Source organism: Numida meleagris, chromosome 6 (assembly GCF_002078875.1).
Source record: "Numida meleagris isolate 19003 breed g44 Domestic line chromosome 6, NumMel1.0, whole genome shotgun sequence".
NCBI lineage: Eukaryota > Metazoa > Chordata > Aves > Galliformes > Numididae > Numida > Numida meleagris.
This window is the reverse complement of record NC_034414.1, coordinates 12,386,522-12,652,764: the sequence shown is the minus strand read 5'-3', so window position 1 is coordinate 12,652,764 and position 266,243 is coordinate 12,386,522. Positions and strand designations below refer to the sequence as shown.

The 266,243-nt window shown below is 41.2% G+C and overlaps 6 protein-coding genes and 2 long non-coding RNA genes across 18 annotated transcripts in view; 6 read left to right on the top strand and 2 right to left on the bottom strand.

Moving 5' to 3' along the window:
* HPS5 (HPS5, biogenesis of lysosomal organelles complex 2 subunit 2) lies at nucleotides 62–20,172 on the top strand. 2 transcript variants are annotated; one of them, XM_021402191.1, is made up of 23 exons: nucleotides 62–308; nucleotides 717–827; nucleotides 1,109–1,173; nucleotides 1,773–1,965; nucleotides 3,134–3,267; nucleotides 4,566–4,781; nucleotides 5,081–5,152; nucleotides 5,242–5,330; nucleotides 6,056–6,234; nucleotides 6,454–6,612; nucleotides 7,732–7,891; nucleotides 9,961–10,084; nucleotides 11,739–11,885; nucleotides 12,631–12,705; nucleotides 13,228–13,829; nucleotides 15,120–15,243; nucleotides 15,447–15,602; nucleotides 16,076–16,195; nucleotides 16,514–16,627; nucleotides 16,953–17,059; nucleotides 17,348–17,636; nucleotides 18,448–18,543; nucleotides 19,593–20,172. In XM_021402191.1, exons 1-22 carry the CDS (start codon nucleotides 177–179, stop codon nucleotides 18,506–18,508), a joined length of 3,429 nt encoding a protein of 1,142 aa, XP_021257866.1. In that variant the 5' UTR covers nucleotides 62–176; the 3' UTR covers nucleotides 18,509–18,543; nucleotides 19,593–20,172. The 2 variants fall into 2 exon arrangements, with proteins under 2 accessions (XP_021257866.1, XP_021257864.1); XM_021402189.1 differs by lacking the exon at nucleotides 19,593–20,172 and having other exon boundaries at nucleotides 18,448–19,195.
* On the top strand, nucleotides 23,236–25,144 carry LOC110401286 (serum amyloid A protein). Its single transcript, XM_021402210.1, has 4 exons — nucleotides 23,236–23,420; nucleotides 23,733–23,862; nucleotides 24,565–24,703; nucleotides 24,938–25,144. Exons 2-4 carry the CDS (start codon nucleotides 23,760–23,762, stop codon nucleotides 25,077–25,079), a joined length of 384 nt encoding a protein of 127 aa, XP_021257885.1. The 5' UTR covers nucleotides 23,236–23,420; nucleotides 23,733–23,759; the 3' UTR covers nucleotides 25,080–25,144.
* SAAL1 (serum amyloid A like 1) lies at nucleotides 25,346–36,995 on the top strand. 2 transcript variants are annotated; one of them, XM_021402204.1, is made up of 12 exons: nucleotides 25,346–25,526; nucleotides 25,740–25,853; nucleotides 27,129–27,212; nucleotides 28,366–28,445; nucleotides 28,838–28,897; nucleotides 29,163–29,278; nucleotides 29,990–30,173; nucleotides 30,287–30,369; nucleotides 30,506–30,694; nucleotides 31,731–31,927; nucleotides 32,442–32,534; nucleotides 33,097–34,746. In XM_021402204.1, exons 1-12 carry the CDS (start codon nucleotides 25,413–25,415, stop codon nucleotides 33,187–33,189), a joined length of 1,407 nt encoding a protein of 468 aa, XP_021257879.1. In that variant the 5' UTR covers nucleotides 25,346–25,412; the 3' UTR covers nucleotides 33,190–34,746. The 2 variants fall into 2 exon arrangements, with proteins under 2 accessions (XP_021257879.1, XP_021257878.1); XM_021402203.1 differs by lacking the exon at nucleotides 33,097–34,746 and adding an exon at nucleotides 36,859–36,995 and having other exon boundaries at nucleotides 25,347–25,526.
* On the top strand, nucleotides 36,963–58,450 carry TPH1 (tryptophan hydroxylase 1). Of its 3 annotated transcripts, none has more exons than XM_021402196.1 (11): nucleotides 36,963–37,101; nucleotides 47,801–47,938; nucleotides 48,873–49,056; nucleotides 50,135–50,235; nucleotides 50,915–50,982; nucleotides 52,335–52,531; nucleotides 53,037–53,172; nucleotides 53,651–53,777; nucleotides 54,840–54,935; nucleotides 55,482–55,615; nucleotides 55,919–58,450. In XM_021402196.1, exons 2-11 carry the CDS (start codon nucleotides 47,819–47,821, stop codon nucleotides 56,091–56,093), a joined length of 1,338 nt encoding a protein of 445 aa, XP_021257871.1. In that variant the 5' UTR covers nucleotides 36,963–37,101; nucleotides 47,801–47,818; the 3' UTR covers nucleotides 56,094–58,450. The 3 variants fall into 3 exon arrangements, with proteins under 3 accessions (XP_021257871.1, XP_021257870.1, XP_021257869.1); XM_021402195.1 differs by lacking the exon at nucleotides 36,963–37,101 and adding an exon at nucleotides 37,301–40,147; XM_021402194.1 differs by lacking the exon at nucleotides 36,963–37,101 and adding an exon at nucleotides 46,570–46,688.
* On the top strand, nucleotides 58,592–197,608 carry SERGEF (secretion regulating guanine nucleotide exchange factor). 6 transcript variants are annotated; one of them, XR_002440922.1, is made up of 12 exons: nucleotides 58,592–58,681; nucleotides 59,833–59,971; nucleotides 60,627–60,782; nucleotides 61,096–61,190; nucleotides 62,913–62,973; nucleotides 63,304–63,417; nucleotides 63,729–63,791; nucleotides 66,421–66,579; nucleotides 94,120–94,280; nucleotides 139,888–139,924; nucleotides 148,967–149,082; nucleotides 195,229–195,361. XR_002440922.1 is itself a non-coding variant. In XM_021403891.1 (11 exons), exons 1-11 carry the CDS (start codon nucleotides 58,658–58,660, stop codon nucleotides 195,393–195,395), a joined length of 1,176 nt encoding a protein of 391 aa, XP_021259566.1. In that variant the 5' UTR covers nucleotides 58,592–58,657; the 3' UTR covers nucleotides 195,396–197,608. The 6 variants fall into 6 exon arrangements, 5 of the variants coding, with proteins under 5 accessions (XP_021259566.1, XP_021259567.1, XP_021259569.1 ...); XM_021403891.1 differs by lacking the exon at nucleotides 148,967–149,082 and having other exon boundaries at nucleotides 195,229–197,608; XM_021403892.1 differs by lacking the exons at nucleotides 139,888–139,924; nucleotides 148,967–149,082 and having other exon boundaries at nucleotides 195,229–197,608.
* Nucleotides 90,136–112,649, bottom strand: LOC110402144. The gene is made up of 3 exons (XR_002440925.1): nucleotides 112,374–112,649; nucleotides 91,953–92,244; nucleotides 90,136–91,610 (listed from the first exon to the last, which is right to left on the bottom strand). It is a non-coding gene; the product is annotated as an uncharacterized LOC110402144 (long non-coding RNA).
* The window catches only part of KCNC1 (potassium voltage-gated channel subfamily C member 1), a 105,270-nt gene continuing 42,382 nt past the window's right edge, over nucleotides 203,356–266,243 (bottom strand). Inside the window, exons 2-4 of one of the 2 annotated variants that reach the window (XM_021403890.1) lie at nucleotides 222,572–223,505; nucleotides 208,147–208,335; nucleotides 203,356–206,141 (exon numbers count right to left, since the gene is read on the bottom strand). In XM_021403890.1, coding sequence (XP_021259565.1) covers nucleotides 206,005–206,141; nucleotides 208,147–208,335; nucleotides 222,572–223,505 — 1,260 coding nt within the window. In that variant the 3' untranslated portion in view covers nucleotides 203,356–206,004. The remainder of the gene's footprint in view (nucleotides 206,142–208,146; nucleotides 208,336–222,571; nucleotides 223,506–266,243) is intronic. The other variant, XM_021403889.1, reaches the window with a different exon arrangement.
* LOC110402142 overlaps nucleotides 236,458–266,243 on the top strand; it is a 91,243-nt gene continuing 61,457 nt past the window's right edge. The window contains exon 1 of the long non-coding RNA XR_002440923.1: nucleotides 236,458–236,862. This is a non-coding gene — a long non-coding RNA (uncharacterized LOC110402142). The remainder of the gene's footprint in view (nucleotides 236,863–266,243) is intronic.

Here is a 266,243-nt window from a genome sequence, read left to right as displayed (position 1 = left end):
AGGCGGGCGCGCGTGACGCAGCTTCCTGCCGCGCGCTCGGCGTGACGCAGCGGGCAGCGGCCCGGAGCCGCTCGCCCCGCCCCCTGTGCGGGTCACGTGCCGCGGGGCGGTGGCTGTCGGTGTGGGGTGCGGGTTGGGCGTGCCTTGCGCGGTGAGGGGCTGCGAGCCCGCGCGCTATGGCCTCGGTGCCGGCCGTACCTACGGCGCTGCCTGCAGCCGTGCCGGACTCGTATAGCCACGTGCTGGCGGAGCTGGAGTGCCTAGACCCGCTGCTGTCCGCGTTGCGGCTGGACTCCGCTCGGCTGAAGGTGTGTGATGGGCAGCTTGCTTTTAGCTCTAATTCGCATAGTTTCCTTACGTGGGTTGTTACTCTAGTTAAGCTCTAAGTGTTATCTTCTCCCTTTCGCTGTGTGCGTGTTGCTTGTATGGGATGCTACAGGATATGAGGAAGTGAAGGCAGAACCCTGCTCTGTGTGTGTTCTGTAATGTCGTTGTAGGGTGAAAAACACGACTTTAGCTTGTTTCTATGTTTTGCCGTTCGATTCAGTCTGTAAGAACACTATTTCCATTCTCTGTTGGCTGTGCTGTCAGCGTTTCATGAGCAGCACACAAAGTTGGCAAGCAGTGGACTTCTTAAAAATAGAGCTATAACACAAATAAAAGGTACTGCTTCTAGTGCTTGCCGAGGTTCTGCATTGTCGCCACTCCTCTTGCAGTGCACGTGCATCACCGTGTCAAGGAGGTGGCTGGCTCTTGGCACCTCAGGAGGAGGGCTGAACCTTATCCAGAAGGATGGCTGGAAGCAGAGGCTGTTCCTTACTCATAAGGTATGAAGAAAAACATCCTGCACAAAATCATCCTGGGGAAATAGGACTGGGGGAGGTGTGCTTTCAGGTTATTGAGTTGTCTAAACGAGGTGACGTTTCTGACTGCTGCATTGTAGAAGAGGCTGTGGTGCTGGGATATCCCCACAGCACGCAGTGTAACAGTTTGCACGGGGTTTGAAAGGGATGGTTTGAGAGGGACAGGCCAGATCTCTTTCCAGTTAACAGCATTCAGTAGTACAAGAACATCTCTTACTTGCACTTACTGCTGTATTTGCTTCCAGGAGGGTGCCATCTCCCGGGTTGCGTGCTGTTTACATGATGAAGACTATGTTGCTGTTGCCACCAGGTGAGCGATTTATGTACAAACCTGTATGCTGGCTCAATGTTTTGAAGTAACTTCTAAATTTCAGACTGATGTCTATTGAGAACCTGTTGGGAGAGAGGGGGCAAGGTGGGGAATTAACTGGTAGGTGCCTCAACAGAATAAATCTCTTTAACTTTTTTCTACAGTAATTATTCTAGGAAGAAGTTGTATTTCTGTAACAGAATACCTATTTGAGAGCTAATACATGTAAAGTTACAATGATAAACACTCTTCTGAGACCATTAAGCATCGAAAGAAAGATCTTCATTGACTTATCACACTGAAATTTGTAGCTGATACCACTTACATATTGTTTAAAATGTAAATGCACGTTTTTTCCTCAAGCTTAGCATCCTCGTTGGCAATATCAGTCAGTGTGAGAATAACCAACCAAAGCTGCTGCTGTGTAGTGCGAGGAAGGACACTTCACTTCTTGAGAGCGTGTAGCCTCTATTGTAGCCAGCTCTGAGGGGGACTTCTTACATAAGTTTTCCATTTATTTGGTAGAATGCATCTTTATCAAACGTGGAATGCCTCTATAAGACTTATTCTCAACTTGTATTTTCTTTTAAATTTTACAGCCAGGGTCTTGTGGTAGTGTGGGAACTGAATCAGGAACGTCGCGGGAAGCCAGAACGGATTTATGTTTCCTCTGAACATAAGGGCAGAAAAGTTACAGCTCTGTGCTGGGATACAGCCACCCTCCGTGTTTTCGTAGGAGATCATGTGGGGAAAGTATCAGCCATCAAAATTAACACATCCAAACAAGGGAAGGTAAAGTATCGCTTACTTTGTTTGAGATTAAGGGGTTTCTGGGGAGTTGGGTGAGATTTTCTGTTTAAGTGTTGTAGAACAGAGGAAAACTTGTAGTAGCTTTGACTGCTGGGATGGAAAACAGTCTCTTAAGGTAACAGTAGAAATGATGACTTGTAAATGCCCTACCCTCGCTTTAGCTAAGTTAGTAACTCAACAAAAAATGATTTGGAATCTAGAGCATTAAAAACTCTGTGTGATTTGGCAATACAAAGAGACAGTGTGTGCCAACAGACTTCGTGTGAAGAGGTTCTGACCTAAGTTTGTCCAGACTTCAGAGATTTGAGCAAATCCACAGCGTGTCTTAAATGCGTTTGCTGTGATCAAGGTAGAGCATGGTCTTGTAGAATTCCCTTCAGATAGGATAGAACAATATATGGTTGTGCCTGTTGAGACTGCTGAATCTCAAGTGTAATGCAGTTTGTTCAGAACAAGAAATAAACACATTCTGAACAAAGATGATAGTGTTAAGCTATCAGATGTAGTCCACTAGAAAATGGGAGAGCAGTTCCCATTAGTTTCTTATGAATGAGAAGTCTGTCTATGACTTTGTTCTGCCACCCATGCAAACTGAGAGACCTGAATAACATGGAGCATTTGGGTAGTTCAGGGTGGGGTAATTAAAAAAAAAAAAAGTGTATGTGTTGATATAAACTACCAAAATCTGATTGAAGTTCTTTTTTTTTTTTTTTTTGGTAGTCAATAATCTCTTAGATGTGTCTTTAAGACTGTTGGCTGAAAGTACCCATGGGCAGAATTGGGAGAATTGACAAGCACACAAAGCTTACAGAAGAATAAAGAACCCTCTTAATGTTACAAAGGCCACAGTCTTTTTATAAAGAAATATCAGGATGCTATAGGATAAGATGATCTTTTTATCTTAAGACTTTGGTAATGATCTTGGGAAGAAGATAATTTGAACTTTGATATCTCTGAGCAGTAGAACCTTGTTTTGAGAAGAGAGAGAAGAGAGGAACTGCATTGGCTCACTTTGTCTTGTGGTTTCTATTCATAGTGTACATGAGCCTTTTCTGAATTTTGCAATTTTATCTGAAAATAGTCTTTATACTAAACTGAGGCTCAATCTGTAGTTTCATATTCTTCTTTTTTTTTTTTTTTTTAATCATAGGCTGCTGCTGCTTTTGTGATGTTTCCTGTTCAGATTATAACCACCGTAGATTCTCGGGTTGTTCAGTTGGATTATTTGGATGGAAGACTGCTTATATCTTCACTTACACGCACTTATTTATGTGATACTGAGAGGCAAGTTATGTTTTCTTTGTAAAATACTGAAATTTCGAGAGTCATGCAGAATTGCTATGGTTGGGAGGAACTTCTGCGGATAGTTTACTCTCACTTCCCTGTTTAAAGCACGGTTTAGTAGAACAGATTGCACGAGACTGTGTCTCGTTAGGTTTTGAGCATCTTCAGGAGTGAAGGCTCCTCAAGTTTTCAGGGCAGCCTTTGCTCATGGTTCACTACTCTCACAACATCAGAGCTTTGTCTTATGTTGAAATGGCATTTTCTATATTTCAGTCTGTGCCTGTTTCCTCTTGTCCTCTTGTTGTGTGGTGTCTGGGCACCACTGAGAACAGCCTGGCTCTGCCTGCTGTCCCCCCCCGTCAGGTACTTACACACATGGGTAAGATCCAGTAAGATGTCAGTGCCTCCATCAGCTTTCTCTGTTCCAGGCTGAGCAGGCTCAGCTCTCAGCCTCTTCTCAGGTAATGGGTGCTGTAATCCCTTCATCATTTTTGCAGCCCTTTGTTGGACTTGCTCCAGTCTGTCTGTTGCTCTCCGTTCTGGGTAGCCCAGACCTGGCCCCAGCACCCCAGGTATGTGTGAGCAGTGCTGAGCACTGCTGGTTTGCACTCAGCTTGTCCACCGTGAGCACATATCCTTCCCTACAAAGCTGCTCTGCAGCCAGCTGGTGCTGTTTATCTAGCCCGTGCTTCCTTGGCTTGTCTGTGAAGATGTTGTGGGAAGCAGTGTCAGAAGCCTTGCTGAGCTCAAGATACACAACATCTACTCCTTTCCTCTAAAGTAACAAGGCAGTCATTCTTTTGCAAAAGGCTGTTAGCATGACTTCCCTTTCATAAGTCTGTGCTGACTATTTGTAATCTCCTTCTTATCTTTCCCATGCCTGGAAATGGTTTCTGGGATCATTTGTAACATTGCCTTCCCAGGGATTGAGCTGAGGTTGTCTGGCCGGTTCCACTGATCCTCCCTCTTGCCTTTCTCAGGGTCACATTTGCTTTCTGCCATTAACAGGAAGCTCCCCTGGTTGCTATGACTGAATTCAGTTGCATTGACTACAGAAGTCTTTTTCAGCATTTATGGAAGAAAAAGAGGTTCAGGATTTGAGCATTTATATAAATTAATAAGTATTTCTGCACTCGGTCTTTTATAAACTTCATGCAGACTTCAGAATATTTATCACAGAATTTTGAAAAAACAAAAGAACAGTTCAGCAATTAAGTTTTTGCTCTTTTATTATCCAAAAATAAGATTAATGAGAGCCTTTATTAATGCAGCCTTAACAAATGCATTTTCTTCAATAGAGAGAAGTTCTGGAAAATTGGTAACAAAGAGAGAGATGGAGAATTTGGAGCGTGTTTCTTCCCTGCTGGAAAAAACAGTGGGAATCAGCAGCCATTGATATACTGTGCCCGGCCTGGCTCGAGGATGTGGGAGGTGAACTTCGATGGGGAAGTGCAGAGCACGCATCAGTTCAAACAGCTGCTCTCATCTCCGCCTCTCCCTGTTGTTACTCTCAGGTAAGGTGTGTGTGTGTGGTCAGTGATAAACCAGCTCAGGGCTTCTAGGCTCACTGAGAACTCCTAGTGCATTACAGTGTTAATCCTAGCTGCCATATTACTATGTTCTCCTCTAATAATGGAAGTTGGTTGCTAAATTTAAAATGTCAAAGCCTTGGTTCTGCAGGTGCTTGTGTAACTAGAACAGCGAAGACTGTGCATTTAAGCCAGCTTTGTGTTTAAAGGGTTGAGGATGTTATATTAAGAATGTGATGCTGTTGTAGTTAGACCTCGTAACAGACAATAATTTTTCTTTACAGGACGGATCCTCATTATGCTAGCTCCATCTGCTCTGCACAATCTTTATCTTTTCCCAAGCTACTGTATTTGACGTGAGTACTTTTCAGCACAGTTTCCTGTTGATAAAGTAGATTACTACCCCAATTAACTTTTGCATGGGTAACATTTGCTTTACTTGCAGTGAGCACTATGTGTTGACCTGGACAGAAAAAGGGATTTATATCTTTATTCCCCAAAGTGTTCAAGTCTTACTCTGGAGTGAAGTAAAAGGTAAACTTTAAGAATCTTAGTTCTGTAATATTGTCTCTTAATGTTTATCACTTCTGAGGTCCTTGCCGAACACAGAGCCTTTTCAAGCTCCGTTTCTGCAGCTGGATTGCAGAATGTTTATTAGAGAATTTGTTTCCTTGTCATCTGTCAGATATATCCTTGAATAGTAACCTCCTCCCTACCCCTTCCAGCCAACTTGTCCCTCCATACTTAGGAGGACCAAAACCTGGTGTAAGCAAACCTTACAGTACAGTAATAAAACACTACAAGGTAATAGCCACATCTGCGGTACCTTTTCCTCATTTCTGTTTATTCTTAGACCTCCTTTGGAGGAGGATGATCTGCTGAAAGGTCAGAGTGTTCTTCCGCTAGCAAATGTTTGTTCTTTTATCAAAGCTAATTGTGGTCAATTTCTCTGGTGTTCATCAGTCTTGGTTTAGTATTTTATCCTTCTTCAAAGGAAAAGGAAACTAAGTAGCATCCAGCCTTTCTGGATCCTTTCTAGAAATGCAATTCTGGAAAGTTTTTGTATCTGTGCTTTATAGCTGTTAAATGCTAGTGTAGCACTCTTCAGTGTTAGTTCTTCATACCACTCCTGGTGCAGCGTATTAAACTGTTGCATGTGGTCAGGTGGGAAACAAGTTTTCAGCTTCCTTCTGGAGTAAAAAGGAATCCTGGCTAATGGTTTCAGACTCATAGACGCTTTTGTGGATCTGATTTTGCAGATATTCAGGACATAGCAGTTCACAAAAATGAGCTGTTTTGTCTGCATACAAATGGAAAAGTTGCACGCTTTTCCCTTCTGCTCGTGGACCGCTGCATAGAGCGCCTGATGAGAAGAGGGTTCTGGACTCTTGCTGCTAGGGTCTGTTGTCTCTTCCAAAATTCAGTTATTTCCTGCAGGGTGAGTAAATACCTCTTTCTAAATATGCAGTGTAACTTCACTCTGTTTCCTGCCCTTCTCTTCCATTAAGTTCTGAAGTTCGTATTTTTTGAGTTTTTAAAAAGTCTGCTGGACATTATACTTCTAGTATGAAAGGGAGCCTGTGTATATAGTGTCTTTTTGATTTTTTCACGCGGGCATTTGAAATAATAATGCTTCTACTTCACTGTGTATTTTTAGGCAAGAAAAAATTTGCCTCTAGAAAAGTTGGAGCACCTGAAGTCTCAGCTGGATGCCTCAGCCCAGCAGGATCTCATCTCACATCTGGAAGAACTCATCTTAAAGTTGGAACCTCTAGACTCTGCATGCAGCAGTAGGAGGAGCAGCATTTCATCTCATGTAAGTGCATTTTTAGCGCTAACAATGTTACCCAGAAGCTTTATCTTCATAGCTTGCAGCCATCTCAGTGCTCACTTCGAAGATGAGGCTTTCAATTTTACCCTGTCTACTGTACATGGTAATGCTACTTTCTAAACCTAATTGGAGTAGACCGGTGTGGAATACTACCTGCCTTCTTTAAGCTCTTGTATTCCTACCTTTTTTCCATCTTATTTTATGACTAGTGGCTGAGATGTGGACAAAGATAGGTACAAAGAAGGCTTTCTCCACAGCTGAATTTTGTATCTTACAGTGTTTCAGTGAAGGTCATCTCAATTGTAACTGTAGTCTCATCTGGTGAAAGCGGTAAATGTGAATACTGAGAACTATCCTAACTCTGTTTCAAAAAATTGTCTGACTCCATCAAGCTTAAGCAGAAATGTCTACAGAAAGAAATCAAGTATGTTTCTAACATTGTCTTATACGTTTAGCTGCTTGTAATTGACTTGGTTTCCTAGAAGCTTTTCAAGAAAGGGGAAATACTCCATAATTAATACAACATGAGTTGTTTTCACTGTAAGTATTTAAGAAGTGAAGCTTAAAAAACAGTATTGTAAAGGGTAAACAAGTTTTTGGTTTTTTTTTTTTTTGTTTCCATTAGCAAACGAAGTAAAATTACATTGACTGGACGTGAGCCAAAGGAGGTATGCGTGTCCTGGAAGCAGGCAGTTCTGGAGGCTCTGTAATTGTGCTATCTGGGCATGGTTAAATTGTAGAAAGAATATGGACTCTTGTGTACGTGAGGTGAAGTGAACTGGCTCAGATATGAGACTGAAGACAAGATGGTTTTGTCTCATGGTCTTGTACTAAATACACTAGTTGTTCTACAGCCTACTTTCTGAAAAGCAATTGCAACATGTACATCTCTATCAAGTCTCTAGATTTACACACTTAGCAGCATGTATTTACTTTTCCATTCTAGATATGTCAGAAATATGCCGTTGAATATGGCATTCCCAGTTAGTGAATTATGAAGTACTGTGAGGTTGTTTATTTAGGGATGATTTTTTCGATTTGTTTCAGGATGTTTAACAAGGAAGTACAACTCAAAAAATGTCCAATTCTTCTCTTGTCTGACAGGAAAGCTTCAGTGTCCTGGACTCCGGAATATATCGTGTTATTAGCCGAAGAGGCAGTCAGTCAGATGAAGATTCGTGTTCTCTCCACAGTCAAACGTTCTCAGAAGATGAGAGACTTAAAGAATTTCATGCACAGCAGGAAGATGAGCAGGTGGAACTTGGTAATGTTTCTTAATGAAAATATGTTCTTCAGATGCAGTACTTAACATATTCCTCAAGAATTTGATTGTTTTGCTCTGTGCTCTTATTTTCCACTATCATGTCATCCATTAATCTTCTGATTTGATCAATGGGAACAGTTATCCCTCCTTCCAGTCAAGCTCTTTCTTGAAACATTGGAGTGGAGTGCTGGCTCCACAGAATGGAAAACTTGGAAACAAACATGAGAGAAAGAAAACAAAAGGCACAGACAGCATTTCCCAGGCTAGCAGTTCAGACAATTTTTTTCCACCTCTGTATGCAATTCAACATAAGTGCTAAGATAATCATGGCTGACTATAACAGTGTTGACTGAGCTCTAGATGAGATTTGTTTGCTGTCCTTATCTTTCCAGTAATTTCAGATCCAGGAAATAATTTGTTAATCTTGTCTCTGGGTTTCTTTCTTCAGGGTTAGCTGTAGGCTTAGGAGAGGAATGTTCTTAGCTTTCTTGCAAGATTTCATTTGTAAAGAAGAGTCACCTGTTGCATATAATTGTATATATACATAATTGTATATATTACGTGTATATATGTGTATTGTATATACATATAATTGCGTATATTATACAATTGTTAATAACTAACATTTAGACTATTCAGGGAGCTTATTTTTATTTCTTACCAAATAGCTGTCACTGGTTGAAGGTTTGAGTGAGACAGTGTGTGTTCTTTTCTCTGGCTGGGATTGGGAGGGGATGAAGAAACCTGGAATGATGATCAGGGTAGGGCAGAGAGGCATTCCAGTAAAAAGGCTGCCCTTAGCTGTTACAGAGTTGTTGCTCAAGGAGGAGAACAGTTGGAGTGCTTTGCTGGGGGAGAAAACATAGTGGGGAGGGAGAGAATAGGGATTTTTGCATCTCTGTCAGTAATGTTGTCCTACTGACTAGATTATGTGATGTTTGTAGCCTTTAGGTTTACATTCACCTTCTTCCCTTCACCACCATGAAAATGAAAAGTGAGAAAATATGCAGGAAGCCTATCATTTCTAACATTAAAACTCTAAAATTAAGAGTTGTAGTTTTTGAACACTGGGAGTTAAATTTGTTCTGTCTGATCAACAAGTGATAGCAGACTTACTGATTATTTCAGGGTAGAAAGGTTCTGGATGCTTCTTGAAGTATGTGTACCTCATTTGGTATTTAAGAGAAGTGGACTTAATGAATAACTCCATTTTCTTGCTACACTGATGCTGATTTCCCTGATCACATTTACGTAAGATATCGTAAGCTTTTAGATTATTGCTTTGTGTGATGAACAAAGTGGCCTTTTAGGCACAATCAGTTATGACCTTCAGGCGCTGTCTAGAGAGATTGTGAGTTCTAGTGGAATTTCTGCAACAGTATAGCATCTTCTCAACAGTGCAGGTAGTTCTGACTGTTGCAAAAGTGTTCTTTTTTTCTTAATTTTAATCACTTAAATGTACAGCTTGTTTGTAACAGGAAATGACTAATCAAAACACTGTAGATACGAATAGGTCTATAAGAGTGAAGGGGAAATAGTGGTTCTGTATTTCTTCTGATTCTTATCAAAAGTCAGAGAGCTATGTCTTTAATTATGTTTTAAAATCCCTTCAAATAGAAGAGTGATTTATGACATAGCTGTTGTTCATGTGTTTGTTTATACATTATTGAGTTTTTAGGAAATAGGACAATGTGAATGGATACATATCACAATTTTCCTAACTGCTGAAATAACTATTGGTGCATTAAATCAAGTTTTTTGTCCTCTAAATGAGCTGTAAGTCTGTTTTTTGAAGATAGTTTTCAGGAAGTTGTGATCATCACTTGCCTTGTAGAGACAAAAGACCTTTAACAAAACAGATCTGCAAGGTTCAAAGTCAGTAATAGAACATTTGTTGAGACCATGTCGCATTATTGTCTCCTTGCAATCATCAAGGTGAAATACTAAAAAGTATGAAAGTATCTCACGTAGGTTATCTAGTAAGGAATTAGAGACTTGTGTTTGTTTCACTGTTTCATTTCTTGCCAGGTCACTGTTTCATGACTCTTTGTTTCAATTCCATTTGTTAGACAATGTGTCTCATGCATCTGTGACGATTGAGGCTGACCGGAGTGAGACATTCCTCCCATTCAGTATTCCTTTATCATTTCGTTCCCCATCTCCTCTCGTCTCTCTCCAAGCTGTCAAAGAAAGGTAAAACTTGCAGGACATTCATTCATCCATTACATCTTTCCCTTTTCTGTCCTCTGAATTTGTAACATTGTCTGGTATAGTTCATATTCTGTTCTGCAAAAATGTAGCATCTGTCATGAAAGGCTGAAGATGTAGTCCAGTTTGCTAAGCTACTTAATTGGTGTCAAGAGGAAAGCTTTAATTTGTGAAGAACTGCTGTAAGCTTCAGTGGAGCTATGATTTTCAGATTTCATGATTTTCGATTTTTAAATATCTAAGAATTTTTAACATTACCTTGTAAACTGTGGTTGTAGTTTGCACTTGAAACAAATTTAACTAAATTCTGTTTTGAAATTGAGTTTTTCTGCTACTTGGGTTTCTGAAGAATCCTAGAAGGCTTCCTCTGGGTCATTGTGGGCAGAAGTTAAAATATGTAATTGATGCTAGATACTATGAGAACACGCTTGCAAAGTGTACTGTGCAGTCTACCATCTTCTTCCTCTCACACAGACACCTTTTGGTAAATCTAGTTAATTTACCAAGTGTTCGTGTAATAACAGTAGCTTATACTGTGTCTGTTTTGTGTAGAAATCAAATTGGGTTTAAAACTCATTAGGAAATGGAAAGCAGATGGTGTTAAATATGTAATTTAAATAATTATTTTCAAATTTGTGTGTTTCTTACTCAAAATGTTTCTGGTCCGTAACGATGGGCTGAGAAATTGCATACCTCTCCCTTGATTACTACGTACGTGAATTGTATTCTGCAACAAAAGACCGTAGCTGGTATCAGTAGTGAGAAGATCTCAGAGTAACTTTCAGATGTACATGCACTGCTTTGAGTTCTTTCAAAAGCACGAGCAGTTTTTAAAGAGTTCAAGTACAAGCACTTAGTATTTAGATCTGGGTTTTCAAGTACCAGCTATATTCTATTCATGATTTAAGTGCTATCATATTTTACAGTTATTTAAAGTTCCCCTATAATTCTTCACGTACATTTAAAGTCCAGTTTTTTGTTTGAATCCTTTCTCTTCTGCAGAAACCTGTAACTTCTTCTATTCCCTGGTAGAATAAAAGATGCCACATTCTCTAGTGAGCGAGTAAAAGGGTTGGCTTGTTTTTTTTGTTTCTAATGTCCTCAGCTAGTCAGAAGGCAAAAGGCTGAGGTCTCTGTTCAGCTCTTGGTGACAAGGTTTTCTTTGTGGCAGTGGTAGAAATAATCGAGTTTCTGTGTTCTTGTTGAGATTTCTCTTGAAATATCTGAAGGGCTAGGAACTGATGGCGTGAAAAGGATGTTTTTAATGAGCTTTATAATTTGAAGAATTAACTTCGAGTACTGTAAAACCATTTCTCACCACCAGAGGGCCATAATTTCCTAATGATGACTTATCAGCCCTGCAATGAATTGTAGCCAATCTGTGTCTGTTGGTATACAAATATATGTGCTGAATGTTAGTATGTGACTGTTCTTCAGGCGGCAAAACCCCTCAAATCTTAAATATGGAATTACAAATGAAGTACGAATTCTGAGCAGTTTCTCGGTGATTTCTGATCCTTCTCTCAAGAGTTCTTCAGGCTATAAAGATTTCTGAAATTATGGTTTGACTAGAAATAAATTGTTTGATTCTTTCAGGTGTGAACTTTCAGTTTCAAATGTTTGAACTTCTGACTTCTAGTGTTTCCAGCTTTGTGCGCAAAACTACTGAAAAGATTGGCACGCTTCATGTGAGTCCTGATAGTAGAGGGAAACAACAAGCAAAGGATGATGAGCAGCAGCAGGAGGTATCTGTTAATCTGGTTGCATCTCCGCAGGAAGAGAGAGAGTAAGTGGAAAATCTCATTTTCTTAGCAATTATATTTGCCGGATGTTTGGAGGATAGCAAATCTAAAGAAAACCTACCTTTTGAGCAGAATGGGGAGCTCGCTGTGTTTCCAGCTGCTGTCATTGCTCTAGTGGGTTTCACTGGTTCTCCCTGACTCTCTACCTGAAAGCTGGTTCAGGCAATGAAGAAGTCTGGATGTTGGAGCTTGCAGTCTCCACAGAGCTGTGACTGCTGACGAGCAAGAATAAAGTGTATTCAGCAACTCTTAGGTAGTGGATCTGTGATGCCCGTCATAGGTATGGATATGAGTCCAGCAGTTTATATCCTCTCTTTCCTGAGTAGGGAGTAAGTGCTTTCTTCTCCCTCAAAACATTTTTTTTTAATTGTAGCTATAAAACGTCTAACTTATTTAATGTTTGTCCAATTAATACAGGGTTAAATTGTTTCATGTTCAAGTGATTTGCTAATTTATGCTAACTTTCATATGGTGACAAATTATGTTTTTATTTAGCATCATCAGAAATCAACTCTAGTTAGAGCACAAGTTATAATGAAAGCCACAGAAGTGTTCTTAGCGATTGCTCTTGATGTCCAATACGTCGATAATTCCTGTTGAGTTTCTTTAGAAATAAATGTTTTTTTTTTTTAATAATGGGATTAATGTCATCTCTAGACAAATCTGAGGAAAATCCTCACGTTAATTATATATACTTCATTTGAGATTTAAATTAATGGGTTTTTCTAGGTCAGAATTGCAGGACCACCAGCTTCCAGAGGAGGATCATCTAAGAGATCTTAAGGCTGCAACAGCAAAAGCTATGTAAGCTAAGAAAAATTTAACGTCTAGATACATTGGGTTTTAGTAGAAAAATGACTTTTTAGTTACGCATGAAAGAGTAATGTTGTAAATGCCTTTTAATGTTACCTATAAGGCTTTTTATTTTAGTTAATGATTTGTTTCCCCTATTTAAAACCAAGGAAAATGCTATGAGCTTGTTTAGGACAAAAGGATTACACTGAAGTAACTATGTCCTATCTACAAGCAAACATAAAATAAAAATGGAAAAAAGAATAGGGAAAAAATGAAAAAAGAGAACTAAAACCCACACCTAACAAACAGAAATCAATTCCAAAAGAAAGCTTGGGAAAGTAGTGATATACTAACATCAAATGTATGTGGTGTGATTAGCCTAAAGTACATCTCATGCAATTGGAACCACAAGAACAGCAGCTGGCTATAAGTCAAGTTTTGGAATATACTTAAGAGTTACACAACACACGTAATATTTCACTTGTGACCTCTTACAGCTGTCAAGCAACTTAGCATCTTTTTCTTCTTCAGAGCCAAACTCCAGGATCCCCTGGTTTTGTTAGAACCACAGTGTTTGAAAAAGGTTTTACAGGAGTGGCTTATCTTTCTGGAAGAAAAATTTGGCAGCAAAGAGCATTCTGCTTCCTCTGTTCAGAAGAGCAAGACTGTACGTGCTGAAGAACAGAGAGAAGTCCTGGAGGAAAACCCGCAAGGAGATCCAAATGGTGGAGACCTAGCAGGCAAAGAACCTAGTTGCATTGTGGAAAACTGCACTGAAAACAAAGATGAAACCTGTGAAAGCCAAACCATACATGAAAATAGTACTGATTTGAAGGGACTTTTGAATGGCTGCTTTCAAGTGTCTCCTCCATGTGACCTAGAACCAGGTGTTCAGAAAGATTTGGTTGAGTTGACAACGCTGTGTTTTGAACTGCGTGTATTTTCTTGTGGAAATGGTGATGCAGAGGAAAGCTCTGATCAAAGTCTGCCACCAGCAGCTTTGTGGACCTCTGCTTGTAGATTTATACAAAACTACTTCTTTCTTCTGGATTTAAAAAGACTAAAGCAGTGTATTATAACCATGTATACAAGCAGTCCTAACATATGGGAAACGTACATCACAGGATTGAAAGGTAACTAATGAAAATTTTATTACTAGTAACCTCTGAGCAAGATTTAGTTTGGGAGGAAAAAGGTTATTAAAAAAAAGCTCAAAGATACTCCCATTTGTATCTGCAAATTTTCCTTCTGTGGATATAGTGTGATACAGGGAGGGGAAGGTTGATTGGTGGATGGAAGTTTTGTTCTGTTTTGGGGTTGTTTGTGTATTTTTCCCTGTAAGCCTAAAAACTAAAGGCTCCTAGGAGAGACTGTTCCTGCCTTCTCTTTGCAATTCCACAGAGACTACTTTTGAATGTTTAATTTATATGGAGTTCGTTGGTTAAACATTGTTGTAATTTCAGAGCAGCTTTATTTAAAACCAAGTGTATGTTCTCCAGTGATCAGAAGAATGCAATTAGAATCAAATGTATATGATAATAAGCAAAAGGTAGGAGATGAGTCTTCAGTGCTTGCACTGGGAATTGAAGATTTGACTTGTAGAGTAATGTCATTAATGTGAAACAAAACTGAATGGTTCCATGCAAGTGAATGGCTTGTGATCACTTCAGATTTCTTCTTTTTCTGCAAAAATTCTTTAATCTCATTAAATTAACACTTCTTGATTATGTTGGAAAACAGAACTATGTCCTCTGTATTCATCTGCTTCTTGTATTTCCTTTTAAGAGTGAAGTAGTCTTAGCATTAATTTGGAACTAGCAGAGGTTAGTCAAAGAACAGAACCTTGCTTTGATGGTTAGTATCTGGTATTTGGGCTTTGGGGAATGAGTTCAATATTTGTATTTCTGTGAGAGCCTTAAAGATAAAAGTAATAGATACATTCCTAGTTTGTCCTCAGTAGAACTGTAGTTGTGTCTGTGGACTGATACCCACGTTTCATTGCAGTCAAGATTTGTGTTGAGCTCTCCTTTCTGTGACATCAGTGACCAAACTGAAGCTTTCATTTATTAATAGAAGCAAATTGTTCTATACTGAAGACTGCAGATCTACATTTTATTTGGCAATGTATATATGTCCCGCAGTGGGATTTTTTTTCAGAAGAAACAAACTACTTCCTCTGAAGTCTGAAGGTTTCAAGAAAATTATTCCATGCCTTAATTATATCATTTGTAATTGTAACACGTAAGCACTGCTTAGAGATGTTGACATCTGTGAAATGAACATGTGGGCTCAGTTGACTTATTACTACTGTTAGCTACTGTTCTGTGAAAGTGATGATAACTTTTGTCCCTACGCTTAACAATGGCCCCGTGTGTGTTAAGGCAAAAGACATTGCATGTAACACGTGCACTAATTTGTTTCAGAGCTAACACGTCATAGTCCAGTGACTTTGGCAATGGAAAATGAAGATATGTTGAAAATACTGAAACAGTTGCATGACTTGGGGCCTTGGGATGATAGCCCTCTGTTGCTGGTACATGCTCAAAGGTTTGTAGCTAAGTCTTCCTTTCCCTTGTCCTCCATGCTGCTAACTGAGAGCTTTTCACTTACCATTTTGTGAAGCATTCTTGGGAATCTTTTTAAAAAGATCACCTTTCACTGCTATCTTGAATTTGAAAGGTATTTTGCAAATTGATGATGTTGCTGTTTGGCACTGAAAATTGCTTTGTTTTTTTTCTCTCTCTCTGTAGACTTTATGAAAAATTTGGGGAGACAGCCCTTCGACCCTTGGTCAAGTTCTACCCTTCCATTGTGCCTTCTGATATCAAGCAGCTTTGTAGGAATCGTCCGGCTCACTTTTTAGCATATTTAGATAGCCTTTTGAAGTCAGTGCCGGAGGATACAAGGTAAAGGGAATACAGAATCTCTGTATCTGTTGTCATATAGCTGTGGGGTTTTTTGTTTGTTTGTTTTCAAATATTTCTGTATCTCTGTTCTCGAGCATTAGATGTCTATTCATTCTGCCAGTGTTAGTTGCTTTCTCAAATTGGGTTTTATTAGCTTAGCTGCTAGTTTTGACAGATTTTTTTATGAATAATGCTTTGAGTAAATGATTTTTTCCTGTGCCTGCAGTTCAGTTTACCAAGGCTAGACAGCATATAAAACCGGGGGGAGATAAAGTAGGGCGGGAGGTGGAATGCAACCCATCAACTTGTTTTCGTCTGGTTCCCCTCGGATCCTAGAAACAGAAAACATTCTAGATTTTTCCATAGTTAATTTTATATCATGGTGGGTTTTTTTGTCCATGTGCAATTTTTCATGTCTCCATATGGCCAGTATATTTTAAAACAATATTTTTCCCATATGGTTTGTTTTCTAGGTCATCTCTTCTTAGATCTCTTCTGCAGCCAGAATCAGTAAGACTGGATTGGTTGTGCTTGGCGGTTTCTCATGATGCACCACAAAGAGCAAACACTGTAGATGCAGAAGGAAATCCCAGGTAAATTAGGATTTGCCCAAGGTCCTGAGTGCAGTAGAAAGCTGGTCTCTGGGTTTTTGGCTTACGTTTTATATGACAGGATGTCAGTGAATCCTTGGAGCGTTTTCCGCATTGCAGAGTTCAGCGGAAGCAACCAAAGGATTAAATGACTTTGACCGTAATGCTTTACAGAATGACTGCTCTTACTGAAACACAATGTCTCATTCATTTCCCTTCTCTCATGTGATGTATCTCATTTTCTCATGGAGAAAACATAACTTTTTGAAGAAAACATTAATGCATATAAACAGATTTTTATTTTTTTTTTTTACCTTCTAGGCCACGGTCGCATTTGTTTACATGGGGATACAGCCAACTCATTCTGCTTTTGATTAAACTCCCAGCTGATTTTGTTACAAAAGAGAAGATGGCTGACATTTGTAAATCATATGGGTAAGATGAAAACTTCATGCTTATACTCCGACTCTGACGAGATACAAATGAAAGCCACCTGTCTCCTCCTTCTGCAAACATGTTTGATTGAAAAACATTTCCTCTTTTGAGGGTGAATTTTAAGAGTCCAATTTGATGCACCCAGTACCCACTTTGGATAGGTGGTATTGCCTGTGTGTACTGCAATGGGTAGTATCATTGCTGGTATTCAGGCAATTCAGTTGCTTCTATCTTGAATCTTGAATTTAAGTGAATGCTTTACTATTGTTGGCTTCAGTTTAAACTGAATATTTGATTCCTGGAAATCTTTACTCTCCTGTTTAAGGTTTTGGCATGGATATCTTTTTCTCTGCCTGGAGCTGGATAGAAGAATAGAAGCCTTTACTAATATTGCTCATTTGGATGATTTGAGCCTGTTGAATGAAGAAGATGGTTAGTGAATCTTAAGCTATGTGTACCTATTTCTGCAATATTGCAACTGCCCTTAGTCTTTACTGATTAAAATTGCCAAAAGTTGAGTTAAACTGTTTTTCTAATAAGTGTCAGTCAAGGCAATACCCTTCTGTACACAATTTCTTTACTGATAATGCTGGTTTTCTTACGTTTCCTAAGGAAAAACAGAATAGGTTGCATCCTTTAAAAGTACAGACATGTTTAAAACAGTAGGCTTATAACAAACCATGCTTTACAAGTAATGTAACTAACTCATTTTGCATCTAGGTTCAATTCCAGAGACCACAGAAGAATGGAAGTTTCTTCTGCATCTTGCACAAAATCATAGCAGTGCTGTCCACAACGATGGCCCTCAGAATGGGAATTCTGTCAGCAACAGTGGTAGCCCTAGCTGGCCAAATTGCATCACTGTGGAAAACGTAGCTCTTTTATTAGCAAAGGCCATTGGCCCAAATCGTGCCTTGCCTCTACTACAAGAGTGTGGCTTGATGCTAGAACTGTCTGAAAGATTTACTGGTGTCTGCGAGATACTGAAAATTGCTGAGAAAAGGCAAAGGTAAGATGATGCATCAGTGGAAGATCTGTGTATGCACACCTTTTATTTTAGATCTTCATGCATTAAACTTTGTAGTTAACAAAAAGATTTAAAAAATACTTCACTCTTGAATTGAATTCTTGAATTTTAAACTCAGCTGAAAGTTTTTCTCTTAAGAACTATGTGTTGTGCAATATAGAATCATAGAATTAAGTAGGTTGAAGAAGACCTACAAGATCATCCAGTCCAACCATCCACCTGCCACCAGTAACCCCACTAAACCATGGCTCTCAGCACGACATCTAAACGTTCCTTGAACACCTCCAGGGACGATGACTCTACCACCTCCCTGGGCAGCCCATTCCAGCGCCTGACCACTCTGTCAGAAAAGTAGTGTTTCCTAATGTCCAGCCTAAATCTCCTCTGGTGCAACTTGAGGCCATTCCCCCTCGTCCTGTCACTAGTTACAAGAGAGAAGAGGCCGACCCCCAGCTCACTACAACCTCCCTTCAGGTAGTTATAGAGAGCGATAAGGTCACCTCTGAGCCTCCTCTTCTCCAGACTGAACAATCCCAGCTAGGCACCTTAAAAGGGTGGAGGAAGAGGGAACTAGGAAATTATACCTTAGATTTATGTGAGGGAGATTCTTGAAGGAGATGTCTGTCTTGCTGAGCCCTTCTGCTTGCCTTCAGAGAAGGCGTGTGTGTTGCTATTGTGATATCACCTCTGAAATGTGTTATTTCTGATAACGCTTTTGCTTTTTAAACCAAAGTTTGTTCTTTCTGTTGTTAGTTTTTTATACTGTTTAACTTTTCCTTTGCCTTTATTGCAGAGCCCTGATTCAGACTATGTTGGACAAGTGTGACCGATTTTTGTGGTCTCAGCAAGCATAGAGACAGCTGGAAAAGCTTTGGGAACTGTAATGATTGTACGTTAAAGTGCCTCTGAAACTCCCAGGCTCTTAAATAAGTGAGCTTCTCTCAAAAGATTTGATTGTATTGAGCCATTGTCCGTCTGGCAGGTATCTGAGTGGGAGCCATTTACAGTTCTTCCTTATTCCTTTGGAGATGAATTTCGCACTCTAGAACTTAAAACAGTCCAGTGTTTATCTAAAAATTGAGCCGGCATGTTTCTGAGATGAAAATTCCTGAATGTATTTTTTGAGTCTGCACAACTTAAGTGTTAAGAATATGAATCCCCGGAGATCAAGTTCTGATATATAAAAGTATTTTTTGTTGTTTGTTTGCAAACATGGGAAGCCATTCCTGAGAAACATCTAAGCATGTAGTTTTCTGTTTTCCTGTAAATTGTGTTGATACTTTTTAGGAGTGGATTAGTGTATAATAATACCGATTAATAGCACTGACATTAATTCATTGTTAAACTGTAAGATATTTCTAAATTGCCCCAAACTGTTTGCAAAATATGACTGGAGGCTTCAGCTGTGCTATTTCAGTAAACCTCAGGACAACAGTATTTCCCAGTGCATTTTGAGCTTTAGAAAGCAAGACCACCCCACCTTATTTTAACTAATAAAAAAAAAAACCCACAAAACTGAACATTTAGAGTGCTGCTGAATTGATGCCGTCAAGCAGGAATTCTTTTTAAATATCAGCTAGAATATGAATACGAAGACTTAAAAAATCACTTGGGTTTAATTTCACATCTACGGAACTATGGTTTGTATGAACATGGTTCCGGAACTAAATACATGTTTCTCACTATCACGTTCGTGTAAACAAAAAAATTAATGTGTGCATTAGAACTAAGTTCCAATCCCTTCGGAATCCATAATGTCAATAAATGATTTCAAAATATTACTCTATGAAGATCTAGAAATAATCTTATGTATATTTGCAGCACTTACGCTGTTGGGAAATAGTGCTTTTATTTTCATCAAGATAGGACCGTAGTAATACAGAATACAGCTTTCAGACTTTTGATGGGTGCAGTCTGACTTTTTCATCTCAATTGCAGGAAAGACTATTGTGAGGAGTTCGTTATTTCACTAGAGGAAATGAAGCTACAGATAGAGAATTAGTAGCAGGCTTTCATCTCTTAATAGCGTTGCTTGTGGAAAAGCCAGTAAGTAAGTACTTCTAAAAAAGAAAACTTAAAAAATTTTCAGTTCTATGTTTTGACATAGGAAACAGCTCAAATTGTTCTATCAGGAACACCCCACACCCTTATGTTATGTTGTAGTAAGACTGCTGGAATAGAACCCAGGCACTTGCAGTGTGGGGAGGTTAAATAGATAATGTTCGTGCCTGTTCTCTTACCTGCCAAGTGAACGTGGTGCTACCTCAATGGCTTAACTGTTTCTTGCAGTACAGCATATTTTCAGCTGAGTGCTGCTGTTGCCCTTAATAGGGAAGTTTGCTGAATTCGTAAGAATGTAGCTGCCTTATTTCTGGACTTAACTGTTTTGCTTTATTTGTTCTGCATACATGGTATACATCACAATCTCTTCTTCACTTCTGGGAGGTTTTTGTACACTTGAGTAACCACTGGTGAGGGCTGGGGTGTAACCTTTTTTTTTTTTTTGACAATAAATCATAATTTTGAATGTAAAGTTTTTCTGGTTTTTTTCTTAAACTTTGTGTGGGAGTAGTCGTGCAGCTAACATAATGGGAAGCATTTGTTATAATCTGGTGCCTAAAGTGAGCTTGTGCTGATGACTTCAGTTAACTTGTCAATAAAGAGTAAGAGTTTATTCTTGAAGAAGAGTTAAACATGAGGGAAGTGTGACGTGAAATGGTTTCATGTTTAGAATTTAGTTGTACAGCACAATGCCATCATCAGAAATCTTCCTGAAGGATCCCATCTACCAACTCTCATCAGCCAGTCAAGCATACAGCACCCATGGTTTGAGCCTGCCTGCAGTGAAGCAGATGGGCTGTGGTTCCTCTCTTGTTTTGCTGACTGTTGGTAGCAAGGACCCTGAAGAAGGAAAAATGAATAAAGAGGGCTTTGTGTAGAGCAACTTTAAGTAGCTTTTTTTTTCCCCCCAAAAAATAAACCAGAAGTCCTTACCTGCCTCAGAACATGACTTCCCTGTTAAAATTCATTTACCAGCGGGTTTTTGATGGTTCTATTTAAGATAAGCCTTTATACATGCAATCTCTATCTTACAGAACTAGGAAGTTGGCAATCGTTCTACAAGTCTGACACCAATGCTAGCAAATATTGCACAGAGCAGCATTGCAAAAAAAGAGGGGGAAAAAAAGTGAATTTTTGTTTGGGTAAGCTCACACAAAGCTATCTTACTTCCCAGAATATAGAAAAACAGCATTTACTGCTGTGCCTGAGCTGGGAATTCACCTTCCATTTCTCAGTCAGAGGCTTATTGACTTGGATTGCAGAATACCTAGATTGCGAAATAACTGCATTTACAGATATTTAAAACTAAAGGCCAGTTTAAGGGGTAGAGCTTCCAAACTGTGCTTTTGCCTTAATTGTATCAGAACATACAAAGTCAGAAGACAGTCTTGGCAGGGCCCTTATGTAAGTTAGATGTACTGAGTATACAGACAGGAATATTCCACCCTTCTTCACTCAGTGGCAGCTCGCCCACGTCTTCGTGCAGAGGTAGTGGTTGTTGGCTGCAGCTTGCTTCTCTGGGCCAAGGGCTGTGACTGGGAAAGGAGGCCCAGAGGAGAGGGGAAAGCAGTGCTTTCTGGGCAGAGCCAAGGTTAAGCAATTCACCATCTAAAAATTCACGACACAGCCTATCTTGTTGCAGTTATCCTCATGTTTGTCCCATTTTCAGAAAATGATGGTTTGATGAGAATGTGAAATATCAGACCAGGTCTGAAAACCCAGAAATGCCTTCTCTGCTCCAGAAAGTTCCTTATGTCAGTTTTGTGGGCACCTTTCAGGTCCCTGAACGCAATGGCTTATGTTTTGGTGAGTTCTATCCAAGTTGAAAGGAATCATTTTCCAGATGTGACTTAACTGAAATTAAAACCGAAGAGCAGACAGATTGGGCTGTTTGCAGCCAGCAGAGAAGGAACTTGAGCTGATGGGCGCTGAAAGGGATTTAAGTCATTTGTAGGATGTAAACAGAATTGCAAGAGGAGTATATTGGGTACTCAGGCTGTGAACAACACCAGCAGGGCTTGATGGTTAATATGCTAATCTTAAAATTTAGCAGAGATTTGGCTATATGGATTCGAATTTCCACTTTGTTAAAACATTTGCTACCGCATCACTCTCCTTCCTTTAGCCTGCTCAGGTGCCAGTGAGCCATTGTGGAAGTAGGATGGCTTAATGCACCTTAAGAGGAGTCTCTGGGAGCAAGCAAAGGAAGAATGAACCATTTAGGCCTTCCCTGTGGCAGCATGAGCACGCACTATCTTAAAGTGTTGCCAGTAAGGATATAGGTGTATGCAGCAGAGTTAAGTTCTGTCATCTTTGGGATCTATCTTGTCACCCTAGCAGCTAGCAGCATTTCTGGTAATGCAGCTGACCATTCCCTGTTGTGGTTTCGCTGGCTAGCTAAGCTCCACCACGCTGCTCCCTTGCTCTACATCCTCAGAAAGGCGGAAGAAAATATGAAGAAAGCTCCTGGGTTGCGATAAGGACAGGGAGCTCACTCAGCAGTTACTGTCACAGGGAAACCAGACTCAGCATAAGGGAGACTAATGTAACTTATTGCCTATTGCTAGCAAACTAGAGGATTGAGAACTAAAAGCAAATGAAAATCACCTTCCCCCCACCCACCCTCCTCTACCTACTCCCTCTGAGCAGCACAGGGGAGCGGGGGCTGTGGACAATCCATAACACTTTGTCTCTGCTGCTCCTCCACGGTTGCTCTCTGTCCCTGCTCCAATGTGGGGTCTCTCCCACAGGATGCCATCCTTCCCGAACTGATTCTGCATGGGCTTTCCACAGGCTGCAGCTCTTCAAGCACTGCTCCAAAATGGCTCGGTGCCATGGGGCATGGGTCCCCTGAGGCAGCAGCTACCCCAGCCCTCTTGCCCCACTGTGGGCTCCTCTCCACGGGCTGCTGCTCCTGCAGGGGCTCTCCATGGGCTGCCGGAGGACAGCCTGCTCCACTGTGGGCCTCTCCTAGGCTGCAGGGAACTTTTTATCTGTGCCTGGAGCACCTTCTGCCCTCCTCCTGCCCTGACTTTAGTGTCTGCAGGGCTGCTTCTCTCACATTTCTCACTACTCTCTCCCAGCTGATGTTGTGCAGCTTTTTTTCCCTTCCTTCAGTCCCAGAAGCACACTCAGTGTCACTCACGGTTTAGTTTTGCGCAGCGGCAGGTTCCTTTTGGAGCAGCTGGAGCTAGCTCTGATCTGACATGGGGCAGCTGCTCATAGAAGCCATCCATGCAGCCCCCTACTACCAAAACCTGGCCATATAAACCCTTGTACACTTGTGCAAAGGCACAGACTTTGTACTTCAAGGTGAAGGCAGATGATCAGGCAGCTTCTCCTCTGAGCTCATTCTAGGACGAGAGCCAAAAAACTGAAGTCAGCCATAACACTTCAAACATTTCTGTCCTTGTGGAAGTTTCTCAATCTGCTTGCTATGAGGAGCAAATTTCCTGTGGGCAGCAAAGTACTGTATACTTTACAAAAAAATTGTGTAACAGGATGCAAGAACTTCCAGCCAGGACAGGGGCAGGCATATTATAATTATGTGTTGAAACTGGAGTGGTGCTGGGAAATTCCCAGCCCTGGGTATCCTTTCCAATTTCCTCTTTTTGGGGGTTTAAGTCGCTTATAAATACCCTCTCTGAAAGCACACAAGACAGGCTTCACTTTCACCTGGCGTCCTGGCTTTGCCTTTCTGCAGTGGTGAGTGATACTCTGAATTTATACGATGCATGCACTGTTTTTGGTATTTGGGAACAGGACCGATGTTTTAGCATATGGGAGGGGAGTTCTCTGTTCTCATGGAAGAAGCAGCAGAGAATGCTAAAATGCAAATTTCTCTGGTGTCGAGGAGTCCTGTGTTGAGCTCTTGGGCAGGCCATAAGCTCTGGGGTGGCTGCGTGGCTGCATGGCTGCTCCTGCAGCTGCCTGGGCACAGCTATGGGTGTGATGAACGCTATCAGATATCTCGAAGAGGTGCTCTAGAACTGCTAACCTCTCTTAATTTTCTTACAGCTCCGTGTCAGGCTCGGGCAGGGAACCATGAAGCTCTGTATCTGCTTCGTGTTGCTCTCCATTATTGTATGTGCAAGTGCTGACAACCCATTCTCCAGTGGTTTCAGGTTTATCAAGGATGCAGCTGGAGGTAAGTTGTTCCATCACCACCGGTCTTTCTCTTAGGACCCCATCCCTGAGCATAGGCTACGTGCAGTCCTCCAGTCAAGGAGGTCTGCAGCTCCACGTTAGGGACCCTCTTGGTCTCTGCTGCTGGGAGAGGGCTTTGATCAGCCCCCACAGGCCCTTTCAGCCCCCATTCAAAGGCCCATGTGGACAAGTGCCTCTGTGTTTCTTGAGTCTTTCCAAGCACAGCACAAAGAACATGACAGGCCTGGGCTCAAGCTTGGGGGCAGCCCTGCAGCCAAACAAGGCACAGGGATTGCAGGAATAGGCACGTGCTCATGGAGTGCTTTTTGTGGACAAACTGGGTGCTCAAACACTCTACTGCTAAAGACTCAAAATGAAGCTGGTACCTTCTCTAGTGCACACTATGGAACTAAAGCATCACTGCCAGCTTGCTTTGAGACAGAACTTCTCTTGCCGTTACCGCATCAGAGCCAAGCAAAGCCTCCATGGCTCCATGAAGTTCTCCTCAAGGAGCCCCTTTTCTTTTGCTTTGCTCTCCTTCCCTAGCTAGTAGAGGTTGATAAGAGAGGTTTCTCTAGGGAGCCCTGGGGACACATGGGGCTTTCTGTCCCAGCAGCAGCCATGGGCTTCTGGCTGAAATGGTGCTTGGCTGCTGCTGGAATGGGACGTTAAAGTTAACGTCACCTGTGTCTGCTCTCTTCAGGCGCACGGGATATGTGGAGAGCATACCGGGACATGCGTGAGGCAAACTACATTGGTGCTGACAAGTATTTCCATGCTCGTGGCAATTATGATGCTGCCCGAAGAGGACCTGGTGGTGCTTGGATAGCCAAAGTGATCAGGTAATGGCACGGTATCTGTCTTGTTAACAGGGAGTTACTAGGGGGCCAGGTGTTCTAGTGGGAGTGAAATCCTGTGTGACACGTATGAAGCTTTGGATCCAGACGGGGAATGGAGGGCAGGGGAAGGAGTCCCACAGAAGCGTGAGGAGAGGAAACGGGAGGGGGGGAACCGGCACAGAGCCGGAGTGCGGCTGGGAGCGGGGTGCCGGCGGTTCAGGCAGCCTCTCTTTGTAGCGATGCCCGGGAGAACTGGCAGAGCGGTGTGAGCGGCAGAGGCGCGGAGGACACCCGGCTTGACCAAGAGGCCAACGCGTGGGGCAGAAGCGGCGGCGATCCCAACCGCTACAGGCCCCAAGGCCTTCCCAGCAAATACTGAAGTTACTCCATTCCCGTTACCCCTCCCTTGTGCAGCCCAATAAAGAAACCGCTGCGTTTCCAGAACTCGCTGCCGTGTGCTCCATTTGCGTTCGAGTGCCTTCCGAGCGCCGCGGCAACGGCGCTGCCGAGGGGTGGGGGTCCCGCTGGGCGGCCGGGGGGGTGAGGCGAGGCCGCGGGGCGGTGCGACGGGGGCGCTGAGGGGCGGTGGCCGTCGTTCGGCGAAGCGGGCTCGGCGCCCCTGCCGCCAGGGGGCGCTGTGGGGCGCCACGCGCGCAGGCGCCGCTCTGTCCGCCGCCTTGTTGGTGCCGGTGAGGCGGCGGGGTCGGGCGCCATGGACCGCAACCCCTCGCCGCCCTCCAGCGAGGCGGAGGAGGAGGGCGATGCGGTGGGCAGCACGGTGTACAGCAAGCACTGGCTCTTCAGCATCCTTACCCGCCTCATCGAGGTGCGGCCTGGGGCGGGGCGGTGTGAGAGCTGAGGCCGGCGGGCCCGGAGCGGGCAGCGCTTGAGGGCCGTGACCGGGCCCCGGCTTAAGGCCGCTGCCCTGGCCGGGAGCCTTCTTCCCGCTGTGACTGCGAGATAGGTCGCTGTTAGGGCTTCCTGGCGGTTCTTCGTCGTAGCTCACTTTGTGTGCCTCCCCCTCGCCCCCCTCCCCCAGGTCATCAGCCCCGAGAAGTCCGAGCCCAGTGTGAACCCCGAGGAGATGCAGACGGAGCTGGATGAAGAGATGGAGAACGACATCTGCAAAGTGTGGGATATGTCCATGGATGAGGTAGGAGCCGGGCGCTGGGGTCGGACTTCTGCTGTGTTACCGCTGCCGAGTTTTATCAATCTAAAGTCTTGTGGGAAAGAGTTGAGGAGAGGCGTGGGCTGAAAGTGTTTCGGGTGGTACTGCCTCTCTGGTACGGTTGGCAGCGTCCTTGGAGTCTCTGAACAGAGCAGGTGCGGTGCTTGGCATCGAGGAGACGCATTGCTTTCTTCAGCTGGAGAAAGTGCTTTGTGTGCTTCTGAGCCCAGCACCAGTATGGAAAAGGCTTCTGTCAATCCCGGCTTCTGTCAATCCCGGCTTCTGGACTCTGTGTTGCTGTTTGAAGATATAAAGCAGAACTGTAGGGGGGTGTAAAAGAAACAACGTGATCTGCCCAAGCTGTCCTCCAGGTGTACCTCAGGTCGTGCACTGGATCAGCTGGATGGGCAGGGCTTATTCACACCTGCAGGTGTGGATCTGAAGCCTGGAGTAGATGGGCAATGGTAACATCTTTATCTGTAGCAGTTTGTTTATAGAGGTAATACTGATGCTGTCTCTAAAATGGCATGCTTTCAGCTAGCCGTGATAATGCATCTTGCTAGTAAGCATGTACATTTTGGATGGATAAACAGTCTTTTAAACTTTAGCTGAAGACTTACAGTAGCAATGTTACACAACTTTTTGGTGCTACTGTGGAGTTTTGGGAAGGCCCTGGAGATGTTCGGGAACTGTAGAGATGTGGTACTGAGGGACATGGGTAGTGGGCATGGTGGGGGGATGGGTTGGGGTTGGACTTAGTGATCGTAGTGTTCTTTTCCAACCTTAATGATTCTCTGAAATGAGATTTCCGCTTTTGTATTCTCTGTTCAGGTGCCAATGGTAATCCCATTCCTTTTATATATATTTATATAATATATATATATATATATTATATATATATATATAATATCACTTCCTGAAAACAGTATTTGTTGAATTCTGATTTAGCATGCCTGACCCTTCGTTGAGAACAAGAGAAACTACATGTGACTGCTTGGTTTGTTGTAGGGCGTATCACTGGCATCTTGAATCACCATGGAGGCTTGCTTATCTTCTCTCACTGAAAAGCAGGCATGGTGGTATAGCATGCTGTTGGTATTAATTGTTGGTAAATACCTCATCTCTTGTAGTGAGTCTTTGATTCAGTCCTTTATCTGTGAGAAAAGGTTTGATTTGTGTTCTGAAATTATGAAACTGGTAGGTTCATTTGCTCAATTGCAATGTCAATGTCAATTGCAATGTCATTCGTTTTCTCTGCAGGATGTTGCTTTGTTTCTTCAGGAGTTCAATGCCCCTGATATATTTATGGGAGTTTTTGCCAAATCCAAGTGTCCTCGTCTGACTGTAAGTATGGTCTGTTAAAAAACTGTATAGTGTTAATATTGACAGTAGATAGCTCTGTGCTGACATTCCTAAAAACCTCCTTCCTCCCACTGCATTTTTGAATGGAGCTTATGGAACAAGGAGAAAACACAAAATGTAATTTTAGAATGCTTTTTAGCACAGTGTTTTTAATGTGGTCCAATTAGCAACTATTTTGGTGATGATTAAGCTGATACATGTCATCACTGATGAAGGATTAATGGTATCAAACTTAGTTATATGCCTCATTTAAAAGAAGATCAGTAAGGACGGGCCTTTTTTTTCCTAATAACTTACTTTGTGATTACTGAACAGAAATGGTCAAGAATTTTGTTTTGTCAGACCTACAGAAGTAATATTAGTTGTTAAGAACTGTTAATCACCAGTACTTAATACATTTTTCTTCTTCCACCCGTGTTCTGATGTCATTGCCTTGCAGCTTGCGTTACATAGTGCCCTAGCATTTAGAAAGTCAAGGTAGCAGAGGTAGGAGAATGTTAATAAAGAAGGTAACTGAGTGGTCAGGGCTGATGTCCAAGTTGCTGAAGATGAGTGATTCTCAGGATGTTCTGTGTTAGTGCCAGGCACTCACAGGTGTTTCAGAGCTCTTGCAGTCCCCTCTATAGAAGTGTGCATTCTGCTAGTGAGCATCTACACTTGAATATGTGCTGCTTCTGGTTTTTTGAAGATCTTTGCAATCGGAAAATAGTCTTTGCTGGAAGCTTGTATTAAGACAACCCCCTCCGCCTTTTTTTAAAGGGGGACTTATCTGTAGAGGGGGAAATTATATTTTTGTCCCTAGGGCACTTTATTGTTTTAATAATAGCAATGCCAGACTAACTTCAAAGCAGTATATATGTACCATGTAAGTGAACTTTTATTTCAGGATATATTTGCTTTTATGAAGCGCCTGAACTACGCTAAATATCTGAACAGAACTTGTTGTATACTTCAGTCTAGTCTAACAACATCCCTTAGAAAATCTGTATCTAGTTAGACTTTGGTAAGTCCTAAGAATTTGGAAATCAAACTGGAAAGCAGCTTTGAACCTTTCTTGTGTTTGTATTAGTGCTGTGGAAATACACTTGTGACCTGTGTTGCAGATATTTCATAATACTGTGCATTGACTTTTCAGGAAATCTGTGTGGGGATACTGGGAAATATGGCCTGTTTCCAAGACATATGCATGTCCATTAGTAAAGATGAGAATCTCGGGTAGGTGTGTGCATACTTTACAGTTGCATAAGTACTGCTTTTATGGACTCTCACAATTACAAAATGTATATTGTAAAAGGAACTAAATTTCCTTGCACTGCCTTCGTTCACACGTTTTTGACAAACCCTAACTGGTTGGAAAGTGTTCAGTGAAGATAAAATAAATGCCCACCGCTCGCTGTTGTGTTTCACAGCCACTTGTCAAACTCTTGCATCTTCAGTCTCTAAGTGTGGCAATCTTGAAGCTCTGATGATGAATGTGCAGTCTGGAAGAGCTGCTTTTAATCATAGAACACTGCTGCAGCTATGAAATTAACTTTTGAATATATATATTTTAAAAGACATTAAAAGGTTTTTTCTTAACATTTTTATCTTGGATTTTCTACTTAAAGGCAAGTGTTACTGCAGCGTTTGTGTGATTCGGACTCTCCAACTCTCCTGGAAACAAGCAGGTAGGACATCTCAGAAATTAATGTATCATTAGTGTAATTCTACTCTGTTCTGAGGTCCGGGGGAAAAAAAAATTGGCAAGTGGGCTCATTATTTTAATGTCTTCCCATTCTATCATCCTGTCATTTCCACTTTATTCTGGAATTGATTTTCTGTGGGCTAGATTCCTGTCTTCTGCCACTTCTTTCTCATTATTTTGGATTTATCTTGTACAGCTAAGATCAATGAACTGTCTTCTGATCTGTTACACGGGCAATTTCTGTCTAGGTTGTTGTTGACTTGCCTCTCCCAACCTGAGGTGGCCAACATTTGGGTTGAGAGGATCCGAGACAGCCCGTCAGTCTATGACTGTGTTTGCTTTATCATGTCAAGCTCTACAAATGGTGAGTTGCCAAAGTGTGCTGGAAATTAGTGTTTTGCAGAAAAAATAAGAGATGCAGTATGTAATTTCAAAGACAAATATTTTCATTTGGGAGTATGGGATTTCTTTATTTGCAAGTAAGCCTCATGAATTCAAAAGACACCAAAATAACCTTGTCCCACCTTTGCAGGATTTATAAATATACACGTATAAACCCAATAAGAAAAGTGCATGTATAGGACTCCGGATAATTTAGCTTTTAGAATTAGAAAAGTGCCAACTTAATGTCGGGTTTTTTTTGTTTGTTTTTAATGACTCAGAAGTCATGCTCATTCCCACTGAAATCACAGATCTACCTGAGTGAAATGGAGGTTAGCATGTATAAGCTTAGCCAAAAAAATGCATGTCTGGAGACAAATCTTGTCATGTTTTATTTCAGAAGCAGAAGTTGTGACTTTTCAGGAACCTGAAGTCTTTGCTGAAGAAAGATCCCACTTGATCCCCCATGATAGGGTGTAATGTGTCAGTGGGCTTTCCAACAGTCCCTGTTTGTCCAGCTTTTCACCTCATTTATGCCACAAAAAGAGCGTGAGCATAGCAACCCTTAGGAGATAATGAGTGAAACTGATGTATTTCAGCTCTTAATTTATTCGGATACTTTTGTATGTCAGTGTTTTGTGAACTAATTTTTGCTCTTTATTTTCTTGACTATGGTTTCTTCTTTTTTGTGCAGTTGAATTGCTGGTGAAAGTGGGTGAAGTGGTGGACAAACTATTTGATCTAGATGAAGAGCTAATGTTAAACTGGATTAAAAGTGGCACTTGTCAATCTGTGGGACCGTCTACAGATGACTCCCCTGAAGAACTTCCAGATTTTAAAATTGTGCCTTGTATACTTGAAGCAGCCAAGCAAGTCCGGTATGTGAGATTTCTGTTTGGTTTTGTGGCCGGGGGGACTGCTTGTAACCCCGTGTGTTAACTTGGTAATCGTATCTTTAATTTGCTGTTGTTTCTTGTTTTGTTCTACGTAGCTCAGATAGTCCGGAAGGACTTGATGTTTATATGCATATCTTGCAGCTCCTAACTACGGTGGACGAGGGCATACAGGCTATTGGTAAGACACTTGAATTGCTACGTATGATGGGACTAAGAATGCAAGTGACTTCCAGTTCATCAGATGTTTAATGAGGAGAAAAATAATTTGTGCACTTAGATTAAATCTGATAGGTTCCCTTTGTTTCCTTTTCAAGTGCAGGCTCCTGATGGAGGAAAAGAGACCTGGACCTTACTTTATGACCTAATTTGCCATGAGCTCTGTCAGCCGGATGACCCACCAATCATTGTGCAGGAGCAGAAGACGGTATTGGCCTCTATTTTGTCCGTGCTGTCTGCCATATTTGCTTCACAGACAGAACAAGAATACATCAAGATGAGGAAAAGCAAGTCATGCTTTTTTTTTTTTTTTTGGTTCTTTTTACTGTTTTATACCGTTACAATTGACGCAATGGAGTGAAAGATGGTGAATTTATTACTGTTTAGTAGAGGTCAATTCAGAACACAGGATTCAGATGTATGTTTGAATACAGTACGGCTCCTTAGTGGCAAATCTGAAAATCACAGGTAGCTCAAAATTCAGGTGCTGGATACCTCTGAACAGCTGTGGTATGACAAGATTCTGTGGATTGTCTTCAGTTTTCTCCACTGGCCAAGTGCATGAAAATTGCAGAATTTGTCTTTGCTAAAATAAGAGATCTTGCTAGATGTTTTTCTCAAGAGGGGGAAATTCTGTACGTAAATCCATTTTATCACTCGTTACTTTTCAATCCATCGAGAAGTCTTTAGAATTAAAAGGCTTCCTTGGGAACGTGAGTCAGAATCATCTATAGCAGAAAGAGGTTTTGCCGGTCTTGTTTATCAGGATCTCAGGATGCAAATTTGATTTACAAGCTTCTTTTTTTCCCTCTTAAAGGTGCTAAGACTGACAGCCAGCGAGTTCTGGCTGCCCTTAGGTTAGCTTCTAGTTTTGTACAGCAGAGAGATAAAAGAGATGAGGGAATTGTTGCAGAGGGCTCTGATCCTCACCATCCCTGCCACTTCTGCAGGCAGGCCCACACAAAGAGTCTGTTCTCTTAGGAACTCAGAGGTGGGTTTGTTACATTATTGCTCACGGGGCTCTAGAAATAATTACTCTTGCTTTAGGTTACCACGGAGAGACACTTTGTTCTATTCCTTACCGCTACTGTAGAATTTTAATAGATGCAGGTTAGCTTGCAGTAAAGAATGATTTGGATTTTAAGTTGTTCCACTTTTTTTTTTTTAATCGATCTTTGATTAAAAACCATAACACTGTCAGAATATACATTCCTATAGCCTTTCTATAAAATCTTCTCATCTGCCTTAAAATTTTAATTCCTTGAAAGGATTAGGAAAAATATTCAGTCTTAGACTTTCCCTTTTTTGTTCCTTTCATATTAGATATGCCTCTGATTGGGAGCTTGATTCGTGTCTTACAATACATGGAGGGCTGTGGGAAGAGATCTGTTGATAACTCAAAGGAATCTGAACAAGAAGACAGTGGGAAGGCCGAACTAAAGGAGGAAGATTTTCATTTGAAAATTTTGAAGGATATTTGTTGTGAATTACTTTCCAATATGTTTCAAGAACTGACCAAGGTAAGAGTCAATGAACTTTTGCAGGATAGGTAAGAAGAAAAGGTGTTATTACTAATGGGACATTTTTCAGAGCAAGAAATGACATGCTGGAAGCTCATTAGAGAACTGATCAGAAAGTCTGTTGCAACGTGTGTCAGAAAGCAGGGACACGTGTTTTCTGAGGTGTGTGCCATGATTCTGTATATTAAGCTCTCCAGATACGTGTTGCCAATTTCTTTAGAAGAAGCTAGTTTATTTCAGAAAAGGCAAGAATAACAACCCTTATATAAATACGTCATCCCAGCGGGACTTGTTTATTATGGGAGCATTCAGAAGAAGAGACTTGTAAGGTGTGAATTTTCACACCTTATTGTATTAACGTTTGGTACTCCCTTGGAAGTTCTGCTTGCTTGTGGTTGTTTCACTTGTTTTGAGAATGAAGTACATCCTTTAGCCACTGTGCACACAACTGTGAGTTATTTCTTTGACAGCTGCTCACGACGTAACTAGTTACATTTCTCATTTAATTTTCTAGGAAAATACGTTAGAAGGACTAAACCAGGGACATTTAAACGAACAGACGTGTTCCTGTGCGTTCCAGAACCTCTTGCCCCTCTATTTCACATCAGTGAGTATGTGGCAAAGCGCATAAGATAGCTTAAAAAATGCTGCTGTTGTAAGGCCTTTCAGAATCAGGCGTGGAATAGAGGTAGGACAGAATTGCTCAGGCACAGGTAATGTACCACTTCAGGCAGCCTCACTCTCTCTCTTAGGGCTTACTTCAGCCAGAGCTTTACGTAGATCATCAGCTGATACAAGAGTCAAACTGTGCTGAAATGAAGGTCTGTCAGCTGGGAATTTGTCCTGTACGTTCTTACGGAGTAATTATAAGATTCTTTTCTTGTAGGAAACGTTTCTTTGGCTACTTTTAAGCAATAAAATAACAGCATGGGGAAGGCGGTAATGTTTCAAATCTTAGTCTAACTGAAGCTGTGGAGTTGAGGAGGGAAGGCATTTACTGCAGAACGTTTTTTTGTTATTCTTTATAGTAGCTCCTGCTGGCTGCTGTTGGTAGGAAGATACAGGAGTAGAAAGACTCTTAAACCTAACGTGAGAGTTGTAGTCCACGCAAGTGGGCTTTTTGTTTGTTGTTGTTCTGTGTGCATCTGTGCTTGCAATTGTATTTCCAGGTGGAGAGTTTCCTTGAAGTTCTGCGCGAAGCTGATCGAACGCTTGCTGAAAATCTAGAAAAACGTTTCCCAAGCCTGAAGGTCCCCACCTAAGAGTGTACATGAAATACTTTTCCTTCTTTGGAATGAAGATTTTTGACTGTGTGTTACAGTGTTTCAGGAATCAGTTTTTCAGTACCTGTGGAAGAATGGGGCAACTTCCTTGCCAACAGGTGGCTTTTAAGAAATGTAGCCCTGATGAAATTAGGTATTATCTGGTCTGCATGGTGAAGGAAATTATTTCAAGTTCGGTTCTGCATCTTCCATCCTGTTTGCTCTGGTGATGAAAGACTGTTCACTTCTTGTTGCTCCTGTGCAGAATAGTGTTGTGTAAATAACTCTTGATCCTGTGCTTTTCACCTTATATTGAAACAGCAAAATTAATTAAATGCACGGAGTTATTTCTAACGTGATGCTGGCATTTTCCAAGTTGCTGCTGGCAGCAGAAAAATGAATTAATGGGAAATCTCAGATGCCCTTTGGTCCTTTGGCTAAGCACCGTCATGCACCTGATGAAGACAGAGTTAAATTACACAGAGAAGAGTCTTTTTTTTTTCTTCTTCTTACAACAGTACCTTGTACAGGTATTGTAACAAATGTTTCATCCTGCACCTTCAGAATCTTTAGGTGTCTTATATTGAAGCTTCTTTTGTGCTGCAGCACTGCACGTGACATGCAGGCCCCATGCATTTCAAAGGATTGAGAATGTGGTTTCCAATGGTGTGTGCTGCAGCTTCCAGCCATGGCAGCCTGTTACCCAGAGTTAATGTTGTAGGACAGCTTTGGTTTAATCCTTGGCATACTTGCCAACTTTTTGCTTTTTTAAAGCGATCTGTACTTCATTTTAGGAAGACAACACCTATCACAGTTCTTTCCTTGTTCGTGTGTTTTATGAGTTCTCTGTGAAGGACATGAGAAATGCCTTGCGAGCCTGGCTTTTCCGAGGAATTAAGGTGTTAGATCACTTGCAGTCAGTGAATTCAGTGTACAGGGTCTTCTAAGAATCATGTTTTTAATTACTTTCTTTTTTAACTGCTTTACATTTTCACATTCCTGCATGCAGTGCAGCTGACATTCTTTTCTGTGTCTGTGTGAGCAGCGCATCAGCTTCGTGTGTTTCTGTAAACTGAAGAGGAAAACAATTGGTCTTCATCAGATTTGGGAGGTAAAGGAAAGTGGAAGCCAGAGCATAGAGAATAACTTAATACTGTTGTACACGCATTAGCCAACTGTCCAGGCTTTTATAGGCTTTGAAGTATTGTGCTGGGCCATGCTTTGTTTGCCCCACGTTACACGTACATGTGGCAAATACAGGATCTGTATATGTGTATAGCCTTTTCATCCAAACTTCAAGTTTTCAAAAAAAGTACATCTTAATCTTTTCCTTGGGCTGCCAGCGGCTTCTGAGTTGTGGGATTTGGAATTAAAAAGTCTGCTTTGTGTTCGCAAAAAGCATTGCAGTGGTTTCTATCAATTTTTGTATGCTGTGTTTATTGGAGAAAACTGGTAACTGTGAATAGGATGACAACATTTTTCATACTACTTTGACAGTTTTTGGATATTTTCTTAAACCTTCAAATTTGTAATAAAGTTTCTTTTTTAAAAAAGAAATCTGTATGCTCTTCTTCATTCCAGGTGTCGCTTGAATTCGTTTTCTGAGCCGCTAGAAATGTCCATTACTGTCTTGAACATGTCCTTTGTAAGGAGCAAAGCTGCACCTCTTCATACTGCCATTGTCCTGTAAAATATGTTGTTCTTTATTGGATGCTCACTTTAACCATTTCTTGCTGTCTTTGCTTGGCCGTTCTCATGGTCTGGAAGTAAATGCCCTCCTCACCCATTTGCTGGCTTTTCTGAATTAGTTCATCCCTAGATATATTGTACATATCTTCACAGTAGCCCACTGCAGTTGAGGGTTCTTTCTGGTTTGCATCTCCTGAAACTTGCTGGTTTCTGATTGACGTTTAATATACAAAAAAAACCCCGAGACATTATCTGTTGTTTTCTTTTTTCTTTTTCAAATCGTGTTTGGTTCCTTCTGACTCCAGATATACAGGTGTCCAGTATTGGTTGGCTGATGGTTAAATGTGGTCTCAGTAATTACAAGGAATGGGTGAGATGCAGTATTTCCCTGATTGCCTAAGTTGGATGTTACCTAATGCCTGTCTAGTAGAACAAATGGGTGGTTTCCACAAATGGCAAACCAGCTGGGTCCTGTCCTCTACTCTTACATGGTGGTAGGAACTGTAGAAGTTGGTTCATCAGCCTTGCTTCTGCGAAATACAAATTCAAGTACATTGGAATTTTTATCCTTTATAAACTTAGTGGAACAGAGCCTTGGGTCTTGCCCCACCAAACAGCTGTTCTCATGCAACCTGTGCCGTGTGGTTGAGGCAGAGCTGTCTGTAACAGAAAGAAGTTGATGCCGAATTGTATGTGAGGGAAATGTGCAATGTTTTTGGCATTCAGACAGATATGGAAGAAACTTTGTGGCATCAGGTCCTGATGCATCTGCAGCAGTGCCCATGTATTACACCATCTTGCCAGCAGGGATCTCCCTGCACTTGTGCTTCATGAACATAACATGCCTGTTCAAACTATAAAGGTGGTGGTTATTTTTGTTTGTTTGTTTTCTCCCCTCCCTTGACACACACTGTCAAGTCAGGACTTTCTGAGCTTGCTGCTTCAGGATGGCTTTATCTGTAAAATCGGGAGAGCTGCTTTCTTGCAATACGAAGACCTGATTCACCCTCAGTGCCTTCTGCAGAGCTCCAAACAGGAAGCAGGTATATGAAGCACTGAACTAAAGTAACATGAACGTGGTCCTGCTTAGGCTGAGCTGCACGTGAATTGTAGTATGAGAACTTCTAGAAAATTGAAGTAGAAATTGTACGGCAAGGGCTTAATTTAGATTAGGCTTTCAAGGTTGGCATAATAATTTCATTCCGAGATAGGAATATACCGTTATTTTTGACTCCTGTTTTGTGTCCATCTGGCATCTTTATCCCGCACAGCAGTTTGTTCCTGGTGGGGCAAAGCAACATAAATCCAAAGAAATCTGGTATGTGGGTAAGAAAACTGATGAGAGAATGCTTAATCTGCTCCCTTGATAGTGTGAGGAGATTGCTGCTGCTTGCTTTGCCCAATATTTTTGTCTCTGACCTTTCTTTTCTGTTAAATTAAACCATGAAATATAATATGCTGCAAAGTTCTCCATATCCGTGTCAGTCAGCTTTCTTAATTTTCTTTCATTACGTGTTTAGTTCATGTATTCTTATAACTGCTAGGGTAATTCCTTTTTCTCTGAGATTGTGTGTTGTTAGTATTGATCGGGTGTAACTACCTTTGGTTGTAATGGAGCCAAACACACAAAAAATATTTCAAATATTTGTAAGTCAACCATATTCAGTTTGATATTGACATGAAAAGGCATGCTACCTTGGCTGTGTTCTTATTTCTTTTTTTCTTTGTCTTGTTTTTTTGTCTACGTCTTGAAAATCCATGCTCTTTCCCACTAGTTCTTGATTATTTGTGCTCTATATGGAGGTAGAATTATGAAGGCAGCAGCATCTTCGTGATATTTTCGCTCTATTTATTTTTGTTTCCAGAGGAGAGTCTCTTAGTCATGGCAGTTCCGTAGCATATCCTTTGTTTCCCAAAGAAAACTAAATACAATCAATTTTTCCTTTTTAATGTCTGCTGTTTACTTATTTTTTGTTCTAGATGATGCTGAAATTCATGTGCTCAGCTAAACTCATGAAGGACAAACCTACTACACCTGGGGCGAAGACCAATCTGCTGTAATGTTATACAATTTCTCCAAAATCCTTCATGTGAAGGCAAAAAAAGGCATTGAGCAGCTGTGTATTCACTCCCCAGTCACGGCCCTGTGCATCAGCCATGCAGTTAGTGTGCCCATCACTTGGAGCTGACAAGGCGTGTACTAAGTGAACCTGACACTACAAGGTTGGTAAAATAAGCCAGGTTATTTCCAACAGCTATCAGTGAAGGTTTTGCAATGGGAAATACTGTTCCTATTCCTTCTTGCCTCCCCGGTTCAGTGACTCATCTCTATTTTTTTTTTAATTGTTTTTGTAATGCGGGGAGCTAACATCTGAGGTTGGTAAGAGAAAAGATGTGCTTCTGAATTCTTGTGAAGAAAATGAACAAATGCAGAAAAAAAACCTGCTGGGCTTCTTTCTGCTTTCCTTCTTTCTTTTTTCCAGTTCAGATCTGGGAAATTAGCTGCATGCCATAATTTTGGGCAGCAGCAAACTGTGAGAACTGAATTCTGTACGGACACCAATGCAAACAAGATTGCTTGAAAAAGTGGCTACGATTGGATGTGGTGAAGAGAAGTGAAGCAGTAACACTAGGAAAAGTGATGAAGAAGGGAGCAGGAAATAAAACAGGAAAGAAACCGGAAGAATTATGACAGAAGGGAGAAATACCAACTAATTGCAATGTTGGAGGAGAAAATTATTATCAGTGATATTGTTAGGATTCTAGATTTGTCCAGGTGGAATATCTAATGTGCGATCACCCATCAAAAAGCTGTCATGTTGATTATATATTTGAAGTTCAATCTCTTTTGAAGTTTTTCCTGCTTGTATGGCAGTGAGACAAGTTGAAGGTGGAGATCACACAGCAGATGGGCAAGCTAATGTTGCTTGGCTTCCCCCAGTTTTGCTGACTGGCTGTGGCACAGAGATGTAGAGCCCTCCATGAGGGAGGGGAGTCGGTTTCTGCTGTTGTTTGCCCCTGTGTAGCACTGGCCTTGCACCTGCCTAAGGTGAGTTCCTGAAGCAGAGGCCTGCAGGGATGGTGCTCTTGTTGCACTTTGCTCTGAGCAGGGCAGAAATGGGTCTGAATAACTAGCTGGGTATCAAGGAGTAGGGGCCTGTATTTAACTGAGGAGAACTAAAACCTGCTCAGCCTGTAACACCAGTCACTCCGAGTACAGAGCTACAATTTTGAATTTGACTTCAGCAATTTTATATGGCACAAATTAAAAAATTCTGTGTGACTGTTACATTCTATGGGGATTAAAATGCAAGTCTGATCTTACATCCATGATAGTTTCTTTGTGCATGTGGTGTAGGTGTGGTGAGGGACTGCAGGCTTGTGCCTGTCACAACTGATGTCCCATGTTGTTGTCACTCCCCCAGTTTCTGCTCCTTCATCCAATTTCCAAAGAAACCTTAGGAAAGCGAAGGCGCCTTGACCCTCTTCTGTGTTGCAGTGGTAGTCATTATTTATTCTGTGCTTCAGGTTAAGCAAACTCCATTTTAATTTTGCAGTGAGTTTATATCAACATCATTTATGTTGTCGTGCGCATTGTTCTTGGTGACAACCCTGTTTAGAGCAGCTGTAAGTTTAACGAGCTATCTGTTAACCTTTCATAGAAAGGAAGTGCTTCTGTCAGTTACTCTAATGAAATCATAAAAATCATTTCCTGTCTCCAGCTGTAGCCCAGTCCTCGTATCTTCTGTCAATAGGAGGATATTGAAACATACAGGAAAACACACACGCACGTTGATCCCACCTTACAGTATAGCCATAGTGTTGTATTTCAGTGCAGCAAATTGTAATTAGCCAGTGATGTCAAAGGCTTTTATTTTCCATTACAAATTCTCTGTATTGCGCAAACTCTTTTATTCAACATGAAAGAGTTTCCTCATCAATCAGTTGGGAAGGCTGCGTGCAAGAGCTGTGTTCTTCCTGACCTGATGTGTAAAGATCTTGGTTTCATGAGCTGAGAGAGTAGAAAGGAAGGAAAAAACACTTCATCTTAAGAGGGGAAAAAACCAAAACTGCAAAATATTCTCTATTTCATCATTTGGGATGAGGCCACTAGAATGACTGAATGGAAGGAGGTGAAATAGTGGATAGAAACATTGGGAGTAAAGAGAAAGAGAAAAAATGAATGGTGAAAACTTGGAAGAGCAAGAGAGGGTTTCTGCTTTGTGAGGTCTCTTGGTGGAGTACATAAGAAGGGCAAAAAGAAAAAGAAACATGGTATAATTGCCTGTGAGCTATAGAGTGGTGTAGGTTCAAGCAAGGTCTTCAAGGCCCCAAAATGTATTGGCTCTGAGCGATATGAGCTGTTCATGTGGGGAAAATCCCAAGCTCAAATGAAGGGAAGATTTCTCCTTTTGCTGGAGCTAAGTATACACCAGTTGCTCTCTTGTAGTTTCAAGAGAGTAGCAAAAAAGTGAACAACTGCATTTGGAAATAACCCCAGGGCTGCTCCAAAGCTGTCAGCTTCTGTGTTGGAAGAGCACTTAAGGCCGCATTACATTCGGTGTGGTGGACTTGGTGCGTTTTTGGTCCATGGTGTGAAGTTTGAGGGAGCGTTTTTGGAAGAACCTGCTGAGTGCAGCACGGTGTGAAGTGGTTGGTTGCCCTTACAGGGGAAGGCGCCGCGGTCTTGATTTCCAGCCGTTCTGCGGATCCCCACGTTTACTCAGACTTGAAAGAAGTAAACTTAATTACATTAAACAAAGCATTTGCCTTACAAACATGCTCTGGTCCCTTTTGCATCTACTGAGAGATAACAAGAAGCGTATGAATAACAGCTGCAGTCTTATTTTTTTTGACCTGTTGCAGAAGGAAGGTGCACAGGCGTAGTATGTCTGTGGGAGCAGAGGAAGAGCCCACAGGGGCATTTGAAATTGGATTTTTTGAATGTAAATCTCTACGGTAAGTTGGGAAAGGGATAAAGCCATCAAGGTTTCAGTGTTGCCTGTTGCAGGTCAAGATGATTTTGAATAACAGTAGTAATGTTGGAGCTGAAGCCTTATCCAAACAGACAAAAGCACTTCCGTCACCTGCTTGTCTTTTTCAGGCCAAATGATATGGCGTGTATCATTGCAGATGTTATTTATGCTGTTCTACGTCCAAGTTACCAGCAAATCTCTGATGACTGCCTTTATCGTGTGAGTTTTCAGGTGGATTTGCACCTGCCTATCAGGAAATTCATTTCTAGACTATACCTGTGTGTGTTAATAAGGTAAGAGGAAATGAGTGAGGTGAAAAAGCTTAATAAAGGCAAGAAATACTAAATCCGATGGCCTTTGTGCCACGCTTTGTCCACGGAACTTGCCAGATATTAAAAACTATTAATGAACTTTTTTCCCATCTTTTTCTTCTGAAAGTTAGTGCTCTCTCTTTCCCTCTCTAGCTCTCTTCCATTCAATTCCTAAAGGTCATGCAAATAGTCGAGAGGTTCAGTGTTGGTCAGCTCACTAAAGGTACTGCTGCAGACTGCACCAAGCCCTGCTTGCACAAATGCGTCTTTGTTAAATCTCCACCAACTTGTCCTGGTTTACACTGGCATCCTCTTGTCAGTGTTCACAGTTACGTGTCTGTTCACAATTTACCACCCTAATCTTTATCCATTATCCTGCTTACTCTTTAGCTAATGCTTTTAGCTTTGAATATTCTTTTAATGCCATTTTTCTCTGGAACAGAATTTTGCCCAAGTGTTACTCCAAGCGAAGCTTTCTAATCAGGCAGATGAAGCTCATTAGTGCTGTGTTTTCAAAAAAACCTTTCTTTGATGCAAACTAATTAATTTTTATCCACTGCAGAATTGTCTTAACTGTAATGGGAGCTAAAATCTAATAAGATAAAAGAAACTCAGATGGAAAAAACAGCTGTCATGAGAACATGGTGCGAACGAACAGCTTTTGCTAATCTTGGAAATGATGATCTGCCTTCCAGCTCCAGGGCTGAACATTCTGCAATTGCCAGTGTTTACAGTCCCTTCATTAAATTGATGATTTTACACTGCTTGCTGTTTTTCATCCTTACAGCAGAAGGTGACTATGAACGAATTTATTTTGTGCTGACCAGTGGTCATTGTCAGTGTTTAAACAAAACTGCACCTCCATCGTTTGTTCTGCTGTGGGAATACGAGCATTTCAGAGGGTGGGGAGGGAGCTGAAGTCTCCATGCTGAGAACAATCCCCCAAGCTCATTTCACCTCGAAACACGAATGGAGGACCGTGAAAAATTGGCTTGGAAATAAAAATCTGGACTCATCCTCAATTTCAGGTAGCCTGATCATTTTCAGCAGCGCAAAATTATTTCAGCAGTCAGAACCAACATCTTCTGTTTAGTTGGACCTTAGAATAGGTTCCTGGTTTTGCTTGGCCATGCTGTATATAAGACGTGTGAAATAGGTTCAGTGCATCTTTCTGCTGCGACAAATCTAGTGTCAGACAAACTTCCCAGATGAACATTAATACGGTAGAGGCTGAATGCTGGTGCATGCTCATGGTAAGCCTGTGTTGTCAGAAGTGCCTGAAGAGCTCCTTTTCTCTTTTCTGTGGGGATCAAAGCCTGCTGAATCTCTTTTTGAGCTGTGCTTACTCATATCATTAGCAAGTACAAAGCTTCCTCCTTTGTTAGCTTTTTCCACCTCTCTTTGAATGCAAGATATTCTGCTGTTATACTAATTAGGCCAACAGGCTGAGGTTAACAAACGCTCAGTTGCTTCTCTAATCATCAACCTTATTTATGCATTCGACTGTTTCACTTGGTGTTTGCCTGTGATGTGAAAGAATTGGATAATTCTGGAGGTCTTACAGGAGAAACGCTCAAGTAGCAGAGCCTGAGCCATGCGGCAGGCAAGCTGTGCTGGCCTCATCCCTCACTGGTCCAGCTCGGCCTCAGGCCTGCCCTGTCACCACCACGGGGCTCTCTGGAGATCTGTTGGTGGCACCCAGTTGCCGTGCCCTGAGCCTGCCCCGCTCCCCTCGCTCAGGTACAAGGCACTGCCCACCCAGCTGCTGTGAGCAGTCCTAAATGGTGCTGTAGGAGGGCTGTGAGCCTTACCATCCAGCTGGCCATTCACCACGTGCACCAGCAGGGCAGGGCTGGTGCTGCCCAAGCAGAATGGTATTTATAATGCTCGGGTCATGCTGCTGGAAATGCAGTATTTACTTGTCCTCTCTAAGCTACATGCAGAGTTGTGCCGTATTTCCAGGCAGTATGTAGGTCAATTTGCCAAGTTTCCTACTTGGCTTTCCCCAACCCCGGCTGATGGCTGTGGCTGGCCTAAAGCCATTTGCTGTAGTAAAAAGGGAATTTTTGCTGACTTGTCCGCACCCAGAGATCTGTCACTCCCTGCATGTTGAACTTTAAATTGCTTGGCCAACAATGAGCAGGTTTAAAAAAAAAACAAACAACAACACAATCAGCACAGAGAGCTCTTTGAGGATTTTGGTTCCCAATCAGGCAACAGTTTTGTTTGAAAAGTAGTTGATAGAAAATTAGTGATAACATTCACTGGTGAAAACGTGGCATAACATGATTTCTCCCTTGCCCCAAGAGCATCCTAACTAGCTGATGATATGACAGCTGGCTGCATTGCTCTGGGCAGTTAATTCACCTGACTGGCGCTTACACTCTTCATTGGAAAAGGGTGTTTTGTAAATGTTTGCAGTAATTGCGTACTTGAAATATATCTGGATATAATTTCTCTTTTTTTTTTTTTTTTAACAGCCTATGAATCAAATGTTTCATTATTCAACAAGGATTCAGTAAGGAGGAGGGTTAGCTGATGTCTCCAGGTGCTTCTTGGCAGCCGCTCTGAGTACAGCGCATGGTGCTGGCAAAAGGCTGGGTGAAATTGCCCTGGGGAGGGTTTGTTGGAGGAATGGCCTTTCACATAAGAGGGGGCAAATGGAAGAATTCCCCCGTTGAAAGCTGGAGCTTTTAGATTTGTACGTTTTCAGACGAAATTGAAAAGTTTTTGCATTTGGAGCTGTTTAACTCCTGGCAATGAAGTAAATGACCTGAAACGTAATGGCAAGTTACCTCTTTTAAGTCAAAGGTTGGGATAGTAAGGGTCAGATCATAAAGTGAATGGAAATGAGTGCTGCTGGCTAGGTGGTTATGGTCAATGCTTTGTAAAGATGAAAAACAAGTAGAAGAAAATGAGCCAGATTTTCAGACCAACAGTTTTCAGGCACCAGTACATGAGAACATCCATAAAATGCAAGCAGAATATGGAGATCTGTAAAACCTAAACTGACAAGAACGTGACTCCTTCCAGTACTTGAAGGGAGCTTATAAGAAGGAGGAGGGAGACCAACATTTTACATGGTCTGATAGTGATAGGACAAGAGGGAATGGCTTTAAACTAAGAGAGGGGGGATTTAGGTTAAATGTCAGGAGTAAATTCTTTACTGAGAGTGGTGAGGCACTGGCACAGGCTGCCCAGAGAAGCTGTGGATGCCCCATCCCTGGAGGCTGGATGCTCCTTCAAGGCCAGGTTGGATGGGGCCTTTGGCAGCCTGATCTGGTGGGGGCAACCCTGCACACGGCAAGGGGGTTGGAACTGGCTGGGCTTAAAGGTCCCTTCCAACCCAAGACACTCTGTCATTCTATGAGTGGTGGACATCTTCAGGATATGACTGAACTCCCTCTCTTCATTATTAGTTCTGGCAAATTTAGGACCTTTTAAGTAGTTTCAAAGGAACACATGATGTTCATCTTCACTCTTCTCTGTGACTTCCACAGTGCTCGCCTGAACGCTCTGTGATTCTTGGACATGACTTGTTAATTAACAGAAAGACAGAGGGTTGTGATTAGAATTTGCAGAAGTTTTTTTTTTTTTTTTTTTCCCTGGGGAAAGTAATTATGATAAGGGCAGACTTAGTATTAAATCGTATTAAACTTGTTTTGTTCAGGGATTTAAAACCTTGTACCTTTCTCAGAAAAAGGTATAAAGTGGCCACATTGCCTCAGGCAAATGCTTTGGTTCGGAAGGGAGATGGCTGGGCCAGTGAAGCCCAGAGGATGGCTGAAGTTGTTTCTATCCCAGCAGTGAAGCTGTGAAATTACCACGTTGGAGATTAGAGCACTTTCTCCTGCCAGGCAGGGAGAAGGGGTAATTCACACTGGTGACCTTGATGGGATTGAGAAGACTTTAGGGCTCACTGATTCTCCCCTTCGGTGCTGCAGCGTCCAGGCAGCTAATCTCATCTTTCAGCAGGAGATTAATATCTGCAACTCATGCCCCTCCTGCTTTTCCTTGGCTCTTGCCACATCAGTTACGACGAGTGGTTTTGCTGAACAAAATCACCCTCTCATTCTGTCTCGCTTCCACCTAGCACTGGAGCATTCAGGAACTCCTGCACTGCATTAGGGTTCTTGTTTTCACTTTCTTTGTTTGTTTTATACCCCACAGACCAGCTTTCTCCCAAGGCTGGTTGAATGGAAGGCTTGTGCTGTGTCTGGAAAGATGTAATGGCTTAGCTGAGTCTCTGCTGATTTTACCTATGCCCCATGGAGAACTCCTCTCTGCAGGAGGAAAGGAGATGTGGGGCTGAAGGTTTATGTTGGTCTGTTTTGCAGACAGCAAAAAAGAAAAGTCTCTTTACCATGTGGCCCTCTATCGAGGGGGAGGTTTGGAGGTGTGACAGCCTCTTTTAACTCTTGTCAGCCTAAACATTTCCAGTGCATTTATCTACAGCTGTGTTCCTGGAGCTACTCCTGTGAAGGGCCAAGAAAGCATGGGACTTCTCCCTCCGCCACCCCCTCTCACTTGGAGCCAGAGGCTGCTGAGGAAAGGAGGATTCATTTAACAGGAGGAATTACGAGGGGATAATGTAATTGAAAGCCAGCTCTTGGAGACTTCATGGTTGCTCAGTGCCAGTGTGACAGGTTTCACGGCAGCCCTGCTTGGCAAAACGTTGCCTTGCAAAATGATGATCAGCTTGACCCACTTCTGAGCAGGGTCAGACCTGCACTTGATCCTCAGGTGCTGATTATCTGTCTGGAGGGCTTTGTCTGTATGAGAGTCTATATGTGAGAGATGTCTGCTGGGCTTTAAAAAACAGAAATAAAAATCACAGTGCTGCCTTCTCCTGCAAGACGAGGAAAGGGCTGTTTCCCTGCAGCGCCTGTGCCCCAAGTTCTCTTTGTCCTCCCCAAATCCCTTCCTCCTGCAGGGTCCCTTGAGGCTTCTGACATCCTGCTGAGAGCCTCCGGCCTCTCTCTGTGTCAGTGCTCCTGCACAGCAGCTCTGTGCCAGCTCAGATGTTTTCTGTGTTGCTCTTTACCTCCTAGGTGAGAGGGGCAGCACCTGCAAACGTTGTAATCTTCTTTGCACTCTACGCTTACTCACTGGTGGCTTTGCTGGGCCACGTTGCTCTTCTCTGTCGTGAGGGCCAAAGCTACAGTTCTTACATGGTAGGTTATACTACGGGCTTCAGGGTGAAACTTACAGTCCTCCTCCCAAGCGATCTGTGCATTCTCAGGACCTGGAAGCCCCGCATGGAGAGCAGAGCAGGCTCCAGCGAGCACCTAACGAGGGCAGGCTGTAATCGAGTCAGTTCATGCTGCGTGCCACTGCCCTCTCAGACCGTAGGGCATCAGCTGTGCTCAGTGAGGGCTTCTTGCTCAACCAGTGAGCTGGGTTTAATCAGCTCCCTGAGATTCTGGGCACCCAGGTTATCTTTTTTATGTAATTAGCCATTTCCGTGTTAGGTTTAATTTCCTTGGCTGTTGCTGCCCTGCTTGCCTTGTGGCAGCTGTTGGAAAAAGATGCAGTTAAAGTGGTCTGAACTCAACTGTCTTCTGACAGTTCTGAGGAAATGAGAATTGTATTTTGTGTTTTCTTTAGAAATTTTATGAGGGATGAACTCAGCATTTTGATAGAAAAGAAAGCAGGGGAGATGGAGCTGGCTGCCGTCAGGGAGCACCGGAAACCCAGCCAATATAAGATGCTCACCTGCATCTGGAGCGCTCTCGGAGGCTACCCAGGATGTAATGCCAGAAAGTCATACGCAGAGTGACGCCGGTCATTGCTGCTGCATGTGATGGGCCAGGGAAAGCCAACGGAGCAGTCATCTATCACAAGCACCTTACTGTGCCTTGTTTACAGATTCACGATGAATATCAGGCTCTCGTATGTTTTAAGATTCTGTGTAAAGGTGATATGAATTGTTTGCTTTTTGAGTCAGCTTGTTTGATGGGGAGAGAGCAGCAAGCAGAAAGGGAAATGTCTGGTGTAGAGCTAAGACATACAGAGAGCAGTACTGCACTTGCTTTATGAAAGGGAAAAGCGAAGCACCTGGTCACAAAATGTATCCCATCCCCAGCTGGAACAGGTTGCCTTTTCCAGGTTCACTGCGACTTCGGGCTGTGCTCATTCAAACCCCACGCTGTGTCAGAGGGCCATACCCCTATAACCTCCGAGGGGTATCGCTCCTGGGGAGCGCTTTGCCTTCTGCTGCATAGTGCGCATCCCCTTATCTTCACGTCTGACCTGAGAGCAGACAGCGTGAACGGGTGCGATGAAGGAGTTAGAGAGGAAGGAGGGAAAAAACACGTCGGGCTCCCACAGCCCGCGCCGGGCGGCCCCTCCCGCCCCCGCCTCCTCCTCCGCCCCGCGCGGGGGGATTAGGGCCGGCTCTCCCCTCCATAAAGCGGCCTCCCGGCCGGCCCTGCCCATGCCGTCGCAGGGCGCCATGCAGGCCGTGCCCCGACGCGGTGGCTCGCTGGAGGGGACGCCGTGCCCGCGGGAGGCAGGCGGGCAGGTGAGCGGCGGGGGTCCGGGCGGGGCTGGGGTCGGCCCGTGCTTCTGGAGGGGGAATGGGGGAGAGGCAGACAGATCGGCACTGGTCAGTTTGTGTCTTTAATCAGAACAAAATTGCCGGGAAGACCTTCAGTGAGGCTGAAAAATGCACCTGTAAGGTGACATCGAGTTGCAACCACCTGTAGGGGCACGTCTTTGTCCTTCCCTGCTAGGGTGGGTGCGATGTGGGCAGTGAGAAAGCAGCCAGCTGTGTAAGGAGCACAGGTAACGGCGGTCTGTGTCAAATACCTGTTTAAAAGGCATTTTAGTCTTCAGCGTACAGCTCTGCAATGTACTTTCCTTTACAGAAATGTTTTTGGGTAATTTTTAATGTTGAATACCTACTGACATGAAGAATTGAGCCGCAGCCTGTAAACGCTACATATCCATCCTATGGAGAGTAATGTTTTCTTGGGGGAGAAAGGGAAGGGATTGCTATGGGCTTCATGAGGAGCAGGCACTTAATATCTTTCTGAACAAGGGCCTTGGAAAGCCCCTTTTGTTTGTGTGTTTTCATTAAGACAAGTCAGGTTGATGGCAGATCAATTAATACAGCACAATGTTGATTGCTCCCCACCATACCCTCTAAGAAGCCGGCGTGTGATAGCACACGAAGGAAGAGTGTCAGGCATGATTAGAGCTGAGTTACTGATAGGGAATGAGTTAGTTTAACTACTAAAATACAAAATATGCACACGAATCTTCAGTACGTGCGGTTTGTCCCAGCTGTGCACCTTATAATATTACCTGCAGCTGTACCAGATCTCATGAACTGACAGCAGTGATCCTGAGTGTGGAATCAAGCCACCCTGCTTTTTATAAATCATATCAAATGATCAACCCCATGGTTTATGCCTTCAAAGTCCACTGTGTATTTGTAATGGAGACTTCGTTGCTTCTACAGCAGCATCATCCAAGTGGGATTTGGTTTAAACAAAGAGCAATGGCTGCTCTTGGGAAAATAGCTGATAACGTGCATATGATGGTGGGGTTTTGTTTTGTTCTTTTCTCCTTGGAGTAGCCCTGCTCAGTGCCCATTGCCTGTGATTCAGATCCTTGTTTGTTTATGTTTAGCTAACTAAGTCCAACTACATGATGATTGAAGATAATAAAGAGAACAAAGACCATGCATCTGAAAGAGGAAGAACTGCCATCATTTTTTCCTTGAAGAATGAAGTCGGAGGACTTGTAAAAGCTCTAAAACTCTTTCAGGTATGTAATAATTGTATTTCTAGAGCACATCTATTCTTTTTTTTATTTTAAAGGTAGGTTTGGCACACACTGGAATTAATTACATCCATTTATTAAGGATGTGATTCCTAATGTGCCTCCCACTTTGCACCCCAAATTATCCACAAAGGTACGCTTACACTTCAGAAGTTGGATGGTGGCTTAAGGTCTTCAAAAACTCTTCTGCACTTACTAAAAATTGGGACAGATTCCTCTTGTTCCTTCATGAAAAAGAATTGGCACTCATTGTTTCTGCTACATATAAGAGATGGACCCAAAGCACTGCTGATGGTACACACTTGGGATGCTGATGTGCTGCCTGCAATGCTGCTGTCACTTTGCCTGGCTGGACTGAGGGTGACAGAGGTAGTGCAGCTGTACCACTGCACTCCTTTGAGTGCTGGGCAGGGAACGTGGCGGTGTCATTGCTGTCTGAGCCTGGGGGTTCCTGCATTATCCCGATGTAAGGCGTATGATTAAATAATTTTTCAAATAAAAGAAAAGTGAAGTTTATGTCTGGAAAATGACTGCTTTTGAATCCCTTGCTTGTGAGATAATTGCATGGCAACATGATTGGCATTGTTGTGAATTTCCCTAGACCTAGTCACTGATCGGCTTCCTATGGGAGGGATGAAAGAAAAAGGTCTGTGAAGTTAAACCTCCTTAGTGTGTTTCTCTGCCTCTTTGATGAAATGAAACCAAAAGAACTCAAATTCTTTCATTTTCTTTTGAACGGGGGGCTTTTTTAAAATCAATGTCACCACTACCAATAAGCAGGCTACCACCAGAAGAGCCAGCTAACTAAAATAACTTCACATAGATGGTGAATATGCTATGTCGGCAGAATATTTTTGTTTTTGAAGAAAGAAATTTAGACTTCAGTCTAAGTTTGAAAACGTTACCTCTTACAAAACAGGAGAAGCATGTGAATCTGGTGCACATTGAGTCACGGAAATCCAAGAGACGAAACTCGGAGTTTGAAATCTTCGTTGACTGTGACAGTAATGGGGAACAACTGAATGAGATCTTCCAGCTCCTCAAATCCCACGTCAGCATCGTCTCTATGAACCCGACAGAGCATTTCAATGAGCAGGAAGATGGTAAGTACAGAGGGCAGCGCTGGCAAAACTATGCCAAGAGAAGACATTATTGTACTTCTCAGTGTGTTAATTTGAAACCTTTTTACTTTGTCCATACGTGCATTTGTATAGTGTTTTCTAAGGGTAGCTGTCAAGTTTATATTTCTGTGCCATCACTGCGTGGTTTGGTAGATGCGAGCAGGGCTGTGTTGTCTGGTGTCTTCTTAGAAGAGCTGGCTGTTTGGCCATCTGTACTCCTGCCTCTTCTCAGCACAGCATAACTGCTGTAAGTGAGACTCCCTGCATCAGCATTCTTATTCTAGCTCCAGGTTAGGGGAATCTTAATCTGAACACTTTCCCCATCCTTATTAAGAAAACTTAGGAGCACCAGGAGAGAAAAAAAAATCTTTGGTTGTCACAGTGTATTAACAGCTCTGCCAGGAACTTGTTAAAACCTTCTTGGCTGAAAAGCAAAACAGCACCAAAAACCACCCCAAAAAAATCAACCCAAAAAAACCTCAGTAGTGAAATTAATTATGCTTCTCTCTGAGGCTGCAGGGCTAAAGTTGCCTCCTTTTTCTCTTCCCTCACAAACCCCTCTGCAAAGCCTGATGTTTCTGGAGCACATAAGCACAGAACACCATTTCTTACCCGGGATCAGTAAAGCAGGATGGGAGGACTCCATCCTGCTCCACTCTGCCCGGGGACCACATGAAAATCAGTTCTCTGCTCCTTTACATGCTTAGTGCCCTGGAAGACTGCACAAGGAGGCCTTTGCTCTATGGGACCCATTAGCTGCTGCTCTAACAGTAATACTAATAGCAGTCAGGGCCACTGAGAACTCATGTTAACTGTTTCCTCTCCAAATCTTCTGATTTGGAGTATGCTGTGCAGTCTGCGGGCAAACTGGCAGTGACAGAGGAGGAAGTGTGAACTGTAGGCTGGTGCCAGATAGGCAGCAGTCTCCCTTGTCCTGTTTGCAGCCCTTTTAATTTTTAGATTTTGCCTGTAACCGCCATAGCCATACTTGAAAGTAGTGTTTCCTCCCTTAGCACGCTCGGCATTATTAATAACTTTGTGGATTCCATGCGTTCCCTAGACATGGAGAATATTCCCTGGTATCCAAAGAAGATCTCAGATTTGGATAAGTGCGCAAACCGAGTGCTGATGTACGGGTCCGATTTGGATGCTGACCACCCAGTAAGTATCTTACCCCTTCTGTGCCCAGTCCTCAATGAAAAGTACATTGTGGAACTTGCTTTTAAAACATGCAATGTCTCCTCCTCCCTTTCATTCCCCTCCACAGTGCCTCTGGGGATCTAAGAACCTTCTGTTGGGGGTTTCATGTCTTTTCCTAGTTCAGGCAAGGCTGCTACTGAATGTGGATCCCGTGCCTTTCTGTGAGGCTTGCTCATGTAGAGGACTGGGGCTGGGCCCCGAGTGATCACATAAGTACAAAAACAAAATGCTGTTGTGAGACAGGCTTGGTTTTTCCTCTTTCTTTCTTCCTTACTACAAGTGGAGCAAAAAAAATCAGAACTTGCACAGTACAAAAGGACAACTTGTTTTGTAGTTTAAAATAAGCAATTGACCAAGTTTGCGAAAATACTGATGTGACTAAAAGGAGCTTTCGTCTTCTGAATATATACTGCAAGCATAAAACCTCTGATCTTTGCTTTGAATTGGCATGTTTGCTTATTTTGCAGTTAATAAACAGTTTGAACTACAGCTGTCAGGTTCCTCTCCTCTCCTTCTTACAAAGCATACTTTTATATTTATCATTGAAGAACTTTAAAGTATCTTGTTTTAAATTAATTTATTTACTACAGCTTGAAAACCCATTTAACTTTGCTTTTTCTTTCCTCCTCGCCCTCCCCAGGGTTTCAAAGACAACGTCTATCGTAAGAGGAGAAAGTATTTTGCAGACCTGGCTATGAACTACAAGCAGTAAGTTCAACTTCTTCCAGAAAAAGCTATCTGGGTATACATCTCACTGAGATATACTTGGCTCAGGAATCACAGCTAGAAGGATAAAGTGAAGGGAGATTTAATGCAAGATTTAAAGGTTGATCTAGGTAACGCAAGATTAAAAGGTAGATCTGGGCCACCTTACAGCTTCCTGGGTCTCTGGTCAGTCTGAGGATCAGCTCATGGCTGCACAGACGTGGTATCTGTGGCAGCACTGATCCCCCAGCGGGCAGCAATGTCAGCATGGGCTTCCTGCAGCAGGGTGCGTTCAGGCACTGGGTTCTCTCCCCCCTTCTCTGGAAGTGGGTGCAGCAAAGGAAGTGGGGTGGTGGCAGCACTTTCGCACAGCTGTCTGTCCAGGACATGCATACTCTGCCAGGGCAGATTGGTCTCCTTTGCAGAGACGAGGTGGGGGAGGAAAAGTCACTAGGCAGCCCATTGACCACTGAGTATAAACATTCTGGGCAAACTTTAATACTTGAGTTTTATTTCCTGGTTTAAAATAGAGCATGCGATGTGTAGATAGGGCTTCTGTGAAATGGAATTCAAAGAGCTTCTGTCTTTTAGAGATTCTGCTTGGGGGAGGGAGCTCTTAAAGCTGGAAGAGTTTCATAGCCCAATGCTGTAATTTTTTTTCTGAACACGATTTTTGCATTGCTGTTGCTTGCATGTATATTGACACCAAATTCCTCAACTGGGATCGACCTAGAAATGGCAGATATCTAGAGCTTCATGGCACTGTGTGTTCATGCAGCTGGCCACCATGGCATGCGGGCAGTTACTGCTGAAGTGCTGTTAACAGAGCTTTCCTTGGGAAGGCACCAGCCGTGCTGGTTACCTGGCTGACAGTGGAAGCAGTGCATGACACTCCAGTTGCTTTCAGCAGCCTTTAAAGCACAGCCTTACTCTAATCCACTTTAATCAAGATCCTAAGGGCTGATTAGGAGAGATGGACTACAGTTAATATGTTCAGACAGACACTTGTCTCCTCTGCATAGAAGCATGATTGCTCCCAGCTCCCAAAACAAAAAGTTTTGCAGTTACTGTTTAAACACCTAAGAAGCTGTTTACAGAATTGAAGCTTTCAGACCCCTGTGAGGTTGACGTAGAGATTGCTATCTGTTGATTAAGGTGGAAAAGTGAGCAAGCCCTTAGCCTGGAAGTTCTCTAGGGCATAGACCAGATCTCACCGTGTACATGACAGTGTAATGAAGTCTTAAGCTTGACCAGGTGTCCCAGCCATATGAATGCTAAACTATGACAGTAAGGAAATGAGTCATCCTTATAAGCCATTTACCAAGGAATGTCCCTTTGTCCCCATCTCCTTGTAGTGGTGACCCAATTCCCAAGATTGAATTCACAGAGGAGGAGATCAAGACTTGGGGGACTGTATACCGAGAGCTTAACAAGCTTTATCCAACTCATGCCTGCAGAGAGTACCTTAAAAACTTGCCCTTGCTCACCAAATACTGTGGGTACAGGGAAGACAATATCCCTCAGCTGGAAGATGTGTCTCGCTTCCTGAAAGGTGAGGTATTAGTTTTCTCTCACATGAAAAATAACTAAAGTCCATTGCAAATCACACTGTCACTATGTGGGCACAAGAAAATGATTCTTGGTTTTGGCTGGGAAGCCTAAAAGAAAAATGTTTGTTTGTATTAATTCTGGTCATTTAAGAGGCTTTTTGGCCATCTGGATTTTAATGTATTATATCCTGCATATATGCAAACAGTGATGGTCTGGGGGGGCCGTGCTAACTCTAAAGAGACTTAGGACTGGTTAAAGCGATGCCTAATTGTATTCTGTTGGTTGTAGGCATGAAATCTTAAGAAATCCACCTACACAGAGGTAGGGACGCTTCTACTGAATGTTGGCCGTTCTCCAGATTAGGCCTAAGTTTTCTAGTCATGCCTAATTTTTTCATGTGCTCTTAAGCCAAAGTAGTGATGTGGCACTTACCACATTTGTAGCAGAGATGGGAACATTAGGGACTTTACCTTAAACTAACGTATGAATTTTCAATTTCTTTTTAGAGCGCACAGGTTTCACCATTCGCCCTGTTGCTGGGTATCTGTCACCCAGAGACTTCTTGGCAGGATTAGCATTCAGAGTTTTTCACTGCACTCAGTATGTTAGACACAGCTCGGACCCTCTCTACACACCAGAGCCGTGAGTAGAATGAGACACGTGTTTCTGAATGTTACTGCCCAAAGCCAAGCTACTTAAAATCTCACGACCACCAGCAAGTAAACTTATTTTCAAAGGCGCTGAAGACTTGAGTCTTCACACTGAATGTAAAGATGTGTAAGCGTGCTCAAGTGCCACCTTTGTAAGCACAGGATTTTCTAAAGTACAGCACGTTATTGGAGGACTCTTACAGGTGTTATTGTGGGCAGACTTAGTTTAATGTTCAGTTGGCTAATAAATGTGGAGGTCGACTGATGCCTTCATTTGAAAACCTGAGCTTCTGTACTTTTGTAGAGATGGTATGATGTGCTTTCAGCTAAATGTGATTCGATACTTTTATGTATTTTGGATATTGTTTAGATAATGAAGTTTCACACAAGACGTATCTGTTTAGTGATGCTGCTTTTCACTCCATCACAAAGAAAGATGAGAGGGTTTTTTTTTTTTTCCTCTTTTCCAGTGATACCTGCCATGAGCTCCTAGGCCATGTCCCTCTTTTGGCTGAACCCAGTTTTGCTCAGTTCTCCCAGGAAATTGGACTTGCATCACTTGGGGCATCAGATGAGGCTGTCCAAAAACTGGCAACAGTGAGTGTTTCAGTGCCCAATGATCCCACGTAAAGCTTAGTGCTTCATTCAGCTGATCCCACTCTAATTAATTTGGAGATTAATTTCAACATTAGCTGCACCAGCTGCTAGACCTGTTTCACTGACCCTTAGCTTTAGAGCATATAACAAGTTGCCATGCAACTTACATTTTAAATACATTTTAAGGAAGTTATGACAGGTATTTTTTTTCTTCACTTAGCTCAAGTAAGGATGCAACTTCTAGGGGTAGATCACTTATTCCAGCTTGAAATTCTGTAGTCTGTTTCCTCCAAAAAAAATCTTTTTACTTCTGAGAACATAGATTACGTATAAAAACATTGAACTATTACTTTAATGTATCAAATGAATTGAAATGTTGTGTTTTCATGGAATGCGTTTAGCACTCGGTACATTTCAGCCAAGAAATTCAAGTAAATAATGCAAATTCATCTTACTTCTGAGATAACAGTTTCTTGATACTTTGAAAGAAACATTGAAAGATGAAAATTTTACATAAAAAATAATTGGGTGCCAGTTATGTAAGAACTGCCAGTCGTAGCTAGTGGTAAAACCTCTGCTACCTTTAGTGGGAGCAGAAGTTAAGCCATCTAAGAAAATACCGTTCCTTGTCACATACCTGCAGGAATCCTGATATCCAGGAAACTAAACATCTTTAATTTTTTAGACCACTAAGGAACAACCTATATTGAATTGATGTTTTCACTTGCTGAGGTCCTGTCTATCTGGTGTTTCTTCTAAGCTGAATCTCTCATGTCATGACAATGCTTCTCAAAACAGATTAAATTTCCACAATTCTTCTGAGATGAACAGCTTCTGTCGCAGCTGGGTGAGCTATATTATCAGACTTTCTTATTAGAAACACATATTCCTGTGGTTCTTCACCCTTCTATTTAGGTTCCCTTCTCTTTAGATATCTGAGAATGGTAACCAAGTAATGACTTGCAACTGTTTGATACTACCAGCAAGTAGAAGTGCCCCCATCTACTTCACCACAACACCTTTGCTGAAGGATGAATTATTTTACTCCCTTCTCTGTTTCAGTGCTACTTTTTCACCGTAGAGTTCGGCTTGTGCAAGCAAGAGGGGCAGCTAAGAGTTTATGGGGCTGGCTTGCTCTCTTCAATTAGTGAGCTCAAGGTAAGAATATCCACTGCTTATTTCCCTCTTTGCTTTGCTCATACCTGATTATTTTTGTCACTGCTCTGCCACATTTATTTATGAGGTATAATTTTAAAAATATTTATTCTGAAAATCCCTAGATATCTACTGTGGGAATGACTTTTAGATGAATTCACTAGGGTTAGTCACAGGGCAGTGTGCTTTTGGGTGTGTGCTGAGCAGCTCCTATGTCCTTCTCAGGAAGCATTTGATGACTGATGTATCTTAATGTTCAGTTTCAAGTAACCTATTCTCAGAAAAAGACTCTGCTGTTTTAGCCAGATTCTGAAAATGTTGCTCTTGTTTAAAAGCAGCTTTGACCCATATTGGCAGAACACAGTCCTTCAGAGATACTCTGTTAAGCTTAAACCGTTGTTCAGCTGCAGACAAGTTTTAAGAAGCAATACACTAAATATGGTCTCACCTCATCTTTTTTTTTTATTCACTGTTTAATCTGTGTCATCTTCCCCATGGATTCTTTTGGTGGTGATGTTCCTCTGGCACATAACGCATGATGTTACTCAGCACTCACTCTCTGGCAGTGCCAAAGTCAAGCCTTTTGATCCAAAGGTCACCTGCAAGCAAGAATGCCTCATTACAACATTCCAGGAGGTTTACTTTGTTTCTGAAAGTTTTGAAGAAGCAAAGGAAAAGATGAGGTACACTTTTTTTCTTCCCCGTTTTATAGATGCAGGCTTGACTTCCTGTGTTTCTCGGTGGCAGCACCAGATCCTTCCATTCTTATCACAGTCTTATAATGACCTTTCATGGGGCTGGAAAGCTGAGTTTAATATTTACTTGGCCTCCCATGTACTGGATGGGAGAGATGATGAACTTTGTGGTAATTATAATGATCATTAAGAAAGTGAGTAGTTTAGAAAAAATCATTATTGATACTGACTGCACACTGGGGATGCATTTGTCGTCTGCTTAAACTTCCTCTCTTTTTTTCACTTGAATAGAGAGTTTGCAAAAACCATCAAGCGTCCATTTGGCGTGAAGTACAATCCATATACTCAAAGTGTGCAGATCCTGAAAGACACCAAGAGCATTGCCAGTGTGGTGAACGAGCTACGCCACGAGCTGGACATTGTCAGTGATGCCCTCAGCAAGATGGGCAAGCAACTGGAAATCTAACATTCCCATCATCCGTGTGGTGCGCTCAGCAACTCTTTTCTCTTCCTCACTTGTCTCTTTCTAGGCGCATAACGTCTTGTATGCAGAACTTTCCTTTACTAATGGAAAAGTGAATAGCCCATAAGGATAATCACTTTAACTCACTTTAACTTATTTTTCTGTTTAAAGTCCCTTACAGAATGTATTTCCTTCACCTCCGTTCCCTGTGGATAAACAAGTCCTGGAGTTGCCTTGGAGAAGCTAGCAGAGGAATAGAGAAATAGCTAGGCTGGAGCAAAACTATGGTCTGTGGATCAGGGCTGGGATCAGATGCTTCAGAGAGCAGCTTATGAGGCAATTGTAGAGTAATTTGGCGCAGGGAAATGTCTTTCTGATGCTAGTAGTCTATGTGGCTAATTTTACGGTAGTGTAGACTTCATAACATAGAAGCTATAGTAATCAGTGCTTCTAAGTCTGTGCTATTAAGTTTAAATATCCAAGTTTAGAACTTGAATGAGTACAGCTCAGGTACCAGGACATAATTTATCTGGAAGTTCTTCGTGATAAAATGGAGGGATCATATCTCCCTTTCATAGGGATAATTCTTGCTCCCAAAGAACTGCAACTGTACTGACTGGCATGTTTCTAGTAAAAGGGTGGAGGTGAAAGCTTAACTGTTTATTTCAACAAATTTTCTGTCACCTCAAAGAGTCAGAATTTTTGTTGCTGTCCATGGTATTATACCTGAGGGAAGACACTAAGGAAATACCACTTGCCTTTTTCCTCACTGAATAAATTTAGCCAGGATTATAGCAAGCCATCAGGTACTGACTTAGCACAAAGCCTAAAACCATTTTGAAATTACAATCCTATATTCAAAGTAGTTTTGCAGGACTAAGAGAAGCCCAGTGCTAAAATAACACCAGAATTTAAAATAAGAGCCAAAGTTTGTACTCTCATAAACTTCCTATTGATTGCTCAGTCCTTTTATTGACCTTGCAAACTGCGTGAAGATAGATTTAGCTTCTTTCTTGCTAGGCCTGAATGCCTGTATTCCCAATCAAGCAAATAACTGAAAGATACAAACATTTGATAGAAATCTCCATCCCTGGAGGTATTCAAGGCCAGGCTGGATGGGGCCCTGGACAGTGTGATCGGGTGGGTGGTGACGCTGTGCTGTACGGAGCTGTGCTGTCTGCTGTTGCTGCCAACCCTGTCTATGAAATTAATTTATGTATGTACAGGGTCTAATACATTTGAATAGAAAATTTGTGAAGTGCAGGGTATATTTAATAGCATGCTAGACCCTGATTCTCCATATGTGGTTCTTACCAGAAAATCCAACTTGCAACTGTGGAGGCCACTGGAAAGATCAACTGAAATCTTAAATATACTGGTCCAAGTCCTCTGTGAGTTGGAAAGGACTTTCAAGAACCTCTGTGCTTGGCAATCCCTTTGTTGCATATGCCTTCCAGTAGGCTCCATCTGCTTTGTAAGCCATCACTTGCATCACTTACACTGGCCCCATCTTCCCAAATACATTCACTATTTAAAACCAGTCTAGATAATTTTCCTATGACTTTATTAATCCACCATTATTATTTTTTCTAAGAACATTTTGAACATATAAAAATGTGATCTACTGCTTACATTACACTTTTAAGTAGATATTCGGAGCTTTCTCTTTCTGAAGAAGAAACCTTCTGCTTGGAGTAGTAAGGGAGGATGTATTGCCTGTTTCTGTGCTAACGATTAACATTCAGCTGCATTTTAAAAATGATGGGATTGTTCTGGTGTTGAAATACGGGTTTGTGTTATGTGAAATCTTCATCTGAGCTACTTAGTCATTTTGACTGGGAGACCTTACGCCTGCTGCATTAGCACCAGGTACTTTTGGGAAAACAAACAAATAGAAATGGTGTCTTTATTTGCATCAGTGTAACAAAAAATGGAAGTAAACTGCTGATAGTAATGTAGGGAAGGTGCATTTTCACTGTATTAACAACACATACCTTCAGCTTCACCCATCCAACCCTTCCAACTAGGTAGAGCATTAATAATTTAAATGTTTTAAACTGTTGTGGAGGCTTTAAATGTCAATTAAGTAAACCTGTACCGTCCTGCTGGTAATTGGTAGAAGCAGGTAAACCTTTACTTCACCACTTGAGCAATAAACACAAACCACTCTGACTGACGTTGTGCGTTTTACACTGCGATGGGGGTTTTCTGCACCCTGGGCTTCATTCCCTTGCAAACTGTCCATGTTTCTGGGAGAAGCGATTCGTTTTCTCCCTTCTAAAGGTTTCGGCGTCCTTGCGCAGGAGCCAGTGCGTTACTCCAGCCGCGGTCCCCCAGCCGGGCTGTCTGGGCGCAGGCCGCCTTGGGCTGCCCCGCACCGCGCTCCTGCAGACGCAGCAGCCGTGCTGCTGGCCCTGCTGCCGGCACTGCCGCGCCGATCGCCTCCGGGCGGGCGCCGCCACGTGTCGGCTCGCGGTGCCCTCGCGGCGAGGCGTGGCCCCGCCTAAGCCCGCCCCGTCCCGCCTCTTCCTCCCCGGCCGTAGTGGGGCGGGAAGGGCGCGAGCCCCATGGAGCCGGTGCTCCGCGCGTGGGTAGGTGGGCGCGAGGGCTGCGCGGGGACACGGCCCGCCCTGCGGCCGCGAGATGGCGGCGGGAGGAGGGCGAGAGCGAGCTCGGCGCGGCTCCCGCGGCCGGGCCGCGTCCCGCGGGCCTGCCCGGCTCTCGGCCCCGCACGGGGTACGAGCCTTCCAGAGCTGCGGGGCGTGCGAGCAGACGGGCTCTGACGGCCGGTGCCGGCGTAGCTCGCCGCCCTCAGGTTTGCTGCTTCGGAGGGGGAGCGGAGCGGCGCCTGAGGAGAGCGGCGCGCGCTGGGTTCGGGGCAGCTGCTTGCCGTTCGGCGCCTCGTGCTGAGGGCGTGCGGAATCCGCACGTGGGGAACCTTCTGAGGAGAGTTCGGGGCCTGCCGTGTGCTGAGGCCGTCCGCCAGCAGCAGCCGGGGCTTGTGGCTGAGGTCGGAGCTGCTGAACGCGTCCTTTGAGGAGCTCGGGTGGGCTAGCTCCGCCTGGGGTCCTCCACCTGCGGCAGTGCAAGGGTGCTGCTCGGACTCTTGGTCTGCGGTCATCTCACAGACCGTAAAGTAGCTGAGAAGCTCCTGGCACGTTACTACCCTGGCTGCTTGGTGTGACTGGCCTAGCGGCTTCAGCGCCGTGTGTACAAACATACAGGTATGTTCTTGTTTTGCCTGCTGTAAGGTGAAAGAATGACTTAATGATGGACAAGTGCTTCTGCTTTGGGTTCCAGAACAACACAGCTTGTCATTCTCACCTTCTTTTGGTGTGTGCTCCTGGAAAGCATTGGCATGAATAACACCTTGGTGCTGAGTGGGAACCGTTAGCGTTAAACAGGTGGTCCTAATTATTGGTAGCGAGGCGTTCTGCCTTACTAGCAGTTAGCCTGCAGTTAGCCTTAGCAAACATATTCCTGTATAGAAGAACAGTGCTGGGATTGCAAGGGTGGCCTTAGTGGCAGCAGGTCTGGGACAGCCCGGGTCTGCAGTTCTGGGGGTCCTGTATGACAGCTGTCAGAGTGAAGGTTGCCCTCTGGGGGATTTTCAGGAGCAGATACCATCAGGTTAACCCACGCCACGTCCCTGATGAGCCTGCTGGCTTGTAGGAGGAGAGCCAAGTGCATCTTTTCTTGTTAACTTTTTTTTAACGTGTTATTTTTCTGTGTGCGTTTGAAGGGTGCAAACAGCTACGGACAGCTTGGCCTTGGTCATAAAGAGGATGTGCTGGTGCCTCAGTCACTGAAAGATGTTTCCTGCAAGCGTCGAGACATCAAGAACATCACTGGAGGAGGGGGACATTCTGCGGTTATCACTGGTAAAAACATTGCACTTCTGAGGAGTGTGCGACTTGAACAGCCAGGGGAAAAGTCTTTCCTTTCTGGTGCGGTGCTGCCACCTATCTGTGGCTTCTGGATCTGAGCGAATATCACTTAGTTGTAAAACAGGCTCCCCCTGTGCCTATTAACTTAATATTTTGGGGAAATTCCTTTGTTTGCTCATCTTCTGTGGCTGTTTAATGACTTGGTGAAGATAATTTCTGAATGCATTTGACATAATAGCTTTTCGAACAAAACCATTAGTTGTCCTCTATTGAGGATGAGCAGGGAAGGAGTCAAACAGAATGTTATTCAATCTGGAGAAGTTTTGAGGGGAGGAGCAGAAAATAACACCTGCTTCGAAAGGTTCTGCTACAGCTATAGCTAACGATGAGAATGAAGGGATACGGAGAGGTGTGAATGGTATGAAATACTTCTCAAAACAGGTTCTTGTTTTGCTATATGAGCTGTTTCCCTTGGCTCTTGATAGCTGTGCTTATTCAAAGATGTTTCTGGTGCATCAGAAATAGCTGTCTCTGTGCAGTTCAGTGTGTTAAATGACACACAATCACTGTCTTTGTTGCAGGATCTCATTGCATATGTGCTTCTTTGTGAATTGAGTGTGATTTTTTTTTTTTTTTTTAATTATTCCAGGAGCTGGAGAGCTCTTTGTGTGTGGCCATAACAAGGAGGGGCAGTTGGGATTGAATCACACAGAAGATGTGCTGCGTTTTACACTGTGCACTGCCCTGTCTGGCTTCTGTGTGCAGGAAGTGGCCTGTGGCTGGGATTTTACAATCATACTAGCAGGTAAGTTCCTCTTTGCAGGAGCTGGGGAAATATGGGCATGTAGAGAACACGCTGACAGTTCACATTGTTGCTGTTTGTGCAACATGTAGCACTCACAGGTTTTAAGCTACTTTAATCTATTGCCTGTGAGCTTCAGATCTTTACTGACCATTATGTATGAAACCAGAAGCCTGTGGCCTCAGGGACTTGAGAAGGGGAGATGTTAGGCCTTTTTTTTCCAGTTATTTCAGAGTGTTTTTGCCCGTTTGAATGTTACAATACTTTGCTTTTGGTCAAAGTTACGCCGATCACAGTCTAACCCTTTGTTTTGCAGGAGATGGCCTAGTTCTGTCCTGTGGGTCTAACGCTTTTGGACAGCTAGGAGTTCCTCAAATTTCAGGTCCGTGCTTGATTCCACAAAAGATTGAGGTAAAGATTTAAAAGGAACTGTTCTGTAGCTCTGTGCATTATGTTGCTTACAGCAATGACAAGGGCCTGGTGACCTCAGTGAGCTTTAAGCTTGGCTCTTCAACTGTTTGTAAAGGAGTCCATCTGATGAAGTAAATTTACAGAATAGACAGCCAGGGATGGTCCTTGACCCAGAAATGAGACGCTACAGTTGCTTTCTTTTGTTGTGTGAAGGAGTTGCCCACTTGCAACAGAAAGTTGTCTCTTTCCTTAGAGATTAGAATGTTTCATGTAACACCTCTTGATAGCATCCGTAGAATGAGTTTTCTCAGGTGATGTAAAGTGACTCTAAAGCTAGCGAAACCATGCAAGTGCACTTCAGCTGAAGCTTTACCTTGAGTCTGTAAGAGACCAGATAGGTTATGCACGTGCAGGCTGTTCCTGCATTTGCTGTACCTTGTTCAGGGTTTGTGGCTCACAGTTAGAAGGGTGCCACAGAGAGAAAAATAGGCCAGCAATAATCCCACCTTGGAAAAAAAGCTCTGTGATGAAGTTCAACTAAATTAGTTAGGCCGATTCTTTTGATGCATTGCTCCCGAGCAATGAGTACTGTAATATTATTTCCAGACCTAAAAAGCTTCAGATAAAACCAAGCTTGGTCATTCCCAAAATAATTGGAGTGTGGGAAAGTATGTAGCTGCAGGAAAATGAAAAGTGAGAGAAGACCTTTTAGTTTTACTGCTTTTGAGAAGAAGATTATTTTTACTTTTTGCACGTGAAGGTATAGAAAAGTACATGGACTCATTTCTTGTTTAACCACCAGTATTTAACAATCAATATCAGCTTCCAAGGAAATAGGACGGAGAGCTAGCTAACAATTTCTCTCTTGTCCACTACCTTCAACTGTCAGTGCTAAAGGCAGCACAGCTGGTGCTGCTCCTGTAAGTCGTGTGGAGGTCTGCGGTGATACCTGGAGGTGAGGCACCACTGTGGGTAGGGAGCTCCGAATGGAGCCTCCAACTATTTGCTTTAAAATGCTTTAAGTAGTAGGAACTGAGACGTCCGTATGGAAAAAAGCTTTTTTCGTGTTGGCTGTAAGCCTAACAGCGTAAATAAATTTCTCACAGGAATTCTAATTAATCCCTAATTTACACTGTAGCATCTTATTTGAAGAACGCTAATGAAATGCTTTTACATCCAGATAAACTCTCCTCTGTAGTGCAAGTGATAACTTCAGAGCAGAAAGGACTCTCATCAAGAAATGTAACCTGGTGGCACATGCCAGCCACCATTCTGTTGCATTTTTTGGGTTTTGCGGCGATCTGGTTAATGCAGGGGAGGAGGGGCAGCTAGTGGTCCCCTAGGGAATAGGGGTTACCTCCCCTGATGCTCCCAGGAAACATGAAGAGTCCAGAACATCATTCCTGCGTAGTGCCTTGAAAATGGTGGCAGTGACAGTGCTAACTTGAACCTGTCTCCTGTGTGACCGCGTGGACCGTCCATTCATCTGAAATATTTTCTCTTTTGCTTTGTGTCCTGTCAAATGCTTGGATGGAAGTGAAGTATAGATAACAAAAGTTGGTAGGAACATCTTCTAAAAATAAAAAATAATGTGTTGGTATGGATTGTGATGTGCGGGCTGGAATCGAGAGCTGTTTTCATAGTGTACCACAAATATGTTTAGCATGCTCTGCTTTCAGAGGCAAACATGTGAAAAACACTTTTTTTTTTTTTCTCGAGCAGTCCCTCAAAGAGAAAGCAGTGGGTATTGCTGCAGGACTGAGACATGCCCTTGCCGCTACAGGTAAATGTGTTATCTTTGTTTTCTCATTTCAGGAACAAATGAAGAGTACTTTTAATGTGTAGTGTTTTAATGGCTTAGTTAGAGGGCAATAAAAAAAGGGTGAAATTTATTTTAGCTTCTATTTTAACTTGTGCAATAAGACTGTAGTTGTTGCCTCATAGACATATGGGTAACCCTGGTAAAGTCTGGTTTTGGCACAAAGAGTATATAAAACATAATTCGAACCAGTGAAAATGAATGTGCCTTTGAAACTAATTAATTATTCACTGAAGTGATTTTATTGGTGGTTATTGTGTTTTAATGTCTTCTCTGTGTGTTCACTCTGGGAAGAGAGTGGTCTGGTGTTTCAGTGGGGCACTGGCATGGCGTCTCGGGCAAAGCGTGCACACCAAGGGAAAACCCTCCCTCTGTTCTTGACTGCAAAGGAACCCTGTGAAATAAAAGGTAATCCCAGAGTCTGACTTCTTTGTCAAGGTGATAAAGGTGAAATACATTTTGCAGTGATATGTAACGTTTCTTTTTATAAAGCTGCTTGGTATTATTAATATGAAGTATCTGAAACCGAGTGGGTGTACAAGTTCATAATCCATGGGGAAAAATGATACTGAGGTCTCGCAACATCTGTGGCCCAAAAGCAGAGGCTTTTGTTACAAAATTCATTATCATCATACAGTCATACATTGATGCATCTGTTTTATATCTGTGCACAAAATGATATCTTCTGTACAATTTTATGAGACGTATTTTTTCCCTAGGCTTGGAAGATGTAAAGGTGAAGAGAGTTGCTGCAGGCTCCTATCATTGCGTGTCTCTTACAGGTAGGCCTTAGGTGCAGGCATAAAAGTCCTGGTCTCAGCATATAAGGGGGTTCTGTGCTTTGGAAATATCTGTCAGTTTTGGCTTGACTGATGAATGTGTTGTGGCATAGTGCTGGTTAGCCATTCTGTAGTGGTTTTGGATTCTGGGAACTTCCCTCTTATTAAGACCTGGATTCACTTGCTAAATTCTCTGTGTATTTTATTCATGGGGTCAGATATGACACAGCCCTTATAAATAAGCAAGGGTCTGGGCTCTTAGTGGTTGGAAACTCCACGGGGATCTGTGAAAGCACTTGGTTGCACAGATCTCTGCAGCAGCGATGCTGCATCAGGTAACTGGATGGGTGAGCCCAGGCCCGAGTGCAACCTTTTGCCAGTGGGAAAGAGTATAAGGGGGCTGTGTTGTGAAAGGCTGCTGTGGCTGTCCTTCTGCAACCCAAAAGATTGGCTGTGCTGTGCAAGGGCACGATGTCTTTGGTGGCTCTGCAGTAACAGTGTGCATGTACATCTGTGTGAGGTGGTGTAAGAGCTCCAAGCATATTAAAAGCAGTGGGAAATTGCTTTATCACTTAGGCACTTGCCTAACTTTGGCCATTTGTTCTTTAGGCAGCGCTCCTGTGCTGGGTGTTAAATATCTGGTAGCACAAGTGTAATAAAGAAGTTGTTATTTTTTTTTTTATTTCTTGGCAGACCAAGAGATGGGGAAAAGGGAATAGCTTTTCTTCGGTAAACTTACGGTTCTGAAATGTGGGAATTATATTGAACCATATGAAAACAAATCTTTACTGAACTTCATAGGGAGTTCTTAGCAAATATGCAGCCATCTGGTACCTCTGCCATCATCAAGTGGAGCACTGCAGTGCTTGCTTATGCAGAGAGGTTGAGTTGTATGGGGAAACGTTAGATGTGAATTACACTGAGTTCTGAGATGCAAAGTCTGTATGTGATTAGTGAAGAGCTGTAAGGACAAATAGAATCTGCTTTAGCTAATTATCATCTTCTGTGTGTTTAGAGTGACCAAATAATTGCTTCATGCTTTTTCTTTTTCTTTTTTTTTTTTTTTTTGAGACCAGTCTATTTGGCAACAGGGCAACCTTATCTAATAAAGTAGGTGCCAAAGCTTTTAATAATGTGCTGGTATTGCTGCCCTTCCTCCTGCGTTAGCTTCTAAAGATGCTTATTTTTTTTTTAAGTTACTGTAGGGTGTAGTATTTAGTGTAGTATTTAGTAAGTGAGCATCACTCTAGGGATTTTTTTTCTAGGAATTTCCTGCTGAACGATGCAGTTTTCTTTGGCTCTGTCTCACGAGCCACCTGCTGGTAGGACACCAAACACCAGTCATCGGGAGGCTTTTGATACAGGGGTTGAAGTGTGTTGTTGCAAACATCATTTTTTCTTTTTAAAAATAAATAAATAAAGGGGGCAGGGGACCCGGAAGAATCTGAACAAAATGCCATGTTGCAGATTTCAATTTCCAGTCTTTCTGGGCCTGTGATCGTGTACTTTGTGTGTGTGACTTCCCTTGCTCGTGCAGAATGATGAAGAGCTAGCTTCAGGAGGCCTGACGCAGCTCATGTCCTGCATATTACGGGTTATGTTTCTTAACGTGGAGGTCTAGAACCTGAGCTGAATCATCTTGTGCTGAAAAGATTGGATTAATGATAAGTAGTATCTGCAGAAGGACTCATCTGAACCCTTACCTTGTTACTGTCAGTTGGTTGTTAGGCTGTGAGCAACTCTAGCTCGTACTGGGGAACCACATGAAGCAATATGCATGTTTCTGTAAATATAATTATCCCTGTGGGTGGAATCCTGGAGTGTGTACTTGCACAAATGCTTCTTCTGCAAAGGTAGTGGGGGAAGACAAGTAATTACTTAAAGAAGTCTCTCAGTGGTTGTGTAGTATTGCTTTGAGACATGGTAATATTTTGGTTTTGCTTTGTGATGGGTAGTACCTGCTTTACTTATGTGTTCTTAGCTGTGTCATATTCCTTTAGAAAGTGACTGAGCAAGGTGGTGTAGGGAACATTAGGCTGTCCCTGCTTTCGAGGACTGACTGGGTACACTCAAGCTGAATACAGCAGCAGAGTTACAAGTGGAGCTGGGAGCCTGTGGCTCCTGTAAAGAGACTGGGAGACTGTTCAAGCTTCCCAAGTACTTGAGGGGAGCTGCGTTATTTGCTGCACTTCAGAAGATTATTTACTGGGCTGAGCCCAAGCTTTGGGGTGTAGGTAAGAGCTGGCCTGCAAGGACAGAGTGCTCAGTGAATGAGCCCCAGATAATTTAAGCTTTTTCTCGAAGATGTTTACTACTGTACTTAGTTCTCTTATAAAAACTTTGCTTTTGCTGTAAAGATGTTTTGGTCATTTTTGAGAAACTCAGAGTAGAAATGAGGTCTGGGTGGTTTGACCCCAAAACTCCAGTCTCAAGAAGTCAGTGTAGCTCTCAGAAGACAGCTATTTTGTTGTTAAGGCCCTGGCAAATATTTCTCATATTCTGATTACAATGTGTATGCATGCAGTAAAGACACTGTCCTTTGCTCAAAATCACTGAATTAAGATGAATAATATACCTGGTGCTGTTTTATGTGTGTCACTTTCAGCTCATTTTACTTCTTTATCAATTGCAGATGAAGGACACCTCTATGTCTGGGGTAGCAACAAACACGGGCAGCTGGTGAGCGAAGAGGTATTTCTTGTTGAGCCCAAGAAGATAGACGCTCAGTTTTTCTCACATGAAAAGATTGGAGCGGTTTGGAGTGGTTGGACTCACTTGGTGGCACAGACAGGTAGGATGTGTAAAAAGCAGCTAGATGTGGCAGCAGATCTGTAAATAGTCTACACTGCTTGCAGACTGCAATCTTACTAATACTAACTGAACGCAGGAATTAGGGAGAGGGAGAAGATAATCCTGAGCAAGCGTCTGCCTGAAAGACGTGAAGAGGGTCATAGGTATGAACCATTCCCTGGTTACTTGATTCTTAGCTGAGGATCTGAAGATCCACCGGAGCCTTCCTTTGCACAGCTGTGCTAATTTTTTTGTTCTTCAAGACTGAACACAGCTTCCAGTACTGCTCTCTTGCTCTTCTTAAGAACAAATAAAATCGTGTGTTCAGAAGAGAAACAAACTAAGCTGGTTTAGAGTGCCTTGCTTCTATGGTCAAACTTGGAAAGTGTTTAGAAGATATAAGTAAGAAGAGACCTCATTAGTTTGAAGAGTATTATCATAAGGTAAAATGATTTTGTTGAACCTGTTCAACTGTACTTCCTGGGAAAGGAAGTGTGAAAGATTGCCACATGCAGAAGACTATAGGATCAGATTCTTTCCTAGGAATAGGTAAGGAAGGCTGTGCGCTAGTGACATCCTTGTGTAAAATGATGGTTGATCCAATGGAAGTCATTTAAATGCATTTGCATTGCTGCTCTGTTGTGAAATACAAAGGTAGAAGAGAAAGGTAAGGCATCTGAAAGTATTTTGCTGTTTCTGTATGTGAACAGTGTGTGCAATTTACTCTATGCTGAGGTATGACATGAGAGTTAAAATGATCAAGAGGATCAAATTATTTTATAAAACAAAAAGAACAGTCAGAGTTATATTTGCAGGGGTTACACGCATTTGTTTTAGCTTGCGCAGACTGCCAGGTAAGGAAATGAAGAGCAGAGAAAAACATTTTTCCTGGGGTCATATTGGAGATGGAAGAGTCTGTTGGTCTGTCAGCATACAACCTGTTCATTAAAAGTCTGCAGAGGGGCCACAGATCTGTTGTTATTACTGGATTCTGTAGTTATGGATACCGGTTCAAGGAGTGCTTAGCCCCCTTGGTCACTGAGTGCTCAAACGTCACTGTGTGCTGAAGTGTGCTATTAAATTGGCACTGTAAATAATGAAACGGTCACACAGTCATGTCCTTGCTCTGTGAGAGAAGTGCCTGTTTTAATTACAGTGTACTGTGAACTCTCGGTGGTAGGACTTGAAGAGATGCGATGCATGACTGGAAAAACAAATTGGTTAATCACTCTGTTTCATGGCGTTCATTGTTTGACATCAAAGTATGTGAGAGGAATGTCATGTTAAAACCTGCGTTACTCTGGCTGCCCTCTTAGCTATTTGAAAGCTCTGAACGCTGATTTTTTTTGAGGATGCTACACTGAAGATTTCAGAACTGGAGTCAGTGCAGTGTTCTGCTTGGAGATATTGCAGGTGGAGTAAAGGAATTTCTCTCAAAATGTACGATTCTTGATAAAAGTGCTTAGTGTAACTCGCACTGGAATAGAAATAGGGGAAGAAAAGACATTAGGACAGCCTATTTTTCAAACAGGAGGTCAATATTGTTTGCCTGGTTTCATTAATTCTTAATAATGTATATCCACTAAGTAAAACTTCCCAAGGTTTTAGAAACTTCAGTGTTTCACTTATTTATCAGTAGTCATTACATAAATGAATCGAATATTTTAGAGGGCAATTTTTAAGATGGGGCGGGTGGAATTATGCTGACTGACTAGCAGCAGTGCTTTTTATTTTGGTAGATGTTTGAAAGGAATTTAAATGGGCTGACTTGACATCTGCATCAGAACTGGCCGAGTGGTGTAGTGCCATAAGTTACTGCTGTATTTAGAATTTTAAATCTTTTTGGAAGTCAGTGGACCTGAATCTTAAATTATTTGGGATAAGATTTTGAATGGCCTTTGGCAGCGTCCAGATACAAATGAGAACCTTATGGGACTTCCAAAGGTTGCTCGACTGCCAGGCATAATGTGAGCTAAGCACTTAACTTGCTGAAAAATCACTAATTGCTTATAGATAAACTTGCAGTTCTCTAAGTAACTGAAAATGCAGCCCAATCAAATACTTCTCCCTGCGTGTAATTCTACCTCCATTGTTTTTACTGCATCCTAGCAAGAAAGGAAATGCTGCTCCAGTTTTCTGCTGCTGAAGTTGTGTAAACCAGTGATTTCCAAATGATTTTGATCACAAATCCCTATCAGTAAGAAAAAAAGCAACAAAACTTTCTGCTCATGCTCCCCCCCGTTGTAAGTGTACTTACTGTTTTAGAGTACATATTACTTTCACTACTGCAATGTATTATGCAAATTATGAAACATCACAGAAGTAGAAATTAAAGGTTGAAATAAAGATGAAATACCATTCAAAATACTTCTTAAAATATTGCTTTTAATATTTAAATGTTCTTCTGTAAATTCACAAATATTGCCATTTCAAAATGACACTTGGATCTTTATCTGCCAGATGAGCAGTGCTCACCTGCAGAACCATGGAACCCTGAAATAGTTCTGTGTTGATGGGAAAAGCAACCATCTGGAGGAACAGCGGGCATTGTAACGGGTGCTGTAGGTTAATACTTTTAAAGTGAGTCTAAGCAAGTTACCAGCTTTCCTATCAGACAAGAAGGAATGTTTCCTAAACGTTTTCTTCTTTAATATTAAGCTTTCCCTATTATGTAGACCATCCTGTTTTAAAAGACTTGCTTTGTTTTTCTTTCACGCTATTGCCAAATTTTTTCATTGTAACTTAGAACTCACAAAAAAGCTTTTTTTTTTTAAAAACTTTTTTTCCTATTTGTTCCCTGCTTTGTCCTTATAAATGATTTCAACTGCTCCTGAAATCACTTAAATGCCTGTATCTATTTTCATATGTTATATTCTATCTCATTCAGCAACTGTGTTGAATATCCTGTGTCCAGTCATTTCTCCTTAGAGTTGGGTTAACTCCCTCTTCTGTTATATCTCTCATAAAGTAGTTCAGTTTCAAGAAATTAATTCCTGAGATAGGAATTGCTTGACTCAGGAATTTAAGCAGCGTTTTCATAGTTGTTGTGTTGTTCATCATTGCCCTTAACTGATCCTATTTGGATCCAATTCTTTTTAATCATAAAGGTCTCTTTTGGGCTCTTTCTGTTGTACACGGTCTAACTTTAAAATAACTCAAAATCCTTCCAGGTTTCTCCTGCTTCTTACTGGTTCCCAAGGATGTATACAACCAGACCTATACAGAACCACCAGTACACCTTCAAAATAAGTTGCTATTGTACTGCTGTGTGTGATGCTCTTGGTCAGTGATGGTTGGTCCGAGAAGATTAAGAGACTCTGCTTGCTTTTTGGTGAGGTCTCTGATGATAAGACGTGAGCTTGCTTGTGTCTTTAGTTCATTCATTATATTTGCTGCTTGAAAGATTTTATCAAGTGATTTTCAAGGCGTGCATTTCCATTATGGCGGTAACTGTTACTGCTTCTTAGGTGAGGACAGACCAGATGCATTCTTCTGGCCTTGGACTCCAAGTGCAAGTATTTTTCTTTATGGGTGACTATTCTGTAAAATGGTTTGTTTCCTTTCCAATGCACTGCTTCATAGCGCAAGGAAAACCACTGCCATGTATTCGGTGCTGTTTTGAAGAATGATTGTCTCTTTGAATGTCTGCTTAGCAATGTCTGCTTTCATTTGTGGTCCTTCTCCACTTGACAGAAACTTTGAATGTCGCAGCTGAAAGAGAAGCTATCACGTAAGTTATTTAAAAGAGAGTTAATTTGTAGCCTGTAATGCTGAAGGTATAAATTAGGGAATTTGGAAAGACAGAGAACTGATCTGAGTTGGAGGCAAACCTAAATATAGCAAGAGAAGGCTTTTAAAGACTTAAAGGTGAATCATCAATTTGTTTCAAAACAAGTTATTTCCTTTTTCACTTTGAGACCTCATAAATAGGCCTTCTTAAGCTGCCCTCTTTTATTATCAAGTATTCTGAATACGTTCCCTAGGTTATTTTTCATGTGCCAGCACATGGAATGGTGGTCTACTGGAGCTCACATAAAGAATTCCCAACTCTTTCTCCCTGAAGGAGTTACCTTAAGAATGCAGTTAAAATGATCTACCTGCTTCCTGTCCAAAACTGCGTGAGTTTGTGCTCCTGCGGACCAACCTTGGCCTGGCATCCTTTAGTCCGCATAAAAGCACTGGCGTGGTCTGATGGGCTAGTGACCTGCGTGGTAAAACGAGCTCATCTTCCGTTTTTCTGAAGCAAATGGAGATGCATCCAAAGGCTGAGAACAGACCAACAGAGTATTTCTAATCAGGGGCTAGAAGTGAGGGCTTCCTGCTCTAATTGCACTTGCGCCTTCTTTTTCTCATGCCAGTCAGTAAGTGAAGCTCTCCAGCCTTTTGTAAGTGGTGCAGTGGATGCAGTGGAGCTGCAGCAAGGTGAGGTGTATGAACACTGCTCTCTGGTACCAAACTGTGTGGTGTCAGCCCACTAGAGGGCCTTTCCACATTTCTTTTTGAATCAAGGCTCTGCAGCCTTCCTGCTACTGGAAAGCATTCTTCTTAGCCTTGAAATTTTCAGCAGCTCCCTGAGTGCAAATCCTGATTTTTTTTTTTTTTTTTTTTTTTGCGCCTTATCTGCTATACCAATAAGGCATCTGTTTTATGAGGACTCTTTTGTCCTTTTAGCTGCTATAGAGTGTTCTGCCAAAAGGAACTGCAGTTGGGAAATGACATTTTGAACAGTGAATAGTTTAGAGATCTTGTTGCAGTCATCTGAGTTTATTGAGTTCTGGTGTTCTGGAGCCTGGGTTTGTTTAAAACTAAGTCAAAATGCCCGTATTGCTATTACCTCTATGAAAAACAACAACAAAAACCCACGCTTATTTTCCTTCTGCTTGTTAAGATCTTTTAGAAAGTGGCCTTACCTAAGGGGCGGTATTGGTCTTTGTCTTAGTGGTTAGTGATAATGCAGCAGTGCTGCTTCTAAGGGTCATCTTGTTCCTGGAGTGATTGCTTTTACCAATGCAGCACCACACACAGTAAGGTTAGGTATTTTCTTCCAGGACTGAAGAAATGGAATGCCAAAGTGTATACATTTGATGACCTGTGTGTAAATATGCTGAATTTGGCTTGCTTAGGTGGGAGAACAGAATTCGTGCTGTTTCCTGCTGTGTGAATTTGGTCCATAGGATGTCATGGGGCATAATCTGGTGGGGCAAGCTGTTGATTTTCTGAGCAATGTAAGAATGTTGTGTGTTAATTTTATGCACACGTGCACTTTCATATACTAATTTGCTTTTTGTATATATTCATGCATAAATGTTAGTTGAGGACTGCTTTACAAAGGTGAAAATTGGTGGATTTTCAGTTTTGAGAAGAAAAACATCTATCTGTTTGTGACTCAAAGAGGCCTTGAATGTTAATGTTAGCTATCTTTTTACCCCTGGAACAATCTGACAGGTTCCTTCCTTTTTGTAGGATAAGGCACACAGGGAAAGGAGAAAAGGCATAAGGAATGCTCTGCAATCTTTGGGTCTCCCTCTGATGCTTTGTTTAGGGACATGGTTAGTGGGCATGGTGGTGCTGGGATGACTGCTGGACTAGATGATCTTAGTAGTCTTTTCCAACCTTAATGATTCCACGGCTCTGATGCTGCAGTGGGATTTTTTTTCCATTTGCTTCAAATGGTAGGAGGGTTTGTGATTATGTGCTACCTGGGAGAAAGCAGAAAGGATTTTGTGTGCATCTTCAAGGTGACTTCCTTATGCATCAATCTCATGCTCTAACTGACAATGGAATTTCTGGTTACATTAAGTGTACAAAATGTATGTATCTTTGGGTGCATCTGTATTTGGCTGGCAAGTTTTCAAACTTGAGGGCATACCCTGAAAGTCCCATATTTGTTAACATAGGTTACAACATGAAGAGAGGAGTGAAAGAAACGCACCAGCTTGGGGACCAAAATTCAGAGATTAAAGCTTTGCAGAAAATTAATATGGGTTCTGTGGGTAACTTAGAGTGTGCAGTAACAAGATTAAAGGTTCAAAGTGCATATGGGAATTGCCTTATTTCCTGCGTTGTCTTCAAAGCTGTCGCCTTGCTCCATTGCAAATTTTTCACTGCTGTTTCAGCTTAGGTGATTATTGTTTTTAAGGCAAGTTTGTATAAGCTACTGAAGCAAAGGTTGATGGGAAGCACGTAGGCTGTAACTCAGGAAGTCTGTGCTGGACTGGCAGCCAGCTGAGAGCTAGAAAAGGTACCAGCTCTTGGGGGGCCTGGGGTCAGATTGGTGTTGGGGCTGCACCTTCTGGGTGCTCTGAAAACTGGAATGTCTGGGAATGCAAATACGTAAAAACAAACGTCTACTCAGCATTGTACAGACACGTAAGGTTTACATGCGTAAAGAGATGTACTGACAAACACTGATTCCACAAGATGTTTAATATACTTCAATTTTTTGTGTGCTGAATTCACCTTCTGAATTGGGTTCATTTTATCTTTTTCAGTAAACACATGTAACTAAACTCTGCAAAATGTGGGCATGAATTATAGTACTCTGAACACTTGTGGCAATTTACCATTTGTTTTCTGTGACCACACCAATAGAGGTTTGTTTTTTTTTTTTTAAAGTAATTTAAGTTTTAATGGATGGTTCCTTCCCAATCACAAATCATCCCGTTAATGCAAAAGCTTTGAGAAAGATGCAGTAAAGCTAATGAATTGACACAAACTTCTTTTATTTTCTCAAAGCTTTTTGGGCAGCCCTGTAGTACCTTTTCCATCATGTTTTAGGAGGGGTTATCCTCAGCAGAAAGAGCTCCTCTGTAGGGTTAATCCTGCCATTTTGAAAACTGTGGAGGCAAACGTCCAGATTTCCCAAGTGGTCTTCAGCCATCTCTTTTGGTAATCCTGAATTCTGCTGCCGAAAGATTGTTTTTTGTTGTTGCAATTTGATTATCTTTTGCCTTGCTTCCAGGAACAACTTGGTTTTCATGAGTAGAGGACAGTTATTGGCATCAATCTTCTAGAGGTGATTGGGAAAACTGAATGACATCAGAAAGCATCAATGATTTATGGGAAGTTCTGTTTTTCTGTTCCTGAAATCACTTTTCTTACTGCTTGTTCAGCCATGGGCCAGTCTGTATCTCTGCAGCCCCAATGCTGTGAATTTTGGGAGGCTTTTGAGTGTACAGGTTCAGCCAGTCCTTCCTGGGGAAGAAAAAGCAAACAAAAACCCCAGAAGACCTGACCCAGTGACCTGAAGAGCCACGTTCATCAGATACGTAAGGAGTTTATCACGCTGTTGTCTATTCCTGGGGTTTTGATGGGAATTCTTTCATCAAGCAGCGAGGAAATGAATTTTGTAGACTGTTTATATGCGGAAGGCTTCCGCATGTAAGACTTAAGCAGCCAAAAGTCTTTGTCTTTGGGGAGCGGGTAGCAGGGGGTTGCGTCTTGCTAGGGCCACTGTAGAAGGTTGTTCTTGTAACTGCCATTTTGCTGGTGAATCTTGGGGAAGCTCTGCTGGCAGCAAATAGATGACAATAAAACTTGGATCATCAGTGTTTGCACTCCCGAGGCACGGGAAATCTTGTTTCCAACAGCTTTGGCTCAGCAGCACAACAGGAGCCTTCTATTACATCCCACTCTGTGTCTGTCCCTCTTGTTTAGTTCTGTCTAACAACACAAACATGCATCTTGCATATATTTTTTCTGTTCTTTAACAAAAACTAAATAAACAGAACCTTTAGGTTGAGCCTGGCTTATACAGCCAATCATTTTTTCTTGCTTTGCAATATGAAGCTGTTGTTACCAAGTTAATGAATTTCTAGCACGCTGAACATTAAAGTATTCTGGATTTTATTTTCAAATTTGCATGGATTTGAATTCTAGATACCTGTAAATAGGTAGAAAGGATTGGCATTTTCTTTGACTCCATGGACTGCCATTGTTCCTTGGCTTTATTTTTAAACTTACAGCTAGAGCGAGTCTGTGTGTGTATTTGTGTATTACTACACCTATTTGTGCTACTTCCTGACTTCTACATGACTTTGGTAAAACATCTGAAGAAATTCTTTCTATGAATTAGATATCAAGGAGCAGACTTGGTTCAATGTGAATTGAAAGTAGTTAATGAAATCGTATACTATCAAGTGTTCGGTTTTTCATATATACTGTTTTCTTCATAGATACTTAACAATCTTTTGAGTAATTTGTAATATTTCTTTGGTAATTGTCCCTCTTCTGCTCCTCCTTGTTCTTAGTAATTTTCAGTTGGTGCATTAAGTAGTTATGCATGCCATAGAATCATAAACGGTCTTGGATTGTAAGGGACCTTAAAGATCAGTGTGTTCCAACCCCCGGGCATGGGGGTTGCTACTCACCAGCTCAGGCTGCCCAGGGCCCCATCCAACCTGGCCTTGAGCGCCTCTACTTATAGGGCATCCACACCTTCTCCAGGCAGCCTGTGCCAGTGCCTCACCGCCCTCTGAGTAAAAGAATTTTTTCCTAATAGCTAATCTAAATCTCCCATCTTTTAGTTTAAACACATTTTTCCTTGTTCTGTCATTATCAGACTGTGTAAAAAGTTGGTATCCCTCTTGTTTTTAAGTTCCTTTTAAGCAGTGGAAGGCAGAAGTGAGATCTCCCTAGATCCCCTTTTCTTCTCTAAGCTGAACAAGCCCAGCTCCCTCAGCTGAAGGAGAGGTGCTCCAACACTATAAGCATCTTTGTGGTGCTCCTCTGGACCCAACAGCTCCACATTTTTCTTGTGTGACCCAAGTACAACACCTTACACTTGGCCTTGTTGAACCCCATTAGGTTCCTGTGTGCCCAGTTCTCAAGCCTTCCTTCCAGTGTGTCAGCTGCACCACTCAGCTTGGTGTCATTAGCAAACTTGCTGAGGGTACGCTCAATCCCACTACGTCATTGATAAAGATGTGGAAGAGCACTGGTACCAAGAGAGACCCCTGGAGGACATGCCTCTCGTGACCGGCTTCTACCTGGACATAGAGCTGCTGACTGACAACCCTCTGGCTGTGACCGTTCAACCAATTCTTTATGCATTGAATCATCTGTTCTTCATATCCCTATCTCTGCAATTTAGAGAGAAGGATGTGGTGCAAGGCAATATCAAAGACCTTGAATAAGACCAGGTAGACAACGTCAGTTGCCCTTCCTTTGTGCACTGACTCCGTCGTAGGCCACTAGATTGGTTAGGCATAATCTGCCTGTGATATAGCTCTGCTGACTGTCTCAGATTATGTCAGAAACTAAACCTGTGATTATTTTGATTGAAATTATTCATTGTGAGATAGAAATATTAGTGATTGACACTAAGGGCAAGGAAACTTATCATAATACTCATTTGTGTTTTCCCTTATAAACTATCCTGTGAGTATATTGGCAAATGGAGATTTAGTTGGCTTATGGAGAGTAGGATTTAAATGGATTTTTGTTAAATTTACCTCATGATAAATGCCAAAGGGTGTTTACTTTTTTTTTTAAGCTAGAATTGTAAAACTGGAGGAAATAACTGATCTTTTTTGCTCATTTCTGTGTATGGCAACCTACAGAATTCCTTTCTCACACTTGAAAGGGAAGATGCAACAAGTGGAGATTTTCTAGTCAGGTTTTCTTGGCCATGACTTCCTCATGCTTGCTTACTCCTGTCCAGGTGCATTTTGTTAAAAGTTCTGTGACTGGATGAACTTAGAGAGTGACTCAGTCACTGTTCAGCAGAACACTTGAGGGCTTTTTTAACAGTGATTCTGTGTGGGAAGAAGGGCTCCGTTGTATTCAATTTTCCTCCTATTTTTTTTCCTCTCCTCTTTTTTGCTGTTGGAAATGGTGATTGTTGTGGACCTAGTAATGTGAATGTCTGCCCTAGCCTGGAGGAACTTTGATCTTAAAAAGCCTTCAGAAAAATGAACCTGTAAAATGTGGATGTGGTATAGATGTTGTTCAGCTCATTAGTGTGTGAGATAAGGTTTTTTCCCCTTTCTGTTTGTTTTCTTTGCTCTCTGTTGTTGGATTGCTGCAGTTTATGGCCAGCCATATATTTTGCAAACATAATAAACAAGGTCAGATACATTAGCAAGTGTGTGGAAGGTTATGAGGAAGAAGGTTCTAATGGGATCTTGCTGACAGCACAGACACTGTACGAAGCAGAGAACTGTAAATTAAGTCGAATTTATGAAATGTTGCAGAAGTGAAAAGGGAACCCCCTGGTCGCTCTTTGAAGACAGACTCAGCTGTTCACCCACAATGCCAATGATGTGTGCGATAGTGGCTTTGGATATCTGTATTCCCTACCATTTCAATTTGAAAACAAGACAAAATCTCTTCCTGGTTGTGATATCTGGGCCATATCTGGGCACCATGTCTGCTGAAAGATTTTACTTGGGTTCTCAGTAGCTGTGGCTTCCTTTTGTCTCAAGAAATAATACCTTAATGAGCCAAGTGTCTATAAGGAATGGTAAACATGGTGTTCCTTGTGTTTTCTATATCCTGAGTCAATGTCAAGAAGAGGTTGTAGGCTTTGGAGGGCCCAGAAGAGGAGCTTCTTGGTTCCAAGCAATTTCTTGGGTTTTCTACTTTATCTTATTCTTTTTCCCTTAATGCAAATTAAACTGTTGAAATTGCGATGATGATAATTGTCTTGGGAACACCTCCCATCTTACAGCTATTGTGTAATTAGGGTACAAAGATGATATTAAATTCCCCTTGGAAGAGAAAGAATTTGGCTGTAAATGTCCCTGTCTTTCTGGTTCTTCCATGTGTTTGTAGCTGAAGTTATTGCCACTGTCTGAGCCACTTGCTATTTTGCTAAACGATTCCTATTTTGTGTGTGTGTGTGTTAAACCACTTCTCATGTATCATAGAAATTGCTTCATTTACATTATACTAATGTCTGTCAGTTCACCTGTATGAAGCTGAAAAGAAGTAAAGGCAAGAGAAAATTCGCTGCTCTGTTGATTTCCATCAAGCTGCTCCCAAGTTCCTTATCTGCTATATTACAAGAGAAAGATCCTAATGTGGAGTAAGTAACACACAAGACCACTGTTCAGTTTTTCTGGCAGGTGGAACGAGAGACAGTAACAACCTGAGCCTCTACCTGCCAGCCTCCCAGCTTTTAATTCAGCTTCAAGACTTCATGTGTTGTGTCTCCCATAGTGACACTTCTGCATCAGGCTCTGTTACTCAGGACCGAGCACAGATAGGAAGACTGGTTTGGGGGATTCCTCCCTACATCCCTGTCATGGTTTTGTGATTTTCGGTTATTGGTATTCCACATCATAACATCATGTAGTGGACATACCTAGTTCTCAGAAGAGAAGGACTACTACAGTCCCCACGGTACTTTGCTCCTTTGTTACCATTTTCCAGCCGGAGGGAAAAGATAGAAGCTCGCAGTATAAAAACTTGCAGATCACGAGACCTCGTCCCTTTTTTCCGCCGTCTCTCATCTTGGCAACACCTCGCTCTCCAGCTGTCTTATCGTCGGTAGTAGAGTAAGGCCTACCTTGATTTCGGGACATTCTCTCTCTCTGTGTTGGATTTATCAGCTTAAATTGTAATTATATTGTATTATAGTGTGTTGTTTTGCATTCCGATATTTTATTTAGTAAATTAGTTTGTGGTGCGTTGGCCGGGAATCGAACCCGGGTCAACTTTGTTTCTCCTCAGATTGTTGCCGCTGTTCTTTGCTCTCAGGGCCATCTCCCTACTCTTTTCCCCTTTCCCCTTTTCCCGGGACGTGGGCCCTTGGGTCCCCCGTCCCCTTTGTCACGGAATCGGGCCTAACGCCCGTAAACCGTTGACAATCCCCTTTGAGCTGAGTGACTTAGGACACTCCTGTCGGACTGGTATTGTGGTCCATAGAATGGAGACTGTGTTGATTATCATTGGATTTTGAGTCTTGCTGCTTCTCATTGCTACTTAAGCCTGTTCCATAGTTGGGAAAATCTGGAATGGTATCAAAGCAGCCTTCATAGGGGTGTTTGTGACTACACTCCAAGGAAGCAAAATGGGGAATAAGCTGGGGCAGCTTAGTTTGGCAGGATTGTGTCTTGGTGTTAAGACCACTTAGGTGCAGACTTATTACTTTTATAGATGGTCTTGTTCTGGCTGTAACCTGACTGGTCTTGCTGTGCAAACTACTTCTGGAAATGTATGGGGGAGGAAGCTGTGCAGCTTCTAAAATCTGACTTTACCTTGGTGCGTATGTGTTTAGTTCAGCTTAAGCTCGACCGATGCTTTATTGCTTTTCTTTCATTTTAACTCATTCATACTTAAGTTGATACAAACTGGAGTTGAAGCTCTTCACAGAGGTGAAAAGGAAGTTTCATATGGTCATTTCACTTTTTAATATAAATAAATTAAAAAGCAGCTTCACTTCAGTGAACTACCTCAAGAGAAAGGGACCTGAGCATACCGGCACTCCCGGAATCTTAGTGGCATGTCATGTAGTGAAGTAAAGATTGTTGTTGCTGAAGGTTGTAATGCTTCAATTCAGTACAGGCTTTCAAGGAACTTTGTTTATACATTTGAAACTATACAACACATATACTCACACAGCAAAATGTTTTCTTCAGTTTCAGGTCACTGGTAAACATAGACCAGAGAAACCTCAATTATTGTATGGAAAAATTTGGTAGGTGAATTATGTAATGCAGACAAATGAATGTTGTCAGCCCTCATCACATTTAACTAGAAATACACTGTGCCTTATTTGTCTTGGCTGCTGATCTTTCTGGTCAAAAGAATGACAATTTTATTTTGAGCATTTAATGTTATCACATTGCATGACATAGTTGCGTGTAGCAGAGCAGTGACAGAATTGTCTAAAGTTTTGGCCTGTAGTAGAGTGAAGCGTTGATGTGAAGCAGACAAATGGTGAGAATTTGATCTTGAGAAATTTTGCATTCATGCAAAGGGCCTATAACATGATCTCAGTTCAAACAGTTTGAATACTTGAAGTAGAAGTGCTTTGCACCCGCTTTCCATAAAATAAAAATGTGAAAGCTGAAACCAGTCATTACATAATAGCTGAACTAATCTGCATGACATATGTTTGCCAGGCATAATGTATATTTATTCTGCCTTCTTTTTGTTTTGTTGGTCTCTGAGCCATGTGTGCAAGAAAGATGGCTGTTGTATTTTCAAGTAACTTCATTTAAAGCTGAGCATTCATAATGTTTTTGTTGGTAAGCTCAACTGTTGGAAGGAGCCACCTACGTGTACATAATCTGTACACACATGTGCATTGATCTAGAGATTTCATTTAACCTTAGAAGCATCTTAAGACTTACTAAATACTTGTTTTCCTAACCTTTTAAATGACATTTTCTGTATGTTGTAATTAATTATGCAGGGTTAATACTCACTAATGAATCTTATTATTTGAGCATAGATAATGTGCTTTTTAAAAGCTTAGTGAGAATTGAGTGTTCCTGAAAAGCAGTGTCTTCTGGGACTTTTTTTCCTAAGAAACAGAACAAAAACCAAGCAAGGATGAAAAAAAACAGAAACCCTAACCATCTGGCTTGTTCTTTTCATGATTACCTTTGCGTCCTTTTCAAATAATGGATTTGAGGTTAGATACAATAGAGTCCAGGAGATATATTAGCAGCTATGAATTTTGAGTACCGCACTTATGGTCGTGTAGGATGTTTTCTTTCCTCTTCTTTGCTGCTTAGCAGGTGCGGATCTGCTGTGCAGGTATAGCTGCTCGTTCCATTTGGTAGCTAGACTGGTGACTTCTCTTGTTTCAATTACACCAGCTGTGAGGAGCAGTGAAATAGTCTAACATAAGCCCAACGTGAAAAATTTGAGTCAGGCTTGTTGTATTACCCATGCTTGTATGAATGCTGGGAATGACTTTGTGCTGCTACAGCATGAAGTTGTACTGATGTAAGCATGAACAATTAGATGTTTTCCGGTACTTTGAGATATCATGATAGCCATGAACATTTCTTGTATTTCTTATGTTTCTTAAGCAAAGTCAGCTTTCTTTCTATTATTTTCTGTGCTGCTTTGTGCCTTATTTTCCCTAATAAAAGATTAATCAGTTTTTATGTTTTTTTTTTTTTTTAATACAACCCATGGAAAAATAAACATTGCTTTTCTTATACTGCTGAAATCCAACCCTTACAATTAACTCATGCTGTATAGTAGGGATGTATACTGGTTTTGCTTACTTTGAATTATGTTGGTCTCCAGATCAGTTTTCATTTGGCAGTATATTTTGGATACTTGTTTTCTATGATTATATGCACATAAGCACAAATAGGATACTGCAAGATTAATGTGCTACTCTGAGAAACTTGCAGCCAGAAGCTGAAGAGAGCCAAACCAACAACCTGAGGTCGTCCCTGGTTCAAGAACAGGCTGTCAGTGGGCATTCAAGGTGCCTGCTCAGAGGCTGGCCTCCAGCTGCCACACAGCAAGCTCTGGTTGGTGAGTGATGCTCAGTCTCAATGGCACTGAAGAATAAACAGATCGTTCCTACCCTAAGGAAAAATTTGAAGGGGACTTTGCAAAGTTTGTTGCATGCTTGTGTTTCTGAAGACTTTTGTATAAGAGGAAAAGGAGATGTTTCAGGTCCAGTTTGTGTCATGGCAGTTGAAACTCAGATGCAATTTCATCCATTTTTTGTGGTTCCTATTTGAACATCAGTGCAAAGACTAAGCGTGTATATTCTGCGTAGATCCCAAAGAGCTGAGATTGAGGATTTGGGGATGTTCTGATAAATTCAAGAGCCTGTTTGGGTCAAGTCTACGTTTTTTCCCTATTTCAAGCCCAGACTTCCAGTCTTTGGTGTGAGCTCTTCTTGTATGGAAATTTCCATGCGTGTTTTGTTCAGCACTTCTGCCACGAGTCATCTCTTCTTGCAGTAGCTAGGCAGAGACTTGAAATGCTGTAGGAAGTCGTTGTCACTCATGACCTTACTTGAATCTTTGCAGCTGAGAAGGTATTTGGAATTGAAGCTTGTTAAAATTGCGTGCCACAGACAACTCCATGGGGAAACAATTGCATCAGTACAGAACAGTGATACAGAAAATCCCCAAACAAAAATGCTTTCAAAAGAGAGGAGTAGGAAGTAGTACCAGCAACAGTATACTGATTTTCTGTAAGACAGTGGCTCATTTGAGCTGCTACGTGGGGAAAACATTTTCATTTCCTACACACAAAACTTTTATCATCATTGCTTTAATAAACCAGTATCACTCAGGCTTCAGTTTCTCCAAGTAGATTACTTCATTATTTCATGGCAGGCTTTTGAAACTTTCGTTCTATTTGGTTTTTCTATTGTAAGATAATTTTGATGTAACAACAACCTTGATCGTATCCCTGGTGACCATCTCTTGGTCATGACGACAAGCAGCCTTATGTAGGCTATGCTGTTGTGTAATAAATTTATTATTTTCATTTATTGATGAAAGGATGCTTTCTCATACAAGAAACTATACACTAATTAGTGATGCTCACAAAGAGGTGGAAGACTTTACTTCACAATGACTTGAAGTTTTTGTTCTCAAAATTGAGCACATAAATCTAAGTTCTGAAATTTAGGATTCACGTATATGATTTCAAATTTGCAGTCCAAGTGCCTTGTAAATCAGCTGTTAATTTCTCCATCTTCTGAGAGAATAAAGGCACTGTCTGGAGGAAGAAAAGAACATTTTATTGCCAGCTGCTTTATTTGGGACTTGCTTGTCTGTCCGACGCTATAGGGAACACAGTATGTACTGAGAATAAATGATAATAGTGAAAAGTTTCCTTTGTTCTGGGGGCTGGAGAAAGACCCGGATGATTCTATGAAGGTGCTAGCATCTGATTCATGCAGACTAGAAGCCATGGGAGGGGGATATTAGGTACGCAGTGTCACTTTATTATAAGAAAAATGGTACAAAACCTGCTAAAGACAGGTCTATTCAGGGTCAGTGCTTTTTATCAGCTTTGCCAAGATCTTTTTGCAATGAACATAGGAAACCTTATTTTTCTTTTTCTTTTTTCTTTTTTTTTTTTTTTTGGAAAAAAAAAATTACATTTACAAAGAGACAGAAAAAATATATACAGAAACACATGTAGGAATATGTTTTCTCACTTACTTCTTGCATCCCGAAATATTAAGCAAACTGAAAATCATTTTGTTTTCATCTTACGTTTCTGCCTTCATCATTTGACCTTTTTAACAGCTGTTGGTTGTTACGTAGGAATTTGCCTGTACACAAATGTTTTCTTTCAGGCTTGTGCCTGCTGGTGATGCGACTGATTGAAGCTGAAGCAGTTGGTTTGAAAGCAAATGGACAAAAAAGCTGCCAGAAGAGAAGGGCAAGCTTATGGGGAGGACATAAAGGTGGCAGTGTGGATTACCAGTTGTTCATCTGTTTTGAAGAATCGTCTTGACAAGTCACGCAGTACAAAGGAGGATGTAAAATCCTGTTGTGCTTGTCTCTTCTTGCTTGCTCACTTAGCTGAAGATTAAAAACTCAACCAAACGAGCCCAAACCACTGTGGGCATACACACAGGCAGAAACTGATAGTTGAATTCTGTAACAAACTGCTGATGTGTCCAACTTAAGAATCTAGGGTAGTTATTTAAAAACTTTCTAATCCACCAGAGCTGTGCTGGAGCGGTGTTCGTCCAAATCAGGTCACCCCATGCCCTTGGGATTCAAATCCCTGCAGTGAGCTAATCCTGTGTAGACACAAACTTGACATGTAAAATTGCTTTCTGAGTGTCTGATTTTTATTTACATTTTTATTTATTTATTTGAACGTTTCCCTTCAAAGCAAAGCAATGACTCTTCCCCACCTGGGCAGCTGCTTTAGGGCAGCAGAGAACTCGTGGTATCATTAAAAGCTGTCCAATCTCATTGCGTTCTGTGAAGCATGAATGTGATGGCACTGCTTCTTTCAATCAACATTCTTTTTAATGCCAGAGAAAAGAAGGCCACGAAGAGCCAAGAGCTTTTTGTTCTTTTCATTTTCATTGTTGTTCCTTTTGTGTTCCCAAGGAGACACATTATATTATTTCTCCCCTCTTGCTTTCAAACATACAGCTCTCTTATTAACAGACAGCAAAGCTTGTCAGTTCTTACATCTTTATGTACGTGGTAATCCTTAAACATAGATATGCTGGCACTGCAAACAATCACAGATTATGTAGCAATGCAGACGAGGTCATGGGTAGTTAGTGTTTAATGTGGTAGGCATCAAAATGAAACCTCACTAGTCTTATACTCCCTTTGCAGCGTGTGGCAGATTCCTCTATGAGGAGGGGCTTGCATTGCATTCATTGTATTTTTGGGTAGAAACATCCCTAATGCAAAACTTTTAAACTTCCAGATCTAAACTTCTTCCTCTTCTGTTCCATGTCCCGTGGCTCAGAGATGTTGGATAAATCTCCTGGACAGTCTCTTAATGTATGAATTGTATAGAGTTAGAGGTCTGAGCTGCAACAAGAATGTGTGAGTTAAAGGATATTGCTAGCTGGATAGCAAGTTCTGGTAGGTGATGGACATTTTTCGGGGCATAAATGGTATTTAAATACTTGCACCATTATGCAGCTGCTTGCAACTTTGCCCCCTCTCTCCTTGCAGTCTCCTTGATGTTAAGCATCTTGACCACACATAACTTAAGGTAGAACCTGTTTTTTTTTTTCCTATGCTCTGCAATTCTTTTTCTCTTGTGTGTGGGGAAAAATGGGGATAGTATTCTGGAAGGAATACATTGCCTTTTTGCTCATTGTTAGTCTCTTGATTTCAAAGGACACGAATTCTGCTTCCCATCCATTTTTAGACTGTTTTGTTCCTCCTGTCAGTGACAATGCTGCAGTTACAGCTGCTCACTATTTGAGGTGAGCAGCCCACTCTGTCTTAGTGGTTGCTGTTCTAATGGTTCTGACTCTGAATTAGCGGGGTGATCTCCTGGGAGACTGTGAAGGTGCTATTGTTGGCTTTGTGATACTGTTCTGTTTTTCTTTTTTTGTACTTAATTTCTTAAGAACAACACACAATTAAGGTTGAATTCCATTGCATATCAAACTCAGCTGCTTTGGGGAGCAGTTGAGAAGGTTAAAACCCCTTAGGAGGATGCAGGATTGGTCATTTAACACTGTTTTCATAATGCTACTTACTTCTTTGTAGATATTTTGACTTTTCTAACACTACAGAATCATGTGTGTCTGAGGGTTGTTATCTACTCAAATCTCTGTGCAAAATTTGTGAATATTTGTTCTTGGGACTGCATCTTGTAAGCAATGTGAAGAAAGCCTACTGTTTCTGCAGACTGCCATTCTGGGGTTTTTTGGTGATCTTTCTGTGTCTGTCTCTCCATAGCATGCCCTCGAGTTTTTTGACAAGGTAAATATTAGCACTTGGAACTTAATTGCCTTCACTTTGTTTATCTCTTTTAGACAGATGTCTGTTCTTTCTTAGATAGACTCAGAGGGCAATGGGATATTGAGAGGAATAGGACAATACAGGTTCTCCAAATTAGGCGGATTCATAACTGTTTGCAAGATTGGAGCTTTAGGTAATGCTTCTTATAAAATGATCTACAAAAGATGGCTATATTGCATTTTGTAATCTCTGAATAACATTTTCTGTAGCACAGTACCATGTTAAGTCTAGTGAAATAGGACGTGGCTCATACCTGTAAGGTGATAAATGTCTGAGCAGTCCACTTACAGAGAAAAAGCAGGAAACAAGACTCAAGCAAATCACTGTTATTGAATAAAAGCATATGCCTCATATTTTTCAAAGTGGTGTCCAGAAATAATTGAATGTCTTTAGAAAGATATACCTATTCAGTTTTCTGCGACACATTAGAGGAAGAGATGCCAGGCTGCAGCAGCTAGGAGATTCCAGTTTAGGGAGGCCTGTATGCAAGAAAGCGTGTAACAGTGCAGAAGTGCATGGAGATATAAATATAGAACGTCAGTAAAAGTGTATGACTCATACTGCTGTAGTAGCACAGTGCTGAATTTATTTGCAGAAGTACAGAACAAAAACCCTATGGTATACTATGATGCACTTGCAGATAGTTTTCCATAGCTGGTTAATGTTTTATGCATCCTGCTTTTTTAGAGGCATTGCTAAATCGTGCTTTGATTTTTTTTTTTCTTCTTTTTGTTTGGGCTTTGTGTTTAGATGAAGAGTTAAGTCCTTTATTGAACCTTGAATGCAGCAGATCTGTTTGCTGGGTAGAGATGAGTTAGATTTGTTTTTAATCATGTAACTAAATTTAGCCAGCAATCTGCATTTTAAGGCATTGCTATTAAAAGTCTAAAAGAGATATGCATCGTAGTTTGAATTTAAAATGAGCCAGAGGCACAGCTGGTGAGGCAGTCATGACTCTAATCATGAGTGGAGAGAAATGAGAAGGGAATTTTCTCATCTTGCAGATGCGTGCAAAGTGGGAAAGGTGCTCCAACACCTCCCCTGCCCCCCACCCTGCTTCCTTAGCTTTGGTTCATGATTGCAGGGACCTGGTGTGGTAATAGATGGCCTCCCCTTTTTCTTTTTTGAACCAGTATCGTATATCTGCTTAATATCAGCAGCATGTACTCAATTTTATGATCTACTAAATTACATGTTGTCATTTTTCTTCCAGTTTAGTCAGAGCTTCATGCAGTATTTCATGTTTCCAGTCTCTCTGAAAGCAAAATAGCCTTTATCCCACCTAATGCCCAAACCCAGAGGCAAGACTTTGAGTGTATCTGAAGCATCTTGGAATATTCCATACTTGAAAGATATTTTTTTCCAATTTTTCAAAGCAGTGAGGCATGCAATTAAGTATGTGAATAATCGCATTAACTAAACGTTGCCCATCTTGATACGTTACTTGGTGTAATTATGGAAGCTAAAAAGGGAAAGCTTCCCTGTCTTTTTAATGAATGAAAATCAAAGCAGTTTACATTTTTAATGGCGTTGATAGTCCTGCTAAAGGTAGATCTGTTGGTAAACTTAGTACGCCATGTGAAACTGTGAATTACCTCTAGCCTATCTATATAGAGTATCAAACTGACTTAGAAGGGCATTGCCTGTAGCACTACTTGCTGTTGCCAAGCTCCCATTTTTTAGGCTATTTTTCAGCTGGATCGATTCCTTGGCTTCGTTTGCCTTTTCCCTCAAGACTAGTTGTTCAAGCACAGTAAAGAGTGATGGTCTAGGCAGGAGAGCAACTAGTTGGGCCCAAAGTTTCTCATGCTATCTTGGTGTAAATGGTTTCTGAAGTTCTCAGTCTGTGCTTTAAACACAGACTTTCCATCTGGGCTAAAGCCTGCCACAATTCCACTGTCTTCTCTTAGAGAAAGTCATCCTAATGGCTTTGCCTGCCTGGCAGAGTGTTTGCCATTACAGTGTGTTATTAGGAGTCACTGCATGCTTAGTGTTTTGATATTTCCAGGAGGTTCTGAAAGCAATGGAATGATATTTTCTTATGCTGTTATCTGTTTAGATTTATGTTGTGTAACATAGTTCCTCCTGGCTGGGGGGATTTTCTTTCATGATGCATAATTGTCTTCTTGGCTGATTTTTTCTATTTCCTCTTAATTTTTGTTAGTATTTTGGCCCATGAGAAGCCATTTGTTTGGTGGATGAGTCACTGGTTCTAGTGGTGTGAAATCCATTAGGAGCCTTTTTGCTTTGTGTTGCTCTCACATGTGGTTCTGTTGGTCATCGGACTTGGGGATATCTGATATAGCTGAGAATGGCAGCAGTTTTTGGCCCATTTAAAGCACGTGAAAGTTGAACATATCCATAGCTGCTGCAGGAATGCTGGTGATACTTTTGTGGTTCTCTTTTTGTGGCATTTATGGTTTGCTGGCCTCTTGTTGCAGTTTTAATCCTATTTATACGTTGCTCGGAAGCCCTCGTGAGCTGCTGCATGTTGAGGACTGTGGACTCTTCTGAACTAGGTGCATATTGCAGCCTGTGACTGCAGAAGCCTGAAAATGGAGGACCTATCTGGAGGTTTCTATTGCTGACAGCTCCTGGAGTGTTTTTCCTATTCTGTTGGATTTTTCCTGAAGAGGCATGACCTCAGCATCACCTATAGATTTATGCTTTAGTGATATGTTTTTAATAGCTGTTATAAATGAAAATAGGAAACAAAAACACCAAAACGGGTCAGGAATATTCCTTATTACGTAAAGATGTAGAAGGCTCTATGGAGGTCATAGAAAGATGTGTTAAGGGGTGTGGGCAGCTTTGTTGCACTGGATTCCTGTGTAAGAGAATCAAAGGGCCACTGAAACTTTTGTCAGAGCAGCTAATCCTGCATTGTACCAGAACCCTGCACAGTACAGCATTGTAGGTGCAGTAGTGGTGCCAGGTTTCCAGCTGCTGAAACCAGAATGGTTGTCAGAATGGTTGGAGGACATGAATGATTGTCCTGAAGGACAGCAGAGGTGTGTAGCTGTGGGACAGGGGTTGACTTGCTCTCTGTGGGGCAGGGAGGAGTCAAAGGCAGCTTGTAAATACCAGTTTTGAATACATGCTGCTGTGAATTTTCACATGAAATCAGACATTGGGAATTTAATATAGAAGATCCTATTTCAGATCTGAATGAGATTAAGCATTCGGCATGGATATCCAGACTTCATTTGCAAAGTAATTGTTAGTGTAACCATGACTTAAGATAGCCTAGATGAACTCTTTTATCTTATATTTATGAAAGGATAGTTCAAACCTTGTCTGCATACTGAAGAGAAGCTTCAAGGAGATAATGCTAGTGCAATCATGGTATCATCTTAAAAGAGAAAAATTGATAGAAAGATTAATTTGAATCTGTGAAAAGAAGTAAATTTTAACGTGCCTGTCTGCCTGTTGTTTAACAGTGAAACCAAGCTGTTTTTAAAACCAAAAGGCTTTTTTCAAATAGTGTTTGTCTCCAAATATTTATGTGGCTGAGTAGATTGTCTAAGAAAGTGCTAAATAACACGTTCTGCAGCCTCAGCAGCACCACAGAGCACAGTAAGAGCCACAGTCTCAGGCAGGAAGCAACTAGAGGTGCTTTATGCAACGTTGCTGGATGTGCAAAATTCTGAGGATTGTAAACTTGTAATCTTTGGGCCATTATCAACTGCGTACGCTTTGCGGTAGCATAGGGATATAGAAGGCTGAATTGAGGAAAACATGGAGGAGCCTTTCTGATACTGCATTCATTTCTAATGAATACCATTGTACCTTCATCCATAATATGTGAGAGATGTGGGCATGTATTTTGGATGATTTGCTGCTGCGTGTGTATTGCTGCATACTGCTGTGTTTAAAGAGCAGGAGGAAACCACACATACATCTGTGTGACCATGTAGAATCTTGAATAATGTAGCGTAGTGTTGTATGTAGTATTTACTTACAGGGCTGTTAGGAAGATCTTCTTTTAAATCTTCTGACCTCTGTCCTTCTCTTCTAGCTCTCTGAATTCCGGTGCGGTACGTTTCATTTAAGTTGTACGTTAGAATGACACAATGCATGAATTGTATTACTCCTTAATCCCAAGTGGTATTGAACCTTCTGGCCCTCACCTAATGTACTCTGACACAGCTGTTAAGTGTTACTGGGGGAGGTGTATGGGAACTGCTGAGTCACGGCCTGAACCACTGATTGAGCACCTGGAGGAAAGACCCAGTCGGCCCTGGGAGCACAGGTGAAGGCAATTCACTGTGTGACCAGAAGCTCCACCCCTCTTAGGCCTCGTTTAAGGGCTGACTGCCACTGAGGAGGGATGTCTTTCTGGAGGTCCCTCCTTGGTGAAAGCTTTTCCCTGCAAATCCAGAGTGCTCTGATACAGGTGAGCGATCTACTTCCCTTCCTTTGTAAAACCTTTCTGTTGTGCTGGTCTTTCCAGTTCTTTTGTAACACCTTTTCCATCACGTTGATCTTTCGGATTGCTGCAGGAGGTGTCCCACTAGACCTGCTGTTCACGAACAGAGAAGGACTGGTGGAAGATGTGGTGCTCAGTTGCTGTCCTGGGCAGAGTGACCACGAAATGGTAGAGTTCTCCATCCTTGATGAAGTCAAGAACAGGGGTCAGCGAAATTCTTACCTTGGACTTCTGCAGGGCAGACTTTAAACTGTTCAGGACATTGGCTGGGAGAATCCCTTGAGAGTCAGTCTTGAATGGCAAAAGGGTCCAGGAAGGCTGGACACTCCTCAAGAAGGAAGTCTTAAAGGTGCAGGAACAGGCTATTCCCATATGCCATAAGATGAGCCAGCGAGAAAGAAGACCGGTGTGGCTGAACAGGGAGCTTTTGCTGAGACTCCGGGATGAAAAGGGAGTTTACCTCCTACGGAAGAAGGGGCAGGCAACTAGAGGAGAGTATGAGGAACTTGCTAGCGTATACAGGGAGAAAATCAGAAAGATTAGGAAGAATTTCTTCTCAAAAAGAGTAGTCAGGCTTTGGAACAGGCTGCCCAGGGAAGTGGTAGAGTCACCATCCCTGAAGGTGTTATATAGTAGGTTATAGAGACATGGTTTAGTGGGCAGTATTGATGGTAGGTGAACAGTTGGACTGGATGATCCTAGAGGTCATTTTCCAACCTTAATGATTCTATGATTTGCTTGTGAAAAAAGAAAGAGTTCTGATAATGTCTGCTGGGATAATGCTGATGTTCACTGTTGAGGATTTGAAGAGCCTTTTGGAATCAGGGCTCCTGTGCTCAGAACATGGCAAGATCAAGGTCTTAAGAAGCACATTAGTATCTTAAAAGAACTGCCAATGTAGTATGCATCTTTCTTTCACACAAGCTGTAGAAATACCTCCTGCCTTTTATGCTCTTTTACTGTATGGAGTCTGGTACAAAATACCTTTTTCTGATGCCTCAGCCACTTCCATGGTTGATGTACTCTGTCCAGTTGACTCATTGCTGTGTATGTTTTCTTGACTTCTAATTAAAATCTGTTCTATTCTAATATTAGACCAACATTCCTTGTTATATCACCCTTCATTCTTAAGTAATTCATCCTGCAGCCTCCTTACTCTGTATGACTAATGTCTTTCTCAAATATTCTTAGAACATTTTAAAATACCATCTATATTATAAGCAGCACAGTAGCAATACCTCTCATTAGAGTTGCTTAACACTTTCTGTCATAACTCAATGCTTTCTTTTGCTTAGGATTTTGAGAAGACTTTAACCTTCTTGGCTGGAATTTTCCATGCATTGGAAATGCATTGGAAATTTCAGCCTGAAATTTCCACTTCAGACTGAGATCTTCTTGTTGGTTTGTTTGCTAAAAACGTAATCAGAATTTCATAGAGGAGGCACTTCTAAATCAGCTTCTGCTAGGTTCTCTCACAGAAAAGATATTTAGGAGTTGATGAGACCTAAAGGAGGAGTTGGCTTTTTGAGCCAATTTTTAAGCTCTTCTTAAACAAAAAATGTTATCTGGTTTAAAATTTCAAGTTGATATTCTCTGTGTTTGCCTACCAATAGCCACCTGAAATTTGTTTCCCTTAGTTCCAAAACAGAAAACAGTGAAATTAGTTATTTCTGTGTGTGAACACTGAGAGTGGCTTATGCTCTCCTAGAGGCTTTTTCATGTTTAATGTGTAAGGATTTCTATGCTGCTTGTCCAGTTAAAGAAAACAGGCTCTGGGCGTTGGAGGTGTTTTGCTATTGCTAAGTCCTATTACTCTCTATTTTCAATCCTTCTGATATACTCATGTTCTTTATTTGCACCAAATTTGCTGGAATAATTTGCAGTAATAGAAATAAGCGCACTTCAAAGCCATTGTAAGGTTGTGAAGGAGTAAAACCATGAGGATCGTACTGTTTCCAGGCCTGTTATTTACATTTCAACTTGTTTGAAAGTTCAATGTAGTGCCTCAAAAATTGATTAAATAATGGAATTCCAGTAAACCTGAAGGGCACTAATGCATACGGTGTAGTGGAAGGAAAAAAAAAAGACCAAACTTACAGCATCTGGAGATGGTGAGTAAAGGAGCTTTTTCCAGTCATCGCTGCTGATAAAAAACACAATGAACAGCTGATAGCAGCTGTAGTTAGACAGATGGTATTGACTGGTCACCTGCAGGGCAGGAAGATAATTTTCTCAGTGAGTAACTGGTCAGATATAACTTGGAATTTTAGGTTACCTTCATCTGAATCTATAAACACCAGCAGCAGGCAAGAATTTGGACAAAGCAGAGCAGTGTTCTAATGTGAGGATGCACAGCATCTTTGCTGTTACCTGAGTGGCTGGGGCTCCTTTGTGTGACTGGGTCCAGAGAGAACACACAATTTGCATTTGGGGAAAAATACTTTTTTCCCAAAAGTCTGACTGAAGAGGACCCTCTGCTGCTCCTGTATTCAAGACAGTGCCACCATTGGCCTAGGAGGATCTGGATGTGTCATCACATACCCTGCTCACCTTTCTGGAGGCCTTGTGTGTTGCTGACGTCTATCTCTCTTCCACTTGACGTGTCTGGCTTCTGAGGGTTGAAACGCTTTAGTTGAATTACAGTCCTTGAGGTCAATGCAGCAGTGTCTGGGTAGGGCTTGAGAGCCTGTGGCATGTTAATGATCCAACTAGATGCTACAAGAATTCTTTCTGGCTTTATCCTCCATAAAATTCAGCTTCAGTTCCTGGAGTTGATACAAAGTAGAGCTGCCTGCTTGCACGTTTCTAGTCTGCTCACAGGCTTCTTCATAGGTCCAGTGATCTGGTGTGATGTAAAAGGCTGAGAGTCAGTCTACGTTTAGGTTTGCTGTAGAAATTATCGATACAGGAGCTTTCCTGCAACATTTTTGCAACTGCAGACATTTTTAGCAGTGATCCATACAAACACTAAAATAAATATAGTACCCACAAAATAAGCATACATTGTTTTTAAACTACAAACTATTTCCTCCAAGTTTTAAAGTATACTGGTATTCTATTAATGAAACTTCTTTTAGTGCTTTAACCTTACAAAACAAAGCCTGTGTATTAAAAAACCTCTCTTCAATTTAAAGGAGTGTGTGATTGGTTTCAGCTTCTCCCTAAGTGCTGGAGAGCTCCAAAGACAAAAAAAAAAATCTTTGTGCCCTTGAAAGGAAAGGACAACTAATTTTATCCCTTAATTATTTCAGGGAAAGTCTTATCAGTGAACTGAGAGAATGAATCTGAAAAAATGTTTCAAAAGATTTGAGTAAAAGATACCGTTACCAGCAGATTTCCAAGGAAGGTGGATATATTTCATGTACATTTCCACTACGTCAGAGATTTCCAGTTTGAAATGCATTACCGGCTTAAATCCCCCAAACCAGCATTGCCTAGCTCTGTCCCCTCTGAGACAGCATAACAGCACCCAAAGGAAAAGGGAGGTCTTTAGGTTTCCTGAGGTTTGCGTTATGGCATGTTAAGGAAACCCTCAGCTCTGTGGGATACGTCTTCGCTGAAAGACAAGAGTAGATGTGAATGTTAAAGCTGCTTTGCTTGACTTCTCTCAGATTTCACAGCAGGGGGGTTGGAACTAGATGATCTAGAAGGACCCTTCCAACCCAAGCCACTCTGTGATTCTATGACTTGAGGAAAGTTAAGATCATTCAGCTTGTGACTTGATGAATCCAGTTCTCAAGATAAGTTTGAGGCTTGACTAAAGTGCATGTGCAACTCAGGGTCGCTGCAGGATTCCTTCTGGGCTGAAATGGGATTGCTGCTTCTTGTGAAAACCCACTTGAGAAAATATTGTTTATGCTGTGTATATGTGACTTTTTAAACTGGAAGCCCAGAAGGGAGAGCTTTTCATGACTTCCTTGCAAACGTGCAGAAATGTAATTATGTTGTTAAGAAAATAAAGCTTGCACTTAGCATGTTCTTTCAAAATGGGAATGGAAGGTAAAAAGCTTTACTTTATGAATGTTATTCATACTGGAAGATGGACTTCTGGATGTCAGTCTTGCAACAGCGAACCCCTTATAATGTAGTGAGAAGGATGGTCCCAGTGCTGCTGATTTTATTGGAAACTGTCTTGGCAGAAGTTTGTTTCTGTGAGAACAAACTGTTGCATTTGTAATGCTTAATGATGGCTGTGGTGGTGTTCCTCACTAATCACTTGCTGCCCTGAGGCCTATAACTTTGCTAGCAGGAGTTGTGACAGAAGGTATCCCGACTTCTATCAGGAAAACAAACCATATGTTAAATACAGGACACGGGATGGATATCTCTACGGCATAGTATAGAAAAGAACCTTTTATGCTTCAGAAACAGCTGTTTTGTGTGTGCTTCTGTTAAGCTAGAAAACAACATCCTTTATATAAGCAAATTATGCGTACTGCATGCAGTATATAGGAGTTAGGTGGCTTTACTGAGATGGTTTCATTTACAGCCCAGGCCACCACACAGATGGCATTCTGCTGGAAAGTTAATGAAGTTGGAGAAACTGTATGGAAGTGCATCTCAATGCATTTAGTTTTAATATAATTTTTCTGTTTTCACTAGGTTTTTGAAGCTTTAGATAAAATGCATTAGAAAGTAGTATTCTAGTTTTGAATTGGTATCCAGATGTTTCAGGTACCTAGTGAATAAGTAATTTTGAAATGTGCTTTGTTTTTAGAAACTGGGAAGGTATTCACCTGGGGCAGAGCAGACTATGGACAGCTTGGAAGACATGCAGTGGTTCCTGATGGGCAGGAGACGTGCACAGCATCTGAACAATCCTTGAAGCTGTTTTGCAACATTCCTATTTCCTTGCCTTGCCTAAATGGAGCATCTCAGGTGATGAAGAAATTACCATTTTTCCAGGTTTTTCTTGGGTGCATTAAGATAATCAGAACAATTTCCTAATAGAAACCTTTCAAATGCTGCAGCACAAGCCCTTGTTGCTCTTCCTGTAAGCTCAGAAGTTAATGATTCAATTACTTCAAATTTCATAAAAGGCATTTACATTAAGAAGCTGATTTTCTCTTGGTCAAATCAGATGCCAAGTTCTCTCAGATATAAATGCCTACAGGAGGTAGTTGCAGCTTTGATAAAGTCTCACAGATGGGGTGGGACTCAAAGTTGTTTGCTGTAGTCTGCCAAAACATGCAACCTGTACTGCCTACAAACCACACTCTTGGCTTGTTAGTGTCTGAGAAGCAGCATGTGGCAACTGGCCTGCTGGGAGGCAATGTGCAGGTCCCTGTGGCAGTCAGAATGCAAGGAGCAAGTACAGGTCGAGGTCTTCAGCTGCAGTGCATGCACTGCAGTTCTGCCTGCAGCTTGTGTCTTGTAGCAGGACTTTGGCTAGCAGAGTCAGCCTCTGCCCTTTCCCATCATCGGTGTTCTGTGGATGTGTGCACTCAGATGAGAAGTGGAACCTTAGAGCACAGGATACTTCATTAACAAATAATTTATTTGGTCAGTGTTGACTCCAGTGAGTCTCAAACAGCAGTCTAACTCATTTTGAGATGGGCATCCTTGCTTTTGTTATTGGATATCTATAGAGAACACCATTGTTAAACCTATTTTGTGCTGTTTTTCATTTGTACTTTGGGCAGCGCCTGAAGTAGGTCTCTTGTACAATACAAAGCCATGGCAGCTGTAGTTTTTGCCAGGGGAACTTAAGCTTGGCAGGACGAGTGATCCATGAAGGTGAAGGAAGGAGATGCAATCAGAAACATTCTTTGAAAAGAAAGAGTAAAAACAACATCTCATCTTCATTCTGCTGCCCTCAGCGCTGTTTCTCCTTATAGACCTGTGAGAGACTTGATTTGAGTGATTAGCAATGGCAGTGTTCTGGAGCAGGCATCATTCTTTGCAGAGCTAACAGCATGAAGATGATTTAAGAAGAGTGTGATCAAGAGCTAGCATCATTTGTACGCTGAGAGAAGCTGCATTGATGAGAAAAGGAAAAAACAGATAAGAGCCTAAATTACTTCACTTCAAGGTTACAAAATAATGCCAGCGTTAGAATTTGTACTTAAAATTGTGTTAAGTTGCAGTATATATACTGTGTAGTGTGTGAGCTGGCATTGTTATTCCTTTTACACGCAAACTATCTTTTTTTCCATTTGTCATCATGTGGACATGAGGTTTAATTTGAGCTGAGTTAAAGTGAGTAGAGAGGATGAGTTTTTTTCCATGCTTACTGTGAATTATCAACTCCAACTTGCACTTCATTAAAGAGGGCCAATTTAATAGTTGAGGCTTACAACTAATGATTTTTCTCCACAGACAATTTTTATAAATCATTTTTAATGATTGAACCAAGTTTTGAACCAAGTTTTGGTCCACTGATTGCCTTTGAACTTGCATTAATACTGCTGAAGCCAAAATGGAGAAACTGATGTAGAAATTAGAGTATAAAAGGCATGCTAGTTTAAATGTACTGCGCTGTCCTTGAGGTAACCTCCTCTGCTATGGCTTGTCTTCATACCCATGGTTTTCTTCACCAAGGACTGGGGAGTCTTTCTTGTTTGTGCTGAAATGAGTATAATCTCTGTATCTGTCCTCTGTCAACCTTTCCAAAACTGAATTTTGAAGTGTTGTGAAAGGCCATTTTCACTGCGAGTTTGAGTTCATCTCACAAATTCATTTGCAAATATTGACCTTGAGGAATACCAGCGTGGATTTTGTTTGTTTGTTCATTTTTCTTTCATCTGAAACAATGGAAGAACAGAAGCTTGCACTTAAGATGATTATCTGCTAATCAGCTTTAAGTGTGCACGAACGTTAGGTTCCTACAGTCTCCTGTGCTTAAACTTTCTGAAATAAGAGACTGTGGGCCTATTTATTGTTTTTCTCTCAGTGCTTTAGTGCACAACCACCATGGAATAGGATGAGACACTGAAAAGAAACTTGGGGCTGCAGCAGAAGTCAGTTGTGTGAGACATTATGCATGCGGTGCTCTCATGTTGTGGGGCGTCCTTGATTGGACCTCTTCAGAACATCTGACTCATCTGCTGCCTGATGTGCATTCACAGCCACTGCTCTTCAGATGAAAGGACAATTAAATACAAATGGCCTGAAATATGATGAGCCTCTGCATTTAGCAAATGCTACAAAGACCTGGTTTAATATTTCCTCCTTGTCAAAATGCTTTTCCAGGCCAATTTGATATTTTTGGGTTTAATAGCTATCATTTTACTGTTTGGGGTCTGTTCAGCATGTCATTCACGTTGCAGCAAGCATTTGCTGCAGCAGTAAACAAATGAGAAGCAATCATTGTGCAGTGCTGAACATTTCTTGCTAAAGTGGATGGAAGGGAAGTCTGCCGTTATTTTGGTTATGTAGCACGGTTCATATGCAGCCGTGTTCTCACTATACCCTTTCTGTAATTAAAGAAAGCTGTGCTAGATTACAGCTGAGGACTGAGATCTCCAATTTCAGGAAACTACAAAAACTGGTATCATTGTCACTTTTGGGTACCGGAGTTCTTGGGCTTCATTCCCTCCTTGGTTTCACGGTCACCAAGCCCGACTCTTGGTAATGATGACTGTAGGGGGGCCAGTTGCGTCCGGGAACAAAAATAAGCAATTGTCTTGTGGCAGCCTGTACCTGCCTTGCTTCTGCTGATCCTGCCGTGGTTTTGTAGTGCAAAATTGCTTAAGAAAATCTAGTCAGTATTATGACAAAGCCTTTGTGAGCAACAGCCCTGGATGGGGGCTGTCCTAAACGCGGAAGTCGTCTTCTGCTACACTAGGGTTCTTTCAGTTGCTGCCTTGTCCATCCGTGAGAAGCCTAAGCAGAAAGGCTGCAGTGTAAAGAGTATCATGGTATGAGGTGAGTCAGGTCTGACCCAGGGTATGGATGATTTCCAAATACATGTGAAATTACGGTTTGAAGCAAGAGGTTGGTGGAAAAGGCCCTAAAGCATACAGTTTTTCATTCTCAATTTGTCATTAGAACTGTTACAGAGAAGGGATTAACAAATCAATGCAGGCTCAAACGAGAGAAAATCAATAAGAAACTGTGGTGAACTGGAACAAAGCTATCAATTTACAGCATTCTCTGCAAAGAAATCTCATCTGTATCTCCTTTTAAGGATGGAAAAATAATGTAAAAATGATTATGGGGGGTTAGATTAGTTCTGTTTTACCCGCCTGGCCCTAGAACTTCAGGTCAAGAACCTTCAGGGTATAAATACTAATATTTCTTTTTTCTGTTGCATTGGTGAATTGCTGGTAGGTTCTGTAACAGAGGAATCTTTTCATAAGAACAGCTGCAAAAACCAACCTACTCAAAGGGAAATGTATTACTCTTAGAATTTCGATGGAGTGCTCTCTTTGTTTACTCTTTCGAGTTAATAGAGGTCATTTTGCTAGTTCTTCTGTTCTGCCTTGTTTTCTTAAAAAAAAAAAAAAAAAAATCCCCCAAAATAAAAGCCAACAATAACAACAACAAAAAAAATCCCAGTGTTACTTCATAAAAGTTTCTCCTTAGTGGACTGTATGCATTACGTAGCTGGAAAGTGCACAGGGTAATGCTGGGCTTCTGGGTAGCGTGCAACAAATGGCTGAGGTGAGGTGGGTCCCGGTGGCTGTGACACTGCTTGTTCCTCGGCTTGTTCCTCAGGGCTTTGCCAAGTCACTTGTCACTGTGGGGCCGTAACCTCACTGAGGCAGTGCTGTTCTGGCCAGCCTGCAGGCTGTTTCTCCCTGCTTTTAATTTCAGGATTTGAGATTTGATTTGAACTTGGGTCATACTGGTGATGGCTTTGCTTTTCATTTGTCTGATGTTTGCAGCTTTTGCTTATCATTGCGGCATTGAAGCTGTGAGCCCTGCTGGTCTTGCTGGTCTTGCTGGCCTTTGTGCTTATGCTGTAAGCTGCTGTAATGCTATTGCTTAAAGGAGGGATCAGAAGAGGGAGAAGCTCATGTTTCTGCTGTAATGCTTACAGCTGTTGCTATGCCACGTCAGTACCTGGCACACAGTAGGTTTCAAAGACTGAGTTCACTTGGCAGCTTGCTAAATGGCAGCTTTCTGTCTGTCCTTTTACCTGGTGCTTCATCTCCTTTGCCTCACTTCTAACTGAAACTGAAGTCATCCAAGGCAGGAGCTACATTTGAACTCAGTGCTTGTTTTTAGACTTGTTTTAGGCTTGTTTTAGATTGCTCTTCCCCAGCAATCAACCAGTAGAGCTTGTTGGTGAGAGGAGGGAGAAGTGAAAGCAAAAATGATGCCTCTAATCTCGTGAGGACAGAAGTGGTAACGTGTCTCCTGCTTTAAAACCCGCTGAAGGGTTTGTTCTTGGTCTCCTGGCAGCTGATTGCAGAGGTCTCACTAAATTCAGTGGTTATGGCATGTAATCAGATAGCAGCAAAGATTGCTAAGACCTATGCTCCTGTTACTGATGCGTTGCAGGATAATCTATCACAGAAGAAGCAAATAAAAACTCTAAAGAGAAACTTTTATATTATTATCCGGGAGGAAAAAAAGTGGTGGTTCCTCAGCGGTATGTATCTGATAATGCCACCTCCTGTGTTTTACCACTTCAGCTCCAAATCCCATCTGTCCTTCTGTCTCCAGGTGTGTAGCTATTAGAAATGATCCATTCTTGACAACAACTGTTCTGGGAGCCTGTGTAGAGTTCTTACAATGTATTTGTTTACCAGAATATTTGCCATAATGTTTGTGTTCTTAAGTGTTGGATGAACAAGCGCTAACTAGCCAGTTTCTACTTATAGTTACTTCAGTGGAAATCCCTTTTCTCCATCCTATTTAAGCTGCCAAGGTTTACCTGCAGCTTCTGCTGTCAGTTCTTTTCACGCTTTGGAAGTGTGAAGTCACTCAAAGCCTTGAAAACCTGAAACCTTGGTTTATTTCTATAGGAAGAAGAAAGGGGAAAAAAAAGCTGGGCTCTGCTAGACCTTGCCAGAGATCGAGGGGGAAAGACTGAAAGCCATCTAACAAACTTTGTTAACAGATTTCGGCCACTTTAAGTCTGAACTGTTTGATGGAGTACTATGACAAGATGTGTTGCAAGTGAACGTAACAATGCAATTCCTTTATTGCTTTTGTGTATGCCAAGATGTGTGTTTGTAACTTCTTTGCTCTCATACAGGTGAAAGCGAAGGATATATGTTTAATTCTTGAGTCTCATGCCCTTCTTGTCTTTCCTGTTCACTCTCCTATTTTAATTTCTTATGGCACTTTTATTTTCTTCTGAGGTTGGAAGAAAACCCTTTTTCTTCAGTAGTTTCAGGAAAGGGCTTTCTGATTTGAATACACAAAAGTAAATTCCAGAAATAATAAATAGTGAATTGATCTTTTTTTTTCGCCTGCCTTTTTTCGTAGCTATTGCTCAATTTTTATGACTTAACCACTACAAAGAAAGGATGAAGGCTTCTTGGTTTTTGTAAAAATGCATTACTCACTGTGGTAATGGACTTGAAATGGAAAAATGGAGTACCCTTTCTTAGAGCAAATTTACGAAACTTAGATGATAATTGGGTTAGTGTTATTTAAAAAAAAAAACAAAAAAAAAACCCTGACCCAAATACACCCTTCGTGACTTCTGGGAACAGTAAAGAGAACTTTTCTTATTTGCTCTGAAAATTGTGAACAGGAAGTGTATAGAAAGCATTACAAGGCTTTTAATTGTCATGGATGTTTCAGTTCTTGGTGAAATATATTTCTTCCTTGACATGAAACTAGGTTGGTTGGTAGGTGGCTCTTCCTCTGGGGCGTGTCACTGCAGTGGCTTTCTGTTCTGCTCACTGGATTGGATTGCTGAGGCTGATGGCTGCTGCGGGAGCAGAAGTTCCTCACCTGGCTGCATGTGAATCTGCTGAGCTCTAGTAGTGTCTGTGGCTCTACATGAGCCTCTAGGCCCTGCTGTTATCCCTTCCCCGGGGGAAATAACAGTGTTGGTGTGGTAAGTTCAATTCAGATACTTGACCAATGTCTTCTCATAGCTTATAGAAAATTAATTGTGTGAATGTAAGTGAAATGAATGTGTTTTCTGGAGATGAGTACTATCTTCTCAATCTTCTCGATCTCCTCATCTTCAACTGTTGTCAAATATGTAAAAGCTCTGAAAAATCCACTTAAAAATCTGGTCCGATTTGCAGTTTAATGTACATCCATACCTGGTGAAGATGTTCTGGGTCCTGATCTAGTCAGTGTTAGACTTTTGGACCTTTAGTTTTGCAGTAAAAGTGTTTCTGAACTTGTCTGGAAGGCAGTATGGTAACTTCCCACACTGACTGCTGGGTTTCTTGCACTATAGCATTGGTTTCTGGTGACTAAAAGTTGATCAGAAACAGCCTGCCTTAGTACAAGATTTCATATGTGAGGGATTCTGCTGTGGATTTATGAGGCAAACCTGTTTCTCAAATCTTGTATTTAAAGAAATTGGCAAAAGGCAATCTTTTAACCTGGAGAGGTCTACATTGATTGATATGAAGAACTGGTTCTTGATGTCTTAAGAACTCTTAAGAACTCTTTTGATCCTACCCTTTGTTTGATGTTCCTGAGTGGGTTGTTGGACTAAGAGAACGTTTATTAAAATAATTGTTATTTCCAGCAGTGATATGGGGATGTAGGAGCGTAAGTCTTAGCTATGATCTGATTTTGAGCTAGTAGTTGTCAACTTGTCTTTGGAAAATTCAAACTTTGTCATATTTGAAAAGATTATTTTGAAACTGCATGCCAGTTTCTTCAGAGCATGAAGATTGATTTCTGCTTCTAAGTGAATCTGATGTTTTCATTGGGAATGCAAATCATGTGGGTTGTGGTGGGAGGGGACGTTCTTAGTCTTCATAAAACAAAAATTCACAATCTCCTTTTTTTGCAGTTTCATGACATCTGTTCTGTGTTTTATTCTTAATTCTGTTTGGAAAGGACACAAAATCTTATGCTTACTGTATCTTGTAGAAATAGAAGTAACCTTAAACAGGAAAATGGAGATCTGTGATGACCGTCACTTTATAAGTTTTACTGTGCATCTCTAAGAGTTTTTCTGATTTTGCACTGCTTGTTCTACGTAGTATTTGTTTCTGGGGTCTCCACTACGCAGAACTGGTGTTAATAAAAATGTAGGGACTTGTAGAATTGTATTTACATGATTAGGTGTAAAACTTCCCATGCTATTTAGAAATATGAAATGGGATGTGGTGTGAGTTCCATGTCTTTCAATCTTTAAGAGAGTGAGAGTGCATCAGCTTTCTCTTTGAGTCCTCTGACTGTGAGAGGAACAGTTTGCTTTCTCTTCTTTTGTAATTTCTGGACTGAGTGCTCAGCTTTGATAGTTTGAGAAATCAGGATCAAATTTTGAAAACCTTTTATTCATATTACACAGATGTGATTCATTGTAATGCACTTATATGTTTACATACTCAGAGAAATGTACAATAAACCAAACAACTCAGGCTTGGATACATCTGTCTTTCTTGCTTATTTTCTTCTGTATTCGGTGCTGTACATTGGCTGATGTTCAGGGAGAAAATGATTCAGGAACATTAAAACAATTGGAGTGGTGTTGTTAACTTCATATTACGTTTGAGCTAGAAAATGAATCTGTGAATTCCAGATTGGATCTTCAATTAGACTATTTTAATGCTGTTCAGTTATTTTTAATTAAATTCTTAGGAAGACAGATGTCAGAAGTAGTAAAAAGACAAGTTTTGTTCTTGTGTTGTTAAATGCAATTTAGCTGAAGTATAGGAGAAGAGGAGTACTTTGATTTTAGAGAAGCAGTGTAAGAAAACCCATGGTTGTGTTCCATTTATCTGAGTCGCTCCTCCCAACAATTCAGGTAATTTGCGTTTGCTCGTAATTGATGCAGCAAAGATCTTTGGTGCAGGACCGCAGTCATTACATGGGCCTTAACTGTTGCTTCCTGTGAGATATTTTGTTTCTGAGTGCTTTCTCCTGTGCCTTTCTCTTGCTCTCTTGCCCAGGAGAGTTGTTGTTCCTGTTCAGACCTACTGAGAGCCATCTGGTGCGGCACCTGAACAAGCCTGGCACACGGCTCCCATTTGTCATAGTGCTGGGCCCAGCACCTGGGAGAGATGGGCTGCAGACACAGCTGTTTTACCTTTGTAAAAATGTTTGGTCATAGACTTCTTGATATTTCAGTGCATTATTTTGGAAAAATTTTAGGGAAAAGGAGAGCTAAAACTGCAGATAAACAGGGATGCTTGGCGCTTGAAATTTCTCAGGGCCACGTTTTCCATACTCTGTGCATCCTGCTTTTGCGCTGTTTTTGAGAAGGAGAGAAGAAATTCTCATTCTGCAGAAACCCAGAGGTGTGCTTTTTCACTTTTCCTCACTCATCCATTTTTTCAGCCAAGGGCAATATCTCAAGGTGAGCTGCAGTGGGGCTTTGTTTGCCCTGGATCAGTGTCAGACTTTTCAGCTGAGTTTCAGAGCAGACCTGCCTGATCTTTAAATAATCTTTTCCTTCCTCTGGCAATGTAGCAGCACATTTTCCCTGCTCCCCACAGGCAGATCACTGAAATGAATAGAAGGCTTAAGGTGGTCAATAATTGCATTCTACTCCTCTTACTCATAGCATAAGCTCTGCTATGTGTAGAAAAATCCCTGAATGCATCTCTCTTGTCTTTGTAAGTCACTTCAAGCTTGGAATTGCTGGATGTAGATAAGCAAAGATTTGAAGACCAGTACCCTGAGCCCATAGCCAGTGGTAGCAGGGCAAACTGCCTGAGCCTGGGAGAGCAGGAGGAATGCACCAGTGGTTTTAGGTGACTAAGCAAAACTTTTTATTAGCCAGGTCTGCAGTAAACCCAACTGCATTTAGAAGCTGTGAAGAACCTGTACTTCTCTTGTTTTCTTGCCACGCTAAAATCTGAAAGCATTTTGCACCTGCCTTCTGCCCTGAGTCACATCCCTGTAAGTAGGGAGCACAGAATACCTGTGCGGGTGAGCTGTCTTTGAACAGCAGCCTAGTTCAAAGTGTGCCTTAAGGAAACAGCCAACAAAAGCAAGAGAGCAAAACACAGATGGTTAGATAAGAGCAGGCAGCAATGCTTGGGTCTCTGATGGCCAGAGTAGAATAAAGGAGAAAAGGAAAAAAAACACGGCAGGCATTTCAGTGTGTAGTTAATCTTCTGTGTAGAATCCTTTGGTATTTATTTGCAGACAACACAGCTCTGTTGTGATCTTGACTTGGAGACCTGAAATGCTGCAGGAGTTTCTGGATGAAGTTCAGTGTTGCTGGAGGAGCACGCTTGGGTCAGTGGAGAGCTCTGCAGTGTCCGGTGGAGCTGTCAGCCCCATTGTAAAGCCATACAATCGCACTCAGTGTCTGGTGGCTGTCACATTTTAATATGTGAGATGCATTTAGACAGTGAAGATAGTGATTATCTATGAGAGGCTGGATACATACGTTAAGGCAAGCTGCTCTTGAAGGAATTGTGGAAATTTAAAAAATCACTCTTTGTTTTTTTAATCTTGAAAACCTGAAACTTCATGTTTTAATACCAAAATCAAATAGCAAGACTGCGGACCCATTTTAGAAAACCCTTTGCTTTTAAGCCAGCTTCGCAACTGTGTTGTAGCTTCAACTGTTCAGAAGTATTCTGTAAATGCTTTTGGATAGCAACATTTTAGTTGTCATTTGATAAACATCCGGTTTTACATTCAGCTATGCGGAGTGTGCTTGATTAGACCAATTGATTTCAGAAGGGAAAACTGAAGGTGATTAAGTATAACAGACTTTGGCACAATGCAAGTATTTTAAAAAGATTAAATGCGTACGCAGGAGTAAGTACATTGTTTTGGTCTTTTAGGTACGAGTGAGTGAATTGTCTAAACTTGTTTGATGAAATAGTTGGTGAGAGAAGTGAAAGTTTGTTGCCAAGTCCTTTCTGATTTTTTAATGCAACTGAAGAGCACAAGAATGAAGTCAGCTTAAAATGTGCTGCCATATCACTGTGTCTGTCTTGTTGCAGCTTACAGTTCATGAAGTATAGTGTAGATTATTAGTTGCTGTTCAGGCAGACATGAAATTTTCTGTATTGGATATGAAAAATTTTCTGGAATTGGTCCAGTGAGTTATGCATTCCAGTTAATGATTAGAAATGAAATTATGTTTAAATGACTTTCTGTGATATCTAAGTCACTGGAATGTATGTTATCATAGTGACTGAAAAATTACTTAATCATTTCAGAGAGCTTTATTTTAGTTAATGTAGCCCTCTTTTTCATTCTAATACTGATTTGGTCTCTGATCTATTGGATTCAGCAAGTATTTGAAGTTTGGATTTTCCGTGACCTATGTCACGTTAATGTGTCCTTAACACTTGGAAAGTGTGATTTATTCTTGTGAAGATTTGTGGGGTAATAGCACATAGCTCCTTAGAGAAAAGCAAATTTTAGCAGCAATATTTTGAACCTAAACCAGTATATTTTAATGTTTCTGTAGCTGCTCTGTTTTCTGCTTTAGCTTGTTTGCTGACATTTACTGAAGTAGTTTGCCATTCAGTTGGGAAACTTCCATGCCTGCCCTGTATTTTGAATTGACTTTTCTTGAAAGAGTAACCAAAACCAACCCACTCATCCTTAAATTGTAGGAAGCTTTGTCTGCTGTTGGACAGCACTGGTGATCTTGGAAACACGAGTTGTTCTGGATAAATAATTAGACTATTTTTTGACATTTTCTTTAACTGAGAACCAATTAATGAGAATCTCACAAGTAAGATCTCACTGGGCTTATTCAGCGAGAAGAGAGGATTCCAGGGGCATGCAGTAGTTGCCTGCCAGTGCCTATGAGGATGTTCTTCTAGAAGTGAGGTCAGACAAGAGGCAGAGAAACAGAGGGTTCAGTCTGAAACAAAAGTTCATCCTTGGTGCAAGGAGAACGTTTTCACCACAAGGACGATCGTGCAGTGATGCCCAGGGAGGCTGTGCTGTTTCCATTCTTAGAGATTTTCAAGACCAACCTGGACCAAGCCCAGGCAGTGTGGTCAAACCTAATAGCTGACTTACCTGTGAGCAAATTGGATTAGAAACCTCCTGAGGTCCCATCAAACCTGAATTATCCTGTTATCTGTCCTCAAAAGTTGTTCCTACACATGCTCAAAATTCAGAAATATGAAGCTTCTGTCCCATGCTGTAAGGTAGCAAACTGTCAGAGCAATGTTTTTTATATTATCTATTTAAATGTACAGGGCAATGCTCAGATGAAGTTCAGGTTGCAGAAGCGATGGTTCTTACTGGGAAGTCAACCAATGAGAGAAAGGGAAGTTAAAGAATTTAGGCTGTTTTTTTTCCCTGTCAGCCATAATACACATCTTGGGTGCAGCAAAATGCATAGAAAAATTATGTAAGCAGTTCAGAGCTCTCAATGTGCCCCTTTGGATAAAATAAAGTATTCATATTACTCAGTGATAGGGTAGAGGCTGGCATTTGTTATACTGGCTCGTGGAGAGGGAGGCTGTAACTGAAATAGCAGCTTGGAAAAAAAATGCTTCATGGTTCAGTGGGTCTTCGTTGTTATTTTGTTTTAACCCAGCAGCACTAACATTAGCTGTCCTCTTTGTTCTTAGTCTTTTTGTTCTCCAAAGTCTGCAAAGCAGAAAATGTGTCGGAACTCTGTTAAACTATCCGTACGTGCACTGAACGTCAGAGCCCTCGATTGGGATGCTTCAAATGACCATTTGCTTTTCAGAGTTTGTTCTGCGGTTTCTCTAGTTGCATGCTCTTCTTTAGCATAAATTGCTCTTTGGTTGTGTCAAATTAAGCGCTGCTAGTTTGCGTTGACAGATTTGATCTCATTTTGTAAGATTTTTTTTGTCTATGCCCTTCTCGTAGTCCCTCTGTTTTGAGTATTAATGGGTTCCCAGTCTGTGTGACAGATTCACTATTGAAATTAGTTGACTAAAAGCACAGCCTCTGCTCTTCAGAAAATTAAAAAGCCTGATGTCTGCAAGGTTGTGTTCTTCTGCAAGGGTAAACAGGAAGCTGAAAGGAGACCACGTTCTTTAGAGGTGACACCAAAGTGACTGTCGTCATTAAAATGTTCCTTGGAAAAGACTGCCCAGATGCATGAGAATCAATTTTGAATGTTTCTTCTCAGTTACAGTATTACTCATCTGGAATCATGCGTGCCGTCTGCAGTTCTTTTTAAGGATCCTCGCTTGTCTGAAGAAGTTTCTTTAATTTTTATTCTTAGCCTGGTGTATACAAACCTTTAAGCACAACGCTAGTTTTTTCATCTCAGTTAACACTTGACATGTTGAGTCGGCTTAATAGCCACAAATAGCTCTGCTGTATGGATTTTGCTTTTCCTTTTTTTTTTTTGTTATGCCTGGACTTTCTTCTTCGGTTTGAATTGAATGCTTCATAGTGAATTCTGTGGGAAAGCAGTACATAGCCCATGATTCTGACTTTCCTTTGCAATATGCAAGACAGCTACAAGGATCCTTTCCTGTTCTGTGTAAGAACAGCATCACTGCCATGATGCTTGGGGCTCTGGTTTTGGCATGATACCACTAGTATTTGAAGAGCCACATATTCACAAATCACTCAAAGCACCAGTCTCCTGCTAAAAGCTGCCTCAGCTTTCCAAGGCTGATTGTGTAGTGTATAGTTGATATTTCTTTCCCTGTAATTTCCACCTAGAGAAGACGATAAGGAATGGAATTGCACTTGACAATTTTTCATGGCAGGTAAAGCATTTTCGTTAAGGGCTTAGGTACCTACTGCAAATGGAGGTGATAAAGTCTGACTACAATAGAACTCATGCTGTGGAAGGCTACAAAATAAAGCCCAAGGAGCCCAGGTCTGATAATTGACACAGATCATTGGTGTTGGACAGTAGAATTTAATTTTCTTGGAGTTCTCGGTAATAACTGGAAGTAAGTTGTCTTTTATTTGTATTCCCACAGTGACTTGGAGTATCTATGTAGAATCTTGGGCTAGCTGGTACACGGGTGCAATAAAAAAAAACAAGAACTGTTTCTCAAGGTCTTTATGGCCTACATATAATACGAGAGGTACTTGCATGCAGGACACAGAAAGTAAACAATTGCAGTGCAATTTAGCATTGTTTGCAGTGGACCCCCTTTTCTAGGTATCCTAACAGTGGCAAAAATTCAGGAGGAGAGACTTGATACTTTTAGTGCATATGGAAGGCTTTTTCAAAAAATAAAATAGTAATAATGAGAGAGTCCACAATTGCCGTCTTTTTATAGTCTAGTGCTATGCAGAATGGATGTCTCTTGCAGGTTTGCAAGCTTCCCAAAGTTGTGCAGCCTGCAGAGCTCCAGAGGGCTAATACACTTACTAACATAATTGAAAAGGTTCCATACCAAATTCAAGTGTGTTTAGGAACTGTGCGGTGGGCAAAGGAGAAACAAGACTATGTTAGCAATCACACTATTGATATGAAAGCTGTGAAACACAAATTATTCTTATAGAAAGGGGAGGTTTTGGTGGCTAACATCACAACCTGATTTCACATTATTTGAAGCAGGCACAACTCTTGAAATGCTGAGTGAACTTTGCAGAGAGTTGTGGATATCTCTGCAACGTATGTATGGTGCCTTTGATGAAATGCATAATGTTGATATGTCTGGCAGAATTCATACGCTTTTCTGGTGCTGACAGAACAGTGATTCTTTCCTGCTCCAAGGTGAAACCCAAAAATAAGTACCTCAGTTTATGATGAGCAGCCTGTGTATTAGATGTTGTCAAGGGCTCTTGAGTTATACATGCTTGAAATTTCTATGCCAGACTGCTTTTGAGATATGATGTGCCAAAATAGAGTTGGAATATTTAGTAAATAGTATTGCATTTTTCATTTTTTCCATGACAGTACTGATCAGACCTGTCTCCTGTTATCCCCCCAGACCTCTTTGAATCTAGTGCCTAATAAGCGTGGATACAGAAGAAAGAAATAATTGGAAGAACTGTTTGTTTCCTGTCCCCTAAATGCCTGCATGTCTGAGTTAATTTTCCTCACTGCAGCAGTAGCACTTTGCAGCTCTGCAGAAGCACGCTGTGGCAGTGAGTTTGCCTAGCAGCCTGCTTTCAAGCCTGCAGCTTGACTTGTTTAATAGCATTTAATAGCAAAATTCTGCTAAAAATGATCGGGACGCAAGGACATGGGCATTTTTGATGCTGCTGTTCCAGAAAAGAACCGTGAGTTAGGAAAAGGGCAGCTTTTCCAGTGACAGCTTTACTAGAAGCTATGACTATTTTAAAAAAAAAACAAACAAACTTCTCCAGAGGGGACTTCTTTAGAAACCCACATAACTTTTCTGCTGAATTGCATGCTAAGAGTCTGTTTCCATCAGGGAATACTAGATGGCAAATTTTTGCTCTCCTGGTTTCATTGTCAGTGAGTCCTGCTCAGCTATGTACGTGGCTGACAGGGTAATAAAATTAGACAGCTTTTTACCATGCTGTCCTCAGCCAGAAGCTGAGAAATGAAACAGAAATCATATTGTAAGAATAAGCACTTTGACTTCTTGGGAAGTGATTTTCACTCCAAAATTTGATGCACCTGGTGGGTAGCCCAGGTGTGTTGCACAAATACACCATGAGTCCATTTCTGGAGGGCAGCACATTGCTTCTCAAATGGGAAGGCTGATTTGCAGCACTGCAGATTTAAGTTGTGGGGCCATCTTAGAGGAAGAATATTGGCCTTCCTGAGAAGTTATCAACTCATCTGCTGAGTGAACTACAGACCGAATGAACTAAATAGACCTTCTTGAAGAGGTAGCTTTTAGTTTTGACAACTAGTGTAGGTATCAAGCAACTTCTGTTGTATTGTGTCATTGGTCAAATGGTATTTGTTCTACAAGTAGCATCCTAATGCTTGGCTGTTCCTAGGAGAAAGAAAACTGGAAAGTGAGGGGTATTGTGTGTGTCTGTCCTTGCCTCACCACCGGCTCTCCTCGCTTCCTAAAAAAAAGGATATGACTCAGCAAGCTACAAAAGCTCTTCTAAGAGATGTGGGGTTTTTGTGCTGCGTTCTTCTAAAGATGCCATCACCTGCCCTTGGAAGTTTGCAAATAGTGCATGCATAGCACTCAGCTTTCTGGGTGATGTCTTCCCCATGGCTGCCACTGACACCCCAAGCAGGCGATCTGGCACCAGCCCGGGTGCTGCAGCCACCCCTGTGACTGCACTGCAGATATTTGCAGGGCTTTGCTGGAGGTGCTGGCCTCTGCAGCCCAGGAGCTGGAGGGTGCACGAGTTGAATAAAGTTGTGCTTGGGCTGCAGTTTTTGCTCTGCACCTCCGAGAGCACCAAAATTAAATCTCTTACCTCAAAAAGCCATGGAGAACCAAAATTGGATGAGAAAGCGAACAACCTAATATAATCTGAGAGCACAGATATTAAGAGAACTGTTAGAAATAGCGTTTTATGTCTCTAAACTATTTTTAGTGTAGTCATGATGTCTCCAAAGAGAGCAATGCTATATCACCAACATTTGATAGCGGTGCTCTGAACACAGAGCAGAATGCAAGACAGTACAGATGGCTGACAGACTGCAGCAAATTCCAGCTAATGAAGAAATGCAGTATGTTTGTTTACATGCAAGTTGAACCAGTTGGCTGTTAAAATAGGCTTTGAATCCAGTTTTGAGCTGTGTGAGCATGGATCACCCTTACGTAACTAATAATATTAAAATACGTTTTTGCATTTTAGAAGTGCTTCCCCTTCAACTGTATTGCTGCAGTTTGATAACTTGGCTGCTCTGTATTCAATGAACTTCAGCCCATGTGCAAATTAATGCCGTGAGAAACAAAAGCAGTTTACTGCGTGAATTTATGTGTGGCCTCAAATCGTGAATCTATATCCACGAGGTGCAGGTTTTATGATTGCTCTCTGGGAAAGAAATACAGTTTTGATAAATTTTGCAGTGCCCTGGACGTATAATTCAAACAAAGGAAACAGTGAGGAGCCAGGCATTCTGCTCAACTACTTCAGCCCATTGATTAGGCTGTAATTTTGCTAACAGTTCAAGTTGTGAATCATTCCTGAATTTGAACGCTGGGTTTCAGATCACAGTAGCTGTCCCTCAGCCTCCTTCAAAGAGTGGCGTTTCTGAGCAAGCAAAACTGCTGTTATTTAATATCAGTGCAGTGGTGCCGTACAGTAAGAATACTGCAATCTCTTGTGTATCAGGGAGAGACAGACACGGAAGGAATAAAATGAGGAATTATTGGTACACGCTTTTCTGTAATGCATTTCCAAAGTGCCTGATTTGCTTGTCAGCGTATTTCTGAGAATAAGTTCATTTTACTAGGGCAGCGTTCACCTCATTTGCTGTCGTGTTTAGAAGTATTTACCTTATAGTTTTGAGAGCTGTTAAAATTCTGGAGCGTGTTTCACGAAGATGTTTCAAATGTAACTTATTTGCTGCTTGTTTTCCTTGCTGATGGGTGTTTAGAAAGCATTCACTGGTAAGCATCATCGCTAAATGCAAATATAGCTTGCTCTTTGCAGCAGGCAAGCCATCAGCTGTGCTCCAGTTGGCCACAGTGAGAGTGGTACCTAGAGCTGTCTGCTGGGGGGAGAGCTGTAAATAAGATGGGTTGATGTTTTTGTTTACCATAACATTCAAAATCTTACAGTGCAAATAATGTGCTGCATTATCAAAGTATTGTATGGCTGTGGAAAGTAGGAGAAATCACTTTGTTGTTCGCTTTAAGGAGCATAGATGTGGCTGTTTATGCAAATGGTAATCCTTGCATGTGAACTGTATATATATAGACCAAAACGTCCTCTCTGGGATATATTTACACGTACGTGCACATAGTTTATGCTGATGAGGTGGGCTTTTCCTCTTCGCAGATTGTAGTTTGATGGACAGTTGCTGATTCATGGAGGAAAACAGCCCTCCTGCCAAGAACTGGAAATCTGCCATGATGATGAATGATCTGAGATCCCACTCCCATGGGCATGTGCCGATTTGCAAATGAACCAAGAGTCAGCGTACTAAACACAGTAATACTGAAAGTAACCATTGAAACCAATCCTTCTTTCTGTGGTTTTTCTTCTTACTCTGACTCCATACTGCAGCACTAAGAGGGAATTTAATGATTACTTCTCAGGTTACATCCTTTGAAGTACTTTCTTGATTTGCCAGGTATCTATTAGTTACGTAGTTTTCTTGTGAACCAGAATCCATTCTATTTTTACGGTCAAAATTGTTTAACAGATGTTCAGGCAGGAACAATTCAGCTTGCATTCTTGGATTCCTAGAGAGTTGTTTAAAAAAACAACAACAAAAAAGACCCAACAATAACAAAAGCTTTAGGAAGGAAATACAGTGTAGCAGGGGTTAATGAATGTTTGGATGCTCATGTTGAGGATATCCAAATTCACAGGGAAAAAGGAAACAAACTTCTGTATTGTCTCTTGAGAAGATGTAAACTTTTATGCTCAAAGGTATAAGGTTATGGACCCTAAAAATAGACTTTGTAAGTTTATTCTGTGACTGTCTGCTGAGGGTTTCTGCCGTGTACAGGTGAAACACCTGTCAATGAAGTGGACTGATCCAATATAGCAATTCCTTTGCTCTTCCTGTCCTCCTGGGCTTCACCATATATTCTCTGTATTCTCTACAGGAATTGAGTAGGCATGAGGTTAGAGAAGTGGCTTGCTGAGGTCTAGGTTTGGTTTTGTGGCCTGTGGCTCAGCAAAAGCTAATTGAATGAAGCATAAAACCTTGCCTGGTAAAAATTGTTTAGAAGATTTTGCCCGAATTTTTGCCCTGGGACTCCCTCAAGCATGATACTATTATCTATTAAGTAACAAGGCATCAAAATAATCTCTTCATTTTGCTGTTGGGACTTGTGCATAAGTAGCGGCAAAGAGACTGCGTACTCCCAGATAACTGTTGTTTGCAGGTGTCTGTGAGCTGGGGTAGACCTACCACTACCTTGTTATGTCCTGCATTATTCCTACCTGCCTGTGCAGCGCTCCAGGGGAGGGTGTGTGCCATCTGTTCCGAAGCTGAGCATTCCAGTGGAAGATGTGGTCTGTTTGTTGCTGGTGATGTCATAAGCCACGGGCAGGTAAAAGGTAAAACCTGCAGTAGATTGACAGCGTTGAGTTTCTTCTGTGCCTGCTCTACTAAGGATGCTGCTTTACGTAAGCTATGCTCCTTGCGGAGTTCCTAGTCATAAAAATGCAAGTCTGGATTCTGTCTTCCATCTGAAGATGAGAGGTCGTCCATGGGTCAAGGTAATGAGTGATGAAATATAATTACCTTGTACATTATTATAATGACTCATATATTTATAGGTGCCTGTGGTATGAAATTTGGACGAATTGCACATTCTGATAGATGTTTAATTTTGTTTTCTCCTGCTGTTGGCTGGCATCACCCCACTTAATGGATAATCAGACTAGTTGCTGCAGAGATCTTTACATAAGCACTTTGGGGTCCGTTTTTGGGAATCTGTAGTTGATTCAGTAAATTAGTGTGATTACGATAGTGCAAATGAAAAACACTCCGGTTTGTGTGGCATGTGCCAAGATACAAGAGTTTTTTAGCAATATTTCTTATTCCTCTGCAAGACTGGCTGTATCGTATATGAATAAACTCCAGCAAAAGGTTGAATTTTTGGTTGTCCCTGGTGTGCCCTGGGACTGCTTTGTCAATGCTTGTTCCCCAAGCTCTCTCCCTTGCATAATACTCTTGATAAATCCACACCTGTAATCCATTCATTGCTCCAAAATGTCTGCCTCGGATGATCCGTTTGGTGTTGCCATACTTAATTTCAGCTGCTGCTTTTCTTTAACTTACTGTCAAAGCTAATTCTAAGTTTGTGTTCTTCTTAAAACTTTTTGAATTTAGTGTTTCTAATCGTAAGATCACGAACTCAAAATCCTTTGGTATAACTGTTTTGAGTAATTCTCAGTGCATTTTCTGATGAGGAGGGGAGTTTTGTAAGTACAAAAATATTGCACTCACTAAAACCAGTGTTTTGTCAAAGAGAAAGTTGGTAAGACCCTTACACATCTCATATTTCAGTACCTTTAACATGAAAAATGCTAGCAACACATGTGTATGGCCTACTTGCATTGGCTCCATTCGCTACAGGAATCTGCTGCTGACTCAGGTGCACAAGAAGGAAGCATAGACATGTATTATTGTAATGAACTGCCACAAAATGTATGGGCTGGGAAAATGAATTTTTTTAGCTGAGGTCTGGGTTGTGGCCATTGGTTAGATTATTTCCCTGTGAAGGGAGGGAGATTACTGTTTCTTTTCTACATGTAAGTGGAATGTGGTCAGCCTTCAGTTACTTGGTCTCAGTGATACAAAAAATCAGATCTTCTGAATCAGAACTGTCCTCCTTGATCTAATGGTGGATGTCCTGAAACAAATTTTACCACGATCCATGAATGTTCAAGTAAAATCTGAAGTTAATTGCAGGTGATTGTATCTGAGGGAGGAATTTTGTTCTAGCGTATGTAAGAAGATAACCGTAATAGCTGTGCTGAGGTTTAATTTACAGGTCAACTGGACTTTGAGGTGTGGAGCCCTTCTCTGGAGAAATAAATGACTGTGGGAGGAATTGTGGCAGGTGTTAAGTGGCACAAGTTACAAGATCAATGAGGTAACCCAGAGCAAAGGTACTAGCTCTAATAGCATTCTCCCTTCACAGACCCTGGGGAGAAAAGATCTTTTGCATTTTCTTTATGCCTAGCAGATTTAAAAGAAAAAGGCACCTTTTAAATCTCATGGGAGCACTTTGTTGTTGTTGTTGCATTTGACATAAGTTTATGAAAATGCCTTCAGTTTAATTAGGCTTTATTGATACAGTACTTTTCCACTGACTTTACTAGGCGCTTGTGAATGTGTTGTAACGAACTGCACTGCAGGCTGCAGTATCTGATTGTCATGCCAGGAGCATCACTAGCGTAGAGCTAAATAGAGATTGGTGAGGAAAGTGGGTCAGGAAGCAGGCCTACTGTACCTGCAGGGACTGCAGAGCACAGCAGCAGCGGAGCCGAGCGGCCACAGCATGGCACTGTCCTACAGAGCATCGGAGCTGGGGCAGGAGAGCGGGCATAGTTGGGAGCCTTTCTTCCTCTCCTCTCCCTGTGAGCCCTGCTCCCATTGCACTTACTTGTTTTGCAGGGTGGTTTCGTAGTGTCCGTTTTACTCTTTCATTCCATGCACAAAAATGTCCACAAGCAAATTCTCTTTTACCTTTGGAGGTCAAAGCCATCCTGTCCTGTAAGTCAGGATGCTTGCTGTTTTGTGTGAGACAGTTACATGGTGTTGAGGATTCTGAGGCTCTTTCATACAGTGTTCAGATGCAGGGGAGAAAACAACATGTAGTATGCTGCTCTGTAGACCTTGGTTTGGATGTTTAAATGGGCTTTTCTGAGCATGTTTTGCTTCACTTGCAATTCTCATCTTGCTGGAGATGACACTCAGAATAAAATTATAGTACACACAAAAATGAAGCATCTCTTAAGTGACCAGTGGGACCTGCCAAAGTTACCTGAGGAATGGAAACTACATAGATTGAATGATAAACACTGAAGAAAAATGGTGACCCCCCCCTCCCTAAAAGAGTGGCTGTAAGGATTTTGCTGGAGTGTAAGAGGAAATGGTGAAATGAACCTTAAAAGTTCATTTCAAAGTTCTGTTTCTTCTGATGCCTGTCTTTCTCCATGGAGCTTAAATATCGTGGCTCAAAACAGTCCCTTTGGGAAGAATTCTGGTATATGATGTTTTCCTTTGTGTCCTGACCGTAAGAAAGATCTAATGCAGAGAACATCAAAATACACTTTTTTCAATTCCATTTTTCTTAGCTATAGTTATTTTAACTGTAATTGGCCTATGTCAAAAGAAATATCTTTCATTTTGTTTTCTCCTTTAGTTTTGCTTGAGATGTTAGACTGAAGAGCTGGAAGAAAAGCCAGAAAAGTAGTTGTCTGTTTTTCAGCTGGGAAAGGAGCATACAAAAAGAGAATGTCTTTAGGAATGTTTTGAAGTATGGATCCATTTCTTAATACAGAAGAAGGAAGAGGATTCACTTCAGAGGCTTTCAGACTTAGGTGCCAAATCCCACAAGGTTCTTATGTCCTCAGCTTCCATTGAAGTGAGGCTCCACTGGTGGAGGGTGGAAGTCCAGACACTTGTTAAGTGAAAGGATTGCTGCCAATTAGGTTAAAAAAGAACAAAACAACAAAAGGGGGGTTGGGAGGAAGAAGGTAGTTGAACTGCTGCCCTCCCTTAAGCTTTGGATCTCACACAGGTGATGAAAGAAGGAGATGGGATGTCCACAGCAATTCTGAGTTTAGAATCACAGAGCGGTGTTAAAAGTCCTAGATGCCAGCATACTGAGGAAAGGTTGCACCACCCATCAAACAGGCCTCCTGGTATACCGGGGGCAGTGCTGGGTCTATGAATTGCCTTAGTGAAATCAATATGGCATGAGAATCCTGTTGGTTCATTGCCTAGACCCATTCCTTACTGTGTGGTGTCTAAAGCAAAATGTCCTAAAAAGGACAGGATCCCATTGCTAGCTTGGGCTGGATCACGTATATGGCAACTGACAGTCACTTAGCAAGGCAGGAAATGTGGTCTTGAATCTACTGGGGTTAATTTTTGCTTGAATTGTTACGTAGAAAAGTAATACATTGACTTCTGTACAGCATGAAGAAAGGGCAAGTGATTATGGTACTGTGAAATGTCTAGAACTTGTTTGCCTTTTTCTGCCAGCAACTCTTTCTCATTGTGCATAGACAGTTTAGAGAACTGAATATATCAGAAGTCATGGACTCTAGCAGTGTTAGTTTTATGTTTAAACCTGAGAGTAGTTTTGCTGTAATCTGCTTGGCTGGAGGTTTTTAAGGGACATGTGAATGTGATACTAAGGGAAAAGGTATAGTGATGGGATGTGGTGGATTAGGTTGATTTGATGATCTTGATGGTCTTTTCCAACCTAAATGATTCTATGACTGTGATTCTATGGGCTCAGCAGAGTAATCAGAACACGTGAGCTCCCTTCTCAGCTCTGGTCACAGCAGATAAATCCTGTGAACTCCTCAGTGGAAATGACTGAAATTGGCAGCAGCACCATATAGTACTGTTGCTGTTCAAACTCAGCTGCTCAGGGAATTGAAATGTTCTTGTGGTGAACGTTCTGCCCTGTTCTCACAAACTGCATTAAACAGCTTTTTCTAATCTGTCCAGTTCTGCATTTGTACAGTGCTGTAAGCTATTCCAGCTCGCAGACCTTGAAAAAGCAAACATAAACACAGAGGTAAGCAAGCACATGCTGATGGTAGCAATGACAGCATTCCCTGGCTTCCACAGTGAAATGACTTCACCTCAAGAAGGTGGAACTTGCAGCATCCACCATAGGCTGTGTACAGAATTGCTTAGTACTTTACATGCTATTTGTGCTTAAGTACAATAAAAGTTGTTGCTAAGCACTTAAGACTTTCTCTTAGTCCCTGTTTTGCCTTTAATCACAAATATAGAGCTCAGTGTGGTGACCGAGGAAGGAGTGACCACATGTGGTTCACTTCTTGAACTTTGGCTGCTTGTTCTATCTTGAACCTTGGTCAAACGCTTTCAGACAACTTTTGAGTTCAGAATAGCAGTGTTGCAATGAAAGGCTCCCGGACACTGTCACATTTGTGCGGTGTGTTGTGACAGTCGAGATGGGAATGAGCAGGTAGTGGCCCAAATTTTCTAAAACTATGGCATAGATCATATTCCTTTGCGCTGCTTTAGACTCCTAAAAAAGCAATCTTTAAAGATGCTGCTTGTCTTGCAGTTTCCACTTAACATCATTTATAAAAGTAGGCTACTTGAGCTCCTAGATATGTTATTTAACAGTGTTAAATTTTAATCAGACCTCATTTAAAAAAAAAAGTCTTTGGCTGCTTGTCTGGAAAGAATAGATCCCTTGGCAATACTGCAGGCAGACCTGTAGATGGATTTTTGTAAGCCTGCTTTGAGGTCTCTTGAGGACAGGTATGATTTCATTTTTTTTCCCCTCTTTTCTTCATTTTAAGCTCTTCAGGCTTTCCATGGAGTTGAACTCACCTGTTCAGTCCTGACAGCTGGTGAGCATCACCTGTAAGGACAGATACTGTCGTACTCTCTGACTTCACTTTTGGCAGCCCAAAAGAATTGTACTTGCTGAGCTGAAGCTTGAAACTGTATTGCAGCCGTCAGTAACTGTATTTGGGGTTTCTAAATCCCGGCTGATAGCTCTTATGGACAGCCTTATTTCTACGAAATGTGCACCATGGCACTGAGATGATATGGATAGCAAATTATATGAAGAAATGTAAGAATGAATGTGTGGATAGGCCCTTCTGCTTGCTAAGAGAAATGCTCTCAATAGTCTTCTATAGATGAGTGTGTCACGAGCGGTTCTTCAGGAAGTTGATTCTGGAAATAAACTTTCAGATTTAATGAGTTTAAGTTTAATTAGATTCTGCAAATCCCTTCCTTGTTTTTGGTATTTTGTTTTAAAAAAAAAATCAGTGTGTTTCAAAAAGTGTATCTTATTTTTAATCTCTTTAAAAAAAAAAACAGCACACATTAAGCTTTATAACTCTGTCTTTCAAATTAAAAATATAGTATTAGTGTCTTAAAACCCACCAATCACAGACTTGAAAAATCTGTATTAAAAACAAGAATGGCTTCAGGAGATTTTGCATCAGTAAGAATTCAGAGATATAAACCTTTGTTCTCTGCAAAAGCTTGTCATAAGAACACTCACCATAACACTGCATTGGCCAAGAATATCCTAAGTGAGCCTTAGCTACTAATGAAGATGCTAATGTTGCCAGTGCTTCAGATGGCTTTCACAGGTAGTGAGATATTTGCATTGTGATTTTCTCTGCATTGTTAGAGTACATTTTTTTCTTTGTGCCTATTACGCTGTCAATTCTGATTACTTGACTTCAGAGTCCTTAATATCCTTGATGTTATTTTAAATTCTACTACCCTTGTGCTCAACCCTGGTGCTATAAATATATGAGTAGGAGTGGCAGACTTCTGCTATAAACGAAAATTTTCCTCCTTGTAGTTTGCTTTTAGAATGCAAGTTTCAGAGTTGAGAGAACACTTGTATTTAGGCTAGATGTAAAACTTCCAGTCTTAAATCTTAGTCAGAAATTAAGTGAGGAGAAAGGGAATCTAGCTACTTGTTTTCTTCTCATGGAAGAAGTGAATTGCTAATATACTCAGATTTAAATGCAGTAGATAACTTAATATGCAAATCCCTTGTTTTGTGATTTTGCGTTTATTTTTAATAGTCTGCAGTATTTGAAAGAGGGTAATGCTTTTTGTGTGCTTCTTGCTGGAGATCACAACAGTCCTTTCAGACTGAGTTTCTTCTGCAGAGGTACTGATAAAGTGAGATCTTTTTTTCTCCTTCACAAATTTCATTTAGAATTCTCAAACTTGCAGTAGAGAGACCACAGTAAATGTATGTAACAAAAGGCTATTTTCCTTCCTTTCTTGCAACCCTGTCAAGAGTTAGTTTCTCCCTATATATATTTTTTTGCTTTGCCTCTGTAGAGTTTTATTTATTAAAGATGTCTTCCATTGTAAGAGATAGCTTATCTCCGTAATAAGCCTAAATTTGAAGACTCAATGCCTGCAATTTTAAAAGTGGAAGCAACAAACCAAGGATAGTACATAGTTGTCTTTTACTTCTGTAAGATCAGTTTCCTCTGGGACCTTTTGCTGTCTTGAAGGTTTGTATTTGATTTCATTCTCAGCTCATTTTTGAGCACGTACAGTTGAACTGGGAAGTGAAAACATAAAAAGAATCTGTGAATTAAGGGTTGTTAATAACCACATTTTGATCTTTGATGTTGCAAGTAGTTCATTTCAAATTCATCAACAGCTTATGTTTTTTTTTTTCTGGGTGAAACATCTCCCGTTGGGAATAGCTTGGGTTATGGGTGAGCATGGCGGAAAGAGAGACCCGGAGGTTGCTGCCCATGACGTAGACTGGAATAGCAAGGGAAGGCCAGGCCTTGCTGAAAACAGTTGGTATTGTGTTAGCCTAATTCTCTTAACTAGGAATAAAAGATCCTTAAACATGCTCCTGACCTATATAGGTTCTCCTTCAGTGATCGCTGTGACGCTGCCCAAATGTCAAATGACTAAAAGCAGTACTATGGACATTCTGTAGGTATGCAGTTGAGGCACAAGTTCTGCTGGTTAGCCTGAGCCAGCACTGGGCTCTCATTCATCTGGGACTAGAACTAGAACTTTTCCTGAGTTGTGGTCCCAGCCATTTTCTGTTGGATCATTGTTCTCTTCTGTACTAAGATCAGATCCTTTGATTTGAATTTATCCAGACAGAGCATCCCAAGGAAGCTGTTTTGAAATGAGGAATTATCTTTATGGGATGTGGACACCTGTGTGGTTTTGTTCAGAAGAATCTTGAATAGCTTGTCTTGTTATGGAGCTCTGAGGGTTGGAAATCTGTTTCAGAACCCTCTTTGAAGGACAGCAGAAAGAGCACAAATACATCTGTTAGAAGAAACTAGTGATTCTTTTCATGAATTCCTTAGAAAGCCCCCTCCGAGTAGGCAAAGAGCAGTGGCTCAACGTAGCTGATATTCTTTGTGAACTTTCCTAGTACTGCTTCTGAGATTTACTTCCTTACTCTTGTGCTGATGTATATGTAAGGTTTCTGTGAGCACAGGGACAAGTTTGGGAATGGTTATATTTTCTAAATTCAGTCTGGAGATCTTGACTCAAATTATTCTGCAAAAGAAACAGATAAGTGAGTGATATTATTTCCCTTGGGAAGTTGTCCAGTTGTGACTGTGTATGATGGCAGATTCAGGTTGGTTCTGTTTGAATAGTTACAGTTGCTCCTTTTGTCTTGTGCTTGTTCTTCCAGAGGTAAAATGAACATGTTTTGCATGACCATGAAGTCTTAAGATTTTCTACAGCTCATCAGAATTAATGATTTTTTTCTTCCCCCAAACAGTCAAGAATTAGATTTATAATTGGGTCTCTGCAAACCTGAGTAGCAGACAATTTCTGGCATGCCTATCTTCTAGTGAAGCCTGTAATGTTCTTTTCTAATGAAGCTATCTGGTATGGTGTGACAACCATTTGGTTGAAGCTATATATATTCAACTGATGCTGAAATTATCTATTGTTTGTCATAACAGTATGTTCTTGAAAAACATTTTGTCTTTATATATGGGAAGACACAAATTTAGAAACAGCCCTTTTGGTTAGTTGTGATTCTTGGCCGAATTTCTTTATTCTGTTAGCAACTGTTCAACGGTTCTGGCTTGGCGCTTGCTTGGGCAGGAGATGACTTTTGAAAAACCTGGGAACTCCAGTTTAAAACTCGTTCCTCAGTGAAGCAGAGATGGTGAAGCATCTTATGGGTGGTCACTCATATTTTGTAGAAGTCTTTATTTTGAATTTTTATTCTTTTAGGGAGCGGCAATCGATCACAACTTGTTTGTGTAACAAAATTTTTCTTGTATCTCAAGTAAACAGTGCGTGTTTCTTTATCTGAAAAAACTGGGGAGACCAAAGGAAGCAAAGTGAACACTGGTGAAGGTTAAGCTTGCCAGTTCTTCAAGTGATCTTCTTATGACCAAAATTTTTGAAGACACATGCTGCACCATGCATTTTCATTGCCTTTTTTGTGTGTTCGTCAACTAGCAAGTGTGTGTGAAAATAAGCAGCTTAGATATTTTCTGCTTTTATTTTTGATTTTTCATTTGTGATAGTTTTTTTTGAGGTGATAATGCATATTGGAAACTTAAGTCCCTTATTGCAGGGAAAGGATGAGAGGTAATGGCCTCAAGCTGTGCCAGGGGTGGTTCAGGATGGGTATAAGGGAGAATTTCTTCTTAGAAACAGTGGCAAGGCCCTGGAACAGGCTGCCTAGGGAACTGGTGTAGTCACTGTCCCTGGGTGTTCAAGAACCATGGAGATGTGGCTCAGTGGGCATGGTAGGGATGGGCTGGAGGTTGGACTTGGTGATCTTAGTGACCTTTTCCAACCTTAATGATTCTGTGATAAAACTTGGCATAAATGTACTGCAGGTGTTTATTTAAAGCTAGCATTTGTGAAGAAGACAAACCCATCACTTGGTGAGAAGCGATGGCAGCGCAGCTGGCTGGGGTGCCAGCAGGCTGCTGCTGCCAGGTGATGCACTGGGGGTTTGGAGTGCCTGTTGCTCTGGCAGACTTCTACAGTGCTTTTCTTATTCCCTTGCTGTGGCCACACCTTGCTTCTTGCAGGCATGTCCGACGCAGATGCAATATGCTGTCTGACCAACACTGCTCACTGTGCATAGTGGCAATCCTTGGTAGGAAGCAATGTTGTTGCCAGGGAAACCGTGCCTGGCTGCACTGTGCCCAGCGGCCTGGTTGTGCTGCAGTGAGGGGAAGGATTGCCCACCAGTTCCCATCCCCCTTTTGGTGGCTTTGAGGGCAACTGAGGCTTACAAGGCCTCCCCTAGCAAACCACTCCGCAGCGTGTTTTTTAGTCTACTCCTAGCATGTATGTGTTGTTCAAGCCATGCTGAGAAGGGCAGTGAAGTGGCTGTGTGGCCACCTGCTCTATGGTGACTTGATAGGGTACTGGGGTTTTTCATCAAGCGGAATCCCTGTCTGCAGGTTTACCTGGATTTTTCCCCGCTTCTTCTTTCCTCACCTACAACGTGTGAAATGTGTGCCAGTGTTCTGTGCTGGCCGTGTGTTAGTGGCAGATGGCTGAGGGGGACCAGTGCCGTGCATTTTAAAGAGTCCTGAGCAGCAGCAAAACAATTTATTGATGTGAAAGTGAAGTGTAAAATAATTTTCTGCAATTTATGTAAAAAGTATTGGGCTGCTGAAATGAGTGTCAGAACGAGCATTCCCTGTCCCCCTTAGCAGCCTCTTTCTGTGGGAATGCACAAGGTCAGCAAGCCCTCTCACCACAGCTCACCGTATGTCTTCCTTGTGAGTGAACCTCCAAGAGCTAGCTGTCTTCGTCTGATGGGAGTTTTTGCCTTCCCCTGGTTGACGGGGACTACACAAGTTCTTTATGAATCAGGAAAGCCCCAGTTTTGCTTCTGGCTACTGGGTTAATATTGCTGAATGCTAGAATAAGGCTCTGTATTTTTATCTGTGGGTTATCTGAGTGAGAGAATGAAGGTGAAGTGAGGGGATGCAAGCGACATGCCAAACAATGAACTGTGCTTGGACAGCATCTGAATAGAAGCCAGAGAAGTAATTTTAATACATTGCCTAGCTACTCATTTTTTCCCCTCCAAAAAACTCTTTTGTTATCCAAGTATATTTTCAGTTTTTTTTTAATCTGGTCAACATTTCATTCATGCTTGTGTTGAATACATTGTTCCTTTGGTTTTCCAGAGACTGATGCCTGTAGAGAGGGAAACCATTTCCTTAATTGCTGAGGCTGAGGTGAATGTTATTACCCTTCGTGCTGACCTGAAAGAACCTTTTCCTTCAGGCAGTCTCATGAACAATTTAGCCTTTGATGTTTCTTAGCTCCCATTGAGTCAAAGAGGAGCCTGTGTAGAAAAGCATGTAAAAAATTGTTCCTTTAAAAATGATTTTAAGTATAATTTGTGCACTCGTTAAATCAGTCGTAGACTGAATTTATTCTTTTTAAAGGTACAGTGTAGTTCTGTGCTTTATCTTATTTGTGTTTGTGTTAAAATTAGCAGTGTTTTCTGTATTCAGGAACCTCCAGAATAGAAACTTAGCTTCTAAATATGGGCTTCTGTATATTCCTAATAATGGTAAACTTAAGGATACGCTAAATATTTTCTTCTGTATGGGTAAATTAGCAGTTGTAGTCTGGTTTCTTCTGCATAAAAGGTTTGTTCGTCTTTAATGAAGAATTGAAAAAGAACATAGAAACAATATATATGGAGCTTTAAAAAACCTGATGATTTTTCCAAGGTAGGAACAGAAAAGAAACGCATTGCATGAACGTCCCTTTCAGCTTTAGGAGATCTCCTCATTGCAGACTACAGAGTAATATCAAGCAGGAAAACATCCAGAATATTTTACAGCCTTAGTTTCACTTAAGGCGATCTCCAACACACACAGTATGTTTTTATTTGGTCTTTTTGCACCAGTAGCTTAGCTTAGTGGTTTTCCTTGTGGGCTGCAGAACCTAACAAGGAATGGAAGATGTCCTCTTTGCAAAGAATCCTTATATGTGCACATAGGAAAACAAAATATGAGATGGCAGAGTTGAAAGGAGAAAATGAATGGAAAAATTAAAAGTAGTCTAGAAAAAAAAGTGTGTGAAAGATTTTTTTGTCTGTATGACATTCGCAGATGCTTTGCTTCGCATTACACAAATTGTATGAAGCATTCAGCAAGGAATGAATGGCGAGAGCTTTCCTGCACCTATGTTGAGTGATGCTCAGCAGCTGAGTTAGAAAGTTTCGAACCTCTGATCTAGAGAGTGAGTTATTTCTCTCATGCAGTAGTCCTATGAGATATTCTTTTCAGAAACTCGAATGAGATGCAAGCTCTTTTGAGGAGATGGGAGGTGGGGTGGGGAAAGCTTTGCAATCACAAAAATAGGTGCATGCTTCATGCAAAGTTGATAAGTGTGATGTTAGAACTCTCTGGTTTGAAAAGGAACGAGTGTGTTAAAATCTGACAGGAATTTACTCACGGTTAAAAATTCTGCTTATGAATACATTCAGAGTAAGATTACCGATTTCATCTGAATATTTCTCAGGTTGTGTAGCTCTAAACATACCATAACTAACCAAGCTCCTCCTTATCCAGTCAGTACTATAAGATTTCAGTGCTGTGTTGGAAAAGCAAGTTGCTTACAACTATCTTTTAGTCATTTTTGGCCAGATAGTAAAGTGATTCAGTGTACTTTAAAACACTTCAGCTATTTTTGTGGTGAATTCTGCTACAGAAGACATTAATCCATTATATTGAAACAGCTTAAAAATCATTTTAAAATGATTTAATGATAAGATATTTTTAATGATTTTAAAATGATTTTTTATCATTTTTTAAAAATAAAAAAAAATCAAATTCCTTTTTTCTACTGTGATTGAGTGTGTTTGGAGTAACTGGAAGCAACACACTTCAAATCCCATAGCTGCCTGAAATTGTAGTAGCAGGGCAGCCGTGCCATGCGTGTGCCACCACTGTTATGGGGAAGTAGCATGTATTGGAGAGGCTGGGCAAAGGAGTAAATGTTAAAGCCTCGGAGGATCAGTAGAGGTTGAAGAGAAGTCACCTTCACCCTAATGCTCTGTGTCCAAAGGTATATTGGCCAGAGAGCTCTAAAGTCAAAACAGCAACAGCTTTGTCAGTTGGCAATCTGACACTCATTATGTTTGAAAATGTAAGCAATGTGCCTAGGCACGAGTACATGTGCTTCACCTCATTCTCAGGAATAGTTCTTAATCTTTCCTATGCTGTGACCTTCATTGTGAGAGTAAAGCATTCTTGTAGTGATGGCCTGAGAACTCAGGACAGACGAGGTAGAATTTAGCTGTCATACAGTTACATTTCAGTTTTATCAGGTCTCAGAATGTCCACAAAAAGGTTTTGTTATTGATATTCCTGTTAGCTGTGTCACATACATTGCTTCAGGTTGAATGAATTCACTAGGTTTCTGCAAGAGTTTGATACAGGGAGAAGTGCTGCCTCTTGATTTCCGTCTGAAGCGGGATGCCGTTTTAAATTACAAATGCATGATAAGTGGGTGTGTTTTGTAATTAGTTGTGAAATCTGGTGGGCTGCTGACTGGAATATATCCTGTAGTACTTCTCATCTGTTGCAAAAATGCTGCTGCTTGAATAAAATGTGAAACTCCATTCTTCAGTTATTGTAATTTTGTATGCTAGTGGCATGGGCTGTGGGATCAGATGAAGCTGAAATTTAAAAAACACATTATTTAAGCGACGTTTTATAAATTGAAAAGGAAAATAGGTCTTGTAAAGGCAGTTCTGATCACATTTCCCAGTAGCTTTCTGGATATATTACAGAAAGCGTTTTTGTCTTCAACAGTTAAAGTATTTTTTTGTTTGAGTACATACTACTAGTCATAAAACATAATGTGCAAAGTTGTTTTTTCTCTCTGATTCCTGCATACTGTTGCAGAGCAATCCTGTGAGAACTAAAGACAAGACATGATTGAACACGGGAGCCTGGCCGGATGCGTGTGTGGGAGCGTGGTGATTGTATGCCTGAGCTGAGCAGTGGGAAGATAGATGAGCTAATGCAGGAAGTCACTGATAGCATCTCTGCCCTCCCTACCTTGCTCATGTTAGCCCTCTCGCTTGTAGTCTGAAGCATACATCAGGGAATAAAGTGCCATCCTTTAGGCCATAGTACAACAGAATATTTCAGTACAAAAACTTATGGAAAAAGTTGCATGCTTGGAGTGTTGATGTGGTTACTGTTTATTTAGGAAGAATTGAGTAGGCTTGTAGGAGCAGTAGGGCCATATCTATCAAAAACTGCATTACCTGTTCCTCAGTCATTTAAAAAGGTAAAAATAAAAGGTCTTGTATCCTCATGGGGAGGAAGGCCTCTCTGCTCCTTGGAAGAATACATAATGTGAGGCACTGGCGGTAGCCTGTTGTGAGCCACACCACCACAGGATGACCAGCCCCATCTAACAGAGACAAGAGAAGAGCTGTTGTATTCTGGATAAGGTTGCTCTCAGAGACAGCTACAGAAGACTGAACACTGTTATCTTTGTTTCAGCTGGGATGGAATTGTCTTCTTCACAGTGTCTGGTAAAATGCTATATTTTGGTTCTAGGAGAAAAACAACGTTGATAACACACTGATGTTTTTAGTTGCTGCTAAGCAATGATGTACAGAGCCAAGGCTGTTCTTGGCAGAGGATACAAGGAGCTGAGAGGGAACAGAATCAGGACAGCTGACTTAAACTGTCTGAAGAGATGTTCCATACCATCCAACATCAAGCGGAAGGAATCTTGAAGGGAGTGGGAGTTTATCTCACCCTCTTGTACTGCTCAAGGGGCTAGGTGGGCATCGGCTGGGGGGTAGTGAGCAATTGCTTGTGCATCACTTGTTATATACATTTATTTATATATATATATATATTTATATGTAGTCATAACTGTTGTCCTTTTCCTTTTCTCTATCTTAGTAAATAGTTTTATCTCAACCCACAAGATCTACCTTTTTTTCCCCGATTCTCTCTCCCATCCCACTGGGGAGAAAGGGAGTGAGTGAATGACTGTGTGGTGCTCAGCCACCTGCTGGGATTAAATCACAACAACTGTCAATAACAAGACATCTTAAATATGTCCATTGGCAAAACATCAAACTCTGGTGAGGCAAGTTTTACATTACAGGTAATTTGTATTTTGCATTTGGGGGAACGGGCAGACATACAATATTGTGATGAGATGCCCTTCCTCTTACCAGCATTTCCTGAGCCTCTAGAGGTGGAATTTTAAAATTATCAATAATAAATCATTTCCATCTCAGAATTTTTTAGGAGTTGGTCCAAGTGCTCTCTGAGTTGTTGATGGTAATTTTTATTTTTCTAGAACATCAGGGAAGTTTCAGAAGACTAAAAGACAGTGCCTTGCTAATATTTGAAAAGGTTGAACAACATGATTCAAACAACTATAGGACTGTCAGCCTGATACTTTCCTTGGCTAAAACAATGGCATGGCTGACATCAGTAAGGGTTTAAAGGATGATAATATAGTTGCCTGCAGCAAGTATGCGGTGATGGAAAATAAATTTTTTTAAAACTAATGTAATACATAGTTTTCTGTCAATTTATCATTTATCAAACTTTCCATGAGATGGAAGTTTGATAAATGTATCAATGTCAAATATGGATGTAACACTTAGATTTCTGTCCAGTGTTTGGCTAAACATTCTGATAGCGTGAAATTTTGATCATAGAGATACAAAATAATAACAACATTGAAAAATGAGAAAGTTGTGGCAAAATGGCTGTGAGAGATCCCAGAAATATCACTGTAAATTGAACTCCTATACAAATGCGTGTGTTTCTAGTGGAGTCACTAGTATAAAAAGAAAAATCTGGACTTTTTGTCTACTTCAGGAGGGCAGACACTAGCAAGGCCAGCTTTGCAGCGTGTAAGGCCCTACATTTGTGAGCAAGAATGTAGGCCGTAGTAATAGGAGGAAGGAATTTCCGCTTGCTGGGCAGGAGTTGCTTTGAGAAATGTGGTAGTTTGGATGGATATCAACTGAGTTCAAGCTCATGGCATTATGCTGTAGCCCAAAAGAGTTAATTCTGTTCTTGATAGTCTGAACACAAAAGCGAATTCTTGTACTGGGTATTAGCCTTTGCTGTTGTTATGTGCTGTATGGGATGGATTTGTGCAATTCAAGAACAGCATGAAAAAAATAGCTTGTAACCTGTAGAAGAAAGCAGTTGAAAAGCTGGAAAAAGTCTTGGGCTGAATATGAAAAGAATATCACCTAGCCTCAGGAAGATGAGGATTATCTTGATTTCAATTGACAAATAATTAAAGGAGGAATAGGTACAATGGACTATTCTTTTAAGGTGAACGTGAGTGAGGGATAAGATGAAGATGGAGAAAGGAGGGTTGGTATGTACAGTGAGCACTCAAACTCATGGGAAGTTGTTCTAGGGGTGCTTATAAGTTTATTTCTATTTATTTATTAAATGGCAGGAAATATCTAAAGCAAAATATCCAGTATAAAAAAAACTTGCCTCTTGTAGATGAACCAGGTAATCTCTTGACATTAGAAAACCGACTGTCTTTCCTTTATTTGTTGTCTTCATGACTGTATTTCTAGTTAGTGATCATTTCAATAAGACCTTTAATGACTTGTGGGAGAAGCAGATCAGCTGTTGTCTTTACTTATTACGAAAATGTTGATTTGCTTTTTTTTAAAAAAAAAAAAAAGTAAAATAGCTGTGGATATCATCTGCAGTAATAACGCATTCATTTCCTTGTTTCTTCCATTCCAAAATCTTCTTGTCTTAGTGTATGGAAACTGTTAGATCACAGCCTCAACCAGTGATTGAGCACCTAGTAAAGGGGCATAGCCAGCCTTGGGAGAACAGGTGGAAGCAAATCACCTGTGTGACCAGAAGGGACCGGCCCTGGGTCCATGCCTCCCTAACCTCATTTAAGGGCTGGCAACCGAAGGGGAAGCATCTCTACTTGGAGATCACCTCCTTTGGAGTGTCTAATGAGCTCTGATCCTCACAAAGGGGGTAAGCAATTCCTTCTTTATTTCTAAATTGGCGACCACTACTTTTCTTGGGTGATCCAAAACTGGTTAAAAGCGACTATATCTACTGTTGCCTATGTGTACACTTGGGAATAGCGCTGATTCAGTCTGTTATGGTTCTGTGGAGCCTTCTTAGCAGAATCTCTTCAGTCTTGATAGTATGAAAACAGAATGAGCATGTCACAATTAGAGTACTAGATACAATTGTAGTGCAATGAAATTAGGTCTGAAATTAAGAATAATCTTTTTGGTACTATTTCAGCTAGTCATCTGTGCTACTCCTAAGTAGGATTTTGTTGAAGGCATGATTTTAAAATATTAGTTTCCTCTGTCTCAGGGATTAAATAACTTGATTCTAAGGAACATTGTGGATCTTTGTTACATATTTCAATTGCTTTTGTTAGACCAAGACATTTGGTTTTTCTTTTTGAGAGTACTCATCCTTTTTTACTGACAGTATCTAAATGAAACCATAAAATGTAGTTAGTCTATGTGGAAAGACAGCCCCACCATCTTCCTCTCTAAATGAATTTAATTTGTTGCTTTTTGCGTTGCTGTCATATGTCGAGCCCCTTTCTGGTGAGAGGTCCACAGTGATACTAGATAATTCCCTTGAGAGTTTCCAACTGAATAAGAATCTACCTGTGCATATGAACAGTTTACACGATTTTTTTTGGTACCCAGAAGAAATGCATTATGTGTTAGCTGTTCACAGTAAATTTTATCTGTCTCAGTTTTGCCCATTGGTTGAAATTCATCAGCCATTCTGGAGTCTTGATTCACTCACAGCCCTCCTTAATTTCAAGATCTCTAAACGAATTCAGATTGCAGAACTTCGCTGTCCATCCTCTTTCCTTTGTAGGCTGTTTTCAGCAATGTGTATGATGTCCTTAATGCAGACAGTGCAGGGGACTCTGCTAGATTGAAAGTAGGATCCCTTCTCAAAAAAAAAAACAACAAACAAGCATTACCATTTTGTAAATTACAGGTATTCATTTGCACATTATCTGCAAATGTGAGCAATGAGAGCTTTCTAAAATCTGTTGTATTGAAGCTATTTTTTTTATTCCAGAAGGTGTAGCTTATGCAATCTTTGTCAAAATTTGGAAATAAGAGAGAAGTAATTATTGACCCTAATTATCTTTGCAGTCAAATGCAATCCATCTGTAATGATAATTTGTCTATAAGTGAGGCCAGAATAAGGTTGTGGTGAGCTTTAGTTCACAAGTGAAAATATATATTTACTATGTTTCACAGCACTGTTGTGTAATCATGTTATAGTAGGATTGACCGCATAGCTCAAATAAAATATAAACATGGATGTTCTGCAGTCTTCAGCTGTGCTTACGTTTCTAAGTTCTTGTTGCCTTGTGAGTTTCGTTAACATCCCATAAAGAGGAAAAATATTTACCGATTGTCTTTGCCAAAATTCCATTTTTGAAATTCAACTTGGTTGTCATTACCACAGTTCTTCAGTAGATGGGGGTTCATGTTTCTCACAGTGCTCTTTGTGGGATTTTATCCCTGGTAGTGCCCTAAGTTGTGGTGGAAGTCCCCTGACTCTGGGGAGTGAGCTCACCAGAGAAGTGTGTTCTCAGTTCCTTATTTTTCCGCAGCTAGATTGCTTATTCTGGAACTGGTTAAAACCTTCATACTTTCAGCTCTACAGTTGCATTTTCATCAGGTGGCTTCTTAATCAAGAAAACATTTACTTCTGAGAGATGAAGACCTTATTTCATTCTATGGAGGCATCAAAAGACTGACTGTGGTGCTGCAGTTGAAACCAAAGAAACACTAAGATGATTGCTATTGGATGATATCCATTCTCAGCAATGAATTATTAAGCAGAGTGTGTTATCACATGAGGTTTTGGGGAGGAAATTTTTGTTCTTTTTTTGTAGGCACAGATCACCGTGTGTATCAGCAAATTCTGTGGATAAATTAGTATGCATTTGGTTGCTCTTGTGAAACTGCTCCTTCTGCAATCAGCCTTGAATGGTATTGGAGTGGTTTTATTGTCTGCTCCATTTTTTTCAAACTGCAAAATGCTGTTATGTTTAGAAACAGGTCATAACATTTGTTTTGTGATATGAATTGAATGACCAGCAAGTGCTTCCTTCGGCTTGTGAGATGAGAGACTTTCCAAGAATATGGTGCTCCTGGACTGCTTGGATCATCTAGCAAGCTATTGAAGCTGAGCAGGCTGCTACTTTCACTCTCTTAGTACAGCAAGAGAAGTAAAGGTTATTTGAAACTGAAGCACTAGTACCCGAGTGAAAGGATTGTGCATCAAAGGTAGAGGAGAATGAAAGAGGGGAAAAAGCAGTGAATAACATGTGGGAGAGAGACAGCGTAAATAGAAATGTATTACAATTTGGCAGCTGCTAGGTCAAAATAAACTGTGGAGGGAGTGTGTGGTCTTAGAGACCTACCTGGCTGAGGCAAATGAGTAGCTCTCCTGAATGTGAATAACAGGGAGTTTTGTTGGTGGGCTCCCCAGCCTGACTGGTGCTGGCCAGCTGCAGTGTGCTTTCCAGCCCAGAATGCGTTCTGACCTTACTCTAGTGGAGCAGCAGCAAGGGGCTGTGAGTTGTGTTTTTTCTTTTTCTATTTACTTTAGTACGCCTATTTTTCTCATGCTGACATAAGACTTTCTGGCAGCATGCTCTGGCTGTAGTCTTAGCAAAAATGTTCAAGCTGAAACTTTGAAGGTTTAATGATAATTCAACTTCTTAATAAATATGCCTTTTTATCAGCTCTGTAGGATCACTTCAGACATGTTTTTTTGTCGTCCCCCCCCATTTTCTCTCTAGTCTCTTTGAGTCTTTCTAAACAGTATACTTATTTATGAGAGGTTTTCTATTCATCTTTGAATTGCAGTCTTAGCAAGTTTATATTTATTTCCAGTAAATTTGCTTCAGGGAGCTGTACAGTTACTAAGAGCTGCAGGAACATAGAATCAATAGTCAGGAGTAGACAGAGTTACATGACATCCTGAAGGCATCAGCACCATTTGTGTGGAGAGGTAAAGGAGCGGACAGTCAGCAAAATTCATGGCTTGATGTGTTTGTACAAAGTAAAGCCTTGTGGAAGCCGCATGCCTGTAGCTCTGCTGGAAAATAAATGAACCAAGAAAATTCTCTCCATGTTGGGTTAGTTGGTATATGAAAACTTTTTCCCTTTGTTTTCTTATATTTTAAGAGGAGATCATATTGTGATGGTCTTTTTTTCTTTTTTATTACAAAGTTGATGATTTCATTTGCAATTGTGTGTGTGAGAGAGAGAGCGGGGTAGACAGTGAGGATTGTGCTGGAAGTGAGGCAGTTTTACTTTCCTGAACAGCTGATGGTTATCTTGGATAACGTATTTCCCAAAAGCACTGACTCCAATGATGCAGACTTCAAATGGTGTTACACAGTGGTGGTTCTGTACTTCCAGTAACCTGCTCACTTCTTTCCAAGAATATTGGATGCTTTGGAGATTAAATAGTTTTTTAATCTCCTTGATGAGAGTATGGTTGTGCACAGGCAGTTTGTGCAAGCAGCAGTGCTCGCTGAGGTCAGTGGAGCCTGGCAGAAAGATGAGAGGACAGTCTGGTTCTGCCTGAGAGCTTCCTCAATCGTTTAACAATTTCTCTGAAAATTAGGCCTCCCACATCCTAATGTTGTGTGGTGAAGAACCAAGATGTTGACAATACCATAATAAATTTGGATTTATTGCTGGAAGAAGCAAAAAAGCCTCCTCTGTGCTTTGAAATGAGAGCAGTGTTCCTTCTTGTTGGTAATATTCTCTTGTTAATACTTTAATGCTGCCTGGTGTTTAGGATGCAGTATTTCGGGAAGAATATCGTAGGTGGAAATAATATAAAAGAAGCAAATACTGTAAGGAGGGTTGAGGAAAAACACACACTAAAAAAAAAAAAGGTGACAGAGCCACACAGCCTCACCTCATATTGGTGGGGCCACTTCTTTCCAGGCTGTGTGGCTGGGCAGGGCTGGCCACGGGACAGCTGCTGGCTTAGGATGTGTGGCCCCAGCCATAGCAATACCGGTCTCCTGTAAGGAGCTCTCTTAGAGACAGTGTCTGCCTGTTCTGAACACCCAAATAAAATATTCAAAGTGAATTGTTTGAGGGTATGAACTTCAGGAAAAGTGCTGTTTTGCCTTTTAGTTCTACAAAAAATGCAGGACTTCTTGCTGTTTTCAGGCTTTGTGTGCCAAAGTCTCTGCATTTTTTTTTTTTAATGTAGAAAAATGGTAGTGAGTATCGCTATGGTTAGGGAAGAGCGGAGTTCCCACAATACATGCATTTGATTTCTTGGTGATTCTCAGCAGCTTCACTGACGTATTCCAGAAAATACTCCAAATGGATTAAAAAGGGTGGACTGTAAAATGTGGAGCCATGGTTGTTTCCAAAAGCTTCCAACTGCAAATATGCATCCACAAAAGCACCTTAGAAGTAGTTAAGTAAAATTTGATGTTTTGTTACCAAATAGTCACTGTGCCTTGTATTCTAAGCGCATAAAAAGTTGTTTAATGATATGGATTTGGATAGTGTTTGCCTGCAGTCGTTGTTCAGTAGAACCATTCATATCAGTAAGTTTACACTACTAGAAATGCACACATTCAAATAGATAATGATGATATTTACATGCTATAATGAAATATTTTTTGCTGCTTGCAAGTAATAGCATATGAGGAAAAGACAGACACCGAGTTGGTTTTTGGTATATGCTGCACACTGTGATTCTTGACCTGAAAACATCAGGTGGTCAGTTAAAAGTGGTTTTGAAACTACTTGTTCTCCATTCTTGGCTTCTTTTGTTTCTTCTGTGAGATGGTGTTTGTGAACTCAATAAAAGAGTAAACTAGTGGTCTCCAAAGCAAGCATCAAAATCGAAATGTAAGGAACTGTGTTTTGGGCTTCTTTATGTGAGAGAGGGACACTGAGAATGTAAGGAGCTAGGAAGCAGTTGTGTGAATGAAACAATCAAAAAATAATTCTGAGAAAAATGGCAGAGAAGTTCCCTTGGGTAAAAACGTGCATCTGCTGAAGACCCTGTTCCACTAGCTCGTATTTGGATGTGCATGGGGACATCTGTATTACTGAAATTTTTTGGCCTCGTGGGGTTTTGCGCTGCACGGAGGTGTGGGAAAATATGTACACAGTAACAGTCAGGGCTGACTGGCAATTTCTTTATCAATCTGAAGTGATATTTTTAATTTTCATAAAATAATGAAGACTGAATGGGGTTGTTACAGGAAACAAAGAGGGATTTACTGGTCATGACTTGATTCCTTTGAAAAGCGTTGGAAGAGTAAGCAAAAATTCACTTGTGGCTCAGGTCTTGATTGCTAAAAAGGGAAAATTTTGATGGACTTAAGGAAGCTTAGGGGGGCTGAGAGGTCTAGAGGTGATGCAGCTTGGTTTTCCTGGGATGAAAGGTGCTAATGTTTTCTGAGCCCTAGCCATAGAATGGGTTAGGCTGGAAGGGACTTTAAAGATCATCTAGTTCCAACTCCCTGGCATGGGGGTTGCCAGCCACCAGCTCAGGCTGCCCAGGGCCCCATCCAACCTGGCCCTGAATGCCTCTACGTATAGGGCATCCACACCTTCTCCAGGCAGCCTGTGCCAGTGCCTCACCAATTCCTGAGTAAAGCCCCAAGGATGGAAGGGAAGTGCCAGAAGAAAGATATAAGAGCTAATTAGAAAATCTTCAGACACTGGAGAAGAGCCAGCTGACCTTACTGACTTGTAAAGATTTTTATCACACTTTTCTTGGCTACATTTTTGCCATTGTGCTCAAATCTAATCCCACCGGGCATTCCTACTGGGATCTCAGCAGCTTTTTTATTATCCTGCTGTCATCTGATGATGAGTTTTTTTGGTGGTGGACATGGATTTTGCTTTGCCTTGACATCTCAATCCTTCCTCAATTTAAATAAGCAGTATATAATTCATTTTCTCAGTATGAGCATTCTTGCCTCCCAGTAGACCCTCTAGGTACACATGAGAGATGGTGTGATGTGAAGATTCAGTGGAAATGTTTTAACAACTGAAGTTTTTCTTCCTTTCTTTTAATTTCATCCCCTTTACTTGATCTCTGTAATGATAGCTTTATGTAGGACTTCTACCTAAGAAACTTTTTTTTCTTTTACTTTGAAATTGTAACTATTTCTATCTCCTACCTGAGAACCTGAGATTCAAGCTGCATCAATTGAATCAGAGAAGTGCAATTGGGCCCTGTTACCCCCAAGAACCTGCTCCTGGATGTACAGTGCTTAGTGAGTGGGTGCATAGCGTAGCAGTTTGACATGTCTGGTTCATGCCAGAGAGAGGGTGTGTGTGCAGGGACTTAAATATGTGTGATTTAAGGCACGGAGGATGTAAATGCAAGATCTTGGGGTTGGTCAGCTGGCTTTTTGGAGGCTGTGAGATGTTTGGCAGGGCAGATTATTGACCAATTTGAGGTGAGACTCTGAAACAGTGGGTGGAGAAGCAGTGGAAATGCTGCACTTTTCATTTTGTGTCTTAAGCACAAGTGAAGGCAGGTTTGGGATTAGTTTCAGCCAGGGAAAACACAGACCATAGATCTAGCAGCTGTAAAGAGCTTTACATCTTTATTTTGAAAACTTACTGCATCCTGCTAAAGTCTTGATGCTCCTGTGGCAGAAGAGCTGTAGGTCAGATTTGTCTAGGAGAAGGATGATTTCTTTTGGGCCTCTGTGCACGGTATGAATTGCGGATTTTCTTGTTGTTACAGGATTTTATAATATTTTTTATATATAAAATATGTTTTGGTGTAATTGTAACCAAACAACAACAACAAAAAATTCACCCTAAATAGATGGTTAGAGGGATGGAAAATGTTGAGTGAGTTGTAAGACATTGAGCTGTAGGACATTTTCAACTGATACAGCCAACAGCAAGTTTGGTGTGCTGTTGTAGGTGAGGTCATACTGGTTTGCTGCTAATGTGCTGTGTTATACTGCACTTAGTCTTGTGCTCGCCAAGGAATGTGAAGAGGGTAGTGAGCTGCTCTTATCAATCAGGAGTCAAATGATCCAGAAGAGGAACACACAGTTCCTAGTGAAGGATCATTGCGAGCAGGACGGTTTTGCTAATAAGCTTTCTTTTCTTTTTTTTTTTTTTCACATCAATAGAATTCTGCATACCAATGTAACTAGGCAGTGTACAAATCATTGTTACAATCCATTAATCAAGGGCATGGAAGAACAGTGCTGAGGGAAGGATCCCTCTGTTTACGTAACTGTTGGGCTGCAGGCTCTCAGTCACCTCGTCTCCTTCCCTTAGGACTTCTCATCCCAAGGGGAATAAAATTAACCACCTTCTGGACCTGACAATTTCCTTGCAGTGAAATTTATCACAAGGTCTGGGATGCCATGCTGAAGGCCTATACAGAACTCCCGGGTAAAAGTACTTAAATGCACACCCTCCTAATGGCTTCCTTCTCCTGTTCCCTTCTCTCCCTCGAGTTTTGTGCAGTTACAAGTTAGAAATGATAGTGGCTAAAGTCTGAATGCAGCTTCTTAAACATCGTATCTTCATTCTGCCCTAGAAACTGGTTTCATATGTCTTACTCTTCTCTTGGAGAAGTGATGGAGGCCTCTGTATCTTTGAATATTCTGGTAAATAATTACCCTGTAGGTAATTAACCTGTACTCTTAGGGCACTGAACCAAAAGTAGTGTTGAGATGCTTTTGTTGTTTGAGGTAAGTACCCTGATGTTAAGACGCTTGTGGATTTTTCACTCTTCAGTCCCGTGTGGGAGCTCAGCCACTGTCCTGCTCCCTTCTCTTGGCTGCAGCATGAGGCAGCTTTGCCTGCACTTCTGGCTTGATCCTTTCCTGATGGGTGGCACAGCGGATCCTCAGTCTGAGCTCTGGGAGTACAGACAGAAGAACACAGTAGCCTTGTGGTCAAAGTGCCAGTCTGAACCTTGACTGTAATACTCTTTGTTTTGTTTTGCTGTAGTAGTTAGAAAAGGCAATAGAAAGATGCTGGTGTTTTGCTCAGGGTTAGAGGTCACTGTTACAAGATCTCTGCTCACTGCTCAGGCTGCTTGAGGTCTGACTTCTTAAGACAGTAAAGCGCTGGGCCCTTGGTTGCTTCTCACGATGTTTGTTAATCTGGATGGATGGGTGCACCTCAACTGCAACCATTACTGGGTAGAAAATAGCTTGCTAACATTCAACTTAGGGGAGGAAACACACAATGTATTGAAGGGACATAGATTGTGAGGTAGGGTTCTGGGTGAAATGGTTCTGAAGCATTCTTTGCTTCCCTCAAGGCATTTGTGAGTTGCTTTGAGATTGTTTATACAGAGATCACAATATTCTCATACAATTTTCTCAAATTTTTCTCTCCCTGGAGGAGAAATCTTAATATGGGTTGTTGTTGGGGCTGAGGGGTTGTCCACGTTCCTTAGGCTCCTGGAATGCCTTACTCACAGCAGTCTCTCTGATTTGGCTGTAAGATGAGTGGTTTTTCTCAATTAAAACTGAATGTAAAAGTATTGCCCAATTAGAAAGCAATGGTGTGTTTGTAAGTATCCTTGAACGTATTTATCTGTCCGCTGGGAGCATGCAGATGTCTGCTGGAATTTAATTTCTCTGCAGTGCACTGGGGGTGGGGCCAGAAAAGAAGTAGCGAGAAAATCATGGTTGCTGCAATAAATTCCAGGCTTCTCCTAGTGACCTGTGCTGACTGCAGAGCTTATTACATCTGATACAAGCATAAAACATCAACTCGGCAGTGCTGTTCTATGGCTGCTCCGCATCTGCACCAGCAGACTGTTCTTGGCTGATTGTTGTGGGTGGTCGTGAAGAAAAGGTGTCACATTTCAAGGCCTATTATTATTATTAAAAAAAAAAAATCTGCAGGGCAGCACAGCTCAGTAAGCAGCAGCAGCCTTCGTTCAACTCTGTGGAATGGTCTCTGGGGCTGGAGCCAGAGGCACACCGGCTGTAGCGAGCAGCATGGCTGCTGGTGAGGGTGCTGCTTCCCAGAGCTGCCTGCAGTGTGCTTTGGCTGTGTGGTCTGTCTGGGGTTCCTGTGGCACTGGTCTGCGTTGCCTGGTGGTGACACTGCCACGAAGTGGAGGTGCTCAGTGTGGATCACAGTGAGCTCCGTTCTGGGACACGGTGCTGCTGTCCCATGGTGCCCAAAGCCCTGGCTCTGGGCCCAAAGGTGAAGCAGGGTGCTGCCTTCAGCAGCTTGCAGTTCTGCCTGGTTCCGGGCTGAAACGCAGTGTTTCTGAAGGGGACCTTGGCAGAAAGCTGGAGCCAGCCTGAGCACTTCTTTTGTCCCAGAGTTTTGTGAATTGGTGCCTGCGTTCAGTTTATTTCCTAAGGAGTTTAGCCGAGATAGGATTATTCCCAACTCAGTGGGAATTGGTGGTTTACTTAACTGGCAGCAGCTTCAGAATCCTCACATTTCAGCTCTGGGTGAAGGCACGGGATTTGCTCTTTGCTGGGAAGCCTTCATCTGTGTTTCCATGGCATCAGCCCGGAGTGGAGAGCAGCAGGGAGGGCAGCGCTGCGGATCATGGCAGGAGCAGTGCACTTTCCAGCCAGGGCTTAGGGCTCTGTCTGCTTCAGTACTGCGAGGTGGACAGCTTTATGCTGCCTTGCTAGAGCTCTTGCAAAGGCATTGCTTTTTCTTCTGCCTTTTCTTGATTTTTTTCCAAAGATGGGGCAATTGCAGACCTGCCTTACGCTTACAGCTCCATCTTCCCAAGTGATTTGATTTCTTGGCTCAGCACCTCCAGCCTTAATGAAACCAGTTTACCTTCCTTGTATGCTGGATGAAGCTGGCACTGACCAGATGTTCCCATGTCACAGCTGTGCTGCAGGTGCATAGTAGCGGCTGCAGCATTCATTTGTTGCGTGATCACCTGAGCCAGTCTGTGTGCCAGCTTTGACTCTTCTCCAGCTGACACTCAAGCACAAGGAGCCAAGTACAAGTTTGCTGAATTTCTATGGGTACTTGTATGGGTTTATGTTATTCAGACAGTAAGGTGATCACCATATTTTACTGGTAGTACAAGCTATAAAGTTATGCATGTGTAAAACAATGTGTAATTTAGATGACAAGTACTCTATTACTTTATATATAGTACTATTTTGTATTTTATCATTGCAAATCTGCTTTCAAGAAATAGAATTTACTTTTTTCTCCAGCTCAGTAATGTGTGATTGACAGCTAGATGCAAGTCAATGAACTGGATACAGATTAAATAAAAAGAAGCTTGAGGGTGCTCTGCAGAGTAACCTTGTGTAAGGTGATGTCAGTGTTATGTCAGACATCTGTGTCTGCAGTGGCACTGAAAAAGAACTCGATGGTAGAGACAACCCCTGCAGAAGGGCAGTGGCTGCCCTAGGTGCTTGTGTTACCGTCATTTGTGATGAATGTGAGAGAAAGCTCAGCAAGCAATACTGCGGGATGTGTGCTAAAGCAGCTTAAACAGCTGACGTCTTCATGGCAGCTGCAAAGAAAAAAAAAATGCATTGAACTCTGAATTTTATTTGAGAAGAAACTAATAACTGATTTCCACCACTAATTAGATTGGAATAAAATGTTCGCGTTGGTCTAATTTTCTCTGCAGCTTTTACCAAGTAAGACAACCCAGTGCTAATGGAAGAGTTCAGTTCTGTGGTACTTTTCTCTCCATTCTCAATAGATGGCTGTAGGGATAGTATCACTTCATGTTTACCACGGTGAACCTATGTGCTCTGTGCAGTTGTATAGGAACCATCTGAAAAAACAGTGTAGGTGACAGCAATGGAGCTTTTCATCGCCCATTTGATTCCCAGCTGCTTCTGTACTCTTCTCATCTTGCTAAGGCTCAATCTGTGTTCCTGCCATCCCTCCAATAGTCTTGTTGATTCCAATGGATGTTGTCAAGGATGAGATATTTTTGCAGGATTGTGTCCACCTTTGCTCTCAAGGATTGAAATGTGACTAGGTCTTGAAAATGGAGTCCTTGTACTAACAAAACAAACATGCTATCCTGTCCCTGAGCCCCCAAGCAGGACTTGAAATGAGATTTCCTTTAAAATTGAGAGCACTTCAACCTTGATTTTACATCCTACAAACTGTAGTTGTTTGTTTCAGGTTAATTTTTAATTTCCTGTCATAATTGTGATTGTCTTCGTGCTGGTAAGCAGAACCTCTTTTATTCATTCATACTTCTTTTTCAGATTGCATGTGGCTCAGAGCATAATCTGGCAGTAGTTGGTAAGTAGCTTAATTCTGTATCAGTTCTGTCAGTTTTTTTCATTTATAAGTGGCACAAGATGAAAGAAGAATGTGCACATCAAACATATCGAGTGAGTAAGGGCATTGTGCAGAGCAGCTGAGAGAAGGAAAGCAGTGTATAGGTGTGGAGAAAAGAGGAGGAGAAATGTGTAGCCTGACTGGTGTTGAAAATAATGCCCTTGTTGACTAGACGCTGTAACCAGGGAGAGAGGAGAGTTGGTGGATGTAACAGCAAAACACGTTCTCAGTTTGTTTTTAGAATGCAACAATTCAAACTCCAGATTTGGGGTAACAGCTGAGCTTGAAGCTGGTCAAAAGTATCTTTGTTGATCAGGGAAATTTTCAATGAAAAAAATCCCGAGTCTTATGTTCTTTTAAGTTTGGAAAATCTTCAATATTTTCGTGAAAGCTGGGTAGGTTCTTTAGTACACCGTAGTATAATGCTGCTGTTGTAACCATGATAAAAGTATTAGGAAGCTAATGTTACTGGAAGAACTGAATTTTGTATACTAATTCCAGTAAGTCAGATTCTTGCTTTCATGTGATGAGCTGGTCACTGAAGCTTGGTACATGATTGCTATTGTTTATATTTACATGTAAGAAAGAAAAATTTTAACTGTGGGTTTTCAGATATTTAATAAAAGGTCAGCATAACTATCCTGGTTAACACAGTGAGAGAGTCAAAGGAATGCTGTGCTAATTAGAGCTGAAAATGAAATTGAGAAGATGCTGGTTTCAATCAGCGTCCATCTAGACATTGCTGATTGCCATGGCTGATGTATTAAGGTGTTAAATAAAGAATATCCTTGATTTTCTTGAGTGCAATATGACAGATCTACAGAAACCAACTATTTGGTAGGAGACCTGCATTTCATATCCTGATTTTAAGGTACTTTTTTTGGCTTGGTTATTATCAACTTCATTAAGTGGACACTGAAGGGTTTTTCTGTATACATAATATATAGTTTTCTAATCATGTCTCTAAAATTAAACCTCGTATCAAACTTCCTAAAGTTCTACTTAATTTATATGACTGGCTTAAAGGAAAGATTTTTCCTTTTTCTCCCTACTTGTTCAGTGTCACTTGCATCTGTTAATTGTCAGACTGGTGCTTCTGAATGTCAAATGAAGAGCAATCTGAAGAATCACATTGTGTTTCTTGCTGAACTGATGAAGTAAAGTGTACTGCTAGCAGATTCCTCCAGTGTGCGCGAAAGCCAAGCGCTCAGTTTGAACATCCTTCTCTCTCCTTATGTCCTTTTAAGCTTCCTACCTTTTAGATGGAAATCTCTGAAAAAAAATGGATAGAGGAGAGAATTTGTAGAAGTAAAGTATGTTAAAGTAGGATCTCGTAACATGTAATCGTATCGTATGCCTGTTAAAGATTTGCACTACTTCCACTGAATTCAGTGGGGAAATTATCAGTCCTAGAAGCTAGTCATTTTTAATTTAGGTATAACAGAAATATATTACTTTTTTTGAACTAAAGTACCGTTATATATTTTATTTCTGGATTGGACTTTTGTATGCGCTTTTAAAAGGTTGACTTTTTAGAACATTCCATGGTAGGATTTCTCCATTGCATGTCACTCTTTGTTCAAAGCAATTAGCTGTTTTACTCCTTACACACAGCTTTCATTAAGTACTTCTGTTTGGTTGTACTGTTTTATAGTAACTTATCATTCAAGCAGCATTTATTTACGACAACTATATAATAAGTTTCTTTCTTAATTGGTAATGCTCGAGTGATTGACTTTTAGACTGAAATAACTCTCAGACTCAATGTGAAAGGTAAACCAAAATGCATGCCTTCAACATTAGAATACTAAAGCTGAGATTTCTGGTTGCTTTTACAAATGTTTGTGTGTACTTTGTTGCCTCATCTTTTAAACAGAAGCATTTTTAAGAGAGAGCAGCTAGATTTGTAATTTGTTTCACAGATGCTGAAGCTGTGCTCCAGTTGTCTTGCTGGAGACATGAACTGATTTGTAGGGCTTAGCTAGTAGGTGATTTTTTTTCTCATATTATTTCTCATATTTATGTAGTTTGCATCCACTTGGTTCAGTTATTTGATTTTCTTTTCTTGCTTCCTCTTACTGAAAGAGTAAAATTTGCCTGTTGTCTTCATTGTAATGGCACTAACTCCTTTTTCATGGGTAAACTGAAAGAATCTTGGTTTTCACTTGATCACAAGGTTAATGTTGTAGAAAGAAATTAGACGCGTATCTCATCCTCTAAATGTAGTGAATTATAAGTAGTACTTAGAACTGAAGAGATTTATACTTTTTCATGTACTAACTTTCAATGAGAACGTTTGTTTGGAGTTTTCTTGGGATACTGATTCGAATATCTGAAAGTATTGTGATCTTTTACGTGAAAGGGAAAATCCCTACTTGATGTGACAGAATCTTGTACTTCTCACTTCAGTCAAGGATTAATCATCATGGGATCCAGCCTATTTTTGGTAGGAAAAAAAATATATATTTATTAAATATTGGGTAACATCTCACATATGCAAAAGCATCTGATGCTGGGAACTGTACGTGTACTCAGGACAAGAAAAGCTGGCTTTTCAGCCTGAGTTTTATAGCTGCACTCTGCAGCACTGAATGTCATGATATTAAGACGGCGATTGAAACATGGACTGAGACCAAATCACAGTGACAAAGCTGAGTGTTTTCAGGTTTGAGTGCTTTCAAGAATGAAAAAGTAAAAGAAGGCTTGATTCTTGTCCTTAAAAGCGTGTGGTTAAAAGTTCTATTTATGGGGAAGACTCTTACCAGGCTCCTCCTACCTGCCCCCACTATGAATAGATCCTCCTATTTAAAAAAAAAAAAAAAAAATTAATTGAAGAGAGAAAAATATTCTTTGAGAGCATTTAATGTGCCACGTGACGCTCATATAGTGCTACAACTTTAAATAATCAAGCGCTAGTAACTATACAAATGTATGGTTGCTATAAAACGGGCATGTATTGTCTATAACCACAGGGCACAGGACAGGATTCCTCTAAGAGCCCCCCGGATGCAGATGTCCTATTTTGATAAGAATTAAACCCATAAATTTTCTTCAGTCTTCCTTGAAGTATAGTAAAAAATGGAGTAATTACAAGAATGATGCTTCTATAGTCTGGCTTCCAAAAATCTGGTGAAATGCAATATACTCCTTTTTGGTTGTCTTTTCAATCATTTTCTCACCTGTATAACACATTAAGAGTCTTTTAAAAGAAAGCTGCTGGAGGATGTGTAGGGAGAAGTGCTTGTTTTAAAAACGCAGAAGATGATTTTAAAAGCTTACTAACTGGTTTTGTGCATGCTTTCAGTAGCACGATGCCTGGTACCATGACTTATTGGTGATTTTTCTGCTAACGTATTGGGTAACTTGGGCATTTTAAGTGTTTTTGTGTATTTGTAAGAAATTGACATGGATTCTTCAAGTGAGTTTTTTATAGTGGGGCATCTGGAAAAGGAAAAGCATTGGGAAACATAACAGCCTGAAATGGCGAGAGTGGCTTTTACTGGCACTTTCATGCTCAGCGTGGTGAACTCTGTTTTTTGCTCAGGGTTATGTTGTTTTGTTGCTTGGAGAATTCAAAACATTTTTAAAACTGCTTGTCAACTTTCTGGTAAATAACAGCCCCCTTCAGAGAAGGTTCAGATTTGTCTCCTGTAGCTGTGGTTGCTGTACTTCAGAGCATGTGTTCTATTTCAAGATTCTGTCTCATCTGTGACTCACGTGCAAATACTGCTGTAAATACTCTGACACGGGCATTCACATTCCTCTGAAGCTGCGAGTCATCCCCTTGTGGAGTGTACAGTAATACTAAGTTTAATAGAATAACATTGTTTGTCAGGGAAATTCAGGAGGAAAAATACACTTCCACTCAAATGGCAGGTAGTGCTTCAAATCCCCTGGAGTAAACTGTGGAATATCTTTAGAGAGACAGTACTAAAGCAGTTACTGCATCATCTGTTAATGTTTGTTTCTGATGCTGTTATGCTGGATGAGCGTAACAGTTATGGACTGGAAAACAGATGTGAGCAAAATGACAAACTCAAATGTGGGGAACTGGCGATAAGCATCCTGAAGTGGTTACTGTGGTGGTGGCATCCTACGTGCTTTGCTTCCACGCTTTGGAATAAGGAAGCTGAAGGCTTCTTCTGCTGGAGCCCCTGCCTCGTTATTAACAAGGTCATGTTCTTTAGTGAAGTTCTATGAGTCCAGGTAAATTATTGTAAAGAGCATCAGTGGAGGAAGCACTGTAACATACTGTGAAAGGCGTGTTTCTATGACAGAGTGAGAACCTATTGGGAGAGGCTGATGGGCAGATCTTTGCTGTGGTGGCAGTGTTATTTAGATGTTCACAGCAGCCCTCTGAAGCAGCAGATGTAGTCATTTGGTCCCAGGGGTGCTCAGCAGGCTGTCATAAAGAGAAAATCATACATTCTCCCTTTTCATATTGGCATAGTGTGCAGAGGAATCTCCAGCACACGCAGCGGAGGGCACTGGTGTTCAGCAAGGAGCCTCAGTCTGATCCTCTATTGCTTTATTTATTATGCATGAAAAATCCCAGTGCAGCCAGGATCTCTATTGTAAGGATTCCTGGCAGAGCAGCATGGAGTCATGTTGCAGCACGCTGTCTCTTTGCACTGCTGCACTAATCACATTCTCTGCTTATTAAAGGGCACCTGGCAGGATTTTGAGTAACCATTGCTGTTGTCGTTTTTGTGGGGGTTATTTGTCAGCTTTCTAAATTTGTTCCTTGGCAGGGAGAATGAATTTTGCATGTCATTTGGCTGTTAATGTGACTTTGACTGTTAAAATAGCTCATTGAGATATAGACTGCCTTGGTACCATTCGTTGTCAAAAGCTGCCTTGCTTCTGTAATTACCTGAGTACCTGCCTATGTGCGGTTGCTTTCTGCCTACCTAAGCATAGATCTGACACCACAGTTGTGCTGTTGCATTTAGATTAAATGGGCCCAAAGAGAGCTGTTCAAATATCTTTCACTTGGTGATACTTTTTCATAGCATATTTCTTAGTCCAGGTAAATGAATTGTTTTCTGGTAGGAAATAAACTGAGAAGGAATTGTTTGATTTCTTGTTTCTTTTAGCAAGTTACACTCATGAGTCTGATTCCCTAATCTCCTTGAGCTTGTTTTCCAAGGTTAATGGTAAACCAAGCTGTCAGCTATTTTATAAATTTGTGGGCATAGGTGATGAGGAGAAAAATGTGGAGATACTGACTTCAGTGTCTGGAAAAACACTTTGAGACTAAAAATTTTTCTATCGACTAAATTGTCTGAAGTCAGTGGACGCAGAAGATGATCTGCCTGTGCTGCATCTTCCATTGTCTGAATTAAAGCCTAGGTTTGAGAGCTGTCATCTGCTCCAGGCTTTGTCATTCCATTGCTGCACGATTTGGGAGAATTTGACTCAGCAGAAAGCTTTTCTCTTTTCTCTGTGTGGCTTGTCAATTTCAATTGTGAAATCTTTGGAAGAAAAGCTGCCTCTTAGTGTATTTCAGCATCACCTACCATAATAGGACCTAATTTTTTTTTTCTTTTTTTAATTCTGCAGTATAACTAATAATGCTTGGAATCGCATTCCCTCAGAGAGACAGTTTTAAAATACGATTAATCTTCATTTGTATGTCTCTATCTTAATTTATATCATTTAGCACATAAACAGGTAATAATGCAAGGCTTGTCATATTGCTTACAGAATGATTTCCTGTAGTTACCAGGTACAGGTTCAGAAAAGAAAATGCAGTATATTTTTGTGTTTTTTAAAAAAAAAAAAGCTCCCAGTTGTAAAAGCCTTCCTTGAACCTCACTATCACCCTGGTGCTAGCTCAAAGTTTGTACAGAGTTAAGCTCTTGGGCAGTGGCTGTCATTATGCTTGCAAGATGCCATTGCCACATCCATGGGGATAATTCTTCTGCATTGAGAACCCCATAAGAGGTAAGCATGCAATGTTAACCTCTGATGACAGCTAAAACCGGCAAACTGGAATTATGAGTAGCAGTTAGACGAGATAATTACCATGAGAAGCTTGGAAACAACCAGGCAAGAATTTCATTGAAGCAGGATGAGGGAAGCCCTTTCTTCCAGGTATTGCTGAACAGGAAAGGTTGTTCCTCCTGATTTTTGAAGGTGATGGAGGATCAGAAGGCTCTGAATAATAGGAGCTACAGTACAGATGCATGCAATCCTTCCTCAGTCAGAGGGTTCAGTGGATTGATCTAAGTATTTAGAAAGCAAATTAGATTTCATTATATTTGTTCACTCAGAGGCTTTAAAGTGGAGCAATTACTTTAAAATAGAATAAAAATATATTCAGTATATGCAAGGCATATTTATCTTAATTTTCATGGAAGCAAATGGGAGTAACAAAAAGTCACCCTTCTCACCGAAGAAAGCTTTAAGAGTTTGTTATTTATAAAATTAAATAAGAGGAAGGACTAATGTCTAGCTTCAGGGAGTTATCTAGAGCATGCAGGAGGGATGCTCACTGAAGTAAAAGCACAAGGCCAGTAGAGCAGTTGAAGGCTCTGGGATGTGCCACGTGCAAAGGCTTCAGTACACACACAAGTGAGCTGTACTGATAATTCTTGGGTCTGTGTGTGCAATGACCTTAATGCTTAGGCTGCTGCCTGCATGTTTGCATGTACTCACTAGCCAGATCCTGTGTGGAGCACTAAGAATACTTTGTCAGTGCACCCACAAATACACGTGACTGAGGTCTGAGATGCTACTGCTGTGAGAATACAGAGGAGACATGGCAAGGCTGGTGATGGAACAGAGCTGCTCCTGGGACAAGACACGTATCCCCGATACGGCTTACAAAGCTGGCTGTAATTGCACAGGATTAAATGCATGTCTCAAAGCATGCTGTTGTAAAACAAGGTGGATGGGGAATTGTTTCTCCAGCTTTCCACAACAAGGGTTGATTCTTTCTCTTTTCCTGCTTTGGGAGTTAGGACTTTGAACTTGAAAGTACTGGAAATTGTAGCAGAGAAAATCCAGAAGTATTAGCTGGCAAGCGTGATTGTTCTACTAATAATGCAGTTCGTCTACCACCATTCAAGCTTGCAAGCCTGGAGCAAACTTTCAGGGTAAAAATAAAGCATTTTTATTAAATCTGATTGGCTCTAGAGAGGTATCTCAAAAATGATTAGGACAGAAAAGTCAAACTAGAGCTGAAAAGTTGGCCTGATTGTAAAAATTACCCTTTACTTGACTTTTCTTTTTGAACTTGTTTCACTCAAATGCTTCTTTATGGAAGGGAGGTAACAAAGCAATTAAAATTCAAAGTGCTTTTGCTACTTTTTTCTCTGTGCTTTTTCCTTTATTTTTTGCAGTCTCTCAGGAGCAACCAAGAGAAACCATGATTTCTTATATCTTCTTATTTTTTGGTTGTTGTGTTTATTTGAACGGTGCGAAGGTGAGGACGGAAAGCTACACTTAATGGGACCTTAAGAGACATTTAGCACGACACGTGTTACATTTCTTGTAGAATCACGAGAAGGATTGATATATTTATGTTAATCAAGTAAATTAAAAGGGAGTCAGGTCAAGGGTGCTATTTGTTTATGGCACAGCTTCAAACATAACTGTAGCAAGCAAGAAGCTGGATGAAGTGAGAGACTGCTGCTACTTTGGAAGTTCTTGGTGCCTATCAATCTTCAAGGAGCGAACTGCCTGTATTGTATATAACATTTATGTAATAGATCTAAACTTGCTAAAGATGGTAGTAGTCAGTGTTCTTAAAAAAAAAAACAAATACAGCAAAAAACAACCTCAAACCCTAATGATTTTAAAAGTAGTATGCCAAGTCCTTTTTGTTAGATTTCCAGTACAGATAGTGACATTTTACATAGCGTGATAAGTGTTCTGGCCTAAATACTCCTCTCCTCTACAAATCTAATAGATTAATTACCTTGAAAAGATGTTACATGATATATTGATTTTTGGCTTGAACATTGCTTACATATATTACAGCACTTATCTGCTAAATGGAATGTTTTCTAGTAAGGCATTTGCAAGATGCCAAGAATTCATGTTTCTGCTTTGCTTGCTTGTCTTTCCTCTTAGTGCAGATTTAGCATCTTACTATATCCCTACTGTGTAGCCTTGTGTTGGAATAAATTCCTAGATTGCTATAAAATTATGATGGGAAACACTAGCCTAAGGCAATAGGTGGAAGAGATGAAACTCCCACATCAATTGGTAAAAATACGCAAAACTGCATGTACAGCTCTGCTGTTACAGATGGGTAATACTCACTTGCTCTGTGTGAGGGAGCCTAGCAGGTATATTTGCTATTTCTAAACCTTTTTTTTTTCTGAAATATCTTCAGCTGGCTCACATGATGATCTACCATGGTGAAATTTCTAATCCTTCTACCAGCCACAAGAGTGACATCTGATGTTCTTTATCACTTTTCCTTTGGGCTTTTCAGACCTAAGCTCTGCTGGGGAACTTTGCAAAATATAGCAGATTCTCAGTTTTGGCATTATGTGACCTGCAGTACTAGCGACTTAAAAATCCATAAGCTATTCTCAAATCTCCTCTTCCTTGCCTTGTAAAAGTGAATTAGGCTGTTCTCTATTCCCCAGTGTACTGCTGCCAATGAGACTTTCTGTAATGCAAGGCAATGGCAATCTTTTTCTGATGAGTGAAGGACATGCATGGCTAGAAGATTTCAGTTTCTATTTTTCTAAGTGAGAAAGAACTTCTGTCACTCAATTTTGAACCTGATGAGCTTGTTCTTTTTACCTTGTGAATGATATTCTGAACACCAACTGAATAAAACTTGACAGTTTTTTTTTCCTGTTAAGGTACATCGTTAATCACCTCTTTCTCCTTCAGGCATTTTGCTAATAATGTTCAAAATGTTTAGACTGTCATGATCTTGGTGGCAAATCTGAGTTGCCAACAGATAGAATGAGGAAGCCGATGCTTTACTATAGAAGATATTCATTTAGAGGTCGTCTTCTGTATGCTTTTGATTTTCAGTGACACCAGCTGCTATCTTGCTGAGTTGAGACGTGTCAGAAAATGGGCAGGATGACAAGCAACACAAATCCATATAATATTTCAGTTCTGAGTAAGGAGCTCACTTGCCTTGAAAGGTACATTTGCTTTGGCTTAAACTTCCTTTTATGTTTTTTTCCTTAAGCTGTTTCTCTTGTACTGTTTTTTCAGTTCTGAACATTTCAAGGTTGTCTTCTTAAACTGAATGAGATGAAAGGTGCATCTCTTAAAACCTTCCAACCCACTGTAGTTTTAAATGAACACATGGGAAAATCACTGTGAGATGCACTGATGGTAAAAGACATATGTATGCACAAGGGGCAAGGACAGTTTTGTAATGTAGCCTGCTGAATTTGGTTGTATTAACAGAAAGTCGGTAGCTGTTGCTTTTGCCAACATGTGTATTTTTGGTGATAATGATTTCATAGGTGGCTACTTGCACCTTTGAAATGGTTCCCCTAGTTTTGAAAAGAGTAATTCATAAATTTGTTCCTATTCCCTGCTGACAAAATACAGTAGATCAAATCTGTGACCTTTAATTCAAGGAGAGTTCTGTTACTGAGCCCCCCAGATGGGATTATTTTAGAAATCGGTTGCATATGAATTCACGTATTTATGCTTTATGTTGAACAGGTATAACAAATTTAGAGCACTGAGTGGTTCTCTGTGATGCAGACTCACTGCATGGATAATTCTGGCCTTTTCCTAGAAATAGGAATTGGTATTTGGGCAAGAAAACTAGCAATTTTATTCCTCTCTTTTGTAGAGAGGAGGAGAAAAGTCTCACTAGTTACTGTGTCCTTCCATGAGTTGTTGGACAGCTTTGTCATGGTCTTATTTGTGGTCACTGAATATGACTTCAGTCTCCTCTGTTGCACGATTTTTTGGTGGTAATGAAAGGATTTGTGCTGGAGGAAGCCTTTAGACATGCCCATTTAACCCGGAGCCTTCCTTTAGTCCCAGCAGTACAGTTCTACTGAAAAGCAGCAGGCAGGAAGAGGATAGTTGCAAGTCTCCCTAGAGATAAAAACATAGTTCTCAGTTTACACTATTTTTTTTTGGGGGGGGGGGGGGTTTCATCTTGCCAGTTGTAATCTTGAAGTTCACATGAACCTTTTCTATTGGCCTGGAAGTGGAAAAAAATTTAAAGAAATCAGCATTTGATGCCCTTTCTGTTCTACCACTCACCTTATTTTTAAGCTTTTTTGGCCCAGATACTCATTTCACCACTTACTGATAAAAGGAGGCACGAACCCAAATTCATTCTGCTTATATCCAAGTCTCATGGCACCTGCCATTTGTAAGAGGAGTGGTATGATGGTTTGCTGTCTCTGATGCTCAGGTTCCCTCAGTTTCCACAGGACGCTGTTGGTCAAACTGATTGCAAAGCAAGATTCTTCATAGCTAAATTTTGGATAGCCTAAAATAAAGCTGAAATGCTACCATATATCCCTTGTAGATTTGTTGAGTAAAGAAGCAGCCACTTTTTTTTTTTTTAAAGCACTGTAGTAAAGTAACCTTGTTCTGTTGACAAGTTCAGCATGAGTCTTGTGTAATATTTCTCTGTCTGCTTTGGGTCCTCCTCCTTCTCCCATCTGCCACCTTCTCACTCTAAGGAAAGGAAACTCCGTTCTGTCAAAGCAAAGTGCCAATGAAAAATGAGAAAAGGCTTTTAAGAGCAGGGTTTGGATGAGGCTGTTCACTGAAATCAAAACAAATTTGTGTAATCACAGCTCAGTATGGCTGTGCTCTGAATACCTAGCAAAAGGTTAAGGCTAACATGTAGTAAGGTGCAGTCTCTCCAGTGAGGGATGTTGAATTGAAAAAGGCAGAAGAAAAAGGGAAGCAGGCAGGCAGAATTGTTCACTGAGGCCACAGTAGCCTTTGGTTCCCTTGGCTGGTGCTCGATGATAACATGTTCCTTGCAAGGAAAACAGCATACATGCCAGAAATGCAAAGGGATTCCCCAGCAAGCAAATTAAAGGACAAAACAAATGAGCTCTTTTTTCTCAGACTAACAAGGGTATCTAGCTGAAGTATCATAATTGAAATGGATGCTCCATTTTGGAGTAGATGATGTACCTCACGTTGAAGTAATTTGCTCAGAGGCTGCCTATTTCCATACATTGTGAACTTGCGCTTTGTGAAGCTGTCACTTTCTAACTTGTAGAATTGTTTCCCTTTGCAAGGTATCTTCAGCTTCTGCCTGATGCTGGCTTGCAAATTCAGTGTGAGCAATTAAAGCCTAAGAACAGTGAAGCTGTAATCGTTACAGAGACTCTGTGCATTCATTTAAGTCACCAGGACTGGAGCTCAAACCTGACAATTGTGTTGAGTGGCAGTGAATATGCTGAGTTTCATCCTAATCCCTTGGAAACATATGTTCATAACTGACAATCTCTTCTTATAACAGTGGAGAATTTTAGGACTGTTTCTAGATCTGTAGCTAAATAAAAGGCTTTCATCTCTGGTATGTGCACATTCTCCATCCTCATCAGTGGGTTACTTCAGAACAGCTGCACCAAAGGAGAACTTTTCCTAATAAACTAGCAAGCCAGTTTTTTTTCTGAGAATCATTCTACCAAATTTGCGGTACCTTCTGTCTTAATTGCTTGAGATTGTAATGGCTCTTGGTCATCACAAAGGTGACCAAGAAGAGGGAGATACACCTGCACTGTGCCTGAAACGCTTAAAAGCTTTGTGTGAATGTGGTAGCTGAAAATGTGGAACTTCCTTCTGGGTTGAGGTGGAACATTAAATTCCCAAGAAGCAAATGTTTTGTGAATCTTTGGCAGATTCAAGGCAAACAACTCAAGTGACATGCTGAGCTTTCCAGCATGCATTTTATAAACCAGAGACTGAGGAATACTTTCATTAGGACTTCAACAGTGTGTGTGTCATAGTTTTTCTCCATAAAGCTCCTAAAAATCATTACTGTATAGCTTCTTGGTTCTGTGGCAGTCATACCCATGTGTGGCTGAGATACAAGTGACACAAACTAGATCACAATGCTTATACCGTAAGGGACCTTTCATCTTAAATCAAAATTCTCCTTCTACTCTGAATACATAGCAAGTAGATCTCAGTGACTGATCCTGCTTATTTCTGCTCTGTTTTAGACATGCTTCTGCTATTCAAGATACAATATTTAAATTTGTAGTGAGGAAACTGAAAAGATGAAATGTATTGTATTGGTCAGGATGGCCTCTCAGAAGTGAGAAACAGCTTCAGTGGCAAGTTTTCAGTTGTCTGTGTTATGCTGTGGTCCAAATGCCAAAGAGCGTGCAGGTCCATGTAATCCCAGCTATGAGCTGTGTTTATGTTAACATTATTTCATACTTATGGTTTATATTCATGGTTTCGGTTTGGACTGAGCAGCCCTTGTGTCGGGTTGGCTCAGCACAGCCCCGGGGCTGTCACTGCAGGCTGCAGAGCAGTGGGGAGCTTCCCCTCCACTGTACTGGCAGCCCTGGCTGGGATCCAGTGTTGACTGGGGCACGTTGTCAGTGGCCACTCCTCAGCCATGGAAGAACAACTGTTCCAGCCTTTTGCTCAAATGTAGTGATACATAAGGACAGTTAAGTATACCTGTGAGCATGTATGTGTACTTTAACTGTCTGATGCTTTTCTGCTGGTTTAGTAACATTTAATTCTGTGTATCTTAGGAGCATGTTCATGGCATCCAAATGGATGGCATCCATTTGGATGGAGGCATCCAAAGTTACCTTTCATAATTGGATGTGGAAGGTTGGCTGTTTTCCTGTCTCTGGATGTTAGGTTGCCTTTCAGTGAACCTGACTCTTCCAGAGGTATCTCTGTTCCCTTTGGTACCATTATGGGAAGCAGTAGTAGCTCAGAAATGATTTGGTAATTCCAGTCTTTCTACTGTCCCAAGGATTTAAGAGACCTGGCTTTCCCCAAGAGGCAGATGCGACCTTGGGTTAACCAAGGTTTGGCTACATGGCTAATTAGTAATAGAGAAAATCTGACATACGTGACTAACGCACCTAATCGGTGTTTCTCCTTGGGAAATAGTTCCCTTAGAACATGTAGCTACACAGCAGCTACTACAGTTTTTTGAATGAAGCAAGTGGATTCCAGAGCTGTCTTCATACACACCTTCTATGTCTGATTCACAAAATAAGAGTGATATTTTGGTAGTGTTATAACAGAAGAAACGTATATGAAATATAGATAATTCAGCTGCTAGACTAGATAAAACAATTTATCATTCTTGTACAAGGCTCCTTTTCTCTGAACTGAAAATATCTTGTGTAAACATTGGGTTTGCCAGGCATTTAGCAAAAGCAGAATAGAAAACTCTGCAATAATACTATTTCATTTCATGTTAACTGTGTCTTTCTGAAGTCACAAGGAAGCAAGGATGACATATAATTTTGATACCTGATAAAATAGTAACATTTTGTTAGGTTGAGAAGCAGTGTTGAAGAGCCGACAATGCTACTTTAAATGATGGCTCTGCTGGTAGTTAACAAGGAATTCATCCCATAGAGCCAAATAAGCATATTTTGTCATGACTAGTCAGATTTTCCATGTAAAATTAAAAGGAGGGTAATTTTCATGTTCCTATTTTAGAATGTTCCTTATTCTGCCTTTATAATTTTGTCCATTTCCTCATTAGTGTTCCTTTCAGAGCCCAAACATGTCAACAGTGACACCATTATCTGCCCCGAATAAGTGAACCAATATTCTCATTTTCAGTGGTGTTTTGCCTATGACAGCTATTTTTAATTTTGCAGCTGCTGAAGACTACGGAAATATGTACAGGCTGATGAGATGGTTTTGCAACTGATGATTTAGCATCTCTATCACACAGCTTCTTTGCAAGTATTTTTATAGGTGTTAAGAAATGCGGGGGTTTCCAAAGGGTCTCTTCACTGCAGTGATGCTTCCTGGGGAGAGAGTGAGCAAGTATTGGATGGACATATCCAACTGGTTTAGTGCATGCAGGTGTTCAGAATGGAGTATGAGGTGGCAGCTAACTACTTTTTCACCAAGTGTGGTTATGAGCTGACTGCCTCCTGCGCTTTTTGTGTATTCTGAGCAGTGCTAGTTCCACGGAGTCATCTAGCTGGAGGCTATGTCTTTCCTTGAACAGGTAGCATGACTTTTTGGCCACAGGGAGCAACTCTATGTTCAGCTCAACTCTTTTTTTAGAACTGGCTTCCCAGCTCAAAATTGAAGATCAAATTGCAGAACACTCCAGTGCTGCAGTGACCCGTGCTTGGTTTTACGTGGGCATTGGAGCTGGCGAGCTCAGGAGTCCACCACTTGCAAAAATGACCAAGGATGGAAGGCACAGTGAGATGTGGGTGTTAAAATGTCTTACTGAGTTAAGCACCCAGATGCTGCTTCACCTACCTTGAGTGCTTGTTCAAGTCTTAAGTTTTTCTTTTGTCTTTGCACCAATATTTCTCTATTTTATAATTCACTGTGATAGAAGTTAAGATATGGCCGTTAATTTAATTAGTACCTCTGAGTGGTGTGGGCTTAACAGATGGTTGGTAGCAGTCCTACATTTTCTTGGATGCTGAAACACAAAAGACTTCATTTTGGAACTCCCCACAGTCAGAAGAGAGTGACATGCAGAACCCAGCCTGAATGATGAGCTGGTTGAAGTTTTTAATATTAAACTGCAGAGTTTTGGACTGAATTATATTTTGAACAGTCTTTGTTTCATGTTGGTTTTTAACCTTTAGCACAAGATAGATTACGTGTTTCCTACTCTCTCCCCCACAAAATTCTGTAAAATTGATGATATGTGCTTCTGTAGTACTTTTAAATACGTTTTACTGTATCCAGGTACTTGGAAAGCTGCACAGACTTTATCTTAATAATCCAAGCACAGGTAGGTCTTGGAAGACCTTAGAGCTTCATTAGCCATCTTTTTTTTGTAAGTAATGGGTTTGCTAATTTAATATGAATTTTGACTTGTGGATTATATTAACCGTGGTCAAGAAGGCTTGGATATTTCCAAGCTGCTGATCGTACAGTTAATTTGGGAGTTAAATACTTAAGTAGTCTGTTGGCTTTGTGCTGCAGTTGTGGAAAAACCGTGCAAATAGTTAGTTTTCATCTGCATTGAGCATAGTTGCTCAAGTATGATTGTTAATTGTCGTACTGATACTAATTTATCTGATGATCATGCTAGTTATCTGGCCTGTTGCATAATCTCATATGACCTCGGAGTATTTTGGTACTATCTCTGAGAATATCTTGTTTCTATAAATGGAATTTCTAGTAGAGGAAGTTGCTATACAACAGAGGAATTACTGGGAGAATTCAAAAAGAGGATGAAGTAATGTATCTTTCAAGTGGATTGACTGCATTAAAAGTGCTCCTACTTAACTCTTTTTTGATCTCATAAGAAATACAACGGCAACTAATGCTGTGGCATCTCAGAGGAACTAAAGGTCTGATAGAACTTCCTGTTGAGAGGAGTCATTATTTCTGCAGGCTAAAGCTGTGAAACATGCTTATTCTCATTAAAAGTAATGAGGACTCCCTGTCTTGATTCTGTAAGTAACTTAATACCCTTCTCTTGCATTCTGAAGACAGGAAGAAAAAAGTTCTGTTCTCATATGCAAGACAGGCCTGTGCCTTGACTTGATGCTGCTGAAGTGAGTAATGCATTTTGGACAACTATATATCAACAGACCAACTGCATTTAAACCTAGTAGCCAGAAATTAATATAATATTTATCTCTACTCAAGCCATTGCATGATAGAAAATCTGGAGTGTGCGGTTATTAGAGATGCGCGCACAGGTGGCGTTGCAGTGAGTATTCTGTGAATCTTCAGTGAGTGGGAAGTTGTACCTTGGCTGACAGGGCTGGTACCTTCTTGCATCTATGAGCAGAATTCATGTATCTTTGATAAGAGGCTGTGTACTTCTCCTTGTAACAACGCACTTATGTGTATTTCAGTTCACCGTTATCAGTGGAGAGGATATGAGTTTCAAGCACAAGTTGTGACCCACAGTGCCTCTGGCATCTCTGTAAATGATACCAGCAGAACCAAGACTTTTGTCTCCTGAAGACATGGGAATTTCTCTCTGTCCTAAAAGCACAGATTTGACAGATGTTAGCATTAGTAGAGCAGGAAGTGAGAAACTTGGTTTGGTAACCACATAACATTTAATGAGGCCACACGTCATTTCAGTGGTTCTGCTCTGTGTGCATCTGCAATTCCCACCAGAGTTTGCTGTGGTTTATGCAGAAAACTGACATGAAGTGAGTCTTGTCTTTGATCTTTTGTGGATTTTTTTGGGCGGTGGGGAGGCTGTGTTTGTTTAAAATTGGGAAGTTATTGGAGTAATGAAGATGTGATAATAGCCCAGGGAATGTTAGTCATATTCTGTCTAGCTCAAATAAGAAATATTCTATATATTTATTTAGTGTTATGCATAAAGTGGTCAGTAATACCTATTTCAGTCTTCTGCTTCAGGAACCTGTAATAAGTTCTTCTTTTGTTAAATTCATGCTTTCTTCCATCACCCTCTTTTAAACAGTGTTGTGTTTGTTGGGTCAGAATTTTCCAGCTTTCTTTGTGTTGTGATAATCATTAGGTACTTTGGATTGACAATTACAAATGCAGTGTCTTGGTCTTTTGAAAGAAGATGTGTTCATCCTGGAACATTCTGACTTACTGCCTCTTGTCTCATGCTTTCCTAGACTTGTCATAATGAAAGGTCTTAATGAGAGAGATATGGCTGTTGTTCCTGCTATGTTTTTCTATGGGTTTTTTTTTGGTCAATATATATAATTAGGGCTGCTATTCCATCACTGATAAAAAATGAATCCCTTTGAAAACATATTTTGCAAAAAGGCTGCTGAATAACATATTGTAAATGTGAACAAATGGGAAGCCACACCAAGCATTTATGTTTGTATTTGAATCGCAGTATAAATAATTGGATTTGGGCTTAAACTGTATTGCAGAGCACATACTTCACTTAACATGGAAAATGATTTGTTTCTTTCTGTCAATATGAGAAGACAGGCTGCATCTTTGGTAGTGAATAAGTCAACCTACTTAGTGTTTTGTGTGTAGGCAGCATGTGGTTCCATGAGATTGCAGTGGGCAATGAAGCAGCAGAATTCAATTTGCAGCAGTGACCTAAGAGGAACTATTTTTAGTAATAAAATAGGTCAGGGGATGTGGTAGTGCAGACTGATAAATGAACAGTTTTCCCCTTCACTTTTGGGGCTTGCTTTTGTGCTCCAGTGTAGCAGCTCTGTGATGAGGGAAAACGAGATTTGATGCTGTCACATGGTCAGTGTTAGAATTCTTCTGTTGTGAAGCAATCTCAGGAAAAGCTCCTCATTTTATTTTAGTGGTAGAATATTAGAACTACTTTGCTTAGGGATTCATGGAATGCAAAGCTGTCTAAAGAGCTGGGTGTTCTGAACCCCTTGCTGAGAACTGGTTTTAGTATTGTTGGAAACATTGTGTTGTGGTGTTGGCCGTGGGACAAGCAGTTTTTGCTCTTCTCTATTAGCTGTTCTTACGTGTTCTTTTAATTTGTTTCTCCTAGCACTTTGCATGAGTTCTAGAGTCCTCCTGCACAGTGCCAGAGATGAGGGACTGCTTTATTCTGTTCCTTTCAGTCTATGGGTAATTTGAAGGAAGCACGCAAAGGATCTGGTTGGCCAATAGTTCTTGTGTAACAGAGCAATCTGAGTCTATAGTGTAATGTTGTATTGGATTTCCGTACTTGTTTTCTCTGAAATTGCATCTCAGTGCAAATGAAAGCACTTCTGGGTAGTTTATATGCACTGATATAAACTATTCCATTAGCAATTAGCAGTGTGGAAGAGTCCCTGGATGCTCTAGCCATGGAGCAGAGCATGTTGATCCCATATAAACAGCAGAAATACCAGAGTTAGGTTTGATCCTAAAGATTTATTTTCTCTTGGGGAAAAAAAGAGATCTCCAATGCTTCCTGAAGCTCAGTCAGTATCAGTGTGTCACATCACGTAACAAAGTACAGTTGCAGCTTGCTCTGGCTGTTGCTTAAGCTGTCTCCAGGAGTCAATGAGCCCTGATGAGGTGTGCTGGGCTGCCCAACTATCCTGCTACAGAAATGAGCAGATACCTGTCCAGGGGCTGCTTAATGCTGTGTGAATGTACAGGCCTACGCTGGTGCCCATTTATCTATTCCTGCCTTAGACTGTGTCCTAAAGCACAGGTGTGGCTGTGTGACTTGAGGAGGGATACTCTTAAAATTTCCCTTACCTTCATCTCCCATCCTTGCAAAATATGTTTAATATTCAGATCTGTCTGGTGAGGGCTGTGATGAAGTACTGTCTAGCAGTGTTCTGATTCTGCTTGAAATTCCATGGATAATATCACCTTGATAGCGTATTTGTAAGGAAACTGTATTAGATGTTGATCACTGGCATAAAAATTGTAAGCCCAGTCTGACCTTGGTGTCTTTTTTTTTTAAGATTGCAAGTTCTGTATTATCTTCTAGTATAAAAAAAGTGATTAAACGTCTTAATAATATGTGTATCTACTTGCTGTATTTTCCTACAGTCAAGATCTGTTTTTGTATTGCAAATAAGCACTGCATACCTCAGCTATCAAGTGACATGGCTTTTCAATGGTTATTTGAAATTCATTTAAAAAGCACAAATTCCAGTGGGATCAAAACAGCGCAGATACTCTCAGCAACACTGAAAATTCTGAGGAGGCTTTTGGTCACATTCCATAATTGGTTTAATGTAATATGCTTCTGAGGGAGATCTTTTGCTGTCCTGCATCTTCCTTTGAACTGAAAGGGATGGTAATTCTTTTTTTTTTTTTCTTGTTAACCTTGTTTTGCAAAAGAAAACTCAACAATAACATTGAATATTAACTTAGTTCTTTTGTCTTTCTGCCTTCCCAACTTGTTATGGGTTTGTGGCACCTCACTGTCTGTGTATTTGGGGGATATGGAGTCTGAGGAGCACTGTCTGACAATACAGTAGTGGGAGATCTGGTGAGGAAGTCAGCCCTTCTGTGATGGCTCCCAGTGTATCTTCAGATTGAGCCTAATTCCAGTTTCTCTCTTTCCAGGTAAGCGTAAGTAGAGTTTAAACTTTCGATCATCTGGCCACAGCATGGGCTTTCTGTGCCCTGTGTCAAGTGCGCAGCCTTTGAGCGTGGGTGAGCTGGCCAACCACTCCTTAGCAGCGCAGGGGAGAAAATAAGTTGGCAAAGCTCATGGGCTGAGGTAAAGACAGAGAGACTGCTTACCAGGGGACTGGTAAGACTTGGTGTATGCCCCACAAGGGTGCTGGAACCGGCTGGGGCAGCCTCTCTGCTGGGCTGGGACACATGGCAAAAAAAGTACCAGAGGTGGTGTCTGAAGCAGCTGTGCAGCTATGTGGATTGCTATTATCGTAGTTGCAAAGAAAGGAGTCAGTTGGATAAACACTGGGCTGAGGTATGTGAGAAGCAGATCTCGTTTCTGGTGCTGCCGCTGGTGTTTAGGAGGCGTGAGGTGTGTGGCTTCCATCATGGCTCCTCCCTTTTCATCTGTGGTACGTGATCTCCTCTGGGGGGTTAAGGGAAGTAATTTGCTACTTTTCATCAGTATTATCCTATGTACATCAACTATTTACATCAGTAGTAAAATTGTAGTCTGACCTTTCCAAGCTAAAGTTTCTGCTGGAAGTCAGAGGCCAGGCCTCAGCCTGGGTGTGTATGAAGGAGCCATCTGTTCTGGTTGTGTGCTGTTCAAAAGGAGAGTCCTGGTGCTCTTTGTGTTCTAGGTGTCTGTCCAGCCAAAAAAACTAAGAGTGGAAGTAAATAAGGCTCTTGTTATTGCCCTGAGACTCCCAGGCCCCTGTCACCTCAAAGGGTTCCCAGAACAGGTAGCTCTGCTGTTTATTCAAACAACGTTAGTTTAATTTGGAAATGAAAGGAGTAGGGATTTCAGAGCATCTGTGTTTGAAGTGGTATACCCTTCAGCAACACTCTTTTCCCTTATTTTATATCTGTGCACACATTTGAGTGGTGGGTAAACTGAGCCACACAAGGAAGACAAGATCTGCCTGTGTTACATGTTAGCAGTTCAGCAAGAATGCCTAGAACAGAAACCATATATCTGGGTCTCAAGTTGTCCGGTCACAAGTAAAAACATGTTCTTATAACTTCCCCTCATCTGCTGCTTTTTTGGCTCTTTTGTGTGTTCATGGAGGTGCCTGTGTCCCACCCCTCCAGTGAAATGCAGTCCAGGCAATGGCTTGTTGGGAGAGGGTGGCTGTGTGGCCCACGGTGTGGGATAGACGATGGCTTCTGCACGTTGCTGGGAGTGTGAGAGGACCTGCAAAATTAATATGCTAGCAGGAAAATACAAAATGTATCCCTGTTGTTCCTTCAGGCTCGGATGCTTCTCAGGGTGTTTCTGTTGTTGCCTGTCACTCTGAGGTGTATTGCCTAAAGGAGGCAACTTGTCTGAGAAGGCAGACAAGCAGCAATGTGTGGCTGCAAGAGTAGCCGACTGTGTCTTCCATACCAAGCCACAGTGTCCTCAGGCGATCCTTGTAACTGATGCTTTTTGCTGCGCCTAAGCTGGGAAATTCTGTGGTGAACTCCGAGGCAAGTGTAGGTGGATTTGTTGATAGTGAAGTTATTCAGAAAACAGTCGCATATTGCCTAACTTAGTGCCTGCAGAGCAGGCTGGTTGCAGTGGGGTGACCACTGCTAGGGTCAAAAAACATACAGGGCAAACCCTACTGCAGCAGCAAGTGCATCAGCTTGCTCAACACAAGTAGTCGTTATTCAGGGATCTGTCCTGTGCTTTATCTCAGTTAATGAGTTTTCAGGGCTTTGTCCAGTGTATGAGAAGCTGCCTTGTTGCTATTTGATGTGTATACATAACTTTTGGTTTTCTTTGCTGGTTCTGTTGATTCACGCTCTATTTTAAGATACCCAAAAAAAGTTATTTCAAACCTTGTATGTATATCTTCAGTACAAGATCCATGTCAGTAATACCACAGGCAAGATTTTTAAAGAAGCACTAAGGTGCCGTGTTTGCATTTAGGCCTGGTTTTGCTCCCTTGATTCTTGGATTTGCATACCCGAGAGTGTACCTGCTCCACATGATTTTAAGCTCAGGTACAGATGTATTCTCTTTCTAGATGTAGTTCACGGGCTTCTTGAGGCAGACTACACGCCTTTTATTTTCCCCTGTATTTCTGCAGGGTTGTATGTGGCAAGATCCTGGTTCATGTTTGAATTTGTAGATGCTGACATGACAGTGATAAATGTGGTAAGTGTGGACTTGCAACTTGATCGCAGCAGTGTCAGCACAGGTGGAAGCTACGTTTTTGCAAGTTTAGCCCAGAAATGGTATATCAATTATGAATGAGAGCACACATGTTTTTTTGCAGGCAGGGAGGGTTTTGGCTATTGTTGAAATTATTTGGGAGGAAGAAAATTGGTTTTATTCCCAGGTTTGGAGGTGACTTGAAAGGATTTATGTCAGATTAAAGATCTTGCTGTGCAGAGACTTTGATTAATAGGTTCACTCAGGAATCGTAACTGCAATAATTGTAATTGGAGGCAGGTTCTTGATTAAGAGTCACCTTGTAGGGTCTCTCTTGACTGCTGTCCTTGAGAAAGTGGGAATCTGGGAGAGAAATTTGTGACTTTCCATTACCAAGCTGGCACTAGAAATTGGCAGTAGCTAGACCCTGCTGTTAGAAAAGGCCTGGAGAATCAGCACAGCACTTTGTGCTCAGTTGGTGCTGGTTTAAGTCACAGGTGCATAGAAGTTGCATCCAAAGGGAAAAAAAGCTTAAAGAAACAAACAAAAAAAAAAACCCAAGATTTCAGCATGAAGAAGTGTGGTGGCAATGAGGTGGTCAGGGAATGTTGGACAGCTTTATCCTTCAGTGACACTTCTGAAGTTTTATGTCCTGGACTTTGCCTTTAGTGTTGGAAATTGATATTGTGTTTCGTGAAGAGTGCACAGAGCTCCTCTGCAAAGTTTGACAGAGAGAGTGTTGGGATGTTCTTTTTTGTGTGTTTTTGTGTGTGAAAACTAGATGAGGAAGCTACTGGAATACAGAAGAGATGAGGTATGGGGCATTTACAGCAGAAAGGAAAAAGACATCTGACTGTTCTTTGGCCTTCAGTCAAACAGCTGTTTCTTAATATTCTCTTGCTCTGAGCTTTTTCAGAGTTACTGTTCCTTTTAATGTCCGTTGTTGAGTGTAATATTGAATAACAAGTGAAAACTTTCAAAATGTCTTTGACAGATTTTGAAGACGAGATCTATAACGCAAGGGTCCCACCTGTCCCAGGTGGGAGGGGAACATGTGAGCTTCAGGCAGTGATGGCTTTCTGAATGCCTGGTATGTTTTATACCAAGTTTCTCCCCTCAAAGGGAAGAGTTGAGATCCTTTCTGGAGATCTGAAGTTAACAGTAATAACTTGCTGACTTTACTGAATATTCACAGTCTTTTTTTGACCCAGAAAATAAATCCGATATTAATTTCCTTCAGAATTAGAAACCTGGAAAGAACAATATGTTCTTAAGCGGTATCACTGAATGACATTTAAATTTTAAATAACTTTATACTGCAAGTGGTTAAGAATCGCAGAAATAACCAATTGGTAATACAGGCCTTGAGCAAAGTACAATATAAGAATCACTGAAAACTGTTTCTCTGCATGATTAAGAGAGTCTGGTTTGCTGTTTTGATTTAGTGACTGGCTGAATGAATTCATTAATTGTGTATAACTGCTTTTACTTCTGGGTGGTCATTTTTTATTACAAATTTCATTACTGGATGAGCTTTTCCTAGAGATGTTCTTATCATCCAAAATTAAACGCATGAAAACGTTAGGGAGGCTCAGCACTCCCTTTTTACATCGCTATTTTTCATAGTATGGTTTTCACAAACTGCAGAAAAATTCACTTACATTGCAAAAACGTAAGTTTTATCTGCTTGTGGTCATTACTTGGACAAAAAAAAAAATTGAAGTATCTGCCATGTTCCTTATTAGATTTTTTTTTTTCCAAAATATTGGTGTGGAACTAGAAGACTTTTTTTACCTGGATGGTGAAGAATGAGGCAGAGACGTGTTTCTGAAACACTTTGGAAATATATATAACACTTGACATTCAGATGCTCTTGTATGCATTTGTAGAATGAGAGGTCAAGGTATCCAGATCAGTGTGAGTAAGAATATATAGAGAGCATTTGCAAGAAATCAAACAGCGTAGGAGAGATCCTGAACGTCTTGGCTTGTGGTTGGAACACTGTTTTTTATAGGAAAGACTCATTTCCTGGACAGCTTGCAAACAGTATGGTCTGCAAATGCCTCTCTTCAAGAATCTCTATCAGAGCTGCATGGAGTAGAAGCACTTATTAAAGGTGCTGTTGTGTGGATGTGGTCGTCCCCTGGAGGCTGCAGGGCAGAAGCACTGTGGACTGGCTGATCCTTCTGGACACAGGGCAGCAGTCCCTTCAAGGACAGTGTGACTGTGAGAGCACCAGTGTGGAGACTGGTGTTAGGAATTTAGTGCTTTCTGAGGGATGTTCCTGAAAGTGAGAAGAAGAGAGAGTGCTGAGAAATTCTCATGTTTCCTTTTTTTTCTTTTTTTCTTAGCCCACGTCTTCAGGTCATGTGTCTGCAAGCAGAACAAGGAGCTGTTAAAGACTGCAGGGTGAGGAGGATGTCATCCCCTCACTCCCCCTCAGTTTTGGCTTACGCTGACCCCTGTTCCTGCACTTGTATAGCAGACAGGGTGGGTGAATCCCCGAGTCAGCTTTGTGGCAGTGGAGGCTACTGTGATGTTTTGATAAATCTGTTCTTGCCTATGGGCTCTGACACTTCTAATATTACTTTGTTTTCTGCGAGAACAAGCTTTGCCTATGTGATAGCAAAAAAAAAGGAGTTTTCTGAGGGGGAAAAAAAACCACGTGGACGTGATGGGCAGGGGCCTGGGTAGGAAGCATTGGTCCTGCTTGCAGCAGTGAGAGGCAGGGCCTGCTTCCATTTCATGTCAGCCAGTGGTAGCTTCTAATCCCTTGTGCATGATCTGCTTTTTCTCTGCTTTCACCCCGCAGATACATATCTGCAACGTCAAACTCTCATACATCTACTGTCCAAAACATTCTCATTTGCATTCTGTATCCACAGAGCAATGGACAAAGAGAGCTGTCTGGTGAAATATGATTATACCATGTACATGTGGGTCTGTGGATAGTTTATTAAGCAGATGGAATAAACCACATAGCAGAAAATTTAAGATTTGTATATTGCTTTGTTTTGAAAGTCTTCATTTTGATCATTTGTCTTATTTATAAACTGGATTTCAGAATGATTAAATAAGCTTTATCTTGGTAATCGTATACTTTGAGAGTGAAATGTAGCAAAGACATAAAGGATGAAACTGATCTGAATCTAGCTGATAAATAAAGGGCCAGTGCCATCCTATTTTTATCCAGAGTTTAATCCCACTCTGGAGTTAGGTAAGTGACCTTCACTCCATAATTTAAGAGGCAAACTAATTTTGACAGAGGTGGGAATGAATCTCTCTGGTGTAGGACTCATCAGAGTGAGTCTGAGTCAAAAGCAGTGTTGTCCTCTCAGCAAATAGGCTTAACAAGAAGACCTAGCTGATTGGATGAGCCTTGCAGTTGGCCTTGACAATCAAGGAATTTGGTCTGTTCTGGGTCATGAAGGCTGAGAATGGAAAGCTGCTTCTGGGGGACATATTTAACATGCATGGCAGAGTGTGTGTGTATACATGTAATTTAGATCAGATGTATGTGTGCACAGCCTTTAAAGGGGGCTCAGGTGTTGGGTTTTTTTCCCTGATATTCCTGTGGCTGTGGTTTCATTTTAGCTAAAGGCTCTTTAGTTCCTGCAGAATGCTCCTGCAGTTCTCTGTCTAGCCTAAGATGAGATTTTTTCCTTGCAGTGCATGAGGTCCCTGTTGCCTCCTGATGCCTCTGGCCTGGGGTAGTGCTGCAGTGCTGCACTAAGGGGCACATGTCCTTGCTGCGCTCCAGCTGCTTCTTCCTTTACCCATGCTTCTGGCTGCTCATTTGCTGATAAATGCTTTGATGGCTGGTTTGGGATAGTAAGAGAAAATGGCTTTCAGTCCGGGGAAGACAGCACATGAGAAAGTTAGACAAATTCTTCATTTTCTGCAGCTCTGACTTGATATGACCTCATTTGCCCTCAGCAAGGAAAAGCGCCGTTTCGTGCCTGTTATTTCCCACTCTTACCCTAATAACTGTAACTGTCTCCACTCCCTGCAGGATATCAGCCACCTTCTTCAGAACTCAAGAACGCAGATTTTTATCTCAGTTCTAGGCAATGCATTTGCGCGGTGAGGCATGTGTATTCATTAGGGACAGCTCCAAAGCCCAAACATCCTTAGGGATATCAGATCCTGCAGCCAGAATCTGGTGACCTGGTGAGTCAGCACTTAAAGATAGCAGATACTTTGTTATTTTCTTTTCTACGCTGAAACTGAAGTGTGTCACAACATACATTTCTCCCCTGTTGGGTAGGTTTTGATGTCATTTGCTTTTTTTTTTTCCTTCTAATATTTATTCAGTTTGGAGCTATGTCATGGTTTCTGTAATTTTAGACTGCTTCTGAGGGTTTTCTCTTTAAATCGTCATAGTAGGGGAACTGCAGAAATGCTAGAGATTTAGGCCTTGGTATAACATCTTGCTTCCAGGGTGTATGATGATGTCAGGAGAGCTGCACCCCCTCAAAGTCAGTGTACTGTGAGGAAAGATGTTACGGAAAAATGGGACAGATTCTCTTCACAACTGCCAAAATCAGTGGCAGAACAGAACTTCCAAAAGTATCTGCCATATAAGGAATAGTTTTGGAGCTCTTTTGGATTGTTTCTGGCTAACTTATCACCTAATCCTGTGTGAGAAAAGGAGAGAGACTGGGCTCAACTTCAATTCCTGTGCAGAGAGGGGTAAATTAATGACAGTTTGCTTTGTGTCTGTGGGAGGTAAGCCAGATTTATCATGTTACTTTTTTTTTTAAATTGAGGTTTCTACTGTGTTTGTCTCTTCTTACACTCCAGTAAAAGCACTCGTTATGTAAAACAAACAAATAAAAAAGCAACCTTCCCTCCATATTGCAAATGAGACATTTAAAAAAGGAGAACTGGTACTTCCATTCTTTCTGTTCCTTTGTTGCAACATTGCATTTTTCCACGTAGGAAGGATGGGCAGGTCACCCCTTGTGTGGTCATGCAGGCTTTGTGGTTTACTGGATTTCTCTCTGGGAAAACTGCTGATGCTAGGGTCTGTCCCAACTACAGGCAGGTAGGAACACACAGCCCACAAGCTGACTGCTCTAGGAGGGCTGGGTTACAGCCAGGGGTGCTCCGTGGTATGGCCAGGATGGTGACAGCCTGCAAGACGAGATCAGAATAAGCACTTACATTGTGTTCCCTAAGCTCAAGGCAGAGCTTGCTTCATCTCAGCAGCTTATGCACAGGGACAGGAAGATCAAAGAGAGGAGGAAAAGAGAGAAGTTGAAACCATTGCCTAAAACTACCTTAGATTTTTAAATGTTGAAAGGGTCCAGTGGTGAGAACAAAAATATACCATGAAAAATGAGACTATATTTTTAAATTGTTTCTGCAGTGACCAGAGTCTCTGCATTTGTACAGACAGGTCTGAGACCTGTATGAAATTTGCCTACAAATGTTGAGTGAGGCCAAACGATGGTATGTTCCCAGGCTAAGCCCACTTTTTCTACACTCGTATTTCAAATGCTCATTATTGTCTTGCATCTCCAGTGTGTAACAATTGAAACTTCGTCTTCCCACATACTTTGGATTTTTTTTTTTGGTTGGAATTGGAACATCCTTTCAAATGCCTTGGTTATAGATTTCCATGCAGTTTTCTTGAAGACTTCAATACTCAAAAGCCTGTTCAGGCCTCTGTGGTTAAGTTAGCAGCAACCAGTCAGTACAAAGGCTTGCTCAGGAGCAAAGCACTCCAACATCTGCAGGTGACGGCAGCAATTCATATCACTCGAGGCAGAGCAGTCAGACTTGAGAATAGAAGCCTATCCCTCAACTAATGCACTCAGCTGGATCAAATGGGATAGTTACTGCCAACAACATTTAAAAATGGATGATGAAGGTTTAATGTGGTTTGGTCTTCCACTCTGTCCTGCAAATGTTTTGAGGGTAAAGGAGAGGAAGATTAGAATTGTTTTCAAGTCAGCTGAAATAAGCAACAGTTCCTCGAACTGGCAAAAGCTCAGCATCTGAGATATGGCACAGGACAGTAATAATGCAATATCCCAAGTTAATATTTGCAGGACATTAACAGTGAGCGTCTGCTCAGTAATTGTGCTCAGTCTTACAATCGATTTTCTTTATGTGAATGTAAATATTTTAGCTGTCACTTAATTTTCCTACCAGTCTTGAATCTAAAGCTGAGCTGCATTTCCTACTCTTAACTTGTGGCCTCTTGGGATCTCAGCCACAGCACATTAATCATCACCGTTGGGTTGGGACTCTCCTCTTCTCTCTTGTGCTGCTCCTTCTCAGGCAGCACATTTTTTGAGATTTTTTTTGTCCAAAAAGTTGGTGGTTCAGGAACTCAGTGCAAGCTCCTAGAGAAATATCTTAGCTTTTTACAGACCTCAAGTTACCTAATATGACTGAATGTTGCTGTACATCCAGGAAAAAAGATGCCTCCTTAATTGAAGATAATGACTTTAACTGGATGGGAATAACAAGAAAACAATAATAATGACTCATGCTGACATTATGAGGAGCTCCCTGTTTACAAGCTTCATTTGGCTCACTTTATTCTTTCATCGGGTCAGCATTCCTGGCAGTGTCTACTAGTGGCTTTTGGAAGGCCTTAGTTCTTCGTTACCTGAGGTAGTAATAATGGGCAGTGAAGGTGCCTGATTCCAGAGGGCAGGAAGGGCCTGTCCTGAAGCTGCAGTCTCGTAACTGAGCACCAAACTGAGCATCAAGAGTAGCTAGGTAACTTTGAAAATACTCACTTGACCTTAGCTCTATGTTCTGAACTCGCTTCAGGCATCTAAGTGTGCACGTGTGGATCAGTGCAAGTCATACCTGTGCCTGCATGTACACCACTGAAACCATCGTTCTTCCTCATGGAGATGAACCTGTTTGTTTCCTAGCACGACTGTATTCTAGTCTGCTTTCCTGTGTTACTTACTGTATTTCTGTTTTCAAAGAAGGAGGAAGGCAGGAACATGATTGTTTTTGTTGAGTCTTTTTTTTAAGAGATTTCTTTTTTATTAACTGTTTCTGTCAGAGGTTGTGTCAACGATTTACGGGTGTTAGGCCCGATTTCTGTGACAAAGGGGACGGGGGACCCAAGGGCCCACGTCCCGGGAAAAGGGGAAAGGGGAAAAGAGTAGGGAGATGGCCCTGAGAGCAAAGAACAGTGGCAACAATCTGAGGAGAAACAAACTAATTTACTAAATACGATATCGGAATGCAAAACAACACACTATAATACAATATAATTACAATTTAAGCTGATAAATCCAATACAGAGAGAGAGAATGTCCCAAAATCAAGGTAGGCCTTACTCTACTACCGGCGATAAGACGGCTGGAGAGCGAGGTGCTGCCAAGACGAGAGACAGCGGAAAAAGGGACGAGGTCTCGTGATCTGCAAGTTTTTATACTGCGAGCTTCTATCTTTTCCCTCCGGCTGGAAAATGGTAACAAAGGAGCAAAGTACCGTGGGGACTGTAGTAGTCCTTCTCTTCTGAGAACTAGGTATGTCCACTACATGATGTTATGATGTGGAATACCAATAACCGAAAATCACAAAACCATGACAGGTTGGAAATAAAACTTGCTATCTCAAGCTTATCAGAGAACCAAGACCAACAGAAGTAATTATTAAATTCTTGAGATTGAACTTTTAGAGAAATTGCCAAAGTTAGCAAGGACAGTGAATTTAATTGCTTGCAAAGATTTCAAGTGCATCTGTTTCTCTGATGGGAAGGCTGCAGTTCAATTTGCAGTGATGCAGGATGCTTTTTTTGATGCTCCCAATGTGTATTACTGACAGGCAGCTGAGAGCATGGGGGTCTTCCTAGCTGTGCTCAGGAGAAGCACTGTGCAGCAAGGTGAGCAGGAGGGCACAGGGCACAGCCCTACTCCTGGTGCTTCCCATCAGTGCACGGGGGGGAAAGATGTCCTGGTGTCACTAGGGCTGGCAAGGCTTTGTCAGAATGAAGGATGGAATAAGAAAGGAATGAGGCTTAGTACCACCAGATACTGTCAGTTCTTCCTGCCATTTATTCTGTGGTTTTTTTTTTAATATTCTTTACCAGATGTTGCCAGAGTTCTGGCTTGCAATCCAGAATCCTGGAGGATCCCAGCAGTTGTTTGGATTGGGCCAGGTGAAGGACCAGGGTGCCAGGTGTCTGTCACTGCTCAGGTGCTGAGGTGATGTCTCCATTTAGCAGTCATCTTTATTCAGTTATGGCTGGAGCTGAAATTCTTGGCTTCAGCATGGACAGCACAGAGATAAACTGAAATTTCCCTTGCTCTTGAGTAAATAAGAAAGAATTTCTTAAATGCTGAGCCATTTTTTTTCCTCCCTTGGGAATTTCACCGTTTCCTATTTACTCTCTCAAACTGGCTTCTGGCCTGCACGTGTGGCACCTTGCTAGGCTGCAGTTCGTTTTTACAAGACCAGCAGTGTTTCTTGTGAGCCAGAAAAGTGTAAATCATTATGTGCACAGCAGGACTCTTCAAACATTATCTGCTAACCTCTGACTTGACAGGTTTTTTTCCTCTCACTGTCAGTTTTACCTTTTATGTTTTGCTTATCTGCTCTTAAGCGAAGAAGTGTTGTTTTAGACCCTCCCATTTCCCCTTTAGAAATCTGATTGACCTAGAGGGCCCTGAACAGAGAACCACCTGGGCTGTAATTGCCTGCATTCAAAAATACAGTTGCATTTATCATATTCAGCCAGCCCTACTTTCTCTGGTAGTTTTCCTTTCCTTCCAGTGTCTCTTCAGATTTGCTATCATCAAGAGTTTTGAAAATATATTCATATTTCAGACTTAAATATAAACTCAATTTAATTAAGATAACATCATCAGGCTAATTAAACTTCCTAAGATGGAACAACCAAGCCCTTGTGATTCACAGGCTGCTGTGCCTTGTGACTTTGTGCTGCGCTGGATACCTGCATACACATGCCACCAGTGTGGAGAGGCTCTCTGATGTGTGCTGGCTGAGGCTGCAACCTCACAAGGCAGGGGCAAACAAACTGAGAGTCCTACAGACTCCTTTTTATTAAAAGCATGCGCCAGGATCTGACCAGAACTTTGGTGGATAAGGAAGTGTGGTTTTGGCTTGTTTGTGGATGCAGCGTTTTTGCCTAGGAGCTCCTGGAGACAGTGTCCTCTCACCACGCTGCTGATGTCTTTGTTACTGGCTGTGCCGCGAGTGGTGGGACATAGCAGGGCGTGGGTTTGGCTGTGTGCAAGAGCTACCTGCCACTGACAGCATAATGCAGCACTTAGGGCGGCCCTCTGCTCTGCATTGCAGTCCCACAGAACTTGGAAGCAGATTTGAGGGGGTTACATTGGGTATTCAGGCCTTATGGTGTCTAAAAGAGGGTTTTAAAACATAGGAATGGAGGTTGGGATGACATTTGTTTCTCTGACTGAAGAGATATTTCCATAGGGTAAAACTTGACTGGATGGGACATGGCTTTCCTGGGGCTGCCATCAGCTCTGAGCTGAAGATTCAAATGCCATTATTTTCCATGCTGATTGCCAGAAAAGTGACACCTGTGTGAGCTGTGTGGCTTCCTCACCCCTTAGTAAACTCTTAGGATACCTCAAGTTTGAGGTCAGTAAGATAACCTATGGAAATGGAGCAACTTTGTATGCCTTCCACGAAGAGGTTTGCTCCTGACAACCTTTGAGCCAATGTAGTGAAATAAATATTTCCTCCTTTGTAACTAATCATATAGGAAAGAGAGTTTGACCAGCAAATGTGTTTTTATGAGGATACTTTTCCATCTGCCTCATAACCTATGCAGACGAAAATTATTCTTTCCATAAAGTACTTCTAGAAATCATTTTCTTCAGAAATAAGGGTAGATTTGGTCGGTGGCTTAAAAATTAATATTTTATACTTGAATAAATGATTGCATAAGGAAATGAAAAGCCAAGATTGACAACATCTTTTTTTCTGCTAATGAATACTGTGGCTAAGGATTGTCTGATTAAAAATTTCTGTCATTTAAGTCCAAAGTCTCGTTCACATATGTTGGCCACAGAAGAAATGGACAGACAGATGGATGTTTTGTGTATGTAGATCAAATGTTTCTGAAATTCTTAATTTAGCAGACATAGATAAAGTCTGTAAGACAGTGGTACTGAGCCAAGGCAAAATTGCTGAGTACAGTACTTTTTTTTTTTTTTTTAAACTTAGGACTTATTAAGTTGAAGATGAGTCTAAGCTATAGCCATCTTTAATGTGAATGCTTCAAAAGATGACTTCCATGGCAGGCACTGTAAATACATCTCTAGCTAATCCTAAGGCATGTTCTTCTTTCTTCCTTATAGCTCTGTTACTGTTAAAAAAACAATAATAATAATAATAAAATCAATGGCAGAGAAGCCATAAACCAAACAGAACTAGCACAGCATGCCTTGTTTTTGACATGTTTGCATGTAATCAAGTACTGTCTGCTTCTATTCTATGTGCCTCACTGTACCCAGTTCCCACCAGTTCTTTAGTGCCCGGTGCCAGTTAGGAGGTTCAGCTTTGGGCTTCCGAGTCCTCGGCACATTCTGTTCATTTTCCCCTGGACAGAAGCCTCCCTGCTTGGGTGCTGTGTGAGCCTGCTCCTCCTGCATGGCTCTGTTGTGCCCTGGGAGACGCTGAGTGCATGAGAGCAGCCTTGCTTGCAGCAGCCCTGTTGTGTCTCTTGTTTGTCCAGCTGGGGACAGAAGGTGCTGTGCAGCGTTGTGTTCAGCTGCGTTTGTTCTAAATGACTCCAGCACTGCTGTGTGCTTGTTCCTTGCAGGAGAAGAGTAGAACATCTTCCAGATAGCTGAGGGGTACCCAAACTGGGCAGTAACCACTCTGAGTAAACTTTCCTGCTCCAGCTTTTTTCTTTACTGTGTGATTTAAATAGAGGAGGTTGCAAAGGAAGTTTTGTTGCTGTATTAGGATTTTGTTTGGAGCTGGCGTGCAAAGATGCAGAGTTTTAGTTGATTAGAGCGATTAACTTGCAAAATGTAGCTGGGATATTTGTGCTTAAGGAGCTGTGATTTGCTAGCGTTCTTTTTTGCCCCTTTCCATGGGGAAGCCGGTCTCAGCAGCAGAGCTGAACCGGGGCCAGGACTGAAACCCTCACTGTGCTGCAGCTTTTTCAGTGTGATCCATTCACTTCCACTTGATGAGCTTCTGAGTAATCCTGGTATACTCTGGAATGTGCTGTGCAGGCTCCATCAGTGCCTTCGAGGAGGAGACAAGCTCTGTAGTACTTCCAAAGCTCTGCTGATGAAGTCAGCGTAACGGCTTTATTGGAGTCATTCAGGTACCTGAACAGAGATGTTTCCAAGCAGGTATAAGTAGACATCAAGATCAGGATATGAGCACGTCCGGAGCTCTTGTAAGCAGAGAATTGAGCTGGTAGCTACTGAACAGAAAGACAATATTTTATTTTTTGCAACAAAAGGCAGTGACTTGCACCCTCCTGAACCCTTTGGAAAGGGCTGGGAGGTGTCAGCACCTTCCTGCAGCAGCTGGTCAGCTCCAGCTGTGTGCACTGGGCCTGTGCCTGGGGCATTGGTTTTATGTGAGGGCAGGGAATGCGCATGTGTGTGCAGTGCTTCACACCGGGGGTCAGTTCTGGGATGGGTGTGATGGGAGAGGAGAGCTTTCCCTGAAGATGCTCCCTCAAGCCGAGCGAATGCTATTCTGTGTACTTCACACACAGCTGAGGCTTAAAATAGAGAGAATAAATCGATCCGTGTTGTGTTTTGTTTTTAAGCTGGTTTTCAGTTTCCAGATTGGCTTTTAAGTATCTTGTTGCTATGGAGAATGAGCGACTCTCTGCTATGCAGTGGGTGCAGAGAGCAGCACTCCTCACAGCTTGGAGCTGCACCGCCTCTCCGTCCTGCAGCTTTTTTTCCCCAAGAAAATACGGCTGTGACTGGTGTGCTGCTATTTGATCTTGTCTGCATTTGTGATTGATTTCTTCCTCCCGTGCCCTTTATGGATGTCTTTTCACCATCTCTGATCTTACTTTATCTCCCCTGCCTTTTTTCTCAGTGAGCACTCCCTTCACTTCCAAATGGAAATGAGACTTAGCAAAGCCTTATCTGCTCTCTCCCAGATATTTTTTTTGCAATATTTGTGGCCACTGAGAGATGCCAGATTCGCAGTAGGCACAGGAAAATATTTTGTGACCGATGCATCATCTCTCTATTCATAATTTTTTGAAGTGCAAGAGTCCAGGGCTCTGATGCTGTGTGTACAGCAGAGACAAAGGGTATTTCTTTGCAGTGACAGAAAGCATCTGCTGGTGAGATCCCACTGCAGTGCAGCAGGCACAGCGACAGATATGTCAAGAGCTGTGTGTGTCATGTCAGACGTGGCTCTGTCCCATGTCACCTGTCTGGCTTGGTCTCGTCCCTGCCAGGCAGTGGCAATGTGGTTGCTCACATGCCCTCCCCAGTGAGGAGGGGTGTCTGGGGGCAGCGAGGAGAAGGGGCAGAGCAGTGGCAGGCAACGTACACACTGACATACCATTGGATGTCAAGGGGAGTAGCACGCTTTTTCAGCGCTGTTGTCAGAGCCTTGGAGCCAGAGCTTCAGATGCGTTTCTGGGGCTGAATTACCGAGTGCTTTTGTTTGTACTCCCTGCTTCCCCTGCTGCCAGTAACTGCAAAACCGGTTAGGGGAGAAAAAAATGGTATTTGCATTGAAGATGCAGAAATGAGCAGAGAAAACTTGGAACAAACCAGAGGAAATGCTGTGAAAGCAAATTCGCTTATTTTGCTGGTGGTTGCTTGCTAGCTAGAGACTGTTCCCATGATTGTGAAAGGGTTCAGCTCCCACTGGGGCTCTGAAGAGAACAGGCCATTTTTTCAAGGCCATCTGCTGAGTTTCTGGGTGCTGCTCATTTCTGGAGACCTCTGAAATGTAAAAACTTTGTCGTCTGCTTGTTCATCAATGAGAATGCCATGTGCATGCTGGATTGACCCCAATTTTTCTCTTGGTTTCTTGTTAATTTACTGTATTAAATTGAATTTGTCTCTGTTTTCTGAATTATCTCTGATCCCCTGCAGTGCACAGAAAGCCTGCTCATCTCCCGCTGCTGCTCTCAGCTGATACTGCGTTGTTCAACTTCTCTTTGCTCGTTGTGTGTGCCTGTCTCCAGCCAGGGAAATCTTAACTGTGAGGCTGCTCTGGCTGCCTCTCATCCTTCAGAGCCTGTATTTGCTTGCACACCCTCTGCATAGCCACAAAAGAAGTCCCAAAATGAAGGCTCAGATTTGCCTTAGAAAGGGAAGTTGGGAGAGTGGCAGTAGTGCCTGTGGTGTGGGTAGTGTCTGTGGTGTGGCCTGTGGTGTGGCCCTGGGACCTGATGGATCCCAAGGTGCTCAGCGACCCTGCAGGGACTCTGCTTCATGAGAGAAATAATTAGTGATGTTCTAATAGTCTCTAGGTTAATAGAGGGAACCTCTAGGTCATAGGAAAGCTCTGTTGTCAGGAGGAGCTGAGAGAGCTGGGGCTGTTCTGCATGGAGAAGAGGAGGCTCACAGGGATCTCATCCTGTGGATACCTGCAGGAAAGAAGCTAAGAGGATGGAGCCAGGCTCTGCTCAGTGGTGCCTGCTGCCAGGACACGAGGCAGTGGGCACAAACTGGAGCATAGGAGGTTCTCTCTGAACAGCAAGCAGCATTGCTGTGCTGTGCAGATGCCAGAGCACTGGTACAGGCTGCCCAGAGGCTGTGGGATCTCCTCCTTAGAGATCTCCAGAAGCTGCATGGACATGGGCTTGGGCACCCTGCTCTGGGTGTCCCTGCTGGAGCAGAAGCTGGGCCAGAGGAACCCAGAGGGCCCTGCCCACTTCAGCCCCTCTGTGGTTCTCTAAGATCAGACTGTATGAGCTGTCTGCTAGCATGGTCTGCTTAGGAACTGAGAGTTCAGCGATCAGAATGTAAAACTTGGCAGAACAGTTTGGAGGCTTTTCCGGGATTATCTGCTTATGTCTCCATGCCGACACTTCTGCAAATTGCTGAGTTACTTATTTTGGGGGGGAAAACAAGGTTCTCATTACTGAAGCAGTTATGTTTGGTGATCCCTCTGAGGAGCAGAGTCAGCTGCTCCAGTCTTTTTGCATGGCTGGAAAGGGAGGAGGAGGAGGAGGCTGCTCAGTTCAGCTGGCAAATAGTAGTTGCGAGAAAAGGAATTGCATGCCTAAGAAAATTTTCATTCTAAATTTATGTGCAGGTGCTCTGGAACTGACATTAGGGAAATAGGTGTGTATATACTTAGCATAAATACAATTGTTGTATTTCTACAAAAACAGAAACGTACTTATCTGCTGAGGGAAGTGATGAAATGCAAATGCTCATCATCATCTCTGCTGACAAGATGAGCGAAAGTGTGAGTCTGAAAGTTGTCAGGCCCTCTTGTTCCTGGGAAACCAAGTGACATAAGATTTCCAGGTAGAAGCCTAAAATGTCAGAAATATGCAGATGTGGAGAATTTCTAACATCCTGTAAGGTAAATAGGGTACTGTACTGAGCAATAACTATTTGATAAATCCATGCTTTCATTTAAAGCTGTATATACTAAATATATATCTGTATTTATGAAAGAGTAGGTTATCCCTGTTGAGTTTGTTCCTTTTCCCATTTAAAATGAGAAACGTTTGTTACTGTGTTTAGCAAGTATCACTTCCCAGTCCTTCACTATGACTACATAGTGATCATATGCTGGTACAACGATCATTAGAGAAGTTTTTCTCTCAGGATCCAGACTTGAGCAGCGTGGTCATGAAGGGTGCACTGTGTTGTTTAAAACCTTGGGAGCTGGCAGGGTGCCAAGATTAGAGCTATTCCACCCACTTTTAAGTATCATAGAATGGCTTCTGTTGGAAGGGACCTTAAAGATCATCTAGTTTCAGTCTCCTGCCATGAGCAGGGATGCCACCTAGTAGATCAGGCAGCCCAGGGCCCCATCTAACCTGGCCTTGAGCGCCTCTAGGGATGGGGCATCCACAGCTTCTCTGGGCAGCCTGTGCCAGTGCCAAGTAGGCCAAGTAAGCTGGAGAAAGCAAACTATGTTCTACCACACAACAAAGCTCTGGATCGTCTCTCCCTGGGAGCCCTGGAGGTGACCCATCCAGCATTTACAACGGTTTCAGATCCTGGTCAGCTCAGGCAACACTTAGTCACTGTCCTGAACAAAGGACAGATGAATTATTTTAACAAGGAGTGTTATTTCTCCATTTTTCTTATCTTTCTCTCCACATAAACTCATTCTTGCAAACACATGCAATAGGAGACATTTGTGGACTTGCAGGTTTGTAAAATTGTATACATTGCTAAACAATTGCAGCATGAGCAGCAGCAGTCCCATCATGAGCGGGAAGCCCACAGCTGGGGAGAAGGGAAGGAAAAGCCCTTAAAGGATGATCTTTTCGTGGTTCTTTGCTTATACGTTGTGAGGCCGTAACCTGATGGCTCAGCAGCTTGTGGGCTGGTTCCTCACTCCGTAGTCTGTGTCAGCAGGGTGTTTAATATGACAGTGCTTTTTGTGATCTGAGCTGCTGACTTCTGGGAGTACCAAGCAGATGGTGACTATGTGAGAACACATGTAAGTGGCTGACACTGTAGATCTTGTTTTCCCTTGTTGTCGCACTGTTCGAGATGCAGTATTTAAGATCAGGGTCAGCATAAGGACTTCTTTCCTTAGGAAAAAGAAAAATAGGGGAGGGGAAAAAAACACCTCCAAACCAAACCTGATCATCTTGAGACCTCCCAGTTCTAACACCCTGGGCTATAGGAGTCTTCCCAAATCTCCCAGAGTTCAACAGCTCTGCCAAATTTTAGAGAAGGCAAAAATAACGCTAAAGAATAAGTTCCCTGCATAGAGTGTTATGTGTTGTGTTATGGCACTATTGCGAAATTGAAGCATTTAAGTAAGTGTGAATGTGTATAAAAATGATACTTTGAAAAAAAATGAGGACAAAGTTTCCAGAATATCCCGTAAATAAAGGAATTTGCTATTTCTTATGACTTTCACCAAGGACAGAGAAAAATGATGGTATAGTGTCTCGTCATGATCACTTGAAAGCTGCAGTGTAGTGTTGGATTCCTCTCTGGCAATCTTGTCGTACTCAAGTGACTGAAACATGTCAAATTTTAATAGACAGAAACAGAACCTGAATTCAGAGCGTGCTGTCTGCCTTCTTGTGAGATGGATCTCAGAATAGATCAACCTTCTGACGTTTGTTCTTATGTCAGCACCTCTCTAGCTTGTGGAAATTGAAATATTAAGCGTAGTGTCTGAATCATAGCAACCCTTCAGTGTCCAGTGAGAAAACCAATCTGCCTTGTTCACGCAGTACGCTTTTTACTCCATCTGCAGAAATTAGCTTCGTATGTGCTCTCAAAAAAAAAAATAAAATTCTGAAAACTCAACCCTCTTTGGAAAGAATACAACTTGGGAACTGGCTAGTGCACAGCATTTTGTTTTTGCAGAGTCACATTGGGTTTCTCAGTAAAGAAGAAGGATTGGTAGCTACAGGGAAGTGCTTAGAGGAGGAAAAGCAAGGTCCTACAGATTTGGAATCATGGGAAACTTGGTTAAGACCAGCAAACATTGAACTGTGTGCATGTGAAAGAGCTGAAGTATCATGGCTGGAAGGAAATCTTACTGAGGAAGTGAGGCTGGGGCACTGCGCTCCAAATGTCGCAGTGTCATTCTCTACTTTCTATAAGCTGTTAGTCTCCAAAATTTTCTGTTGGAAGCCAGAGCTAGCACTGTTGCATCTGAAGTGTTTATTCTGTGATTCGTAACTGTGACTGCTCAGGAGAGAGCTGCTGCCTGGATGGAAGGACATAGGAAACCATTTCGTTAGCCGGTGCAGATGCCCAGGGAGCAGCCAACCCCTCAAGAACCATAAGGAGTGAAACACTGTCCTATTAACCCTCTGAGCCAAGGGGAACTGTATATCTGCTTTTTATTGTAAAAGGGCTAAATTAGTACACTCAGCAAAATGCACAGAGAGTTGGTTGCATTTTGCCCTGCTGATATAAGTGAACAATTGAATAAAGACATTTCAGACTTTTTTCATAGTTGGAGAAGGAGCAATACCCATGTGCTGTGTGTGGTGAGCCTGTCCAGACAGCTCGCGACAGTCCCAGCTGCCGTCCCAAGTACGAGAGGCCTCCTACCAGGAGGTGGTTAAACAATGCCGGTGTTGTATGACAGGAGTTTTGTAATGTGAGTAAATATCATCTGTTTAGCTGTGAGCAAATAAATCCTTTTAAATATCACAATGGTAGATACCTTGGGGAAGAAACAAATGCATTGGAAATGAAAGCAGCTGGAAAACATTGTAGCCTTTAAACAGAAATCCACATTTTATCTTTTTTTTTGTCATTTTTGTCTTCCCTTGAAAAATGTAGACTTCTTAAGCGACGTATCAGATTTATTTAAATACAAAAATAGAGCTATGTAGGATGAAAAATGAAAAGAACTTCAGTTCAAGTAAGTTTATAGATAAATATGTTCTATCAAGACCTGAGTGTTTATTCTGAAGAGCTTTGATGGAATATGTTCTTTAAGCCCCAGTTAAAGAAGATTTCTAAAGGTAAATTGTCCTAAATTGGCATTCATCTGATATTATATGTTCTAAAACAAAATAGTATTGGAGAGCAGGCTTCTGAATGTGCTGAACGTTCCCAAGGTGAGCAAAGTACAATTGCTTAATTCCTTGGAAATGCTGGCCTGGAAGGTTCAGGATTTTTCAAATATGTTAATACTCCCTGGCCATCTTGGTGCTCAGCTGCAAGCTTCTGACACTACTTGCTGCTGTGTGGTGCCTACACAGTGGGATCCTGGTTTTCAGGAGGGCTGGGCTTGCAATTATTAAGTCTTGATATTAATTACAAAGCCAGGAAAAGGAAATGGCAACGTTGTTCCTCTTCTCAGAGGAAATCAGTGTATCTGATATTTAATTTAAAAATAACAAGCACCTTAAACATCTTGTGCAGCTGAACAGAAGGTTCAAGTCGAGGTTTTTCTAGAAAACTTGAAGGCCAAACATGCCAGCAGCTAGGGGGATAGCCATGTTCCTGCAAGCACTGGCATTTTCTGGGACAAGTGTGGGAAATCATCCTTATTCTAAGTCTCTGAAGCTGAAAGCAGTGGTTTGTATCCTCTTGTAAGGGATATGTTGTTCCTCTTGTCACTCATATCACCTGTGACATCGGCCTTTATTGTATTCTGCTGCAGTTGCTTGGTATTGGGGCTGCTTTTCTTTGTGCCAGAATGGACCACTAAAGTCCTTCTACCAGCAGTATGGGAGCTGAGAGAAATACAATATGCGTTAGTGGAAATAAATTGAAAAATTTAAGAGTCATTTATGGTGTCTGACTGCATTAAAAAATATATGTATATCTTTTGTTTTCGGTATGGATTCTTCATTTTCTCTGCTTTACCTTACCATTCTGTGATTGAGAATGCAAATCATAACTGTTTGTTAGTGTGCTCTGATGTTCTTAACATTGCGCTTAATTATAAGGAATGAGCTAATAGACTAGTACAGAGGGTTAACCAAGTTTTGCTTATCATTTTCCCGGTGTAGTAACAAATAGGTTTACTGACATAGTTAGCTGTACAGTTAATTGATGGCTGCATGTTTGGAGCCAAATTCTCTGCTATTATAATGGTGAAACGAGTGGAATTTTGCCAGCAAGCAGCTTGGCCTGTTTTCTCTTTGGTTGCCTGGAAATGCGTTTTTACTTCCTAAGCCGCAGTGTCTTGAAATATCTGTCTGCAGGTAAATCAGGTTAAGATGGAAACTGTCATTTCTAAGAAACAGCGGATGTTTAGGGGAGCTGGTGAGGGATCACTCCAGTGCTGGGCTGATTGTCTCATTGCCCATGGGCATGTTCCTGGTCAGTGGCCTTCAGTTGCTAGTGATGGATTTGCTTGATTTGACTGCTTGTTTTGTATTTTTGTTTTGCTTTAAGTGGAGGTACGGTGCATCAATTAATAAATCAAAAAGCATTCCTACATGCACAAAACTTTAATTCAGGAAGTCGATGTCTGTTGCTGGGTGGAACAATTGTTTCCCGTAGCTGACTAGATGAGCCCATGTTGACATTTCTGTTTGTGCATAAATTCATTCTTAATGTTACATGGCATAGCTGGATACAGGGAACATTAAAAGAGCTTGACACTGGCTGAACTGAGATTATGGTGTCAAGCAGGATGTGAAATTCGCTTTATTCTACTCATTGATTAAAATTTTATTAGCAGGCTTTAAAGACGGTGGTGGGGCAGCTCTTCAGGGATGAGCAACCTAAACATTTGCCTTCCTGTTTCCATGGCAGCACATCATTTTCATCCTTTCAAGGCAGCAGAGATTGATTGCATTGTGTACTGCAGGGGTATTACATTCAGAAGAGCTGCGTTAACGGTGTGGCTGCTTTCCCTAAATCTTGCTATTAAATATAGTTATTTTAGATGATTGTTAGAATAAAAAAGTGGTTGGGATGATTGTGTTTTTTTCAGGAAAGAAATTGTGGCAGCAGAGTTGAAAATGGGGAAACAACCAGCATTGGGGGGAAATAACGGGTGTGACTGTGTTAATGCACCTCATCAATAAGGCGAGATTCTAGCAGCAGTAGTTCTTAGGCTGGTGGTTATTGCTGAAATCTGTGGAAGTGTTTTTGATTTGTATTGTGTGGGCTTATGGGGACTGGAGTAAAGCTGAAGCCTACGAACAGTGACCATCAGCAAGAACCAGTTTTCCAGCACAGGAGATCTTGGCCTTGGAAGCACACTTGGAGGTGAGATTTTCCAGCTCAACATCGGCCATTTGGTAGCTTTCCAGGATACTTGAAGCCACCTCAAACTGCGGCACATTCATATTTTGCTGTGAGCTCAGCTCTGTTTTGTTGGTTTGGGGATGCTGAACTTGTCCATCAAGTCTTAGATTTCTAAGACTCGGGCAGAGCATCCCGGTGCTGCGTTCGCACAGGTCTCAGCTCCTAGGAGTGCAGAAGACTCCTTGTAAAAGTGAATCATTTGGGTAAGGAGAAATCTTTCTTAGAAGGGTGCTTCTTTTGTCTTGTCTGGGAGACATGAATAATTCAGTGCGTCCATATGCAAATGAGTATTACTCCATAAAAAAATATGCATGCACCTGATTTCACTCTCTCCGTTTGTGTAGTGTCAGTTTCCCAGTGCTGCAGCTTTGTCAAATGCAGCAATGTGCTAAAGTGTCTCCAGAGCCAATCACAGCCATGTCTTCTCTTTTGGTGTTGTGGAGGCTTCAATTACTGTTTAAACTGTGAGTTTTAAAATGCTATTTTAACATTACCGCTATACAGGAAAAGAAGCAAATTGCCGTGGGGGAAGTAGTTAAGCAATGCACGAAGATGTAGATCTCCACAATATTTTCCTTTGGCCTTCAGGATGTTTCATTTTGTGTTTCTCCATTTGTATAAATTTTTCCGTGAGGCTCCGTGAGACATGTCGAGGTCTGCCAATAAAAATGGAGAGTGTTCACAGCAGCTGTTGCTATAGTGACGTGGTGCAGCTCTTCGCCTCCTGCTCAGAAAGCAAAACCACCTGCAATTCCTTAAATCCTTTATCGATAGAGAGAAATTGAAAGAGACTGTGCTGGTGTGCAGGTACCGCATGGATTCTGGGTTGCTCTGACATCCTTGCAGCTAATGCTGTCTTTGTACAGAGACCTGCAGAAATGCTTTGTGGATGGGAAGAGTACAGAGAGGGAACTGGACATCGCGGGGGGAAATTAGGCTGCTCACAGAACGTAGAAGACAAGGAATAAGTACCAAACCGAACTAAAAGCAGAAGAGGAACTAAGTGCTTTTTAAATCCTGCTAAGTTTTAACCCTCCATACAGATAAAAATGTCACGCTCACAAAGTGCTGCTGCTAGCCTGATGCTGGAATTCAGTGCTTAACTTAATCCTCGGGGTCTGACCAGTGCTGGTGTGGAAATGAATATTGACTCTTAGGAGCAGATTTTTGTCTCAGCAGGTCTCATGCATTCAGGGAGCCTAAAATGTCCTTTAACGTGGCCTGTCTGTACTGAACTTCGTTAACTCAATTCTGCTTTTCTTGAGTCTTATTTTCTTTTTTCTTTCCTATAAGGCCATTAAATGTAGGGTTTGATATGAGCTAATTCTATAAACCATTGGCTTATTTGTCTGTCCCAGGGTACATTATGTCCCTGGTCTGTAGATGAGGAAACAAAAGCACTAAGGAGCGTTTTCCTACAGAATCGCTCCATAAAGCAGGCCTATAAAAAGGCGTCTTTACCTTCATGATTCCCTTCGAGTTCTTTTTATGACTGAATAAAGTAGGACGGGTTTATTTCATATCAGTCACCATGTGAGAAAGGACAGTTAAGTAAGTGCATGATGTCTCATCTTATGTTAAATTTGAAAGTTCATTTTTTCAAGTATGTTCTAAATATACAGATGAGCCAAGATTCCAGGACCCAATAACACCTTCTCTGCAGGGCTTTTATTCACTTCTTTCTTAGGTTCCAGACTTGAAGAACAATGTGTATCTAATATATTCATATGGATGAATAAATAAAACAGAATTCTTTTAGAATTGCTTCATTATTATTTTCATTACTAACATCCATGGGCTCAAAGCGAGATCACACCATGTTGTAGAGGAGGTGGTGAAAGATGCTCCCTGGCCTAAAGAGGCAGCAATACAAGTAGCTAAAATAGTCCAGACCAGGTGGGAAAATGTAGAAGCAGCAGTCAGTGAATTGCCCGGAATCCAAGCAGTTTTGCTATGCTCAGCTGCTTAGTCCCCTGGTATCTGCTTCCTCTTGTGATGGTTTCTGCCGTTTGCTGGGAAAATCTGACTGATCCCTTCAGAGCTCATGGGAGGATTATGTTTTGGCTTTCTGAGGCAGAATTCTCCATATATTATGAGAAGGTTTAGAGTCATGGGTCTAAGAGGTGCAGAGCTTTAGAGACAGAAACTGATAGCTGAAAATGTAGGAATTAGTCATGAATCAGGTTTTTGCTCTCAGCTGCAGGCAGCCCTTTTTCTCATGGCTTCTTTTCTCATTTCAAGGGGAAGCAATTGGTCCCCTTTGCCGTTTCATAAAGGCTTGCCTTTGCTGCTGAAATCCTGCTTAGAACTTTGCATTTCACAAACTGCAGAAGCAGGGTTGAACCTAGAGTGCAGCAGAGCTGGGTGCCCAGTTGCATTGCCAGAGAAGTCAGTCCCACACGTCTGGGACCTGGGTCTGGCCACTGCGGGCTGACATGTGGAAGGACTGGGCTTGCCTGTGACTGAAGGGTTGAGGTCAGTATCAGTTAATCACATGAAATCCTCAAAAGTTGAATTATGCGTGCAAAGTCATCATCTTTTAGTTGCTCTCTGGAGAGCCGAAAAGATTCATGGTAGCAAAATTGTCTGAAAAGCATCTCTTGCAGACAGCAAGAAAGATTTTTGCCTGTGGATGCACCAGCAGCTTTCTAAAAGAAACACAGACCCTGCTCCCCACAACCCTCAGCTCTGGGGGAAAAAAAAATGTGTTGTGGGAACTAATTAATTAGAAGGATCTCCTTACAAAATTTGTGAAAAGCTCTGCCTTTCATGTTGAAAAGTAAACATTTAGCTCAATCAGCAGCCTTTCAGCAGGACACGTTGCCTCACAGAGAAGGTGTTGAAAATCAGAGCTGCTGAAATTAATGGAACCGTATTTCAGCACAAGGATGTAAAGACAGTCCTAAACAATAAAGTGCTACAACTTAAAGTCAGTCCTGTTCCCTAAGCAGTTACTGAAATGTAATGCCTTGCCTCCATGTTTATTCTGCTTATGCAGATACCAGGAACAAACCTGATCTAGATACATGTATCTTCTATTTGCATATGCAAAGTCTGTATTTCAGTGTAGGCATTCTGTAGGACCTGCCAGTTGTAATTCCTTTGGCAGAGTTAAAATGCTCACACAAAAAAAGGGGGAGGCTCTCATATGGGGTAAGATAGCATATTTAAGTGTTTAAATGGTTTGGGAATGAGTCACTTCTGTTAAAGATTTTTGCAAAGTTGATTTGACACTTGAAAATCTTATACTCAGGCACAGGAGACACATTTACAAAACCTGCAGAGTCAAGAGAAGTGGCATCTTGGTTTACTCATGAATGGACAGGTCTGTTAATAAGTGGTCTTGTAGAATAAAGATATCTCGGTATGGTAAACGTTTCCTTTACTGCATTTCAGCAGATCATAAGTTATCACAAGAGTTTTGAAGCAAAGAGTAATAAAACAAGCTTCTCACATAGTCACATGGCAGGTTAGTGACAACTGCTTTGTATAGTGTTCATTTATTTTTATATTTTTTGTGAAGTGCATGCGTATCATGTCTGGCCTTCTTTGCTGCCACCTGAAGCTTGCTGTTTCACCAAGAGTTGGGATTGCTCTGTGGTTTTAGTGTTCTACGCTATTTTTGCAATAATATTAACCATAGTTTAAAAAGTCTTTTACGCTATTACTTTGAGTGCAATGATGATTATTTGTCATGGTGCTAAATGTGGCCTTAAATTTTAACTATTTTTTTTCTATGTGGTTTCCAGTTCAGCTTATTGTCTATATAGCTGGTTCCACGCTGTGATAAGCCTAGTGCAGCTATAGTGGGAGAGGGAAGAAGTTGGCTTTCTTTGTGGATACAAGAAAGAACAGTGAGGCCAATTATGGAGATACTGTATTTCCAGTGTTTTGATTTGCTCCCAAGACAGGAGAACAAAGCTTTGAATTGTTTATTTGGTCAAATATTCTTTTCATAGTTTTTTTGTTGTTGTTGTTCTGAAGAATACTTTGTTATCCCAGATTTCTGGCAGAGAAAGTCCTTCCAAATGGTGCCAGATATTCCTGTCTTGATTCCAGCTAGTTTCCTCTTCACCCCGAGGTTATGCAGTGGATTGGATGGGATAGTGCCAGAGAGTGTCTTAGGGGCTCAGCTTGCATTCTCTGTTCTGGTCCTCTGACCTTCTGGAGCTGGCATGGAGCCTGTGGATCCTTCTGCCCATCAGCTGTCTTTCCTGTCACTGTGCCAACGGCATTTTATTTTCCAGCCTCAGATCCCTGCACCTGATGCATAAATGCCATTTTCCATGTGACTCTTCTGCCAGGGCCCAGAAAATGGTGCTCTGCAGAACTTTCAGAAAACATCTCTGCAGCATAATGGGCCGGAGATGTTCATCTCAGGACACTTTTTAGCACTTGCCTTCTTCCAAAGACCAACTGAATACGTTCCCTCTACTCAAGTAGCAGTTCCCAGTTCAGAATCCAGGTGTCTCTTACAGTTGTGGAGGCAAAGCAATGAGGTGTCCCCAGAATGCACCTTGAGCCTTCTGCAACAGAGATGTTGTTTGTCTTTCCTAACCACAGCAACTCAAATGGTGCTACTTGCATCTGGCATCCCAAATTCTGCTGACATTACTTTACCAGTGTTGCTTACCTTCAAAAGAAGACTGGGGAGAAGTGGTGTGAAGTATATGTATATGTGGACTCGGGATTTCCAGATGAGGCTGAAGGGAGCACCGCAAGGAGAAATATGGAGAAGCTGCTCTGCAGCAGTGTTGCTCCCCAGCTAAGTGGCCAGGGTTTAGTCCTGTGTTTTTGTAAGACTCTTTTTTTTTTTGTCAACTCAGTATTGAAGCTCAATTTTTTTTTAAATAAGAATAATGTGTTTGAAATTAAAATTATTAAATTTATTAATTATTAAATTAAATTAAAAATTATTAATTATTAAATTAAAACAGAATATAATCCATAAAGATGATCAAAAGGTGAAAGTTGGTAAGCTGTGCTTTACATCTTGCCCAGAATTTCTGTTCACCAGAAAAACAAGTACGTCAAAATTAGTGTTTATGTAACTGGACTAGGCTTTGCTTTTAATGGATATTGATGGCAGAATATTTCTTTCGCTTAATATCAGCAAGCAATTCCCCTGGACTTCACTCAGCAGTCATACGTGGTTTAGAAGTTATGTTTGGAGAAACAGATCCAATCCTGCCTTCTGGGCACTTTTTTTTTTTTAAAGCTGTCTGCCTTGATTCTCTTGCTGAGCATTTTTAATTCTTATGGTATGGTGCTTTTTCCCCACCATACCTGAGATAGCCTATTTTCCCAGTACTTTTACATTTTACATTTACATTTACTTTTACATTTGCTATTGGTCATTTGCTTAGTTTTTCCAGAACGCTTACTGGAATATCAAATACTGCTTTAAAGGTACAACAAAAAAAAATAAAGGTTATACTCTTACTGGTCTTCAGAGCTATTGGATACCTGGGAAACAAGAGAAAATTTGCGTGTCTTCTCGGATAAGCATTATCAGGCATAATTCACTTGCCTGAATGATATGACTGAAGTTTCCAAACATTTGTTACGTTTTAAGGAATTGAAAGAGTAGAACACTTGGATTCTGCTTTAGAGTAGAGCCTGAAAACTCTCTGATTTCAGGGGAGCCTCTGAAATCAGAGAAATGGCCAAACTGTGTAGATAGGATTGAGGGTGCAGTTTGTAGTGGGATTACTTTGCAGGATTTTATTATTGGCTTCTTTTTTTTTTTTTTAGGTATTTTTCTTCATTATTCAACTTCTGTTTTACCTGCAATTGAAAGTTAACCTAAGCACAGCCTGGCAGAGCCAATCTAGGGTGAAAAACATTGTGCTTTATCTGTGACTGAACAAATGCGGCTTATTTTTGGTGCATGCTCTTGAAGTAAACCACTTTAAGGTCTGTGAAGTCTGAATCATGGGATTTTTTTTTTTTGCGTGCTTGCTTTCATCTTTTTCTGTAGCTCTGTCAAAGCCACTCTCTGTTGCCTTCTTTGAAAGGGATGTGATTAGTTTGCAGGACTCTGTCATGTGTGGGAAATGATGGTTTTAAGTGGTAACAGTGTGAACATCCCCATGTTAATACTGTCATAGGTCGTTTGCTCTTTATTAGGTGCTTAAATGACCCAGCTGTTGTTTGGCTTCTGAAGAGATCTTGAGTTAACCCCTCTAGACCCCCCAACGCGATATCTAGTTTAAGAATCCCTATGACAGTAGACGCAAAAATGGAGACAGGCAAGGCACATGGTTTGTGTAGGAGTTTTATTAGATGTGCACTTGCACTACAGTACAGTGTGGTATAGGCACGTCTGAACCAGATACGAGTAGGCTAAATCAAGAACAACAGTTGCAGCACAGAAATGTAATCAGAGGGTAAATCAGCTCGTCCCGAATTTCTTTTTCTCCAGCTATGCTATAGCTCGCACCAAGCTAGGTATTTTAAAGCTCTCACATGTACACATGCGCTGCAGTGCTATCGCTGTTAAAACTGCACTGCTGCTCTTACAGGGAACTATTATCTGAGCCATTGTGCTACACTAACATTGCAGCTTGAAACTCTGTCAAAGTAAGGCATCCTAATAATTTAACTGCTGGGTTTTAACTGCTTTTATACGGAGATTAGGTTTACGTAGCTGTGAGGAAATCTGCCAGCTCAATCACTGTGGAGGGAACTGAGAAACTCAATGCCCGCTTCTTTCCTCAACTTTTATCTTGTATTTCTAACACTTTTGCTCATGACTTCTGGACTTCACCTCAGACTACTTGTTAAGCATGGGAAAAAAAAAAAATAAAGACCTCACTTGTTTGATATCAACAAGCAGGTTTTTTTTAGTCTTCACTCAACAGTAACATACATTCATATCATGTGTCTTGAAACTTGACCAAAATGCGGCCTTGCAGTTGATAAAGGAAAATGAAAGGGGAAACATCCAAACTAAAGCCCATTTAAGCACAAAAAGCTATTTTACAGAAGATGTCCAGAAGGTTTATGTGTGTCACCTCTTGGTTTTGAGTTACACAGAATTACATTCTCCAGAAAAGGGTATGTTCAGAAACAAATCCCAGAGCAAAACACTTTTATTGGTGCAAACAGCCCTTCAGGGTAAGAGAATAGCAGTCAGACAAGAAGAAATCGGAGATAAATGTGACCACATCAAATGTCTTTTTACCTTCGGTTTTATCATTCTTATTTTTTATAAGTTGCCAAGGGCTGACAGCCTGATATGCATGGTCTCCTTAAAATGACAGACTTGTAACTAGAGTGGTGTGTGGTACAAAGAGCTGCTTTATAAAAACCACGAAGTGCTAAAGCATTTCCAAAATGCACTTCTCCTACCTAGCTCTTCTTGCTTGAGGAGAGGATTCCTAAGAGACCCCAACGTGATCTCTTGCTTCTGATTTCAACCAACGAAAAAGGAAGCACCATTTCACTAGCAGGCCACTGCTCATCTTGCTGTCTGTAACTTCTGCCTCTCTGGTTTGTGTTGTGTACACGGTAAGTTGCACATAGCTGTAACGCAGGTTGAAGGGCTTGTCAGAGTCTTGCGTATGTGTTCATCTCTGTACTTCTCATTATCTGTTACTTTTCCTAGGCTGTGCTGAAGACTGCCTTCAGTTCTAGGTCTTGGCTGTAGTGTTTTAGGTCAGAACAAGTTGCAACTGTCCCCACCTTTTCTTTGTAAAATCATTTATTTCTGTTTAAAGCATATTGAAGTTTGACACAGGGATGCTTTATGCCCATGTTGCACAAATGGCTGTGGCACCGTGTGGTCTGGGGCACTTAAATGACTCTCATCACTTCTTGGTGTGTTTTGGCATATTGCTTTGGCCATTTTACTTTCCGTGGACATCCTCTTACTAAGCACTTAGTAACAGGCATTTTCCATTTGTTTTTCTTGACATCACACAGAAATAGTCGTGGGACTGCAGCCCCTGTCTCAGTGCTGAGGCCATGATTGCCTAGTGCTGGCCATACAGAGTTAGAGCACTGACACACGTTGTGCCTGTCAGTCTTAGAGGCAGGAGATAGAAGCTGCAGGTAGGAATGCCACTCTGCCATGCCTGATGTTCTGATGGAGCAGACAGTAGTGCTGCATTCAGAGCCTTAGGACCAATCTCCCCACTGACTACTTTGTGAGGTGTTTTTGTCCTGTGCTATGGGACCAAAATGTAAAGATTTGTCTTCTACAGGTGTAAAAAGCAAGCATCTTTAATGCTTATTCCTCTCTGCACTGCAGCGGTTTCATGTATGCTATAATCCTCATGTATTGTCAGTGGACCAGATACGTTCAGCCTTGCATAAAGTCGTGAGCCCATGTTTTGTTCGGTGTTGAGGTGGAGATGCTTTCCTGCTGGAAGGAATTGAAATGTTTGAGTAATACCAAAAGGAAAACCCTGTGCAGCACCCGTGAGCCTTAGTCATAAGAAGTACCACTGGCGTTTGCCTGTGAAAACAGAAATGTGAACAATTAATGCTCGCAATAGATTCACCTTCCTGCTACCTACGCACAACAAAGCGAACACCTCCCTCTTAGAGAACTTCAGTTCTTCCACAGAAACTGAGAATGTGGCAACCCAAGGAATCTACAGTTACAAGTACATTGTTTTTAAATCCTAGAATATAATTTTGTGCATTTCTTCAGGTTTTTGTCTTCAAAATGGCAATGCATAACTGAGAAGGAAAAGTTAAAATCCCTTGTGAGCTAGCACTGAGAGGAAAGTAAGCCAGGGCTTGTCTGGTGTAATGTGGAAGGATTCTGTTAAATAGATGCATATTAATTTGTGCAGTGAGCCATTGAGCTACTGCTTTCACTTGCTCTGTAAAAACAGAACAAAATCTCCATTCTTGTTGTATGTTTGCAAAATGGCTCTACCTCTAGTGAATGGGCCTGGTTATTTGTCTGATGCCTAAAACAGTGTATAGGCAAATGCATCACATTTGTATGAGAATACAATATGTTTTTTTACAAGGCTTATTTTTACTGTGTCGTCTTCTATTTCTCTCCAGAGGCTAGTTTCTTTCTCTCTTCCGACATTTCTGCATGCTGTGATCCCTCCCCACATAACAGTCCTCAGGCTGCATAAGATGTGTTACACTGCCTTTTGTTGTGTGCTCAGAAATTGGTATCACAAACAGTATTCTTCTTCTCCCTTCCCATTTAGTAACTCTCAGCTAATTCTTCCCTATGGAAATGAGGATGGAAAGGATAAGTTATGCTCTATACTGCTCTTAACTTCTGTTTGCCATTCAATGGATGGATGGGTACTGGTACTGAAGGAGAAACTATAAACTGGGCTTTACCAAGTGAAATTAATTTCCATTACATGTGTATCCTTATATCCATGTGGTGCTCGCTTCAGGAGCACGCTGCGAGCCCCTGTTGGATGGCCATGGGAAGCTGTCCTTCTCAGGTGCCAGACTCAGCCCCAGGTGCATGACCTGAAGGCAGACAAGTTGTCACTTGGGTAAGGGAATGAGTGGTCTTGGTATGGTATCTGGGGAAGATACTAGGCATATAAACTGTCTATCTGGAGGCCAGTGTGGAATCCAGCATGTCTGCAGCAACTTGAATTTGTGCTCGATATCAAGACATATTGCTCCTTATCTGTGCTTTGAGTGAGCACTGCAGTGCCTGTGGGTTTGCTCTAACTTTCAGTGAAGTCAGGTGTGCATTTCTGAGCATCGTGGTCCTGAGAAACTTCAGCAGCAGTTGGGGCTGCCTGGAGGCCGTGCCAACTCACTTCTTGAGAGGTGGGTGTGAGTGCAGCTCCGCAAGGAAGCGGGTACTGCGTAGCACTGGGCTGCTTCCTACTTTGGGAGGTGACATAAAATGCCCTGGAGTCATGTTGTCTTATATTCCACTTACTAAACTTAGCCTGTAACGAGACTTTGCAGAGTGTTGAGACCGTTCTTGTAGTTACTTGTATGTTTCCATGCCTTTCTGTGGAAAAGAGTTGATATTAACTCTGCTTCTTATGTTTTAAAATTGCAAATCTTTTCTTCTAATGACAAAATAACTTTTGCTATAACAAAAATGCAAAAGTGGTAGAGAGGTATTTCTATACTTTTATTTTGCATGACAATCCTGGTACTAGGTATCATGAAAACATAGGAAGACTTTTGATTTCTTTGTATTTTACCGCTTCTTAGGGGGAGATACAGCCTAAATCCTTTGTATATGACATTGTACCTTATGAGGTTTTAAGTGGTTTCCGATAGTCAAAAGGAGGTGGCTGAGACATTGCATTTTGTTCTTGGTTCTGCCCTGGTTCTGTTTGAAGTTCTATGACTTGCTCAGAGCAAACTGCCAATCTCTTGCTGACTGTAATTTTATCTATAACCATCTGTAGAGTAGCATTAATTTACGGTTAAGAGAATATTTTTTGAGATATTGGAGTACTGCTAACAGCACAGAGCTTATACAATAGAGAGACGCTAAAATACTTTGATGTATCCTTAATATGCAAAGTTGTCTGCTGAATATCTTCGCTTCAAGATACTCGAGTTGTCTTTAAAGCCAGCTTCCTTCTGTGTATGTGTGGCTGGAAGAGTAGGAGTAGGGGCACAGAGAAAGAAAAGAGAAAGGCTTTTGAAGATATCAGCAATTAGTCTCTAGGCCGCAATGTGTTAGAAGCAGACACGTCGCAAACTGAAACTAGGCAGCAGCAGTGTTTGTAGATTCCTTGTTTCCAAGAGATTTTACTTTACTTTCAGACTCATTGCAAGATGTGATTTGTCATAACCTATCTTCAGCTGTTTAAAAATGATCTGCCTAGGCTAAGACAATTGGTTGGTCTCCTTGTATAGTCACAAGAGTGAGATAAATTTGCTTTTGACAGCAGTGTTTAGGTAAGATGAATTGCCTCCATCAACTGAGGAAGAAGTCTAGAGGGTTCCTATAGCTAAATCACTTGTCTTGTAGGTGGTTGAAGTGCAGTGAATCTCATCCAAAGCAGCTTATTTGCTAACATTCATTTTTCTCATTTGAAGAACAGAGTATTCAGTGATAAGGAGCGAATTAAACCTCCACTGCCCCCAGAATCCCATCCTCTGTCCAAGATACCGCAGCTTGCTTTTAACTAAGAGTACATTCCTCCAGCTGAAGCAAGCTGTGGATTGCAGCTGTCACTGAAGTTATGCTGAGAAAAGCCTGGTAGTCATTGTGAGCAGAGGGAAGGCTGCAACCCCTTCTTGATTTCATGACCTAAGCCGACAAACTTGTAGGTTTTTATCAGTAATAAACTGAATAGAAAGAATCGAAAATGCTTGAACCCTTGGTTAGCCCTGGGGCTGGTCAGACAGTTGGACTCGGTCAAAGTAGGTCTCTTCCAAATGAATTCTTCTATTCTAAACAGAAAACATCTGCCATCCCCAGCCCCCCTCATAATCCCCACCCCATAAAAAAAAAAAAAAGCGCGTGTATGAGAAGAAAAAGCCAGTTTCATTTCAATTCCTTCCTTTGGCCAGAGGATAACCGTTAGTTCCCCTTAATGAAGGCATTTAGCTCTGCATCTATTCCTTCCATGTAGTTTTTTTAATAGGAGCTTCATTATCTTTGGTCTTCACTAGATTCAACTTCTGTGCCAGTGAATCCCAAATCTGCGCATTCCCTCCCAGCCATTGCCCCGCAGCCACATTACTGGCTTTCCTGCTTGTTTCGTTAATGAGTAGGCAAAAAATGGCCTTGGTGTGTTCTCTGCACATTCTCTGACAGAAATCTAGCAGCTGGCCTCGTTGTGCCCAAACCTTTCAGAACATTTTCCACAGGCAGATGTGGTGTCGCACACCTTATATTTTTACCACAATGACTCTCTGCCTTTTAGCTTTTCAAGACATGTGACTCAATGTTGATGAAAGCCATTTTTGTGACTTGTCATCCTGTATCTGTCAGCTGCCCCTTCAGCCCTTCAAGTTCCTGCCAGGCTCCCCATATACATGCGTGTGGCGTTTTGCATTGTGCTGTTCATAAATCCTAGGTACTCTGCATGTATGTTCTTTTGCCAACTTTCCCTCTCAGCCCATCTCAGTTAAAATGAAGCTTGCTGGAGCCATATGCAGAGATCCATTTGTTGGCCTTTTTGCATGCTGGGAGAATGCTTGGAGGGTACCGTAAAAGATTCAGTGTTTCTGAATCTGGTAGATGTTCTTGGTGGTGGTTTTCCTGGCTTGTAAATTTCTTCTTTTAAAAGATGTTTAGGTCTGTTTATCAATTTGAGACGTTAGTATCTGTTTCTTTAAATATCTATTATGCCATTAATACCTCATTGAGCAGTTTGCAATTGAAGGTGAACAAAATCGTTGATTTCCTTTCTTTTGTCCTGATGGAATAGGATGAAAAAAAACAGCAATCCTTCACATATAGCAAGTCCCCATACCAACAAATCAGCACATTGCATTTAGTCATTGTACTAATTGCTAATGGCCTAGTCACAAAAGGCTTACTATAGTCATCTTCTTAATGTAAGAGCATGTTACATTCCCTTTTCATTAAATTTGGAAGTTTTCCCACTCTTAGTAGGCTTATTCTGCAGGATCCATGTTTTTGCAGCCGAGCAAAAGAATGCCTTTCCTTACATGCACATGGTTTTGTTCTTGACAATTTCCCTAAATAATTTTTGTGATGAGTTTTAGTCTCTTTGTTAGTGATGTCTTTTTGGTGCTTGTTAATATTTACATAAATGTTCTTACTTGGATCCTTAATTAAAAACAAAATTGTTAACATCTTAGATGTTCTACTCAGTGGTCTTTAAATGTGATCTGTTGCATGGTTCTTAGTACATTTCTACAGCATGTGCATTTGTGATATATGTTTGGCTGTTGGTATCGCACATGCATACTATTGAGAAAATCTGAAGCCTTCTAGGATGAGAATCACCACTGCTGGATGAGGTGAGCTATATCTAGCTTACTGTGGCATTCTAGCAGTGTTTTGCAGTAGTCCATTTCCTTAAAGAGCCTTGAGAAAATTAAAGCTTTTCAACTCCATCTGATTTTAGTAACATTTACAGTGAGTTACAGAAGATAACTTTTGATAGAATAATATGTAGAGACATAGGATGAGAATGGAGTTTAGAGCCAAGTTTGGAGGAAAGAATACCTTCGGAACAACTGGTTTGTGGATTTTGAGAAGTAAAATGATTTCAGAATTATGACCGAGATTGAATTTTGTGAATTTTGGCTTTTTTTAATCATCTGTACTCTAGAGTGGTGCTTCATGCTGTTACTACCTGCTGCATTTCAGAAATAACAGCGACGTCAGAAACATCACTCTCTTACAGGATGGATTCCTTTTTCTTTACAGAAATTCACAGACAATTCTGTGATGGCCAAATAAAGGAAAGGAAATTGGGAAGAAATATCCCTTGTTGAGAATAAGAGGGGGTTTTGTGTGTTTTGCCTGAAGCTAGCCATTTGTGGGACAAAATCTACATGTTGTGCTCTAAGAAAGAGTACTACAGGATAACATTAATACATGGATCATGATTTGGGATATAAAAGAGGAGATTAAAAAAAATAATGAAGGAAAATATGGATAATAACAGCAGTGTAATAATATCAAAGCAGACAGAAGAGGTATGCTGCTCGAGAGTAAGACATGTTGCCTTATTTAAAGGAAAAAGGTGAGATTTCATTCCTAATTACTTGAAAGCAGCAGTGAACTATTCTTTTGCTGCTTTGTAGCTCTGTATGTCCCTCAATCCTACAGACCTAGCTGTGTGAATTAAAGTCACTAAGCTCAGTTTGTGCTACCAAATCTTGCTTACAAAAGTGAACTTGAAAGATAGGGATCCCATTTTGGGAAGGGTCATTAAAATGTTGAGTGATTCCTGTGGGCTCTGGGTAAATACTGAACAATGTATTTACTAAGTGATTTTCAAATGTCTTTATTATTTTAATCTCTTACGTTATTAACAATATGAAATTGATAAAGAATAACTCATTGTTTTATTGAAGTTTTCAGGAGAACCAGAACATTCTTTCTCACCTTAGCAGAATTTATTAGAATCTAGTTAGAAGACAACATGGCTAATCTTTCTCCTCAAATTAATAAAAAACTGTTGTGGTTTTTGTCTTTATTCAGTGTTTTGTATCCTCTCTTGTAGGTGGCTGTTGCTTCTCTTGGGGATGGAACGAACATGGGATGTGTGGTGATGGCACAGAAGCAAACGTTCGTGTACCAAAGCCAGTGAAAGCTCTTGGTTATGCAAAACAGATCTTAATTGGATGTGGGGCAGGACACTCCTTGGCTCTTTGTCAAACTTCACGTTAGACTCAGAACACCAGAAACCATAGCAACGTGGATATGGATGGACATCATTGGATTGTGTATCTCAGAAGTTTTGCAAGAAGATTGCCTATGATTAACACAGCGGCTGGAAAGTGCAGAAGTTTGTTCCCAAACTCAAAGGAATGAGTGTGCTTAGAAAAGTACTGAAAAAATAAAAATTGAACAGTTATTTAAAAAAATTATATCCTGGGTTCTTTACACAGGAATTGACTTTCTTATCTGCAGGTAGAATGACATTTTGCCTTGACGCAATATCACTGAAGAAAAAATGACTTGTTCTTGTCTTTTTAAGAAGTCTTTGAGGAGAAAACTGCCTGTTTAATCATTTATCATTAGTGTAAAAATTCAGTATGAGGAAACAATGTGATAAGGTGGAAACATGGGACCAGCTCTGGTCTTTTATTATTGTATCTACATGTCACGATGAGCATGTGATGCACCTGCCAGCTTTTATTGAAGTTGTGAGCTCCCAGCATCTTGAAAAGTCCAGTTGAAAAGAGAAATGCCAGTGAACATAAATAGAGACATACACACATTTTAAACAGAAGATTAGAATAAAAAAAAAATGTAGGTATAATTTAGAAGACTGACAAAAGGAGAAAACGAGGCCCTTCTGAAATAAGCTACATGTTGATTAAACTGAGAGGAGCAGCGTTTCTGAGGAATTATCTTCTGTGCCAGACATCCGTTCAGTATATATTCACAGGGCTGCAGATCCACATGAATTATTATTAACTTGAAAACCAAACCTAAAGTTTCTGAAGCTACTGATAGGAAAGAAAATCTTCTAAGAGCCCTTGGAAACAACAGAAGAGGTCTTGTCAAGGGGCGTAAGTCAGTTGTAGCTGTTGAGGACAGTTTGATCCAACGTAGCTTGTGTATTTGTAGCTGCAGTTGAATAGGAAGACTTGAAAACTAAACAGAAACTTTTTACAAGTTCTCTAGTTTAAAAGGCAGACCAGAATGCTCCTGGTAGTGTCAGCTCTCACATCAGCTTGGTAGCCCAACTGAGGTACTGATCAGAGCATGCCCACAGGACTAGCCCCAGGTGAGTGCTTGGTAGAGAAACATAGGCCTAACACTGGTTTTGGCGGGAAAAAAGTGTAAGTTGTTTTCGGATACTATTAACTTCCTATGGTGAGTGGAATTTTGGAAGCTATTTATAAAACTCTTTCACACAAATACAGTGGATACCATTAAACTAGATGTTTACCACCCACGATAGTTAAATTTGCTGTGGTATTTGATGTATTTCGAACTCTAAATATAGGGAATACTACTGTGTGGTAAACACACCTTTTAATGAGAACTACTGTTACTAAACAGTGGTTTAATTTTTAAATGAGGGCTTTCCAGGGAAGAAGCTTTACAGAATTGCAAAATACTAAGAGAAGGGCTGTTAGAAAATAGGAAGGCAAAACTCTAATGACCTGTCAGCTAACTCACGAGGGGAAGGGAGATAAGGTGGTAGTATACAGGCTATGAGGTTTCTTCTCCTTGCTTTTACAGCGGTCACAGTTCATGGTCTAATTTTCAGATGTGTTTTCTCTTTCTGTTCAATGGAGCAGAAATTCATAGTATGAAGCTGATTATAACTGCATTACAGATACTGAAAGAAACTGTTAAAATAATAGAATGGGACCAACTGCAAAAAGTGCAAAATTGAATCTTCCACTGTCTGCAAAATTGAATCTTCCATCATTTGCTGATCTCTGTTGGTTGTGGTTCCTCATGGTAATACCCTGTTCTTGACTGCTACTTCTGACACTTGTTACTTATCTGACCAGGCTGCTATTTATTGACTCCTCAGTACTATTTTCTGCCTAGAACAGCCTCTCTCATGCATGCACTGAACAGTTGGTCGTGCTTTTTGGGCAGTTTTATCTGAGGTTCCTTCTTTTGTTTTCCTCAGATCTGTGTACTGAATAAACACTATCTTGTTTCAGTGGGAAGTACGCTCAGAATAATTTTGTTCATTGGTTAATGACAGCTAGTATGTGACCCACAGGCCCTAGGTTTTGCTGCATTCGGCACGTTTTGGTTGAGTATGCCGTTAGTGCAGTCCCTTTCAGAGGAAATCTGACAAATGATGTAACAAATAAATGTAACTTGGTTATTTGAATTGTTGGTCATTCTTTCATGTCTGCTTCACAAGCTTGCCTTTGGAAATGCAAAGAATGTTTTGATATTTTAAAGAGGAAAGTGTCCTTTGGTTTGTTCCCGGTCCTGTTCTTGAATTTCATGTTGCCTGTGTTCTTAGTCTTTTCAAAGGAGGGGAACTGCATTTTCTCTCATTCTTTGTCTTGCCTATAGATATTGAAGACATTGGGAAGTATTATCTTGTCTTGAGAATGTGATGTACTACACCCTTTGCAGTTGGTCAGGATCTCTAGATGCTGCTGTAGTATGAACAATGAATGACAGTTCATTGCAGAGAGTATGTGGTTGAATGTGGAAAGAGAAGTTATTATTCAGAAATGAATGCTGTGTTTTGTATGTCGTCATGCTTTGTTTGCAGAATAAAACATTGTACAGTATCAGCTAAGTCTTTCTGCCCTCAGGAAGGGAGCACACAGTGGAAGGCTCTCACTCGAGTGAAGAAATGCTCTTCATTGCTGGTGCTCAGTGAATATTGCCAGTTGGTGTCCCAGAGAAGGTCAGTCTTTGCAAAAGAAAATGCAGAGCCAGCATGCTACCCTAATGTTTCTGCAGTGCAAAGAGGACGTGTTTATGCAGGTCTTTGGTGCTAAACAAAGAAAACCTTTCACTTAAGCAAGATGCATTCAGATGCAAATAAACTAATAAGGTTTGTAATATTTGTGTGACACTGGAAGAAAGTAAGGAAGTGTCTGTTTAGCCATTCCCTTCCCATCTTCTGAAAATAAGCAAACCTGCCAATGAGCAGTATGTGTGAAGAGATGGGGAAAGTGAACTTACTCTCCAGCAAAGCTACTGGATTAAGTTCTGAACTGTGAGCCCTCAGACCAGAGAGCTTTTAGGCTCTTTGGCAGAAGAGGAGAAGGAAGCTGCTGCACATACTTCTCTTGTTTGAAGCCAGTTGCTACTCAACCAATCTCCATGTGAATCTGTGCAAGACATTGATTTGCCATTTTAAAGAATACTGCAATTAGGAAGATGCTCAGAAGTTTCTCTTACTTGGATGATTTGTTTAGGCCACTCAGCAGTCACTGGTGTTATTTGACTTTGTGTAGTTCCCTGACTGAGTTTATGCTTTTCTGCTTGGAATGTGCTTTAGTTTTATGTGACATTGTAGAGACATAAGACTTAAAGTTGGGAATGGAAAACGGACAAAGGAGGTAAGTTTTGGAGTACAGGAGAAAGGAGACTGGACAAACATTTAAATGAGTGGTGGTAGAAAAAGCCTAGCGTAGTCAGGTGAAGGGAGGGCAGACATTCAAAATGCAGGCCCTGTACAGCATTTCAGTCTACTGGTATGATGTGAGTGGGCTGAGGGACAAGCGCAGGCTATACTGCTTCCTGGATGTTATAGCTCTCCCTCTCTCATTGTTTGTTAAGAACATGAATTATATAATTCCAGTGAGTTTTCTTTCTCATGCATAGGGCATCTTGATATTTCCAGTTCTCTTCAGTTGGAACAGCATCATATGTTCTCACCTTCCAGTCTTGGAAATCTTTAATTCAGGCCTGTGACCTGTCTAGCATGTAATCTAATCCTTTCTACTTTTCCATTAAATCCCACTAATTCTGGGTCAGACTTTTACCTGACTTTTGCAAGACTTAAGTCAATTTCATCATCAAGGTGGTGGCAGATCTTTCTCACTAAAACTGTGGTTATGATTTCACTAAAAAGCCCTCTGTTCACATAGCAATTTTGTTTTTTTTTTCTTGTGGCATATGGCAAACCTTATGCATTTTCTCTTAGCTAGGCCCTTTCTTTAAAAAGGCTGTAAATTTTTTAACCAGTTTTTAGTTATGCTTGTGTTATTTACTATCAGCTTATAGTACAGAGCAGCTGAAAAGGGAAGAAAAATACTTGAGAAGAAAATGTACGACTTGCTTTCCAAAGGCTAAAAATGGTAGATAATCATCCTGTGTGGTTTTTATTGCACTTAAAAAATATGTACAGTAGAAAATGGCCTTATGCCAAACTGATAGAAGACTACAGCTGATTCAGAAAATAACTGGAGATTGGAACTTTGGACGTATCAAACTCTTATTTTATTTGCAAAAAAAAACCATGGAAGTACGTGCTTTGTTCTTTTTCTAATAGCTTTTGTGTTTTTCTTAATTCCTGATAAATGCTGACATCTCGCTGGATGCTAGAAAGAGTGATTTAAAAGTCTTAAATTAAAATGGCTGGTTAGTATGGAAGTGGCCCAAAAATATTACAGTAAAGGGAGGTGTTTTCTATTTGCACCTTTGACATTGATCGAAAAACTGAGTATGTAAAGCTGCTGCTGTTATTTTGTAACCCCGTTAGTCAGCTGTTGAATGAACCAAAGGACATTTTTAGCTGTTCGTTAATTTTGTTCACAGATTCATCTTTCAGTTAGCTCTGCATTCGCCCATTTTTAATGCAGAGGCAGTTTTCGCTCATTTCTGCCTCTGTGGAACATTGAAAGAAAATACGTGACTGAAAGTATTCAACAGTGAAGATGGTCTCTGAGTATTGGAATCGTGACCTGGATGAACCTTGTGCTGTGTTGTAGGAGAGAAAGGGGGGGAAGCAAACATTTGCAGAGTTATGGGGAAGACATTTTTCAGCTTGATTAATATCAAGAGCAACAAAGTTATTCCTGAATAAAAGCTGTCCATGGAGATGAGAACGTTTATTTTGTGAAACTTCTTCAGACATTTTTGGTTTGTGACACATCAGATTTCGATTCATTTTCAGACAAGCCTTTGCAGGTTGGACAAGTCTGAGCCCAGTTCCTGTGTTGGTGAGCCTCTCAATTAATTTTCTTCTTTCTCCTCTATTTCCAGACTGCTTTGTCTATAGACCAACTTGTTACTCATACACAACGCAATCTGTATGATGACAGTATTCCCTGATCATCATCATCACTGTAATTTAAGTATATATGAACACTTTGCTAAAAGACTGTTTTTACTCTATTATTATTATTTGAAGGTAGAATCAAGAATTGGGAGGTTTTTCATGTTCTGAAATGATTTTTTTTTTTGCTGCAAATGACAAATGAGTTTAGCTTTTGTTTTGTTTGCACGGATTTGAATGCATGAAGACATGTGGTACTTAAATTAGGGCAGCAGAGGAGTTGCCAATCAGTAAGGAAGATGCTCTGTCATTTTAACTGTGTGGGTGCTTAATCATTTTCCATAATAATACTCTGCTTTAAAGTACTAAAGAAAAGGAATTCCTGTAAGAGTTCTGTGTTCTTTTGCAGACCAGGAAACATGGTGTATCTTACATAATGGCAATGCTGCTCTCCTCTGATGCCTTAATTCTGCATATGTAATTATAGTAACTATTTCCACTTAAATTCTGCTTTTCATCTTTTGACCTCAGAACACTTTAAAAAGAGGGCAATATGACAGAAACAGGAGATGAGGCACGAAAAATTGACAAGTCCCAGCCAAGGTAACTCAGCATGTCTACAGCAGAACCAAGAATAAAATTCCAGTCTTTTGAGGCCCAGGCTAGGGCTCTGCTTCAGGCCAGCGGTCCTTGAAGTTTATAGGTAAGCCTCATGCACTCCTACTTCCCTCTCTCCTTGCTTTCTGCATCCTCCCCACCACCCCCATGGCTGGTTCCTCACGTACTCCCCTACCCTTCTGCTTGCTCTCCCCACTTTTCAGGCCCATCCTGTGTCCTATTCTCCCACTTCCTGCACTTCTCCACACATCCCACCTTCCCTTCCCCTTCCTCCTACCACACCAGTTGGTGTCACACTGCCGCAGCCCGAGCTGTGTGCCTGCAGCCACGTGTACCCTCAACGGTAACTATGCCAAAATGATGGCAACGCTCTGCCTGTGGCTGACTGACAAATCCAAAGGTGAGCAGTAGAGAAGCCACTGAAGGCCTTGGAGCACATGCTCTTAGTACCAAGATGTTTGGACCTACATACTTGCATACAGTCTCGTGAATGCTGAGAGTTGGAAGCCTGGCCTTGTCAGCCAGGGCCAGGAATCTCATCTTCCTATGTTTTATGTGATAAGCAAAGCAAGTCAAGAGATGCAGTTCCTTGGTGTGCTTTATAATTTGAAGCTCAGTTTGAATTTAAATATTGCTCTTGATCACAAATAAGCATTCATATTCCCATGAGAGGGAAATGGCGCATCTACAGTCCTAGATGAGTGCAGAGACTTTGAGGCTTTTGAACAGACAGGTATTTTACGCCCAAACTCAAATAGATGAGTGACTTAAAAATAACCTACATAATTGAAGCACTTTGTCATGAAGTAAAGTTAGTTTGTGTGAGCGGAGAGACAAAGTTGCTTTCAGTGTATATATGGAAAGCAGAACGGGGTGCTGCTGCACTTTGAAACCATAAAGAGGATATGCAAAGTGGCAGGCTAATAACTGCGCTTGGGATTGCCTCGGGATATCTTTCATAAGCGGCTCGGTTCTCGGTTTCCTTGTGAGCGTCCTTGCCTTAGCCCTTCTTGCTCTCTGTGGTATTTCAGTCTTCTCATTTGTCCTAGCAGACATCTGTTTCAGTGATGTATTTTCTTCTTGGACCCGAAACTTTAGGGAGAAAGAAGGCAATTTATGTGAAGAATCACTTTATCCAGATTAATGACTGCTGCACATGACTGTTATTGCAGTGGTATTAGCTGGGCTCTTTGTTGGAGTGGGAGGATGGAAACTGCTCTTCAGGTCCGTGCTTCCTGAAGTCGTAGTTGTGGCAAGGGCTTTGTGCACCCGGATGGCCCAGGAGAAGAAGGGTACAGGGCTGCGTGTGTAGATATGACTGGAGCGAGCTGCCTATGACAGGCAATAACCACGGTTAGTGCCAGTTGGAGGGAGCATCATTGTCGGGGCAGGCTCAACTGGCTGGGTGTCCATTGCTGGGAGATGAGGTTCCAGAGGAAGAAACCTGGATGTTCACTTCCAGCAGGAAAGGGGCAGAGTGCAGCTCAGCTGCTGACCATGCTACTGCATTTATTGTGGGTGACATCAGAAGCAGTTGGTGGCATCCTTGCAAGTGTGAGGCCAGAATCCAGCCACATATCTTAATTCTTTTATTAAAACATGTACATCTCTGTGATGAGTGTGAGCATGTTTGAAGAGTTAATGTTTTAATAGCCCAGAAAAATTCTTTAAATGTAAAGCAGCTTGTATGCTGTATTAAATTTCTCATTGGACTTGGTGTACACCAGGATTTGGTGTAGCAGCTCCTACTGAAACTTTCCAGTTGTTGGTGCTGTTTCTATGGAGCAAGGGGGAGCAGCGGGGTCTGAGGGACCTTAAGCTACAGAGCATCTCCTGAGGAGCAGCAGGTAGGAAGTGCCATTGAGTTTCTGAAGGGTTTACAGAAGGTGCCTGAAGACACAGTTACCCTGAATTAGAAAAAGGAGTACCAAAAGGAAAATGGGGCTGGTAGTGCAAAAAGTAGCACAGAATGACAATTGCCTTAGGTCACGTGTACCCAACCTGTTCATTATAGCTAAGGCTCATATATATGCAAAACACTGCAGAAGGGGAAGACCTGTGTGGGATTTACAAGGCTGAATTATTCGTGTTCCTTATTATAGTAATGGAGAATTTGAGCAGCCTTCACACTGGGGCCTTGAGTTCTAGCATTTAGTAAAAAAAAAAAAAAAAGTGGGAAACCTATTTCTGGCTTCTTGATATGCTGTAAGAGGGAAAGTTGTTCATTAGACAACTTTTGGATCCTGGATTAACCTGGATTTTGCCTCTGAATGTAAGAAAATTGTCCATTCATCAGCTGTGAAAAACAGCTTAAAGACAATAGGAGAAAAATAGTTCTTGGGAGAGAGGATAGTTGACTGAAGTAGAAATTGAGTACATACTGTTAGAAAGCTTCTTTGTAGTCATTCATCTAATTATGTTCAAGTTCAGATCATCAGCCTTTGTCCTGTTCCTAAAACACAGCTTGAGGTCTCCCTTCCTTCGTTCTTCTTTTGTAGTAGTTTTATGAAGACAAAGTCCAACTGCAGTTGGTTTTTGTTGTTGTTGATAGTTCAGCACTTACCAGAGCCATGAGTGTTTCTTCTGTTTTTATTTTGTTTTAATCTCTACTTTCTCCAGACTTTAGGACACCATTCTGTTAAACTTTCATTCTCTTCAGCAGCCCTGGATGCTATGCCTTCTGTCTGAAAGGTTTCTAACTCTTTTAAAAAGCTTCATGTGAGGATAAAGATGTATCCTTCCTTATAGAAGGTAATTCTCCAAGATGTTGTTGACACATAGTCCATAGCTGTCATTTCCAGGATCTAAAATGAAACCCAATCCTATTGTGTTTCTTGGTTCTCACTGCTGCATGTTTTGTGCGGTAAATAAAGCACGACTTGGGCACCTGAATTTCTTTCAGAGTTTTGTATCAGGTGGACTGCTGTGGCTCAACGAAGAACAAGGGAAGGATGAGGTCCAAAAAAGTAAGAAACTGAATTCATTTCATCAGCTAAAAAGACAAACTTTTATTATTGTTGGGGAGGGAAAAGGAAGATAACTAGATAATTATAGAGTTTTTTAATCTTCCCTCTTAAAATTACTAATGATGTGAATTCTTCAGACATTGGTTGTATCAAGTGTTTGCAGGCTTCATTTATTATCTACTAACCCAAGTTAGCGTTTTAGAACCAAAGCAATACCAAGCTTTTCTCCTACATTTCTGTTGAGAACACTGTATTTATTCAAGGTTTTAGAAGCAAGTCTCTGGAAACCCCTGATCGCTTCTGAAAAGGATTCCCTTTTACACTATACAGCAGGCACTGAAACCATGATACAAAATTTATTTCATGCTAGAATTGTTTTGCATAACATTGTGCATGCATTTTACTCAGTACTAAATTGCATACAATGCTGTTGTCTTGTTTCTTAAACTTTGAGACAATTTATACTTGAGTATTTTCCTGATTTTTGTACTATAAGTCCCAGTTTTAAAATAACACCTTTTTCTTTTTTAAAAATTCATACTGATTACTTAATATGAACAATTTATGAAGGGTCTTTACGTTGGATCTATACATCAATAAAATACAACATAACCAGAGCTGGAAAATTAAATCTAGACCAGCTGTTACTGTCAGGTCCGAAGGAAGGTCCCATGTGTCACAAGCATGCCAACAAAAACAGACAGAAAAGAGTTTCTTAATTTATACACGTCTAGTTGGATTAAAAGTTCTTGATTTCCATGTCGGTGTGATGATCTGTGAAGGCGTGGTCAATATGACCGATGACTGCCTGATTGCACTTTTTAAAACCATTACTCTGTATCTTGTATACAAAAAGAAGCGATCCATAGCAAAGAAATGTACAGTTCTATGTTTTACATTTTGGCTACAACAATGTATGTAAAAGTAAAGAGCTTTGAAAGAAAATATATAACTTTGCTTTTTTTCTCCTTAAAGTTAATCATACATTTGCACTGTTTCTTGCTTTTTTTATTTTTATTTTTTTTTTATTTTTGTCTTCATGCAATTCATGCTATGGAACAAAAAAATAGATTAAAAAAAAAAAAGAGATCTTCTACAGTTTTGTTATGTTTTGGCCGTAGAAAAAGCCTGCATCTCTAGTACAACTCCAGAACCACGAAGAATCATCCATAAAACCTGCATGGAGTGAGTTAACTTTGTCCAAATGAGAAGGTCTTCTATGCCTGCACAGTTCCACACAGATGTTTATTAGCCATCAATGTTCATCTCCATCTTGCCTTGTCAGGTCACTCTGACTGCCTCTGTTGGCATATATTTAGCAATGACTGGACTTTCTTTGCAAAGATCTGCATGTAAAGAATACAATCAGTACTTGAGCTTCTTCCCTGTGCTTTTCACATCAAGCTCGGCATCTTAGTTTTAAAGGAAGGAGGAAAAGGTGAAATAGCTACATGCAGAGGCAGCCATATTCTTCTTCAACAGGATTTTTTTTCCATGCAGTCAGCCAGACTGAGACCTCTCTACAGTGTGTCTGAGTATTGCTTTCAGCTTAAGATAGGCGCCCATGCAAAGTTTCATCCTACTGTGCTTGTTTGCTCAAACTCCTGCAGGATTCCTATGGCTCAAAAATATCCTGAGAAAAGCAAAATCTTCCATCGTTGGCATGTTTCAGCATCGACTATATGCCTAACCCATTCCATACCGAGCCAGTAGATCCGCCATTAGCCACAATAAGCATAGACTAGCACGATGCACCAGGAAGGAAGCTATCTGGTGCATCTACCCTTCATCCTATGTACTGATACCATGCAGCACATTATGGCCCACCAGTACCACGTGAATGGCCTGCCTATTGTCATCTGAGTGCTATTTAGGAGTGTTGTCACCTAGCATCAGTAGTAACACCATTCCCAGCAGGTGCTACTGTGAGACATTGCATCTTCAGACTTAGTCACCTGGATTATATGCAACATAGCATAGGCTAATTGAAAATAAAGCTTTTTAGACCATTCTCTGCTACTGATCCATGCTACAAAATAGATGGGATGGGAGACCAAGAACGTCTCACTGGACTAGGAGAGCTGTAGGGCGCAGACACTGAGGATAATCCTATCGCTTTTCCACTTATGCCAGCTATGCTGTTAAGGCTCCGTGACATTTCGTAACCTTCATTTAAAAGAAAAATGCAAAGTACAGCATTGGATCAATGACAGAATGGACTAAGAATGAGGTCAACATTGTAGCCAGTTCAATAGCAACTGCATGCACAGACATGCGAGAGTAGTATCGCTTGCAACTTGACTCACTTGGCCATTGAAGTAAAGAACAAGTTTAAGAAAAAGAAAACAAAACAATCATTTTTCAAGGATAGTCAGGCTATGTAATTGATCCTACAGGCAGCGATGTGGTTGTACCCTAAAACAAAGTCAGTAGGAGGGGGATTTTTGATGTCTCAGTCATACACTCACGCACACCATTCCCTGCCACCTCATGCATTTTGATCTCAGGCAAAATTTAGACTTCTTGTAGCTTTGGGGAAGGAGGACAAGAGAGAGAGGAGGAAAAAAAAAAAAGGCAGCAAAGTCCATGTAATTTATTTTGTTGCTATAGAGATACTACTCCTTTGTTCTTAGCATTAAAAAAAAAAAAAGGAAAACAAAATTGCATGCATTTTTTTCCCTCCCCCACCCCCCACCATTTTCAGACATGCACGTAAACAGCTCAGCAAGTGTACAGAGAGTTGCACAAACTATGGGTGAAATTCTGTTGGAACAACAATTAAGATGCTCTCAACGTGTTTCGAACAGGCCAACAATATGCTGACATATATTACTCTTTAGCCAACCAGCCTCTGTTTCATTCAGTAACGAGAGGCAGTTGCAGTGCATCGTGAAAACCATACATTCCTCATCCCAAAGGATGTGCCATTTGGAGTGTTCCCCTGATCCACTGGAACCACCCAAACTCGCCCAGGCTGAATGAACGCGGCCAATGCTTATCCAATACAGAATCAAGTAAAATACTTTGCTACAAAGGTAAATTTAAGAGGTTATACTTTCATATGAAAGTGTTGTGATCCAACTATATCTTTGTTGATGATAAGCTTTAAACTTATAAATACATACACTATCTATAACTGGCATTTACTATAACTATTGCCCATCATACAATGGCACATGGGAATTCTATACTCCATACTCAGTGTATGGTTACATCATACAATCTTTGCAGTTTTAAAATATTGACTGTATCATATACTATATACAGTACACCAGTGATAAACACTGATTTTAAGAGACAGACCTTTCCAATTTCCCCATTTCTTACTGACTTTTATGCATATGTATGTAATTCTAATTTTGGTTTGTATGGTTTCCTCAGGTTAAGTAACTCAAAACGTAGCCTGTTTTAAGAAGGGAAGGTTTTTTTCTTTCAATTTGTCTTCTTGTCACAAAGTAAATGATTCTGACCGTAATGGAACTAAAATGAAATGACTCCTGAGAGATCTGTAGGTGTCAGAAGTCAGAAAAACTAACTAGTAATGATTTATTTATGAAAAGAAAGTGGTTTTAGGTGAATTATTTTGCAGTTGAAGACACCTGTGCTAACAGATGTTCTTGTGTGCTTCTCTTTCTCTATTGAGCAAAACAGCGATGAAGATCCAAATAATTTCCTTTAGTGCTCTGTTAAGGTAGCCAAATAATCATTTAATGTTTCTTGAAGATCTTTTGCTTCTGCATTTTAACTTTTTTTTGGTCTGCTACCTCCCAAGTATTTGCTCCTCAGAGTCTGTAAAATCTGTGAGCTTTTAAAGTGGCAAACTTTTGTTGCTATCAAATGTTAACTGGCCTCCCCTTGGAGAATGGGCTAATTTAAGGACACTGTAGAGCATTCCCCACTGAAGCTCACTGCACTGTAGCTCACTGCACCAGTTAGGGTGGAAGTCTCAACTGCCTAGCATAGCTGCAAGGGGTAGTTACAGCTCCTCAGGCTTTTCTTTCTGAAAGAAATAGGTTAGAAACTCCAAATGCAGACATCAGGTGGTGGTTTCCAGCCCAAACGTGCATCTCTACAGCAAGCGCGCTATTGCGTGCTAGAGCTATAGCTGACTTTTTCTTGTTTTTTTAAAACAGTTGCTAACTACATAGTTACAGGACCCCCAGCTACATACCCTTTCTTATTCCTCCATCAGGCGGGCAGGGATATTCCCCGGTTGATAAGAGGAAGCAGGGTCCATATCTCTCCCGAGTGCCAGAGCGGGTAAAGGGCAGGCCCTCATCAGGCGTAATAGCCTGGTCTATGTGGGGACAGTCTTCGTTTGCCAGCGCCGCCTTGGCCACCTCACCATTCAGTTTCGAATCTTCAAACATATAAGCAGAAGGCTATTGAAACACTATGCACTGTTTATTAGTTCCAGCTGCAAATTAAGGTTTCACAGCTAATGAGTTCTATAGCGACACTATAAAAGGTAGCACATCTGTCCTAGACACTGCGTTCGTGTGCACTGCACCAAAATAAAATAAAGTCTGTTAAGTGGGAGGAGAAACAAAACGTGATCGCGTTAGGTGTGACAGCCGCCGCCTGTACTTCCGCATAGAGGGGCAGTTTCGGAAACGGGCGTGCAGTGGTTCCTAGTCCTGCGAGCAGAAGACCACGGTTAGAGATCGGATCATGTTTTTGCATGACGTCAGATGGTGCATGAATGACCTGCTCGTCATGAAGCCTACTGTCGCTCAGAGCTTGGGAGAGGCAGTGGACTGTGAGTTGCGTTTGAGTATATTCTGTTTATGCTGATTTATGCCTTTGTGCAATATTCCCAGAGGGAAAAATTCTTGCTTTTCCCCTCCCTGAATTTACCCCGGGTGTTTGATATTGTTTCTGATATCAGTCGTGCAGAATGGCTGTACACGTTTTAGACACACAGAGTACAATATGTACAGGAATAAGACAGCAGAAAGTGGATTTGGAAAAAAAAAATAATTTTCTGATGTTCTCATCTGAAACATGCACAGTATTTGCAATGCCAGCACAGGACACTACATATAGAAAACACTACAGCAGGCCATGAATTTGGAAAATGGATGGAGTCAGATTTTCGCTTGGCTGTAAATAATGAAAATAGGTTGTCGGATTTGCCCATTTTGCTCCACACATTCCCATGAAGATAGACTGAGAAGAGTATGTTTTCTCTGTGTGACTTGTATGACGTTTATAAAACAATTAAAAGTGCTATTTAGTGTAGGAGTTCCTTTAGAGTTTGAAGTGCAAATCGGTATATTGAGAATATACTCGAAATATGGCACAGCTCAATGTGAGTATTTTGGTTGAAGGGAGGAAAAAACAGTCAAAGTGTGCTTTCTGAAGCTTTCCAAATGCTGAGACACAGTAACTGTAGGCAGCATCCTACACCTTGGTTGCACAATGCTTATTAACTAGTGACTGTAAGGCAATGGGTGGTCCTGCAAGTCTTTAAGGAAAGATAAAGTCAATAAGTAAACTTAATTCCAGTGCCTCTCCTAGATATACGTCCTGTCTCATTCTGAATGCTACATGATACTGTTATTTATTTTTCAGTGGTTTTGAAGTCAAGTAATAATACAAGACCAAAAGAGAAACTGCATTAGGTGGGGTTCAGAGATACGATTCTGATCCTCTGGTTTCAGATGGACAAGACAGACAAAGAATAGGCAAAAGCCTTTTCAAACAACATTTGAGTGCACACACACGCGGATGTATATGACGTATTATATACGTCTATCCCTGTGCCAGTAATTGTATTCTGTGCCTTTACTATTGTTTAGATGTCACTGGTCTGTCACTACAGAGAAAAAAGTAGTCTTTTCTGCATCTCACCTCTGCCTCCTTTCTTCTGCGTATGGACTTAGCCAATTATTTCCCTAGAGAGAGGTAGTAACGTTTTCTGTGAGAAATGAAATAATTAGGTCTCTCAATATATTTTGAAAACCTGAAAAAAGCTATAGGGGCATTTTGACATTTGTCGATGTTCCCAGGGAACTGCAATTCCTTTCTGTTTGTAATACTGCAATTAAGTATCACTATCAGCACAAAAGCCTGGCACGGCTGCCATGGTAACCATGATACTGCAGGTACTGAGCTGTTGCTTTCAGTATCACATAACTGTGTTTGGGGAGAACTGCTGGCCTTTTGGGGATGAGCGAAGCACTGGGCTTCTTCATAAGCTTCAAATGCTACAGGCAGATGGCTCTAATCCTACAAGGAGCGAGGCACTGGCATCTCTGAAATCCCCACTGCCATATTCGAGCCTGGGTTTGTGGACTAAATGGTTAGTGGTGGAGCGGACACTGGTCTGTTTCTGGAGCTCAAAATACCTCTGAGAAGGGTGGCTGTGTGTCACGCTGCTTGCTAATAGAAGCCATCAGTCCTTCTGGAGGCAGCTTTCTGGCTCCACTGTGCTCAATGATAAGAAAGTTGACCTTGGAATTTACTTCTTAAGTTGTGTTATGCATTCCTAGCAACCTGAGCTGTAACTTGTTCTTGTAGCCTCCTCAGGGCCCTTTAACGCTGATGAATTTTCCTCTATGTTTGTTACTGAAAATCTGCAACCTTTTTGTTTTATTTCTATTGAATAGAAAGAGAACAGAGTAGCTGGCGATGTGCACAAATCATTGAACTGTACCACTAACATCCCTCGATTATTCCATGCATGGGCTGTGCCCTAGGGACCACATTCTGGACAGCTCTGGTAATCTTCAAGAGCAGTTTTTCAGAATACTTAGGAAAGAATGAAATTACCAGCACAGAAAGCTGTGCATGTAAGTAGATGTTAAGTAGAGTAGCTTTGTTCTAAACCTCTCTCTGCTGCACCTAAATCAGTAAAGGCGAGACTCAGGAATCACACGATGTTTAATAAGTTATCAGTCTATTATGGAAATAAAGAAAACCTCTCTGATGTCATCCGTCAACAGTGAGAAGCTGTCATTGCTTTCATTAGCAGACGCACATGCTGAACAGTTTCAGGAATTAAGTCTAAAGATGGAGTGAAATTATATTATTTAGGTTGATTTCTTAAGTTTTGATTTGCATATTTGTTCTTTCCAAGATTGACCTGGGCTTTGAGAGGACTCGAGACAAGGCAAAGTTCCTGAAACAATTACTGTCTGGTGACTACCAGCAGAGTTATACCAATGACAATAACATCTAGGCACTTAAAACTTCTCAGACTTGATTGTGGTTTACCAAATTTACAACAGTCTTTCCATCCCTGTTAGCAGAATTGGATCTAGTCTTGTGTAACATTTTTGTAGGCTTGTATAACATTTTTCCTCTTTGCATTGTATACTATTTCATGAAGAAAAGCTAGTGTTATCACCTCTGTTTTACAGATGGGTAAAACTACCATGCAGTGAGATGACAAGCCCTCTGCTATGTAAGAAGTTATTTACAACAAAATCTTCTGACTCCCAGCGTGGAACCTTATCTCCATAATCATCCTGTCTGCGAATACCTAGTTAACTGCACCAGCTTTAAACATTCTCCTGCAGAGATTTGGCTTAGAGGCTGAAGAAAGTATTCAGCAGATCTCCCAGGTGCATAGTTTTTTTCACAGCTACATTTGTGTGGTTTCCACTTGACTTTTTTTTAACCTCCTCCTTCCTGTTTTCTCTGCCTCCATTTGCAGAAAACTATGGTTGAAATGCCTCAGGTATTTTCAAGCAGACAAAGAATTTTAAATTGGAGAGTGTTCTGAAAAAAACTTAGGATAACCTCTTTTGCATCAGTATACTCTGCTTGCTGTTGGAGAAGGACCAGAGAGAGCATGCATGCACTAGCTGCACAACTCATCTCTTTGCTCATAGCATTGGTTACAAACAATTATGAATACACCAATTGCAACTAGCAGACTATTACAGTGGCCTCACAGGCTGTACTAACTGGTTGTGTGAATCGCTCCAGGTTCATTGACATCGTGCTACAGAAGATTGGGCCTTCACAGCCTCGGATCAGAAACTCAGCTAGATTTGTTTGGCCCCATTAGGTCACTAGCAAACAGACTGTCTTCCTACTAGCCACCCTTGTTTAAGGATTAAAAGTGACCTAGGCTGAGTATTTACAACTTCCCTGAGCAGCCATTTGCCATCCCACAAAGACTCAGGGGACTTGAAGGATCTGCAGAGAAGGGGGTTGATGAACAGGAAGGAGGTAGGAGCAGTTAAGTGCAAAATCAGGGCCAGATCTGTGAAAGCTGCTTGAAAGATGAAGGTCTTTCTACTAGGGAGACATTAGCTAACTGAAGTTACATTTCATCCCACCATCTGATGTACACCTAAAAATGAATCTACAGCTTATTTAGATCTCAGCTGTACTGTTATAACCCTGATCTCAAACATGGCTTTGCCATTATTACAGTGTATGCGTAGGCCCTCTCCTGACCGATTGAGAGTGTTTTGGCACTCATTCGCAGCTTGAGAATCTGCTCAGTTTCAACCCATGTCACTCTGCATGGCTCCTAACATTTAGTAGCTGCCTGAAGTCTCTCGTGAAGAAGAATCTTCATGAGGTCCCTCACAGCAGAGACCTTTAATCCAACTGGTTCTCTGAAGAAAGTAATGTTATGCTGTCCATTTAGCGAGTTAACTACTGTCTTGTTTTTCAGTCTTTTTGCACTTTTCTGGTGATACCAAAGGGCTTTTAATGTGGCAAACATTAGCAATGTCATACTGTACTGAAGATGGGATACTTGGTATGATGGCCTTCCCTGTCTCAGGCTAATGGAATAATACAGGAAAAAGGATGGCATGGCAAAGGTGAGGTTGGAGAACTGTTGTGCTCTAGATTTTCTCAGCTACAAGGCTTTTCTCTGAAAGTGCGCAGTAGAGCAGTTGTGAGGCTGCTGCAGTTGCTGGTGGAGAACAGAGAATTTCCCAACTATCTTTATTATAGACAAAATGCAAAAATTTTGTGTTCCTTTTTTGCATCCTGCTTCTGTAGTGCAACTTCTGCGTGATATTTCTAGTGCTGAGCATATATGATTATGATGAAGCTCAGGGTGTGAATCCAAGTATCCACAGATACTTACTCTATTCTGTGGTGGGGTTAAGAGCTGCAGAGCAGCTCCCCATTGATTTTATATTTCTCTGAGATGTTGTGTAGAAAGATAGTAACTACAGTTCAATTCCCTGTTCTCTCAAATCTCCTTCATTCAAATTTCACTCCTGTGACATGAAGTTGTTTCTCTTTTGGCTGCCTGGCTAGTATTCACTGGCCATTAATATTCACTGGCCGCTCATCAGTTGCATCATTATAAATCATTTTATTTTTTCTAATAGTAGACTCCATCTAAACGTTTTCACAGGTTAAGAGAGGCTCAGAATATAATAGCCAATCAGGAAATAAAGAAACTGCAGACTGAAAAAAATAAGCTTTTTTTGAATTAGTATTTGTCTATAATGATTTCTGAGTTAACAGAATTTATTAGCATCTAAGAAGACAATTAGAAGCAATAAATTTGATGCTCTCCCTCTAGAAAATTGTCAGAGATGTCTATCACCTATTTTTTTTTTACTGTTCTTTCAAAGTATTGTTTGGATAATTGGGGGAGATTGTAACAAAATACCTTGGTCAGGACCTGATTCAGCAAGATAACAATCATGCTTGTGTGCCAGACCATCTTTGGCTGCAGAAATCAATTTTTATGGGCTCCAGAGCCTCATGAAGGATTAAGAAACATGGATCCCATGGGTAGAGGCTCATTTTTGTTGTTGTTAAAGCAGGTCCTTAGAGTGAAAGGGATATAACTTTATTAAATTATAAAAAAGAATTATGAAGAAGATATATTAAACCACAGACAAAGGAAGATGAAATGATGGCTTGGACAGTATGGAAGGAAGTATAGCATAGAGGAGAACAGTGAATATATGGATTTAAGCCTCTGAAAATGAATAATGATGCATCAATGTGGGCATCATTGGTTTTCAAAATGACTGTGAAAAAAATCCTAAATTGGTAGGCTTGGGAATTTTTCTGCTGGAGAGTAATAAAAATTATTTTTTCCATGCAGACTATCTGGAAAAAAAAAAAAAAAAGAAGGTAATTTAACTAAGTAGTTCTGTTGTCATACCAAGTACTTACTCTTTGCATTAATACCTTGCATCAGGTTTTGTGTCACAACCTCAATGAAGTTACCTACAGTCTGTGACATTCCTTGTTCTTTTGCATTAAATAACTGTATAGTAATCTCCTCGGCTGCCCAACATGGAGCTCAGGTTGATGGGAATTGGAGAAAAGCTTCACAGAATAAAAAGTGACAGTCTGTAACATACACAAGTTGCAAGCAACGTACAGTAATAACAAATAAATGTTAACAAACAGAGTGAAAGAGAGAAAGAGAAAAAAGAGAGAGAAAAGGTGAAGAACATGTAAAAGAATTAATAGATTCTTATATAACAACTCAGTTTAGTTATCCCAATATTCTAAGGCCATTAAAATGCAAAAATCTTTGTTAGTTCTAGGTATCTTTATTAAGGTTTCCTGATTTTTAAATTACTGCAATTTTTGAAAGTTACTAGGAAGCTCTTCTGAGTAGAATTCACACTGATGGACTTTTCACTGGCACAAACGAGAGCAGAATTTAGTACGCTACAAGTATACGCAGAGGCCTTCCGACCCAACCTACCTCTTCAGCATTTACTCACCACCTTGTTGACCTGGGTTCCTCCAGGAAGCCGTGTCCCCCAGTAAAGGCACTCCAGTGACGGTGGTGACCGCCTCTCCCAGAACTAACTGACCAACATAGTAACGTCACTCCCAGAGAGTATCAAATTTGAGAGGCACTACTTCTTGAAGTGAGGTGACAGTATGTTGGCTGCCTACCTACTGGTTTGCTAGAGGAATTACAGGAGCTCTAATTAAGTAGATCCAGTGCATTTTGCCATTACAGATAGTATTGGATGTGTGCTTAATGCAGTGCTGAGAACTGTTTCTCCTGGAAATGCTGCATTGCAGTGAGCTCTGGAAGATCCCTCCTAGTTGTATCCTGACCCTTCTGTGGATTCACTTGCACTCATCTTGGCCTTCTGAGAATCCTACCAACACCAAATTCTGTAATCCTTGACAGGTCAGGTAGAGACTGCAGGAAAATGCAGTCGAGTGAGTCGTGCTACCCTCTCATAATACCGCCCTGACTGAGGAATACAGTATGATGATCTGTACAGTATGGAGGGTGTCTGAGACATGGAACATGGATGAATACAGTGAATGATGACAGTGAGAATGGTAGATTGTTTGTTATTTCAGCTTTTTCCTTATAAACAGACAAGCAAATAGCCAATGGAGAAAATGTCCATTAGGTACAGAGTAAGAGGGATATAAGATAGTGGGCTGGGCACAGCACTATCATATCATACCCTAGGCCCTTTTTTCTCCTATTCTTTTGTAATAATGGTTAAATCACCCCATCTGTCTAGTGCTATTGCAGCAGAGGTGCCTTTTGTTGTATTTATTCTACAGGTATCATTCATACTTAATCCAGCAGGAGGGAGAGATGCCAAGAGTACCTCTTTGGTATTCCAGGATTTCATTCGGCAGTGGATGGCACAGAAGGTACAGTGGCAGGCACACGTGTTTGAAAGGGCACTCGAGCAAGATGGTTTGCCACATTTACAGCTGCGTCACACTAGAGGATTGGCACAGGCTAGGCTTATTTGACTGGAGTGTTTCTATCTGTTTTCCTATCACTAAAAGTGTCTCGTGCTCATTAAATTATTAAGGCATGAAAAGTCCAAAGATTTATTATTTAGTTCCATGACTGTTTTTCAGCTCAGTGTAGCCCTGCCCCTCTACGTGATTATCTCTGACTGTGGCCAGGCCACAGGGAAATGTTTAAGAAGTTTCTCTTTTTTTCTTTTTTTTTTTCACCCTGGTTTCTCACATAGTGCCAGAGAAACGCATCTAAGTATCTGCCGTGGGAACCACCAGCAAAAGGACAACAGTGCTGAAGGAAATCCCCAGACTCCTCTGCTGATAGAGGGACAGAAGCCAGTTCAGAGCTGCAGGGGGCTCTTTTTACCTTCTTCTTAAATACTTGACCATACTGCTGTGCTGCTCTGGGGCTTTGTCCAAGCCATCCTCATTTGGGACTTGGCTGTGGCTACTACACACCTCCATTTCACTCACTGGATGGTGAAGCTCTTCAGCCTTTGTGGACCTCGCATGCATGTGGACCAGAAAAAATATGGAAACCTGAAGCTTTGTGCTTGAGTTCATTGCTCTTCCTTTTTGCTTTCAATAGACATGGAGACTGATATTCTTACTCAAATCCTAGTGTAAACAAGCACTATCGTACAAGTGACAGCCACTGATTTTATCTCTACAGGAAATGATAGATGAATAATTGGACAACAAAATATTACATTGTATTAGTTATAAATTCTGCTTTGTGTGTGATCCACAGCAATGAGATTGCAGAAATGCCACATGGCGAGCCAGAAAAAGATCCAAATTGTTTTCACCTATCTGTAGGCACTTAACTGAAGTTAAGTGAGAGCTGCAGTCACCTGAGATCAGTTATTGGGAAAGCCACCTCCGGAGCACAATTCAGGTCCTAAATGAGTGAGTTACTCTCTTAGACTCCTCACTCTTCCTTCAACATAATAGGGGACCTCAGGTGAATGCATTTTAATCTGGATGAGAAGAACTGAGCATTATTACTTTTATTTTGAGTTGTTAACATTTCTGCATTAGACCCCGAGGACCAGCCTCCATCTTCAGTAATGTTAAGATGTAATCATTGCCTCATTTGCTGTTTGGAATGATGAATTCTGATGTTTTAAAGGCTAAACAGATTCAAGGAGGAAAGAAAAGCATCTCCCTGCTATCTTATATTCAGTGCCTTTTTGTATATCTGGTGTGCAATGTATACAGACATCAAAACTCTCTGAGCTGAAACAGACCTAAACTCTTTGCAGTTACATTGCTGTCTACTGTCCTTCCTACAGAGAGGGTCAAAGGTTTTATGACACTAAAACTAGCAGCCTTTTTTTTTTTCCTGTGGATTGAAGGACCACCACAGTGATTGCATACCTATGTTTTAACAATGGTTTGCTATCCATAAAGAAAAACACTGAAGTTCACAGTCTACAGCTATATGTTAGGCAGCATAATAGGCCTGTGACAAGATCTGCCAAGAGTCCCCAGCTCCCACTGAGCATTGGCACTGGAATTACAATGCTCAGCACACTTCTGACGTTAGAACCAATGTGTTGCACAAAAAATACAGGTTATTTAGGTTACAGAGACAGAAGGGAAGAAAAAGGAAACCCTGAGAAAGAGCAGTGCCTTCAGAAGACATGACTGATAAAGCTGAAATACTCCACATTATTTCTTTTAAAAGAAATCAGCTCTATCTCAGTAAATTGCATTGAAATGATAAGTTATGTCACAGCTTGCTCCAGTTCATCTGACCGTGGGGTACAATGAAGTCACTATAACGATATTGTTCCCCTCTGTCAGGGGTAGGATGGCCTTAACTATTCAGACATCAGGATAGTTATGGAGTGGGTTCTGGAAAAAGTTTGCGGGACAGGGAAGTAAAACAACCACAGACATTTTTCCAAAGCTAAAGGCTACATTAGTAAGGACAGATTTTTTTCCCTTGCTCTTAGACTCCTGAATTCTAATGATATTTCTTCCAAATTTTTCAGCTATGCAATAAGCAGGAAATTCTGCTATCGGTACACTGTGAAAAAGTTACCAAACGTGTCTGCACAACACATTTGTATAAAGATACGATATTCTTGGAGTACAGTGTACGTGAAATTGTCTGCAGAGGAGATCAGAGAGATGACAAGTTCTTATTTTGGCCGTATTAAAATTAACATAAGCATTTTGTGTGCAGGTGTTTTAAATGTCTGTACAGAAACAATACAAGGCTGGGATTAGTTTCTTAACAAAACTAAAGTAACCTTCATCTGTGCTTATGTATTATGGATGCGTTTTTAAGACCATTGCTCTGTGGCACTAGAGAGTGCCGTAGACATCAAATGAAGTTATAATTCCATTCATATTTTAATGTCTTTTACAGTGTTGGAAAATGGCTTTCATTTCTTCATCTGCGTCACCGTTGCGATGTGACCATGCAGACAGCCTATACTTCAGGTAAGCACACAGCTCAAAGAAGAGAGGGCCCTAAGAGCTAAGTAACGTTTTCACAGCAGACCTTTCAATATTTGTTTTGTATGTTTTGAGGTTTTTCTTACAAACTTGTACCTTAAAGTTTTTCAGTGCGTACACTGAGATAAATTACTTATACCTGTAGGACAGTGTGTGGTTTGAAGCAGAAATCATCTGAATTTTGAAATTTCAGTTTTTCTGATTTGTTTCTATTTGAAGTTAATTTTGCCTTCCCCTCCCCCCCCTTCTTATTTTGCCTCTATTGTGAATATAAAAGACACAGCAATACAGTGCACTATGGTTGTGACTGCTGCTTAGTAGTTATGTTCTACTAATGGCTTTGTCACAGACCTTTCAAATGATCTTGCTCAGTTAAATTAAGCCCTGTGTCAAATGAAAATACTGGAATCACAGAATATCCCAAGTTGGAAGGGATCCACAAAGTACACTGATTCCAAATCTTGGCTTCACACAGGACCATGGAAAATTCAAACCCTGTGTTTGAGAGCATTGTCCAAGCTCTCCTTGAACGCCAGCAGCTTGGGGCTGTGCCCACCGCCCTGGGCAGCCTGTTCCATGCCCAGTGCCCTCTGGTGCAGAACTTTTCCCTAACTCCCACCTGCCCCTCCCTTAACACAGCTCCGAGCCCTTCCCTTAGGTCCTGTTACTGTCACCAGAGAGCAGAGCTCAGTGCTGCCCCTCAGCTCCCTGTGAGGAGCTGTAGGCTGCCATGAGGCCTCCCCTCAGCTCCTCTGTTCTGGGCTGAGCCACTCCTCGTACATCTTGCCCTGCAGACCCTTTGCCATCTTTGTAGCCCTCCTTTGGACACTAAAGGAGACGGGTCAGATGAGATCTGCTTCTTTGTGCTATCACAGGCCCAGTTTCTCCTGGCACTATATAAACAGTATCTTGAGAATTTATGGACACCAGAGGCTATCTTGGAGAACATTTTTTGTATAGGGCTAATCTGTGCTTTCTTAATGCTACTGGTGAGGGCGTCTAGTCTGAAATGCATTTCCTCTCCTTCTGCTGCTCTCCCACCTGCCCATTGGCCGGAAGGGATAGGGTGGAGAGCAGGAAAAGTTGTTGCAGACAGGGAAGGGCATGATAGAGCTCTTTATGAAATTTAAACCAAGAGCGGTTATTTAAAGATACCCTCCTGCCAGATGTAGATTACACAGGACTGGGCTGCTGAGAGTGTTGGGGCCTATTTAAAAATTCAATTCAAACCTACCCGAATTTCAATTCAAAACATCTTTGCTTTGCATGCGAATCACCATGGCATCACTGGCAGCAGCTGTGCAGCCGCTGGGCACAGTTCTCCTGTTTGCATGTCTGTGCCAGGAAAGTGCTTCTTAGCCTGTGAGGAGGCACTGGGGTATGGCTGTGCAGAGTTCTCTGTTGAGACCCCTTGGCCCTGTGTGTATGGACCAAGAACAGCTGTGAACTACTGATTCAGTTTGTATGGGGGCACTTGGCTGTGAGGAGGTAGTCATATGTGGAACTATTTCATACTCATCACTGCTTTGTGAAGAATTTAATCATTGCACCACAAATAATATATGGAATTAGTAACTTCATGTGATGTCCCTTACTCTTGAGCAACTAAATAGGCTTTTTTTGTGTGTGAATAATGTAGCTAGATATACACAGTATGGCTGTATATCACGTAGATATCACCACACCGAACCTTTGCTATTACAAATTACAAAAGATATCTTGAACAACTCAGCGTTATTTCAGAAACATTAGGTCTGATGGACCCGTTCTGAGTTCCTAGCACGATGTTAACTGGTAGTCTACAGCTAGGTGGGGTTAATGCAAATATTTTACAGGATGGGGAACATTCACTACTTGCAAGTCTCTGCTTCTATATAATGTTTAGGTTACAGTTTCAGGAACAAGTTAGCGCCTTTGAAAGTTTCATATACATAAAGTGAACCTTGGATATTGAGTTTTGAACCTTGGATGTGCAGGTCTTGTTTTAACAGTTAGTTCTGATTGTATTATTTTGCAGTTTTCTCTTGCACAAGAATAGATCTTTCCTTGTGAGGAAGCTGAGAGATGCAGGCAATATTTTTTGCTGCTAGTGGTGCATAATAATTATCAGAAACAGGTCTTCAGCAACAGTGTTACCGAGTCCATTTTGTTAGCTGAAATACAAGTGTGCTTTGTTACTTCTCAAAATATATATGCTTGTACACATATATAAAAATAGCCTCTTCTAATTAATTATTGCAGAAATAGATAAGTTGCTGTTACTATCAATATTTCATGGTTATTGTGGTAACAGCTGATCTTAGAGCACTGGAGGTGGCAAAACAGTTCCACATTGAACCAAAATTACACATATTCTCAGGATAGCAGTGTGGATTTGCATTGAACTTGTAGAAATCTTAGTTCCCAGGGAGGTCCAGGATATGTAATGGAAGGAACTTTATAAAGAAAAGGATTTCTGAGAAGAAGGTCACTCTGCCGCTGTTTGCTAATGTACTCAGAAGTGAGATGTCTTATACACTTCACAAGTGGGCAGTTGGCATATTGCTTGTGGTAGGAAACGCGCCATATTGTCTGTGCACTCTTTCCCTCTCGATATGTGATGCCACAAAGGCATCCACTTACGAGGAATTTTGCTGCTTGGACATGACTTGTGATAAGCATTTGCAACCTGAAGGGAATGGATGATAAAACCATACGCTTATGCACCAAAGATACAATAGGAAAGAGACAGTCTATCAGTCACGTGAATTGTGATTGGCCTGTTGCAATGGAATAGCCTTTAACAAAAAAAATGAAAGCTCTTTACCTTCTGAATGGATTTTACACAGTTGCACAAGAGGAAAAAGACAAAAGAAGAGAGAAAAGTTCCCACCAGCTCTTCCCCTCCAAAATTAGCACTGGCATAGGTGAAGTTACACACAAAGGAAAGTCTCACTTTCTTTGTGCTTCTCACAATGATATCAACATGCATGGCTATGAGATGACAAGAAAATACCTCACTCAGGATGAGTAACAAATTAGAATTTTCTTCAAAGTAAAAAAAATGATAACACAAGACCATCATAGGTATACACTAGCTCTTTCCAAACATCCCTTGTCTAGTTGTCAGTTAAAATCACTTGATTGGAGATCTGTTTTATCTAGTGCAACACAGGGGAATACTCTGAATAGGCTGTAAAATGTCTACTATGCAACTTGGTTGGAACATCTGCCAAAAATGCAGTTGGCTTTGTTTTTGACATTGTTATCTACTTTGAAATTACTCCATAGAATAAATAGTGATATTCCGTGGGTAGAGGTAGATTATGGGGTTGAATAATCAAATTGGAGCCCCGTAACTTTATGTGCTGTAGGAGGATTCTCATAAAACTGAGATATTCCCATAATTAACCACTAGCCATGGGATATTATAATATATTCCATGGTGACTAGTATTTTTTCCATTTCCCTCCCCCCTGGTAGAATTAGAATGATTAATTTTGCTCTGGTTTCACCTATTGCTGACATAAATCAGTATAATTAAAAGTAAAAAATGCCATAATATGAGGCCATCACTGTTGAGGTCAAACCAGCCAGTAGTGACCAGTCAGACCTTTTCCAGTCAGCCTTTGCCGCTAAAAGGTTGAAAGAGCTCTAACTCACCAACCCATACTTGCAAAAAGGAGTGTGGTTTAGAAAATGTAGTTCAAAACTCTTCGTAGCTCTAAATGCTAAATTCTAGTGGAATATTATAGAATAACTGGTTAACATGCCATGGAATAAACATCCTTACATCTAGTCTTGTCTCAGAGTGAGTCATTTTGTATTAGTGTCAAGAATTTGAGCTGTTGTTCTACTTTGCAGTTAATCATCAGAAAGAGACGGATTGTCTCATGAATATGCATGATGATATAGTTGTCCCTTCAACTTACTAGGCACCTAGTTTCTGTAATGAGATGTACAATATCTGCCATTTAAAATAGCTGAAAGGTCCCAATTGGGAACAAATGAGAAAGCATCTGGCTGTTTCAAATTCCAGCCCTGTTTTGTCAGAGAACTCTGTAATTGCTGAGTACTTGGCTCCTACTCTGCTCTGTGAAGCATTCAGCTCTCAGGAGCCTCTGAGATGCATTACACAGTCCAGCAAAATAGCTGTAGAACTCTCAAAATTCTTCCACTAGATGTAATAACAGCTCTTCAAAATATCTTGAGACTTGTATGCCCTTAACCAGGACCAAAGTTTGGGCTCCTAGAGCGTGCTCTCATGCTTAGTTTTGCTGATCAGCCTCCACTGTACCATTTGTCCCTGCAACCTAGATTTCACACATATTATTCACTGTGTGATGGTGGGACTAGAATGGATAAATGTGCTACCCATTGCTCTAAGAAAGCAGTCTGGCTGAATCTTAAATCACTACGCGGGATGGAGGTTAACGGTCAGATGGACATTCCTCTAAGAGGTTTCCTACCTGCTCTGTTAATTTCTAAAATTTCTTCTTGGGCCAGTGGGCAAGTGTCGCTCTGAGTACTGTGGTGTGGAGAGTTTACGACAGATTTACAATAATTGGGGGATCCCAGCTGGGGTGGCCTCGGGATATGCTTCTTTTTTTTCTTTGGTAGCTTCTGCTTAGCCATAGCTAAGGAGTAATACATTCCGAAATTGTTCACAATGACAGGGACAGGCATGGCAATGGTCAGCACGCCGGCGAGAGCGCAGAGGGCCCCCACCAGCATGCCTGACCAAGTCTGAGGATACATGTCTCCGTAGCCCAGGGTCGTCATGGTGACAACAGCCCACCAGAAGCCGATGGGGATGTTTTTAAAGTGTGTGTGTTCACTGGCACTAGGGTCATTTGGTTTAGCACCTATTCTCTCGGCATAATAGATCATCGTGGCAAAGATTAAGACGCCCAATGCCAAAAATATGATGAGCAGCAAGAATTCATTTGTGCTGGCACGGAGGGTGTGTCCCAAGACCCGCAACCCAACGAAGTGGCGGGTCAGCTTGAAAATTCGCAGGATTCGCACGAAACGGACTACACGGAGGAAGCCCAGGACATCCTTAGCAGCTTTGGAAGACAGGCCACTGAGTCCAACCTCTAGATAGAAAGGCAGTATGGCCACAAAGTCAATGATGTTCAAAGAGTTTTTGATAAATTCCACCTTGTTTGGGCAGAAAGTGACTCTCATCAAGAACTCAAATGTAAACCAGACCACACAGACACCTTCAATGTAGGTGAGGAATGCTTCAGTCTCTGCTTCCCTGTAGTGCCGCACCTGGGTGTCATTCCCGATGAATTCAGTTTCTGTCTTGTTCACAATGGGGTTAAATCTCTCATGGGTCTCGAGGCAGAAGGTGGTGATGGAGACCAGAATGAAGAAGAGGGAGGCAAATGCCACATACTGTGGAAAGAAAGATATGAGAGAAATGTTAAACAGTAAGTTAAGCACAGAAGCTTTGATTCTGACAAAAGAGAGAGACAAGAGCTGTGCTAGAACTGAAGATTATACTGAGTCTTCTTCCTCTGGACTGATGATGCAAAATCTCACTAACCAAGACAGCTTGAGATTCAAACTTGGAGGGAGAGTAGTAGTTCCATACAGACAGTGTCAATGCAGTCATTCCTGTATAGATAGCACTTCAGCATGAGTATAAATTTAAGCAAACATTTGAACCTCAGAGCTCTCTTTGGTATTTCAGTCAAGAACATACTTAAATTCTGCCTGCCTAAACTGAGTCTTCCTGGTCTTAAAGGTAGAGAACACCTCTTAGGACAGTGGTCATGCAGGAGTCCTTTTGCAGCATTGTGTCTGAGGTATGGTGGCTGCCTCTTGCTCCCAGCTGTGTGAGAGCTGCGGTGCTTCAGATTTCTCAGTAAGGTGCTGGTAAATGCAAGTGGCAGTCTCAGGTGGCCTCTTTAGTAAGGATCAGACTCAGCTTTGGTATTGTTGGGCTATATTACCAAATCCCAGGGACAGGTCAAGGAACAGGCATTTATCAAAACCAAGCTCTCCTGCAGTAAATATGTCTGTTCCCAACTTCCTTCTCCACATCTTTTTTTTTTTTTTTTTTTTTTTAAATCTAATATTTATTTATTTAATTATTTTGGAGAGTCAGGCAGGGAGGAGGAGCATGAGGTTTTGTGTATACCTGTCAACTGATCCAAAATGAGACAGATCTACCAGATTTTACCAAACAAGGTTTTCTTCAAGACATTCTCATTGCAACGTAAGACTCATACGAGAACTAGATTGATCCTTTTCTTTTTTAAGGCTGTTGGACATCAGTTTGGCTAATCAAGTCATGCTGAGGATGGAAGCAGCACCCAAAGTCATTGAGTGCTTTTTCTAAGAGTTATTTCCTTTTTCTGCCTCAGTTCCTGCTCTCCTCAGCTTAAAGGAGATCCCTTGGTTATATTCCATAATAACTGAGGGGAACAGTCAGGATGAAATTTGCAACTCTAATAGCCACACTTTCTCTGCTCAGTCCTCCTTTAATAAATCAAGTAGTTTTGTATATATAAGAAGCCTGTTTGTGCGTTAGAGCATTGCAGTAATGGTAATACCTCCTTCCGTTTCTCTCTTTGCATCCGTTATCTTCCTGTTTGTCTCTTGTGCGTCTCTGACAAGAGAAGTTGTGTATGACATTATTGCACTGTCTGCTTAAGCATGAGGAACTGTGTAAATTAAAATATTATTTAGATGTTCTCATAATGTCCCACTAATCATAATGTCCCTTTTCCAGCAGCGTAGCCAGAGCAGGGATTAAAAAGACTTAGTTTCTTTTAATTGTCTGCTGCCAGTAAATGCAGAGCAATAATCTGAAACAAATCACTGCCCAAGAAATAGAATAGTTAAATTAAGTTAAAAGTTATTTTTATTTTTTAGAATAGTTAAATTAAGTTAAAAGTTATTTTTAACTTCTGCTTCATGCTACCAAACTCTCCTGCAATAGAGAAGTTCCTCCTGTCTGCTTGTCTAGGTAGACATAGTACAAAACTGCACTTGACCTTCCCTATTAGCAAATAAAGTCAAAAGCAAGTATTTGCCAAGTTTAAGGTGAACTGTTTAATAGAGAGAAATCACAGAATCACTTATGTTGGAAGGGCCCTCTGGAGGTCATCTGGGACAACTTCAAAGTTGGACCAGGCATGCCCAGGGCCTTGTCTGATCCTGGGTATCTCCACAGCTGGGCCAGCCTGTGCCAGTATTTGACCAATAAGAGCAAGTAAGCTTGGAAGGATACAGAGGAAAACAGGCTCTTCTCCATTCTCCAGCCTTGCTGCCAATAAGATGAGAAGCTTACCCGTTGTCACAGATACAAAACCAAGTACCTTCCCTTGCATCAGGCTATCAGAGAGTTCTTATGTGGTGGTCCAGTGTACGTGTTAATATGTGCTACAATCAGTGCTTAATACGATAGTCTGGAAGATAAACAAACTAGAGGTTAGGGAAGTTGAGAAGCAGGACTGCTGGTATCTTTGTATTGGATTGTTTAACTGTTCCTGTTAAACAGGGAAATTTCTCCAGGCACAGTCTCTTTGTCTGTAAAATAGGTTAAAAATGCTAAGTGGTGTAGATGTACTTTGTGATCCTAGATAAACGTGCACAGGTTCTATATGTTTCAGAATCATAGAATCATAGGTCATCTTGACCTTTAAAGGTCATCTCGCCCAACTCCCCTGCAATGAACAGGACATGCACAGCTGAATCAGGTTGCCCAGTTTTCATTTTATTGTTATTGACTTCACCAATTCTCAACAGTCTTCCTGAAAAATAAGTCGAAGAGGCTTTTAAGTGGTCAAAGTCAGTTTGTGCATGATATTGTTAAAGTTCAGAGCATAATTAAGCAGGGGTTAGTTGCCCAATTTTCTGAGTGTCAGTAAAACAGGAAACAAAAAACATTTTTCAACAAGAATTCAGGAATATGTTCCCAGCAGCCTTAGAGCATGGCTGCTGCATTTCAGCCTGGAGCAGATTTTTACTGTAGAGTTTTAGAGCCCTGAGAACTCAAGCTGCAGAAGGAAATGCTGACACTTCATTAAACCAGGTAGCACTTGCAGATAAGAAGCAGAGAAGGGAATTGAACCATTTTGCATTTTAAGGGATCTGTGAAAAGGCCCCTTTATGCTGACTCAAAATGTGATTCTTCTCTTCCCATATATGAATACATCTCCTGAGTGAGTTTTTCCTGCTTAGGATAACCGTCAGGCTGCTCTTTCACATCAACTGTGTTAAGAAGCGCTGTTTTCCTGCAGTGAAGGGAGGAAATGACCAGTTCTGACAGGATATTTAAATTCTCTGCAGTGGTACATGCTAGCAGTGTTACCAGTAGAGAACATCACAGCCATAATCTCTCTTGCTGTTAGCTCTTGTTGTGTTCTCTTTGGCTTCAGAGGGGAATTGAGAACTTTTAGTCCCCAGTTCAGCAGAGCAGGGAAGTATCTGTTGAATGAGCATGAAGTATTTGAATCATTCTGTCTGTATTTAAGAACATGCAGAGTTCGTTCACAGATACAGGTGTGTTCTTGAATGCTTTGCTGCTTTGGAGCTGTGGGTCTGCTTTCAAGACTTCATAAAACCGAGTCCAAGCAATGGTGCTGACAGGATGGATCTCAATCTAATTTTTTTTTTCACTGTCAAATTACTATCTAATCATAAAGCCTATTTTATGTTTGAGAAGAAAAAGTAGTTCTTAGTCATTCCATGCTTCAGTATCGAAAGGCCCTTGATTTTAAATGTAACAATTATACCACTATGTCCCAGTGTATATTTTTACATCTTGCCATGTCTACAGTGTGTCTTGTGCTATCTACATTTCACGGCTCTGGTAGATATTTAAAATCTGCCTGGACACTTTCCTGCACAACCTACTGTAAGGAACCTGCTTTAGCAGGGCGGCTGGACTAGATGATCTCCAGAGGTCCCTTCCAACCCCTATGGTTCTGTGATTTCGTGATTCTGTGAAATTTACAGCTTCTGTAGTATATGGTTGTTTTGTACAAGCAAATTACATTACTTCAGCGATGTATAGTCATCCAGATATATCCTTGAGATATAGGAACTACGTGGGTCAGGGAAGTAGATGTACCCTGTAAGTTGCAAAGGAGTCAGTTGTTTTGTGACAGCTTTTTTGGTAACATAAGGTAGATTGTTTGCAGAAGGTGCCTGCATACATAACCACGAGACCACTCATAAGATGGAAAGTAGTGTTCAGTGCTTTTCTTAGCAAAGCATCCCACAAAAGAAACTTTATAAAGACCAGAATATTCTACTAAGCTACACACAGATGACCAACTGGGGTTCCAGGACCACTACCACAAAAAGACTGAGCAAGTGCAAGGAGGTGGTACCTTATATTAATGATTTTGGGGCAAGTATTGAATATGTATGTACTGTCCAGGCAAATCTTTATGTATGTAATACAAGTAATGTGTATGAGCTGAAGATATTTTGTGCTAGGTATGCATGATAGGCAGAGCTATCCCCCTTGCATCCAGTGCCTCAGTAAAAGAATGCCTGCTTCTTAATGCCACATTGGTGTTAAGGAGTTATCTATCAGGCTGGCATTTTGTCTGGAAACAATTCAGTTTAGTAGGAAACCTGCATGGACTGAAAGAAGAGGGCAACTACCGAGCAGCCTCTTAATAAAGGTCCCATTACAGTTTACCAGTCTCTTGGCTGATCCAAAGAAGTGCAGAAATGAATGAGAACCACACCTGATAGTTCATTCACTGGCACCCACCTCTGGTGTATTTATCCACTACAGCTGATCAAATGCAGAGGTTTAGAAGCCTTCTGTAAATGAATGACTGTGTAGTATATAATTGGCATAGAAATATATTAATGATCCCAAACATATATTGCCCCATCCTTTTTTTCATCTGAATATTTTTCCTCGTTGGTTAGCTGATACAAGATCTATCAAGGAGGTAATAAAATCCAGAAGCCATTCAGCTGCTGTTTTTCTAAGATCAGCATTAATTCATACCAAAAGGTACAAAAAAAAAAAAAAAAAAAAAAAAGAGCCCTCCTTGGCCCTCTATCAAAAAGCCCAATGAAAATCAGCTGTCATGCCTAACATGACAGCTAGTCAAATCCAGAGACGAGCAAAGCTGGTAAAATCTAGTGAAGATTTGGGACTTTTATGTGTTGTCTGTCTTGGAAAATAAGGCTATCTCTTTATTTCAGTAATAATGGCCCAAACCCAGATTGAACAAGTGGATTGATCTTGTGATATTTAGTGTTTCTTAATCTTCCTTCTGTTTACATTTTACAACAGAATCTCTCAGAATCTCTAGGGCCAGAATCTGCTGGGGAAAAAGAGCGAGAATTTTATCAAGTGATGTCATGTGCTGTTGAGTTACATAATGGCAGCTAAATTTTTCTATAATTCAAGAAAATACCTAGGTAATGTGTTTGAAGTGATCAAAACTCTTTTATCTGTTTTGACACATGTGAATGATTCCTACTTAGTCTAGAGATGGTGCTTCCATTGCTTCTTTCTGTCTCTAATACCAACAAAGAAAATTCTCAGATTGTCCAGAATGGCACAAGCCATACGAGAAGGCAGAGAGGAGACTTCTAAAGGGATGTTTTGATTAAAATGTAAGTTATGCTAAAGTGCCTTCATTCGGGAGAGAAAAAAAATTACACTTCTGCATAATTTCTGCTAATAGTGGTTCTATTTTTTAATGGGCTATTTTGAAAGATGCTAAAATTCATCATGTCCGTAAGTGAAGAATTTCACCATCTAATTTATATTGCAGTTTTAAACTGAAAGAGGCGAGATTTAGATTAGACATTGGGGGAAATTTTTCCCTGAGAGGAGGGTGAGGTGCTGGCACAGGGTGTCCAGAGAAGCTGTGGATGCCCCATCCCTGGAGATGTTTAAGGCCAGGCTGGATGGGGCCCTGGGCAGCATGAGCTGGTGCCTGATTTAGGGGGTGGTAACCCTGCCCGTGGCAGGGGCTTGAAACTAGATGATCTCTGAGGTCCCCAACAACCCAAGGCATTTTATGATAAAAAAGCATACACAAGTATCTTACTATAAATGAGTGTATTTCTATATGGCCTGCTTCTCCACTGCCATGTATCTAACCTACAGATAACAGAATCAGATCTAGCCTCTCATGAATAATCAACCAGTATATTTCCATTCAGCATGGAAAGGAAACAGATAAAAAACATGGATAAACCTTGTAATACACAAGGATTAGGAGACTAGGTTGATTCAGGAAAAGGTCTGAGGATTGGACCGGACAGTATTAAATACCTAAGTGTGACTGCCTGCTTCTGAGAATCACTTTTTGAAACAGTACTTCACCTTGCATTTCTGAGATAGTTCTCATCTTGAAGATAAGAAATCTTTTTATGTTCCACTTTAAGAAATAAGCCGAGTAACCCACTAGAATTCATTAATATAGTGCCTGGAATTACCAGGTTTCAATGCAGAATAGGCACTGAAGGCTGGTGTTTAAAACATTGGGATAGAAGTCAAATGATCGAGTCTGTTTTCCGGCATCTGACTCATTTCTTGACTTCAAGCGTGTGTTTCTGAATCTTTTGTACTGCTGTTTGTCTACTTCTTAAAATTGAAATAGTAAACTTCCTGGACCTTGGGACTGTCTGCTGTTTGTTAGTAGCCTGATGTCCACCCTGTGTGTGTGTGGAGTGGGGACCTGTGATTGGAAGCCTTGGCTGAGTCTGTCATAACAGGGACACTGCTCTTGGACCATAGGCAAGAAAGGTTGGTGGTGGCAGCTGAAGCAGCACTGTTTTTGCAGTCAAGTTTCAGTGACCACAGAGTCACCTTTGTTTTCTAGAAAACAGGGATCTACACAACACACCATTCATAGTTCATTCCAGATCACACGTTCCGTGTGAGTCGGTAGAAACTGCACACTGCAGACGGGCACTCTTCTCCTTTGATACTGCTCAGAAACATGTAACAATCCTGACTAAAGCTAGAGAGGAGGAAAGAAACAGATGACATTCACAGGAGATTTGCCAGCCTTTGCAACTGCAAACAGAAGTATTTTCTAAAAAGTGATTCTCAATCCCTCTCATGTTGCAGGGAAATTCAGAAAATCCTACCCTTTCCTACCTCCGAATGAAAGACGGAGGAAGATAGTGTTTTGCTTGAACTACATCTTCTTGAAGCATCAGAACATTTTCTATAGAAGTGGCACCTTGACTTTCTGCTGCTCTGTTCTGGTGAGTGACAAAAATACTTAATTTACTAGATCATAACTATCCTGGTCCTGTTGAACATACAAAGCACAGGAACTAAGAAGTTATCTTCTTAGTCAGTATGAACAGGGCCTCTGAGCATGAATTTCTTCTCCCATAGGAGAACCGAGGACCTTGCAAAACTAAAATGGGAGAAGAAAACATTCTGATCATACATCTTCATCTCCAAAGGAGAAATGGTGAAGCCATTAGTGCTGTAGTGCTTTCATAAAAGTAAGTTATGACGCTAGTGACATCCTACATGCTTTATCTTTCTGTTTTTTTCTCTCAACTGAAAAGAATCCCAGGTCTAGTACTTTTTCAGATCAGTGCTGGTAAGTCATGAGCTTGTTTTCTACAAAGCATCAGTATTCATCTGTTCAAGGTTTGAATCTGAAACTCCTGTTAAACCTGCTTGAAGTTGCCAACTTTTGCCTGTCTGTGACACGAATCACCGAGCTTTGCCTTTTTATCTTATTTTTAAAACTATATTTTAACCACTCTTCACGTAAAACTTAGCTCAGATATTAACAAAATGTTTAACAATAGAGAAATCTTTTTGCCACAGCTCAGCCTAAGCTTGAGTTAAATGAAAGCTCCTTTAAAATACTTAGCTTTATAACAACTCTGTTATCTGTCAAGACTGATTTCCCAGGCTCACTTAGAGATATGGATCCTGATTCAAGCGAATGATTCACTTTGAATGTGTAAGTAATTTTGCTGAATTTTCAAAAGAAATATTGAATCTGTTTGACTGATGAAATGACTAAATGCAGGCACAAGATACTAGCAACCAGCTAATGCTGTGAAAGTGAGCAAAAGCGAGGACTTCGTCAAAAAGCCACTTGGGCAACATTTCCTTAAGAATCCCAATATAAGATGTTTGCAGATCTTTTGAGTGACAATTATGAAATTGAAAGTATTTGAAAGGGGGAAAATCCAGCTGTGCTTTGAAGATGTGAAATATGTATACGAGGGTGCAATCAGACGTAACCACCAAGCCTTTGTCTCTGAAGGGACAGATGACCATCTTGGCAGACCATCTGTCTGTCTTTCTTCTTCCAGTGGTATAATAAAGACAATCAACACAGCTCACTTCAGTGAACACACCAGTTCAGTCATGAGATTGTTCAAAGTCATGCTTCTTAGCTGAGGCTAATGAAAGAAATAAGCTTTCAGATAAACAAAGCTTGCTCCGGAGTCAGATAAAAAGTCCAGCTAGCAGCTCATGGATGAAATGATTATGTAATGTCCCCCCAAAATATATGACAGCTTGCAAAAAAATCTTGGAATGCTTAGTGGCATGCAGACATGAAACAGCGTGTTAAAAAAAATGTGCAGTCATCTGTGGAAAATATGCTTAAGTTATTCGGTGTTGACATTGCAATAAGTAAATTAGAAGCAGATCTCTCAAATGTTAGTCCTAGCAGGCAGCCATGTGCTTTGACAAGGTAGTTACAGGGATAAGCAAGACTGAATCAGAACTGGAAGTGTAGTACATACAGTATTTCTCTGTGACCACATGGCCAGCCAGCTGGTCACCAGGCAAAGTTTGGAACAGTTCTTTGTAGGTCACAGGCAAGTTTTCCGGTTTTATCTAGGATAGATTAAATCTTGTGATTTAGTAGGAACACCATGCATGGTCAGAGCAGGGATGTGAATTTGTTTTGTAAGCTTTCTTTCTAGCTGCCTAGTCTGGCTATTGAGAACTGTATGGAGATAGGATGGTGGGAGTAAGAAGTGTTTCATATTGCTCAGCAACAGCTCAACGGGAAATTGTCATCTTAACACTTATAGATTCCTGATCCAAAAGTGCCCCAACAATTCTGCGCCTAGGTATATGGGACACTGCAGAAGGAGCTGCAAGTGTTGAAAGGAAGTGTTCCATTTCTTCAAGGGTCTGTAGAAACATATGTTTTAAAGGGACCTCCAAATGTAATCTGGCCATGCCCTTGTCCCAAAGCAGTCTTTGTTCATTCTCGAAAGATAGCTAAATAGGCTGTTTTTAAGGACCTCCGGTGGTGAATATTCCAAACATTCTGCAAGAAATCTATCCTAGTACTTCACCATACTTTATCTGTAATTCTTCCCTCCTAATGCCTAACATAAATAATCTCTGCTACATTTTAAGCTTGTTTGCTTTTGTCTTATCTGTCACAGACAGCTATGGATTTGAAAATTTGCAGATGTTTTCCTTTTTTTCTAAGCTAACAGCCACTAAACATTCAAAATTTCCATGAGACCTAGACTTATGTTCTCATATTCTCATACTTTGCTGCATAAAATCAATATAATTATTAATCTCATTTTCAGATGATGCTACACACATTTATGCTGTCAGTTCTGTCAAATGTTCTAGAATTAAAGAAACTGAGAAGTCATTTAATCTCTCATACACTGGAGCATGACGAATGAAACTAGGCAACTTTTTCTGCAACTGCTCATTATTACTAGGTTTTTCAGTCTTTTCTGTTAGGCAGTAGGCAACTTTGTACACTGTGTGCTATGCACACTTTCTGTTCTCAGCTGAAAAGAAGAGTTTTGTAGTGATGACTAGTGGCAGTGTCAGGAGTTACAATTTTCAGGATCTTGCCTCACTACCTGTGTTCTAGATGCTATTTTATCTCTTGAGAAAATCACACTTCCTCCCTCTCTGACTCGCTGCCAATCCTTCATTGTAGGAAAAGCCATTTCTTATGCAACACTTTAATAAGAGAGGGGAATTCCTGACTAGAGCGAGGCAGAATCCAACTGGGAAAACTCAAAGATTTTGCAAAATATGCTTAGTTCTGAGGTTTCCTATGGCTTAGGAGTTGTTTTTATCTTTCATCTTCCAGACTGAATAGAAATTGCCTGTGCTCATGGTTATGATCATGTGCAGCCAAATGAAGCTAGGTATGCATCTCTGCCTAAGATTCACATTTGGAATTTAGAAACGTGACAATAGAAAGATGATTGGTTGACAAGTTTTACTCTCTCAAATGCATACAAGCATGCACAAAAACTCTTCAGTTGTTAACTCAGGAATCCCTTCTACTTACGTTTAGCTATGGGCTATATGAGTCCTGAAACTCCCTGTGGAAAACCAAACCCTCTTTTTCCATTTTTGCTACAGCTTCTGCACTGTGACTTGCCTAAGAGTGGCTAAATTTATATGCTCGTGCTTGTAAGAAGTACAGCCTCTCTCAAACCTACATCTCATTACTGGGATGCCAGAAGGCTTTCAAAGCACAGAGGAGATAGTTCTGTACCCTCTCAGGCCCAACCCAAGTGCGGACTGATTCACCAACATCAGATATACAAGAACACTCATGGAATGAAATTTTTATAAGTATGGAGCAGGCAGAATGCCTGTTGGTCTCCAGCTCCACTAGAAAGAGCACACCCAATTTGCTTATTTTTTACAAGAAGAAACACTCCAGTGTGTGAAAGTACCGAGTGCAAATCTCCACAAGGAAACACTTGAAATATGCAGTGGGTCCTTGCTCTGAATACAGAACACCCTAACCTAATAAACAAGACAGACCTCCTGTGGATTTTGAGCCAAGATATTTGGAGTATGTGCCAGATCATGCTTGTATTCAGACAACGATGCTTATGCTTTGAGACAAATTATGAATAAGCAGCTCTCAGATCTTTAATAGTTTAAAATATGGCTAGGCTGGCTACATAACCACCCTTGAACGAGGTGTGAAATCTACCTGCTTGTCTTCCACAAGCAGACTGATAGGGTCAGTCAATGGGATGCTGGTGGTTCCTATGTAAGACGAAGAGGAAAATTGAGAAGATACCAGCATACAGAGGTAAGCAGAACCTGCACAGGTGGGGTCCCTACTCCATTTTCTCCCCCAAAGCAATACTGTAGCAAATGTAGTTATAAAATTCCTTGTTGGAGGCACAGACCAATCTTTTTCATATTTGACCATGATTTTTTGCAACACTGATTTCTGACTGCTCCACAAGAGATGTTCCAGAGTTTTAAATTCAAGGAGTGGATGAGTTTTTACCATCCGAGCATTGAGTTGAGCACATCAGAACTGAAGCACTCAAAATAACTCATCACTGAAAATCTGAAAGTCCTGAGATCACTCTGGGTGCCACTAAATGTTAAGCTCAGGATTTCCTGTTTTCACTGTAGTTCATATGGAAAGATGTGGCAGGTAATGTAATCCTTGAATAGCGAGGCTTCTTAGCATAACGGATGAAAATTAGATGTCAAAACCCAGGCATTTCAATGACTGTTTCATGTTAGATAAATGCATATTATTTGGTGAAAACCTTTCGCCATCAACTTTTATTTTCTGGATTATGTTTAGCAGTGCGTTGTAGACTCTTCTTCTCCCATAATGCTCACTTGGCTTAAGTCATAGCTACTGGCTTGTGCTTTTAAAACATTATGGCTATAGTTTATTCCCTACCATTGTAAAGTATAGCATAAAATTCCTGTTAAGCTTCTAAGCTGAAATACATTACAAAATATTGAGACTTGGGTTGCTTTTGCTTTACAAACCCTAAATATCAAGTATTGGATACCTAAATTACCTGATTCCATCACCTTAATCAATTATCAGTTGTAATAAAACATTAAGAAACTCTAATATTTAATAAAGAAAACAAAAAGTATTTTGCAAGCAAAGAATGCTGTCATTCCCCAGTTAGTCAGTCTGTTGCATAGCTTATTTTGTGCTGGGAGAATGCACAGGGTGGGGGCATCCTTGCTCACACAAAATCTCTACTGACAACACTCTTTGTCAATACAAGGTTTTGACTGGCTATGAGCCATTTTAGATATCCAAATGAGTGATAAATAATGTAGAAAACTGCGTAAGTAGCTATTTGGAGGCAACTTCTGAAATAACCTATGACATATATTCTGTTTTGGCTCAGACTGTTTGGGTGTCTTGGACTTGGTGGTGAGTGCTAACTGTTTTTTAACAATCAAGTTCTCACCAAGGTGTTGTGCTCCCCATAATATAGGGTCTCTTGCCCTAGGGATGGTAATACATATATATTTTTTAATCCCCACAAATACAGGATTCTCCCCTAGTGCTAGTCCCAGAAGCAGCTGAAAAGTTTTGCAATTTGTTTGCTGGGACACAGCAATTGTAAATTTCCACTCAATAAATCTAAAATAATACTAATAATACTAAAATCCTTAGTATATATGAATATGTATGTCTCTGATGGTGGAGTTGAAAGAGTCAGTATTCTGTATATACATTTAGAGAGGGTAAGATTAATATATAAATATAATTATAGGTAAATGTATACATGTGTGTAAATTAGCTACATTATACTATATTATAATACTGTATGGTATTTATTACATATTATGTCCTACAACATATTTATATTATAGGTACAATAATATGTGGTATGTGCTGTAAGCGTTATACTATTATATATATATATAAACACTAATATGCTAAAACACAGAGAAATATGCTAAATATGTGTTTATACGTAGGTCACTCTGAAAGTAATGCCTCCTATTTATTTCCATGGAAACAACAACACATACAAAGAGCACAATAACACTGTGTGACAGAGAAAAGTCTCTGCAGAACACTGATCTTCAACATAATCACCACCGTTAGCTATGCATTTTCACTAGTGATGACCAAGGGCCTGCATGCTGCGCTTGTAAAAATCTGCCCCAGCAGAGGTGACCTGCTGTCACTGTTGGCACTGATGAGGCACACCACCCACTGCCTCACTGTGCTCACATCCACTGGTTAGTCTGCAAAAACATTCAGCAAGTGGGTGCTATTTTTCCCGTGTGGAGGAATTCAGTTCCACACCTTTGCTTCATCCACGCTTCCATATCAGACGTCATTTTGTCAGACTGCCCCTCTGCCGTCATCTGTCACACAGCAACAACATGTAACAGAGTACTGGTGGGAAGGTTCAACCTCTGCTGCCATACCACCAGCATCCGCCTCTTAGGTTATAGGCCAATTTAATAAAATAAGAGGCATTACTTTTGGAGAGCCCTTGTATGTTAAGTATCTAATGCCTGTCTCAGGGACTGTGGCGATGCCTGGCTGTAGCATGCAGAGGGCCTGTTCACTCCTTTGTGCGCAGCCGTGCAGTAGCAATAATTACTAGAAGAGTCTTTGGGTTTAGGAGAACCCTCTAAACTGGAGGGACATGCTACCCAGAGGAAGACAGAGGCCTCTTGGGGGTACCAGAGACTTTACAGAAATGTCCCTGCTATCATGAAATCACTACAGCCTCAGATTTGTACTGTGACTTTTCACAGCATTGTGCTTCCCGGGCTTTTCCTCTTTTAAGCAAGGAGAGGAAGGGCTTGTTCTAGCCCTTGACTTCTATTTTATGCTACCCCTCCTTCTGCCAGACACAGCCTCTCTCTTCCCTTCCAGGTCTGCCAGGGGTGCTCCTCCCACGCAGCGGCAACTTGCTGGAGACACTGATGTCTGAAAGGAGGCTTCACCAAGAAGACAGACTTGAGGCCAGCCAAGGTGATTGCCCTCCTCATCAGTGCTCATGATACAGCATGGGCTTCCAGGTATTTCCTTAGTAGAGAGACACAGGCATTATGGATAGGAGGTGGAATTTACTACCTGAATGCAAGCTGATGTGTGCAGTGTAGTTGCGTGACACCCTCTGATTCCTACTCCAAAAACTGAACATGAGTCCTCTGCAGTACAAACTTCTGTATCAGCTTTTGCTGCTGTGGCAGTTAATAGTTTCATCTTATGGTGTTCTACTTCACTAGTTCCCAGGTACAAGTTAGACTTGCTATAGCTTCCTACCTACAGAACACTCCTCTGTGATTTCATATTTATCAGTCCAGAGAATGAAGGGATTATGGTGATGATATCTGGTATTTCATCACTCTCTTTTGTCAGCGTCAATTCTGCTATCTCTTTCAAGAGGAGAGTTTTCATGCTAATGTTTCTGTGGCTCAGCTCTTAAATGTGCTGGAAATAAACAGCTGGAGCTCGTAAAGTGGCCATTTTATGCCTGTTTGCAGCTTCGTCATGCTGTCACCTGTTCAAGTGGTCAAGCACTTTGATTCCCAGGTAGATTTCATTTTTCTCACTTCTCATATGAAATGGCTTATTTTCTTTGTGGTAAGGTTCTACCATTTTGCAAACAGGTGCATGTATGATATTTAGAGAAAGGTACATAATTTTTTTTCCCAACAGCGAGCACCACAGTCTGTTTTAAGTATCCTGGGCTGTCTTCTCAAGCTCTTTGAATAACATTTAGACCCTTGCCTCAAGATGTTTTTGCTTCCATAGGTGAAAAACAAGGAACATGTCCTTTTGCTATAGACCTTGATAGCACTAGTTAGGTTTCCTATTTTCTAGGATGTTCTAGTAACTTCTCACATTTCAAAGATGGCTTTCAGAATTTGAATTTGCCTACGTAAAAAGAATCATTTTGAGCTCGGCACAGAAGCTCTAGTTGGTTTTTGGTTTTGCCCATGAAGATACTGCAGTCTCTGAAATGCTATAGCAAGTAATGTGCCTGTCTGGGACATTCAGTAATTAAAGACATAACCATGACCATAGAGAACTTCAGGAAGAGACCAGCTAGAACCCAAACTGACAAGGGCACCTGTTGTTCCAGGAGCACTGATGAGAAACATGTATAACACCTGTGATACTAACCCAGCTATTGGGTATGCACAGTAATTCTCTCTCTCCAAGCCTGTGGCATTAGCAACTGTGTTAGCAGCTGTGAAATTCTTACAGAGAACGGATTTATAGGGGGCTACTGCAGCACTGTGGGTTAATCCTACAGCATGGTTGACCTGCTTGCAGCAGTTCAGAAGGTTTCCCAACAGCCCTTTGCAGGTAACTACTGTAAGAGCTGCTGTCTTGTCTGGTGCTCGGGAGCTGAATTAAGGACTGCTCTTAGTAACTTCTATGGTTGGGGCTTTTCGGCTGGGACTGTAAAAGGCTTAGTGCTTCTGAGAGAGGGAGGTCTTCCAACGCTTACCGTGAGATATATTGCATAAGCAACAAGAAAGCGCTTCTACTTAAAGCAACGTCTTGTGCATTCAAGGTTGAATTAAGCCACTGAAAATATTAGGAAAGGAACACAAGGTAAGTCATAGCCTGAACCTAGAGCTTTCTACGTAAGATGAAAGGTATTTACAGTATTTTGAAAGTATGCCAGCTGCGTTATGCAACTGTTTAGCTTGTGTCCTGCAGTATGCTGAACATCTTTGGGGGATAATAGGATTCTCTCATCTTTTGCTGTTTGCTGCATTCTGGCTGTATCAGCCATGACGTACTTGCTTGTCTTTAGTTTATTCAAGCACACATGCAGGTATGATGTGAACCATGGCTGAAGAGCCAACTTAGTTTCTGAAGGCTATCCTCCCCCATAAGGGAAATATTCTTTATTTGGAATAGCTTTGTTGGAGTGTCATGCATTTGCCTGTGCTACAAAGATACTGCGTAATGTTGTGCAACCCTTTTTGCCTTGAAAGTGCTGTTGAAATGCTAATTTAAAAATCAGTCTGCAACGTTTTTGTAAGACAAAAACAAGTAGATTCTATTTCTTTTCCACAGGGAAGGTGATTGTGGGGCTCAGAGGTTACAGCAGATATTTCTCAAGTACGTTACTTTAATTTTGACTGGACAACTACCAGTAGTAAGGTCTCTGGTTAGGGCAAAATTGAGGGATACCTTTCAAAACGTATGCCTTGAAATCCAGATTTCAGCAGAGTGGCTAGGGTTGTCAGATTCTGAGTGCTGAGGTACAAGTGTGCTGTGTGGAGGTAGCTCCTGAGAGGCATCACCATTCAGTCATGGAATTCCAGCCCTGTCTTTCGGCTTTGCTCTTCTTTTTAAACTTGCGGAGCAAGCGAGTACCAACATGAGCAAATGGGAGAGAGGATAAGGTGAAAAGGATGAGGGGACTATTGCTTCAGATTTTTCTGGGCTATCTGAATTCTGGTCTTGTCTGACTGAGCTACATCGGTTCCTGTAGAAATGTTCGCTCTGGGTTAGAGAAGGCTGAGAATTTCACAGAATGTGAACGAATTATGGTTTGTCCTGGCACTCAAATCTTCAGCACAGAGGATTCTTTCCAGGATCAGGGTGCCAGCCTATGGAATTCTGGCCCTTACAGAGATTTCTGTTTGGAGACCCTATGACTCACCAGAAATCAGTAATCACTTCTGGAAACTTTCTCTAGCATGTACTGCCACATAATAGACACAAAGCTGCATGAAAATAAAGAGAGAGTAAAATGAACTGATGTTGGAAGTGTGTTGATTCCAGCAATGTAATTTCTTTCTGGGAACGTCAGGGTGAGATGGATTTTCTCTCTTTAACATGAGATAGACTGCAGCCCCATGGTATTTCTTTGTTTTAAGAGAAGCTTGAGCAAATGGCTGCATATCAACCGTCTACCTTTAAAAAGAGAAACAGAAATAAGACCTTTCAAAAAAAGAGTGGTCTCTAATGCTGATTTGCTTGAAGTGTTTGAGATGTGAGTGGCTGTTGTTTGGGTATGTGGTGGTTTAGCTCCTTGTGGCACACAGGCTGAGTCAGGTAACGATTTGCAGCAGAAACATCTGCTGGCTCTTCATGTGCCCCTGTGGCTGAGGACACCTGTGCTTGGAATGCCTGTTGTCTCCAGCAGGAGCTGATGCAGTACTGGGATGTTTCCCTGCTCAGAAGCCATGGAGGGGAGCTGTGGGGTGTCAGGCTGGGCAGGTCCCCAGGTCAACTCCCGAGCTGTTGGCTTTAAGGTGATTTGAAAACTGTTGAGTTATTTTAGGCACCTAATTTCACAAAGCTAAATGCCTATTCAAATGACTGGTGCACTGTCCTATTTATGAATTATACATGCTGTTCTTATCTTCAACAGCTGGATTTCTTTTCCCCTATCAATATGCCTAGGCTTTTTCCACTCTTATTTTTTCTCATTCATTGTTTGGAAAATGACTCTTCTATTCAAAACAGGTAATTCACAATATTGCTGGCTGTAAATTATCTACACTGGAGAAGCCCTAGCCCCTTGCCAACACTCCCCATCCAGTCCTACAGTCTCTAAATGAAGCCTTCTATACTTACGGCCCTGAACTACCGAGTAGGTTCTGCTAAGAATTTGCTAATGAATTAAATCAATACAGTTTGGAAGGAGTTCCATCTCAAACAATCAATACAGGCCCAGTGATGTATAACAGGCAGGCAGGTAAATTACTCTAAATAAATTTACAATTGATTTTATTTTTAAAACCAAATTAGGACATTTGTATTCTTACCCAATAAGATCAACTACAATTTATGCAAATAAGCATACTCCTAGGTTTGTATTTCCTAATACCAGTAGTCACTGTTTAGCTCAGTAACTTTTATTCAGGGGATAACGTGCATGATTTCTTGGCCAAAAGCATGGTTTACGTATTGTTAAAACAGGTCATGTTTATTCAGGAATTCCCCTTGGTAGATTGTTCTTGCTAATAGTTGGCAATAGCATCTGGTAGTTAATGGATGCTTACGGTCTGCATGACTCAGTGCAGGTGATAGGACTGGCTCACGCACCTGTGTCCTAGGGTAGATATGCAGTGAGGACCAGGAGCAGCCTCCTGACCCTGCAGTGCTGCTTGGGGGGTGTGCAGCAGGGCTATGCACTGTGCTTCCCTCTGTCCTGTCTCTGCTCCCTGCTTTGCACTGTGCCACTGCCTGGGCACACAAAAGAGGAAGGGACCCTGTAGTAGAATGAGCTGTCAACACTTTTTTGTCCAAGTGGAGTGTTATGCTGAGACTCCACGCTGCCTGACTCTCAGCAGAAGGCGGCCCTGTTGTGAAGTGCACCTGTGGTCATCAGAGCCACATGTGTGCAGAGGCAGCTTGGATCTGGAAGAAGTGTGCCTTTGACACTGTGCCCAAGGCTGCATGAACTGCCGTTCCTCATCTGCCAACTTGGACATATTTGTCCTGCACGGATGACTTGTTCAGAGACATGGGGTGAGCAGGTCGTTGGGAGGGGTGCAAACTATCTCTTCAAAAATGTGGACAGTGCCTATAGCTGTGTTGTTTCAATAATTACGCAAAAGCTTACAGTCTGCAATCAAATAAGATGAACCCTGTCCACCGCAGTGGGGGGGGGGGGTTTGGAACTAGATGATCTTTAAGGTCTATTCCAACCCAAGCCATTCTACAATTCTGAGTTACTGAAGAACTGAGTTCCCTCAGGTGTCTGAGCAGCGGTGTCAGCAATACTGCAAGATCACGTGAAGGACCAACACTAGTATGATGAGCTAGTATGACTAGAGCTAGTATGAACAACTGGTATAGAGAGTTCTCAAAAGCAGGTGGGGAGAGATTAAAAAACAGAAATTACCATGGCTTGTTCTTTGCCTTTTTCTTAACCTTCAGTGGCTTCTCAGCTCAGTCGCACACAGTTCCTTCAGGTATAGGGGATTGGCTAGACTAAAAAAATGTTTTTAAAAACCCATAAATATTTAGCCAGATGTCATAGGATGTAATATAGCCATTGGATTTTAAAGATGCTTGGCTTATTTTCTCTGTGCGACATAAGCTTTCCTGTGAGTATGATGTTATGGTGCTCTCAGTGTCCTTGTGTAATGACCATTAGTGTGAGTCATTGCTGCTTACTCAGAAAATCCTGTTCATTCTTTTCTTCGCAGGCATACAAAACTCTTGTTAGTACTAAAGATGAACAAACTGTTAATAGGTGCTGCTTTAACCTGGGTCTCTGGCATATCACCAGTGAGTCACCATTCTTACAAGTCTTGAAATCTAAGAAGTGATAAAAGGTGTATTTTATACTTCCTGCTGCAGCTGGGTGGCCTTTCCAGGGTTATTTAGGGATTTATGTGGGATGAACTTATCTTCCTTTGAGGCGGAATTCCAGAGTGGAATATTTTGTAGCCTCACCGCCTTCTTTCAACCCTGGATTCCTATTTACATGCCACTTTGTTTTGCTCTGCTTTTCACTCTTTTGTCAGGTGCCCTTCAGGTCATTGCATACTGCTCTGTTACCTTTTTAGTCACTGGATGTATTGAACTGGTTCAGTCTCCTTAGTCTCAGTTCCAGTCTGCAGAGATATCTTTTGGTTTTAGCCATGATTGCTTAAGAAATAAAGAAGGGGAATGCAGAAATCTCTTCAAAGCTCAGTTTTAACTGGAATATTTTTCATTTGAATATTAACCCTTTCCCTGATTTTTGTGTTGAAGATTAAATATGATTGATGGGGATAATCTGATATCACAAACAGGCATGTGTAAGTTGATAGCATGTTATGAGGATTTTACTTTTGAATACTGTGGTTAAAAAATCTAATTAGTCTGCCGGTTTGTCTGCCTCTCAAACCTACTCAACAAGCAGCTCAAGTACAAGATGTTCTTGTCTGCTGCAACTGACAGATCCGCTGCACTTCCCCAGCCCTCCCCATCGCCTGCCAGACAGGGATCTGTATCAAGATAGCTGAGCTGCCTGAACGTAAAGAATATCCCAACTGATTCTGCGGCGCATGGGTGCAAGTAGTATCATGCGATGCATTTGTTAGTGTCATGCTCTTATCAGTGGACTTGAATTCCTGGCTGGCTCTCTGGGGTTGAATATTTTCAACAGTGACTAGGGGGCTTCTCTTTCCAGCTCTCATTAAAATTAATGGAAGCTGCGTGGCTGAACTTCCCACAATGGGCTTTGAAAATGCCAGCTGGCATTGTTGCTTAAGAGATTTGGGAATTGCTTGCTTTCATTGATCCCGTGGGGCAGGGAACCCTGTGAGCTGCTCAGTAAAGGCAGGGCTAAAGCAGAAGATAATTGGGTCAAAGATGGGAGTGCAGAGAGGTGTTACATTTTTTTGTAACACCTGCCTTATTTGCCACTTCCTCTTGTAGTGGAAGGTGGTATGCCTGTAATTATGAAAAAGAGAGGTTGACTGCTGCTCTCTAGCTAGAAGGCACGCTGGAGATTCCTTCTGCTCCTGACACGATTTCATTAATTCATTTTTCTAAGGTATTAATGGCAACAGTCTTGTAAACAGAAATTCAGATCAAGCCTCTGTTTCACCGTAACTTGACAGCATTTGGCAAAAATGCTGGGGTAGAAAACAACATGGAAAAGTACCGCCTCTGGGCAGTGGTGAAGTATGATGGCAGTGGAGAACATCTTGCCTTGTTTCACTGTACTCAGCTGCTGCATTAGATCTGCAGTGCAGCCAATCTGTGCTTGGCATTGCCATGGCTGCATTATTTTGACCCTCTAAACCTTTTCCTTTGATTTTATTATTATTTTTAAATGTGCAGTCAGCTTCTGTGTTGTGGGATCCCTTTCTCATCTGTGCTTGAGTGTTTGAAAAGGGAGGGATATTTCTTCTTAAGTCCTTCTGCTGTTTCAAAAAGAAGAATATGCTGGAGCCTTTTGAGAAGGCAGCGAGTTCTTCTTACAACACCAGGGACATGCGTTGCTGTATAAAAAGGAAGAAAAAATAAACTGCTGATACAAAACTAGTCTATGTCTTGGAAGACAAAATCTTTTTGTTCTCTCCCACTCCGAGGAAGATTATTATTGTGAGGAAGCAAAGAAAGACAAAATGGGGAGAAGGTGATGTGCCTAAATGGTTCATAGTGGGTAGCTTTAAAATAAGACTTCTCTTTCATTCTAGAAAATTGATTGACAGAAGCTGTTGTTAGATTATCTGGCAGCCTTTTTTCCAATGTGTGCTGCAGCACACATACTGAATTCTCTAAATTGCCCTCAACAGGAGCTTCACCAGTACTGCAGCGACTGTGTCTCTTGAGGGGTTGCCTGCTGTAGCATCCAGCTGCCTGGTTTGGCTAGGCATAGCAGCACAGCACAAGCCTGCCAGCTGCTTGGTGAGAGGTTTTAATACCTCTTCTGTGGCCAAAGTGTAAGGGATGATTTCACTCACAAGAGTAAGTTCTTTGAGGGAACAAGTTATTTGTACAGGTTGAGTGCAAGACTGTGCTTTCAGTGTCTCTTTTCTTGCTGCCAGTCTTCCTTTCTCTTTTTCTGGGATTTTATCCTGTAAAGCTGAAGTGAGGAGCAGCATGCATAAAGCAGGGAAGGAGCAAGTGATGAAAACAAGGAAACATGACATTGCATTAATTAGCTCTCTGCTGCTTGGCAACAAATAAATACTGGGAGCAACAAGAGGAATACTGAAAAGAAGAGCAGGTAGCTGAAGTGAGGAAGAACTTGTAATTTTACTTCTCCCCACATCAGCAAGGTCAGGCTAGAAATGACCACGTGCTCTGTTGCACTGGGAAAAGAACAAAAAATGAAATATAATTACTACAGATATAACTGGCTTGGAAACAGATTGCCAATATAGAAAGTATATTAAAATAAAATCCTCACGATAATCACTTCACAAGCCATGTTTCATGTAATAACCTAGAACATCCCACTGAAATTACAGACATTGCCTGCAGCCACGTTTGTGCCTGGTGGCACTTGCATCACTCACTGGAATGCCCTGAGCTGTTCCTCAGCCTACCTCCTCTGTGATGCCCCAGCAAAAGACACAGCTGGCTCTCCCTTCACACCCCTTGCCCTCAGCTGCTCCAGTTGTTCCATTCACCACAGAATTAGATCAGTCACTTTTATGCCTTTACTATTTGCAAGTGGCACGTTAATTTTCAGTCAGCTAAAAACCTTCTGCGCAAGGTATGCTCCTGGCAGTTTTTGATGTTATGCTTTATAGGATCTCAGATGCATGAGGCTGCCTCCCATGTGTCAGAAGGTAGTGACTATTTTCACCTATTATGATGAGCTCTGTTGCTTTAAAGTGTGTGGGGGGTGTATGTTTTTTGTGAAAAGAACATAAATGCAACCAAACTACACTAAAATTATAGAAAAATGCGTAGTGGTTGGAAACCAGTGAATTAGTGAAAGTTTCTACTACTACTTCTGAAAGCTTTTCAGACTAGTGTTAGGTTTTGGTATTCAGTTCATCATCACTGAAAATCAAATTTTCAGAGCATCATATGCAGTAGAAGCCACTCCACCAGCCTCTGGACCATTTTTCTGCTGGCACTGGAGGTTTTGCTCTTGCTGTTGGTTTCTGGACCTAGAAGAAGATGCAGTGAGGCAGCAGGATTCCTGATTAAAAGCCCAATATGACACACTGAGTCTGAAATTGTGGTAGCAGTGCGTATTGATTTTTATATTAGTGATTCTTTTTACTTTCTCTCTTGTTTCACACATGGGTAGATAGGTTCTGATCTAGCAAACAGAGCTGCCCCCAAATCTCAGTCCAGCGGAACTTACTTTCACAGTGGTGTCAAGCTACAGAACTGGCCTCAGTTGCATTACCTTTTTGCATTTGACTACTTACAGGTTTTTGAACTAGTTTAAGGAGGAGAGAAGGAGTTAGTTGGAAAAAAGAGAAGAAATAGACAGTGTCCTGCTCCTCCTTCCATACCAACCAATAGCAAACAGTAGTAGTTTTGTGTTAAGTAGTTTTTCCCATATCTCGAAATGACTTATGAAAGAGGCAGGCTAGCATTAATTCCCCATTTGTAAATGGGGAGGACTAAGCAGCAAGGATGAAACTGTTTTTTTCCTCTAGTGAAATGTACATTGTCCTAGGAGCTAAATAAATACAACCCTGGACTTAGTGTGGAGACAGATATGGCAAAAGTGTCCCTGGAATGCTGATATTGCTTTTAAGCTATGGTGTCAGTGAGCAGTAAGGCCCAACTAAACATGATTCATTAAGTCTATTTCTTTGAAAATTGCGTTAAAAATGGGGCAGGAGCCAGCCAACTTCTGAAACAGCAGAGCGCTATGACTTGTGGTGCTTTTATTCATTTACTGCATTAAAAATACAACAGCAAAAGAAAACGCAAACGTTAGTCAGCAATGGCTTTATCTTGTTCAACATGACTTGAATCTGGGGCTGTTCAGAAAACCAAGGATTGTAGTCCATCTCATTCTGTTTTTAAACAAGAACATTCTTCCACGCCTTTAAGGATGTTGTGTCTCCAAACAAGGATACTGCCTGATGGCTTATTTTTCCCCTGATTCATTAATTAAAGAACTAGTGAAACTGGTAAATGCTATGGGCTTCATTTCACGATGTCATTTTTAGATTTGTAACTTATTTAAAAGAACATAACATAGCTGAATGATGAAGTTGGTTGAGACATCACTTTGTTAGCTGATGAGTTGTTTTAATCCTTATTATGACTAAATCCAGCAGTTTTCATGAAAGTATTTTATTATGTTTAAGGCTGCATTCAGGCTATGGCTCTTAGCCATAGGCTTAAAATCATGTACAGTGCATGTTTTTTATCTCCCCAATGTCCACATCAGACCAAATTATGGTAACAAAGGAGGTTAGTGAGATAACAGGAATATCACAATTGAAGGTAATGAGCCCCTTGGGAAATCAATTCCCAAGTAGCTATTACAGAGTGGTGAGACTGGTGGGAAAGCAAGGACAAACTGTACATGCACATGATGTATTTGCAAGTCTGCTCACTAGTTTTATTTGGGGATAATTCATACAAATTCTGCTTGTGTGTGGTATACACAATAGGTCTAGTGGAAAAAGTAGGACTTTGCAGACAGGATGGATGATCACGATTTTCTTGGCAGGCTGTCCTTTTAACTTGGGCATCAAAATATTCATATAAGCTTCTTTGTCAGAGAAGGTTATATTTACAAAATATGCATGGACTTTTTTTAACCTGGGGAAAAAAAAAGTAAGTCATTCTTTCTAAAGTGGTCAAAGGAAGAACACAGATTATGGAGTTTGTCTGCTTATTGCACCGGACTACATGTTTAGAAGCAAATAAAGTTGAAGGAATGCTTTCTTTTGTGGTTATTTAATTCTCTTTTGTAAACAGGAATAAGAAAGCAATGTATGTCAACATTTTTTTCCATTTATATCCCAGAGGAGTTGGCTTTACTCTGAAGCGACTTTCCTGAATGTCTTAAGAACCTTGTTAAAGAGTAAGGAGCTACACGTAAGTCTTTGGAGTTCAGTGCTTCAACTGCAAGACTATTATTTTGGTCATATTTTCCTTCTTTCAGAGAAATCATCCAGCTATGCCAGAATCGTGCTGTGGTTGAAATTGGTAGATGTTTTGAGGCTTGTTTCAGTGAGTGGAAAATTCAGCTTCTGGGGTCTGGGGAGCAGTAAATTGCAAGCTCTGTCCAAAGCTGTTTGCAGTCACTAGATTAGTTGTGAAGCTTTTGTTTTCAAGCCAGATTCATAAAAACTCAATCTAGAGCTTTTTTCCTTTCTCAGTTTCTTGTCATGAATTTGATGTTGAGCTTGTGGTGGGTGGAAAAGTTCATCCTTTCTACCTGCAATCAATTAACTACATTTTGTAGCAGGTGTTGAAGTGATACCAAAAATCTGAATTGCTGGGATTGATGGAGAGCCATCTTTGTCTGATGTATTGGGCGCTTGTTGGTGATGAGTGAAAAGGATGGCCCTCATGGCCGGGAAATACCTATCCTTTATACTAAGCTAGGTTCCTGACTCAAGCAGTGTGGGTCTCCTGAGGGCAGAACATGATGTCCCATGCTTATGAGGGACTGCCAAGAAATACCATCAGTGATGCAGGCAGTGAGATTCCTGGGCACGCTCAGGGCTGGCTAGTGCCAGTGATGGAGGAAAGCAGCCAGTTCCCACTAGGAGGGAGGTGAGAGATTGGCAGCTGTTGGTTTTTTTTGCAGGGAATGAAAGCGGCTGAGTTAAAGCAAAAACACATATACAGTAAGTGCAAAGCAAATCTCACTTCAAAAGTCATATATCAAGTTGACATAATTGGCTTCAGCTTCAAATATTCGGTTGTGTGTGTTTATAGTTCTGTGCTGTAAAGATACCTGTATCTTCCTCTGTCCTCCCTCATTTTATGCTGAGTTATATATCCTTGAGAGGACAAGCCCTGCAACAGCAGGGTTATAATGTCAGTGCGATGGGCATTGGTTATGCATGCACAGTCCAAGGCTTTTTCCTTTATTATGTTACAGTTGGCATTATTTTCTCACTCGCCAAAATGAGAGCATTTGACAGCAGGTGGCAAAAGGCAGAAACTTCATTGCTAATACTTTGCCTGTGTGCCAATTATTTCAAGAAACTAGCAGAAATATCCAGGCTTAATAGCTCAGTCTGAACTCCATGTTTCCCTTTTCACTCATGAAGCATCAGAAAAAAGTCTGCACTGATCTCCCACCCAATACGATGAAAGTCACCCCTTGTATCTGTTATCTGGAGAAGTCCTGTGTTTTTCCAGCATGCTGTAGCCTTGTTAATCCTTGTTAAATTGGAATTGGAGATGGTTGGGAGGAGGAGTCATTGGAACAGGAGCAGAACAGCTGCAGCTGTATGCACAAAAATGAATATTTGACAGTAGAAGCTGGAGCCTCTCAACAGCGAGGTTCAGCCTCCTCCCACCCAATCCCCACCTTCTCATACTGAATGCCTTCTGCCTGACACCATCCACCTTAGGGGAGTTGTTGGCATGGCACACTGATGTTGCGCAGTGATGCGAGAAGTTCTGTATTAGCTAAACAGCAGTGTGACTCCATTTGAAAGAAAATTGCTCTCCTTAATTTTCCTTGAAGCTGCAGCAGAACTTCCAGTGAAGGAGAGTTCAGCAGGGGAGTGCAGAGAGGGGCCCAGTGCGGAATTTAAGTGATGATATCTGTGCAGTGTGTGGTTGTGGAACAGCGTAAAAAGGTGGGCTACCTGTGAACGTGATGTAGAGCAGCGGGTATATACAGGTGAACTGGAGTGTAAATAAGTGGTGGGACATATCCCATTTGCTTGTTTGTTTTTCATATAGCTAGGAAAGCTGCGTTATCTTTTTATGCAAGTTTTGTGTTTATTTTCAGTTCAGCTTCTTGACAGGAAAATAAACACAGTGGCTGGACTGTGTTTTGCTCAGGGCTGTGTAATTCTGAACAATGACAAACGCATTCAGGCACTGTGGTACGTACACCCAGTGGCCTGCGTGATATGCTTACGTTGTTCTTTGAGAAGCTGTTCTCTGCTGCTAAGCTATCGGGTGTGTGACAATACAAAAAAAAAGCCTCCTCACATGTCATAAAGCAGTGAGCAAGCTAAATAAAATGGGAAGTGAACTCAGCAAATGATGGAGTAGTAAAAAAAAAAAATCTAGCATGCTAAGATATTGACAGTAAAGAATTTACCAAGTGGTAGCTGTGGAGGGAGTTCTTCCACGTTGGCACTAATTTTCTCTTCCTTCTCATTTTTCTGCAGTTAATTATGATGTAGTGCACCCATAGCAGGCTATTTAGGTAACACAGTATTATGATGGAGTTATGGATGGTTAGTTTTACTTGAGGATATTTAGGGATAGAGACCTTATTTTTCCAAGAGTTTTTGTGCACAACGTGAAGTGTAAACAGCTTTTATGCAGTCCATTTAAAACAAACAACAGAGCTTTCATCCTTTCTGCCTCTTTGCTGACTGGCGAGGCACTTTAACGGAGTAATTGGGTATCACACAGTAAAGCTGCTCAGCATCTTAGTGCTTCCTATGCTCAAAGCAATTTACATGGTTTTAAGTGGGTATCGATGAACTGATTTAGAGTCTAAGCGTAGACAACTAGATAACTTAATCACAAAACGTCTCTGGACTATCTACTATACCAGAAAAGCTGCGGAACTGGCTATCCCAAAAAGCTAACATCTCAAACATCAGTACTCGCAGAAATCACAGGAAGTGAAATGTGAGCATGCCTTACAGGGTCTGCAGTGAAAATCACCATGAGCTTTGTGTTAATGTCACCTCTTGTAAATCCAGAAGCTCTGAAAGACCCACAGCGGGCATCTTGTGGACCTTTGCCTGCATAATTTACAGTATTTCTATAATTGCAGTGTTTCTCCCTCCAGACTGGACACTTGAAGGATGGACGAAGTACTGCAGAAGTGCAAACTGTGAATTGTTTGTGAGTTATTTTCTGGCTTGCAGAAGGAGTCATCTTAGCAGGAGCCTGTAAGTGTTGTTTATCCTGTTGAGATTCCATTTCCTGGACCCTTAGAGTTGGAATTGCTTTTACAAACCAGCCATTTTCCTCAGGTAGTGCTGCTGCATTATTAATGTGCTTGCCTTGCTACAGCAAGGTATTTTTCAGTGTGACGTGAAGTTTAGGTGACGAGCTTTCATGACTTTTTTGCGCCATAAGCACCTGCTACTAGCTTTTTAAGGTTTTATTTTTAATCTTTAAATTTACATCATCTGCTGGAACATAGTCTTGATAAATGGGCTACTACAAGCGCCCTGTTGATCAGACTGCTCAAGCATGGTATCAGCTGCATACGTACTGCTAGGTGCTGCACTCCGTGTGTGCCTCCCTGGACTTAAATTAAACTTGCCCTCCAGTTTTTGCAGAAAAAGAAATTAAGACAAAGTACGTAAAGACTACTACTAATATCAGTGGCAGATTTCCTTTGTTATTGATGAAATAACTACTGCTATTAGACGCACATGGTGACAAACCCCGACTAACCACCTCCAGAGATGAGCTGAAAGAGAAATAAAAGCCCAGAGGAGTTCCAGGAGGTGCCATGCTTGCACAGCAGGAGGTTAATGGCAGAACCTGCTGGTCTGCTGACCTGCCAGGGCAAGAAGCTGAGGCATCTGGACTGCATTCAGTTAACAGAAGTTACACAATTATTGTAACCTTGTTGTCATTAAAGTAAGATTTAATCTGAGATAACGTGCCTTTTTGTGCAGAAAGGAGGGAGAAATATAAATTATAATTTCTTGCATTATACTGTACCTCCTCTCCATGGATTTTGAAGCACTTGACAGATTAATTAAGACATACAAGTCTCATAGGAGATCTCTAGTGCATCAGAAGCTATTGACTTACTGTACCCTAATGAGTTTTGAATGTCATCTGAGCGGCTCTAGGTGACAGGGAGTGCCCTTAATCCATTGCCAATGCAAAGAAGGGTTCAGCAGTGCAAATCTGCTGGAGTTTATTTAAATCATAAAGGTGGTTATTAATAACTGCTTGCTAGCAACAATGAACTAAACCGTAGCAATATAAAGGTTTGGAGGCATGTTTGGATACTTGCTGCAGTGCAGCTGTCCTTTTCCAGAGGGAGACGATGGGTGCTAAGTAATGAAAGCCCGTATGAAAAGAGCTTGTCTCTGCATTGAATCTGGCCAAATTTTAAGGTTGTACCCAGAACACTAGGGGGTACTCTTTGCTTTTCTACTGCAATGGGAGCTCAGGTTTTGCTGCTCCCAGTTGTTAGGGATGAGTCATTCAGAAAATTCTGGCTTTGTCCAAATTTACAGGTGGTGACAGTGCTAGAAATAGAATACAGAATTGAGGGTGTTAGCTGCAGGAGCTGGGATTTTCCTGAGAGAACCAAAGTACATGGGGAACCCAGCTCTCTTCCGGAGTGAATGGAATGAGACCTGCAATTTCCAAGGATTCCTTGCAGAAAGCTGACTCTGTATCCCTTTATAAGATGCAAATGGATGCATTCAGGTCTTTAGAAATCATTACTGGAATCTAATTTGAGAAGCCAATCATGTATTTTATTCCTCTATATCTGCTCTTGCCTTCTGAGGCAGACTATGAACAGCTACTTCTCGGATGTCATTTTCTTAAGGGTCTGTGAGAAAACTGGGCCAGGAGTAGCAATAGCAGACAAACATCAGACATCCTCCGTGGTATGCAGTGAAAGACTGTATGACCTACCAACGTGGGTTTCCTGTGAAAGGACACCTGCTGGGGACTGGAAAAAAGAAGCTCGATCAGCCTGGGTAGCGGTGAAGGTCAGCATTCCTGGGAGCCTTGCCTGTGCATTAGAGGGAGAGCGTCTTACGGTCTCCAGAGCTGTCAGGAAGGAGGTGTCAGGGTGCCCAGGCAAGCAGAATGCGCAGAAGGGGATCTGCAGGGTTGCCGCTCTGCCGTAACGGTTGACTTGAGTTGTCAGTTTGGGGTAATGTGATGTATGCATTTAAAAAAAAAAAAAAAAAGGCTGTAACAAAAAACCTACATAAAACCACTGTCAGGAGCAAACTCTAATCCTTGTACACAATATGTGACGGAACTATTTATATTTCTCATGCCATCCTGTCTGCCTCTGGCTTGTGGCCCCTTCTTTCCTGTCCCCTTGCCGTGCCCGTTGAGAGCAGCACTCCCAACTGGCTTGCATCTGTCAGGTCTTCCTGTCCTGGACTGCCCCTTCCCTTTCTGCCATTTGGTTGGGTTTTGATCCAGGGCAGTTGGAAGCCTTGCCCTCACATGCCGCTTCAACAGTGCCAGGGACATAAGCTATGCTGCAGGCTTAGGGTGTGATCCAAACCCATTTGGGCTTTTGGATCCTGTCTTTTTGTTTTAAAAACTGGCAGCAAGGCTGGGGACTCTGTGCTGAGCAAGCTTGGCTTCAGGTCACCAATTTATTTGTTTTTACAAAGTACTGGTACGTGTAGCTGTGATGGCAGAAATCTCTCAGGCGTTTTAGCCTCGTCAAGGAGAATTCTCTCCCCTTTCCTCCTTTTTCTTAACAAATTGTGCATTGCAGGGGTGAAAATCAATTAGTATCCAAATTACATCCCAGCTGACGTGACTGCTTCAGAAGCAAGAAGAAAATAAGCAGCAAAGCAGAGAGGTGATGGAAGCCTCATCCTTGGAGACACTCAAGGTCAGGCTGGACAGGGCTCTGAGCACCTGATCTAGCTGTGGGTGTCCCTGTTCATTGTAGGGGACTTGGAGTAGATGGCCTTTGAGGGTCCCTTCCAACTCAAATGATTCTTTGAAAGTAGGAGCCTGCTACTCTGGGATGTTGGAGAGTGCTCTCCAAACTTGCTATTCCCTTGCCTTCCTCTAGTTCCTCCTTATGGCAGTCCTCCTCTCAACTTCCTACACTTTTGCTTATTAAAAAATAGGTCTGTCTTCTATTATTTCAAAATATGGCCCTGGCCTTTTTTGGGATTTTCCAGGTGCTTCCTAAAGAGGAGAGATCTCATGGCTTTGGGAAGCCAAATCACAGAGCTCTGATGTGCAGCCTCCGTGTCCTCGGCACTCTGCGGTGGTACTTCTGCCCCTTCCTTTCCCTAGCTGAGCTCACTGGCATCCTTAGGAGATAGAGCAGTATTAATGGGACTTCTGCAGATTTCAAAGATCTTCTGTAGCCTTTCACTGAGCATTAGCAATGTGCGGTGGGATGGACTGGGATTGGCCACAGTTTTAAAACAGCTCTGAGAGCATCCTGGCTACCAGCAGCAGGAGAAGCTGGTGGTGCCATTTCCCTTTGTCTCCTAAATCCAGGCAGCTGCTACTGTTTGTGTGGGTCTTCAGGATGGACAGAAGGGCCTCCTTCTTCATTATGTTTTATCAATGTAAGAAAAATCATAGACTGGATACCCTCTGGCTTGGCCAGAGTAAGAATTCTGCAGTGAGGCTTTCCACTGCAGTTCTCTTGCAACTTTCTAAAAATGTTTCTAAATTATGATTTGCAGTAATTTCTCCTTCTCCTCAGACTTCTGTAGAGATCTGCTGATGATAGCAGATTGTGCAGTAGTTGGGAAAATGATCCTCCCTCCCATTCCTTCCCACCCTTGTCTTTTTTTATTATTATTCCAACAGCTAGCTTAACAAAGGCCTCCAAATCTGAGGTACTTGAGGGAGAGCTGAAGGGAATTGGTCAACTATTTTATTATGTAGTAAGACTGTTTCATTTTCCTCACTTTTCATTATTTGAAGCCTAAAAATAAAAATAGACTAAGTATTAAAAAAAAAAAGCCAAACAAAAAAAAATGAACACAAAAAACCCTTTAAACCTGATCATGAAAGTATCACTGATAGATGCTTGGCATGGACTGTCCGTAACAAACAGATAACAAACCAGAATGAAGAGAAGTAAGTAATTGCTTTCATTTGTCTATGCTATTCATATCAATGTTGCAAATTAATACATTTTACAGGATTTGGAAGGCTTTCAAAAGCCAGAATTGCAGTGGGATCATCCCTATAGCAATATCTCAAAACAGCTGCTACTAGAAAGTGGATGAAGAACGCAAAGTATGTTTTCTGATTAGTTTTGTGTTTATTTCTGTTCTATCCAACCAGCTCTGATATTCCATCTCAGCATTAAAAGCTTCCTCAGGTTGATAAGGGCAGAACTGAGCAATTACTTATCTATGGAACACATTTTGGACTTAAACTCTTTTCCTCTCCTGTATTTATAGTAACTCTTTTCACATAATTAGCAAATCTGTTCCATTTCAGGAGCGGATTTTCATATTCAGTTGCCTAAAGCTGCTGCAGGGGAATACGAACGTTCAGTTGCTTTCCCAAAACTGACGCTTGCTCAGGCAGAACAAGGACTTGACTGTTCAGCTATTCTGATTTTCAGCTCCCAAGCAAGCATGGATACTATTTTTACATGTAAAAATGAGTCTGGTATATTTAAACAATAAAGGCACATGTAAGAACAGCACCAGAAATTAAATTCTTCACTTTAAAAGACATTGTTGCCAACTATACACGTCATTGAAAATGGACTGGTAATGCTGCGTGACAGACGCTTCCATTTCTAACCAAATGCTCATAAAGTAGAAAACTATCTATAAAATTGCTATGCTGCAGTATGCATACAAGACCAAGACCTGTGCACTGGATTTCACATGCAACGAGATGAGACACTCAACTGACAGAAGGAATATGTATAGTGCTTGCAAAAATTAGAGGTTCACCTCACCTTGGATCGTCATACTGGGCATACACAACAAATACAGACTTTTCCAGCCTATGGCCAAAATATTTCAACTGTTGATAAGGCAGAAGCAACGTACCTCACTTCAGTATGCAAACTAGGGACCGGTGCAAATCATATTAGATATAATTGCCTTTGTAGTACATGTTTAAATTCATTGTTCACATTGTGAAGTTATCCTCCCTGGTAGCATGTTGTCTACCTCCACCTATATATTTTAGAATATTTGACCAATGAGAGATTTTTTTTTTAATGCAGATTCTATTTTAAAAATTTAAGCTCTTTTTTTTAACTTTGGAAAACTTCTTATTTGCTTTTAAGCTTTTTTAAAATTTATTGAAACACATTGAAGATTTTGCTGAAAAGTATATATTAATTCTATGTATGTTTTCCATTGAAAATTAGAATGGTTCTTTACTATGAAACCAAATGTAGGGAAAGTTGGTAGTCACTGTTGCAGTGTTTCCTTTTCTGATCAAAGTAATTCTTATATTGTTTTTCTAATTTTTAGCTGTCATTTATAGTGATTTTAACATTGACCCAGTGTGTGGGGTATCTTCATGTGACACCAACATTCCTTCATGGAGAAAAGTTTGTTTCCCCTCTCTTGCTCTTCTTACTCTAGATCTTGGGATCTTTCTTGCTAAGTACATAGAACTACAAATACCCTGTATTTATTATCCTCTTCCCTTCCTTATACTTTCCTGGGTTCCTTCTGGTCTTTTGTGCCAGTCCCCTGGGTCTGCTAATCACGGTGTTGCTTTCCCTCAGTGCTCCCGGTCAGCCTTGCTCACCTTCCCTCTGCTCTGAGAAATCACTGCAGCAAAAGCTGTCCCTGCTGCTTAATTTAAGGTTCAGCAGTGCTGTGATTTCACCTGGCTTTCAACACCTAGTTAACAGTCTGCTAAACGCTTCAGAACATGTAATGTAAAGCTGGTGCTGACAATACCTAAATGCCTTTCTAATTAGGAGCCATGTGCAGCACTGGGCAGTCTAGGTGACAGCAAAGAATGAATTTGGTAGTAAATATAACCTTCACATTTTAGAAGATGTGTTGCACTGTTCACTAATACTGACAATTCAAGCTAGCATTGATAGCTTTCATCTTAACCAACCGGTTTAATTCTTACAGTGGAGTCCTTACGTGGTATCATTGCTAGTATACACACAGGGAGGTTGTGTTTCGAAAAGTTATTTATGTGAAGCCATTTTGCTTCACAGAAATTTGACTTGTTTGGTCTTCAGAATGACTGCAGTGACCTTGGTAATGAACCTTCCTAGAACACTGACAATGTTCTTTAAACAAGGAAACAAACTTGAAGTCATCCCCTTTCCTTCTTCCCCTGAGTTACTCATCTACTCAAGAAAGATACCGAGGCACAAGGAAGGTACCATTTCCAGAAGACTTTTTTTAAATTCTGGAAGTCTAAAGACAGAAATAAGTAAATATGCGATCCATTTGCTTAGAGTTACCAAAGTACAAGATTGGATACTTAACTGTGAAAAGACAGATATTTACTGTTGTATTTTGTCTCACATTCTCACATGTTAAATATGTGGTGGAAGTGAAAACAGATTTTCTGATTCCTGGTCTTGCGATTTAGTGATGAGATCGCTTAATTATGTTTCCTTGAAATTCATACAGATTTATTTATATCTGTGCCTGCACATCTGCTTCCATGTATCTGAGAAACTTAGTAATGTTCCAAATGCAACCACTGTTAGATAAATCTGGAATTGTGAGCATGTACAAAAAATATTTGTAGGATGCCAAAACCACTGTGGTTCCTTCTAAAAAGCTCTCTGTCCATTCTTAAACACGAGACAGGTCTCTGCTACGAAGAATTCAACTGTTTTTCTTACTGCTATGACCTGTGCTTAGGTACCATAATGCACCGTAATGCTGTCATAAATTGCCTTAGTTTAGGGCTCATGAGACAATGTACAGCGTCCTTTTCCATGCTACACTTCTCACTCCCAGATCCTCCTCCTTGCAAAAGCCTCTAATGTAGTAAGTACCCAGAATCAAAGTGCTTGGCCAAGAATAGAACGATGTCAAAGTTTTTTCATAGCTCTGCAACGGACTTCCTTCTGGCGTTGTCTCACTTAGTCTTTTTTGGTAGTTAAAGTATGATTCATACTACTTCAATTTTTTGTAGCTTTTGACAGTCCTAGCCAGACTGTAAACTCTAGATATAGTCTGTGTGTTGTGCCATGCTATACTCAGAACTGCACCTGTCATCTCAGGGACCTGGAGAAGACATTGTCAGTATTGAAAGCAGAAGCTATTGAGATTGCCATTGCAATAAAATGCCTCAGCCATGTCTCAGGACAGGTTGGTTTGTGCCCAAAGCAAGGTCAACTGCAAAGGAGTAAGAAGTGGGAGAACAGCAAGGGGAAATCAGTATTACCTGTTGATGAATTGCATACTGAGAAGTTGTTTACATCTGGAGCTTTTTGTTACACTTTCACAATATATTATCATCATCATCCCTCAAAAATACTGTCCAGACCTGTCTAATTTTCAGCGCTTTGAGCTTTCAGGACAAATACTCCTGTAAAGTAAGATCAGCTGAAGAGAATAGCTTAGGTCTGCTTTTGGCAACAGGATTTCAGAAAGAACTCAAGACTTCCTTCTAGCAAGAAGGGAACTATGGCCAAGATTTGTGATTGTGCTGTCATCACTTCTTATATGTGGACAGTTTCTATGATGCTCATTGGAATGTGGCTTCCTTCCCATTCACCATAGAGGAGAATCAATAACAATCAGTAAGTGTTAGTGTTTGCAGGCATCTTAAGGTGTTTTTTTTTTTGTTTGCATATTGAATGACTAGGGAAGAAGGCTGTTATAATAAAGAATAACAGGTATCTACATAGGACTGCTCACATTTCTTGGACTGGTTCTAGATATTCTGTGTTTGAAGAAAAAAAAACAGCAACAACCCCCTCCTTACCCCCCCCCCCCCAAAAAAAAAAAAAAATCACAAAAACACAACCTCCAAAGAACACATTAATATAACGTGGGCCTGGCAGTAAACGGTGATTTTCCCACTTAAATTTATAAAATTACTCAAATGTCCATGGGAAACAGAGCCGAAGGTGCTCAAAAAACAACTACATCAGTCTCCAATATAGGCTTTGCTTACTCTTGCCTCCTTCCTGTCTTTTCCCTTTTCTATTATGTTTGTGACTTCAGTATGAAACTGTGACCTACAGTGGGTCTATGCTGTATGGTTTTGAACAGAATTGTTTTATTCAGATAATGAGGCATCTGGATAAACAACAGCTGCAATTTTTGTTACTATCTGCAGACTGCAGTAATGACAGAATAGCTTCCCTAGTGTTCCAAATTAACCTAACTTCACTTCCTTAATCTATCACAATAGTGTAAACCAGGGCAAAAGGCCCCTTCCTCTTTCACTTTCTGTCACAGAATCTACTGAGAGCTCAGATATGCTGCTGTCCTGAAGGCCAGGTTCCTCATTTGGTTCTTGAAATTAAGATAATAGCTTCAAGGATGGAGAAATGTGCCTTGCATATTGTATTGTCTTGCTTTCTTTCATTCATCTCTGTAAAGTATAATCCTTTCTCCTGATTAAGTTGGTTTAATTCCTGCACTAGGAAGCTGTTGACTAGATCATCGTGAATGATCAATTTCATTAACGAAAGAAGTGCAAACATAGGTTTTTGCCACAGTAGCAACCAGGAGGCTGTCCTGATGTGGAGGGGTTCCAACACACTAACTTAATTTTGTAGTTCCTTTTTTTCTCATTAGAAGACCATCTGTCCATGAAGGCTACTGTGTTTCTGATAAAACAGTCAAAATGTAGGAGATCAAAACTGTAATTGTATTAATAGTAAGGATAGTGTATTTTGTATCTTATATTAACATGAACTATTGCAGATGGACTTGTATTTATACAGAGAGAATTCTACCTGCTGGAGTTGTCTCTACTCAGATTGCATTGCAAATTATCTCCTTCCAAAGAGACTGTTAAATTGAAGGCATGCAGGCTTTTTGTTGAAAAGTGAGGGAGGGCATCCAGAGATTTTTTTTGGAAGGGAAAAAGAAAAAGGGGGGGGGGATTCTTCTTGACCAAGGAAACGCAAACTGTTCTAGTTAAAAACATGATGTGGAAAGCAGTGGTAGAGAAAAAGGACTTAAGAGGTCAAAGATGAGGAGCTTAGGAGTAACTGAAGACAGGCAAAGATCTGAGCCACAGTCAGGGAAGTCTGTGCAGTGCGTAGCATACTCAAGAGGAGAATCAAAGGTAAGCTTGAATTTAGTATTGATAGTTGCCAGTGGTAGAAAAAGGCAGCTAAATGTAGAGGGCAGAAGTAAAGGGATTGAAGCAGTAGAATAGGACTCTTCCCAATTACTCTTTTTTTTTGTGTTGAAGAAGGAAAAGGAATCATAGAATGGCTTAGGTTGGAAGGGACCTTAAGGATCATCAAGTTCCAACCCCCCTTGTCACAGGAAGGAAGTGTGAATCAAGAGTGGAAGAGTGCAACGAAAAATTAAAATGACAGCAAGACACGGGAGCAGATACTGAGTTGCTGTAGTACAGAGGAGAGGAGGTGATGTCTGTGTTGTGGCAAATTCAGAGTAAGAGCACTGGAGGGGTGTCTGGAATAAAATTTAAAAGAGGTCGGCCAACACAGCAGGGTATGTCTTAGGCATGGTTGGAAATGGCTGTGTTTGTGCACAGATCTAGGGAAAAAAAATAGGGAAAAATAAGTTTAGGAAGCAAAGCTAGTACATTCCTTGAGATTCTTGGAAAACTTCCACTGATTATCCTAATGATTTGCATATAGGTATAGGCATAAAGCAGAGGGGAGTGCAGAAAAGGAAGAAAAGGCCAAGAATAAAACTCTCAACAAGTTGAAAACAGCGTGGGAGCTGGTGGAATGACGATACAGAAGGAACAAAAATCAAAATATGTAACAGCACTGTTATTTCAATAGAGGTGGAAGACTTTGGGGTTGCATATCTTTTCTAGATGTAATCATCTTCATATAGATGTGAGCTGGCAAGGTACAAAATTATTGTAAGTGATTCTAAATTGTGATTAACTTGACAGACTGATTATATTTGATTGTGTTGATTATGGCTATTAAAATAATTTTTCTCTGATGGAAAAAAATATATCCTCATAGATTAATTGCAAGTATCCAAAATGTAGATTTATCAAATTGCATATGCCTTCTGCTTAAAAGTTCTCTCCTAAGTGTGAGGGGGAGTGGGGAAACAAACAGACGCAAAACATAATTGTTTGTTATAGAGTGCTTTGAAGGAACTCTCTTCTGGAGAACTTAGTTTGACAACATCCTCCTTGCTCCTCACTGAAGCAATGTAGGAAATTGTTCGGGTCTGGTGCCTTGTTTTGCTAGAAACCATCCCAACGCTGTATTGAGATGCAACCCCTACCCTCAGAGAGTTTTGGTCAAAACAAAGAGCTGAGATGATGTTTGGGAGAGTAAGAAGAGGATGACCTGAAGGTGATCAAAAATCAAGATAACTGCTAAGATTACAACTGAGATTTTCTTTAAAAGGGGGGGGGGGGGGGGGGAAGCAAATTTTCAACATTTTTCTGCACTCAAATCTCCCCATTTATTCTTTACTGCCTTTTTTTTTTTTTTTTTCAAGCATTGAAAAGCATTGTACATTCTGATTCCTGGAGTGGAAGTTTGGTCAGAGAGATCAAATGAAATTCTTATTATTAGGCATTCAGTATAATTAACTGTAAGTTTTTTAGACCAAAATGAAATATTAATTGTAAAACTTAATGCACACGGGTAATGATCAGCTAAGGAGCCGTTAATTAGCATCCTGTACTAGGTCTGGAGCTTTGCCATGTCTGGGACAACGTTCATGAAAGCTCTGCATTTTTTTTTTAATTTAAAACGTGTATGCTTCTGTTCAGAGATGTCCAGAATCAAAAGCTTTGAATTGGTCCTAACTATGCAATTATAGCTGTTATTTCTCCCAGAAAAGTATACAGTAGAATTCAGTTGTCATTCACAGAAGAAAATTTCATAGAAATCATTGCAATTTTTCTGTGTGAACCAAGAGCTTGAGTTTAATGAAGGTAATTCTTGATGGAAGCTATTACCTTCTAAGTTTTTCTCCCAGGCGTATTATTGTCAAACAACGAATGTGCATTATTTTAGTTAAAGGCTTCTCTTTTTAGGTGAGGTTATGTGTGGTTATGGCCAAGATTAAAGAAGCATCTGAGATTATTCATGGAACTATGATTTGTGTTGCGTGTGTCTTTAACTCTTTGCAAGTAAATGAATTCTATTCGGAGTTTGAACAACTGGTGCTATTTTGCAGTGGTATTCGATGCATTCATTCAGACTGAGACTATCATTTTGAAAGGTGGGGAACATCCCTACCGAAAAGGGATTAAAAATATATTTAGAGGTTCGTGCTATAGCTCTGCTGTGATATTAACCATGTTAGAAAATCCGTGCTTTTTGTTAACTTGGGATATGCTAACATTTGCTGGTTGCCTTCTCAGCTGCTTGCATAAAATGAAAGATTCTTACGCTATACGTGGCAGTGCCTTCCATAGCGTTGGAAGTTGATCGGGCAGCTCAACAGGTGGCACTTTGTTGTAAAATGTGTACCCTATGTGTTGCCTCTGTGGCCCTCTTTCAAATCCAAAATACCTGCAGATAAAATCTCACTCAAACTTCACAGCAGATGAAATGTTGGAAGGGACAGAGGGGAGAGAAAGAAGTGAAATACTTCACAGTTAGATCTACAACCAACTACAAGGTCTGGAGAGGGTGGTGCAATTTCTAGCTGTGTTGACTGAGCAGTTGTTGAAGTCGGCATTGGTGCCTCGCACCTAAGCAAATCACTCATGTTACAGGAGGTCGGACTTTGTCCCTCAGCCATGAAAGTCTGTTCTTTTTGGTAGGAGGAGCTGAAAAGAAGAAAATGAGGGAAGAGAGGAAAGTGAAAAAGAAAAGACAACGAGGAAATGATGACTTAAATGAAAGTTGGGACAGATTTTTCTTTGGGAAGAAAAATAAATGGCCTAAATGGACTAAAAAATAAACATTTACGTTTTTCTAAGTTGCATGCTACGTGATGATGTTAGCAAGAGGCAGGAGAGAGCAGATAGCGTTCCTGAGTTTCTCTGTAACTTTTCTTCATTCATGAATGTTTCCCCTTGTGATTTTTCAAAGTCTAGAGTATTGTGTGTGTGTCTAATTTTAAAATGGTAAATGTAGCCAAGTGACTTAGTCTGAGGGCAGTTTCAGCCAGATTTGAGCTATATGTGTTTGAATGTCTGTGGGATTGGAAGTCTGTCCTTTTTGATAAAATCAACTTTGGCTTGTCCATTACAGCAGTGCTTCTAGAAAACATTCTAAGTCTTTTCAGAACTATCTACTTTTCTTTCCCAAGTTACCATAATTTCCCCAAAGATTTCTTTAAACGAAAAAGAATTTTATCTGGATGTGGTTAGAATTTTCTAGCACCTAGAAATGACCTGAGACTGTGGAAGGTATGTTTGAGAAGTGAACCTGGGCAGCAGGCATTGAGCGGGTTCCTATCCCCTCAATTACTGCCTTGGCAATTAGCTCTATTGAGACTTTTGGAGTGTGAGAACAGAATTTTAAAGTACCTCAGTGATTCTTTCACCATTTTTTTTTCTATCTCCTGCATTCAAGATGTGTAATTCTTTTTCAACTTCATACCTAGCTTGATAAACTCTTTTGAGCCATAAATCAGGACATGCAGAGGATTATCTAAAGCCATGAAGTATCTAGATCTTTAGTTTCCTGGAGACTTGTGTTCCCCTTTTTTTCCTTTCATGTGAGTTTTGACATGCTGTATTTAGTGCGTGTAAAGGCACTTTCAAGGCTATGGGTCAGTGCTTTCTCATTAACTTGTAGCCAGAATATTTTTTTTGAAAATGTTCTGTTGGATTTCACAACTGAACTTGTAGCAAGATACACTCTCGTTACACTGCTGAATGACAAGGGATCTGCTCCTGTAGAAGGCTGAAGGTTACCCTCAACTTTTTTCCAGCTGTTGCTAAAGAGAGCTGCTTGCATAATCTACATGGAATCAACTGGAGCAAAAAAAAATGCATGGCAGCTCTGCTACTCAGGCACAGAAACCTTAAATATTTCTCCATTTAAAGACAGTGTCAAGATCTTTCATTTATAGTATTGCTTTTTGCTTAGGTGTTAAATTAAATGAGGTGAGAGGGTGAAAGGCCCCCGCAAATACTTGTTAATCTATGTTATTTTGCATATCCTCAGTTTACTGAGTATAGTTGATATAATAGTCTTTTTTTTTTTTAAATAATTGAAGTGCTCTCAGCAAAGGTTGCAGGCTACAAGGGAAATTGTCCAAGCTTCTAAACAATTAGGACTTCCATGGGCAGCAAACTCCCTCCCACAAATTCAGCGGACCTAAAGATGAATAGTAATTAGAAGAAAGTATGTGCCAGACACTCAGCTGGTGGAAATGGAAATCACTCTCTTCCCTGCAGTGCTGCCAGGTTCACTTATATCAGATCAGAGGCTGACCAAACATCCTGGAAGACAGTGCAATTCATATAGAAAATCTGAATATGGGGGTCTGAACTTTGGGACAAGAGAATACTAAATCTGGCAGGAAAGCTGCCCTCAGAACTTCATCAAAAATGGCTCCATCACCATAATTATGCGTCTGAACCATCCAGAACGCATCACCATGTACAGTAAATGACTAATCAGTGGTAGTAGGCTAGGGAGAAGTAATTAGTGGTGCTGAGGATATGGTTAAATAGCGCTTTCCTTTCTCTGCCTATTGGTTCAAGTTAATATTATACATCTATCTTCTAAGATTATATTACCTGAACTAATAGGTACTGTTTTCCCAATTAGTGTTCACGAGCAGCCTGTTGTTCAAGTTTTCTAAGGCAGACCTGAGACTGTCAAATGTTTGCTAATAGAAGAGTTAATTGTGGAATGAAGTGTAGGTGTTTGTAACATCTGTGCATTCCCCTGACTAATGTCTTGCTGTCAGCTGATTCTCTGTACACTTTGCCAGTCGTACTTGCGCCCTGCAGAACTGGCTGGGCAGACATACTCCAGCAGGAAACAGAACTTGGCTGCCTATTCCACGAATTCTCTTTAATGTTACTGAAGTAACTTCAGGAGGAAATCGCTGTGTGTGTTTTGTTCTCCTTACGCTGAAATTCTATGCCATCCACCTAGGGAAGGAAGACCATTGCTTCAGTCAGGCAGACCTTAATTCTTAGCAGTTTTGCCTGAAAAGTTCCTTTTGATTTGAAGATTCAGTCTAAAACGCTGTGGCTTACTGAATCATTTTAAACACCATCAGCTGCCCCTCTCCAGTGCAGAGAACATTAGACTATACAGCTGGTTACCAGCTGTAGGCAGGTTGTTATCCATAGATCGTGCTGGTCTTCTTTCTGAACTCAAGCTCACAAATCTCAGTACAGCAGTCAATTTGGAAGCAGTTGACTTAAAATGTAAGGGACAATTATGGGTAACCGATACTTAAACCTTTGATCATTATTATTTCACCGGAATTCTGATTATAAAAGTTATTTCCATACTCTTCACTAGATATGTTCTGCAAGGGATGGAATGGGCATTGCTGTGTGAACTCTACTCTTTTAGTTTTAAGTATTGTCCCATTTGTTCCTGTAGCTAAGCAGCTTTGTCATTCGACTTTTGCACCTTTTAACAGTGAAATCTACTTCCTTTCTAACTGGTTCTTTTCTAGCAGTTGAGCCAACAATTTAATGGAAAATTCTACTGCTTTTCAGTGGACAAATCAGTTCTGCACAAGCTCTATAAACAGCAGTCTATTTCTGATGCATTTCCTCTGGGCTTTAGGCACGTGACTTCCTGACATCCATAAGACCGTCTCCATTCTGTAGCATGGACTGTAAATCTTGGAGACTGGAGTGGTTTGGGCTATACAATGACTTGGTGGGATGGAAATGGTAAAAGCTGTGATGTTACTTGCTATGCTGAAGGTAATGCTGGGCTTTGTGGAGGCTTCTTGTAACCAGCTTTAAACCGAGGAGTTAATGCTTCCTTTCTGTCCCCTCCCTTTCCTTTACAAGCCCCTCTTCCAGTGCTCCCTCACCTCTGGAGCTGTGTCAGTCTCTGAGCACGTGTGGCACCTGCTGGAAATGCAGAAATTTTTGTTCTAGCTATCCTTATTCACTGAACAACTGATTTTATAAATGAACTGGTCTGTAGATACCATGGTCATGTATTTCATCTAGTGATGCTTTAAGGGAAAACTGTGTCATCAAAAATATAAAAAGAATTGTAAGAAATGATTATTGAAAGTCATCTGTTTTACACATTTTATGAATAGTAAACCCAGCATAGATTCAAGTGTGAGTCTGAAAGACTGCGCAGTGAAAACTTGGTCACGGATTAGAAGGAAAGCCTGGCCTGAGCTCTTCGAGTGTTCCTAGGCATTGCTTCATGTGTCTTCCACTCCAAATAGTATGGAGTGATTATATTCTGCAGTGCTTTGGAAATCTTGCCTTGAAATTCTGCCCCAGAGTGATATAAAAGCTTTCAGACGGCAGAGAGCCTGAATTTGCAGTCTGAATGCCGCAGAATTATTGAAGAGTGTGGCAAATTGTTTGCCTGGGTATAGTGGCGATCCACAGTCAATAGGGAATTTGGAAACAGGTGATAAGGCTTCAAAAGAAGGCTTTGATGTAGAAAAATGAGTTGTTTCTTTGCTTTAGTTGGTGTTAAAGCGCACTGCAGAAATGGCACTATTGTCTGGGGGTAAAAGCAGGCCTGTTAAAGCTGCTGGTGTAGCAGGAGGGCTGACCTGAGGGATCTATTTAATTCCTCACTGGTCTGACCCGATGGATCATCTCTGTTTGTCTGCTCCGCTTTGTCTATTGTCTGTCAGCTTACAAATGTAACGACCGCCTTTGGCTGGTGTTTGTGCAGCCTACCAGAACAGGTTGCCAACCTTGCTTGCGGCCTGTAGACCTTTCTATGCCTAAAATAACAGTCTTGACATTATTCTTGTTCTAGGTAGTTGCATTACTGCATTGAGAATAACTTAAGGCTCCAGTTGCTTCACAACTACTGATAATGGTATTTATGTTATAAAGAGTACGCAAAACTGTGAAACTTCTCTCTGTAGAAAGTTGCCTAATTTAGAGTGCCTACATTAGTGGCTTCAAT

Excerpts from the sequence above, each read along its gene's own strand:
- HPS5 (XM_021402191.1), top strand. The coding sequence starts at position 177 with ATGGCCTCGGTGCCGGCCGTACCTACGGCGCTGCCTGCAGCCGTGCCG. Across the intron at positions 1,966-3,133 it reads ACACATCCAAACAAGGGAAG|GCTGCTGCTGCTTTTGTGAT; the intron begins GTAAAGTATCGC and ends TTTTAATCATAG. Across the intron at positions 13,830-15,119 it reads GTACATCACAGGATTGAAAG|AGCTAACACGTCATAGTCCA; the intron begins GTAACTAATGAA and ends AATTTGTTTCAG.
- LOC110401286 (XM_021402210.1), top strand. The coding sequence starts at position 23,760 with ATGAAGCTCTGTATCTGCTTCGTGTTGCTCTCCATTATTGTATGTGCA. Across the intron at positions 23,863-24,564 it reads TATCAAGGATGCAGCTGGAG|GCGCACGGGATATGTGGAGA; the intron begins GTAAGTTGTTCC and ends TGCTCTCTTCAG. Across the intron at positions 24,704-24,937 it reads TGGATAGCCAAAGTGATCAG|CGATGCCCGGGAGAACTGGC; the intron begins GTAATGGCACGG and ends CTCTCTTTGTAG.
- SAAL1 (XM_021402204.1), top strand. The coding sequence starts at position 25,413 with ATGGACCGCAACCCCTCGCCGCCCTCCAGCGAGGCGGAGGAGGAGGGC. Across the intron at positions 29,279-29,989 it reads CATGTCAAGCTCTACAAATG|TTGAATTGCTGGTGAAAGTG; the intron begins GTGAGTTGCCAA and ends TTTTTTGTGCAG. Across the intron at positions 30,174-30,286 it reads GAAGCAGCCAAGCAAGTCCG|CTCAGATAGTCCGGAAGGAC; the intron begins GTATGTGAGATT and ends TGTTCTACGTAG.
- TPH1 (XM_021402194.1), top strand. The coding sequence starts at position 46,602 with ATGCCGTCGCAGGGCGCCATGCAGGCCGTGCCCCGACGCGGTGGCTCG. Across the intron at positions 49,057-50,134 it reads TTTCAATGAGCAGGAAGATG|ACATGGAGAATATTCCCTGG; the intron begins GTAAGTACAGAG and ends TGCGTTCCCTAG. Across the intron at positions 54,936-55,481 it reads CTTCAATTAGTGAGCTCAAG|CACTCACTCTCTGGCAGTGC; the intron begins GTAAGAATATCC and ends GATGTTACTCAG.
- SERGEF (XM_021403891.1), top strand. The coding sequence starts at position 58,658 with ATGGAGCCGGTGCTCCGCGCGTGG. Across the intron at positions 58,682-59,832 it reads AGCCGGTGCTCCGCGCGTGG|GGTGCAAACAGCTACGGACA; the intron begins GTAGGTGGGCGC and ends GTGCGTTTGAAG. Across the intron at positions 61,191-62,912 it reads TGATTCCACAAAAGATTGAG|TCCCTCAAAGAGAAAGCAGT; the intron begins GTAAAGATTTAA and ends TTTCTCGAGCAG.